The sequence below is a fragment of the Oculina patagonica genome, chromosome 11 (genome assembly GCF_052425735.1).
Source record: "Oculina patagonica isolate OP01 chromosome 11, crgOcupat, whole genome shotgun sequence".
Lineage (NCBI taxonomy): Eukaryota > Metazoa > Cnidaria > Anthozoa > Scleractinia > Oculinidae > Oculina > Oculina patagonica.
The window spans coordinates 15,223,759-15,454,283 of record NC_135768.1 but is presented as its reverse complement, the minus strand read 5'-3'; the positions used below and the strand labels follow the sequence as shown (position 1 = coordinate 15,454,283).

Sequence of the window (230,525 nt, the reverse complement as noted above, 5' to 3'; positions counted from 1 at the left end):
TATATTAAAAGTCTGGCAATTGTATTTTTCGTCACCATTTATTTTCTTGTTTTGAGTAACTCCGAAGTTAAATCCTTCATAATTGATCACTGTTGCAACAATAATTTTCCAAACCATTGTTTTCTTCTTTAATTGTTTACATTGTTTAAATTTGGCTGATTTGCACAATTACGGCATGCTTGTAAGATTACGGTTAATTTAGCTGTAATCTTGTGACGTCAATGTGAGTCTGACCTTTGCGCGCGCCCACACTCGACTAAACTGCGCTTTGACAATCTGAGAGGAACATATGTTCATGTTATATATCTTACCCACGTTGAAATATTTTTAAGCGTTCAGCGATTGGACGGTGCGGTGCGGTGAGCTGTCAGCTCGGTCATCGAGTCATAAAAGCATCTCGCGGGGGGAGTGACGCATTTAGCAAGCGCCACCTGGATTTTCTGAAATTAGTTTCCAACTGTTTTATTGTAAGCGCCTTTGGTTTTCTTCTCTGCTAGCTCGCCACTTTGCCAGTTGTGGCACGCCCTTCGCTTTTCCCAAGTGGTTCCCGCTATCTTGTAGTTTTGACAAAGAAATACTTCAGTTGACTGTTAGCAACGCAACACCGGAGTGTACCACTTGCCCTGTTGGCTTTGTACTTAACGCTTTATTCATCATCAATATAAAATCTTTGTTGGCGCAGTAACTTGTTGGCTCCCCAACAATGTGCACGTGGAAATAGGAACCAGACTAGCACCGAACATAAATCCACAGGTCGCTAGAGGGAATTTATGCCTTGTTGTCAATTCACGCGACAGTCTATCTAGTTAGTTAAAATCCGCCTTCCGCCAAAATAAACGAACTTCCAGTAATTCGACACATCGCTCACGCGGTTTTTGCATGCCAGCTAATAGCTCTCAATGGTTTACTGTTTAATATTACACGTAGACACGCGAAATCAAATAACGCGACTATAAAGTAAAAGCAAGGGATTTCGCGTGCAGAATTAAGTGAATTGCTACATTTTTGTCCTTTTGTAGTGTTTTTCTATGCTCGCTTCGCTACATGTCGTTTCTTTGTTGTAGCTTTAAGATCCTTTAATCTTGTTTTGGTTACATCTTGTGACACTGGAAACGGGTAAAAGGTTAGTGAAATATGAACTCGCATTACAAACAAGCCATCAATGATGTAACAAGATATTTCGAATCTTAACCGGTAAATTTGTAAATCTGCAACGGTCGCAATTCATTTCGCGTAGCTAGCAACAAGGGCGAACAACCATTTGGAGTTCTTAACTCAAGCAAAGCGCTGAAAAACTTAAGGTGATTCCAGGTTGGTCATTTAAGAAGGTGCTTCAGAGAAAAAGTACTGTCCGCTGAAGAATTGGAGCAAAATTTTCTACAAGTCATTTGAATTCAGTTCCAGAGAGTTCATTGAAGCGTGGTAAACTGCCATCAAGAAAACCATTAAAAAGTTGAGACAACGTAAGTATTTTAACCAATCTTCGTTTCGTATAATTTTTAAAACCCTACTTATTTTAAGTAAGCATATAACCTAACGAATGTCTTCTAGTTTTAAGTTTAGAATCATTTGAAAGGCGAGCTAATTGATTTTACGACGGTGTTCCATAGAAATTTAAATATTTGTATACCTCCGTTCAAAATAAAATAAGTTGAAAGTAGATTATTGTGAGAAACGACAACCCTACAACATAAAGCCCCCAATTTTAATATCTAGTTTCTTTTCAACGGTATGTTGTGATATTATTATTTTTGCATTTCAAAATACGCCTCGTGTACAAATGCATTAATTCTGTAAATATTTAACTTTTATGAAGGCGAGTATTTTAAATGTGACGTTTTTAACTTCCTATGAAATTATTTACACTCGTGTATTAAAAAATCGTCTTCCGTTCGTAAATAGGACAAATTCGATAATCTGAAGTAGAATTTCAATTGCGTAAGCTGACACCAATTTGTGACTAGGCCACACACAAACTTTACACTTGCGACCTCGGTAAAGGACCCCTCCAAAAGGGGACATGGTCCCTGAGGGGCATGGCTCCTAATGTGTTTCTAGGGTGACTGTAACTTAGCAACCTTGAAAAGACTAAAGTATGTTAAGACGAGTAATTTGTTCAGAATGCGGTATACCTTATTCTTACTAACTTTCGCGCGTACTTAATTTTCGCGAAAATTCGAGAGCCGAATTTCGCGAGTATTGATTTTCGCGTTTGCAAGAAAAATTTGAGAAAAGGTGTATAAAATTTCGCCATTTTGTCAGTGTTTTATGGATCAGTCGTCAAAGACTAAGGAACCACTGGAAATACACAAAGGTCTGGCTCAATGTTACTACAAGGAGCCTGCAAACGGAAACTTAAGTGACTGTACTTAAGAGGTTTTGAACCAATCTGCAAGCTCGAAACAGTAATCACAGGAAGGGTGCTAGTCAAAAACAAGATGGAAAGATATCTTTAAAGGTAGATAGTTGCAGTTCCAATTAAAATTTTTATTGTTTTGATAGATAATATGGTATTAATTTTCCCGTGTTTAAATTTCGCGAAATGTTTTTTTACGCGCGTACACTCCTTTTTTTTCTCTTTTATTCTTTTATTATCTTTTTTTCTATTTTTTCTACTGTATAAAAATATTGAGGCTGAAATTTGCGAAATTTCAAGAATATTTTAAGAATAGACCCGAGGCTGAGATTTGGAAAAGAATATAATTTTTTGTGTTCAGTATTTGTAAATACAATACAGTTATATGTTTTCAACTAAAACGTATAGAATTCTTCCTTTCTCTAAAGGGAAAACTGGCCAAAAAAAAAACAAGAACAAAAGCAGCCCTAGCCGTATGTTTGATGCTCATAACATTTCTGCGAGAGGTTATACACCAAACACTTGTAATTGATACCCCAAACATTTTAAAATGGAAATGTACGCTTTAATCTAAGAATATTCACAACAATATTTTCAGCCTAAAATGGTCAGAAAAATAAGAATATTCAGCCTAGGCCGGAAAAACAATTATTCTTATAGAGAAAAAAAGGAGTGTAATAAATTTTGCGATTATTTTGAAATTGCGAAAATTAGTAAGAATAAGGTAGTTTGTTTTCACTGCTATCAGAATACAACGTCAGGCGCGTAGGTCAGGAGAAACCACCGAATGATCACCAGGGGATTGTATTCTTGGTTTTCATGTTACGTCATAAAATTCTGAAATCAAAATTCACTAGGCCTGCTAAATTCTCGTTGTCATTAGGCGAAAGATAAACTAAAAATATGTATTTTTGCAAATTTCCAGATCGATAGTGTCATTCGTTTTTAAAACAGAGCATTTTGAATATTTGAGTTCTCCGTCGTATGTGACATCAAGCTGAGTGCCGTGACAAAGCTGTTTTGTTTGAAAAAAGGCCTTTCCTTTCCATTTTGTACAGATTGAACATTTCAGATATAATAAGTGGTGTTTATGTGAAAGTGTACTAGCTCTTAAGCCAAGGATGGCCGCTGTTGTAAACAGAATTGAGTTCCAGATGGTTTCTCTGACATCACGGCGGCCATTACTGTGTCCCTCGGCAGGACACAGTTATGGCGGCTCCATACTAAGCTTTATAAATTTGCGTGGAAAGGTTCGGAAAATAACTCGCGAACGGTACACCGCACGGACCCGAAACTTGGAGAAATTGTTTATCTATTTATCATCTATAATATTTGAATTTCATAGCTTCTGTAGTTGAATGGTTTCGAATTTATTTTTTGATTGCGTGACAGTGAAAACCAGCAATTGATATGTAATGAAATTCTCGCAACTAGTTACAAACAATGTGTTTGATTGGAAACTGATCGGTAATGAGTGTCTGTACTTTGATCATGCTAAAGACTTTTTGGGGAGGAGAGGGTTAGGTGGGTTCTTTAACTTCAGTGTCTTGCAGGGATTTCGTTCAAAGAGGACTTTTTGTTCAGAATGTGTTCATTTATCGTTCTTTCTCGCTTACTCTCCAAATCAGTTAAGAAAAAATATATGTTTCTTTTTTATTTATTTTTTTCGGTTTTTGTTTTTGTTTTCTCTAATACGAAAAATCGTGAAAATTTCTATTGTATTTTTTGCACGACTTTTCTCACTTATACAATGAAAGGCATAATTATTACACCTTAATTTGAAAACTGTGCAGACAACACGTGAACAATAATTGTTATCCAAACTTCAAATACAATACTATAGCACAATTTCTTTCTTCTTTAGACAGCTCAATTCCAAAGCTAGAAATGGCAAAGACTTCAAGAATGTTTCTACTAGTGTCCTTGGTGGTTTTATGTTCATTGTCAAGCCTGATGGCCAACCCGATGCAGACAGCGTTGAATAGTGTCCATTGCGTCCGAAGGGGCTACAAGTATAAAGTTCGCGTCACAGGGTGCCAGGAGAGAGAAGTGACCGTTAACACCTGTCTAGGGACCTGTCTGTCGTTTTCGACGCCAACCGGACGCAAGAATGAACAAGTAGAGTCCTGTACTTGCTGTCAGCAGATTAAAACCGAGAAGGTGGACGTGGGGCTCTGGTGCCAAGACAAAAGCGATCCTTCCAAGCTTACCAAGTATTACCACAAAATCGAGAGTGCAACCGAGTGCGCATGTGCCTCTTGTTGATGCTGCTGAGCGCAAACATTGTCGTACTTCTGAACGCGTAAAGACGTTTTACGAACTTGACTAGAAAAATGATTTATTTAATTTTTTTTAAGTAAAATTGAATTATATAAGAATTAGCCAAAAGGGATTCTCCTTTTGTAAAGAACATTTAGAGTGTTTTTAATTTGGATCATTTTATTCCGACCAAGGCATTCATATCGGTCGTCACGCAACAATCCTTGGGAGGAGCGTTGCGTGACGGATGTGTATGAAACTCGACTATCTTTTGTCTTGTAACGTCATCTTTCCTTCCCAACAAACGAAATATAAATGTGACGAATAAACGACGTCTTTGCTAGGATAATACTCAGCACTAAATTTTAAACAGAAAAAGGTGCTTATTGGTGTATTTCAGTTATGACGCAGATTGGCTGAAAGACCTTCTCTCAGAATTATGTGAACTACATGTAGCACTAAATGTATATATTTCACAATAAATTACTTTTTCTGTTCAAACTGAGTTTTTATTTTGTTGAAAACTGCATTGCACGTTTTTCAGTAAAAAAGCCTGACCAGTATCTAGTTTCTCTCTTATCTACAAGCTCGTGGCTTTGGCTACTTATGACGTTACAAACTGTCACTTCACTTTGCGCTTTCCCCCGGCAAAAAGTAAGAAAAAAAAGAGCAGGGGACTGGGGTGGGACGTGGAAACCTCAGCCCCAATCCTCTCGCCGGCGGGAAGGGAAGGAAAGCGCGCGAAACGAGATGATAAGGTTGCGCTCCGGTGATACGAATTCCTTTTTTTTTTCGTTCTAAGCTTCTCTACTGACTGAACCTGTTCCAGCCTCTTCCTCAGTCACTTCGTATTTTTCGCGCTGCAATAAAAGGCGAGCGACTGGTGACGAGCGAAGCGCGAGGCACCACGGAAGAAAAAAGACGAGGAGCGAAACGCCTTTCGCTTTCGCCTTTCCGTTCGGGCCCATTTTAAAAGGAGAGAGGCGTCTGGGTACAAGGTAGAACCTGTTCAGCTAAGCAGAGGCTTACACTTAAAAGGACGTTTTAGCAGAAACACTTGTCTCGAAGTTGGTTAAGGCAAATTAACCGCTGTGGCGAATTTGGAAAGCTGTTTCGAGCGTTAACCCTTTCGTCGGAGCCAAACAAACTAACCTATTGCGAATCAGTTAATATATGGCTCTGCCATAGTTTAATATTCGCAACTTTTTCAGAATGGGTCAGTGAGGCCAAATACACTCCGTCGACCTACAGTTCAAACAGGTCACAGCAATGCAACATGTCCGATTAGAAGTTTTATTCATTCCAAAATTACTTTAAATTTACACTCGCTACAATTATTCCAGGTCTTGTGTGACACGAAGATTCGTGACATTAAACTGATGACATCTTCTTTGCGGAGTCACTGGACGTTATTTTGAAGCATTATTGATTGAATGAATTCTATTTGAGTCTATGGACTCCCACACATGTAATCAAAGACTGTCTAACAAATATTCTCTCATTCTCTCTCGAGTATGTTTCATTTTAAATGTTTTTACTTTCACGTACACGGAGAACACTTGCAATTTACGGCAGATTCCAGTTGTACTAAAGGGGAGATCCCGGAGGCGCAGTTCCGCAGATTAAACACCTTCCATCGCTTACTAGACGGTTTGCAGCATTCGCAGAACTTCTTGAAGTAAGGTGGGTGATCCAGCGGATACGCGTATGACGCGCATGTGCCAAGACAGGCTTTCACTCGGACATACTGGGAATCACATCCGGTTTTGCTGACTTTCTGACTGTACGTTTCCGGTTTGCAGTAGACACCAAACTCGTCAAACGGGTTATATGACTGGCTTGACTGGACCAGGACAAGAAGCACGACACAACAGCAAATTGAAGACAATCCAGACATGATTCAAACTGAAAAGAAAGAAAATCAGTTCATAAGTAACTCACTTTTCAGTACTAAGATTGAACGATAAAATTAATAAAGAACCCCAACGAAGACAAATTAAAACAATTGACACTGACTGTCATACATTTTTAATGTTAGGGCGCGTTCGTTTGGGATCAATCCGGAATAGGAATAATTGAAATAATGCGAGTTAACGTTCTTTTAGCTGTTTTTTCTATTCCGGAATACTTGAATTTCCATTGCAGAGCAGAATAGCCGGAATATATTCCGGAATAAGTTCTTATTCCAGAATATTCCCAAATTAACGCGCCCTTAGTTCTGAGAAGTTAGTAGTACATAGAGACAGTTGATCTCCTAGTTGATTATTTTCTTTTTTGTCATGGCCTGTCTGCTTGAAAATTTATTGATTTCTAAGGAGAAAATAGCTGTTGATAATCTTGGGCTATTGCGGAAAGGACGAATGAGCAACCTACTCAACAGCAATAGGACCTGGATAAAACATTAAAGGGGATTGGTTACAAGATACAAGTAGCGTTTTTGCGGTTTTCAAAGATATCTCCAAAATCGTAGGAAAAAATGGCAAATGGAAACACCAACACGGAGCATTAATATAAAAAAATGTCCGGGATATACAGACTTTAAGCCAAAATACGAGCATTGGTTATTAAAATTTGGCCAAATTATGCCTCCATGCACTCAGAATGTAAAACTAGCATTGTACAATTAGAGTTGACATTTTCAGACGCACAAAATCCGCTTTTAAAGATCGCTCGTCCTTGAAATTTCGATGCGAGAAGATATTGGAGTTTTATCCCATTATAAAACGGAAGTAAATTATTCCAGCAAAATTCTGTAACCAGGAACATTTATTCTCTGTGTATACTTTCTGATGACGCCAATTTTTTATGTTGGCAGGCGCATAATTTAGTAAAATCTTTCTGTTTTTTTTAAAACTGTGATTATTAAATAATGCTATGCTTCAAGAGTACTCTCTCTGTCTTTGTGATCATAAACCGACTCGAGCTAATCAGGCAGATTATAGGATTAATATGTACACGTGCGGTTTGAAAAAAAATTTGACCAATATTTGATCCAATATAAACTTTGGCAAAATTTCAAATTTGTTCCGTTAGAAACATATGCCGGCGAGAATCATAAACTACACGAGATTTTCAAGCGCGCATTTTCGCGCTATAATTTAAGTTCTCCTTGATCGCTGGGTCAAAATGTATCGCTTTTGAAAGAAAAGTAAAGTCGGCAGGCATATTCTCCATATAACCAAATAGCTTTCAATTGCTATTGATTATGATAATGACAAAAACTATCTTTTGATAGAAAAGTCCTGAAAATGACAAGGAAAAACTTCACATTTCAACGACATTTGAGTGGCGTACTGTCCGTTGATTTGTTAACGACATTTTGAGGCACTTTAATTCAAAGCGGTAAGTTTCAATCACACCTGTTTGGGTCAAAATTCAGGAATTACCTTCTTTGAAAAATAAGACGTTGTTGATTAAGAAAGCCAGAACGTTTCGTATAAGCAAGTGTAACATTCGAAAGCCATTTGGAATAAGTATTTCATGTTTAGATAGGTTTCTTTGCGTTCATTTTGTCGGCGTTATCAGCTATCAAAACAGTTTCGCCCATTACTAATGATCTTAGTTCTGTTTATTTTTTCCTGTAAATCCTATACCCTATGGCGCAGGTAATTATTGAATACTTCCTCGACGACAGATTTTGGGCTTCAAAATTATGCTCTTCGGTTAAAAAAGGGCGCGACTGAAAGAGTCTTTGTTTTAAGATACAAGGGTCGATAAAAAATATCTACCGGTCTATGAGGAGAACCATTTCTAAAGTTAATCCATCCTCTTAAATCCGTTTTTAGTTAATGGAAACAAAAAGAAATTAAAAGTCAAATTCCTAAGAAAAAAATTAAAAAGAAAGATTTAAAGTGGTTGATCTAACAAATGGGCGAAATCCGCGCAGAAAAACCGCCAGGAACCCAGTATATAAAAACTGGCATTGTACACATAGAATTTACATTTTGTGAAGCACAAAATCCGCTTATAAAGCTCACTCATCCTTGAAATTCACGGCGAAAACGATATTTGAGTTTCATCTCATTATAAAGACGGAAATAAATTATTCCAGCTAAAATCTGTAACCAGGAACATTCATTCTCTAGGCATACAAGCTGATGACTCGGTTTTTTTGTGTAGGCGGCCCTAAATTTAGTTAAATCTTCCTGTTTTTTTGAAACTGTGAGTAAATAATGTTACAAAAAGTGGCATGCTTCAAGATTACTCTTTTTAGTAACATTATTAATTGCTTGTCCTTTTGCCTTTTTTCTGCCTCTCCCTTTGCCTTTATTTTATGAGATACATGAAATACAAATTTTGAAACGACGAGTTGTATTGGTCATATAGCGAGATTTTCCGAGAAGGCGAGTGAAGTTAATTTTTTTTGTTAATATTCTGTGCTCGTGCAAAGCTGTCATTTTGATATAAATTTAAAAACGCACACGCTTTGAAAATTTCTGGGGCATTTCAAGCACCTAAGCGACCATTAATTATTATATAGACACCTTAGCTATAACAGCTATTGTCAGCAATTTAAATTTCTTCTCGAAAATTCGTTGCTCTATAGAACAAGTGCTTTAGTTCATTCAAGCGAATCTAAGGACAAGTTTAACAAGCCTGGAGTGCAATTTCTTATATTGAACGTCTCTTCTTGAGGAGATAATTACCCAATTATTTTGTTATGAATCATGTTAAATTTGAATTTCAAATCAACTTGCTACCTCTTGTTTACCGTGACGCGAAACACGCATTCTACGAAACATTTCTGTGAAATTTCGCACTAAATTGACACATTTTCTTACAAAGACGACGCCTACAGCGTAAAATAAAACCATGTTCCTTCGCTAATACACTAACGTTGTGCAAGAAAATTTTGGCGGGCATTTTACGCACTGAATGACCGTTGTTAATAACAGTGTCGCACAATCTTATCTAGCAGTCTGATGGAGTAATCCGCGTTTGATAATCACCACGTTAAAGCTAGAAAAGTTATAAACCCTCAATTCTGAAGACAGTACTTACGAGGTTAAGGAACGTCCCAAACACGGCAATTTGCTCCTCTTCTACGAATGTATTGCTCACGACTGAGATTCTGAAAAGCGCGCTTTGTTACTTGATCTTTAGGTTTGAGGTCACAATTGACCCAGGTTTGGCAATATGATACATTTCGTGCTCCCCCGAGACAGCGCTAAAAATAACATTTTTTCCTCGTGGATTTTTCGGATTCCGGTTGCAAACATGTCGGGGCGAATTAATTCAAACCGTAGCGGGATTGAGGGCGGGGCAGTGTAATATCAAACCGAACTGTGCTAGCTTGAAGCTGAAGGCTGAAGGGGCGTGCTTTTGTTTCCTCGAAGACGAAAAAGTAAAATAATAATTTGTATAAGAAATGTGATACACAGTGCAAATGAAAAATCCTGGTATTAAAGGCAGGTTCCTCCCCTATACGCCCATCTCGTGATGGAGAGCAAGTGACGACGCTGCGAGAGAAGTAGACTTGCCCCAAGTCGCTCGTTTCGTGTCGATAGAGTTACTTGAGAAAATCATCGCTTTGAAATCGCGCGCGAGTAACCACGCGGAATTTACTTGTCTGTGCGTAATGCACGAAGTACACTGAATGGCACACCGCCGCCATTTTGTTTTTCATGCCCGCGCGGCCCTCTGTTTCCGTATCCAGCAGTCTTCTGCGAATCTAACGAGCGTCTTGGAGCAAGTCTATGAAAGAAGAGGAGGTGGCTTTTAGACCATAACTAAGGGTCTGTTTATATGGAGGAGAGTTGTCCCTGGTAGGAGGGTTACCCTCCATACCGAGCCACCACGGGCGAGAGAACTTTTCATACGTTTCTTTATAAATAGCTTCAAACTGTTTATATGAGAAATTGCAAAGTTGGCTCGGGGGGCAGGGTGACCCTGGGTGGAGGGTCACTCGCTTTGAAGGTAGGGTGACCCTGGGGAGCGAGCCAACTTTTTTCCATATAAACAGTTTGGCTCTTTTTGCCTCGCCTACCAGGGACAAGTTGACACATACGGAGCATGCGCAAACGCTAAAATCAGCAAAAACAAAATTGCAGATAAATGGAAATCAAAGTCGGTGGTAAATTAGTCCACAAAATGGTCTTGGTCGATGATTCAGCGTTCCTGATTTTAGAAAAAGCAGCCATAATAGATGTTTCAAAACAACTCTCGCCAGTCTTTTGAACCGAGAGGGCCAAGTTTTGGCTCGGTCAACAGGGACAACGTTTTCATATAAACGCTCGTTAAAAGATGGCTCGGGAGAGAGGGTAACCCTCCTACCAGGGACAACTCTCTTCCATATAAACAGGCCCTTACTAGCTTTACATTACCATGTGATTGGTGTTAAAAAAACAGGCCTTTTTACTAACCTGCGATCAGGCGTTTGTTCTACGGATTTTAGAGCAAAAGAGATACTCTAGAGATGCTCTAGGCGTTCTTTAGTGATAATTAGGGAGGTAGGGGATAAGGAAAAGCTCCCACAAAAAATGCCACAAAATCTTTCTCCGAGAAAATTTACTCCACTATTAAAATATACGGGGTGAGAGGTGTGCTTTTGTTTTCTCGAAGAAGAAAACAATAAAATAATATTTTGTATATCAGTAAGAAATGTGATGTTTTGCAGTAACAAAACGCTTTTAAATTTTTATTATTTATAAATAAAGAACAAAATGTTCAGAAATAAGCGATGAGCGATGAAATTGCAGTCTGCATGCCGAACTGCATTTAGCTGCTATTTTATAGTAATCTCCTTACTAAGACGTTTTTTTTTTCGTTACGTGATATTTTCGTTTGTTGGGAAGGAAAGATGACGGTCTTCAAGTATTACTACGCATCCGTCACGCAACGCTCCTATCCAGGAATGTCTCGTGACATGACGACCCAAATAATTGCCTTGGTCGGAAAATAATGATCCTAATTAAAATAGCAAAATGTTTTTAATAAATAAAGGAAAATACTTTTTGGCTAGTTCTTAATTCAAATTTACTTTAAAAATTAAATAAATAATTTTCCTAGTCAAGGTCGCAAAACATCTTTACGCGCGTTCAGTCTAGAAGTACGTCAATGTTTGTGCTCAGCAGCATCAACAAGAGGCACATGCGCACTCAGTAGCACTCTTGATTTTGTGATAGTACTTGGTAAGCTTGGAAGGATCGCTTTTGTCTTGGCACCAGAGCCCCACGTCCACCTTCTCGGTTTTAATCTGCTGGCAGCAAGTGCAGGACTCGACTAATTCATTCCTGGACCCTGTTGGCCTCGCAAGGGATAGACAGGTCCCTAGACAAGAATTGACTTGCACTTCCCGCTCTTGGCACCCTGTGACGCGGACGGTAAAATTGTATCCCCTTTGGACGCAATGCTCGCTATTCAACGCTGTCTGCATCGGGTTGGCCATCAGGCTTGACAATGAAGGCATGACCACCAAGGATACGAGTAGAAACATTCTTGAAGTCTTTGCCATTTGTAGCTTTGGAATTGAGCTGTCTAAAGAAGAGAAAAATTGTGCTTTAGTATTGTATTTAGGTTATTCCAGGCGTTGGGTTAGTTAGAAAGCAGTAAAAAAACGGGATTAACGCGAAGAACGACGAGTCGAAAAAATGCCGAGGGGACTGCGAGGTAGCGCCTTTTCCCCCACACCCCTCCCCTTATTTTTCGCTCGCCGTTTTTCGCACTTCTTTCCAACTAACCGAACGCCTGGAACACACTATACTGTATTTGAAGTTTGGATAACAATAATTGTTTACATGTTATGCGCATAGTTTTCAGAATAAGGTGTGATGGTTCTCCCCTTCATTGTACAGTCAACTCTCTCTAAAACGGACACCTTCGGGACATACATACATACATACATACATACATACATACATACATACATACATACATACATACATACATACATACATACATACATACATACATACATACATACATACATACATACATACATACATACATACATACATACATACATACATACATACATACATAATTTTTTGTTGAGGCAGGTCTCGTACGGCAACCATAAAGGCTGGTGTGGACCTGCCATTTATAGGGAGTTTAGTTACAGTAAAATGACTGAAAAACGGCAGGGACGGGACCAACACCAAGTGTCCGTCTTATAGAGGTGACCGTTAAGAGAGAGTTGACTGTAAAGTGAGAAAAAAGCGCAAATCATACGATAGAAATTTTCGTGATTCGTTTTCTCAGAGAAAACGGACACAAACACTGAAAAAATTAAAAAAGAAACGAATATTTTTGCCCAGTTTTGAGAGTAAGCGTGGGCGAACAGTGAATGACAATATTCAGAAAAATGTCCTTTTATGGAGCGCATCCGAAAGAGGAAGTAACATGAGAGCTGTTTTTGCTTTTTTCCTTGATTTTTTCATGATGCAATTTTTCAGAATTGTTGTTATTTCAGACGGGAAGCGCATACCTTACCCTCTCCTTCCCAAAAAGTCGCTGTCATGATCAAAGTTACTCATAACCGTTCTCCATACAAATTAGTTTTACTAGTAAAGAGAATTTCGTCACATATATATTAGAACAATTCCTTGGTGATCATTTTGTGGTTTCTCCTGACCTACACGCCTAACTTTGTGTTGATATTTTTAGGAGAAATCATATTTTGAATAGCAGTGAAAATCAAATATACATTCTGAACAAATTAGTTAGAAATTACTCTTACTTTGTTCTTTTTAAGGTTGCTAAGTTACAGCCATCTTAGAAACACACTACTACACCTCGGTAAAGGGTCCCTTTACCGAGGTCCTAACTATAGAGTTTGTGTGTGACCGAGACCACGAATTGGTGTCCCCTTACACAATTGAAATTCTGCGTTGGATTAAAGAATTTTTCCGTATTTACGAGCGGAACACGACTTTCTTAACACACGAGTACGAGTTTTTAAATAGTTTCAAAGGAAGTTAATCACGCCACATTGAAATTGTTGCTAAAAGTTAAATATTTATAAAACTAATGCACTTAAACACGAGGCCCAGCATGACTCATTTTAAAATATAAATTACAGTCATGATAAAAAAATATTACAATATACCGTTAATTGAAAGGAAACTAGATATTAAATTTGGGGCTTTATGTTGAAGGGCTCTGTCGTTTTTTACTATAACTACTTTCAACTTATTTTATTTTGAACGGAGGCATACAAATATTTGAATTTCTATGGAACGCCTATCGGTGGATAAAATCCGAATTAACGCATTCAAACGATTCTAAACTTAAAACTAAAAGATATTAATATAGAGCAGTTTCGATTGTCGAAAAAAAAGCACAAAAGTGCGCGCCACAAGACCGAAAGGTGGTCTGAGTATTCACTGAAATTTTGCTTATTGGCCTAGAGGAAATGTATGAGTTTGTATTTTTTACACGTGAAGATTTTGTTTTTCCTTTCAGGAGCCCTTTTTCTGAAGCTGAACTTTCACTGACGCATATCTTTGAGTTTCGAAAATTCTTCTAAAATTCAGCGTGGCTAAAAGTACTTTGTTTCCACATGTCTGAAGAGAAAGAAAACGTGCAAATTCGCGATTGTCGTGTCATTATATCTCGTTAGTATTCAGCACGTGCAGTAGCTCTCTACTTTTACCCATACTACCTTTTCGGTCTTGTTGCGGGCACTTTTCTCCTTTTTTCCGACAAAACCTTTCTCGGAACAGCTATAGGTAAATGCTAATTTAAAATAATTACAGTTTTAAAAATTATACAAAACGAAATTGTTCAGTACTTACGCTGTCTTAACTTTCAACGTGTTTCTCGATGGCAGTTAACAAGTCAGTGAACTCCCCGGAACTTAAAATAAAATGTCCCGTAGAAAGTGAAGTACTTTTTCTAGCTTTTTCTCTGAAGCACTGTCAACTAGGAATTGCTTCGAGTTTTCTTCGCTTCCTTACGCACAATGGTTGTTTGCTCTTGTTGCTAGCTTAACGAAATGAACTGCTTCGACCAATGCAGATTTACAAATTTACCGTTTAACCCCAGTTTTGGAATATCTCGTTACATCACTGATGGATTTCAGGGCATATTTATACCACAAGATGTTACCGCAACAAAGAAACGGCATGTTGCGAAGCGAGCATAGAAAAACACTACAAAAGAACAAAAATGTAGCAATTCTTTTTATTCTGCACGCGAAACGAAAACCTTTGTCCTTCATTTTATAGTCGCGTTGTTTAATTTTAATTTCGCGTGTGTACGTGTAACATTGGACAGCAAATAATTAGCTACTATTGAGAGCCATTAACTAGCATGCAAAAACCGCGTGAATGATGTGTCGAATGACTGGAAGGTCGTTTATTTCGGTGGGAGGTGGATTTTAATTATAATCGCGTGAATTGGCAACAAGGCATAAATTCCCTCTCGCGACCTGTGGATTCATGTTTTTTCAACCTCTGGGCGTGTGGGAAAGTTGTTAAGGGCGGGGTAGAGTGGAAGTGAACGATAGGTACGGATAGCACAAAAGGACAAAGAAAACGTCGCGCGAAATAGTAATATAGGTAATTCAGACTACAGAACAACAGCATTCTCGACCCCAACGCTCTTCTCTTTTGAGAGTAAAGTGAAGGCCTAGGTTGGGAATGGTACTGTAGAGGCGGAGTCCCCACCCCACCACCCCGAATATTTTCCGTGCTACAAAACGATCCTGTTTCCACGTGCAAATTTGAAGAGCCATTTAGCTACTCCTCGCCGGACGGTGCCAACAAAGATTTCATAATGAAGTGGTTTGGGTACGCTGTGGCTTTGTTGCGATGTGAACTCGACTTGTAGGCAAGTCTACGATGCTAAAAGTCAACTGATGTATTTCTTTGTCAAAACTTCAAGGGGAACACTTGAGAAAAGCGAAGGGCGTGTCACAGCCACAAGTGAGAAAGTAGCGAGCAGAGAAGCAAACCAAACCGCATACCAAAAAATAGTTGGAAACCAATTACAGAGCGCCTAAATGCGTCAACACCCCCGCGCAATTCGTTTACGACTCGATGACAGAGCCAGAGCTAATAGCTCATCGCACCTGCTTCGCAGTCCAATTACTGAACACTTAAAAATATCTCAACGTGGGTAAGAAATAAAATGCAAGTGCCACTCACATTGGCCTGATAGTGGAGTTTAGTCGAGTGTGGGCGCGCGCAAAGGTCAGACCTGCAGTGACGTCACAAGATTACAGCCAACCCAAAAACAAAAGATCTTACAAGCTTGCCATAATAATTTAACAGTGCAGCAAAAAGTTTTTAAAACAGTGTCTCATTCATAATTGTTAAATTATTAAGGCAAGCTTGTAAGATCTTTTGTTTTTGGGTTGGCTGTAATCTTGTGACGTCACTGCCGGTCTGAACTTAACGCCCAACGTGAGAGAGGCTACACTCTCTGTGGGACCCTGAATTTTTTACCAAAACACTTTTAAATTGGAAATGATATTTTTTATTGAAAGTCTGGCAATTGTATTTTTTCCTCACCAGTTTAGCCAGAGCTTTGGGGCCCTAAACATTTCGCGTTTGAGCCCGGAATCATCATTCGACTTTGTGGATCCCTACTATTATTAGTTAACTTTTTTATCCGGTATTTTGTTTTCATTTTTTGCGTTACACTTGGAAAGGAGATTAATTCTTTAACGTAATCCTTTTAGCTACGGGTAGAATCTAAAAAAAGGATATTTAATTCCATTGACACTTAAACATTTTACATAAATACTGAAAAGATCAAGATGATCCTTAGACCACGACTACAATAGACAAATTACACAGATAAAGCGAGCGGAGAATTACTTTTCTTTCCTACTGGCATGGCAGCAGATCTAAGATATTTAGCATCAAGGATTCGAGACAAGTGGCACGCGACACACGCTCAAACGACATGCGCGCGCGTTGCGTGAGTCCTTTGATCTTGAGGGCATATCCTGTCTTTAAAATGTCTTTATGGAGTTCACTGATCACTTCCGGTATATTTCCAGAACGCGGAAAGAAAATTCACAGAGAAATTCTTCCTTCCGTTTGGAAATTGTGGTTCTGCATGCCTATCTAGACAAATAACTAGCTTACATATTTATAGTGTCAATATATGAGATGACTAAAAGTAAAAGCGAAGAAACCTTGAGGGAAATCACAAAAGAAAAAAATAAATTTTGGTTTTGTCGGAAATCTTGATCTGCTTGATGAGCGCAGTTAATGTGCTTTTCTTCGTGTCCAGTCTTCAACAAAAAAGAAAGCGGTTTTAGACTGCGGATCACTGATAATTTCGAATTTTTAGAATTTAACCAGTCATCTTTCTGAAGTCAACTTGTTTTCAAAATTTCTACGCGAATTTGGCGAGTACTGGCCTTTGTCTCGACTCAGTGCCGAGGTCAGCGAGAAGGAAGACTGGGACTAATGTTTATATAGTGGCAGCCATCTTGGATTTATGACAATATTTCACGATTGCGGACTTTTCATCGAAGGTAAGAACTTTTTTTGAAGGCTACAAGTAGTTACTTTAGGCTGATTCTTGATTCTTGATAAAAGATCTTTAGGGCTCTTACAAGATCTACACAATTGTTCAACGATAAAAAACATTTCTTGCAAGGCTCTCACACAAGATCTGTCAAAGAACTAAATTCTAAAGAGGTCCTAGAAAAGTCCAGATCAAATCATTGAGGAACTTGAAGGACCCTTGCATAAAAATCTTTGTAAGATCCTCCTCCTCATTATTTTTTTTTTAAAAAAAATGTGTTCCTAACATATGTTACCGAGGGTGGTAAAAGGGGGCTCTAGATTACTGGTTAGTTTTCGCTACAACCCTAGATTACTTACCAACTGAAACTAAAGGTCTAGCCTTGTTGTTCACACAAGATGTTCAGCAATGACACCATCTTTCTTGACTCAGTTTGCTAATCATTCGTGAGGTCTCCATCTGATCATGGCAAAACATAATTAAGCTCATTCATAAATTTATATTTAAGGCAAAATTTAAGGAAAGCAATTGCGGAGCGATTTTACAATACCGGGCCACTTATTTACATATCTCTGAACGCTTTAAGAACGAAGCATAGTAGAAACAAAAGGAACCATCAGGGACCGCGCAGCAAGTTTTTGAGTGGGGGGGCTAAAGTCGAATGCGTGAGCGAATTTTTTTTTTTTTTTTTTTTTTGGGGGGGGGGGGGTGTTACAGGCTTCAAAATTTTGATTTTAGTTCATCTAAAATGACGGGAATTGCTATTGCTATCGGACCTTTAAATTCACTAGATTAAAATATTGTTGACTGCTGTACTAATGATAGCAACCTTTCATTACTATAAATAACCGAGAAGTCCAACGATTTTGATTTGATTTTGAACTCAACGGTGTATAAAAAATAAAACAAAACGTTGACAGAAGTATTAAATTAGACAGTGACTTATATTTACTGTATGTACATCGGGCCCCAGTTGTTCAAATTGTGGTCCACATGTACTGGATATAGCGTAAAGATAGCGAGGTAGGTTTTGTTAAACAATTGTCCACTGGATAGCGATATCTGGTGGATAGCGCTATCCACCCTTTGAAAAACTGGGACCAGATACCAACATTTTGCTTCTGCTACGGTTGCGTTCTGTAAATTCGTTTGTAGCGTTGAGAAGAGAAAGTCTGTCTGTTCTTTCTTTGTCGGTTTGTGACTGTTAGCTACTGTTTGAAATTGTTAGGTTGCTAAATAGCTCTTGGGTTATTGTTGAATGAAGTCATGTTTTTAATCTCTGGGCAGGCAAACAAGCTTTTATCAGCTGCACTGGTTGCTGGATTTACCAGTATGAGTTTGCATACCGTGATCAAGCCAGGAGGCATAAAATCGTACCATTATTTACTGGACTCGACAACCGAACAATTTTTTTGAAAATCGCGTTAAAAACTTAACCCAGTCACGAGTTCGGATAGAAATTAACCAATTACGAACTTACACGTTTTCCTGAGAGATCCCACTTGCAGAATGAAGCCATTTAAAAAACATAAACCTGTACTAGCACAAGATTAAAATTAAAAAATAATTTGCTAATTATCGCCATCTTCATTATTACAGTGTCTGTTGTTAATTCATCTGTGCGTTCACTTTGCCAGTAACTTTTGTGCCTAACGAATAACCGTTTTTTGCAGTTCTTTTGCATCTTTATCTCTTATTATTATTTTTTGTTTTATTTTTATTTTTTGCACAAAAGTGGGGGGGCTAAAGCCCCCTAGCCCCTCCCTCTGCGCGGTCCCTGACCATTCAAATTCAATGAGATGCAAATTAGTGGCCCGGTATTCTACAGTTTAGCCGCAATTGCTAGCATAACAAGCTTGCTACCCTGTTTTCCATTGAACGAAATACACTAAAAAACCGGCAAATGACTTTCAAATGTAATTTTGTGTAGAGTAAATCACAATAGAAAGGTTGATTTGTTTCCTTGGCACAAATTATGCTGTGAATGCTTGATATTTTCATGTAGCCTGACTTTTGTTTTTTTGCTTATTTTGACATTTTGATTGATTAACAGGTAGGTGACAGATCAGGATAACCTGGAAAAGTACTGTTTGTGGCCCGGGACACAAGATTAGTGTTTTTGCCTGCCGTAAAATGGAAGATTTGGAAAAAGACAACACAACTCATAAGAGGAAAAAGTTTCAGGCATACAGCCTTGAAGTAAAAAACGAAGCCATCAAATATGCAGAATTACATGGCAACCGACCAGCATCACGTTTTTTCCGAGTGCATGAAAAAAGGATACGGGAGTGGAGATCTAAAAAGAATGAAATTGAAGCCTTGGTTGTGACTAAAAGTGGAAAGCAAAGAAAAAAATTGACTGGAGGTGGCAGAAAGCCTATGAGCACAGAACTCGAAGAACTCTTGCTTGAATGGATTAGCAGTAGACAAGCTGAAGGGCTTCAAGTGTCCTGTAAACTTATCATGCAGCAAGCAGAAACTATTTATCGTGATATAAGAGGATGCAGTGAAGCAGGTGATAAAGATTTCAAAGCGTCAAGAGGTTGGCTGACCCGGTTTATGGAGCGAAATAGTTTATCTTTGTGAATGAATACCTTCATTACTTGTTGCACAAGGGTACATCTAATGCATTCAGCCACCAAATGTGAGCTGGAACCAATCATTGAAAGCTTGGTGTGCCGAAAAATACAATGAATACAGATGGGCAGAGTTGGTATCCACAAGGAAACGGAAGTCCAAAATTCAAAAGAACTGCCTAGAAGAACTATTGTGCAGTAATATGGATTCTGGAAGTTTGCAATGAATTACCAACAGATGTTATTAAAAATATTTCTCAAGTTGTGCTTTAAATCTTCCAGTGGAAGTGAAGATATTCCAGTTAGATTTTGATTTCAGTTAATTTCTAATTTCAACTATGGTAGTTAATATTTTTCTTACTACACTGTAGTTGATTTTATTAACCTATCTTATTTTTTGATTACTAAGTTAAGAGACCTTGATGGCTATAAATATTTTTTTTTTTTTGGGGGGGGGGAGGGAAAGTCTCAAAAAAAACGCGAGAGAATAAATATTTGTATTCTGTCCTGAACACCCCTAGTGTGCATAATCCAGTTTCTGTTCTGTTAAATATAAAATAAGAGGAACAGGGGGCCACTTTCTCTGGGTTCCTGATCCTAGCATCATGTGGGTTGTGTTTGTTGTTGGTTCTCCACAAAAACCAACACGTCCTTCCAATTCAATTAGGGAACAGTGAGTGAAGAGCCACTCTGTGGAAATGCCACTGCAAATTCCCATTTATTTATTTATTTATTTTATGTATTTCTGGTATACTGTAAAATTCCAGTTATAAGCACCCCCCCCCCCCCTGTTATAGACCCATCTACCTGTAAACAAAAAAATAGATCAGATACTAAGCCCCCTGGATAAGTGCCTCTCTGCTGGATGATTACAGAACTGAACAGGGCTAAATGTTGCTATATTATGCATTTTTGACTTAAAAACTTATTTCGATCAACATTCCAGTTCCTCGTCTCGAAACGTTTTTTTTATTCCGCTTATAAGCCCTCCCGGGTATTAGCCCCTCTGCTTAGTTTTATAAGCCCAGGACTTATAACCCGAATTTTACGATATACTTATTTACATAAGTAAAACTTCTTGAAGATGCATGGATGAGTGCACTGACAGTCTGGGGCCTTCCATCACTATAATAAATTGTTTCAACACAGAAATATACAGATGGGCGATGCCAATATTAGCCTATCTGAAATCGGTTTTACTTTGACACTTGGGCAAAAAGACATGTGATCACACCCCTTCCAATGAGCATGTGTTTGCCTGGCAAATCCCTGTTTTTAAGTAGTTATTCATGCATGGATTTTTAAACAATGGAAATTGCTTAATATTCCAAAAAACAAAAATATAGACCAAATTGGCTATTTTTGTAGGTGGACCCTGTTGCTCTGTTGTTTTAATGAAGAGCGAATAGCTGCAACATTGACACAAGCACAAGAAGGGGAGCAGGACCATGTGTCTATTGTGTGCAAGATGCTCATTCTTGCATCTTATTAGAATAATACGGTCCACCTCTAAAATGTCCGGTCCCACAGCCATTACCACTTTCTATTCTTTAAATATTCATTCCTTGATGTTTCCAATTAAAGGGGGAATTCCCTACTAATTTTTTATTGCTCTAGAAGGAGTGTGACCACGTTTCTTATTGTGTGTAAGAGTCAAAGTTGATCAAGTAATATTTCCACCTGAATCTCTAAGTATTAAAAACAATGGGTGTCCACGTTGAAAATGGCCAGTTTGGGCTCTTTTTTTCCCTTTCATTTTCATATTCATGCTTTAATAGTAACTCTAATAGGGGGACTTGTGGGGCAAATGGGTGTGCACTAGAAGGGTTTGACCAAGCCTGTTACATGTAAAGTGTCAATGTCACACCTCTTTCCTTTGAAATAAAATATTACAAACGTAGTAAATGGCGTGCATACTTTCATAGCCTGATGCAAAATGCGAGAGAAAGTGTGGGGAAATTCCAAAGTTATAGTCTGACCCGAGCCACAGGCAAGTATTCACACAAGTACTTGTCATGTGCTTACAATAGACACACCGTCACTACCCCTCCTATGCCCACTGAGGCCCTCAAAAATTCCCTTTTGCTGGGAGATAATAATGAACATAAATTTTTGAGTCAACTCTCTCTTATCGGGCCCCCCTATAAGACAGACATCTCTGCAAGATGGACAACTGGTGTTGGTCCCGTCCCTACTGTTTTTCAGTCATTTTACTCTCCGCCAACTCTCTAAGATGGACAGCTTGAGCCGGTCCCGACGGTGTCTGTCTTGGAGAGAGTTGACTGTAAACAATTAACATTTGTTTATTAGTTGTAAGTGCCCAATGTGACCATCATTGTCAATGCCCCTTTTTATCATTTGTTTTATTGTTCATTGGTGAGTTTTTCGTGTCTACAAGGGCAGCGACTTTGACACTTTCACACAATAGTCACCAACTCACAATGGTGGAGATGTGGGTAAGGGGTATTTTATTAACACCAACAAATTGCTGGTTTTCACTGTCACGCAATCAAAAAATAGATTCAAAACCATTCAACTACAAAAGCTATGAATTTCAAATATTATAGACGATAAATAGATAAACAATTTCTCCAAGTTTCAGGTCTGTGCGGTGTACCGTTTGCGAGTATTTGCCGAACCTTTCCACGCAAATTTATAAAGCTTAGTATGGAGATGCCACAACTGTGTCCTTCCGAGGGACACAAATATGGCTGCTGTGATGTCAGAGAAACCATCTGGAACTCAATTCTGTTTACAACAGCGGCAATCTTTGGCTCATGAGCTAGAACAGTTTCACATAAACACCACTTATTATATCTGAAATGTTCAATCTGCTGAAAATGGAAAGGAAAGGCCTTTTTTCAAACAAAACAGCTTTGTCTCGGCACTCAGCTTGATGTCACATACGACGGAGAACTCAAATATTCAAAATGCTCTGTTTAAAAAACGAATGACACTATCGATCTGGAAATTTGCAAAAAAGATATATTTTAGTTATCTTACGTCTAATGACAACGAAAATTTAGTAGGCCTAGTGAATTTTGATTTCAGAATTTTATGACGTAACATGAAAACCAAGAATACAAACAAAACTACGCTAATGAAGGTTGCTTAAAGCCAGGTCTGGAAAAAAATCGTCTTTATTCATTTCATTAAGAATATTCCTGGCAATAAATCACTCTTTTATTACAATAAATTCTGTTAAGCCATTAAATAGTCAATACCCGATTCCCTCTATAGCGTGCGCCTGCAGGGAATCACGGTAGTTGTATTCATCAAACCATGCGCGAGACTTTGCAACGCGCATCGTTGCTAAGTCTCGCGCATGGTTTGATGAATACAACTACTGTGATTCCCTGCAGGCGCACGCTATAGAGGGAATCGGGTATTTAAATCACTTTACTATTTTGTCACGTCACATCTCAATAGATTAATAACTATTAATAGTTTCAATTGTTTCCATTCACATTTTTTATAATTGTACAATCGTTATATTAATTTCCTAACTAGTAGGGAACGTACAGCCGTTCTTTGTATCGTGACGCAAAGCTCTACAAGACGCGTTGCGTGACACAGTGCCGTTGTGTTACGACCCAAGTAACGGCCTCGAAGGAGTCTTCAAATACGTAATGTATTTACAATTTCAAGCTTCTCTGATACAAAATATGGAAAAAGAATAACGGAAGGAGTACCTGAATACCTTCTATATTAAATTATTTAAAAGATAACATTGCCGTAAGTCGTCGGAAATAATCGCAGCGTTATCGCCAAAACTCTCGGTATTCCGAAGTTAAATTGACAAAACCCTCCCAGAAGATTTGCTACTAGTTCTTCAAATTGTAGAATTTACAGTACGATGAGTGGGGCAAACAAAAAATATTACATAAAGAGGAAACAATTAATATTGCAAATCTTTTCTTTGAAAATACCACTACTGTGAAACTGGTCTCTTGGCCATTCAATGACATTTTTTTTAGTTTGATCACAAACCGTAACCAAAACTATTTTGATTGGCCAATTGCTATACAAAATCTGTATTCCGCTTTCTACTAAAATGTAGAATTACACACCTAAATTGTCATGACATTATTGCGTTACAAATCACTGGGTAACGCAATGTTTGTCACGGAAGTTAACAAATTCCTACACTTGTCTTCAACTGGCTTAAAGATAATATGTCCTAACGGTCTGCTAAACGTAAAAAAATCCACAGACCTCGAAATAATGAATAACAATATTATATTTACTTATAAGCTAAGAGGTATCAGGTCAAGGAAGAACAAAATGACAAAACTCCTGGCACTTAAGATAGCAATAACAGCACATTCTGTCCGTATCGAGTCCGTAACATGCATAACGCACGAGGCAGTGATACATTTCATAGTTTACTCTTGGGGAAATAAATATCCAGTTAGCTTGACGTTATGTCTTTCCAGCTATCCGCGCCAAATTTTGTAGAGGTTTTGTTGGAAGTGGGCTGAAAAGTAGAGAGATAAGATTAGACAAGACAAAAGAAAAATAATAAAACGGACTCCATCAGGAAATCGAGTAATATAAATTTTACTGAGTTAAACAAAAATCGAGTACCAGAATAATTTAAATCCTATTGCATTGTTTTCTACCCTTTTAAAGCTAAAGATGTAAGTAACTGTCCATTATAACACCAAAAACAATTTCTTATCAGAGCCTGAGAAAATGAATTTCAAGGTTCACAAGAACTATGTAAACTATAGGTAAAATCTTGTGTAGCTATTTTGTAAAATCGTCTTTTAAGCGGTTCAGTGGAATTCACTAGAACTTTGATGTTGTTAGAAATAATTTCTTTTGATAAGATATTTGAAACAGTAACACAAAACTTTGCAACAAGATGGAAATAATTGTAATACATAATTTTGTCCAATTGATACTCGAAGTCCTGGAGGATTCTGTCTTAATTCTTCGGTTGTATAAAATTACCACAAAACGTGTTTCCTTGAACGAAGAAAAACATAGTGAATTCTGGCCAGGGGGGCCGTGAGGATAGGAGCGTTAATTCATTCTAGCAACCCTGAAACCTTCCGTTTGGTTTTGAGAACTAAAACTTATTCACAAATTAATTGTATTTGCGGTGTTGCCCATTCTACGAGCGGTAGTTGAATTTACGGCGTTGTTCAGATAACTTCCATACAACTGAACTAACTGCAAGGGGCAATCACTTCGCTTGAACAATGCGCAATCACGTGTAATCGCTTGAAAGTGCGGGAAAACAGGCAACTTGTACCAAGCGCGGTAGAAATGTAATCAGCAGTAAACGCGTGAAAAAATGTAACCAGCGCCAAGAGCGCGAAAGACGTGAGTCAAATTATGATTGGCTATAAGCCCCTTAGAACGAGGCTACCAAAACGAGCTACCTTTGGTTGAGACAACAACCACTTGGTTAGCGCGTTTTACACGCTTTTTATTCTCAACAAATTGCTAATGCATCAGTCAATTGAAACCCCGGCCCCCCGACCCCCGGGACTTAGCGGGGAATTTAACATTTACCAAGTGTTAAAAAACGGCTGATTACCCCGCCCCCGGGGCCAAGACGACTGTTAAAAGCCCCGCATAGCAGGGCCATCTGAACCAAATGAAGAAACCAACTCAAAAGCGGCCTTCAGGAAAAACCGGGCAAAATCTTGATTTCGATGCAGAAGTTGTCTATATATAGCTAGCTACAGAACAAACCTGATGTAGTTTGTTTCCGCCAAAAGCCCTTTCATTTTAAGAAAACTAAGAAAATCGGTTTTCGTGGTCAGAGTAACAAATGTGCAAAATTTCAAACTCGCAATCGCGCCAAGCTACAACTTATTATGAACACACTTGTAGGAAGACGTATAACATCGGGATGTGATGGCCCTACAGAATGTATTTTAGCTTTTGTCAACCATCTACAGCGCTGCATCTACTACAGCTGAAAGCCCAAGAAAGCTTCGTGCAACAGACTTTATTTACTTCATTGAGAATCGATTGAGAAGACGAAACTGCCTAAAAAAGCCTTCCTAGTCTCTATGGAAGTCACCAGCCTTTACACTAACACACCACAAAAAGTGGTTATTAAAACCAGGGACGGATCCAGAATTTTTCAAAGGCAGGGGGGGGGGGGGGGTGGATGTTAACAAATATTTTTCTTTACTAACTTGTCTAAGCCCCATTTTTGTATGGGGGATATCAGTCTTTTAGGCAGGATGTTTAAAGTGGGAGTCCAAATTATTCTGGGCCAAAGGCCCATAGGTCATAGGGCCGCAGTCTTCATGCCCCTAGGGGGGGTCAGGGGGTATGCTCCCCCAGAAAATTTTGAAAAACCTGAAGCCTCTTAGACGTGATTTCCGTGATTCTGAGCAACTCTAAACGTCTTTCAATTATTAAGCTATTTAACAGCTGTTTTTCCTTGATAATTTGACAAAACTATTCTTTCCTTCACTTACCTTGTTTACCATTGAATTTTTTGGGGACAGAAACTCTAGTTCTTACGAACAGTGATTGAAATTTGAAGATGAATTTACGAACTCACACGAAAGAACAGATATGCGTTGTTTTGTTCACCCACAAGCGTGGAAATTTTTAGCTCCTGGCAAAGTGGCCTGGGGACAACTTGGCGAGTCAATGCTTTGCTTATGAGACCGCTTCGTTCAATTTTGATCCATGCAAAGAAAACGGTGAGAAAACTCGCTAAAAAGATGCAAATGGAGAAGAAAATCATGCCAGCAAGGCTAAAACAACTCTTGAAGCTAAAAGGAATGTATTTTTTTTAAAAAATTATACACACATGTTTTGTTACATTTAAGCATAGAAGCTCGTAAATTGCCGCCCAAAACAAGCCGTCGAAATCCCCTATTTCTGAAAATGGACTGTCATTAACTTTGGACGGTGGCTAAGGGGGCGGATGTTAACAAAAATTTCAACTTAACTTTAGCTAAAAATATTAACACTTTTTTCACCATTCTCAGTGTCATTGTCCTTATTTTTTATTTTAATGTGTTTATTTTAACTTTTCTTTTGGATCAAGAGGGGTGGCTAGCTACCCAATCCACCCCCCGTCCCCTCCCCTGGATCCGCCCCTGAAAACTGTAGGCATACGAAGAATTTCATCAAGGAAACCCTCCCGTACCTACCAGGTTTTTAAGAGAAATACTTAGTCTGATCCTTAAAGAAAACTCGTTCCAATTCAAAGGAAAAGATTATCTTCAAACCCATCGAACGACCATGGGCACGAAAATGGCCGTAGCCTCTGCTAACGTCTTTATGGCCAAAATAGAAAATGAAAAACTAAGATAAAGTAGCAATAAACCCATCCTTTGGACTCGGGGAGTTTGGAAGCGATTTATTGACGACATCTTTTCAATGTGGGACACAAACAGAGACAAAATACTTTCTAAAGGCAAACAGCTTTTACCCTACGATAGAATTCACGGCTGAAATATCAGAAACAGAAACCAACTTGCTTGAAGACGATAGCGCACAAAAGCAACAGATTCCACAAGGTATCCTTGGCGTGCGAACACATTACAAATCTACAGAGCCGTTTCAATACACGAATTTCTATTCATCCATCATTTTATTCACCCATCACGCGTCAAGAAAGGCTTTTATATCAAGCCTTATAAGACTTCTTTGAACAAATTCCTCACAATGTACATTTGAGGAAAACATTAGTCCTTCATGTTAAATCCCAGCTGTCGTCCCCGCTTCAGGTGATCGCTTGCTGTTAAATCACCGCTCCACGGCCCCGGTCTATTGACAATTTGTTAAATCCACCGCCCACCGGGGCCAACACGCCGTTAAAAGTGCGTTAAATCCCGGCTTTGGACGCGTTAAATCCCCGCTAAGTCCCGGGGGTCGGGGGGCCGGGGTTTCAATTGACTGATGCATAAGCTCCACAAAGCAAACACCAAAGCGCATTGAAAACTTAACTACTTGGTTACGTACCTTTTCTGTTTATTCGCTGGAGCCTTGAGAAGTTCTTTGTATTGATCACAGCGGATGAAACGACGATAGCTGTCTGATTTCATCAGCTGAAATATATGGTCCTAGAGATGAACAAAAATCGATGTTAATACAGGATTTGCAGCTAACAAAAAGAAACAATTTATAACCAAAATAAGCTGAAATGTAAACACAAAGTTTGTTATTCATAGTGAAACGATTCGTTGTGCTGCATTTCCTAGAGAGCGTGTTTACAATCCAGCTATATTGGAATTTATCCAATCACAGTCTAGCTATTTTGAGTTTGGCCAATCAAAATGTACTTCTGCTGTCCGCGTTGCCCAGTGGCGGGAAAGCCCTGTCAACATTTCATTACCGACCAATCACAGTCAAGCTATTTCGAAATTTAACCAATCAACTTTTTCTGCGACGCTTGTTGCGAAGTGGTGCGAAGGTTCCCAGTCTTCACGCCCATTTTACTTTGTAAAAATGATGAAAGAGTTCATCTTTTAATTACATTCATGTGTTCATTCTCACCTGAGCAGCGTCAAACATGTACCGTCCAGGATTTTTAATGTTTAACTCTACGTCTTCCTTTGTCTTACAATCCACGTTAATTGGAGACGTTGCACTTTCAGATAAATATTCACTGAGAAAAAAAAAATGATGAGAGAAAATTTAACTCTTAAAGTTGCCAGTTAAGATTTAATCACTACTTAGTTAAAACAGAGGAGACACGAGATCAACATAATCACCCTGAAAATCTATGCTCTGAAACGTGAGAGTAACAAAATTTTGCAACCAAAGAAAATGGTAGCCAGCAGACACAGTCGCATTTTTGCCTGAGAAACAACTGGCGAAAAATCTGTCTACGCTCGCAGCGTACAAAACCGGAGGTTTTTTCACCTGTTTAGCATGGGTTATGTCGAAACCACCACATAATTACAGTCAGCAAAAGTAATAACTAAATAAATTAGTCTTCGCTTAGCTGAACCTGCAATTGATTCAAACTTCCGTGCGACCTGCTGCAGCCAATCATGGTAATTAAATTGCCTTTTTAGCCAGTCAGGTGTTAGATGTTGCCCTCAGTTACATATTTTCCCGCCCTTACCATGGGGTACATGTATTCCCGCAACTTCCACTGGGTACGTGTTTTCTCACGTTACCACTGGTGACATGTTAAAACAGTTCAGCGTTGAATAAAAAAAAGAGTTGGAACTTACTTAAATATTTCCTGAGCTTTACTCGGTACGTGTCGGATTGGTGTCGCTTTGAGTTGTTCACAAGCTAACCAAAATCTATAAAAAGTAATAATAAAACATTTAACCAATTTTTATTCTCTTAATTAAGTCACAAGATTACCTGCGGTAGGCATAACGTAAAATACCAGTAATTAGCCCTTGGATTTCACAAATGTTGTAAGGGTTTGGGCTTTTAACCCTTAATATGCTGAAATTATTCCTAAAAACGCGTTTTTTATAACCGTTAATCGATTTTCTTGGCTCTACGGTCCAAAAGTTCTCTAAATTCGCTAAAAATGCACTTTCTGACAATGCAGGAAGATTTTGATGAAATTTCCATGGAAAAATGTACAATATTTTACTTTGGCGCATGCGCATAAGCCAAAATTTGGACTTGTTTTTTTTTTTTGCTGAACCTTTCCGATTTTTTTCCTTGCTCCTTTCCTTTTCGTTTTTCTCTGCTTTCTTATTCTCTCTATCTTTTACTCTGTGCACTTCTTCTACTGGCCTGAAAAGTTTTGATCTGAATCAATGGAAAACCCTGGAAAGGAGATCATGATCAAGTACGGGTATTTTGGCCTGTTTTAGCACCAATTTTACACCAAAAACTGATCGTGTTTTTTTCGATTAGCTCTGTCGGAATGCAGTCCTGTGGAAAGATCTATCCTAGCTCTATAAGATGCAAATCACAAAAATCTGCTGACGTGTAAATTGGTGACGTCATAAGTGGCAGAATGGCCATTCCTCCAAATCCCGGAATAATCCGCGCTTAGCATGTTAAGGGTTAACAGGGGACCTTGTATCGGGAGGGCTCGTTTGGACATGAGCTGAAAGGAAGTGACTTTAAACGGACTGTGTCACGGATTTTAGCTAAATTTAGGCATGGGTAATGACCATCAAATTCCTCTTAAAACAGTAAAGGAACATTTCAAAAACACACTAAATACAAAAGAACGTACGGATGGCCAAAAGTAATGAAGATTGAAACGGATTGCGATATGACTTTTTGAAATATTGTTGGGTTGAACAGCTTCCAGTTTAATCTCGTTTGCTTGTAACTTCAAATTTTAACGCCCGGGAGGCAAATTTGGTTTTAATGAAGCTATGGTTTTGTCATTTAGATTAATAGAAGTAATTCCTTTGCAAACATTAGGATTCATAGCGAGTATTTGGAAGGCAAAGCTGAATAACAAAAAACCTTCACTCGGCCGTGACACAGTCCCTCTAAGACTCTGATGAAGAATATATTGTGAGAAAGCCACTCTAATTTAACGTTTTGCCTATTTCTATTTGAAGTGCAGTGCTGTGTGAGGAAGTATAGGGAGGGCCTATATCCAGAGAGGCTAAAACAGAAATACTCTTTTCGTTATCAGACAGATGGGCCTATAAACGTGGGGCTTATAAGTGGACGTGCTTATAACCGGCATTTTACGGTATGCAAGCATTTCAGCAGATATTATTGTTCAGGATACAAGTGCAGTTCTTACCCTAGATTTTCAGCGCTAATTTCTTTCTCTAAAAACCGTGTGAAGTGTCTTCTTCCTAAAGGATCAGCAAGAAGCTCGGATAAAGAAAATCCCCATTGTTTAACACGCCTTGGAGGTACGTAATGTCTGCAACAAAAACAGGAAATTCATTATCACCAGATAAAACTGAAGTGAGGAACAAGTATTTTTAAGGTCAAAACTTTCATCAACGTGGGTGCAATTTAATTTCAGTCAAGGTGAATATTGCAAATTAACGCAAGTGCCCACAAACCTGGAAACATGCGTTTACTTCAGTCAAAAACTGTTTTATTACGACTTTTCATTAGCTTTTTTTGTAAAATTTTAGAAATCCTTGGTTAAGGTGGCTCGACCCAGTATTTTTCTAGCGATACCTGCCAACTTCAAACCCCTCATACCTGAAAAGCTAACGGTCAATGACACATCCATTGTATCACATGGATTACACATAGACTGAACTTCAATATGATATAAATTTTTTGGAGATCGGAATGAATATCACGTGACTGTGACGTCACACAAGTTTTAGCTCAGAACCGAATTTTAGCCCGTAAACGCATTTTCTCCCGAGATCCTTCGCGCAACGTATACCTTGGGCGTTTGCCTTCAGCTCTGCGAAGTTTCATAAAAATCTACAAGAGGAATTTTCAAATAATTTGAAAGCTTCACTAGGGACAAGATAAAATTCCTCAATATCCCTGGGAAAAGATCCTAAATTTCTATGTTATATGTAGTAGCACTATTTCTCGATGATATTACAATAACTTACAAACTCTTATCTTGTTCCCATAGTGTCACATCATCTGTAATCCAAGGATTTGAAGGATCAGGGGCCCAGATGAATGCATCATATTCCGCATACTGGTCACACCTTTGAATAACACTGCAGAGAGAAAAGCAGGAAATTAAATTTACATTAGCAAAAAATGTACATGTATCAACCTTGAATTCAGTAAGGTGCATAACAGAGTTCCATTCTTCTTACTCTCCAATCAAAGAATAACAGCACTGTTAAGTATGCCTAGCTCACTTATGGTTAGTCTACTGGACTCCATTTCTACAGGTTTTGGTACAAGCCCTGCCTGGGATTGTTGTGTTGTGTTCTTGAGCGAAGACACTTTACTTTTGCAGTGCTGCTCTTCACCCAGGTGTATAAATGCATAGTGAAACACTATCTGGGTAGCCTGAAAAAGTGTTGGTCGGTAAACTGCGACAGAATACCATCTCTTTCCCTGGTAGTGATCTTATTGACTGGGTCATGCTTACCTGGTCTTAAGTGTCACAGTGCCTCCCTCCACCCAGGAGTATATGTTGTGGTTTAACTTTACCCTTGTAACAATTTGGTATTCCCCTTATTTTTCTGGTGTATAGTAATATATAATAATGAATATAAAACAATGGAAGATACCAAATTGTACCGAGGGTAAAACTGAACTACAACATAATTACACACGCCTGGTACTTTAATCAGTGAGTTTTTCAAGGGAGCATGACAGTATGCCACTGGGAAGTAGTCTGGGTCAATCTGCAATGGAGTTGGTCTGTTGAACCACTTGGCTCTGCAAAGGCTTTAATTTTTGATTGTTGATGGGTACTCAGAACATTATTCCCATTGTATCATAAGGATGTCTGCAACTTGTCAATTAAGGAGCAAGCTAAAATATTGATGAAAATTTGTCACACACTTTTCAGAAGCCTGTGAAGTCTTCATTCGTCTTCTGTGAAGTTGCTCTCTTAATTCTTTCACCTAGAATGAACACAAACTGTACATGAACACTAACTGTACATTTAAACGCAAGAATTCTTCTTTTTAGCTAGCACACATCTCTTACAGTTCTAGTAACACACACGTGTCAAAAAGTTATTATTTTTTTCATCCTCAACCGAAGATGACTGACATGTCTGGCAAAACAACTCCCTCTGTTGTCTATTCTTGGGGTGCCAAGAAGTGCGAAACCTAAAAAAACATGCTTAAATACAATTTTACCAAATGCACTACACTACTATTGCCTAGTGCACTGAACTCCAGGGTATGCAATTAAGTCTCACAAGGGTCACCACGGCCAGTGCCTCTTTATTCATTTAAGTCACATTTCCTGATAAAACTGTGTCAAATTTCTAAGTCAAGTTATTGCTAGGATAATGTAAGAGTAGCTTGCTTGTGCTTAGTATTAGGAGGGACATTTGAGGCATTAGCAATTCCTAAAAACATTTACCTCTTGTTTTACACCATCCAATGCAGACATGGATGACAATGATAATGGAGAATCATCTTGCAAAAAGTTAATCTGTAAAAGGGAGGTAGTATTCATACCTGTAAGATTATCACTGCTTTGCAAAAACCAATCACAGGCAAATCAAAGCATGTGCCAACTTCTTAATGGTCTATTGACTTAGCCAATCTAAAGCCATCTCACCAATCAGATTATGAAAACTACTAAAATATAATATTTATTATCCTAACTCTAACACAATAAATTATGCATAAAGGAGTGAGACACATGAACACAACCTTTTTTGCATAGCTTACCTTCCTCCTTGTACTAGGTGATGTCTCCACTGCTTTGCAGGCCTTTTTGATATCTATTTCTGTTACAGACACACAACCTGGCTAAAGAAAACACAACAATGTTTAGACAGCATGAAAACAAGTCAGTTTAAGTGTACATTTAAATGGCTGCCTTGTAGTTCAACAATACTTGTAAACTGAAATAATCCTAGACAACCATGTTGCATTATTCACAATTTGAACCTTCATGACAATGATCACCCCTTGATCAGCAAAAGTAAATTTCTCATGACCTGAGTCTTTTTTTGGGTCAGAAAATTTAACTACACAATTTAAGATTGTCCCACTTCACTACCCCACTAAAAAGGCAAATATTCAGGGTCACACTCTTTCTCTCTCTTTAAAAAAGTTCTTCTCTGTCCAATCCAATATGGCATCCAGTAGCTTTCTTATCTTAGGGCCTGTTTACATGATTCCGGAATGACTTTCATTCCGGAACGAAACTCGTTCCGGAATGAAGTTCGTTCTGCATTTACATGACAGAGTCGACCGGTTCAACCAAAGGCATTTTCACGTGCGTGGTTTTCGCGCGAGATCAAAACAAGGTGGCGCATGTTTCGCGCAAACATGTTTTTGTGCCCATTAATGGCCGTATCTGCAATTTTAACGAGTAATTTGACCATAGAGCTGCTTCTTTGGGCTAAACAGTAAATGCTTTTACGTTTTTCGCTCTGAATTCAAACTGTGGAGTCCGTATGCGGTTTCGCGAGTTGCGGTTTCATCTCGGAACGAAATTGGTTCTGTGTTTACATGATACCAGAATGAAATGTCATTCCAGAACGAAACTTTCATTCCGGAATGAAAACCGGAATGAACTCATTCCGGAATGACTTGACTTTCGTCTCGGTATCATGTAAACAGATACAGACAAATGTATGGGGATGGAATGAACTCGTTCCGGAATGAAAGTCATTCCGGAATCATGTAAACAGGCCCTTACTTTCTCATGGGTTATCACCCCTTGCCCCACCCCTTAAAGGAACTGTGTCACGGCTAAGTTAATTTTATGTTATTAAATTTTGCCAAACATCCGCTATGAAACTAAATGTTTGCAAAGAAATTAATTCTGTGATTCTAAATGACAAAACCATAGCTTCATTGCAGCCAAATGTGTTTCCCGGCGTTATAATTTAAAGTTACAAGCAAACAAGATTAACTTTGAAAACTGTTCCGCCGGACCATTTTTCAAAAACCCATATCGCAATCCGTTTCAATCTTCGTCACTTTTGGCCATCCGTACCTTCTTTTGCATTTGGTGTGTTATTTAAATATTCCTTCACTGTTTTAAGAGGTTATTTTATATATTTAAACGAATTTGGTGGTCATTTCCTATGCCTAAGTTTGGCTAAAATTCGTGACACGGTCCCTTTAAGTGGCATCTGTGTCTAACACACAATGACTTGATCTGCGCGTAGCGCTAGCTAAGTTCATGATGCTGCAGTGCCTGCTGTATAGGTCTATATGAGGTGTATAGGTCTATTGAGTGACATTGGTGTATGGTATGTATATTGAACAGTTGTAAAATATCGATCCAAACTAATGATTTCTTACTGGCGGTCTGTGAACATTCCAAAATGCTCTCTCTTGACTGTCGAGTATTTGTCTTTCCATTTTGTCTCTCTTCTTATCAACCCTGTGAGATTTGACACTGAAGTCAACATACAAATTCTTCTTACTGGTCTCTATACATTTGTTATAGTACTAGTTGGGAGAATTTGACAATGAATATGTATTGACCCTCTTAATTGAGCCCTCATGTCACCATACAAATTCTTACTGGTCTCCATACATGTACTATAGACCCAGATGGGAGAATTTGATTAACAAACAATGTTATACAGACAATTTCACATTGGTGTTCAATTTTCAACCAGCAATCTTAAAACTGTGAGACCATGCTGAGATTATCTGGTTTTGAACCATACCCTAGTTGCGTGATTAATAAAGTTAACTTGGTCCAAGGGAGTGAAAATCAAACAAAAGGAACGACAAGTATTCTAAACAGTTTAACAATGTGACAGGGCCAGGTTCCACTAGTTGAGATAAACAATGCAAATCAAAATTCTACTATGATTCCCAGGTGAAAAGAAAAGGGATTTTCCAGGTTGCCCTTTGGGCAAATTGAAGCAATTGTATGCTAGCTCAAAGGCCTTCCTCAATGGCTTTCACCTGCCAACTGAAAAGTCCAAAAACATTACTTGCCCATCGGACAAGTGATGAACAAAATCTAGCGGCCCAACAGAAAAATCTACTTGGCCTAGGCTCTCAGACAGAAGTTTCTTTGCACTCTGAGAATATTTGCCATTTTCTTTGGTATTTCAAATAATTTGAAATACCAAATCAAACATTGTGTCTCAAAAACAGCCAGAAATTGAATATACAGTGTACTGTATTTTTTTCAGTCAAACCCCCCTGACAATTATTTCAAAGTTGGCCTGGTGGACCTGGCATTTATTTGAAGCAATTAGTGATACCAAGTTATTTTTAGTGACACTAAAGTGATACCAAGAGTTGCATTGTACAGTGTTTCTATGACTCTAAGAGACTTCGTAATAAAACCACTTGTGCAGGAAAAGTTGCACAGCTGTGGAAACACTACCACATGGCTTGTGTTTTCACAACAAACACGAACACTGTATTACTCTTTAACTGTATAGAAACCTGTAAATGTTTTCTATTTTGTTAATTCTGAAGCTGTCATCACTCACTTTGCTTGTGCTTCAGCTTGCATAAATATAAATTCCCATTTCCGTGACAATGTTCTTTGTAGTTTGGCTAGATTTTCCTACAAAGACAAACATCAAACCATCGTCACCACAGAGTAAAAAGCAGGCAAGATACAAACATGAAAAATGTGCTTTGTCTTTATTGCTTTGCAGTGGTCCAGACAATCTGCAAGCCAGGGTGCTATGTGAGCCATTATGGTTATCCTAAATAACACATTGGTTAGCCTAATTTTAGCTAAACCAGATGCTCCTGTATTTAAATAAATTAATAAATAAAATAAATATAAATAAATAGATAACACTCTGGTTAGGTAGCTTGTGGTAAGCCTTTTATTGGGATTTGGGATTTCTGGCTCGCATGGCTCACGTGGCTCGCAATGTGTCCCGACTCGCATTGCAGCATTCTCCCATAGACTTGACGATTTTATCAGATGAAATTGCATATCTATGAATTTCATTGGCTGCACCATTGTTATTAAATTAATTTTTTGAATCTCTAGCACATTTGCACGATGTCGTCATTTGACTGCATTTTGCTTTTTCTTTATTATTTAAATTTTGAATTCATAGTGGGGCTTAAAAAACAATGGCTCTATTTAGAATGATAGTGAAGGATTCTGGTAGTTGTACTCAAATGATGCCACCATGCAAATCGCCTACTGTAATTTTATAGACTGGAGATTTCATGATGTGAAGGTGATTAGGCTGCAAGCTGAAGCAACTGCCACTGCATTGAAATCATGAGTGAATAATCTAACTGTAAATAGTAGCAGGGTGAGACAAAAATAATTTACGTGATAGACATGTGCAAGAAAGGTTTCTACAGAGCTGGAAATTACTGTCCATCATCGGACATTGTCCGATCAAATATGCCAAAATGTCTGGCCAATTTTGTAATATGTTCGGACACGATGTCCGAGAACTTACGTGACTGTTTCGTGGAAAATTTAACGTGTTTGATTTGAAATGCGAATTAATGTCCGACCAATTTTCTAATATGTCCGTTCAAAATAAAAGTTTGGAAGGACACATGTCCTTTTAAGTAAGAAAAATTATTTCCAGCACTGTTTCTATAAAAACAGTTAGGCTAACTCTCATTTTGTACTTAATGTACTAACTTTTGTACTTACTCTCATTTTGTACATCAACTTAATATTTACATAAAAAAATTTAACTTCAAGAGAACTCACTGCTTCATAGTCATCTAACTCTAATCTGGACTTATTTTGCATTGTTCTTTTACACAAATAAACAGCTGAAAAAAGAAGACAAATTAAATTAGAATTCCTGAATTGCAACATGGAAGGGCAGGGCATCAGGGATAAGATTTTAAATCTTGCAAGTTTTGTTGAGTTCTCGGACAAGGCACTTGACTCTTACAGTGCCTCTGTGACTACAGCCATCTCATGTAAAAATATGGGACTGGCAAAATTAATTGTTAAGTACAGTGCGAACCTGACAGTGGAATGAATTATGCTGGATTGACATCAATTAAAGAGGGGAAAAATTGTGGCCGGGAGTGAGTGTCTCCTTGGAAGGGACTTTGATGTAGGATTTAACAGTAAAATAGCGTCAGAATCAAAACATAAAGAGGCAATAATTTACACAGGGTTACATCCAAACAAAACTTGTACTTTACAGTGAAACCTCTTTAATACAGGGACCGCGCAGGAATAATTTGAGTGGGGGGGCTTTAACTCGAACGCAGAAGCGTGAGCCAACTGGGGGGGGGGGGAGCTTGCTCTCCTGGGAAAATTTAAATTTCTCTTAGATACAGGAAAATGTATTTGAAATTAAAAATTAAAACGTTCAGCGCTTAAATTTTTTTGGTAAAATTATTGATTAAAACGACAAAACGTTGCGATAAAGAGACGTTGCTCCACAAAACGTTCGATATAACTACTCAATGACCCTTTAAACCTTACATCAAGACACGACCCTTTCTCACCATGTTGGTGTACCGGCAACTGAGATGTTACCAGAATGAATGAAAACAGAAAAGACAATTTCACTTTCATTGTTACAAAATGAATTACGAAACTGACCCATGATGAAACAGGCCTTTTTCGTGAGAAGTCCACTCGCCTTTAAAAAGCCAGATTTTAATAAAGGGCATGATCCTGTAGTAGCCAAACATTTTTCGACTATAACTGAAAACCTTTTAGACAATTGTTCGTCTTTACTTATTTTTTATGTATCTAAGTTGAAGGCGAGTCTATTTTGGCAATAGTAACTGCTGTTACTTTCCTCCTTTACTAAATCTAAACTAAACTAAATCAATAATATGGCGTCCAGAAACAAAATATTTTCAGTAAGTTTTCGTTTGTTTTTTAATTCATTATATATTTTTTTTCATGTTACTGTAAAAATTTGGGGGGGCTAAAGCCCCCGTAGCCCCTCCCTCTCCGCGGTCCCTGTAATACACTGACACCAAAGGGAAAGGAGAGAGCTTCCATTTTATGGATGTGCCCGTATTACAAGTGTAGATTTTGGTTTCTTTCAGACCAAGTGAACTGTCAGGGCTCGACACTAACTTTTTACGCGACTTTCCATGTTGGAAAGTAGACTTCAAATTTTACTTTCCATCTCAAAATTTTACTTTCCAAAATGGATGACAGTTCAAAAGTTGCTAACCATGTTTAATTAATATTAAAAAAATCTTACTATGTGCCTCGGCATTGTTTTAGTCGTTAAAAGTTGGACGTCTCATCCTCGTTCCACTATCCCACCAAAACTGCACTCCAGGTTGAGGGTTAAACTCAGCAACACTAGTCCCTTCAATACGAATCCTCATGAGACAGTCTAATACTTCAACTGACAAGCATGATTTCCAGTCTGACTTTATTTTCCCCATTACTGAAAAACCTCGCTCACAAAATGCTGTTGACAGCGGTAGAATCAGTGTAATTTCAACCAACATAAGGACATTGGGAAATCTGTATGGAACGCGTACATCTGAAGTGCTTTCGCCCGTTTGTCCTTCGTCAACTTTTTCTTTTTCGCCTTCTTTTTCTCCAACATCACCACTACGTCGAGAAAAACCAAACTAAAACAGACTCATTTCCCTGGAAAGATTTTGTTACATACCTTCGCGACAGAAGAGGAATCCAAAATGGCGTACTTCAATATTGCACCATACCACGTGTGTTTATAGTACCCAGACCTCCTCGGGAGTTCTCGTGATCCAATATGGCGGAGAATGCGAGAATAGCGTAAAATTTGTCTTTTTAAGGCGAGTTGTCATTGTCATTTGGCTATTTTTTATCATTATCATAATTTTTACACACTTTTTTCCATTTAAGCCTTTTAAGCATAAAATTTGCTTTCCAGTAAAGCCTAAAATTTACTTTCCAGATCGGGTAAGTATTTTGGTTCATTTTCGTTTTTTTACTTTCCAAGAAGAAAATTTACTTTCCAGTGGAAATCAGGAGAGTGTTAGTGTCGAGCCCTGACTGTCCATTAAAAGGAGGTGTCTGTATTATAAAGGTTTCCCTAAGGGGAGGTTCGGCTATATTATTATGAACTAGAAACACGAAAATTGAAGCAGTACTGATACGTTATAACAGTCAACCTACCATAATCGACATTCTCAGGTTCCCAATTGTTTGATAACCAAAAGAATGGTGTCTGCAAAAATTGAAAAAAAAAATGTCTTGTTATGTTAAATTCTCCCAACTAGTACTATAACAGATGTATGGAGACCAGGAAGGAGAATTAAAAAAATTTATAAGTGCTATCAACATAGGGTCTTGTAGTACCAGTCAAATGCAAGATGACAGTCACTTGTCGGTTGAAACTTGAATGAGTAAACTTAATCCTTGACCCTTGAAACTTGAAAACTTTGGGTATCAAGTCTCAAGTTGACAGCTTTGAGTCTTGAGTTCAAGCTGAGTGAACTACATGTACAGCTGTAAATCATTTTCCTCTATGAACATCCCTATTAAGATTCTGGAAAAATCCTTTGAGTATCTGAAAACTTGATACTTCAACTGGTTTGAAGGGTTGTCTAGAGTGAAAAGCAGTGAGGTGGGCGAGCCATTTCGGTTAGCCTTAATAACACTTGGGTTAGCCTAAGCAGCACTTCGGTTAGCCTTCTGTTAGCTTAGGTATCTTGCAGTTAGCCTATTTATTTAGAGTAATGTATTGTGTAATGTAAAACTTTATTTAGACACAGAAAACTATCAGTTACATTAAGCTAAAGTAAAAAAAACTAAAACTAATTACAACTGCTTTACATGATTTCCGTGTGGGAATCCGATATATCAGCTACCTTCTGCCTCGAATACCTCCCTGCCTTGCCTTGCATGCCTTGCACATTTGTAAGACTCAGTTTCAATTCTGGAAAACTTTGAGGGTCAAATTTTGAGTCAAGCCAGCTGCAAACTTACATTTGACCAGTACTGTAAGGTATACTAAGTGTTTCCCCAAATACTGTATGTTAAGTGTTACACACCTGAAATCTGTAATATGAAGCATCATCTTTGACCATCAGATGATGATCAGTAATGGAAAAGATATAACCATAAGCTGCAAGTAGAGAAGCCAAGTGAACTGCCGCACCTGAAGAGAAAATATCCATTGTTATTACCTGAGAGCATGTACTAATTTTCAGAAATCAATGCATGCAAGGAAATTAAGGCCCAATATACATCCTGTACAATATTGCATACAATGCACAACAACTGAATTGCAAATTATGCAGTGGAATCCCAGTAGGGGTCATTAATGGTCTATCGAAATTTTGCAGTGCTCGCAAAATTACACTTCTGCTCGGAATGCTCGCAATATTTTAGTGGGTGCTTGTTTGCTCGTGCTCGCATATTTTTTCAAGTGCTCACATGCTTGGTTTTTATTGGAGGTAGCATTTTGAAAAGTGCTCGTTGCTCGCAAGACTATCTTTTGTCAATGCTTGCGCTCACAAAGAAAAACATGCTGCTCGCATGCTCGCAAATGCTCACAAAGACCATTCGATACCCCTCCCAGTTACTCAAACCTCCAAGGGAAACGAAAATTGGTTTAAGAAATGGCTGTGACATGAACATGGCCCGCAGATGAGCGCAATTAAATTCAGTATACATAAGCATGCACCATAATCCAAAAGTGCATTCTGGTAGCATGAGCAAATTGCTTCGCCAGAAAATTCCTTTTTTTTGCATGGGTTTTGATGTATATTTCCACCAACAATGTTATAAGACAATATTGGTTCACACTTTTAGCTGTGCACTATCGAGTTATGGTGCACTTGGAAGCTAGAGTTGCTCTTGGCTATCATCTCAAGCAACTCTTACACTTCTTTCGCGCTCCCCAAACTTCCCATGTGCACCATAACTCAATAGTGCATGCTAAAGCATGAAAGAATTGTTAATTACCTATTATAGGAAATTAACGCTTGTGTTAATTATTATAATAAGGTATTTGAAATTAACGCGACTTAAATTAGCGCGAATTGAAGGAAAAACTACTTCCCAATAATGGAAATTAACGCGAAAAAGGGGGCAACATTTCAAAATGAAGGAAATTAACGCGACATACACAACAAGAACAAGTTTAGTTCAACACTTGTAGGCGTATAATCTTAAACAAAAACAATGTTCATGGTACTTTTCCCACTTTGAGCGTTCTTCGCAGTATCAATGATAATGGCAAATAAAATTACGCTTTTTCCTTGGAGTCAAGAACGTCTGGACTGTAACGAGAAATTGGGGCCAAAATAATGGAAATTAACGTCATGGAAATTAATGCTCCACTTAATTAATGGTGCGGAAATTAACGTTAACAAAAATTAACGCGACTTAAATTAACGCGAATGTTTGAAATTCGTGTTAATTTTATGACGTGTTAATTTCCTATAATAAGGTAGTCTGCAGTCTGCAAATGTCAGATACTGCAAGAAATCAAGTGTTGAAGAAATCAGGATTCCACTTAATGTGTCTGCACCTAGGAAGTTGTGGGCTGAGGTAGAATCAACTGATGTGTTCCTGCCACAATTTGCTCCAAGCACAACAAAGGCCTTGCTGACAAGGGGGGATTTGAACACTGGGAAGTGGGATTTGAAAAAAAAAAAATGGGCTGGGAAATGGGGGGGTTGGTGGGTGATTCCCTGAATGACTCTTCTCTGAATTATAAATTATAATACAATTTCCCATTTCATACTTTATGCTCGTTGTTGAAAATTGAAAGAAAATTGTAAACAGAACATTTTTTGTTGCAATTCTGTATTTTTGTACTCAGCTGTCACTGTTTTTTGGGCTGTGTGGCTTGTCAGAATTTGTCCTGTAAGGGCATCACAACAATTATTTTTTCTTTTTGCTGAACAACCCCATAATGATAATAGTCAACCAACTTAGTTGTAAAAGTCATGAAGTGTGTCTCATACCTCTGTCTTCAATAGAAAGATTGCTCATTACCCAGTCAACAAGCTCACTGCCTATGAAAAAATAATTAAACAACAAACTATCAGAGAGATCCATTTAAAGAAAGGGGTTTAATTTTTGCGAGTATCCATTAACCGTATTCCTTATCCCTCATTTTGTAGTGCCCATTTACAAAGGGGGGGGGAGTGGTGGCCTAATGGTTAGTGCACTGGACGCCAGATCAAGCAGTCTGGGTTCGATCCCTGGCTGGGGTCATTGTGTTGTGTTCTTGGGAAAGACACTTTACTCTCACAGTACCTCTCTCCACCTAGGTGTATAAATGGGAACTGGTGAATTCAATGCTTAGGAGTGACCTTGTGATGATTTTCCTTAGATTATTTGTATTTTTTAGGACTCTTCTGTAAACCTGTGGGAGGCTTAAGACACTTAACTCTCATAGTGCCTCTCTTCACCCAGGTGTATTTGTGGGTACTGGCAAATTAAATGCTGGTGGTAACTAGCATCCCTTCCAGGGGGGGGGGGGTGGGGAGTAGAACTACTTCTAGTTGCTTCATGTAACAGAAACCGGGATAAGCTACGGCCTGATGGGCCACTAGGCTCGTATACAGACTTTATCCACCTTTTGTAAAACATTTGTAGTGGAGGCATTACTCATTAAAGATTAAAATTTATCATTATCCCTCACCTGTAAAGACACTTGGAATCTTGGACATGAAGCTCTTTACTGTTCTGATAGGCACCCCATTTTTTTCATCTTGCATCTGATGAATAAGTTTCTCCATCTAAGCAAGAAAAAACGGAATTTCATTATGTTGTTATCAGTATAGGCAAAGTAAAGTCTGCATTCGGATATGTCTACATGCATCGAAGATTGAATTACATGTACAGTCAACTCTCTCTGAATGTACAGCTCTATAAGATAGACACCTCTTTAAGACGAACACCTGGTGTTTGTCCAGTCCCAGCCATTTTTCAGTCTTTTTACTGCAAAAAACTCTCTAAAACAGACAGTTAGAGCCAATCCTCACGGTGTCCATTTTAGAGAGAGTAGTTGACTGTAGAATACTGAGAGTGTTGTTTTTTGTGGAGGGAGGAAAACCAGAGAACCCAGAGAAAAACCCTCAGAGCAAGGACGATAATCAACAACAAACTCAACTCACATATGGCATCGGGCCAGAATCAAACCTGGGCCACATTGGTGGGAGGCGAGTGCTCTCATCACAGCACCACCCCTGCTCCCCCAAATTGTACAGCGTATGTCCCTGTGTTCTTACTGAGCTATAGAAGCATTTAATGTGCTCGACTGCATTTCTCATTCTTTTAAACTTCCTCTTGTATTTCTACTTACAAAGGAATAGACAACATTTTCTGCGAATCTATTGAGTTTTAAAAACATAAGTGAAAACGCTGTGGGAAAACAAGACACAGGAAAGTGTTTTCAAGTTTCAAGTTCGGGGTCCAAGTTCAAGTGTTTCAAGTTCTCCCTAAACTCTCACAAGTGTAGTGTTTCTACAACTCGCCAGACCCAGAGAAAATGTTTCCTATTTCTTTTAGGAAACACCAAGAAGTGAATAAGGAAAAATCACTCATTACTTGAATGTGATGATCAAAAATTTAAATTCTTTTTGCTTGAAAATGCAAAATCTTACAGGGTGTTTTCTAAAGCTAGATAAAAACACAGAAAATGTTTTCGTATCAATTTAGGAGGTAAAATAAACTGCTTTTAAAAATACTTTAGACTGAACAGCTGACATCACAAGTAGAAACTAACCCACATCACCTGTTTAGTATATATTTCAACATAAAATAACAGCAGTGCTGTGCTCTAGGAGAGCCCGGGTGCCACAGATGACATACTTTTGTCTTAGGCCAACATGTAAAACTTTACTATCATGAAAGCTTTTAAGAGCTGCACCCAACATTTCTTACATAAGATCCTTCAGGTACATAAGAGCCTTTAGGAGTGTACAATAAAATTTTATCTTATCTTTTTATCTTACTCTGCAATAATATTCTAAGAGCACACATTTGAAAACAGCTTGCCATATCGCATATACAGGAAATCTTTACAACAAGGAAATGTTGCAACTTTGTGATGCAGTTTTGTAATATCTGTTTTTGACACTAAATTGTTGTGATTTTGGAAAGGTGTTAAATTGGTTCAAAGAAAACACCACAGATTTTCCTTTCTTTTCTTGCAGTTTTTCTTTAAAAAAAAGAAAACATATTTTTCACAGCTATTTTATCGTGTTATAGTAGGTAGCCATACCCACCATCCTGTTTTTCCTCCGTGAATGGATCCCAGGGGGGTTACTCAGGATTTTAAGTGACAGCGATGATTGGATGGGGGGAAAAATCAGGACCCCAAAATATCCCTAGGGCTTCCAATTTAGCCCAAATTAATGATCCTTAATCAAAAATTGACCCCTCAAAAATTGACAGCAAAACACATTTGTTTCTACTTTATTTGCAGAGCTACTAAGACAAGGCACTACCAGGAATCTTTAGATTGTTTTTAATGCCCAAACATCCCTACTAAAATCAAAAAAATACTTGCCAAATTTTCTACCCTCAAAAATCCAAGAATCGAAAATTTCAAACCCAAAAAAATCGTTCGATCATCCCTGTCACTTAAAATCCTGAGTACCTGCCTGGGGGGGATGGGAGGGTGAATATTCAGTTTTCAAACTAGCAATGGTATATTGCAATTCCTGAGTTTTGATTGGTTAACAGGTAATGGTACATGAGCTCATATACCATTGACCACAAATACGGTAGCCGATACGCATCAACGAAAACAGCTGGGGAGCTCAAATATTGCAACTCTTTGGGCGTTTTTTGATAAAACAATTATAATAATTCCACTTGTGCTTGTTGGATATGAGATCATTATAGGCAACTCGGCGCTTCATGCTCTATTGGCTATCCAACGTGGCTTGTGGAATAATTGTTAAATACCATTGCAACTACTATCAACTATCGTTATACTATTACCGCAGTATTACAATGATATTGCAAATGATCAGAATGACCTTAATAGTCACCTTTATGAACAGATGACCAATACAATTTGCCTTATCACTGTAACATTCCCAGCCAGGGGAGCCGCGTCTTTTCAGTTAGCCAGAACATTTACAACAAAGGATTTCCAATCAATTACATAATATCACGGCAGTGAAAAGTTAACTTGATGAAATAAAATTAACTCATAAACAATCACAACAAAGAACAAAAGATTGCAGGATTTGTAAAAAGTTACACTCAAATACAGTAAATCCCTGAATTTTGTCTGTGGTAGAGTCTGATCTGATATGTAAACGCGTACTTAAATTGCGTCAGTAAAATTGTGAAATAGTGATTCTTCAAATTTGCTCTCAAGATATAGTGTAACCCATTGCAATATAGGTTTATTGGAATGTCAAATAGCGAATATGTCCTTAATATGAAATGTGTTAAAAACGAAAAAAAGGAACTGGTCGGTTTCCTTTTTATTTCTTCTGTACAAAAGCTTGTTTGAATTGCTGTAAGATGAATCCTACTGTTCTTGATTTTCCATAATGATTTAACCTAACACACACAGCTGTAAGCCAGCGAAACCAAAACAAGGAACGAATATGCAAAGTATTTATACCTTTGAACAGCCTCCGTACTTCAAAATGTGTATCGCAACGCAAAAGATATTTTAAAAAATCCCGAAGGAAATTAAAAAGGATTAAAATCATAATGACGTTCTCCATTATTTTATAAAAACACTCCTAGTGGAATAAAATTGAAGCAATTGCTGCAACGATAGATGGAAAAGTGAAAAAGCTGTCATGTCAAACAGTCGCGTTTATTGCTCAATACGGCCTTTCAAGCAGGACTTTCCTAATGTTCTAAAAATAATATAAAAAAATTTCAAACAGACCGACCATGTAAGATAAGAAAAGGCGTTGTGAGCACACGGCATAGAACAGCAAAATAGAGATATTTTCTTTGAAAGGACGGTACGAAATTTCATTATGCATGGTCTTAGAAACAGAAATATTCATAAAAGGTTGCATTCAAAATTCGCAGCCGCCAAAATCTGCCGTCTTTCTTCAGATGTAAAGGCTTCTTTGCTAAAGTTTTATACACAAGGAGCTTTCAAGGCAAAAGCACTTGAACAACTATGAAATGCCAGTTAACATGCCTTCTTAGGATAGAAGCTTAGTGCTTCAATGCAGAGCGTCTTTGAGGTAAAGTCGGGTATTGGAAAACGAAAGGTTTACGCTTCAACATGCTAATTGTAGAAGTTTCCCTGAACCGAGCTATCAGACAAATAAATTATTTAAAGCATTAAGTTAAATTCCCGCATCCCTGCCTCGATTGCCATAGAAAAAAAATATTCCCCACCTTCTTGCACACGGCGGCATGGTGTGGTTGGTCTTCGCCGATTACGCCGTCTCGATCCGAAAGCGGCCGGTCCTCCATATTCGCCAAGCAAATCGAGTCCCGCATTCATTCCAGGAGTTCTTCCAAGACAACGTTGAAAATGACCAGGTCCATATCTTGGCTAAGTTGTAAAGTCTCCGCAGCAAAAGTAAATACGAATGTCTGAAGAAATCGCGGTTTTATATTGACAAGAATTCCCTCGCTTCGATGCGGGTCACTTTTGACCAATGGTCACATCCATATGCAAAGAGCCCTTTAGTCAAAACAAACAACGCAGTGAATTGAACAGTTCGCTTTCGCAATACTGAAGAATATTCGTCCGTTGGCCGGTTTTCATTCGAAACGTGACGCCGCGGAAACGAACAATATTTCGAACGACTGATCGAGGTACTTGCGAGCTAGGAGATGGCCTAACATGGAGGATTTGTTTACTAATGAACCCAAGCAGACACCTGGGAAAATTGCACAACCTCGCGCGCCAGTCATTAATTCCCCCAGGGGTCACCCCAGGGCAATTGACCAGGGATCAGGGACCTAGGGGCGGGGAATCGAATTTGATGAGACGAATTAATTATTTATTTGCAGAAAAAATTTCCTTGTTTTCAAAGCTATTTACAGAAGAATAAAAGAAAAATAGAGAAGAAAAAATGTATCAGAGTAGGGCACTTCATTTCACGAAATTTAATCGCTTATTAGACCTTCCATTTTGCTACGCTGATCTTTGCTCAGGCACAGTTAAAATTATGGGTCACGCCTGCAGAAATCGAAAGAACAATATAAACAAATTCAAGTGCGAGGTCTCTTTAAAGAAAGTTTGAACGTTTTAAAAATTTGAAATTCTCGCCGGAGAGATTTGTATGGAAAAAAGTTGCTGATAAAAGATCCTTATAATAGTTATAACACAAAATTTCCACGACATATCAATTTCGCGATTTTGGAAGATTGCTTTGTTTCATGGTGGCATTTAATTTTCGCAAATTTTGATTAATTTGTTTAACCTTTGTTTTACTAAATAAGCCAGTTTTTACTCACGTGACATCACTGAATCGAACGAAAATGATGTCGCGAAAAAATCGTGTATTAAATGTTTTAAAGTTGAAACAAAGCAAATTGATTGCAAGGCTATTCAAAGTTTTATCTTTTCTAATTAAGCTTGCCTAATGTCTTTAAATCTCATTTATATGAAACTTCAAATGCTTATGAATTTGGAAACTGAAATTTTTTTTTGAGAAGGATAAACTTTTGGTTTGTAGGAAAGGAAGTCGTATTTGGTTCAAAATTTCGTTTTTCTTCGAATTTTTTAGGGACAATCATTCCAGTCAGAAGGTTTACCCTACCTGTGAAATTTTTACATAAACGGGGTTATGCATTAGCCCTTTATAAGTTGGAATTGGAGTTTTAACACTCTTGAATGTTTCACTCCGCTGCATATATCGAAACATATCCGGCAATGAAGCTAGAATTTACACAATCTATCCTTTCATTCGAACAAATTTTGGCAACTTTCACATTTCAACGGATACAGTGTCGATTTTCGTTGTTCGAAGACATTTCCTACCTTTCTTAAGTGTGGTATGTACGTGAAAGCACCGTTTGAACGTCTTTTTACATGCCATGGTTTGCTGGCTTTAGACACTCTTCGTTCCATCACACTGATAAATCCTGCCTAAAACGCACACTTAACCATAGTTTTGCAATTTTGAATTTTGACCGCTAGTTGCTACGATATTTGTTCCTTTTCTCGCTCAGCTTCGAAGCTCGAAAGCGGTAATTACTTACTTTCTTTTACGCACAAGTCACGTTTAATTATAGTTATGTTCTCTTATTGGCTCTTAGCCGGTCTGTCGTAAAATCACCGTCAGTGCCCGACACCTTTGAAGACCAAACCTGCCAGGAGCTATTAGAGGTGGCTGTATTCGCACGCTACCGACACTCCAGTTAGGTTACTTTTTGCTCTTTTGTCTTTTGTAAATTTGAGTAAAACGCCGTTAATCTGACCATATAAGAAACTGACTGAGTTTTTGGTCGGGCCAAATAAAGGTCGCAATCTCGATCAAGGCGAAGAAGAGAGACCCTGGAACCGATGTTGGTCGATTGCATTGCATAAACTCGTTTCCAGGGTTTCTCTTCTTCGCTTCAGGGGCGGGAAGAAGAGAGGGAAGGGAGCATAACTCATAATTAAAGTTAAAAGCGTGGCAAAGGCTAAGGCAGCTGGGAGAACAAATAAGTAAACTCAGCCATTCAGAATGTCTTATTTCCTGCCCATAGGTTTTTATTTTGGAGTGAAAAAAAAAAAAAAAAAAAAAAAATAGGCAAAAAAAAAAAAAAAAAAAAAAAAAAAAAAAAAAAAAAAAAAAAAAAAAAAAAAAAAAAGGGAAGAAAAGGGGGGAAAAAAAGGGGGGGGGGGGCACAATTTTTTTTTTTTTTATTTTTGATTGGTTGAGAAAATGGCGCGAGATTTTTAAGCCAATCACTAAGCGTAGTAATGCAAAACCAATGCAAACGCAATTTACTTTCGACACTCAAGTGAAAACCGCTCTATTTTTAAGTACTTGAATCAGCTACAATCAGCCTCTTAGCCCGCAAAGCCTTGGCGCGAGAAACAAGGGGGGGGGGGGGGGGGGAGAATTTTAAATTAATTCGATTTCTTTTATTGGCTGTTTAAAACAAAGAATTCTTGAACGGAAGTCAAAAGCGCAACGACTCTCTCATAGAATCTAGGGCTGGAAATCGTGTGTCCGCAGAACCCTTCGTTTCTCGTGCCAAGGCCCTACCGGCTAAGAGAAACGAAAAGGGCTATGGGGACGAGAATGTTATAAATATAAAGTCGTGTGCTGTCTTATTATCCAAGCTTGCTCAGAAGCGTATTGGGATAATATTGACCCTCAGTCTTTTCTAACACTGCACCAGGAGGGCGTTTTCAAAACGTTCCGTTTTCAAATGCTAAGAAAACGCCGTTTTTCGTGTGGACGGAAGGGCAAACCAGAGGGAAAAAAACCTTTACAAATTTATCCAAAAACGAGCCTCAGCCTTGGTTGAACATCTCGTTGACTGACAGAGCCCCTTTAAGCTGAGTACTCTAAAAGAGTTTCAGGTAATTACCATGGAATATTACACGCACAATTAATTGACATAAGTTTGATTTCAATAGTTTATTTCTTTTCTTTTTAAACTAACAATATATTTCAACATTTCAAGCTACTAACCCAAAACCAAAGCGGGAAAGAATGATTTGTTGAAAGCTGTACTACGACAGGCGATACGATTTCAAAATAAAAATGGTTTAATTTCTTTGGAACGTATGATTGTGGAACAATGCCTGCATTCTAAAAGATAGCGTCTTTTAATGAGGTACTGTTTATTATGCTGTACGAGGTGGTTCTAACTTTCAAGCCTGTGGATAAAACCCTAGTGTGTGACCATTCAAATGAAAGCTATTAGCGTTCTTTCTGAGGTACTGTTCACTATGCTGTACAGGGTGGTCCTAAAATAAAGTCTGTGGACCTAACCTTGGTGTGTGACCATTCCACTGAAAGCTACTAGCAGTACTTTCATGTGGTACTGTTTACTATGCTGTACAAGGTGGTTCTAACTTCTAAGTCTGTGGATGAAACCCTAGTGTGTGACCATTTCAATGAAAGCTACTGACCAGTACTTTCACATGAGGTACTGTTTACTATGCTGTACAGGGTGGTTCTAAAATTCAAGTCTGTGGACCTAACCTTAATGTGTGACCATTCAAACGAAAGCTACTGAGCAGTACTTTCATGTGGTACTGTTTATTACGCAGTACAAGGTTGTTCTAACTTTTAGGTCTCTGGATGAAATCCTAGTGTGTCCGTGACCATTTAAATGAAAAACTATATATTGAGCCGTACTTTCATGTGGTGCTGTTTATTATGCTGTTCATGAAAGGTGTATTTCATTAGAAGTTCCCAAGATTAAACTGGGTTTGTGACAAAATGTTTGTGACGTCCTAAAAGTGTCTCAGTATATTTTCTAAAAGTTCAATTTGAGAAAATATGAGTAACGAACAGCACCACAGAAAACATTGCTTAAAAGATAAAACCACCATAGCAAGTATTCTAAAACTCAACCCCATTCTACCGAGGCTGAACAAAAAAAAATAAAATATGGGCCAAAACGGTTGTCGTTTTATTCAACACTTTGTTCATGGGTATTGTAGCTTGATCATATATCACAGCATCAAATTTATTTATTTATTTTTACAATGTACCCTATCTACACCCTAAACTCTTTCTACATCCGTATTATACAATTTTATACATTTTTAATTGCATGTGACTCACCGAAGCGAGCTATAGTATAAAATCGCACGTAAAAAAGAAAATATTCAAACAACGAAACGCTTCGCTGACAAGCTCGACTATTTACATTTCATAAAAACTCAATTTGTACGCTTCATTTACATGCTTTTTCAAGAATTTTTTTTTTCAAAATAAAAAAAAATGTTCTCCATTTTGATTTTTGCAATAACTGAAGTCATTCCGTTTTGCATATTTATAAGCCCTCGGAATCGCAAATGTCTGTTCAAACCAGCAGACATGCAGCAATGCGAAAAAGGTGTACCGGCCAGCATGATTCGTGCACGTTCATATTTATTTCATTTTTCAAAGTCGGGAAAACTAAAACTAGTCAAGACTTCAGATTCTGTACCAGCCTTATTTTGGAGGGCAACAAAAAGACAAAAATCGCCGACGTCCGATACGCACACGGACCTGAGCCGCGATTCTGGCTCAGCCTGACGCAGATTTCACTAGAAACTTGCTGACGAATATTGTTGTCTTAAAACTAGTCAGTGATTTCTGATTCTGCACAAACCCTGCACCAAAAAGTGCGTTTACCCCTTGTTTTCTATGACGTCATAAAACCTGAACCAAAGTAACTACATCGGCTGCAAAAACTGCAAACAGCCAATCAGCACTCGAAGCCAAAAGATGTAACCGATGTCAAGCGCGGGAAAACATGTAACCAGTGTCAAGCGCGGGAAAACATGTAACCGGTGAACGTGGGAAAACATGTAACTGATCCAAGCGCGGGAAAACATGTAACTGGCGCAAAGGGCTGAAAAGCGCGAGAATTGTCGCATACTGAGCCAAATCTCGATTTGTTTTGGCTTGGTACCTGATTGGCTGAGAAGATACTTCGTTCTCATTGGTTGCAGCACGTTTCACGCGTTTCATAAACCAATGAAGCAAAACGCAAAATAAACGCAATAGCGACAGTCATTCAAAAAACCGAACTAATCCGGATACACAATTTCGAACAAAAGACCTTTGCGTGAAGGATAACTTTTGAAAAACTCTATAAACTGACTAGAACCTCCGACGCTCAAAACGAACATTCCGCGATTACGCTAGCTTCTTTTCGGCACATTTTCGGTAAACGTCGGGCTGGACTTGGAAAACTATCAACGACTAAAGTAAAGGATTCTTATAAACATTACAAGTACAATAATTTCTAAATCTCTTCTCATCGCTTCTGGGTGGCCTATTTCATTTGTCGTATGGGGTATAGAACCACACGAATTTAGAATGTAAAATTTCGTCTTTTGCGCCACCTAGGCGCAATGTTAATTCAAATCTATACTTTGCGGGAGTCATTTATCCATCGCATTTTAACGTTTGGCAAACTCCCCGCTAAAATATTCATGATCTGTAAAAATTATTACAACATGATGTCATTTAATTAACTGATTAATTAATTATCCATCAGAGAGTCCGCCCTCCAAAAATATTAACGTCAGTTCATTTTCATGCGAAATATAAGTTACCTTGCCTATATCGCCTATTTTTTCACAAGACTTCCTTATTCTTCAGGCGAGCTTCTTGATCTTTGGTACATTTCGCTAATCAATTGTCTTTAATAATTGCGGTTGGAAATTGCTGCATCTTTGCTCCGGACCAACTTGTTTCCTTGAAAATGCGTTAAAGCTTTTCTCAAATCTGGGTTGTCCATTCGATTTGCCTTTGATACTCGTCGAAGGAGATTGATTGCAACGATGCGATGAGGTTGACCATCTTTTCCTCGCATTCAACTTGATGCCCACATAGAAACATTACCCGTCAAAACACGTCCTTTGCTGTTCGTCATAGGCACGTTGTCACGGCTGAGTTTACAACAAAGTTGAAGCTGAGCAGCTCTTCTGCCGACGGTCGTTTCCTAGAGTCCCTATGAAAGCAGCAAAACAACTCAACTCAACCATTGCAGCCAAAACTTAGTCTGTAAAATCTTGTGCAACTACAATTACCGCTGCCACTACTACTCCATACAACTACAGCTTCCTCTGAATACTGTCACTACCAGCACTGTTTCCGCTTGAGCTACTGCTTTCAGTTTTTACTACCACTGCCACTACTACTTCTCCTTGCTTCTGCAACTGCCTTTACAGTGTCTGCGTAGGCTACTACCACCTCTGCCTTCCCTTACTGTTGCTGCTGCCACTGTCACTGCCTACAGCACCCACCACTACCACTGACTGCTACCTTATCCGTCTGCCTCCGACCATTGCTATTACAGTGGAACCGCTTGAAAAAACGATCCTCGATATAACGATATCCCGATATAACGATGATATTCTAGTCCCTGCATTACAGTAATGTAAACAACCCGGATCTAACATCTTCGTATAACATTTCCCATTCATTGCCAGCGTTCTCCCCATACATTCAGTCACATCACATCACACTAATTTATTCATCTCATGGTTTCTGTTCACCACTTCGAATCAATACTGTGTCCTTTCCGTTTGTGCCCTTCGATTTCGTTCCATTCTTTCATGATCGATCCTCGATACGATATAATTTACCGCTCCCTTGGCATATCGCTATGTCGGGCCACTGCTTTTACTGCCTCTACAGCCTCTACTGTTACTTCCTCTGTGTTCCACTCCTTCTGCTGTTTCCACACGACTTACTACTTCCAAGACTTCTACTGTATCTGCTATTTTCTAGCTGCTGCTAGCCACCACTGCCATTACTGCCACTGCCTATTCCACTATTGCTACCCCCGTATTCCACTGTTATTGCTTGTTACTACTTTCTCCGCTACTCTTTCTACTTCTTCCACTCCCTGCCACTAATACTAACGCTACCTTTCTTTAGACCACAAGAAACAGCTCCAGTTCGTTTGTTTCATTCCGTGACGATACGAGGTTTGCTTAAAACAATGTGCGTGAAAAATGGGCGTGTTTTTCACTTGAATGTGTCGTAGGTTCTCGATTCGTTTCCCCGGTCGGAACTAGCGGGAGCACTTTCAAAGATTTCACGCCATCATGACGTCATTGGGATACGTTACGTTGCTTAGCAACACACTTTGCGAAAACCGTGGGCTCAAGCAATTCTTGTAGACCGAATTTTCTTTGAAAAAGTTCCCGTTCGAAAAGCGCCCCCCTCCCCCCCCCCAAAAAAAATAACCAACTAACTATCCTTACCATCACCCCCAAATTTTTTTCACAACCTATTCCCACCAACCTATCTTACTCACTTTGTAAGGGTTGATTGAATGAACTCTATAGCGTCCTCTGTTAAGTCGTGCGGTAATGAAGGCTCCGTGGGTTGTGTCGCGATCTTAAACAAAGCTGCCATAGGCTCGAACTCTGACCATGGAGGTTTGGTAGTCAGCATCTCTACTACGGTACAGCCAAGACTCCTACAAAAGACGAACAAAAAACTTCAGCAACAAAGTTCTCTTTAGAACGTAGAGCTTCGTAAAACCAAAGCCAAAAAAAAATTACTCTGAACAATTTCAAAGGACACAGGCAATCCAGTGAACCAATCAAAACTCGAAGTCACCAGGCGAAGCTGGCGCTGAAGCGCGGGAAAACGTGTGTGAGCGATTGGTCACGATTGGTTTTGGTTTTACTTCTTACTGGTTGAGAAAATGGCGTGGGTTTTATTTAATCAATCACTTAGCGTAGTAATAAATACAAAACCAAAGTAAATATGAATTACTTTCGACTATGTGTTTCAAGTGAAGATCGCTTAAATCCCTTCCTCAGATTTTACTCGTCTACCCTGGAGATAATAAAGAATGCACATCAAAACTTTTCAGTGATAAGGTCCTGTTTTCCCCTACCTTTCCTAATCAAATTTCCCACAACACAGACAAGGGAAAACCGTAACTCATCACAAATCTTTACGGCGAGTACTCACCAGATATCAGCCTTTCGGCCATAACCTTCTCCGTTTATCACTTCTGGAGCCATCCAATATGGAGTACCATGAACAGATCGGAAACCTGTTTTACTACGAATTGTCTACAAATAAAAACGAAATGAACGATGTAAGGACAGAAAATATAAGAGTACAACGTGAAAGAACTCCTCAATAACTTTCATTTGAATGGTCAAACACTGAGGTTTTATCCAACGCTTAAAACTAAGAACCAAACCTTGTACCGCATAATAAACAGTAGAGTACCACATGAGAGTATTGTTCAGTAGCTTTCATTTGAATGGTTTCACTTAATTTTTTTTTAAAATACCCAAGAAATTAAAACTATTTTCAGAGTTGTCTGTAGTTACCTGTAATCTTTTTGAGGCTCCAAAGTCTGCCAGTTTTACATTTCCACGAAGATCTCTAAGAATGTTTGCACCTTGAAACGAAATACGCGTGAAACAGTCAGTTAGGGAATAACCTTGTAAACAGCTATAACTTGGTGCTATAACACTCATGTAGAACTGAGATAACCAAAGCGCATTTATCACTATAATTACAGAAAACCATCAGTTTGTATAGTTCTGGTTTTATTTTTCCTTGGTTTATTTTTCAACCAGTTTGATTTTATTTCCTTTTTAAATGACATAAGAAAAACAAAAAACTGAAAAAAAAAACCACAACATATACATCTAGTACCGTTCAGATTTTCCTAGGGGAGGGGGGGGGGGGGGGGAGGCAAAGAACGTATGGAACTTTCTTCCTTAGACAAGGGAGGGGTTGATGGCGTGATGGTTGGCCACTTCTTGCTCCATTAAGGGGGAACTGGATAATATTGGGCTGAAAACAAATCACCAATGCCGTTTATCTGTAGATAGTTTACCTTTGATATCTCTGTGAACTATGAGCGCTGCGTGTAAGAAGGACACTCCTTCCAGAATTTGTCTTGTATATTTTCTTGTTAAACTCTCATTGAGAGGTCCATGTTGTTTGATATGATCGTGAACTGATGCCTGTGGACCGAATCATACAAACACGACTTAGTTCATAGCAAAGAGGTCAATAAGAGTAAAATATGGGGTTATGATTACCAACTACGTCATAACTATGGAAATTGAGATGTCTCGCAAGGAGGTGGGGGTGGTTGTTGGGGAGCATTGAACATGTAAGTCTCAACTAAGTCCTCCTAAAACACTATCAATGTCGTTCTTGGGCCAAACAGACCTTTTAAGGGTTTTAACTATGTTTATTATATGGCTACAATAGTACGCGCGCTCTGATTGGCTGCTGAGCGGGCATTATTTTCTTGTAATGACCGGGCATTATGAAAAATTTTCTCGGCTCGACGGTTTTTTGAGTTGTGAGTAAAAGCTACTAGCGCAATTGCCAAAACGACAATAAATACCGACAAAATGTAACTATCTTTTCAATAACTGAAAGAAAAATATTAGCATACCGATACTTCTTTAGTATTAGCGACGAAGAGAGCCACAGAGAGCGAGGGCGAGTTTCACCTCGGTGTTTTTTTTAGATATTTTTAGAATAGCGCTAAAAGGCCATATAATAAATAACTTATTAACCTCTCCGTTCGGTCATTACAGGGCAATCTCAGACCTCGGCCTTGATGTATTAATGTATTGAAGGCCTCGGTCTGAGATTCCCCTGTAATGACCTCACTCTCGGTTAATAAGTAGTATTTAACTTTCAAAGAAATCTTACCCCAGGCATGAATTCCATAAATATATAGACATAAAGATCAGTCTGTTGTGTTCCATAGTAAAGTACTATTCTCTCATGTCTAAGATTCTTTAGAAGATCTATCTCCGCTTCAAGGGCTTTTACTTCCTACAAAACAAAACAAAATTGGCACAAAGTTAATGCAGAGTTTACTGCTACAAACGGCGCAATATTAGTTCATCTAGTGTGATCGTTGAGGTGAAGGTAGTCTTGAAGTCTTATTGGTGACTGACGTTTTGGCAACCTGTGCTGACGCTGAAGTTTTGCCAAATTTACAAATCTCAATATTGTCAACGTTTTCATCTCGGGATGACAAAAGGTAAGAGCGAGGATTTGTTTACTTCTACGTAAGTGTGCAAACCTAAATGATTTTTTACATTTACGTTCCGTCAAGGTTCGTGGAAAGAATTTTAGCTCACTTTAAATTATGTATGCACTTTAAGACAGTCATTTTTTTCCCCAAAAAATTGCTCTTAGGACTTTGTATCAAGTCAGTGAGTCAGGTAGCGATGTATGACTGTCACACCAAATCATATTAGGGCTTCTATCAAGAACCAATCGAATTGCTGATCGTATGTAAGAAGATTTGCTTGCGATTTGAGATTGGCCATCTTTGCTCTTCTTTAAAACTGGAGGTACTCATACTTCTGGCGGTGCATTTTATGTAGGTTATGCTGAGGACTTGTGTATGGTCTGTGTGGGTTTGAAACCGAAAAGCATTGGGAATTCGTCATACTGGCATACGATCCTTGACTTTGGCCTATACCAGAATCCGATCAAGGCTTTGGCTGATGGATGTCTGTGTAATAATAATAATAATAATAATAATAATAATAATAATAATAATAATAATAATAATAATAATAATAATAATAATAATAATAATAATAATAATAATAATAATAAAAAAAAAAAAAAAAGTCTTAGAGCATTAATACGTCTCAGTGCGTTACATTTAAATTTAAAAGTAAAAATATAAAAACCGTAAATTAAATCAGATAAAAATACGCTAAGGATAACCTAATTTAATTACAATTGATAAAAAATAAGAATAAAAATGAAATAAAAACATGGCGAACTTGTTAAAAATATATCACCTAAATAAATATGTCTTTAAAAGTGTTTTAAAAGTGGAGACTGAAGGGGCATTCTTTACTGTTGTTGGTAGTGTGTTCCAAAGTCTCGGCGCAGCAATGGAAAAGGCCCGATCTCCGTATGTAGAGGTGGCCGATCTTGGAAATTTAAGCAAATTTTGCGAGGCCGAGCGTAGACAACGTGATGGCACGTATTGGTCAAGAAGATCTACAATGTATGACGGAGCATAGCCATTCATAGCTTTATAGGTAAACAACAAGATCTTAAACGAAATGCGTTCGCTAACAGGCAGCCAGTGTAATTGTGTAAGGGTCTTTATGTTCTACATATTTATGTTCTACATATTTATGTTCTACATATTTATCTAGTTCGACACATCTTCAAGTTGACCATTTTGAACATTCTTATCACCTGTCGATAGTAAAGAGAAATTCAATGTTCATCACAAACCTTTTGCGTTGCTGAGTTTAGAAGCCCAACTTCAACTTGTTTGACAGCTAACTCACTTCCTGTGTTGTGATCATGACACATGTATACCTAACATGCATGAAACAGTAGGCAAGCAAAATGTAACTATGGTATTTTCTATATCACTATCAAAGTATAGCTTAGTGATAACGTTCCCTCCTCAAAGAAAAACAAAAAAAAAAACGACAACCCAACAACTCTACTATAAAATGTTTTAAATATCATTATTGTAGATTTTACGTATGATTTCAAGAAGCTCAAAATTAAACCTGAAAAGGACTGTTGTTGGTGACTGGCACCCCTAAGCGAAGCACTTTAGAGTCAAGTGAAGAGTAGTGATCATGTATATGGCTTAGCTGCAGTGTCACAGCAGGTGTTGCAGCAACAAAATAATTTGAAAACTTAAGCAATAATATTATTGTTATTTAATAGCAAATGATACATTACCTGACCAAACGCTCCTGCTCCCAGGAGTTTCCCTTTTGTCCAGTTTCTGGGGACCTCAAGCACTGTGTAAAGAAAATGATAGGCTAAAGTTCAGACTAAGAGATGACCAACTCTATTCTCCCCAAGGTAATTTCATAAAACACTAATTTCCTGCCTGAGTAAGAACTAATCTCTATAAACCTCACTACTCTAGGTTCATATACTGCAAATCAGAGCAAAGATTTGTAAATTACATTAACCCATTGACTCCTGGAGATTTTTTTAAAAAAATCACACTTTTGAGCTAAATATGCTCCATTGTGCGCAAAACACCACTTGCAACATGAAGGCGCACCTTTCTTTTCAATAGCATCACATTTTATGACATATTAATTATTTGCTCGGGCATGTGCAAAAGACAAAGTTTGGGTCAGAAAGTGCTCTACCACTTTAGGCTTTTTGTTCTTTCATTTTTTTCCCTGCTTTTCCTTTTTCTCCTTTTCTTATCTTTTTGCTGCACTTGTTGGCCTTCTAGTGCGCTTGCTTTCAGTTTAAAAATTTTGGAGAAAGCATCATCCTTGCACGAAATTTTACTGTGGAGCAGCAAGAGGTGGTTGGGGGTAAATTTTTCTTTGAGTTTTTTTTTAATTCGTACATATTTCAGGCTACGTTAACGCAATCACTGCGATCTAGGCATCATTAGAAAGATCTTTGGGTCAAAGGTGATGACGTCAAAGTAAAACAAAAGTCAATGCTCATCATTGCGGGTTACGCTGGTACAGGTGTCAATGGGTTAAGAAATTAATAATATTTTATATTAAACGTCACCTTTGGTTCCTGTTGTTGACATGTCTTTAAGCTTCTGAACAGCAACCTCGAGTTCAGACTCTCGTCTAGGTCTTCTCGTCCCCATGTCAATATCCGCCAGCAAGCCGCTACTGCTGCTACTGCTGCTAGCGGGACTGATTTGCTGGTCTATTCTCATGGATAGCGGAATAGGTTTGCGAGAGTTTTGAGTACCATTGTACATTTGATTTCCTGAAAAAAAAATTGCAGGCTCTGTTTAATCTTTCAGATTTCAGAAATTGTTCACAGATTATTCTTTCAGAAATCTTTCAGATTTCAGATCACGGAGAAGTTATTTCAACAGTGAAGTGGTCATCTTAAATGGTTTATAGCTGCTTATGCTGCAAGAAAGTTAGTAATCATGAGTCATAAGTCACTACTACTACTTACATACCAAACTAGACGTAAGGCACTGTGAGAAACAAGGGCTGTCTTACCTAATGGTAAAAGAGTCAGACTCAAACTAAGACGCTTTGTTCAAAACCAGCCGCTACCTTGGCTTTGTCAATGGGCAAAAGATGGGTTTGTGAATGGCATTCATTTCTTGACTGTATACAACCAAAGTTTTAATACCTTCATTGTAGTCAACATTTGAACTTCCTATCGTGTGACTTCTTCTTCTGGGATATGTGTGAGCTTTTGAATCCAATAAATCCTCTTCTGTGGAGGAAAATAACAACAACAAAAAACATTGTCAACTTTAAGATTAACGTTCATATTTTCAGTTTTTTTGACTGAGTGAACCCAAGTGACCAAAATGTTCTTCCAAGTGGTTTAGTGAAAACAGGAAAACTAGGAGTAGAGGTCTAAATTTATGCTATCTTGAATATGTACAGAATTGTTGCCTAAGTATTGACATGTGCAAAGGACTACAGTTACATGGTACTCTGCACACATTGCATGCCTGTAATACTAGGCAGCCTCCTCTCTAAAGGTTGCATGCCCATAATACTAGAACGATAGGCCTGCAATATGTGCAAAGGGCTACAGCTATGTACCACATTGCATGCTTATTCCTCGCGAAGCGAGGCCGAAGGCCGAGTGTAGTGGGGTGTATAATTTTGTCCCTCAAAGGGCTCAGGCGGGATCAAATCTCGTGTGGAGTTTACGTTCATATATATATATATATATTTGTGAGCTTGGTGTGTGGCGGAAATGACGTCACACGGCCGCGCGTTGGTGGCCTAATGGCATGGTGTGAGGCGTCGAACTTGAAATCAGATCTTCGGGACTGAGGGCGGGGGTTCGAATCCGGCTAGGGTTTTTTTTTTTTTTTTTTTTTTATTATCACTTTTTTTTTGTGGGTTCGAATCCTGAGCCTTTCATTTTTATCGTTTTTCTTTTCGGATTAAAATAACACTGATTTCCACATAATACTCCCTCAACGCTTAGCTTATTCAGGCTATAAACCCTTTCATCGCCATCAGGGGCGCGCGGGCGGAGGGTTCAAATCCTCCTGCCGTTCGTTCTTCTTCTTTTTTTTTAATTCCCTCAAATGAATGTCCAAAATGCGACTATCCAATAATTTGTCGATGATTTTTAAAATAGCCTGCGCTTCCCAACGCTTTATACCTCTTTACGAACCAGAAAGAGCCGCCATCTTCAAAGCGGAGTAGACCCTGGGAATGAGGGTGTCGCGGCCATGCCCGTTACAATTCAATTAATGTTCAACTTCAAATAATCTACTCCTTATTTATAACACCCCCCCCCCCCAACCCAGAGCTTCGCGAGGCCCTGCGAGTCACGTTTTACTAGTAATGTTAGTATGATAGGTCTGAAATGGGTGCAAAGAGCTACAGCTTATATCTCTCTGCACACATTGCATGATATAATGCTAGTCTGATAGGCTTGCACTGTGTGCAAAGGGTTACAGCAACAAAGCTCTCTGCACACAATGCCTGCCTATAATACTAGTATGATAGGTCTGCAATGTGTGCAAAGGGCTACAGTTTCATAGTCTTCTAAACGAATTGCATGCCTGCAATGCTAGATTGGCTACAGGTCCTACAAGTATTCCTGCTGAAAATCACTGACCTGATGAAAACATTCCACTAGCAACTACCAGTGAGCTGTTTGATGCAGATCTTGTTGACTGCATCTCTCCACCACTGAAAGGAACAGCAAATAGCATTAATATTTTAGATGGCCTTAATTCCAAATGTATTTATGTGGGATTTAGATTTTTTAAAAAAGTCCTTAAAAAATAACATGTTGCCGAGGAAATGATAAACACATACCTGTCCACAGAGAAAGATGACCCTCTCCAAGAGCCCTCAGAGCTTGGGCTGGAGACAACTCTTACCTGAAAAGATGAAACACAAGATGATAGGCCATTTCCAATATATTAAGATTCTAACTTGGCTCCGAGGCTTGGGGGAATGAAACAAAAGAAGTGATTTATTCATCAATCAACCTCGATGTGACATCTTTTGTTTTATTCCCCCAAGCCTCGGAGCCAAGTTAGAATTTTAATATAGCGGAAATGGCCTATTGTTACATGATATTAAAAGAAGATGGCAGTCTTTCTTCAACCAAGACTTCCACTCAACACTTTCTACCAATCATAATACACTTCAGTCAACGACGACTCCAAGATGAGTAAGATGTTAACCAGTAGATGACAGTCCCACACTCCCTCCCCTAAAAAAAAAACTGCCAAGGCTACATGTACAAGTACATACTGTGGAAAATAGGGGTAAATGCTAGCACTCATAAACCTCTAACATAAAAAAAAAAAACAGACTATGTAATACACTGTTGGTTGAATGACAAAATTGCTGAACATTTGCCATTGTATGACAAATGACAGGGTTCATGTACACTACAGCACAGTGGTAATGCATTACCTGACTGTGTGACAGAGGGTCATACCACATATTGATTCGTCTTTGTAACCTGGGAACCACCTGTAGATTCAATTCAAACAAACTTTATAACAATGTGACTGAGAAAGCCAAGAAAGATCATGGCAGCAAATAGCTAGAAGAAATCAAAGAAATCTCTTTAGTGGGGAACAATTATTAAGCAACTGAAGAGATGTTTTTCTTCTCAGGCAAACAAGTTGACAAAAACTGTTTAGTAAGGAAATATAGACAAGAAAGGTCGTCTGTAATTTACAAATATTGTACATACCACGTGATCTTGGCTTTCTGGGATAAATTCTCCCTCACCCTGTAAAGGAGGATCAAAACTTTATTTTCACCATTGACACAAATTCTCCCAACTGCTCCAGTGCTCGAAATTAGAAAAAAATCCAGGTTGTTCTATGGCAAAAGCCGGACAACCTAACCCCTGAGTTTGGTTGCCCTGCTGAGAACTTGGTTGTCCGTATTAAGTGTTATATGTTTTTTAGTTAAAATTTTTGTTCTCAGGCTGTGAGACGATAACATTTATTTTACATTCATAGCGGTGAAAAACAGCTCATCTTAACAAACTACGCAACACTTTCACTTACTTTAATTTATACTTTCAGAAGCGGTGTAGTAATTTTTTAAAACCTTACACCTGCAAAAACACACTAAACTCAAAACAGCTAAATATAAATTTATTCCCAGACAAGACGCGTCTCAGATTACATGTGGGTGTCAAATCTGTTCGCTTAAAAAAGCCAAAAATTCCGAACTTAGGATTGAAATATGAAAGAAACTTGAATAAAACTCTGCTCAGAATTGAATTTCATTCAAGATGAAGGCAAGAAATGCATTCAAAAGCACCAAGACATTGTGAATTTTGAAGTCATGCAAAACTGCATGCGTAATTAATTAGACACTTTCAACACACGTGCACCAAAATATTTCGACGAAGTCTGTACGTGTCTGAAAACAACTCGGCAAGCTTATCCTGCTGGCTTATTGAACTCGACAACCTTCGATTTCCTTTTTCTAAGAATTGTGGTGGATTCCATCGATTAGAAGAGAGCTATTTAAAGCTATTTTCGTGTTTTTAATTTATAACTTCTTTCGTTTATTCTGTTGGGTGATCACAGTCGTGTAAGTTCTCTGGTTGTCCGGCGGTTTTTTCTCGGGCAACCAGGCCTATAATTTTCTAAAAAAACTGGTTGCCCGAACGCACTTTTAGTCGTCTCAGACGACGGGACAACCGCTAATTTCGAGCGCTGCTGCTCTATCTAAATTCCTTAAAGTGCTTGAAAGGAGAATATATTAACACAATCTGCATTTTGCAATCAGCATTGCTATTCTCATCACCTGCATGTTTGACTTCTCAGTGATATTGTAATGAGAAATTACATCCTGATCACATACCATACATTCTTATATTGTTTATGACACTGAGAATTGGATGGCACCTGTACATCAAGACAATATCCCCACATTGATGATTTTCCGTTTTCTCGTCACCTGTCTGCTTATCAAAGCATTGCAATTGTAGGGAGAAATTCTTTCTTGATCACCCTCAAATAAGACCTTACCCTGACCATGTGGAAAGGCTGCACGGGGAACTCATCATGGTGGAATCCTGCGAAAGCATTCATTGAGAACTGTTCATGATGAAATCCTGGGGGTGGAGAATTCCGTCCTGTGGTATTGATACTGCTTGACGACATGTACTGTATGTAGTTATATCTTGATAGGCTGGGTGTGTTTGGTGGATCCACAGCCATATACGCAATCTCATCAGGGGTTGACTGTGACCTGGAAAGATGCCTTAATTTCTTATTAATCAGGAACTTTAAGTAATAAATTCAAGGGGTGCTGTCTTGTCCCTCTAGTAAGATCTCCCATTCTGAGTCAGTTTGTGACATATTATATACATAAATGTATGATTGAATGAAGGTATTGAACTTCAAAGTAGACATAATATATATCAAACATGACAGAGAGTGTTACATTACATTTCCAAACACTGAGAAGAGAGTTGAAAATACAACAAGCAGCGGAGTATTTTTGATGAAATTTGAGGTGTTTGAAAATGTGATTGAACACTCTCTCGAGAGTTTGATATATATTCTCTATTGAAACTAAAACTGAGGATAAAATGGACAAATAAAACCCTAAAACTCTATGCTAATTAAAGGGACATGGTCAGCGTTCAGACCGTGCTGACCTGGACACTAGTTTTCACATTTTGAAAAATTCCACCTTAACCCGAAATCAAAAATACGCGTAGAAAACCTTCAGAAATCTGCTTCAATCTTCTCAGTGTTTTTTTCTAAATTTTCCCATTTAGTGAAACACTGAGAAGATTGAAGCAGATTTCTAAAGGTTCGTTTTGAAAAAAGTCCACTGTGGACTTTTTTCAAAACGTGAAAACTAGTGTCCAGGTCAGCGCGGTAAGAACGCTGACCATGTCCCTTTAAGATCACAAAGGTATGCAAACCACCATCATTCACGGTTCTGATTTCCTTTGTTTTAACTTGTTAATGCATTTGAGAAGCACTATTGAAAGTTACAGTCTGTAAAAAAATACACCTCTCTGTTTAGTTTGTGTTGTCAAATGCAATAAATGACTGTAATGTTACCTGATTCCCAGTCCATATCTTGTTGGCTTTCCTCTTTTCTGGGGGTTCAAAAACAGTGAATGTATTATTTAAATTACATTTGAAAGAAGTTGCATGTAACATGGTGTTTGTAATTGGTGGCTGGGGGGGGGGAGGATTTGGGCATTGTACTTGTTTTATGTCAATGGACTGCCTTCATAAAACACAAATTGAAAGAGAAGCAAATTGCAATGCCTTTCTCCTTGACAACAAGGCATCAAATGAATATGCCATTGTCGCAAGCACACTCCCCTACTTCTCCCTATCGACCCAGCTGAAATGTGATTGTGCAGTTCCAGAAAATATCCACACCAACCTGATGGAAGGTTAAAAATCTAACGGAGTGGGGCCCTCAAAAGCGAATTTTTTTTTAAGGTTAGTATAAAGTTGAACTAAAGTTTGGGAACAGATGGGAGGGGTTCATGGGAGGTATAGATATTTCTGGAACAAAAATTAACTATTGGTACTACAGTACAATCAATATTAATATTTTATTGACCAGCCCGAGTGAAGCTTTACAGGGCCAATGTGACAAACAATGAAACAAATATTTTAATAAAAAATCCCAACTGGCAGGAGGCCAACTGACTGGCAATTTACTTGTAAACATAGCCAAGGAATTGAACTTGGGACTACCAAGAACAACACCAGCAAGTGGTCAGAATTAGCCATGTTCGAAACGAGCAGGGGACTGGGTACGAATATTTAATATCGATTGAATTGAAAAATGAACCCTGTCATCTGAAAGGGCATCCAAAAATTAGTTTATTTACAAAATATGATTGTAATTGGTTTAAACGCAAAGGCATGGTATTGTTTTAAAAATCTTAGTATGGATTGGATGGACAGCTGTCCCTCCAATCCATACTAAGCTCTCTTATTTTAACGATTTTTAAAAGAGTACCATGCCTTTGCGTTTAAACCAATTACAATCATATTTTGTAAATAAACTAATTTTTGGATGCTCTTTCAGATGACAGGGTTCATTTTTCAATTCAATCAATATTAAATATTCGTACCCAGGCCCCTGCTCGTTTCGAACATGGCTAATGGGATACGAACCAACGACACCCAGACTTCTAGTCCAGCGCTCTAACCACTAGCTACGAGACCTCCCTGACAGTGAGATTCCACTTACATAAAATCGCTTGCTGCCATTTCCAAAGAGCGATCCAACCTTTGGGTTACTTGGAGGCATCATCACAGAGTTCGCTGCTCCTGTTTTGGGTTGATTGGTGTTGTCAGTGACGCCATTAGGCAGCGACAAGAGGATTCTTAAACTGGTTAAGTGCTGGCTTCTATCCAAGATCTCTATGGCTTTGTCAAGATCTGACTGTGTCAAAAGAGGAATTGCATTCGCAATCTAAAAAGAAAAAAAAATAGAAGGTGAATTAGTAATCAATCGTCAATGTGATAGTGGTACAGTCAACTCTCTCTAAAACGGACACCTTCGGGACCGGCTCCAACTGTCCGTCTTAGAGAGGTGTCTGTCTTATAGGGAGTTTAGTTATAATAAAATGACTGAAAAACGGCAGGGACGGGACCAACACCAGGTGTCTGTCTTATAGAGGTGTCTGTTAAGAGAGAGTTGACTGTACTTTTCTCTCAGTGGATAAGACAGATATTTTTCAACATGCTTGGAATACAATCCACGGCATTTTTTCAGTTTTTTTATACAGTGCGCCAGTGTGTTTATGGCATTAGGAACTTCTGGATCTTTTGTTTTACAACATTTATTGCTAATTGCAACAACAAGAAATTGCTCAAATCTCAGCAATATGGTAGCCTTCTAGCTGAGTGAATAGAACCCATCTACACAAATTCTAAGCACTGGTTGTGAATAGTTTAGAACAATATAAATTGCCTTTATTTTTTATTTTATTTTAGAGGGTAGCACTTAATAGATGTGCGACTAACAAACCTGTGGCCCTCGGAGTCCAGAGCGCTCTCACCAATGCGCCATCCCTGCTCCCCAGTTATGTGTGAAATTAATTTTGTGATGTGCACACAAAAATATTTGGCCATGCTATATTGGCATCTGAAACCACTGACTATAAGTAGGTTGGCATGGGTTGATTGGGTATTTTCCTCTTATCAATTGAATAAAAACTTTTTAGTTGGTTTTGTTGTAGTTTCTGGTGCAGGACTCCTACCAACAGAACACTTTTCCAACCAATTTTGCTTGAAAGAGTTGATAAACATCCACTAATCTTTTTATCAAAATTAACCAAATCAACTACATTGTAAAACCAGTTGCAGTTGAAACGGTTGATCCCAAGACAACTCGTATGTCTTGTCACTGAAATGTACCTCATTGCTGACATAGTTCATAGACAGCTCCTGTCCATATGCCGTCTTAACCTTCACAAGCAGCTCTGACAAAATGACAGGTCTGGAGATCGGGATGATTCTAAGGAAATAAAAGTAGAAATAACTTTAGAACTGAGTTTGTTTGAGGCCACTCGGACGTATACGCAGTACCTGGCTAGATCCACAATATTATCACAAACAACAGGGCTGCAAATAATTTTTTCACTTGAAAGGATATATGTCCTACTTAGACACCATCTTGGTCAGAAATTTAACAAAATGATATTGTGGTCGGACATCACCAAAAACAAAAGGTTAAATTTTATTTATTGTTGCTGTAAAATGATTTACGATCAAAAAATTGTCTGGACATCATGTCCAACCACACTTTGTCGGACATGAGCAAATTTTGGTTGGCCAATGTCCGATGACCGACTGTTATTTGCAGTCCTTAACGAGGTATGTAGCCTGCAGTGCTCTAAGTTGTTTCAAAAATTGTAAATAACTCACTCAGGTAACACAAAAATCTTCAGTGTTGTGATTTAATCCTTACCTTTTCTCTCCTTTAAATTCAAACTTGATGCGTACTGTATTTGACTGCAAAAAAGTAAAAAAAAAAAAACATTTTATTAACAGACTACATTCATATCAATACCATTATGCAGACGTATCTCTGGTATCTAAAACATTGATCACCTCAGGAATTTAAATATGTCCTACCACTGTTTACCTTTGTAGTTACATGTAAACTGCACTTCAAAGAGTCCACAGGGCAAGTAAAAAGACAAACAACTCTACAAAACAAAGGGCTCAACCACTTACTGGTATACATTGAGCAATGATCTTAATTCATGTTCCCCAAAGCCAAATCAGTTGCAACTTACAGTGTTTTGTAGGATAAAGTCACAAATGGGCAAGGGTAATTGCACGTTCAAATGAAAAATCTTCCCTAACTGAAAACTATTGACAACTGTATCTATTCAGACTATAATGAATCCTTTTAGTGATTAATTGAGTGAGATTTAACAATAAACAGGGATGAAAATTAGCACTCACTCACTCACTTGCCCAAGCAAGTCGACATTTCAACTGGGTGAATATAAACTATAGATTACTCAAAGTGCAATTCTAAAAGCCACTTCCTTAGATGGTGGGTGCCGTAAAAATCAAGTTTCTAACCTTGAATGATGATAAAAATAGAGAAAGAGTAGCAACTGAAAGTACCTTTTCATGGATTAGGCAGACAGATCATAAAAGCCTGCTGTTAGATGCTTTTTATCCAAACAGTGTTAAATTTGGCATTAGTTACTAAAAAAATATTTAGGCAAGAGTTTTATTTTTCAATAATTGAATGTGTTATTGTACCAAGTGAAAATAATCTGCTTGGTTTTTAAATGGACTATTGTTGAACTTTGATCTATATTCAATATTTTTAATCATTTATTTCAGGAGCTACACAGTATATGGCTAAAGTACAGTTCATAATGTCTTTGACTTTATTTAACTGGACCTTGATCAAAATCAAATTTCTCCTGAGAAAATCAATACATTTACCACATACTGGTTATTCAAATTAATTAAGGAAGTGATCAACAATTTCTATTGTACATGTACTAAACAAATTCTCCCAACTAGCACTGGCTGGTTTTCACTAGTGACGTAGTCATGTTGCAATCGTAACTTCGTAACTAAAGTTGTAAGAACACACTTACGACCTAGTAAAAATCACAAATCGGGGTCGTAAGCAGAGTCATAAGCTCGGCAGGATCGGGGTCAGAGGAATCAAAATGTTTCCATTTTCTCCAAAATTTAACAGTTAAAACTAGATCGCCAGAGTCACAAGCAGAAGCTGAAAGAAAAAACAATCACACCGCTAGTTCCAGGCCCTCAGAGTACTTTCTTTCTGCTTGCGACTCCAACAATCTTGTTTTCACTAGATCATAAGCGAAGGAGCCATAACTGGAATCAGAAATTCTGCTTGCGACTCTGTCCATTTGATTTTCACTAAAGGGTAACGCTCCGCACTTCTGATTATGACTCCAATTCTGGCTCTGACCCTGTTACTAGTGAAAACTAGCCTAAAGGAGAATTTCTATGTTGACAAACATGCTTACCTTACGCTCTGTCATCACAAAGTTGTTTGTATTCTGCCCTTTTTGTGTCTGAGATCTGGAGGAATCACTTCCTGGACTAAGATATCCACTCTCCACATCTTCATCTACAGGAACAATAATTATTAATAAATTTAATATATAATTTAATACATGAAGGATCATTGCAGATGCTCTTTTGGTGTGGGAGGGTTGTCTTCATAATTCATTACTTAAAAACCATCTCACAAATCATTATCTAGATCCATTTAGCATGCCCAGGGACGTGGCTAAGATTTGAAACTGCTGGAAATTTCTTTGCTAAAGGTAGGTGTTAGGATACTAGTGGAGGGGGGACCAGAAGGGAAAAATCCTGGGAGAAAAGGGAAAGATTAAAGAGTTACCATAACATGTTTCTCAACCTGCTTTAAATAAGTTACACCAGTTGACACTAACATAGAAAAGGTTGAAATTATTGTGAAGAATCCTATTTAAAGGACTCATTAAGACAAATAATTATTGGAATTCCTTCTTTTTCTTTTGTGTAACCTGACTCAATTTTTTTAGCTTTGCTCAAGTTCCTTCCTTTGTTTGCAAAATCTTTCCTGCTCAAGATGTCCTGGAATAGCAATCCTAAAATCATCTGCGAATAGTTTTTTTTAAAATTCCCTTAAATAATTAACATCTACAGAGCTGTGCTCTAGCAGAGCCCAGGTGCCACAGGAGACCTACTTTGGGCGACTTGTATAACTTTGCTATCGTGAAAGTTTTTAAGAGCTGGGCACCCAAGATTTCCAACACAACAGCCTTTGGGCACCCTGCAATTATTCTAAAAGCACAGCTTTGATCTTATTTCTTCTTACCATACCAATATCTTCTCAAGCAGAGGGATGATGTGAATAACAAAATCATCAAGTTGTGAGCTTTAACTTAGTTGATATACCACTATCTTATCAGAACTGCTAATAATAGCGGAGCTCCTAAGCGTAGCACCATAACCATGAAAGGAGGAACACTATCGAAATGAGTTTTCATGGTCAACATGGATAGCGGCATGGTTCGCGGGCGCGTACGTACGTATGGAGTCGCGCAACATGGCGGCCATAGTTTGATGGTAGACTGAGAGTGAAGCAAGAAGGCCATATAAAGGCGGACGTATAAAGGCGGCCTTTAAAATTTAAAGAGGTTTGAAAAGAAAAACAAGAAGCAATGAAACAAAATGTGGCTGAAAATTACGTGTAGAAAGTAATCGACTGCCAAAAAAGTGGTCAGAGAGCCATAATCGATCGATGACTTTCGTGTCTATCTGTAAAGCCAGCATTGTACATGAAGGAGCATTCGAAAGCTAAATCGGGTTGATATAATAAACAAACTATTTTATTGCTACGGGGAAGAAGAAGAAGAAAAAAAAAAAAAAAAAAAACTTGACCCTCTAAGATTTGAACTCACGACCTCCCGAGCCGCAGACTGGCACCTTACCGATTGAGCTAATCCGACAGACTCTGTAATACATGTTGAATATATCCTATATCAATGTAATAGATATTGTGGAGTCTACTAAACTGCCGCGAAACTATAACAGGATTGCGAAACTATTTTCTATTGCTAGAAAGCAGATAATTTACTGTACTCTAAAGCAATTTTTCGTGCCATGAGTAATGATTTTGCCCCGCTTTAAGATTATTATTTTTGTTGTACTGCTGACATTCAGTTTAACCGTGAGCTATTTAAATTTGTCTTGCACCTATAAACCGCCATAAACATTAGTACTTTGGCCGCTTATTCACTAGAATGAAAACATTGTAAGCTCCAGTGAAAATTAAATAAATGGGGAGCTCCGCTTTTAGGCGTGCCTAAATCTATATATTATTGGAGGAAAATGTATGGATTGTTTCCTTGCACAAAAAAAAAAATGAATCGAGCAAAAAGCACTCCTGCCAACACATGTACATAGATCTCAGTACAAAGCTACATCAACAGTTTGACAGTTTTTGGGTTAATCTCAGACAGCTCTCAAAGGGGGTAAGGATACACGACTTAAAGAGACGTTTGTTTACGCAAGATGAATTTTCACACGCTGTTCAGTAGTTAATGACAGCCTCAGAGCAAATTAATATGCAAATTGACCTCAGCAAAACGCTTGCTCTTTTGGTACCTGCTTTCAAAACCAATACAAGCACATGGCATTTTTGTGATCTATATCTTGCATGGGATACAAAATAAATGTCGCACAATAATTATCATTTTCATGGTAAAATTTTTGCAAACCAGTAAATTGTCGTGTATTGTTTGGTAGTTGACAATTTCTATGATTGATTGATTAAGGGCGTTTTAGCAAATTTAGTTGTAACATGTATATAATGAAAGACAGTTAGATATCACACTTATGTAATATAAAATGCTACTTTAGTTTTAAATTTTGCCCTTCTTAGTATATTGACTTCTTAGTGGCACAGTGTTAAGTTCACTTAAATTTATTGTCAAGAAAATTTATACCAATTCTTAATCCGCAGTAATGTGTATTCAACACGGAAAAGATAGAGACAAGACAAAGTAATTAGTCACTCCATTGTGCACACAAATTATTCCACCGAATAAACCCAACTCTGTGCAGATGATATGAGCTATTTTTAATTCCTTTGTCTGAATAAAATTAAACTGTTCATGATAAGGCTACTGCTTTAGGAATCGGGTATTAGATATAACAAAAAATGAATTTTAAGAAGTAAGATAAGCTTTTAGTGGAATAGTGAAAAGAAAAAGAGAGTTTAATAAATGAAACAAGATATGCAAGACTGATGAATTCAAAAAGCTAATTTCATTCTGTCTGTCGTCTCATTCTAGAAGGTACTAAAGCAGATGATCGCGTCCAATATTCTGTTGCTTATGTGAAAGTACATTTTAATTCTTAGCCAAAGACCTATTATCACAGTTGGTCGGCAAAAAGTTACATTTTTCCTCAAAAACAGCTTAGTGTGGGTTAGTTGATCCTTTTAAAAAGAATAAACACTTACAAGCACAATTCCCTCCTACATAAATACACAAAAATGGTAATGACATATTATTATAATTTCTGAGCGAACGAAAACTTTTATTTATAATTTCACCTATGAGGCTCACTTTTGCCTAATATGGAAGCAAAAGTTTTCGCCGGATGATAATTTCTTTAATCGAGCGAACAAATCAATGTTGTGAGTGGTTATCCCCATTTCGTGTTTGCACAGTTTACACAAACAACTGACACAAAGGTTTAGGTGCATTTTAGAAAACAGAACACTCAAGTTTTAAGCTCACGTTTTACTCATATTACTATTATTCTAGAGGCAATGTTTTTTGTTCGATCGAACGTTCCGCACGCGACGACACGTACACATGTGACCTCAAAAATAAAATATTAAAAAACTATCTGCTGGCAAACGGTTTCCACGATTGATCTCCGAAAAGCTATCGGGGAAAGTCGGCAGTTCTACATCTTCACTTTAAAAAAAATCCTTGCTTTATTGTTAAATCGACTGCGAAAACAGCGAAGAACCATTATTTAATATATACAAACTTGCACTCCGGGTAGTTCATTCATTTCAAATTTGGTGCATCGCGCTTGTTCGCTTGCACACTGACAAAAGTATTGTACACTTGTATGAAACCGTTTTTTGGCCAATTTAGCATTAGCGGATCTACGTAAATTTCTAAAGTCACGATCAACAAAATTGGCCATAAGTGGTTTCCTTGAGTTCCCTGGCGTATAAATTTTAAGATCGAATCGTCGGTCGGAAATGAATCAGAGAAGATCTGCGAGTGCAGCGTTTCGCGAAAATCCGTGAGCTTAGCGTGATGAGGTTTAGCAGAGAGATAAATAAGGAACCCTAAGTCTGCGAAATAACTAAGTGTCACACGATCAGCAGGCGAAAAGGCTCTTGAAAATACCAGAACGCACGTGTGATGTGGAACGTATCGTCTCATCTTGCAAGACGAGCACAAAACACGTAAAACCGAAACGGAAATTTACACACATCATACACAAATACTACGTCTATGCAGAACATTTCATCGCCGCATATTATCAAAACAGAAAGCTATGGCCACAATCTGCTTTGTTAGGAAGCAAAGACAGATATATTTTCATTCAAAAGCTTATCAGTCTACTTCCGAGCGAAGCTAAAATGACATATACATTTATTCAAGTTGACTGCGCCGTTTTGCGACGAGAAAATTGGATTCCCGGTCTTCTCAAAAATAAACCATAACAGCGCATGTATCAGCTAGAAAACTAGCAAATAAGTAAACTTACCCATCTCAAAATCTCCTCTCTTCGCTCGCAGGGAAATTTTCAGAGTGTGTACACTCTACTGCACACGGCAGAATTCACCATAGATTCATCATCACTTGAATATTTTGAGATTCTCTTCGTCGAATCGTCTGCGAAACTCGCTACTGTTTTGACCTGTGCGTGAGGAAAATCGCAATTTAGCTACACTGTAATTGATATTCCCTCTCTCATTCTTTCAAAGATAATAGATACAGTGCAGAAGTCTTCAGCGGGACATTTTAAAGATCACTTGTTGACAATAGCAAAACAAAAAATACACAAACCGAAATTTTATAGAACTTGCCTTGTGTAGAAACCCGCAAAGAAGCTGACGTTCGAAGCGCGCCGTTTTCAATAGCATGCGAAGATTTGTTTAGTAGCGAAACGTCATACAACTGTGTATCTAGTCCTGCCATCAAAAAGAGTCAGTTCCATTGTTTCCAAGTAACTCTTGTCGCCACAAGAGGAGATTGAGTCCATAGTTATCCGTGGGAAAATGCAGAATGTTTTACAAAATGAGCTCGATTAAGAATCGGATAGCTCTCGTTCCAGATCTCCCTTGCGGAAATGCCGCACGGTTGGAACGCCTTGTAGTTTCTAACAGCGACTATCGGGTAATCTTCGTGATAATCGTGAAGTTCCGGAACATTCTCGAGTAATGTCGTTAACTTCCGAAAAAAACACGATCTCATAATTTATTTATTTTCGAAGAAACTAGCTAAAGTATCTGTATGAAATTGGCAAGTATACATCCGTGGAACTTTTCGCCATTTAGTTTTGCCATTTTAAAAATTATGACAAAACTGAAATCGAATAACACAGCAATTTACGTTTTCTGTTTTTCGGGCCCTGGTTTTATCGGATTTCAATCTTTTTGCACAATTTGCATTTTTAAATGTCGTATAAACGTATAGTATTCCTGTTTTGTTTTCCCTTCTTCGTTTTCTTTGCTCTCTTTTGTTTTAGTTTTTTTTTTCTTTTTGGCAATATATTATATTATTATTAGTTTATCCTCTTTCCTTTTTCTGTTTGTCGTTATTCGTTTTTCCTTTTTTTTTTCGTTTATTGTTTTTCCTTTCTTCGATTTAAAGTTTTTTTGTTTTTCGTTGATCGTTTTTATCACTTTTGGTGTCAACGAAGAATGAACTCCGAGCCCTGAAAACCGGGCGTCCTTTGGCGTTCTGAATTTCAAGTTGAAGGTCAGAACGGTAATGGCCACTGGCCACCCTTGGGCTAGACGCGTGTTCTTTTATTTTGATTTAAATACAACTCCACTTGTCATGGTGCATCGTTAGATTTATCACTGTAGGTTCATGTCATGGTGCAAAATTAGTCCAGCCATCTCGAGAGCAACTTAAACAGAGGGTCCTGAAGGGGTAAAATGGGAACTGGGATTTGCCCATTTTGACTGGGATTTGCCTATTGTTTCACTGGGAAAATGGGATTCGGGTCACTGGGATTGGGATTCAGAAACAAAAAATGGAAATGGGAAGAGTGTCAGTAAATGACTAAACATAATATTTTACGCTCTGTAATATTCTTTAAGTCCGGCATAGAATAGTTAAAACGCTGAAAACTCTGAAACAAAACCACTGCACTGCACGAGTGTCCATCAAGTGTCGTTCAATTTCCTTTAAGTGATTAAGTTACTCAGCGGAACAGCTATGGAGCATGGGCACAAATGGAATATTCAAAAGAAGTGATACCTTATTACATGAAAATTTCGCGACACGTTAATTTCGCGATTTTGCGAGAATAATGTATTTTGAATCACTTTAATTTCGCGTTTTTGAGTAAGACACAATTTACATTTCCTTGGCAATATTATATTACTTGCTCTGGAATTAAAAAAAAAACGACTTCATCAAAGGAACAATGACGTCAAAATTAACAAAAACGCAAGGGCGGGACTAAATCTTGGCAATAGCAACAACTGAGCAGTTCTCACAATGTCTACAAGTAGGTCATGCTTGTACGTGCATGAGTTATTGTTCTTGAATTAATTGACGATAACATCAATCTACATTGAAAATTCCTTCCTTTAGTGGTACTAAACTTATTCTTTCTTGACCATTGAGATATGTGAGTCACTTAATTTTCGCGTCATGTTATGTTCGCGACACTTAATGTTCGCGTCACTTTAATTTCGCGATTTTTTTAGAATCGCGAAAATCGCGAAATAACGTGTCGCGAAAATGTTATGTAATAAGGTAGTAAGTTGTTGTCAGTCAGGGTAGTGGTAGGTAAGGGATAAAAACTTGATAGCTTTAGTTAAGCTACTAAAAAATTTATTATTCTCTACAAAAAGTGAAAAATGAAACTTTAGTGATGATCTCAAATATTTGTGATAATAACTTGCAGAAATAAAAACATGATTTTGGATAGTCAGTCCCTACACTATCCCTTTTGCGCCCTATAAAGGGGTTAAACCCAGGAGCGAGAGGAGAGAGTTCAGGATAACTTGTATGTGTATGCTCAAAAAAACAATAAAAAGAAGAGAAGTGTAGCATTTCTTACATGTAATGTACACTCTAGGGTAAAATGCTCGCTAAATGAAAATAATCTGCGATCTGAATTGTCGAATTTGTCTAAAGTCATAAAAAAGAAAGGTATAAAAAATAACTCGGGGCAAGTTCTGTGGATATGTTTTGGTTTCCCCCTAAGGGGGCGAAGGGGGAGGGCGGGACGACGGATTTCTGGGCATGCGCATGCAAGTATTTCTGACCTCCTGCGCCTGGGAACTTATAGGGCACCGCAGGGAAAGTTCAGGGAGTGGACTACATTTAAGACAATCAAAACAACACTGAATAATGCGCTTGAGAAGATTTTCACGAGTGGGAATTTCACCGCTAGGACTGGGATTTAGACAAAAAATAGGCTGGGAAATGGGATTGGGCAAAATTTGGGCTGGGATGGGTTTGGTACCCCCCTTCAGGACCCCCTAAACAAAATACTACAGAACACAGAGATCGTTCGATCGGACAAAAATTAAACAGAAATATTGTTACAGTGTAATGCGGTGAAATATAAAATTTCTCGGACGTTTCGAGTTTTCTGTCTCTCCGAGACTTCTGTCTCTTCTGGTTTGTTAAAACTGGGTAGCTTCCTCCTTCTAGGCTCAGGGGAGGGGGGGGGGGGGCAGGGATGGCACAGTGGCGAGAGCGCTTGCCTCACGGCCACCAATGTGGCCCGGGTTCGATTTCCGGACCCGGCGTCATACTTCCAGTATGTGGGTTAAGTTGGTTGTTGGTTCTCGTCTTTGCTCTGAGGGTTTTTCTCCGGGTTCTTCGGTTTTCCTCCCTCCACAAAAACCAACACTTTTAAATTCCAATTCGATCAGGAATCCGAAGGCCACAGGTTTGTTCGTCGGAAGACTATTAATAACGTCAATTTATTTACTACCAGCCACTGGTCGGGAAATGAGCTTGGGAGAGAGGAACAAAGACCGGACTCGAGAGAGCGACGGAAATCGAGCCTATCCTCCGTTGATCATGACTCGGGTCAGTCTTATGAGCCCTGACCCAAATTGTTCTATGTAATCGATCAGCAATGTATCTAAAAAGAGCATCACAATTTTTTGTAAGGTAAATTACATTCATTGCATACAAAGGAAAAGAATTCAATTATTTTTATCTTCGACAGAGTAGTCATGTCATGTATGATGGACTGTTTTCAGCTCTCTATTTTCTCGTGTTTTTTTTTTTATCGTTGAACTGGCGGAAAGAATCGCGAGAGAACTGGACGCCAGCGCTAAAAGGGAGGCGCGAGGGGGTGGTTCGCGCTAGCACTTGTTCCTCTCGCTTTCTTTTGCTTTGAAAAATCGAGACTGGGAGAGCAAAGGGTCGTCTTAAACACGTATAAAGTCGAGCCTCTCCTTACCGATGCCTCTAAAACATCTTTTACAGGCAGCTTAATTGGTCTGAAAGATTCCAAAATTCGCATGAACTCTACCACTGTAATACGGGCACTTCCATATTTAATGTGGAAACTGTTCCCTGTCCTATTGGTGTCCATGTAATAAATTGCGTGAAATACAAACAGAAATTACTTCCGCATAGTGTGCAACGACCCCTCTCTGCAAGAATTACTAGCAGCCGACAGCCATCGGTAAAGACCCGCAAGTACTTTGGCTTCCGCCTTGTTCTTAGGCTTATCCGTCCTCCCTCCGGGGGATGGGGAACTTACTCCCTACAATGGACTAGCCGGGGAGGCTCCGTCTGAAAAGGATAGTAATCAGCGTTTTCACGAGTTGAAGTAAGGAAAAGGGTATGGAAAAACGGTCATTTAGATATTAAAAAGGTCCTCCAAGTGTAAAGGAAAGGATACAATGTTTATACTATAGGTATGTGAACCGGGGTACCATTTTCTATGGAAGGTATACGAAAGGGTTACAATTTCTGTCAAAAATGGTACAGTATGCCTGGCGTATCCAATCGAACAAAATCGAACCAAAAATCAATTGAACCCACGAACGATTGGGTTCGGTAATCGAACAAAATCGAACATCTATTTTGCTGTGAGTTCGATTTTCGAACCAATCGAACACAATCGAACTTAATCCGATTCGATTTTGTTCGGAATCCGTCTCTTTATAAGTAAATCACGCAGGACTAATCAGGGGGACGGTGCACCGTACAAAATGTCCGCAATATAAACAAACAGGAGCTCGGTAATCGACGTTCGACTGAGTACGATTGTCGACTGTTCTGTAATCAAACGTTCGATTATGTTTGATTGTCGACTGTTCAGTAATCGAACGTTCGATTTTGTTCGATTGACCAAATTTTATTGTGAGTTCGATTATGTTCGATTACCGAACACAGTCGAACGATTGGTGTTCGATTGGGTTCGATTACCGAACGATCGACTGGATACGCCGGGAGTATGTGAAAGGCCAAAAGGTTGTACCCCGCGGGGCCGAGCCTCCCGGTAGAAAATTTGAGCACGATTTATTGCACGTGTAATCTTCCTTGTCTCCATCGTAAGTAATGGCCGACCTCCCTGCCAAACAGTCCTTCGCTGCAACATTAGTGGTAACATTAGTGGTAACAGCTCATTTCGCTTCTTTTTATTGAACTACTTTATAATTATTCACAATAGGACTAATAGCAATAGCATTGTCTACAATCACACGAGTGGATAATCAAAATCGGGCATTCGCACAGCAGGAGTCCGATTTGTTATCAATCATGAGTATAGCTGGAGTTGCAGTATCCTACAGTTTCAAATGATACTCTAACATTCAAAAATTGGAATCCGGATAAGGTTCAGATAAATTCTTCTCTTGTCTATAAATTATAATATAATCCACTAAATTCAATAAATTATTTGTAACAATGGCGAGCTCCCGATTATATTGAGTTGCTATTATATACATTGTTAATATTTCTGATAAAGTTGTCTGTTACTTTCAAATATAAATTAACGTCAATTTTCAAAACACAATCATATACAGCCTCGTTCTATGCCATTAGTTTAACTCGAAAAAATTTTTTATTGGCATTTGACATCTTTTTGACATGTAAGTAATGGTTTTCCCTTTGCCTGGCCAATTAAAACCCAAGTCGATTAAAAGAAGGCGGAGACATCAAATGACACGTGTCACTGTTTGCTCACCGTGATTGGCTAAGGGGCTGAGAAACCAACCAAAAGATGTTGAAAAGTTACCAAAGCAAAGTTTACATTTAATAATAATAATAAAATACACTCCTGCATTAAAATTTAAACTTTCCTTTACTGAGCAATTTCGTTTTTAATGTAAAGTAGCAGATGCCCATTGTATTGCTGAACCGTAACCTTTGTTGGGTATTGGTTTAAAATTCTGTTTTGTGAGGTCGGAGTCTCTCTAAAAATAACTTAACAGCGATTCTCAATAAAATCAAAGCGTTGTAGCAGTCTCTAAATTAATTCTCGGTTATTGTTCGTTTGAAGCATACTAGGGAACAATAAAAATAACGAATTGAACAATAGGTTTAAAAAATCCAGAATTCGGTGGTTGAAAACGTCAAAAAATATGTCGACAAATATAGAATCTTGACTCAAAACAGAACATTTGTTTTTTGAAAACTTAAACTAAGAAAATTAATGATGGACTCGATAAAATAAGCAGAAATTTCAAAAGAACAAATAACTAGAGACTTCTTGTAAAAAACCTAAAGGAGAAACGCAATTTCCACACAACACATACCAATAATTGAATAATCAGATAACATAGAATTCTAAACAGAACTTTCGTACATCGCGAAAGTGTATGGAATGCATTCTCCAAATTGTTAGCTTTAATGAATGTATGTAATATTTCAACACAATTATGTGTTTTTTTCTGTAGAGGCATCCGAAATAATATTAACATTTAACAATAACTGATATACGCTAATTCTAGACTAGATTAGGCAAAAAAACCTTGGCATAAACAACGGCAAATTTTGCAGCAATAATTTCGGCGTAATTCGACACATTTAAGTGTTATAAAAGCATGTACATCAACAAATTCAGAAACAGTTTATCTTGAAGCTAAGACCGAGGATAAAGTATATATTACTTATTTATTTTATTCGTCATTTTATTATAAGTTGCCAACATTATACCAATTATACAACAGGGCGGTTTCCAATTGACTGTCAAAGTTATTATACGCATTTTCATGAGTTTGCGATAAGTAACCTTTTGAGGTGATGTTACACGGGACAACTTGCAACAACGATTTTTCGCGCAACACGGCGTCAACTTTTCGTGGTATGTTAAACGAGTCAACTTTTCGCGAAGCATCGTACAAAACGTACTTGGCAACATGCATGTTACACGAGACGATTTTCAGCGCAACGCCAACTCGAAACATTTCGCCCGCGCGTCCAGGCCATGTTGAACAGAATTCTGGGAAGGTGTTGCGCGAAAAATCAACGGCGACCCTGCTACACAAGTCAACTTTCTGAAGATTCGTCATTTTGCGTTGCAAGTTTTTGACTTGGTTTCAAAACCTCGCAACGTGTTGCCGAGTAAAATGTTGCGCAAAAAATCGTCCCCGGTACCATGTTACACGATTTTTGCGCAACAATGTTGCGCGAAAAATCGTTGTTGCAAGTTGTCCTGTGTAACATCACCTTTAAACTGGTTGAAAAAAACACGCACAAAAGCTAACACCAATCAGATTAAACGAAATGATTTCAGCCAATCAGGAGCGAAGCCAAAACCACACGCGACTTGCCTTACGCCGTTTTCCCGCGCTTGGTACGGGTTGCATGTTTTCCCGCGCTTGGTACGGGCTGCACGTTTTTGCTCTTGGTTCTGATTGGTTGATTACGTTACTTCCGCTTGTTCTAATTGGATAACTTCTGTTTTTCGGTTTTATGACAGCCGAAAGAAAACCGCTCTGACTACCTAAACTTCCGTGTTCAAAAATTGCGCGGCCCATTCGATCGCAATAATGGTGTTTGACAATTCCTCCTCGACTAGTGTCCAGGTGCTATTCTGAGTGCCATCGTTGACCGCGTCTATTAACGCATCGTTAAGGCCTGGGAATGTGGCACTCGCATAGGAGTTGTGGAGGCTTGGGGCGAAAATGGAATGCCTGCAAAAAAGAATCAAACAGGAGTTATTATATCGGCGAATCTTTGCTGGGATAATGTCACATTTTGCTCCATTAGCAATTGACTTTGCGTAGAGAAGGCACCAAGCTATAAACAAATTGACTTCATCAGTATGAAGTATCGTTGCACTTAGTAACTGGCGAAATGACTAGCTCTATGCGTGTAATATTGAACCCATCGTATTTCAAAAACCCAGAATTGCTTGGTGGCAAAAGCGCCAACGAGCCCATACATTCCTCCTAAAATGTCGAGTTTTTAAACTTGCATCACACAAAAGGTACTTAATACATCTGGCTCAAATGTGAGATTCAGTAATAGGGCAATGTCCTTTCAATACTCAGAGTCCATTTTTTTGCTCGATCAGAGACTGAAGCGCTTATGCTTATGAGGCATTTAATGTAAACCGTCAATCTAACAGCATAGTTACAACGTACCAGTATAGAGGCCTTCCAGGTAGTCCCTCGGGGTTAAGAAACGTCTTTTCCAGTCCTGTCAAACGGTCATTGACAACGGATAACGACCAAGGGCTAGAAAGGAAGAGATTTACAGGAGTTAAAAACTGCACATGCAACCTGTGGCATCACATGAATCTTCAGCTTGAGATGTCTGTGGTAATGTAAGGCTAGAAAGGCGCAGTGGCCAAATGGTTTGTGGGGCGGACTCTTTACTGAGATCGTTTTGGGCAAGACACTTTACTCTCACAGTGCCTCTCTACACCAAAATGAGTACCAGCAAACTGAAAGGGCGACTTGGCAAAATGCTAAGGGGTAACACTGTGATGGACTAACATCCCATCCAGGGAGAGTAGAAATATTCCTAGCCATTTCTTACTACGGGAACCGGTTTTTTTGGGTCACTACGCCCTGCCCTTTTTTGCAGAAAGCTTGAAGCACTTTCCTCGCTGCATACTTACTCATCAATGTTTACTTTCTCAATAAGGGACTGCATATTTTCTGCTCCTTCTTCAAACTTTTTAACAGCTTTATTCAAGTACTCTGAAAACAAATTTTATTATAAATTAAATGTATGTTGCTCTTTCACCGGCCATTCCCTTAACTGCAATAACTACAAGAAATAATTCCTCCTTTTTAAGTTTGAAACATTCATTAGTACAGTGCAACCCCGATATAACGATATGCCAAGGGAGCAGTGAAATTATATCGTTATATCGAGGTATCGTTATATCGAGACTCCCGATATAACGATATGGCCGTAAAATAGCCGAAAATATCGTTACATCGGGGTAAAATTAAAATGTACTTTTCTACTGCATATTATTTAATTAAACTTGTAATTAGTATCAAATAATTAAAGTTACAGGAAAACGCAGGAACAAAGGCATCGGCCTTGAAATCCCGGCAACGTATACGTTTGGTCACAAAAAGGAGTCAAAGATACTAAAATCGGGAGAACTATTAATGACAAGGACGGAGGATAAAGAGGCATCGTAAACTGAAAGCTGTTGACAGAAACGTTACAGATAACTGTACTCGATTTTATTAAATTCAATTTTTATTTAAATTGTAGTACTACTACTGTAATATCGTTATATCGGAGAAGATTTTACGCTCGGTCCGCTAAATTCTCATCGTTATATCGGGAATATCGTTATATCGTGGTTTTGTCCCATACATTTTACTGTAACTTTTGCCGGGACAAAGCATATTCATCGTTATACCGGGGATATCGTTACATCGAGGATCGTTATATCGGGGTTCCACTGTATAGCGCTCTAACGCTATTCTAAACTGTCTTTGTACTTGTACCTTTGTACAAAGAACTGAAAATCGAAATGTAATTGGGCTTTGTAAAGCAGCGCTTTTCTTTGGCAATTAGACATAATTTGCAATGGTGAAGAACGATCTTTTACACACTTGAATTTAATCATTCACTAGATAAACCAAAAATTGGTGCAATACATACTATTTGTGTCAAGACCACTGCTGGCAATAAACCATTCAATTGACTGACAACTCGCCAGAAGCTTGCTGAGCCCGCAGGTTAAGTCAGTAATGTTGCTAAATAACATGACATACGCTGATGGCCACAGCATGACGTCACATCCTTCCGGATACTCGTGTTTCGTGCTTCGTGCTTTTGTCGTGATTGGACAGTAAGCTTTTCGGAAATTTCAACGAAGATTTCCGACTTTCGTATCCCGACTGTTCCCGAGAATTCCGTAAACTGGCCCCAGTTGTTCATAAGTGATAATTAAAAGTGTAAAATGTAAGACAGCGACAAAAATGTTTGTCTCTCGGCGTCTGAATAACGAAAATGTTTCGGGTCAATCCGATAAGCATTTGGAAACTTTTTTCACGTCACAAAGTTTTATAATATGATCGCTTTGGCCGCGCGCCGAATGGAGCCATAACAACAAAACCTCAGGACTAGAAAAACTAGTTTTCACATCTTTTTTAACACTTGAAACTTTTTTGACATCACACATTTGAAACCTTCGATATATCGAAAAAGTCATGGACACTTTAAAACCACTTTTTAAAAACCCCTCTACGACAATTTACTTACCAAGAGAGATTCCTTTCTGAGCCAGAACACTTCCATATTTTTTCTGAATGTTCAGAGCACCCTTATTTAGTGCAGCAGCGTAATCTGAACTGTTGATTGGCAGAACAGGTGTCTCAGCCAATAGGAATGCAGTACTTGCCCACATCTGTGCTATGGCCAAGTGGGTGGTGAATTGAGGATCCACAAACTTCTTGACGTAGGCAAATGTGTCATGGATACTGTGGTAAGTTGGGTACGAGGAGATGTTATGAAATTGGTACTGCAAAAGACAAAAGCATGATCAAAATTAAAAAAAAAAGACACAAGAACTTTTTTTTTTTTAGTAGCTTTTATTTGAATGGTTACATACTAGGGTAATTTCGTCAACAGACAAAAAGTTAGAACCGCCTAGTATGTAGCAAAATAAACAGTACCGCATGAAAGCACTGCTCGATAGCTTTCAGTTGAATGGTCACATACTAGGGGTTTATCCACAGTCCTTAAAGTTAGAACCATCTTGTGCATGTGCAGCACAATAAACAGTACCACATGACAGTACTGCTCAATAGCCAGTGGCTGATCCAGACCTTCAGGTAAGTGGGGGGCCCAATCATCCAGACTCCAAGAATAAGAGGGGGAGGGGGAGGGGGCGCTCTCGAAAATAATTTTTCTCAGCCCTACAGGCCTTGGTTAAGCCTGAAAATAAGGTGGGGGCCCGGGCCCCTCCTCTAGATCCGCCACTGATAGCTTTCACCTGAATGGTCACACACTTCATCCACAGACTTAAAAGTTAGAACCACCTTGTACAGCTTAATAAACAGTACCACATGAAAGTACTGCTTAATAGCTTTCATTGAAATGGTCACACACTCGAGTTTCATATCTACAGACTTAAAAATTAGAACCACCAACAACGTACCATGTCAAAAACATATCTTATATCAGCTGACGGCACTCCAGATCTCTGACAAAATGGAGAGTAGTCGCTTCCTGATCCTAGAGGAGGAATCCTTGAAAAAGATAACACAACAATGAACTTTGTAATGAGAATGAAGAGACCACTGCGAGAAGAAAGTGCTTTGAAAAAAAAAATGGAGATTAGCAATGTTGGAATACTCACTTTGGGGTTCGTCCATCTGGAGCTGGAAATTTGTCCAACCAGTTGTCATAAACTGATTGGTTAATATTGAGAGGATTTTTCACCTGAAAGAGATCAAATTTATAAGCAAAATGTTTGGTCATTTTAGAGTTCAGGTTAGTACCCCTTAATGATGGCTGATAAAACGTTGTAAAGAACATCTAATCGAGAGACAGTGACGGCACTTTTGTGCTTGTTTTCTATCCATCTTACTGTTTACTAGATAATGCTCATAAAGGATATGTCAACTGACTGCTTGCATTTATAGTGAAAAACTTGCACTGATGCTCTGTTGCGGCCTTTGTGGTGTGCGCCTAGAAACAAAACCCTAAATATCTCTCAAGAAAGAAACAATCCTGTGAGGCATGTTATTAAATATGATCATAGGCATGCATGCCCATAGGCATGTAATGCATGCGAATAGCCCAGGCACATAGCCATATGCATATTTACCTGTTTTGATGCATTAAACAAAGCCTGATGAAGGAGAGGACTGGCTCGAACATAGAGACTGTAGTTTCCTAAAAATAAAAATGCAAATGTCATGAAAATGGACAACTACAGCAGTCTTAACAACTTTCAAATTCTATCGGCAAGTTTCTACTATTAGGGCGGGGTTGTACTTACAGAAATTAATGGTTACATTTTATTACTATACCTCTTATTGGGGAGTCAACATTCAGATACGCCACAGCTCTCTGGTATAACAAGTGAACATTGTCCTATAAAAAAACAAAAACACATAACCAAAGTGTGACTGCTAAATTAACAAACTTCAAAACAGATAATAACATAGGCAGCCCAGAACTGCAAAAAATGAAAGCGTGAAGTTGCTGCCATAGTAATTTAAGTGGTTTACAAACCTCCACCCACTCCGTTGATCCAAGCAGGCCATACTCTTCCCCACCCCAACTACAGAGAACAATGGATCGTCGCGGTCTCCACCCTGAAGAAAATAATCACATTGTTTTAGTTTGCTTTAGCTTGAGAACAGGCAGGAGCACTCAGCAGACAAAACAAGCTGATCATGAAAGGAAACTGGGAAGATGGCAGTAGTAGTAGTTGCCTTTATTTAAAAACACGATTTGGATAAAAGCTTACAGCTTGTGGGGTCGTGTAAATTAAAAGTATTAAAAGTTAAAATATTTACAATTAATTAGGCTATTTACATTTGTATTTGATTTTAAAATTAGTAAAAGTTAAAAATATTTAAACTTATAAAACTATTTACATTTGAATTAATTTAAAAACTAGCGCTAAAAGTAGGTAAAATCTTTTTGTTTAAAGTTAGTGGTTGACACAGATAAAACTTTAAAATTGAAATCAATAAAAACATCCGAAGATTTAAGCATGCGGACGAGGTCCTTTCAACGTGTCACATATGCCAGATCCTTATGTTTTGTTGATAGCGTGTTCCAGAGCACGGATCCTCGGTATGCTAAGGAGTCTTTCATGTATCGCGTGTTGAAACGCGGCACTATCAAAGATTCGCGTGCCCTAGCTGAGATCATAATTATGATCTCGCTTGACAATTATGCATCTACTTAAGATGGTGGGTAATGTGTCATTATATGCATTTTGCACGAGCTTCAACACGGCAAATTTGTAATGGAAATTAATATTTGTCCACGCAGACCGTTCTAGTACTTCGGTAGAAGCCATATCTTTAGGTAGATTATAGATAATTCTAGCGGCTCTACAGTGCAGTCTTTCAATGGAATGAATGAGTTCTGTATTGCAGCACGATCCCCACAGAACTAAGCCATAGTTCACAGAGGGCAATTATAACCCTGTGAACAAGCTAAACACATGTATTAAATTGATGCCACCATTCCAAAGACTGCATCACCTCTGACTGAATTGATCACTGATCACAAGTCCCCTTTATACATGTTCCTGGACACACTCACAAACAGAAAAGGGTACAGTACGTATTTCACTCATGATTTTTGTTGCAGAGTTTTATTATTGGAGGATTAAAGGTAAATAGAAGAGATAACTGTTTAACCAATGCAATAATTTTGCAGACTTCTCCGATTTTCCCTCAGCTTCACTTTCTGCTAATTTCCTGGCAGTAGAGGTTTTACTGACAGGCTAGGTTTATCATGGTCATGGTTGTCGTCGTCATTATCATCATCATCATTTAATTCTTTGTGCCATTAGTCACATAAGGTAATTTATTATTAGTTATTCCTAATAAATTTTAGTGCAGGCTCCATCACACAAGATAAAAATTGCTCACCTTTTCCATGTTAATAAATTACGTGTACCATTAGCAAATTGACATAGTTTACCTTGTTTGTATTTTATTCCAAGGACCTTCGCAATCTCCATCAAACAAGCTGTCCCACTTGAAGGGTCGATACCTCCAAATACCCAAGCATCTCTGTGATTTCCCAACAAAACTAACCTGTCTAAAAATGGCATGCCACAATTCAGTTAAATATGAGACATTATATATAACAATGAAACTTTAAAAGCAGACCATGATTCCTGATTGATCAGAAATTCCTGGCCAATAGTCCATTTTACAGTTGCCTGCCAAGTGACCTGGCCTTTGAATGGTAGTGAGGCTGGAGGTTACCTTGCATTGATATAAACCTCTCTGCTTTATCATGTAAATGAAACTAGTTTGCATCAAAACAGCATGATTAACACAACAAAAGCAGTGAGGTCTGTATCAAAACAAGGTCACATCCAGCCTCACTTCCATTCAAAGGCCACATCACTGAGCAGCAAATTGTAAAATGGACTATTTAGTAGCATCATTGCTTGGATGGGAAAGCTGGTCTTTTTTTAGTCAAGTCTCATCTAGAGAGGAACAGTAGCATAGTGATGAGTGTGAAGGAGCCTGGATTGACAGAATTTATACTACAGGGAGCAGAAACTACATGTATCATTAGACAGACTGAGCTTACCTGGCTCAACTGATCCTCTCAAAACAGCAATGACATTGTGAATATCTCTCCTTGTATGGTTGTTATTGGTCTCGACTTCCACTTTCCTGAGTGATGGTAATATTATAAAAAACTATGGCCTGTTGTCACCTGTTGACAGCTGGCGACCTAATATAAATGGTTAGCATTTGACTCCAGGTTCAGCTGTCTGGGTTAGAGTGCTGTCCACAATCTTACTCTTGCAGTGCTTCTATCATATCTCCACCCACAAGTATATATGGGAGTCTGTGGACTTTTATCTAAAGGAAACCTGAAAAATGTTGCAGGGGGTGGGAGGTGGGGGGGGGGGACGTTACCAGTGATCAAAGCATGAACATCTCATCCAGCAGGAATACAGTAATCTAAGTAGTTTCATGCTACCACAATAAGGATGACCTCTGCTGCATGGGCCACTTGGTCTTTAAGAAGACAATTTAAAGCGCATTCTGCAGGGTTGTCAGCAGGTTTTTGAGTAGCAGGTTCCACCCAAAAAGTAGGCGGCTGGGGTTTGTGTGGAGTCGCAAAGCGGCTTGACACGATGCACACTGCACATTGTTTGGGGAGAGTATGGGAGGGGTTGTTCCCCCCCCCCCTCCACTTTGGGAAAATTTTTGAAATGCAGAGATGCAATATGGGGCTATTTTGGGCAAAAATTGTTTAGATGGTTTTCCAACTCTTATTTGGTGTTATAGTTCTGGAATGTACTTTAATAAGATAGTGATAACTGAAGTCGTGTATAACAGTCACCATTGTTTCAACGGCGTTTACAACTTCTATCCCTAAAAAACGAAAATAATGAGACTTGCGTAAAAACCGGCCTTTTCCAATAAGTTATTCTCAAATTCGGTGTTCATATAAATGACACATCAAAAAGGTCAGGGAGGCAATAAAAAAAACTTTCGTTCCTTTTCCTATTAGTATAAGACTTCTTTCATCAAAAGTACTATTATCAAATTGTCCTTTTAAAAATGTAAAAACCGAGTGAGAATAAAAACTTATCAAAAACTAATTACTGTAACAGAAGTTACGTTATGTCTAGCGGATAAGATTGGCAATCCCGCATTCAGAATTTTTCCACTTTATAATTTTCGATATTTTGGCGCATAATTTGAACAAATTTCTTTCAAACTCAGTGGTCACTGGTGACTACACATCTGCCAGGTTACTAATTAAGCAGCCAAGTTCGAAGCATGAACGATGGAAAGATGTTTACCTTGAGCGAATTTTACGTCTTATATTAGCAAGGAATCTCACCTCTTTACTCGAAAATTGTGCCAAGGAGTATAAGCAACTTTTAAACATTCAAATTCTGTAAGGAGAACTGTCCTTTAATTGATGACTGCGTCTTTTTAACTCCGGAACTCACGGTGCATCTTATAACCGAGTGTTTTGGGAAACTTTTCAGTTTGGAAACTTAGCATGACAAAGTTGCTAAGTTTGGGTCCGAGTGCACCTTATAACCAAGAAACTACGGTAAACATTTTTTATTCCCTGCTATCCAATTTGGTTTCAAACAAATTATTGACTAAACAATTTTTTTCATTTTTATTTCTCCAATATCACGCTCAGAACTGACCAACAAGGGTTCGGAGTAGCCGGCGCAGTATTCAGAATAGCCAGTGAAATGCGCCGGTTGCCAGCTTATTTTGACAACCCTGATTCTGATTGAATCGCTTTATGCTTAGGGTGAGTTTTTTACCCACAATTCTAGAATGGGAATGGTTGGTACAGAATGCTAGGAATAATTCGGATTGCCTGCATAAAAAATCGGCCATGCGTGGTCCTGGCATGAGTAAACATTGCGTAACAAATATGGTGGCCTAAAAAGAGGCTGTCATTGCAGCCATTATCAAATCAATTTGTCTACTTTATAAAGAGAAGGAAGAAAGTATGGAGACCGAAATGGATTTGCAGAATGTTCTGGCAGTGCTTTTTACAAAGGAGAGGAGACACATCCTCAAATCGCGGCTATGTCGTCTGCCATCTTGGATTTTCATTCGCAACATTCTGTTCATTCTGCCCCTGGGAGCAGAATGGGCAAAATGGTGTTCTGTCCATTCCGGAATAGGAATGCGGAATAGAAAAATGTGCGCATTTCACATTCTGGCGGCCATTCTTATTTCAGAATTGTGAATGAAAAAACATGCCCTTAATTTAACAAATTTTGACAAAATGCACAAACCATTCCAGTACAGTGGAGATCTTACCAGTCTGTGTAGTTATCAGAGAATCCTGGACCAAGGCGATAAGTAATTTTCAGCCCACCCTGCCAGTCATCTGGAGCTTTATCTCCACCAAGAAGCCTGTGTGATAAAAAAAAAACACCTTTTTGAATCATAAAATACTCCTTTACATACTGTCAATGATCGGGTCGTCACAAATTAAAGTGCGAGGCAACGAGGTGTGTGATCCATTCCAGTTAGCCTAAATAGCACTTTGGTTAGCCTAGATTGCACTCAGTTAGCCTAAAAAGCATTCCGGTTAGCTTAATTGGGAAGTTTGCGGTTAGCCTTTTCATTAGGAGAAGTGATTTCTGCCTCGCATGCTTCGCATGCCTAGCTGCCTTGCCACCTTGCCTTGCACGCCTCGCACCTTGCACATTTGAAAGACTCAAATGATCTGTTTGTGAGAGTGGGAAAACACACATTTATGGTGGCTGCTCCTAAACTATGGAATGTACTGCCAGCATCAGCAGTTTAATCTTGACCACAGAAATTTGATGTTGATCATTCTTTTGAATGACATGATATTTTTTAATAATGATCGTCACAATTTTTTCTATATGATTCCTTGGATAGCAATCATAATAACGTTATAAATATGATTATTATTGTTATCAAACCTCAGAAAGTGTTCTGCATCTTCAGCAGAAATTGGATGAGCAGGAATGTAAGGCATCTTGATTTCAGCTGTGCTTTTCCGAAATATACCATCTGTACAAAAAACACAAAGTGACTGTCATAATCATTCTTAGTAAAACATACAACCCTCAGTGAATCTGAGCAACTATCAAACTTCTAATAATCTGTGGTTGATCAATTTCTGTCTTTTTCTAAAGCCATCTTTGTTCAAATTTTAAATTTTCAAATCTTTTAAAAATTTCAAATTTTAAAACAATTATAATAAAGTTTACCGGTAATTTATAGCCAATTTATTAACAAAAAGGCTTAAATAGAAAACTGAAAAAGTTACTCCTGCCTCCCAGCAAATTCACATCCCATATAGACAGACTGTAAAATAGTATTCCAGAAATGAATTGAAATTCTCTTTGTTAAAAATTTAACCAATCAAGTCATATGTCTCCAGAGCCACTTGTTCCTCGTGCCCCATGCTCTGTGGGCTAAGACGGACAAGCATCTCTGGGGATGAGAATGTGATTTTAGTATACAAATCCTTTATTTATAATGAGTTTGTTCGTAGCACGAGTCAAGTTCGAGCCCGAGTCAAGTTCGAGTCACGAGTCAAGTTCGAGTCAAATGTTATTTTTTTTCTCACCTTTTCTTTTTTAACAAGATCTTTTGACTAGAACTATTAATGTCAAAATATGTCGCAGAGGTAAATTAAGACCTCATCAGCGATAGCAGTTATGTTTTTCACACGACAAAGTTTTCCGATCCAGACGCGATCGCGAAGACCTATTTGTATTTTGAAACGATATATAGCTTTAAACTACCGGTATTCTTTGCTCTGCCATTCAATTCTATGTTAATAGAACTTTTCCGGAATGAATTTCATCGCTCTTCTATAGGCTTTTGCCAGTGGCTTCTTAGAGGCCTTTCTTGGGCGACAAGAATTTTTTTCTTTTTACGCGAAATTAACATCGCATTCTATTTCGAGAAGCGGCGACCGACTCGTTTTCAATTAGTGATATTTTGACGCACAGTTGGAATTCATATAATTTTTGTTCCATTTTTTTATTTGATTCAGATTAACTTTTTTTCGGGCATCTCCGAATTTGGCATCAGTCTTGCGTTACTTGCGACTTGAGAGAAATGGAGCACTTGCATAATTACCGTCGGTGTGTACCGGAGTCCCAGAAATGGGGAAAACAATTTTTTCAGTGAACTTGTTTTGTCTTGACTCCTGATGTATTCAATTTGTGCTGAAAAAGTGAAAGAATCAACAAATGTCTAGATATTTTCGAGTAATGCCTTTTAACTGTATAGCTGGAATCAAGCAAGCTTTGAAAAAAGCGTGACCTTTGCCCACTTTTGTCATATTTTAGACGTCACGTCACGGTTGGTGTTTGTTACTAATATTTCGGCCGCCGCTTGTCCATTCGCTTACGCAGGCAACGTTTAAGTTCCCTTGTTAAGTGTTTTTTAAATATAGTTTTTGTGTCGTTGAAGTGGAACCTCAGCCTCAGTTGTGAGTAATTAATACAAGTAGGAAACTGTAACGATTAAATTCACTGAGATTCCAAGGAATGTTTTCTTCTTTGAAAAGCAGCTGCGAACCGATGAAGGAATCAGCTCTCGCAATGGGCATTTAGAGCCAAATCTTGCTGTTCCTGCACTTCTGGTACAACATTTTGCATGTAACACAGCAATTAAAAGCAATTAAAACCAAAAGACCAAAATATAAATTAAAAAAAAAATTGACTCGAACTTGACTCGTGACTCGAACTTGACTCGTGGTACGAACAAACTCATTTATAATTGCCCTGTTTTTGCACCCTACTCAAGGAGGCAAAAAAGCCACAAAATAGTCAGATGTTGAAAAGGGGTACCTTAAGATTTGGGTGTGGTCAGGGAAGGGGTTCTTATACAGTACCTGCCTCAATTAGTGAAATAATACTGAATATTTACACAGTCCACACCTTTGGAAGGATATCTTGGAGTCAGGGGATCCCCAGTACCAATCAGAATTGATCCACGCTGTACACCTGACCTAGGAAGCCACCATCCATGGGGATAAAGATCTTCATCTGGGACGGGTGCAAAATCTTGAGGGTCATTGTATATCAGAATGGCTTTTGCTCCAAACTTCTGTGCATTGGTTACCTGGAATAGTAGGTGTTGGTAATCGATAAAGTCCTACTTGGGTCAAACTGGCCCATATTAAAGCTGGATGTGAATATTGATGCTCCCTATGAATTGAATACCACTCCAACACCACCAACCACCCCTCTCCCCACCCTTCTACCAACAGTGTCAGATTACCCAAATAGTTTGCTGGTATCTATTTAATCTGGTCAATCTGAAGTAAATTCTTTACAAGTACTAATCATTATGGCCACTACTTCTAGCCCCCACTGAAAAGCATTAATTTCATCAGATGCACTATATGCAGAAAGGAAGTATCCATGGTAACCCTGGAAGTGGGAACCACCCAAACAAGCAGCTGCTAGCAAGCACCATCACACTAAAACTTGCCTGAAGGAATACTTACGGCCTCTTTATGAGAGTTTCCGTCCCGAGATGACTTTTGTCCCGGGATGAATTCATCGCTTGGGGGAGCAGGGATGGCACAGTGGTGAGAGCATTCAGGGATGGCGCAGTGGTGATAGCGCTCGCCTTCCACCAACGTGGCCCGGGTTCGATTCCAGCCCGGTGCCATACGTGGGTTGAGTTTGTTGTTGGTTCTCGTCCTTGCTCCGAGGGTTTTTCTCCGGGGTCTCCGGTTTTCCTCCCTCCACAAAAACAGCACTCCAAATTCCAATTCGACCTTGGATGCACGTACACGTCTTAACGAGCTCCTGAGCTCTTCCACGTCACGTGGGTAAATAAATTACATTACATCGCGGTGCCCGGTCATTTTTTTGTTGCTGTCTATATGATTTCATCCTGGGATGAACTCATCCCAGAACGATTTCATCACTGTCGCAAACACAATGAAATGTCATCCCGTGATGAAATGTGACGAAAAGCGCCATGTAAACAGTCTTTCCAGGATAAAATGTACTGTAAGCATGGGCGAGGTGATTTCAACTTGGGCGGGACGCCTTATGTCCCGGCATCCCAGGATAAACACGCTCATCCTGGGACGAAACTCATCTCGGCTCTCGTGTAAAGAGGCCCTTAGTAGATACCAGCAGGCCAAGAGGGAGGGGTCAGGAAGAGAGGGTGCAAGAATCTGCAAAGTTTTGCTAGCATGAACAGCAATTTGATCTGCAACAATCAGCTGAATGAGCTGCACATGTATTGCAATGCCCAACAAAAGCTCTGTGAATCCCCCATGGGCCTTCCAACAGGTCATGTACTGTACAGGGGAAAGACTGCTGGCCATTTTATTTGAGTTTAGCTTTGCCTAAATGACATTTAACCATATGAAATTTAGGGGCCCCCTTCACTCTGAACCCTCTCTCGGTCCTGCTTTTCAAGCAATAAGGGACTAATCTTCACTTTAGTCCCCAGCCCTCTTTTGAGCTCCTCTAGATCTGCCACCAAAATGGACTATTCCTGATTATTACCTTGTCACCTCTGAAGACATGTCCGTATCTTGCAATGACAATCTTGCCAGAACAGTTGATGTTCATTTTGAGCAACAACTGGAAATCATCAAATCTTCCATAATTGACATAAACCAGGTCACCCTGAAAGGTAGCCCAAATAATGTATAATAAGTTACACTAAGGAAAACTAATCCTGTAAACATGATCAAGAGGTAATTATTGGCTAAGTGAAGCTTGAGATTGTCGGATGAAAAGGTCAAGCCTCTGTACATACTGTGACTATAGACTGCATTACAAACTTAAAATTTGAGGACTTTACTGTTAGTTAAGAGGTGAAGCCTGAACTAATAATTTTGTCATTATTTCAGTGTGTTGTTTTCTTGCATATTAATATAACAATAAAGCAAATTAAAAATCTTTGTTTCAGTTATCATTGTGTGGAAATTAAAATACATGTGTCCTTTTCCAGTATCTTCTATTTTATGCAGCAAAAACAATCTGATTTTAAGTCTGGGGTTAAACTCCTAGTGTGACCATTCAAATGAAAGCTATTGAGCAGTACTTTCTTGTGGTACTTTTAATTATGCTGTACAACATGTTTCTAACTTTTAATTCTGGGAATAAACTCCTAGTGTGTGACCATTCAAATGAAAGCTACTGAGCCATACTTTCATGTGGAACTATTCATTACGCTGTTCAGGGTTACTGGACAGGTGGTTCTAACTTTTAAGTCTGTGGATCAAAACGAATGCTGAACAAGGTAATCTGTGGACTGCGGATGAAACCTATAATCAGCCTATTGCATTTGGAAGTAGCTAGTACTTTAAGCCTTCTAACTGTGGATGAAACCCTAGTTTGTGACCATCCAAATAAAAGCCATTGAGCAGTACTTTTATTAACTAGTATTTTTAAGCAGTTCTTGATCTGCACCTCATATCACTGGCACTGTTAATTACCTTTTCTTTCCCAGAAGGAGAGTAAGCACTAAATGGAGGTAATGCATCTGGTGATTCTTCTGAGGGTTCCAAAACCTTCTCTTGTTTTGCCGTTCTATACATGACAGTTCCGTTTCCATCTTGAAGAGAAGCTCCATTTATCTTCCCTTTCTCAGGGAAAGAGAGAAGTACATTATACCTGATCAATTTCACATCAAACCCATAACCTGTCCATTGATCCTTTATGATATGAGCTAATTCTGTATTTCTAGTAGAGCTTGCATGATGAGGTTTAAGTGTCAAATTCCTGAAAAAATAGTGGTTACAGTTAGCAAAACCTCCTTGTTGGAGATGCGATGGACAAAATGGTTAGCACCCTAGACTCTGGCAGCCTATACATGTTCAAGCTCTTGCTTGGGTCATTGTGTTTGCAATGAACCTATCAATGTTAATTAAGCCGGAGGTAGTCGGGGAGGGGGGGGGGGAGGGGGGAAGCTGGGTATTTTCTGGCATTTGAACTTGGCAGAGATTTTCTGTTCAAATGCCCCACAACAGGGCATTTGTGGATGGTAAAACATCACCATAAAACTTCAATAAAATTTTGTTAGAAAGACCACTAAAAAGGGCAATCATCCACACTATAGGTATTCAAATCCTCTGCGTATGCTGGCCCCTTCCCCCTGCCTCCCCTTTAACATTGATAGGTGCATAAGAAAATAGTATACCATATTTATTCGATTAAGCGCCCAACCTCAAATAAGCGCCCACCTCAAATAAGCGCCCACCTCAAATAAGCGCCCACCCTGCTAAGGTAAGAAAAGTTAATAAGCGTCCAGCCTCGAATAAGCGCCCACCCCCCACCCCACAAAAAAACTGAAGTGCACAGGAGGAGTATTGAATATTGAAATTGACTAAGTACTACATGTACTAAGAAGACTTCCCCCATGACCACGTTTTCTTAGTATTTTACAGAAACTTTCAATGAACAGTTAAAATTCTGCTTTGGTACATCTTCACGTTTTATTGTTATTTATTGTTTGTTACAAAAATAAACTTACTATTTGCTGAAAATAGTGACAATTTAATAAGTGCCCACCTCGAATAAGCGCCCAGTCTCAAGGTCCAAAAATTTAATAAGCGCCCAGGGCGTTTAATCGAATAAATACGGTATAGAGGTTTTCAATTTGGGCCCAGGTTCACTTATTTAAGCTGATGAGCTGATGGATCCTTGAGCAGGAAGGATTGATGTAGTGGAAACCTTTTAGATATATTATCTGGCAAATGGGTATTTTTGAAGGGTGTGGGGGAGTTCCATTTTTTATTTGTAACCCCCATAAAGATGGCAGGAGTCCAAATCCTCAATTTTTTGTTGGCACCCTTTGAAAAATGAAATACAGTGTTGATTTTTTGGCAGCACCTTTGGAAAATGTCCGAAGGGTCCAAATTTTGTTGTCTTCTTTGAAGAAAAAATCCGACCCCCCCCCCCCCCCCATGCAAAAAACCGTCACCCTTGAGAGGGTTGAGGGGGGTGCCGTAAAAAAAGAAGGAACGTCCCAGAGGGTGTATGGAAACAAGACCTCATTGTACTTTTTTAACTTTATTTTCTTGTCATGTTCCACGTATTTCACATTTATATCGAAATAAAAAAAAATACGCTCATATACCAAATGAAATTGCAAACATTTATACTTGACTCCGCCTCCAATCCAACATGCATTAATCCCATGGTGATATGTGTCGTGCTTCGATCGCTCTTTCGATCGCGCACGCATGGGAAATTTCCAAAACGATTAACGACAGATTGATTTTATGTTAGCATCTCTGTCTTAAGAGCAAATATTGATATTTAAACATCAAATAAGCGTAATCGATTGCTAAACAAACCTCAAATTGCGTTCGATGTTCTCCGCAGACATTTCGGCCAAAACGTCCTGAAGTCGAATTCGGGAAGGAACCGGCGTTGAAGTCGGTGAAACATCTCCATTTTTCTTGCATTTAGAAACAGTTCTTCGTACCATATATCCAGCGATAAATGCAGCAACTATAAGACCAACTACAACAACTATTCCAGCAACTCGGACGACATTGCAACGTGAGCTACTCTTGTTTTTGAGAATAATCGTAGGCTGAGCGAAGCTTTCCTCTTCAGGGTGCAGTTCCATTTTGGCATCGAACAGGTACGAAGTGTCAGGTTTATCCATGTGATCACGCTTTAAGAGCCAAATTCAAAGAATTTTGAATTAATCCTGGGAATTTCCAACAAGGGACTGCATGACTTCCAAAGAAAATGTGTGATGGAAATTAGCGACCACGCCTTCTCGCAGATGGCGAAGTTCTCGCGGTTCTAATCCGCGCGCAGTTAGCGAATAAACGCAAAAATTAATATTTGATTTACGTCAAGTCAAAACACGAAATTTGAAGACGTTTGTTCGAAATCACGAATTTTTAATGGCATTGAGTGGATTTTAGCAAAAACGCCCACGTTTGGATGTAAGATACTTGGAGATAGAAAACCGTTTTTTTTTTGGGCGAAAAAATTCCATCTGGAATAATCGATTATGTAGAGAATAATAATAACTCATTTATTGTACTTTGCATTTTAAAGTGATTATTTATTAAAATCCAAATAAAGTATACCGCAGAAAAAGTTTTTTTCCTACTCAAACACGAAGTTGAAACATGCGACAGAAACTAGCTACTTTGAAAACATACTTTGCAAATATATTTTTTCCAGTGAAGAATATTAAAAGTGTTTTTAAAACATTTTTTATTGTAAAAATTTTCTATCTGTTTGCGGCATTCTGTTTGCAGACTTAAAATCCCATAGGAAAGATTAAAGAAACGCGAGATGGCTTTGCTATTTTACATTTAATTCTCAATTGTCATTTTAATTTTTACCAATTACTAAAACTGTTACAGTTTAACAAGTTTTCAATCGTAACTAGTATATGAAAAAATCTTTATTATTATGATTCCAAAACGGATGTTCAGTAAGCGTACCTTACTGAAGACAGTTTTATCGGTATTATTTTGTTCAAATAATTGAAAACTACCGAGTTTTATTACGGCATTGTTATGACACAGGCTTAAAAAAACAGAAATTTCTCATAAAAGCTCAAACCGTCGACCGTCGGTTAGCCATTTTTCTGGTATTTTTAAAATTATTTAGACAAAATACCCTATTTCTGAAGATGAAGAAAGCATTTGCTCACATTTATAACAGGGCAGAAGCCAGACTTTAGGCATAGACGAGGCAAATACCAAAAAAAATTGAAATCTTCAAGCTCTGAAACCCTTTTTTCAATATTTTTTATGTGGTTTTCTTCAGAAAATATAATCTTGTTCGAATAGGGATTATTTTCCTAAATAAAGGTATTTAGTTTTTCGATTTGGGTTAAAATCTAGACGAGACAAGTACCTCGTCTCTTCCTCTTGCTAGGTACAGCCCTTTCAGATATTTTTCTAGCATATATGCAGGGACCGTTATATAAAATAAAGCGAGCGAAACGAATCTCTAAAAAGACTAAAAATTAAATATTGAAAAATAAGCGCCAAAATTGCTAAAAAAAGAAAGGTAAAAAGCAGCTATTGATTTTCGCAGTGTTTGTAGTGGACAGTGTTTAGAATCGCTTAACTTTTCAATTCAAGCAGTGAAGCACTTAGCCCTGGGCATTTACTTTCGACAAAGACGACTCTCTCTCGGTGTCACAATGTGGATCTTCGCACACATATCACTAGTTATAATGTGTATCCCCCTCCAATATGGTGGCCAGTAAAATGTATACCCCGTGCCCCCCCTCCCCCCCATTTATACCTGGAAATTGTTATGCCATATAAAAGGAGGACTTCGTTTAAAATACAATTTTGAAAATCGTCATGTTTTTTTTTTTTTTTTTGCGTCACATACATGAAGCTGCAGAAAACTTGACAAGGCAGTGGATTTGCAAAATAATATTTTCACTTACCCAGGTTGTAAATTCAACGCTGGAAAAGCAAGAAAAAATTAAAATATGTTCTCGCCATTTTTTCCAAATTAGCCGTAAACATCTTGCAATATAGTTTTACATGTCGTGTAAGCTTATATCTCTCCATTTGCCAAAATCGCGCACAAACTGTGGTCGTGACAATATCACACGACGCGAACTATTTGCTTAGCGATCGATATAATTTTAAATCATACCGTGAATTTCCTTCCTTTCTCGTAATAGCCCTTCGAGTCCTTCGATCCCATGGATATCGGACTTGGAGCTACGGTATCGTTCTGATATTTTCATTTGTTGTAGTCGCGACGAATTTAGTCGTCACATCCACCTCGTTAGAAAACGGGAAAATATTGCTCACTAGTGTACTCCTGAAGTTTACTCTTCAAAACACTAAAAAATTCATGCAATTGCCCGCATGTAAATTATTCAGGCTCCAGTAAAATGGGAATTTGGATCACTGGTACTGGGAATCACAAACAAATAAACAAAAGAACTGGGACTGGGATTTGAAAAATCGGGAAGCGATAGGATTGGAAAGTGGGACTCGGGCAAAATTTGGGCTGCGAAATGGGATTGTATACCCCCCGCCAACTTTAAGGCCATCTTCAATTTTTGTGTATCACTACCGGGGCTGCACAAATCACTAGTGATATGTGTGCCCCAGGGATACAGGGAGGGATACACATACCCGGGACATATTTTGTGTCGCGAGTAAGTGACCAAATTCAGGCTATGAAACATTAACCTAAACATTTTGACTCTGAAGATGACTTCCGCTCAGGTTGTCGAAACGTCAGTCACCAACAACAGTTTTTCTCAGAACTACACCCGGACGATCACACTATACGAACTACTGATACTCCTGGGTTCCAACCAATGACTATATAATGAAACATTTCCATGATATTATCTTTTGCAGGATTTTCCAAGTCAGAATATAGAATGGGTGTTTAATTTCATCTTCAGTAGTTTAAAACATAATTACCGTTATAAATTCCTTAGGAATTTCGATCACATTTGAATGCAGTCATTTTACCATTGACAAAAAACGGGTTTTAAAGTGGAATACTTTATCCGCGATTTTTCAATCACTAGGTTTTAATCGGTTTTCATTTTTCAGTGACAAATATTCATAACTCCTGGATGGTTTAAATGTTAAATTCCTTGACGTTTTTTTTAATCTCTTCAATTCCTTGACAATTTTTTTTTATTTCTATTCAATATTCCCTGTCGATTTTTATAATTCTGCTTCAACCCCCAACACATAAAAATTAAAATTCGTTAAAGTTTAGACTGTTTTCAGAGCCGTAACCCGGGAATGTATAAAACCTTTTGCGGTTGATAGGGGGTCGCGGAGCTACTTTAATTTTCTGGATTTCTAATTCTGCAAGGCGTTTCAAGTTCCGTGGAGACTGGAAACTAGCAGTTGCGCGCGACATTTGATTTTTCTGCAAACCCGTCCTCGAAGGTAAGGTGTTGTGTTTTTCTAAAATTTCTATTTTATTTTTTGTTTCATTCCGAAGTGGTGTTTTTCTTTCTTCGACTAACATTTTTTAAGTCGATAAAGCTTTTTTCAACACTTTTTGCTGTAAAAATATTGCAAAATGCGTTGAAATGAAGAAGTTTTTCTTACTAGCGGTCGGTCGCCATGTTGATTCTGACCAGAAACCCATAAGGGTTTCTGTTCTGACACGATCAGATGCAGATCTTCCCATCCTCTTGTTAAAAATTTAAGACACTTTTTTCTAAAATCACGGTCTGATAGTGTAAATAAGTGTGTATTTAGTGCAATTTAGCGTCTAAGGACAGTTAAAGCCCCATTTACACGCGCTAAAAAATCGGCATTGGCACGGTAAATTTTTGGCACCGTGACGACCAAACCATTTCGACACGACCAAAACAAGAAGGTTTTCTCCTGCTAGGCATGGTACCAATTTTTATATCGGCCCCCCTACTTTCCATCAGTTTTCTTCCCGAGAAATGGCAGAAAAAATGTTTTGCTGTCATTGTTCATCGTGCTCTCGGGGCAAAACACGAATTTTATCGGCAAGGAACGAGTTGTCGACAATTCAATATATTAAATAGTGTTCAAGGGCAAAACAAATCGACATCTGAAAGACTGAGCTGACGAGATCAGAAGAAGAGGAAAGAAAACTAAATGGCTCTTTGCAGTGATGCTGGACGTGGCTTTCACACAACGATTTTTTTTAGAGTGGGAGCTTTCTCTTATTTTCTTCTTCGGTTGCATTCTCATCCCCAGAACTTCTCTTTTTTACACTCTTTTCGCTGACCACGTGACCAAAATAAACGAGGGCCCTTTGGACGAAAATGCCACAGTGGCTGCCGTTTTCGTGGAAACTACGCAAGCGTCACACTTGTTTTTCGGCACAGTGCTTGGATTTACCGGTGCCGAGACTACCTCCTGGAGGTAGTCTTGGCACCCCTAAAAAATTGGGCACTGGTGCCAATTTACACGTCGATAATTAGAGTGCCGTGCCAAAAAATGGCAGCATGGTGGCAACGGTGCCAAATGGTGCTGTGCGGTGCCGTGCCAATTTTTTTGCGTGTGTAAATAGGGTTTTTGTTATCTGTAGAAGACTGTGTCTTGAGCCCGCTAAAAATCTGTTAATTGTGAGTGTTTTCCCTGCTAGCAGAGTCTTCTTTTCCGTTATTTTGAGGCGTTTTATTTAAAGACATCTAAAAAAATCACTTTCACAATCGTCTTGTTTGTACAATCATGTACATATATGTGCATAATCAGTCACCAGCAACAGTCCTTTTCAGAACTAACTCAGTCAATCACACTAGACGGACTACTAATACTTCTGGGTTCAGATAGCCTTTTGCAGTCATCCACTCATCCCCTTATCCTCAAGAAAAAAATGGAGGGAGGACATCCCTTTCTGGTTTTTCTTGAGGAGTATAGGTGGCTGTACATGGGAGGCGCTGTGGCCTAATGGTTAGTGCGCCGGACTCCGGATCGAGTGGTCCGGGTTCGAGGCCTGGCCTGGGTCATTGTGTTGTGTTCTTAGGCAAGACACTTTACTCTCATAGTGCCTCTCTCCACCCAGGTGTATAAATGCGTACCGGCGACATAATGCTGGAGGGGGGGGGTACCCTGCGATGGACTAGCTTCCCATTCAGGGGGGAGTAGAAATATTCCTAGCCGCTTAATGCTATTGAAACTGGGATAAGCTCTGGCAGTATGAGCCACTTGGCTCGAGGCTTCCCCCCTCTATAGGTGGCTGAACACAGGCTAGGGTTTACACCCGCTTTCAGTGTTACATGCATAGCTCTCTTTCTACATCCATCTTTTGACGTCGTCTTTCAACATGCTGTTTGAAATGAGCCAATCAAAACCGATACATACCATTGTTGGTTTCATGCAAATGAGCCCACAAGTTCAGAAGGTCATGCTAGTGGGCTGTGATTGGCAGATTTCAGCGTGGATTTCGATCTGTCTTGTTTGTTTAGCACATTGAAAGATAGATGTCGATAGAAAGCCGCTATAAATGTAACAATGAAATCGGGTGTAAACCAATACGACATTTTCTAAATCTCTTGTTTCATGTAAAACTCTCGTGGACAGGTTTTAATTTAAGATTGGAGGTACTAGTAAATGGGATGCAGGATGTCTAAAAAGACAAATAGGAAAGGAAAAAGCACAAAGAGCAAGGACAAACCGACTGTCACATCTGTTACTGAAACAGAAGACATGGCGATGTTACTGGATCCTGGTGAGATACAAGGCATGAAGCGGCCGCAGCTCCAGAAGTTGTGTAAACAGTTTGGGCTGAAAGCCACTGGAAAGGTAAGGAACCAGGTTTTGGCACTTTTTTAAAAAAAAAAAAAAAAAAAAAAAAAAAAAAAAAAAAAAAACAACCAAAAATTTTGAGGGACCATTCTTACTCCTCATTTAGGCACTGATCTCGTCAGTGTGACGGTGCCTGATGGTTGCCACTCTCAACATTGCCATGGATACCAGCATGCCCTGCTTGGTACTCTGGCACCACCACCCTTTTTGGGCACATTCCCCAACTTCATCTACTGGAGATGAGTTTAAAGATGTTTTTAAAGTAACAAAATCCAAGTTCTTCTAAAAGGAGTCAAACCTTCATTGTAATGTTGTATGCTGCACATTCTGTGGTACATACATGTACATTGATAAATTCTTGACTCATATTGATTATTCTGGTGCCACATTTCTCTTAACAGAATACTGAACTCATAGAGAGGCTTCAAGAACATATTAACAAGAGGGAAGCTGGTGTTTTGAACAGCAATAACAACACCAATAACACAGAAGATCAACCTCTATCATCAACTTCTTCCCAGGTAGTGGATGATCATAAAGAACTGGGAAATATCACCATCAAAGCTGGTGGTTTGAACAGCAGTAACAATGCCAACACACAGATCACCTCTTCTCACTTCTCTCGCAGTGATCTGTAAAGAACGGAAATATACTTTTGATATAACTGACAGTCAAATACCTAGAGATGAACATGTTCATGTCAACAGCAGGGATGGTTCAGATTCACAAACCAGCAATGAACCCCTGACAAATAAAACAAGTAATTGTGTTATTCCAGATAGTAAAACAGAAATGAAAGTACAAGAGCAAACAGACAGGAGAGTTCTGAAAGAGTTAAACCAAGAAGATGCTACAGGTTAGTCAAATTCATACATGTAAAATCTTGGCAATAAGTCTGTGATGATGAAGTTACATGTATGTGGAACTCTTGTGAAGTTATCAAGGTCCAAGCATTGTCCTGTTCAATAGCCTGGGTCTAGTACTTTTTCTTTTAGGGTAAATCAGGAAAAATCCAAGTTTCCTTCTTAGAAGTTGGAAAATTAAACTATTGCACTTTTCAGTAACACGCGAACTCTGAAGTAATTTTCAAAACCCAACTATTGATTGCGTTTTTCCCTGCTGTCAATCGTAATTATTATGGTGACAACAAACAAACCTTGAAAAACAGAAACAAAGAAAATGGATTGAAAGCTACCAATCACAGGCCAACAGATGTGACCTTTTGACCTGGTTGAAGTGAACTTCTGTTTCCTGGGGGGTCCTCTTAGATGATTGACGGCAGCAAACAAATCCGATCATATCATTGCATTGGTTGGTGCATCCACAAAAGCATTGGCCGACACACCCCAACACCTTCTGAATAGTTGACACAGTAACATGTCGACCAACACGCTACTGATGTACGGTAACTGCAGCCAATGCAATAACAACCTGGCAGATAATATGAACTAATATGGGGGGGGGGGGGGGCCCCGGGGGGTATATTTTTTTTGGTTTTTTTTTTTTTTTTTTTTTTTTGTTAAATATTTTAATTTTTTGGGGAAAAGTTTTTTGGGGAAAAAAAAAATTTTAGAAAGAAAACTCCCCCCAAAGAAAAAAAAAAAAAAAATTTTAGGGTTTTTTTGCAAATTTTTGGGTAAAAGAAAAAAAGATTTTTGGGCCATTTTTCCATAAAACAAAACACCCCCCAAAAAAAAATTTGGAAATCCCCCCTGGGATGATAAGGAATAAACTACTGAAGATACTAACAATTTTGTAAACTTCTTTCAGGTGTAAAACCCAAATCAAGCAAAGCTAAGGTCATTGCATGTACCAAATGGTGTGTTGTAGAAGGACTTCTGAAACAAGATAACAAGGCAATGTGGAAGAGGATTCAACTCTTGGGAGGAAAAGCCATGATCTCCAATAGTTTTGGCAAAAGGGTACCTTTTGTCCTGGAACCCTCTGGAATAACTACACCAGAGAATTATGAAGATAATTACATCTGTGGCTCCTGTGTCAGGGAAAATGAAACGGCTTCAATGAGGTTCAAAGGTAGCTCTAGAGTGGTACATTCTTCAGTGTCGTCATCACAAGATGCTGATAATAGTGGTAAGCCTTGCAAATTAGAATGTGTCTGAGCAGTTCTTAGAACTCTACTGTAAGCTCCCATTTTCCCCACTTTTAGGGTTTTAAGTTTTGCTCTTGTTTGATGATCTGTGGTTGAAAAAAAAAAGGAAATACAGTTGTAGCACCCCACCATTCAGACCCTTCCTTATGTGACTGCGATGTTATTATGGCCAATTTTGTGGTCAAAATAGAGCTCAGTCAGGCTGCAAAGAAAACTGATTATCCAGGTTTTCCTTTTTGCAAGTTGGACACAGTAAGAGAGTATTTATGTCTTGACCAAGAACAGAATGCAACCCTCCAAGTTTATTTTTTTCCTTAGTGGCCATAATTGGCCACCGACTGCTCAAGTTTGGTCGCCAGTAAAAATTTTAGTCACTAAATTAAGCTCACGCATTCAATCCTTTTTTCTCAATTTTAGTCGCCAGTCTGGCGACTTCAGTTCCAATTTTGTCACCAGCTCCAAAATTTTAGTCCCCATGGCGACTAAAATGGTCTTAACTTAGAGGGTTGGAATGTATTGACCTTAGTCACAACTTGAACCTGTACTGCTTTATCTAGAGTCCAGCGCATTAACTATCAGACCACATACCATATTTATTTCCAATTTTGATTTGTTTTTTCCTCAGAATTGGGTTCAGCATGTAGTACCCCAATAGCTTCCAATCATACTTTGCTAACAAGTTTTTCAAGAATGGGTTCAGTAAAGCGCAAGAGAAGTGATGACACAAACAGCTCTTTCGCCAACTCGTCAGCTGACTCAGACCAGTTGGAGAAGAAAAGAAGAAAAGACCCTCTCGTCAGATCTGGTAGCAGCACCCCAGCTAGCCCTCAAGCGCGTAGAGCAAGAGGAGAACAGCTGATGTTACCCAGGTAATAAATCCTGCCATCCACATTCTCAAGCGATATCATTTCTCCTTATCAACTTCCTTACATTTCTTTAAATGTTAGCTCTGAGAATTTAAAGGTACATGTACCTGTATGATAAAGTGAAATGTTACGCGAGCATGGGACAAAGAAAAAAATCTGAGTCCCTGAAGGGAATCGAACCCATGGCCTCCCACATATCAGTTCAGTTGGGCGCTCTAACCAACTGGGCTACAAGAGACGTGATGAGCTGGGCCATGTACCAAGGGTAAAATTGAACCACAACATGTTCATCATTCTTGAAACAAGCTAATGATGATTTTCTGTAGTCATCTCATCTGCTTGTCTGCTTGGTAGTGAATTGACTTGTAAGTGATGATTCTTGGGATTATAATGAGTTGCTGATTATAGATTGTAATCCACAGTGACTTTGATTCAATATTTTTAACTACCTCATCTGAAACATTGCCAGACTCATAAATGCTACCCCCATTTGTAAAGAAGAGAAATGTAATGAGTATACAAAGGGCTGGCTGGATGGATGGATGGATGGATTACTCTTTATTTAAAAACACCATCAAATCACCAGCTAATAACAAATTACTTGTAACATATAATTCTTACTTAGTTCTAACATATGATGAAGCTATATCCTATATGCTACATAATATTTATGCTATGTACGCATTATGTGCCTATGTTAAATGTGTGGCATCTTATTATACTATTCAATAACAAAAAAATTCTCTTTACCTTCTTGTAACAAGTTTATAAGAGCCTCCATGATTATTGCACGATAATTTTTTCATGATTAATGCAAGATAAAAATTCTTGACAAAGATTCAAATTCTCCCAAGATGATGATAGAAAATGAATGAAAATAAAAAAGGAGAACTTTGATATTGATAATGGACCGGCTCTTTTTTTCAGAAACCTTCTAAGACCATGGCATCCTAAGAAGAAAACAAAAGCAGCACAGTCGTCTCAGAAAGAAGACAGAGACTTTGCTAAAAGAGTTGAGGAGATTATTAAAAACACACAGCCTGGCTCAGAAGAAGAAATGTTGATGATCATGAGTTCTAAATCCAGCAAAATTCAACGTTCACCTACAAAAGAAGTACAACATTAAGGAATGCATACATGAATGTGGCAAAGAGAAAGCTAAATTATACCTGGAATGTGATTCCAAATAATACCAGTATTGTGTGGTTTGCATACTGCAGATATTATTAATGTCTTTGAGGACCACTATCCTATCTATGTCACTTTGTAATAATTTAATCCAAACAAATGAAGAGCAATAATTTGACCCATGGAGTACATCATATAATTATTATGTTCTTAAGAAGTTATAGAAGTAATTTGTAAAGATACGAAATAACCTGTTATTATGCAGCCACATTTGGCAACAGAACATGTTCAGGTAATTTTTTCTGACAGCTTTGATGTGGTACTACATGTAGGCCGAAAATTTTTATTTTAGTTATTACCATTAATACCATTATGTTTAATATGCACTTACATGTGCTTTTTGCATTTTGTTTGTTAACTTTGTCATCGTAAACCTTCGTAATTGAATTACATGTAGTCAGATAAACCATATTTACTAATACTTGTAATTATTAAATAATTATTATTATTGCTTATTATTGTCATTGTCAGTGAAACTAATTCAATCTTCTTACTTACTCCCTTAAATTCCTCCAAATTTAAAATTCTAAGTGGAATTCTATTATTAATTATTAATAATAGAGTTCCACTCAGATTTTTAAATTTGGAACCAAATTTAGTTATGTCATATTTTTGTATGGCAGTGTTTATTCAGTAAGAGTTAAAGAAATATGCAAAGAATAACATTCTTTTGCAAATTTCAATTTAATATATTCAGTTTCCCTGATTAATTTCCCAAACAAAAAGGGAAATGCAGAATTGAGTGCAAAGTAATGCCATTTCAACATATAAATTAATGTACAGAAAAATAATTATTATTGTTCTACGTAAAAAAAATTCCATTGAATACAGCTCAATGTAGCACTCTCCTACAGAGTACATACTAGTTATGCAACGCTTTCGAGTGGTATACAGAATCCAGTCACTTGTATTTTCTCGGCTCGTGTGTGTCGGGATACAAGTGAAAGTGGGATACATAGTATGTATGTACTGGTAGTAGTAATTCTATAGCATAACAAGCCAGACTATTTTTATACAACAAGCTAAACCTCCAATGGCCTGGGCCAGGTTGTTCAAAGCACATTAACATTAAGCTGATCCAGGATAAGCGTGATTTTTGATTCCAGTTGTTTAACTTTTCAGTGAGATTTTCTGTTTATATTTTCTGTCCTCCAGTTTTAATGTCAACTAATCTCAGCTCCACAAACCATAAGTAATAGAAACACTTTCATATAAGGGAAATCCTTCAATTATCAACTTTTAATCCTGGGCTTTCGAACAACCTGGTTCAGTACTATTGTAAATAAAGGGACAGTTTTCAAGATAAATTGTATCAAACAAAGGCTGCAGGTCTGACAGTGAATGTTAATGCTGAAAATATATGATTAGGGAAATGGTCAAAACTATTGTACTCAGACAGGACCCACCACTCTGCCAACAGGCAGGTGGTCTCTTCAATTTGTACCCTACCTTCCCCACCTTTAAAAGATGGTGTCTTGTTTGTATAGCCCCCACTCTATCAGGAGTAGAAACTAAGAGAAAGATTCAAACCTCCTTGTGCCATTTCTCCAGCAATACAAGCTTCATGCATACCTAATATGAAAGTCAACTTGAATTTTGAGGCCAATAAATTTTGTCCATTTGGCTAATCAGACAGGTGGTGTCTTGCATAGCCCCCTATCCCTACACAACGCGGGTCCTCGTTGAGTACACTTGTTATGACCACTTGAATCCTTATTTTTGATATTTTGTGGCTCAAGCAAAATTATTTTGCTGTATGTAGGTCATGCAGTCTTGTGATTTTGTTGTACTTTAGAACTGACTACTGGTTAGCTTTGAAGATTTACTTATGGAAAGTGTACAAAACTGCCTGCAATAATTTTAGGCAGTGTTCTACACTTTCCACAAGTAAATTATTATTAACTGTGCGAAATTTGTTCAGTCTATGTTTAAAAGAGCCTTCACATGAAGCAGTTGCAGAAATATTATTAGTTTCATCTTTTTATATTGAACTGTATTCTGTTAGAGCATTTTGTGAAAAAATTACAGTTTCACAATAAAATGCCTGAATTGAAGTTGTCAGAACATTTTTAAATGAATTCCTTTTCTCTTCTTTGGTGTGGTGCCATCTTGAAAAGAATCTTCTTAGCTTAGTTCCTTTCTCCCAGGTCGGGGATAGGGCCATTTTTGTCATTAAAGATGTGAATATTGTCTCACTATAGAATTGCTTTGAGATGTTGATCGCAACGTTTCGACTGCAATACTGCTTGTTTTTTCGTTTCTAACTTGATATCGGACTCTGTGACTCGATATCTTTTTACGGGAGGGAGGGGGGGGGATTGGCCCCATGCCCATCTGCCAATCTAGAGGGCCAGGGTTTTCTGATGGGGTGTCCTTTCCTCAGCTACGGGTACCAGATATTTAAAGGCACTGGAAACTACCCTTTTGTCCCATTGTTACTCAGCTACACAGTATTACCAGTGTGACCAAACATGGAGGTGTGACATATGACTTGTTGGCAGAGCCTTAAAATTGGAGATGGTCTACGGGCATTTCTCAGCACTTTCAAGAGCTACCAAGTAGCTCTTGCCAAGACCTTTTACCAGCCCTTGACCCCATCTTTTCTGTTACAAGCCAATTTATGCAACAGCGCCTAGGAACAATGCAGTAACTGCCTTGCAATTATCTTTGTGCAATTTAAATTGCTTAAAATTTTGTTGTGTTACAACAAGTTGCACAATTGTCAATTTTAAGTCTTTTTATTATTATTATTATTATTATTATTATTATTATTATTATTATTTATTTTATGTGTCCCCTATTAGTAGAGAGTGTTTCACTCTCGGCTAGAATTCCTTTGACACATTAATAAAGTTGTTGATTGATTTGATTGATTATTTGCATCCGTTACTTATAAAGAAACTAACTTGTTATGTGAAGTGAAACCAAGGTCTACTTTTTACCATTGATTTATAAACCATTACAACCTACTTCTTGCATTCAAATTTTCCAGGGGCAAAAGAAAATGCAATGGGCCTGGAAGTAGTTTTTTTGGAGGATGGGTGTGTCTGGTTCTGCACCATGTGGATTGTTGGTAATTCCTGGGTTCAGTTTATATTGATTGTTTTCCAATGTAATACCTTTTTACTTTATGGCAAATTGTCAAAACGAGGTAATATTTATTTTAAGTATCATAAACGATACAATCTCAGCCAGCATTCACCTGTAGCTGAGCTCATTGTTTGCATGCATTGCATGCCTGTTTCCAAAGCCTTGACCCAGACCTTTCTCGGTTTCTGACGCGCCATTTTCGAACGGAGCTCATCCATCGTCGAAGGCTCGCTCCCAGGTGAGGATTTTCTGTGCATTTTATTGCAGTTTTACAGGGGAGTTCTTGCACAATACCATTACCTGACCGCTTCAGACCACTTCATTAACATTGCATGTGTCATTGTGCTTTAAAGAACGAAGCAATTTCAAAAACAATTGGTAGTCCTTTCATGAGTTCACTCAGTCGAAGTACAGTGACTTTCATAAAAGTGTTTTTATTGTTTATGTTTGTTGGAGTTCGAGGCTCGTTGACGTCAACAGACCTGCCAACTCTCAGGGCCATTCCATTTTATATCCACCCCCCCCCCCCCGCCACCCTATAGATGAGATTTTCTAAAGGGGCTTTTAAAGTCATTTGTGAGGGGGTAGCTCTGTCAGCATTCTTTGATCTTTCCAATATTTCTGAAGGGGTTAGGGAAAAGTTGGCTTTATTCTGAAGGGTTTTGAAAAACCAGGTTATTTCTGAAGGGGGTATCATGTCGGCACTTTGATTTTTTTTCTTAGGGGGTAAATTTTGACTTACCTCATCAATGGGGGGGGGGGGTTGTGGATATAAAATGGAATGGCCCTCACGATTCTGCTGTGAGTCTCACGAATTTTTATCTTCTCTAATGGCCTCACAACAAGACTCTCAATCCCACAGATTTTGGAGTAGTGGTTTCATGAGGTCTGCACCAAAACTGGAGGACAGAAAGTAAACAGAAACCTCACTGAAAAGTTAAAAACAATAAAATCAAAATTCCTGCCTTGTTTTATACCTCCGGTTTAAATAAGGTACCCCTTTCGAGCAGTGCCTCCCCGTATAGACTTAAAGTGTCCTATTTTCGAGTAGTTCGTGTCCATGGCATATTAGCATGTTCTGCTAGGGGCCTAACCAGCCCCATCAATCTGAGTTTTAAATAAAGTTACGTACTTACTTACTTAATTACCGACTAATACATTTTTCATTCATCCTTCTTCCCAAGGAAACATTTCAGTCACAGCAACAGCTTTATCTTAAAATGCCTTAATGAAAGAAAATCTTATCCCCAAGCTGCAAATACATGTATGGTCTTTTTACCATGTTCTATTGGAACCTACAGTGGATATTCAATAACACATCATCACATGCAGCTCTCTTCAGCCGGCCACCCAAAAGTGGTACAAGGTTTTCCAAGGAAAATACCTGTTTGATAGGTGAGTGATTTGCAGTGGTTCTACAGTTGACTCACAGTTGTAAGAAACTACTCAGGAAAGTTTAACTTTTCCATAAGGGATGGACCATTATTTTTTTGGAGGGGGGGGGATGAAAAATATTGAAAAAAATTGTTTGCAGGGCCTGGAAAGACAAAATAAATTGTTTGCAAAAACGATATGTATAACAAAAAATGTTTGCACAGGTGCATAAACTAAAAAAAAAAGTTTGCAGAGGAAAATTTTTCATCCCCCCCCTCCAAGAAAATAATGGTCCGTCCCTAATTATATAATTTATGCATCTTCATTTAAAGGGGGGATAGTGAAAATGGACTCTTTCTTGCTTGAAAAGGGAAGGGGTGAGGAGGGTGATTGCAGGGTTTTCAAAACAAGCTGGCGACCGCCAGAGTACTGCCGGCTACTTGATTATATGTTGCCTGTTGCTCTGGTCACGCTAGTCAGCTCATGAAAAACAAGCACAGCACCATAGCCGCCTACTCTTCCAGTTGCTGAGGCCTACTTCAAAACATTTTAAAACCCCTGTTGATGGTGTCCGAGAATTGTCTGTCCATCAAACCTTACAGCATTTTTTTTAGTGACAAGTTCCCTGGACCCCTCCTCTAGATCTGATAGGCAAAGGTGGTTCTGAGGACACAAGATTTGATTGGCTAGATTTTAACAAAGGAAATTTAAAATCTAGCCAATCAAATCAACCATTTTATTATCTTATAACAAAGGGTATGAGGGGCGGCGGAAGGGGGGGGGAATATTATAGTTATGAACTGGGATTCTGTACTTTGCATACATGCAGTTCCACCATAATAAACTTTATATTATTTTTTTCTTTACATTAAGGTAATGAAAAGTATCTTGACAACAATATACATTTATAACCAATTTTTTTTATTAAAAAAACTATTTAGAGTGTACAGTTGAAAACGTCAACAATAAGAAATTCTAGCAGTACCACAAATTGATACATTCTTTTCATTTCTTTCAATGCCTATTTTTATCTCAAAAAATGATATTCAAATGAAATGAAATTAATCAATTAACATCAGTTATGTTTATAAAACATTTCGTCATACACTCATACAGTTACTGTAAAAAAGGTAACTATCCTACAAAGTACACTTTATATAAAGTCTTCTACAAAATATTCTTTTTGAATATACTCGCATTATTTTTTTTAAATTGTTTATAGTAGCAAGGGGGTTTTCTCCATGGAGAAAAAACCTTTAAGTTTTTTTTTATCACAACCTGAACTCAATTAAAAAAATATAATGTCATAGCCAAAATTTTCTTTTTTTTAAAAAAAAATAGAATTAACTTTGTTTGCTAGGAAATATTTATTACTTCAATTATGTAACAATAAACATTAATATTTTTTTAAATTTACTTGAAGTGGACTATAATTTAGCATAATATTAATTTACCTAGTGTATCTCTCTAAAGCAGAAAAAAACCTTTCTCTGCCTGTAAAACACTAGCTGTTTAACTAAGGCAAGTTAACTAGGGGAGATGAAACAAAAAATGTAGATTGTAAATTTAATCATCCAGTTCTATTTAAAAATCAGTTTTCCATGTGATAACGGAATGTACTATAGCATTTGCTTTTGTTTTGCATTTGCCATGCTCTGATAATAGCTAATACTGTAGGTTTAAGGTGCAATGTGCTCTTGTGAATCAAACAATCAGAAGTAAAGCCAAGGATGACCAATAATATTAAAAGCTTTTAAGCAGCTACTTGTAGTGAGGTTAGTGTGTTGGATTAGTTATCTTTTAGTAGTAACTTTTTATCAACTGTATATTCTGAAACTAACGGTTAGAGCGAGGTAAGACACAGTTACACACCCAAATCCCTTAGTCTTCCTTTTTTGTTTAGTGTGCTTTTCAAAATCGAGCAAACTCTGAAGTCCAAAACCAAATAAACCTGTCAAACATTAAAATTAATATGATGACAATTAACAAAACTTTAAAAAAACACAAACAAAATTGGTCAAAATTTTCCACTCACAACTCACAGCCATGACTTTTTGAACTGGTTGAAGTGAACTGAATTCTCTTCACTAAGAGGGTCACTTGACGTACAGCAGTGAAAAATGCAACTGCCAGTTGACTATCAAATTTCAGAGTGCGCTTGATTTTGAAAAGCGTAGGAGTACAACACTATAAATTATAGCAACGAAATAATATTAGATCATGCTAAACTGACTTTCCAGCTGATCTGGTTGGACTTGAGTAGTGACCAGCGGATTCCCGTTTTGATCAAATCCCAGGATCCTTTGCTTATCGGTGAGGTAGGATTTGAAGTAAAACAGCTCACTCCCAGGTTCCCTCGGCACCTTGTAAAACAGCACTTCAGGATGGTCATCTTTAACTTGTTTCAAGGTGTTGTATCTGCTTGGAGGTGTGTCAAGGTTCTGTTGGAGCAGAATGAAAAACATGAAGTACACAATTGACAGAATTTTAATCCTGATCAATACAAATTTTGTGACTTAACTGGCTCAATAAATTTGACAGTGAGAGCTGTCATAGTTGTTAGTACTCTGTATATAGCTCCCCCCAGGGGAAAGTCCCCCTTTAAATAGTCTCCCTGCAGAGTAGAGAGTCCTTATATTATTGATATGTGTCAGAGTAAATTATAGGTATGAAAAAAGTGATAAATTTTGTCTCCCTCTTACGTAAGAGACGTCATTAAGTTTCTTACAAAATCGCACAATGTACTGTACCTTTGCTGAGACAGTATCATCATCTGTGTTTATGGCCACAACACTACCAGATTTATTCTCCAAAATGACAACTTGATGAACGTTCATGGTGGCTGCATCAATTTCCAAGACTGTGTGAGTCTTGAAAAGGGCTGTTGAGAAACAGACAATCATTTGTTTGGTTAACCACAGCAAATAATTATATCAATAACAAAAGTGACCTCTGGCCTGCTTAGTTTTGATACTTTGATACTTTGGGGGGCAGGCCCCTCAAACAAATTTTTTTTTTTTTGGGGGGGGGGGGGCTCAGCCCCGCCACGTTTTGGTGCCAAAAATATCGCAAGTGCAGCCTAAAATTGGTTTGTCAAGATATTCTGTCTCGTGCGGACATCTTTGAGACTTCCTTGGAAGTCTTCGGGAAACATTTATCTTTGGAAAAAATCGAAACTCCCCCCCCCCCCCCAACGTTCCAAACTGCTCCGCCACCTATGAAATTTAGCAAATGATTTTTTTTTTATTTCTCCACCCAAGAGTGCTCAGTTTGTAGAGCACCACTCTAGCATTTACCTAATTGTTGTTCCAGAAAAAATCCCTACCTGCTACATAGAAGTTTTTTTGGTTTGAAACCCTTCCCTCTCCCCTGGCCACCACACACACACCACCAGGAAACTCCAGTTTAGCTCCATAATTCCTTTCAAGACTTTGGCTTTTGAGACCCCCCCCTCCCCCCACTTCTTTAGTATTTACCATGATCTGTGGGCTGAATATGAATATTTTACATGAAGACAAGTTTTCCCTGGTAGGAGGATTACCCTTTCCCCTGAGAAATCTTTTAAAAAAATTGTCCCTTCTGAAAACCAAAAATCTTCCATCTTGGTTTTGTGAATGATTTATATGCTCTTTATGTCCTGATTTGTCCATTGTAGGTAAGGCAAAAATAGCCAAAGTTTTCACATGGAAAAAAGGTTGGCCCTCTGGGTCACCCTCCTTACTACCTTCAAACTATAGGACCATCCACCCAGGTCCATGCTCCCCCCTGGGCCAACTTAGGAATTTCTTATTCAAACTGTTCACTGCTACAGTATTTTTAAAATGATTTTTTTTCTTGCCTGGGATGACTTGGTATGAAGAGTGACTTTTTTTTAGCCCCCGTCCACACTAACCCAGGTAAATTTGAAAAGGCATCTTTTTTTTACCCGGATAGGCCAACCGCCCACACTGAAAGGGCGTTTTTGGTCAACAAAAACGTAGCTTTTCAAAAATGCTCTCCAAAGTGTGTTTCGTTTTCGAATTTACCCGGGTTAATGTGGACGGGAAACATTTTACCCGGTGTTTTCAAATTTCTCCGTTTTCAAATTTACCTGGGTCAGTGTAGACGGGGCCTTACTTTCTTACTATCTTACCAGGGGCAACTTTTTCTTTGTATAAACAGACTGACCCTTAGTGAGTCCAAATAACTTACTTCTTTGGTTGGTGCTCAATGCATTTGTGAAGACAGACTTGCCATCAACCCACATGTAGTGACCCTGGACTGGGCCTTCTTCATTGCGAGACACAAGCTGTTGGTGATCCATGGTGTTCCACTCCCTATCGCTGTGATCAATGACTCTGGCAGTGTCCTCCTACAAGGTAAATACCAGAATTAAAGCATGCTTGCATGGTTCAACAAAATTTTTTGAACAATCTGTGTTAACAACTAGTGGGAAGTGCGGTGGCCTATTATTGTAGTGCACTAGACTCTGGATTGAGTGGTTCGGGTTTGAGCCCTGGCCGCGGTCATTGTGGCCGCGGTCATTCCAGGGCAAGACACTTTACTCTCAGTGCCTCTTTCCACCCAGGGGTATAGGTACTGGCAAATTTAATGCTGGGGGTAACCTTGTGATGGATTAGCATCCCATCCAGGGAGGAGAAGAAATACTTAATGCTACAGCAACCGGGATAAGCTCCGGCCTGATGGGCCACTAAGCTCGAATGCAGACTTTACCTTTTACCTGTGTCAACAGCTTTTATTTCCAGTACTTATTTAAATACTTGTAAGCACTATGGCTGCTGCAGTTAACTTTTTCCCAAGTGCCCAACAATAGAACACTGGTCCAGACTTGGAATTAGATTTTTTCCAAATCTTAATTTAATCCTTGAACAGTGGTACACATTTCACCCTCCCCACCCCCACTTTCCACTCCACTGGACGGGCGTGACCTCTGTATAAGAAACACTATCGCAAGCACGTTTCATTTTAAAATCTGCAGGGCGAACTCATTTCTCTAAAGAGTAGCTATTCATACTTGGATGTAATTTTTTCCCCTCATAATGTAAATTACTGCTATGTTCCACTTGAAGCGAGCGTCGACGAACGTGTAAAAAGCTAAAAGTTGCTAAATCGAGAGTTCAGCCTTTCAATTTCGAACCTTGCTGGGAACCAAAGTAAAATTCTGACGGAACTCAAGAGTGCATGCATTGCCCCAAGATAGTTTTCTGCCTCAGCAACGTATCCGTATTTAGCGATTGCTATCGTTGACAGCACTGAAGATCTGTTCAGCTTGTTACATTTTGGGAGAGCTGGTGTTTTACAATTCTGATAGTGATTACTAATACAGGATACAATGTGACAATACAACCCAAGGGCTAGAAAATATTCACACGAATCGAAGCGAAACAGTCTACATCCTTACAACGCAAGAAGAGCTTTAAACAAAGACAGGCAACTTACAATCTTCGTCATATCTTTAACGTCCATTGCAATAATTCAAGAAGACGTGAATCCGTAGCTTTTCGTTCCTCCGCCCAGCGACTAAGCTGTGATTGTCTGGAAGCGATCCGAGTCTCGCTTTAAATATTCTATGTCAGAAACCGTGACATTACGTCATGGAACTGGCAGCCGCCTTTCACTTCCGTTTTCCGATTCCTGTGCGAAAGCAAAGAAAAATTGTAATTGTCCAAGTTGTATTTTAAAAAAAGGAACAGATGATATAAAGTTCGGTTAGCCTCTTACTTTCGATACCGATATAAGCTTCGATATATGCATGGCCTTGCGTCCGGTTCGCAAGTATTGCGGTTAAAAGGCGTGACACGGGTTAAGTCGCGTGACACACAGTAGTACTTCCGTTGGGCGTGACAAGGAAGTTATTAGCCATGCAAAGCGAAAGTTTTCTTGGAAGGACCAAGCTAAACAAAAGCAAGGCGTTTGTTATTATTTTACAACCACGTCACTGGTCAAAGCACGTTTCATGGCATTTTTTCCTCTTTCAATTTACAATTTCCTTGCTCTGTTTTTGTGGTCTGACAAGAAACAAGCAAAGACGCGCAATTCGAACTTTTATTAAAAACTTCACAGCTAGAATACAACTAATCTACAATCATTTACAAAACCTTGGCACAGTTGCTGTTTTTCTTACTTGAAACATGAAAAGTCAAGTGATTTCCCCTCTCTTCCTTTGCAATGTTGCGTAGCACGCAAAAAAATAATACCTTCAATTGCTGCCTACTTTTGCTCACAAACTAAAACGCACTGCACGAGGAGTTTAGGCACATTGTACTATCCAACACTGAAACGGGGGGATGGGGGTGGGTGGGCCAACGACTTCTGTCCATGATTTAAGCTCAGGAAAAGACGAAAACACGATAAAAATTTCCTTACAAGCTGGCTACCGAGGTTACGAAACCATACTTAATCAAATCATCTTGTAAGGGTCCGTAGATAACGCAATTTAAAATTGCCGATTGCTGAGTTATAAACCTGTATGCTTCGGTGCAATATGCGAATATGCTTCCCTGCGTTATTCTGAACGTTGAAAAGTCCTTGCAATAGGTTAACACTAATATTAATGAAAAAAAGACGGAAATAATATAAATATTTTTAATTTCTTTGTTTATGAACGGAGTTGATGGTTCGAGAGTAAAATGCCCACCGACGTACTATTTTACAACGTGCACGCATTTTTTTAAGTTTATTTTGGTCATTCTTGTCATGTAAACACGAACAAAGCTTTAAAATTTTTTAAACTGCGCTTAGACAAGACTCCTTTGATAACGGTTACACAGGCTTTTCAGCAGTTTCAAAACCACTGAAACAAATACAAAGACTGTGCAACTGCCTTTCTACTCATAAATTGCTTGCGGCACTTTCGATTCCTGGGTGGTCCGAGTAACTAGTTGATTACTACGTGCGTTTTACTTTCGTCTAAACTGCTTACAAGAATAACATTAATAAAATAAAAGAAGGCATTCCGGTTTTAGTTCCAACTGTCTACTGACTAAGAAAATATTCCGTTCATAGGCCTCTCCAGATATAAGCCCCCCCCCCCCCCCCTGTTAACGTCCTCGCAAAACATAATTACATTGTAGTTGAAATAAAAATAGGCAATCAGTAAGTTTGCAAGTAGAGTGAAGAAACGTTAGAACGTTTAACGTTAGTCAGAGTGGCTTTCTGACAATGTATCGATCATCGGAGCCTTTTAAGTTGATTCTTGTTTACCAAAACAACATAGCAATTACGAAAGAAGGTACGGATGGCCTAAAGTGACGAAAATTGCGATATGATTGCAAACGGATTGCGATATGGGTTTTTGAAATATTTTTTGGCTGAACATTTTTCAAAGTTAGTGTCGTTTACTTGTAACTCTAAATTATAACGCCCGGGAGACACATTTGGTTGCAATAAAGCTATCGGGTTAATGCATCAGTCAATTGAAACCCCGGCCCCCGACCCCCGGGACTTAGCGGGGAATTTAACATTTTAATACCAAGTGTTAAAACACGGCTGGTTACCCCGTCCCCGGGGCCAAGACCTCTGTTAAAAGCCCCGCATAGCGGGAGCATCCGAACCGAATGAATAAACAACTCAAGACTTAGAGCGACTTTCAGAAAAACCGGGCAAAAATCTTGCGTTGCAGAAGTGGAAGAAATCGACTGATTTCTTTCATTTATTGTCTATATATAGAGTAGTATAGAGGGGAGTCCACAAATACCACCTCGAATTAGACGCTTTTATCGCAGCCGGAGTTCGTTTTTTGGCAAGTGTTAATGAGTTACGGTAAATTCCCCGACTTTGTTTACCCACGCGGAAAAAAACAAAATTTGCATACCATGTTCAGGCAAGCCCTTGACATGTTCAAACAAGCCCGTGACTGTCACGTCTCACTCTCAACGTAATTCGACAAATACCACACCGAATTAGACGGCAAGGGGTCATAATTGATATCACGTGCATTAAATCAAAAGAACAATAGTTGTGCACGTGTAAAACAATAGATTTTTCATTCCAGAGTGCTTAGAACTCAGATTTTAAGCACACAGGAATGAAAACAACTTACTAACGTCTAAAAATATCATTCGGGTAAACCCCGACACCCACGCACAAATTTGCATGCCGCGAGCGGCTTCATGTCAATTGAACATTTGCAGACATTGGAATATACACAAAGATGGGCCGAGGAAGAAAAGGAGTTTTGATAACAAGTGGGAAAAAAAAAGTTAAAAGGTTTATTGGACCCCCTTTACAAACTTTTCAACATAATAAAATTGCTAAAGAAAACAATCAAACAGTGATTTTATTGTCAGAAGAGGCGATCGCACAGTTGAAAACTTTTGACAAAGAGCTTGTCGCAAACCTCTTGACAGGAAATTGACTCTTTTAAAACTGTTTTTTTTGTACGTCTTAATATTTTCCAAAAATTATCAAATTTAACAAACCTGTTTTTGTATTTATTGCTCCGTTTTTATTTGAAATTGCGACCAAAATTTTGTCTCCTTTTAATGCTTCTAATGAAACAATGTCCTGTTTTTGGAAATTAGAAACGGATGAACTCCTTGTGGCTGACCCCCTTCCACCCCTTTCTGTTTGAACCTTGATCAACACCTGTACTTCATCATTTACAACATTATCATCTTTTTTACTTAAAATAAAAAACTGCCATTCTTCAATTCTTCCGTCAACGGGCATAATAAAGTAATTTAAATTAAAATTAAATTTAACCGAATAAAAAACAACAGAACTTGGGTGAAAACGACCCCCAAGAGTAATTGTACCATCGGTTCCATCATAAAAACCGTTTATGACAAAATTTGATATTTTTGGAAAATAGTTTTTTAACTCAAACCCATTCATATCAAGATTTGTTTCAAGCACCATGTCTCCAGAAGAAATAATAAAAGGTTTTTCAAAAACATCGCTTAGCACGTCCGCTTGATAACCCTTTACACCATAAGCAATCAAATAAGCTTGCTCACTTGCTTGTGATCCCGAGTAACCAGGATTGGTTATGTCAATAAAAAGTTTATCGTCACTGTTTGACGCAGCTTTTTGTGAGTGAATGATTGTTCGCATGTATTTTGGCGTGTGATTGTTGAATCTTTTTGTATGATAATTGACAGTGTTACTTCCAAAAGGCGACGAAGCACTTAAACTCCAGTCAAGATCACTTTCGGGAAAGAAAAACTCAACGCAGAGAGTGTAATCACCCGAGGGTAACCCTGTTAGTCCGATTTGAAGTCTTGAATTGAAAGTGTCGCCAGATTTTACCAAATTAAAACGGAAAGCGTTTTTTTTGAGTAAGTGAACACCGGAGTTAAAATTGTCAACAGTTGTTAAGGAGGCAATGTTTGAAACACCTTTGAAAGAAGATGCTGAAAAAAACAAATGAGAAAACAAATTTTCGTTTACACCAGAAGAAATTGTGTGAGTTGAAACATACTTCTCCATCGAAACATAGTTTACAGCGTCTTGGTCACCAACGGGGTTTGCAAGCTGTTTGATTGAATGGTCGTTCATTACCAAGTTTTGATTGACAACACCCATTTGACCAGGGTCGCCTTTTTGGCCAGCGGGACCTTGTGGACCAGTAGGACCAGTTGGGCCGGCATCCCCTTTTGGCCCTTTTGTACCAGCAGGGCCAGTATGCCCAGCCGGCCCCGTGGCACCAGCGGGCCCAGTTGGACCGGTTTCACCTTTCGGACCAGCAGGGCCAGAAGGTCCAGTTGCGCCGACGGGGCCAGCAGAGCCAGTTGCACCTTGGGGCCCTTGTGGACCGGCAGGACCAGTAGAGCCAGTTGGACCGCTATCACCTTTGTCGCCCTTTTCCCCAATACCACCTTTTGCGCCAGTTGGGCCTTGGGGGCCTTGAGGACCAGTGTCGCCTTTTGGGCCAGCGGGACCCGTAGGACCACGAGAGCCTTGAGGACCGGCAGGACCAGTGGGACCTTGAGGGCCTTGGGGGCCGGTATCGCCTTTATGACCGGCGGGGCCAATTGAACCTCTTGGGCCAGGGGGGCCGGGAGGGCCGGTTGTTGAGCCGTTTGAAGGATGACCTGTGTCACCGTTGAAAGCACCCATTATATATATTCGTCAAAATTTTTTTTCGAAGTTTTTTGGTTTATTTTTTTATGCCAAGAAAGAGAATTTATTAAAATGTTGGTTTTGAAGCATAACCCTTTGCCAATGCCCATGAACTGAAGCTTTTGGTTCCACCTTTTTGTTTATAAGCCTTGTATTCACGTTTGTACCCTGCGACCCTTTGTTTGGCAGTTTTAGCAGACACAGGATTGGGTTTAAATGCGTCTGTGAGCAATTCATACCCTTTTTTCCAATCGACCACCCATGGTACTTTATTTCTTTTCACAGCGTCATAAGTTTCTTTAGGGTTGAAATGCTTTAAAAAATCAAATAAATTACCGCCTTCTTGTGCTTTGACGAATTTTGTTTTCATTGCGCCGCATTCGGCACAAATACATTTCAGCATACGGCGTTTGTTTTTGGTTAGCACAATTTGTTCGCTGCCGGGCACGCATTGTGTTTGCTTTCTTTGTTTGACGCAATAACTTGTAGTCATTTTATATATATTCGTCAAAATTTTTTTTCGAAGTTTTTTTTGGTCGGTCGTGATACAAAAAAGAGAATTTTGTTTTTGTGGCCCGATCAAGTTGATTTCTGTCTATGCCAAGTTCATCTGCAATACGATTATTTTCTCTTGGAAGAAAGGAAAAAATACAAAAATGGCTGCAGTTGTCACGAATATTTTTTGGAACTTTGAAAAAACATTGAGAAAGATAAATAACGCTGCATTGTCGATGCCTTCCGTTTATGAAGTAATTGATGATTTCGTTTTGATTGCTTTCACAAACCATGTCGTCAAATATAACGATTTTTTGATTGTCCTCTGTGAGTTCTTCAAGGGGAATGACGGTGTCTGTGGCTTCGATAACTTCATAACCAGTTTCTGGATTGACTCTTTTTTCGAAATCGTCAAGAATAAACTGATACTTTTCTTGATGAAGGTTTTTTGCACAAAGATAAATCTTGTCGTAAACCAAAAGCTCATAAAGCATGTGTAAAAGAATGTTTGTTTTTCCGGAGTTGCTTGGGCCACAAATAAGCATGCGAAAAGTGTCGGATGGCATGCTTGTATGCCCCTGTTTGAAAGCGCTTTGCGAACAAAACCCAGGGTCGTAGTTCGGAATCTTCATTTTTTTGTTGATTATATATATACTTGAAAAGATGTCGATGAAAAAATGGCAGGCGCTTGTGGAAAAAAAGGCGGCTGTTGAGCAACAAAATGCAAAAATACTTGCCGCAATGAAAAACAACGCGATTGAAAAAAAATTTGGACAGATTTCAGGTGAGGAGCTATTTAAACCTGTAACCCAAAGGCTTGACCATGCCTTTCCCTCGCAAAAGAAAACTGATGCTGAAGGACCAGACTATAACATGGATGATTTTGACTTTAACTACCCTTTTGGTGAAAATTTTGCGCCGGATGAAGAAACGCCTCCTGTAACTCCGCCTTCGACACCAGAAGTGCCTGACTATTCGATGGCGGAATCTAACCAAGATGTTGAAGACGAAACTCCAACATCATCACCATCATTAACATCATCACCAGTCCCACCTCTTGCCGAAGAAGAGGATGATGATGATGATGGTGCAAAAGGGGGTGATGATGATGCAACAGAAGGCGCTGAAGGCACAACACCGCCACAAGACTTGTCACAGTCAGTTGAACGCGCCAAATGGGAGACACCACAAAAACCAGGAATTCAGGGATCAGAATCAACTGATTTGCAGGTGCTGAACAGCATGTTAACGAAAAATAAAGACAATCCCGACTATGTTGTGAAAAGCCCGAAATCAAAATTTTACGGTTACACTATTGCAGACATAAGAAAAGCGCGAGACGAAATTTTAGAAAGAAGGGGAGAAAAGAAGAAAGCAAAAGCTTCTTTAGGTTTTGAAAAAGAACCACCAGATCAAGAGGGGAGTGGTGTTGTTGATGTAAACGCTCTTGTTGACAGACTTTATATAAGCCTCGGGTCGATTGCAGCAGGAAACACTTCGAAAAAGTTGCGCAGACAAATTGTTTCATTGCTGCAAATGTTAACGAAACAGAAAGTGCTGTCAACAGAAGAAGCGAAAAAAATTTTTCATAAGTATATAGGATGAAACATCTTAACCTTTTCCTTGACTCCGCGCTTGCGAAAAAGAGTAATGCGAGAAATAAATCTCATGACTTTGAAATCGTCTTCAATCCACCGATTGTTTTGGACCCTTCAAAAACCTACAAAACGGCAATGAACGAGCTTATAACGATGAGCTATTCTTGGTATAATGTTTCAGAAAAATATGACAATAACAAATTCAAATGGAAGAAAAAAAGTGACTCAGACTGGATTGTTGCCACCCTTCCTGATGGAATGTATGATTACAAAGACCTGAACGACGCTTTTCAAACACTGACAGGAAAAACTGAAGATGCAAAAAACATTTTTGAACTTTATTTTTACACCACGACATACAGGGTTACAATTTTGATTGCCAACGATTACGAGCTTGATTTAAGCGAAGGCGAACTTTCAAAGCTTATCGGATTTGACAAAAAAATCTTGAACGACACGAATAACGTTGGCGATCATGTACCAAACTTGACGAGAGGGGTAGACTGGATTTATATTCATTGCGACCTTGTTTCAAGAACTGTTGACAATATTGGAGACGATGTGCTGGCCATGTTGTCAACATCGAAACTTGAAATCTCTTACCCATTTTCGAAAGAGCCTCGACGTCTCATGTGGCAACCGGTCAACAAATCCCGGATTAACTCAATAAGAATCAGAATCAGTGATGGAGCCGGAAACGACCTTTTTTTGAACGAACAACCTGTCGCTTTGAGTATTTTCATCGAAGAGGAAGAATGATTTTTGAGAAAAGTATAGGATGAATCACCCAAGTGAGTGGACGCGTTTTTACGACAGAGGTCGCTACAGATATCGGCACAAAGGAACGGGGATCGTAAGAGACACTTTGATGTCGATCGGTAAACGATTCGCAAAAAGCGGGAAAAAAAAGGCGGAAGAGGCAGCCAAAAAAGCCGCTGAAAAATCCGCTGAAAAAGCCGCTGAAAAAGCAGTTGAAACTACCAAAAAAGTTGCAGAGCGTGGCGCGGAAAAAATTCAGCAAGTTTTGAAAAAAAAAAAATCAACCGTGGAAAAAGGGCTCAACCAAACGTCGAAACAAAAGCTTGACAATATTTTGACCCGAACAGAAGCAACCATGGAGAAAGGACTCAACCAAACGTCGAGACAAAAGCTTGAAAATATCTTGAAAAGAAAAGCAGAGATGAAGGTGAACCAAATCATTTCAAAAAATTAATTTTTTTGTGGATAATATATACGCCCGGTTTTGAAGCGATGTTTCGAAGCGGAAAGTTTTTGGAAAAAACTGAGTTTATGAGATTTGGGCTTGACAAGCCCATAACACTTCCTGGAAACGCCCAGTTTCAGGTGAAAAATGGCTACAAATTTTCTGTGACGGACAGAGAAAACTGGTTCGACTGGTACAACGCTTACATCCGTGCAGATTTCAAATTCGAAGCAAAAGCAGATGGGGCGGCTGTTGCAGCTGACACAGAATCAGCACCAATTAATGGATCTTTTTCTTTGATAAATAAACTTGTGGTAAAATCCGCGGGAAAACCTCTTTACAACGTTGACAACGTTCACAAGCTGATATTTATTAAAAACCTGTTGGATTTTTCTGATGACTACGCCAGAAGTGCGGCAAAAAGCCAGTTTTGGTACCTGGACACAGATCCGTCAACTGATGCAAACGCTGACGCAACAAACCTCGGAATTCGACAAAGGGGGTTGTTAGCCCACGGCGCAGGTACAACGGTCAACACTATTATTCCTCTGAACAGGTACTCTTTTTTCGAAGAGCTCAGTGACAAGCTTTTGCCCCCAATGCCGCTTGAGCTTGAAATACAACTTCAGTCTGACGATGAAATGATTTGGCAGAGAGCCAACGACGCTACAGAAAGGCGAATTGTTGTGGAAACCCTTGAGCTGTGGGTTCCATTGCTTCGGTTTACGAGTGAAGGGCAACAGCTTGCTAATGAAGACTTTTTGAAACCAAGAACGTGGACTTACATGGGTGAAATGGTGGAACCCAGCACCAGCCAACGCGCGGCTTTTGGAACTTGGCAAATAAGCCCAGGAATTAAAAACGCAAAGCATGTTTTTATCTTTTTTCAGCAGACCCGAAAAGTGAACGATCGTCGGCAAAACCCGTACTTTTTCGACACTTTCAACATCGACGGAGACAACTCAGCAAAGCTCGCTACTTGCAGGCTGCAGTACGGTACTTCCCAGTTTTATCCTGAGCTGGAGTATGACGAAAATTTCAAGCTGCGAATCCTCAATGACGTGATGAATTACCGTTACCGAAAGAATGATTACAATACAGGAGTTCAGCTGCAGACAAGCAACTTCAGCTCGCTTTACCCTTTTCTTTACTTCGACCTTCGAGAAAACAAAGAGAACTTGACCAACGATCCAAAGCAGCTGATTTTTCACTACAGGCTAAATGAAGCGGCAAATGCCCAGGATTACACGATATTTGCTGCTATTATGTATGAAAGCGAAATGGTTTTGAGACAGGTGGGCAACGAACTGGTTGTTGTCTAAATTTTTATGAAATATATATACGATGTCTTCTTACTACCCACACAAGGTTGCGCTTTCTGAGGGACAAAAAAACAGCCTCGCCAAGGCGTTTTCAAACAAAACAGCAATCACGCTAAGACTGTCGTACGAAGACATTGCAGGAAAAAATGGTGACTCTTTGCATTTGACCACGCGGCAAATCAAAAAAATACAAAAAGCTGTCAGCGAAAAAAGGGGGTTGATCTAAAAATGAGCAAAACACAAATTAAAAACTCAGTTAAAATCATCAAAACCGCGGTTCTTGGAAAAGGGCTGCAGGTAAAACCAAAAGGTGGAAATGGTATGAGGGTTCAGCCTGCAAATGTGATGCGGCGGCCGCCGCCATTTATCGGAACTTGGGGGGAAAAAAAATGAACTTTAAGGACGTCCCTTTAACTGATTTTGACCTGTTTGCCTGGTGTGATTATCTGAAAATCCCGATAAAAGGCGTTTTTTCAAGAAACGAATTTTTGCCAAAAAATCACTCTCCCTGCATAATCAACATGGACGACTTGGGGGGACTCGGCACCCATTGGGTTTGTTGCTTTCAAAAAAGCGAAAAAGAAAGCTATGAGTACTTTGACTCTTTCGGTTTGCCCCCACCCGCAGAATGGGAAAATGAGCTTGTTTTAGCGGGAAAAAAAGAGCTTTTTGCGAAACGACAACCAGCTTCAGTGGGAACAAAGCGTGCGCTGTGGCTACTACTGTTTGCTTTTTTTAAACGAACGAAACAAAGGAAGGTCGTTCAAGAAAATTCTTGAAATGTTTTCTGACGATTTGTTAAAAAACGAGGCTGTGGTCAAGAGGTATTTTCTGCATCAGGTATAGAATGGAGGTGTATTGCGTTAAAGAAAGAAAGTTTACCCCCAACGTGCCCGGTAGTGAAAAAGCGGTGATCACCAAAAATGGCCGAAACATGCTAAAAGTCAAATGCCAAAGTTGCGGCATCACAAAGACAAGATTCGTTTCAAACAAAACGGGGGCAGGCGTCGACATTCACAAAGCCATCGGCAAGCTACCAAAACCAAAAAAAGGTTGGACTCTGCCGGGGCACAACTACACCGGACCTTACAATCCTCTTGAAAAGCAGCTGACATACGACCCAAAAACTGGAAAGATATTGAAAATCATGCAGAAGCCCACCGGAGCAACAGACGCAGTCGCGATGCAACACGACGTTGATTATTCCGTGTGCGAAGGGAAAAAAGACGTGAAAGGCTGCAAACATGCGGCAGACAAAAAAATGGTAAAGGCGCTTGATGCAATTCCCAAAAACAAGCGTCAGTGGGGCCACACTTTAGCAAGAAACACGATCGCAGCAAAGCAGAAGGTTGGCTTAGGAGTCGGAGAAACCATAAACAAAAAAATCGGAGAAAAAATCCCTGGTTTTCAGCAAGCGCAAGATGTGGGTATGGCTGTTACAGCACTCCTCGGTGGCGATAAAAAGCTTCTTGAAAAATATTGGTCAGGCGACATAGCAAAGGGCGCTTTCAACACCAAAACGGGGTTTTTCAGCAAAAAGTTTTGGACTCACCCTTCAGAAAACCAAGACCCTTCTTGCTCAGCCACAGTTTATAACAAAAAAACAGGAAAATGGGTTAATCATTATTGCGATTAAATCAAAAAAAAATTTTGCCCTCAAGTATAATGGCCACCGCTACCCAATACAGACGCGCCGAAATAAAGGCAATGAAACTTACCTTGGAAAATCAGCAGACTCACTACGAAAAGACTTCCGCCAAATTCAAGCGCTGGCATACTCGTTGTCAGACAGCTTGCGCTTTAACAGGGGGTGCCGCGACGATTCTTACCGGCTCAGGTCTCGCTGCTTCGCTTTCCGCTGTCGGCATTGTCGTTGGCGGTCCTTTGATTGCAACCGCAACACTTTTTTCTCTCGCGTCAACTTCTTTGGGCGTCACTGTCAAGTTTTTCTTGCAAAAAGCGAAAAAACACAAAAAAATACTTTCACTTGCGGAAGAAACCCTGTTGGCAATCAACTCTCTTACTTCTGCGGCCCTTGAAGACGGACAAATTTCTGACGAAGAATATCAAGAAATCGTCAAAAAGTACAGTGCCTTCTCTTCGAAAAAAACGAAACTGCGTTACTCAAATCACACTGACGGCGTGCGCTCCCACCAATCTTGAAATTTTTTCTCGGCAGCTTTTTTCGTTTCTTTATTTTTCGTCAATTTTTTTTCCAGCTTTTCGATTATTTCTTCTTTTTTTGGCCAAGACTCTGGAAGCTTTTTGAAATAAAAATACAAAAAACAGACGTAGTTAACGCTTTTTGCGTGCCTTTTGTATTCTTTCAACACATTTGCCAAAAAACACAGCCTTGTCGGCTCAAAATCCTGCCAAGAAATGCCGTTTTTTTTCAAAACTGTTTTCAAATATAACAAGTTCGCCGCCGGCGGAATCGATCTTTTTTCTATCTCTTCCAGATATTCAAAACCGTGAGGTTCTTGAAAAACGATTGGTTCAAAAGTTTTCTTTTTCGCAAGAACCAAAAAGAAATTGTGGACATCTTTTTTTGTTAAAGTGTCTATCCAGGCTACAGGTTCAGGTTTTTTGTGGTTTTTTTCATCGTCTCTCATAAATTTAACGCCGTAACCATAAGGGTCATCGCCAAATTTTTTTTTGTCTTTTAGGTGCTTGAGTCTTAAAGATTCAACACAGTTATAATAAAACGCAATCATATTATTACTAAAGCCTGCAAGAAAACAAGTGTCCTCGCTGTCATCGCCAAAATATTTTTTTTCTTCCATGTTATATTAAGTCTTTAAAGTTCAAATGGAAAATAATAAATTGGAGTCACGTTACTACAGCCCGCAAGGATACTGGAAAGGAATTTCTGCAATAAAAAAATTAGCCAAAGCCACAAAGGTTTCCGAAGATACTGCAAAAAGGTGGCTCGGAAAACAAGCTTTTTGGCAAATCTACCTTCCCGCACCACGATACGTTCCTCGTCCAAAGTTTGATGTGTCTTCTCCTAACGCGGTCCACCAGGCGGACCTTCTTTTTCTTCCTCATGACAGATTGCCGCGAGGGCGAAAAGTTTACAAATACGCGTTGACTGTTGTTGACGTTGCCAGCCGTTTCAAAGAGGCCGAGCCTTTGACCTCCAAAGATTCAACTGAGGTTGCAAAAGGTTTTCAGACAATTTACAGGCGAAGTGCACTGAAATGGCCACAGTTGCTTCAAGTTGACCCCGGGCGCGAATTCATGGGCGCTGTTACCAAAGAAATGGAAAATCACAAAACAGCTATTCGGCGCGGGCGTGTTAACATTCACAGAGATCAGGCCATTGTTGAACGTTTCAACCGCACACTGGCAGAGCGCCTGTTTGGTTATCAGTACAGTGTCGAGTTGACCCTGCCATCTGGTCAGCGGTCGACAGCGTGGGTCAAGAGGCTACCCGAAGTTATTGCCGCTCTAAACAACGAAGTTACACGACTGACGGGCAAAAAACCCTCAGAAGCTATTAAATTAAAAGCCGTTGCCGCCAAGCCGTCGACGCCTTATTTGAGGCCTGTTGGTAAGAGCGAAAAAAAGCTCCCCTCCTCCGTGAATGTTAGATATTTGTACCAGCCGGGTGAGTTAGAAGGTGGCGGAAAACGTGCCACCGATCCAATCTGGTCTTTAAAAGTCTTTTCGCTTGAAAGAGCTGTAATGAAACCAAACGAACCTGTTTTGTATTACTTGCAAGACGGCCCTAAGCGTGGCTTTGTGCGCGAGGAGCTGCTCGTTGTCCCTTCTGATACCGCCCTTCCTCCGGTCAATGCCAGCTAAACGTGATATTCAATCGGTTCGGTATGTATTCCGTCTTCAAGCACCCAACGTTTGTCGTAATAGGCGCTCAAACCCAGTTTTTCCTGCTCGTAAGTTACCATTTTTCCTTCCTTCATACGGAAGCCTCTGTTACTCGCTTTATCCACACTGCCTTCAAGAGCGGCCTTGAAACGCTGCCAAGTTACTTCGTTTTGCGCCTTTGACATACCCTTGGTGCTAAACTTCTTTTTTTCACCATCTTGTTCCTCGATAAAATAACACTTTGGGCAGAGAGCAATCATCCGGCTACCCACACACTCTAGCTTAAAGAGACCGGGCGTGCGGCCGCTCCACTTGTCCCAAGCCAGCCATTGTTTTTTTTGGGCCTCGAATTCTTGTTTTAGCTCGGGTTTTACGATGTCCTCAAGCTTCGAAGCAGAAATGGCCATGTAGCAGCTGTCCGTGTCCATCTGAATTAGCTCAAAGTCCTTTCTATCAACATACTTATCCAAAAAGTCATAGTAAAATTCCAAAATGCGCAGCTTTGCCAACTGGTAAACCGCAATCCCAACTTGAAAAGGCCTGCTGATTGTTATTCTTGGCTTGCGGCTTTCCAGCTCGTACGCTTCCCCAATTTCATCTAAGTCGCTAAAATACGCGCTTCGCAGAGCTCGGTCAACCACTTTTTCGTCTTTTGTATAAATCACGTTTGTTTGCCTTTCAAGGGCCTCGATCAGCTTCCCGTAAGCGCTGTTTCCCAACAGCTTAAACACGTCCGCCAGCAAGGCCTTGCACCTCTCAACATCGCCTGTTCTTCGCGCCTCTGTCACTTGTTCCACAAACCAGTTGAAGATTTTTTTCGGTTGGTAGTCAATCGTTCGGTGAACCGCCGTAATCACCGCCCCGTGTTCCACATACCAGCGCAGCAGTGGAGCATACAAAAGAATCTTTTTGGCAGAAAGGGCTCCAACGAGCTTTTTACCATTTCCACGATTTCTTTTTGTTCTTTTCAAGTATTCATACATGTGTTGTGGGACAAGCCCGCCTGGGACCTCTTTATTGTGAAAAAATGGCGGCATCTCTTCAAACTTTTTCCACAGCTCTTTTGGAATTTCTATGTCAACTTCCGCAAATCCAAACCATTTGGCTATATGAGCAGAGTTTTCTCCTTTCAAATTTTCCGTCAGTACCTTCGCCTGCACTTCTTCAACTCCTGTGAATTGGAGGACTTCTTCCTTTCCGCAGGGCATGTCTTGCAACATTGTTGACAGATAAAGGGCATTTGCATCGTAGCCAACAATGTTTTCGCAAAGATGTGGATCGGAGTACTGGTGATCTCTGATTTTTGTGACGCCAACCTCGTGGCGCCTCGTAAATACTATGCTTGGCCCACCAACAACAGCCCCTTTCAGCATTTCGTACGCTTCTTTACAAGGTGAGTAAAGTTCAGCCCCTCTTTCAACAGATCCTCTGAGCAGGTAATGTAAGCTTACTCCGGGGATACTGACTGCGTCTTTGAAAATGTCGATCCTCTTTTCAGTGTAAAAAGCTTTCATTTTTTCAAGAGCTTCCAGGCCGGGGGTCACATCGAGATTGTTGTAATAACGCAGCCAGTCTGCAAAAGTGCGCATGCCCTTTTCTCGAAACAGTTTTTTACAAGCTTTCCATTCTGAAAGTTTTAGCACAAAAGAGTTTTTCAACTTTGAATACCAAGGCTGGCAAGCCGAGCCCGGTTGGTGACAAATAAAATAATCTGGCAAACCTGGATAATCAAGCTTTTCAGGAGTGTCAAACCATTCATAAGGAAACCACGATTTTTTGGCCTCGCTCCCATAGGCCTTTACCCACTTTTCATAGCTTGTTCCCGGCCCAAGGTAGTTAATAATGTCAAGAAAACGGAAGCTCGGAGTAAGCAAAAACATGATTTTGTTACAGTTTTTCGCCACTCTGACTTTGCCAGTTGTGTCGGCAAGGCGGCCTACAAAGTAATTTTTGATCAAATTCAGATCGTAACTGCCCGAGTTAAACCCAACTACAGGAACTTGGTTGCACCATTCCTCAATTTTTTGACGCTGCGCTTTGGGAAGCAGGCCAACGTCTTTTGGCATAAATTCCGCTCTTACTTGGGCCCGAATGTTTTTTCCACGTCTCTCCAGCTCTTCCATGAACTTGCGGACCAGCTCCGCCGGGTCTCTTTCACAAATGTGGGTGGGTTCTCTTTCAAGGGTGTCGCCAATGCTTACCGAGATTGGCACATGTGTGTTTTCGGTCGTGAGCGCCGACGTTTGTTCCTTTCTCTGTTTACTGTCACCATACGCCTCAAAATCGTACAAAATCGCGTGCGGATAGCTTTTTGTCTGCGCCCGCGGCGCGTCAAGCTCGTTTTCCCTTACTTCGCACGCCCAAGCCTCGATCACGCGGTAGCCGGCCCTTCGAAGCAATCTTGTACGTTTCATTGTGGCTTTGAACCTGTCTTCGCGTGTTTGGTCGTTGCGGTCAATGATTTTGTTACGATCTTGCGGGTAACATTTTCGACACCCGTGCCAGTGGCAGCCGTGGTATTGAAATACAGTTTTGGAAATAGGGTCGTACCCGTCGACAGGTGCGCGCTCAACCCAACGCTCACCACCATGTCCGCACATTGCGTGGTGAATGTGAATTTTCCGCCGCTTGGCCTCTTGGTCAAGCCACCGAAGCGATTCTTTGGAAGCTTGATGGCTTGGATAGAAAGCCTTTTCAAAGCTTGTCTGCGGTTCTTCAACCTTTTTGCCCGGGCAATCAATTATTGTTTTTCCTTGGCTGCAAGTTTGATAGTGGCGTTTAAGGTGGCAAGCTTGTGTAAATCTCGCGTTGCAATGGGCGCATGCATACGTCTTGGCTAACCTTTCAATATCCTTAATGACAAACGCGTGCCCTTCGTAAATTCCGATTGTCAGAATGTTCGTCAGCATAGCTGGAGAGTTTCTTCTTAGGTGCCATACGACTTCCTCATTTTCTTCACGCTCAGGCTCATAAACTCGAATGCCGAGCCAATCAGAAAAAGCGACACCCTGATTCAGATGCCTTTCAACTTTATCTAATTCATCAAGAGATGTTTTTGGACAGTCGGTCGGCACAGTTTCGAGTTTGAAGAAACTCTTTGCGAGACCACGGGCTGCTACTGTGCTTCGATCAATACGTGCTCCTTGGTGGACAGCAATACAACGCCATAGACACAAATTATCTCGATAGGTATCTAGCGCAACCATCGACCTGCCATGCGCAAGGTTGCGAAGCCAACATGGTAAGGGTCCCGTGCCTAACAGCGGTCGTCGGTCAAGCACAACCTTTACTTCAGCATCAAAAAAGCCATAAAACACCCACTTTGTTGAAGGTCTTTCGATATTGTCAAAGGCCAGGCGTTTTGTCTCCAGTTCGGTCAACCACTTTTTCGCTTCAGAAAGCCTGTTAATCCAAGGTGAGCCTTTATTATTAGTGTAGTAAACAATGACCGTACCATCCTCCATGTTGCGCAACCAATACGAGTAAGTATGCCTGATATAAAACGCTGTGCCTACGTTTTCTCGGATTTTTTGCATAAAGTTTGGTGTAAGATCGTTTTCCAAACCTCTGGTAAAACGCCATCGAATAAAACGCCGGCCACTATTTTCCTCCCCCTCGTCTTCCGCGACATCAAAAAGATTCAAAATCTCATTCTGATAATTTGTTACCTCCCGGTTTCCGTGCGGCGGAAAAGGGTCAAATTCCCTTTGGATGTTCCTCTTTTTTTCCTCGTGGCGCCTTGGCGGTTCTGGTGGATAGTTCCGCACTCGCAACGGCCTGCGCAATCTCCTTTGCGGTCGCAACGGGCTGCGCAATCTCCTTCGCACTCCAAGCGGAATCGGTGCATCCATTATGTTTAAAGCGACCTTTGGAAGAGGGTCTGCTGTTTTTGTCATTTTCTCGATTTTGTCAGTCAACTCGCTTTTTTAAAAATCCACGTGACCTTGCTCAAGCTCTGTAACTAAAAGGCACAAATGTTCAATTGACATTCCAGCTCGCGGCGCTCTCCCCCACCCACCCTGCTCTCCCTGCGCTCGGACGAGGCGTGCTTCCACTCTCTCTCTCTTGCTTTTGCGGTCAAAAAAAAATGCGGGGTAAAATCGGCCTTGCTTTTCCAAGCATGACAACCCAAACACGTCAGGGCGTTTTCCCTTAATTGAGCAAGCATGGCGGCCAAAGGTCAATTGCCTGTCAAAAGATTCGCAACAAAGCTTTTGTCAAAAGCGCGCAACTGCGCGATTTCCTCTTCTGTCAATAAAACAGCGGGTTGGGAAGCAGCCTTCGCCCTTTTTTCTTGTAAAAACATTGCTGCAGGTGGGTTGAAAAAATTTTTCAAGTTTTTTTTCCGCTCATGTAACAAATTCCGCGTCTTCCTCGGCCCATCTTTGTGTATATTCCATTGCCCAGCAAATGTTCAATTGACATGAAGCCGCTCGCGGCATGCAAATTTGTGCGTGGGTGTCGGGGTTTACCCGAATGATATTTTTAGACGTTAGTAAGTTGTTTTCATTCCTGTGTGCTTAAAATCTGAGTTCTAAGCACTCTGGAATGAAAAATCTATTGTTTTACACGTGCACAACTATTGTTCTTTTGATTTAATGCACGTGATATCAATTATGACCCCTTGCCGTCTAATTCGGTGTGGTATTTGTCGAATTACGTTGAGAGTGAGACGTGACAGTCACGGGCTTGTTTGAACATGTCAAGGGCTTGCCTGAACATGGTATGCAAATTTTGTTTTTTTCCGCGTGGGTAAACAAAGTCGGGGAATTTACCGTAACTCATTAACACTTGCCAAAAAACGAACTCCGGCTGCGATAAAAGCGTCTAATTCGAGGTGGTATTTGTGGACTCCCCTCTATACTACTTATAGTGATAACTGTTTATTTTGAGAAAATAAGAAAATCGGTTTTCTTTGTCATAGTCAAAAATTTGCAAAGTAAACTATTATGAACACATCTGTCGGAAGACCCATAATATCGGTGTGATGGCTCTACAGAACGTATTTCAGCTTTTGTCAACCATCTACTTTAACCGATTGGCAAAGCTTAATAAAATAGCCGTGACACAGTCCCTTAAAAACTCCTACTGAAGTTGTATATACCCAGGGCTTGTAACCGGCATTTGACGTTATGTAAGAGCAGGGGTTGCTTTGGGGCATTTGAATGTGCTTTAGAGGCTTAGCAGAGAAAACAGTGCAAACAGGCGATAGTAAACCAAGGAGGAACAATAATAATATATCAGTTTATCCGCCCGGGTTCGAAGGAATTGACGTTTCATTTACAGAAGTGGGTCATTAACGTTTGCGGTATTACACTATTAACCAATTTTTTATGCAGTATTTCGGTAATTTTAATCTTGAATTGCGGTATTGCCGTATTCTCCAAACCTGCGGGATGTGTTTTCTTAGCGTTTTGGTCGACGATAGTCAGGGTAATAATTTATCCTTCATTCCCCGCTAGCTGTGAGGGCCACTGGTTCGTTAGTATTTTACTGCTGCCCTCGTTAAATAAAGTCTTTATTTACTTGCTCATTTACCTAGCTATACAGGATAACTATTATATTGCAGTTTTAGCGAATTTTTTTTGTGGTACACCCCAATGTCCCCCTTTACGACTTGTGCTTGGCAAGTTTTCGTATAAGGAAATTCTTTTTTTTTTCGTGAATGATGGTCAAAATTAATTTTAGTGTTTTTGCATTCAGAATGTCCTACGCGTACGTGTCACCCTAAGGTTTCGAAAGCAAAACTCTTGATAGAAATTCACAAATTGTGTTTACTCAGCATTATTATTAGTTACGTTCTGAAAACGCGTTAGAATAAAAAATGAATAGCGAAGCGCGAAAGTGTTTAAGGAATACCGGCTGCTTTAGAAAGTGTTTTAGGAAAATCGTCCGCAATTTCGGTTTATTTGTCTGAGTCTCTGAGTCGTGACGTCACTCTCGCGCTTCCCTATCAACTGGCTTATTTTGCCTACTTTTGATTTACTATTCTTCAAAAATTTATGAAACATTCTGCTGTTTTGACGAGCTCGAATGTGCCCTTAACTTCTCAAGTGTGCTCTCAGCGACTCTTTTGTGTTTTCACAGGATTTGAACTTCGAATTTTAATGAGTCGACAAAAGTTCTCGCTCCTTCAGAGGTAAAGCTAGTCCATCAGCTCTCTTCTCGTTTACTCAAGCCTTTAAAGCGAAGTAATAAAAAAAAAATTCAGTATAATGCGCAACAAGTTTTATATATCCGAATTAGATATCACAATTGGAAAAAATAGAGACCTTACGTACGAAACATAATTATAACATAAGTCGGCTTGGCACGGTCAAAATTTTCGTCACAAAACGCGCACATGGTTTCATTTTCGAATAACGTCATTTTGGCCAATATTTATTCCAGATTGTAGGGCCGAATGCAAAAACACTGTTTCCGAAAATTTCACCACTGAAATCTAAAACTTGCGATACTAAACCATTCAGGATGCGTACCCGGACTGAATTTTAAGGATACCTTTTTTTCCCTGCAAATCCACAGCGGAAAGTAAGTTTCGTTGTGCAATTTTCAATAAGCCATTTCCGAGTAAACCTTTCCCTCTGTTTCAAAACGAGTCTGCGTGCGAAAGTGAGTTTGATTTGCATGAAAATGGACCTGTAGGTGAAACCACGTAGACTCGTTTTGAAACAGGGAAAGGGAAACTCGGAAATGGCCTATTGCGCTTCCATAGACACGGAAAAAGTGAAGATCCGTTGTACGAATTTCCAAGCCGCATTTTCTTTCCTTTTTTCTCTGCGTAATCTGAAAATACAATCTTTCTTTGCGTTCTATAGCCAAAGCCAAAAGCTGGCCTATGTGAGGGCCAATTTACATGGAGAAGAGTTGTTCCCGGCAGGAAGTTTGCACCCCCCCCCCCCCTTTACCGGTACAATGCATCTATATGAAGAACATTTTCTTCGCTGACCGAGCCAAAAAATGGGCCTTCTCGGTTTCGTGCATGTACTGTTTGTTCCGACTTGCCCCAGATAGTTAAGGCAACAATAGCGTAGGAAGTGTTAATAAAGCCTGAAAATGTTTCCATAGAACAATTTTGCTGCCCCCACCCAAACAGGACACCTTACCTTCAAAGCGAGTGACCTCAACCTCGCACCCAAGGCTTTTCCCTTGGTAATTTGGAATCCCCTTCGAAATTACCAAGGAAAAAGCACTGGGAACGAGGTTGAAGTCGGTTGAAGTGACCCTCTACGCAGGGTAATCCTGCCCCACCCCCCCCCCCCCCCCCCTGCCCCACACCGCCCGAGCTAACTTTTCGATTTCTCATACAAACTGTTCACTGCTATTTATAAAAAAATGTATGAAAAATTCTTTCGCTCGTGTTGGCTAGGTCGGAACGAGATGTCTCCATATAAACAAGTTCACAATCTTTCTAGTTCCTTTTTGGAAAAGCTGTTTTTAGAGTCGATGTGTTTATCAATCTACCTACTTTACTCGCTTAATATTGCAGGAAAGCTTTTAAACATGCCTAAAGAATCATTATTTCTCGTTTACTACAACACAAAGTGCCATTAGCACATGAAAAATGCTTACATTTTAAAAGGATTTTTTCACAAGCAGCTTTTCAGGTGTCTAAATATACTAAATCGGTTTAAATAATTCCTTGGAATTCTTGCTTCTAGACATATTTATTTTCTTTTTGGTCTATTTAGCTTTTGTTTATCCAGAATAAATCGGGAATTCAAATTTTACAGTATATCGTCTACGTATAAATGCTATAAATCGATTATGACCTATGACGTAATTGCAGCTCTAAATATCACAAATAAAAAAAGTAACGTCTTTTTTCTCATATAGCAAAAATACCATTGCAAAAGCCATCCATACATAATCAAATTTATTTTTTGTTAGGTTTCTGAAAAAAAGGCTTTTGTAATGGAATAAACGCCTTTTACTATGAATCGTAGAAAACTATTTTAAAAACAATGTACAAGGTGGCAGAGTTGAGCTTAAACAAAAGGAAATTTTAAAAATCATCTGGGCATCTGAACAAATGGTGTTGTCTTAAAACCAGATTCCAAAAACTGAACTTTTTACTCCTTTGCTGAGGTTGGTAGGAAGCCGGCTGATTTTGCTACAGGTATACACTTAAATTATTTAATTCCCAGAAAATAAGGCCGTCTACATGTTGAGCGGATAAAAATATATTTTATATATCGAAATTTTATATCTTCTCAGTAGCCTTCTACGTGCTTTAGAGATTCCAAAAAAATTCTAACTACATTTAATAGCGATTATAGTGCATGGAGTCGCAATGATTTTCAAAAAATGTGTAGCTTATACGAAACAATTTAAAACTGCGTAATTTTGGAAGTCTTACATTTGATGCTCTGAGCTTATACGAAACAATTTAAAACTGCATAATTTTGGAAGTCTTGCATTTGATGCTTGAAAGTGAAATTGTGATCATGAATTTTTAGTCCACTTAGCTTCCATATAATTTTTTCACTCAATCTCAGCCATCCTTATTTTTCTTTATGAATAATTGCTATTCTCAAAGAAGTATTTAACGTTGTTAAAGAATTGTTTTGAAAATTTTTTTCGGTCTTGATATATCATTGTTTTATTTATGTTTTCTCTTACCTTCAGTATGGCTAAAGCATTTCTTCTCGGCCTTTTTGTGGTTCTTGGCTCGCTCGCCATTGGCGAGGGTCAAAAAAACGGTGCCATGGAACAAATTCTGAAAGCCAATTTGAATCCAGGTGAGATAACCATTTGAGGAAGGTTTTTTACGTTTTCTCTTAAAATAAAATCTCTTTCCCGGTTTCTTAAAGCCTGGTTTTCACTAGCGACGCAAGAACAAGCGCAAGCACAAGCGCAAGGATAACAGCTCTTATTTCACCGTGAAAATGGCTTCGACTCAAGCAAAAGCACAAGCGCATTGCATGTGCTTGCGGCAAGCACAAGCACAAGGGTCAAAATTTGTCCTTTTTGCGTGATCGCGCTTGTGCTTGCGTCGCTAGTTAAAACTAGGCTTAACAGGCCGGTTAGATTCTATTGGCATTGTATTTCCTTACAAACATTGTACTTTTATATTTCGTGTAAATAAGGCCTTAACAAACGAGGACACATTGTTGCAGACACATTGTTGCTTGTGATGTTTCTTGGGTGAGCCAATAAGCAGGACACAAAACAGATGTTTGGAAACGTTTGTTCCGGACACAAAATGTTTCTGGAAAAAAATCAAACACATTTTTTGTCTCGGACACAAACTTTGTTTTCGCAACAAATATTGCTGGTGCTGGCAAACAGGGAAACATTTGCCATCTTTAACAAATTTATCATCTTTATTATTTTCTATACTGGGAAACATCTGTGTCCGCAACAAAGTGTCCTGGTTTACCACCACCTCAAAATTATGCTTGTCTGGTAAAGAGAGAACTAAGGCTCGTTCGCAGAATCTTCTCGGGCGAAAAAATCCAAGATGGCGGCCACTTGATAGAGGACGCCATCTTCCATCTTAAGAAACGGCATTATTTTCCAACTGCTTGAATTTTGCTTTGGCGGCTATAAAATCAGTCAAGTCAAAATACCGCTGCTGACCAAAAACAATCTTTAAATTCACCTAAACCTAAAGTTACATTGAATCTTTATTTTTTTGTTTCAATTTAAGATTCTCATCACAGCCCGCCAGGAAAGCACTTGTCGTTTTACGAGGGAGACATCAGACTGACAAAGAAACAAGAAGAAAATCTCAAGAAATATGGCGACCCGACTAAAGGCTCGTCTGACTCACGTGCTGCTAGCAATGTAGACAGCGAACGCTGGCCAAATGCTGTCATTCCATACACGTTTGACTGCTCGATAGGTAAGTTTATACATAGTTAAGGGCCAGTCTCCTCCACTAACTATGGTTTATAATGCTTCTAGTTAAAAAAATTCTTGCGCGTACTAATAGCCTTGCATTTCAAAAATTGACTTAAGGTCGCGCAGGACCCTTGAAATCATTATGTATGTATTTATTTAAAGAGTATGCACGAACTGCGACGACTGAAGCCGACAACAAACGAAATATTCATGAGAATTTTTTTTTCTCAGAGTTCTTTGTACAAGTAATTACACGGTATTGTTCTCAGCCTCGCATCCCGTGCGCTGGAACATAGCGAATTATCATAATTAGATTCACAGCTTTAAATAAAGCACACGTTGTTGTAAACATCGACTCGGAAGGTCTTCGGAAGCCTCAAAACCTGCAATTTTGTGTCCAAGTTTTCCCCGCCGATATAGAATTTCAAGAGTTGATTCGCGAGGAACATAAACTTGGTGTACTCTATTGTGTTCTGGCTAGAGCGAATTTTTAAATTTCCTTCTCAAAATGAAGATAGCATGTTTCAAAGTTTAGATTTCACATTTTTACTCTCTTAGAAGCCATTAACTTGTAGCAGTTTTTGAAATCGAAAATTTCGTTCTAGTAGGAACACAAAAGAAGTTACGACTTATCACTAGGCTATATAATCATTTAATTTGGTGCGCTGTGCTAGCTGAAAACTTGGACACAAAATCGCATTATCTTCAGTTAAACTTTTAAGGGCTTGTAACATCACAGACAACGGTCATCTCTCAGTAAAAGGACAATCATGATGTAATTCCATCATCCCTGGGTATACTTATTAAATTTTAGAGGAATCGATATTCAAAATGTAGTGAATTAAAGCTTTACAAGACAGCACTCCAACAAGAAATTTGGCTAATGAATATATTAATGAGCAAGGGTCCTGCGCGACCTTAAACATGGGATTGAAGGAACCAAGTTTTTGGGACTGAGAGGTTTTGTTAGACTAGTCTCGCATTGTGGATGGAATTTTGAAACTAAGACCCCGGCTCTTTTTGAACTTAGTTACATTATGTGAATGCGAACGATGTTTGACAGTTTTAAGACTTTTAACTAATATTTAAAACATAATACCTGAGCCAATTTCAAGGATGAGATCGACTGAACTTCAGCCCATGAGGAAAACCAAGACAAAAGAATTTGAATTCCTTGTCGTTACCTCTTACAGGAAACATGGAAAGCGCTGTTCGAGCTGTGCAGAATGCCATTAAACAATGGGAAAGGAAAACTTGTCTGCGATTTGTGCCCAGAACCAATGAAAAAGCTTACTTGGAATTCTTCAAGGACCAGGGGTAAGATTCAATTCAATTCGTTCCTTGTAGTGGTTAACGCGGTTGCAAAGGTTGCAACGGCGGGAAAACATATAACCGGTTGCAATGGCGGGAAAACATGTAACCGGTTGCAATGGCGGGAAAACATGTATTAAACCGGTTGCAATGGCGGAAAAACATATAACCGGTTCCAATGGCGGGAAAACGTGTAACTGGTTCAAATGGCGGGAAACCATGTAACCAGTTGGAACGGCGGGAAAACATGTAACCGGTTGCAATGGCGTGAAAACATGAACCGGTTGCAATGGCAGGAAAACGTGCAACCGGTTGCCAGGGCGGAAACGCAGGAAAAATGTATTACTAACTGGTAGCGTGCGTTGGAAAACACGTTATTGCTGGCAATGCGCGGGAAAACCGAACCGGCTGCAATGGCGGGAAATCGCGTAACTTGCTGCAAGCGCGCGAGAAAACACCTTACTGCTGGAAATGCGCGGGAAAACATACAAATGGCGGGAAGTGTGCGTGAGATATAACGTCACAAATGGTTTTGGTTTGGCACTAACTTGGCAGAGAAAATAAGATGTTTTTTGCTTTTGTTGGTTGCGACGAACAAAAGTAATTTTTCTAGTTTTATAGTGACCACTGACTTTGTAAAATAATTTTACCATGTCAAAATTGAAACAGTTTCCCCACGGTATTATATAACGGGTAACTTTGGTTCTAGATGATCTCGCCAAGACTCGCAAGGGGTCTCAGACTCAGCAGGGGTATCCTGAAGAATCTGCATTATTTTATCAATACAACAAAAGTCAAGTTGGTAGCAAAACACAATTTTAATCATTTTAACTATTAATCAATCAATCAATCAATCAATCAATCAATCAATCAATCAATCGATCAATCAATCAATTAATCAATCAAAAATTCAAATGTCTTTATAAACATAGAAAAAATATGACAATAAAAAGCTATACTAATGAATTGCAGATTATTTTGGAATCTAGATAGCAAAAAGTGACACTAACGATGAATACATACAATGTATTCGTATAGAGGCATTACCAGCATTCGCCAGTAAATTGTTGAATAGTAGCTGGCAACAGAAGTAAAGAACAGTTTTCGTAGTTCAACCCACTCGCCCCTCCACCGCTTAGCTTGTTGCATTAAACATACTATTTACAAGTCATATAAATGGAAACTTAAACTCAAACTTACTTGCGTAGAAAAGGAATTTGACCGAATAATCATAGTTAAAACTACCCTGGGTACCAGATGATTTTTCTCGTGCAGGTCACAATAGAGACATGACCAACACCGGAAGCCGCGCAAGAAAAACCCCTGGCACCCGGGTAAGGTAAAACAAAAAACTTTCAATCTGTAAAAAATTGTTTTAAATGCAATATTTATATTTCTATCTTTTTTTATATTACACTTTCTTTTACTCAGAGAAAGAGTGTAACTCTCTCACTAAGCGGTGTTTTCTCTTCTTGGTTTTATTGTAATGGCACTAACATCTTTGTGGAAACGCATAACAGAGAGTAATTCCCATCGGTATTTTTCGTGAAATTGACGAGAAAAACCACGAATAAAGAAAATTTCCACCAGACACAGTGATGAAAAAGTTGATACCACGCTGAAAAACCTACAAAAGACTACACATACGGATGAAATTCAGATATTTCAATAAAAATACAACGAGATGCATCATCCATTTGTACTATTCATATCACGAAGAATGCTTATGTCAATATATCTACCTTGATTTGATAAAAGGTGGCTATCGGGCTGTTAAGGAATGTATGGGGTTTCATTTTTTTTTTTTTTTTTTTGAGGATACGGAGAATTGTTCGGCTTTCTTCCAATGAAATGTCGCCCTGTCTAATGTAGTGAATGCAATCTTACTTTTTTTCTCCCTCCCTGTCTCCCCCCCTCCCCCGTCTCCCTCCCCCTAGAATTACTTGTGGTTAGTCTAGCCCAGTCTCTAACTCCAACCCCTCTCTTTCATTTGAATTCTAGTTGCGCGCGCTAACTAGTAGAACAGTTGTGATCTATAGCTTTCCATTCTGCTGTCTAAAGGAAGTTTGCCGGAGGACATCATTAAGTCCCGTGAAGGTGAAAGTCTTACGATTTGCAAGTTGTGCGTCGGCTGTTATCGTACCTCAAACCGAGCTTTAGGCGGTTAAACACAGATAACCGGTCGGCTCGTTTTGCCAGGTACAGATAATGTTGAGCTTGCTTTAGACAGCAAAGGTCTTTAGCCACATCAATTAGGACTCGGAACTAGACTATACGGGCTGATTTGAAGGCGGTCATAACGATATTTGGCTTGAACTTTACCGTGGCTAAAGACTTAGTTTTTTACTTTTGAAGTTTGGGGAGCGGGCGTTACGCGCTCGACGACATTCAAATACATCCGGGACATTGTCGGTTATTTCTAAAAGAAACATGTCGGAGTGGATAGCCAAGGAATCGCTTCAAGCGCTGATGTGAGTACATAGTTTTCTTTTTCCCTCAATTTTAGGCGTTCTCCGCCTAGCTAACACTCATAGTTCATAGTTCTCTGTGATTCGCTAGTGGGAGGCGATGCGATCGTGTGCATTTCCGGCCGCGACAATGGAGTTGACAATTGAGATAACACATGCCCGCTTCCTCAGATATTTCGCCTGATTTGCTTAAAGTTGAATCGAATGTCGATGTAAAATGCTTTAGTTCAGTTTATTTGAGACGTGCATGCTTTAAGAAAGCTACAGTTCAGCTCTCCGCCGAGTGTTTTCTTATCTCTATCTTGGTATTAATTTTGACTCACATTTCAAGTTGTAAACACTCTTAATTAAATTGATAGAATTCTTGATTTAAACAAAATGCCGTATATGCAGTCTTTTTGGTTTGGTTAAAAAACACATAAACTAGAGTACCTTACGTTAAACTTGAGCTAAAATTAGCCATCATTCAGCGTTCGTTACAGAAATAGGGCTTCAGAACTACGGTGTCATGTCAAATTTCGGGAGACACCTTTTATCAAATCAAGTTAGATATATACAGTACAATTGCAAACTACACATACTGACGAGTAAAACATCTACTTCAATATGTATACTTTCTTAGCTTTATCGCTAGTCTTTATCGCTAGCATCAGGTGCTGTTGCTATTCCAACAGGATCTGGTAAGGGACGGACCATTATTTTTTTTGGAGGGGGATGAAAAATATTGAAAAAAATTGTTTGCAGGGCCTGGAAAGACAAAATAAATTGTTTGCAAACACGATATGTATAACAAAAAATAGTACGAATTTCGAAAAAAAATGTTTGCAAAGGTGCATAAACTAAAAAAAAAGTTTGCAGAGGAAAATTTTTCATCCCCCCCCCCCTCCAAGAAAATAATGGTCCGTCCCTAAATGAGTGAGAGTTTTGCCTGTGAAGCGACTGTCTAAAGAAAATTGCTGAACTCGGTTATTTCTAACATCACATACAAGAATACTGTTATAGCTGTCTACAAGCATACCACGCGGCCAATGAAATTGTCCATCTTGATTCCCATTACTCCCAAACTTAAGCAAGAATGTTCCTAACTGATCAAAAACTTTAACGCAGTTATTGCCTCTATCAGATACGAAAAACATGTTTTTGTGAGAAATAACAAAGCTTTACCCGATAACACTTTTATGCATAACTCGAGGTTTCTTCCCGTGCATATCGAGATTAATTTTATGGTGAGTTAAACGTGTCGCAGGAGACACGCGTAGTCTGCGTAGCTCGTGCAGTTTTACCCGGGATTGCTTTTCGTCGTTCCTTCTACTTGACTCCTCCTCATTCTCCTCTCGGCTTTACCGCTCGTGCTCGAAGTCCCGCCAAAATCCCGCCTGCTGCGCTGTCTAAGATACTTATGGTCCAGAGCTCTCCTTCTTTCTTGTAACAAGTTAGCCGTGCTTTCTTTAGGCTTCCCTCACACTACAGGTTGATCACGAACAATGCAGACAATCAATATAAGATTTGGTAGCAAAGACACTCATCACGTTATATCGGAAATAAGTGAATCTGATTGGTTCTATCATTGCTGACTTTTTGCTGATAAACCACGCGCGCCTTGCTTGAGATTATTCTTGTTTTTTGGGTAAAAAAAACTGTACCTAAAATTGTAGGTTCCTGACTGCTGATCTCTTATGCAGTAATTTTTTTCGGTAGGATTTTACATCGTTTGTTGTTGACTCTGGAATTTACATATCCATGTAACCAGTTGATCGAAACCGCGCCAAAACATGTAATCGGTGGTGCGAGTGCGCCAAAACATGTAGGGGTATCGAATGGTCTCTACGAGCATGCGAACACAGCGTTTTTCGTTTTTTTGTTTTGCGAGCACGAGCATTGCAAAAGTTAGCCTTGAGAGCAAAGAGCACTTTTCAGAAAGCTGCCTCCAACCGAGCATGCGAGCAGTTGTTGAGATATTCGAGCACGAGTAAACCAGCACCCACTAAAATTTTGCAAGCATTTCGAACGAAGGCCTAATTTTGCGAGCACTGCAAACTTTCGAGGGACAATTCATGACCTCGGCATGTAACCGGTGGTGCGAGTGGGAGAAAGCATGTTACTGGTGGTATGCCATACAAATTTAACTGCCAACCAGTGGTGAGCGCAGGAAAACACATGATCGTTGGAAATGCACGAGAAAACATGTAACTGGTGGTACACGATAAAAACTTAAATGAGTAACCGGTGCTGAGCTGAGCTCAAGAAACAAACAATTGAAAGGGTGTGGAAAACATGTAGCCGGTGGGAGGAGCGTGCAAGTCACGTGACAAATGGTTTTTGTTTTGTAGTCGATTGCCTGTGGAGATAGAACGTTCTCCCTGATTGGTCGGGAAACTCGAAAACAAACATTGTTATTAAATAGTAGCGTAATAAAATTTTTTGGGTCATTTGACAAAATTGAAATACCGTAGAATTCCGAAAGTAGCAGCCCTCGTTACTTTCGGATTTAGCAGGCCAACGGGGACCTCTACATTCGGGAAATCGTTATTTTCGAATGGATGAAATGTAATAAATGTGTGATTGCCTTGCCAACGTTACATCCTGGAGAACCATTCAATATAGTCCAGCAATATGGAAGACATGGTTTTACAACGAACATTGTGGTGATGTTAAATAGATTGAAGACGGAACAGTCGATGTAGCCTGAAGCTGTTTGAGATTTTATTGTTAAGTGTTGGAATGAACTAGCTCTATATCGGAATCAAATGCCTTTCACGACCTAGTTATTCCATTAAGCGCATGTTCGTGAAATGGGAGCGATTATTTGGTATTCACTGTAGATTTGATAGGAGCTAGACTTTTTTTAGTTATATGATAAACAATTCCCCGCCAAGTTGCATTTCTTTGATCTATATCTTAATGCTGCTAAGAAACAATATTTGTAAAATGGTGGCTTATTTTCGGATGGGTTGTTATATTCGGGGTTTGTAGAAGCGTAAAAAATGAACGTTACCTTTAAGGGAGCATTACTTTCCGGGGGGACCATTACTTTCAGAATTTCAGACGACAAGATTTATGTAGAACGAGTAAATTTTTAGGTGAATAGTGTAGCAGCAGACTTGTTAATTTCGCCAAGACTTGTTAATTTCAGCAAACAACAAGACCGGCTTATATATTTCACCTCGAATGCTTTTTACAGAGAATACAATAAAAAGGTTAAAAAAGGTTTTATTTATCTCACAAAGTTTACAATAAACTCATGCTATGGTTTAATTCAAGCAACAATAGTCATTTTGGTAACAAAATATTACAATATCAATCAATCATGCAATCAATCAATCAATCAATCAATCAATCAATCACGTCGCACTGACCAACATTAAAAATACAAGCGCACATCTAATCATCAAAAAGTAAAATTAAAATATGTAACTGTGAAAAAGTTGTAATAATTCTCAAAAATTTATTTAAAAAAAAAACAGAAAAATATATAACAATACAAACAAGTCAACGAATTATATACATTGGGATCCAAATGAGTAAAACTATTACTTTGGTAAAACATTTTCAGTTAGTATAAAAATTCAAATGTTTTGAAAAGAAAAAAAATCAATCAAAAATAGACAAAGCAACTATTAATATTAACTGGGATTAGAAAAAATAGCGAAAACGAAACATTATAATGAATAAATGGCTTAAGCTAGAATCCAAAAATGTATTAAAACTTGCAGCATTACCAACAATCGCCAGTATAAAATTTGTGGCTAGCAGCAGAAACAAAGGTTGCAGGAACGCCCCCCACCCCTAAATCTAACAAGTTTTACATAGAGAGGACATTTTGACCGAAGCTAAATTAAAAAAAACTTTATCTTTATCTAAAAGAAGTTAAAAAGAAAAAGCAATATACTGTTTCTGTTTTCATTTATATTATTACACTTCCTTCTGTCTAGAAAAAGGAAGTTAACTTGTCTCCAAACAATGTTTTGTTCTTTGGTTTTATTGAAATAGCAAGAGCATTTCTTTGGAATTGCATAACAGCGAGAAATACAATTTTAAAACAAAAGTCCAACCGGTGTTTTTCGCAAAAGCAAGGAACAAGATCAAGAGCGGACAAAGTTTGCACTTGACTTAATGAAGGATGACAAGATGATCTCGTGCTGAAAAATCTAAAAGAGACTACAGATCCGGAGGAAAATTGAGAAATTAGAATAAAGATATAACGAGATGCATCAGCCATTTGTACTATTCATATCGCAGAGCCTGCTTAGGTCAATATATAGGGTACAAACTGCACTTACTGGCGCCGGAGTAAAACATCTATTTCAATATGTATACTTTCTTAGCATTAGGGCTAATCACAAGAATACGTCCATCTGGTGCTGTTGTTATTCCAACAGGACCTGGTAAATGAGTGATAGTTTTGCCTGTGAAGCGACCGTCTAAAGAAAATTGCTGAACTCGGTCGTTGCTCGTATCACATACCAGAAGATTATTGGACCTGCCTACAAGCATACCCCACGGCCAGTTAAATTGTCCATCTTTCCCCCCTTTTTTTCCAAACTTGTATAAGAAAGTTCCTGACTGATCAAAAACTTTTATGCAGTCATTGCCTCCATCAGATACTAGAAACATGTTTTTGTAACGAATGCAGCTAATTGGATGGTTGAGTTTCCCTGGGCCGCTGTCTCCAAATATGGAAATAGTCTCACCTTCCTGTGTTATGACCTGTATCCTATGATTGAGGTACTCGGTTACAACAATGCGGTGCTGTTCATCCAAACAAACATCAACTGGGCAATGAAACTCTCCTTTTGCTGACCCAAACGTTCCAAAGCTTTTCACAAAAGTTCCTGTCTGGACATCAACGTGTCGTATTCTATTGTTCCATTGATCGGCAATCAGAATCTCGTTATCCTTTAAATATGTTACGCCAGATGGGTTGTTAACTCCGTAAAAACTAAAATCTTAAACTAAGATGATTAGCATCTTACATAAGATAACCACCATCTACAAAGAAGACTAAAGTGATCTTAGTTTAAGATAATACATCTTAACTTAAGACAAGTAAAGTCTTATGTATTTGTAAGATTCAAATCCATCTTAATATAAGTTTTTGAATGGGTCTTAAAATAAGACTGGTCCGTTTTATAATAAGATTGTGTCCTCTCATCGAAGATTGCTACTTCTTACTTTAAGATTGCAGACTCTTAACTTTCTCATTTAAAGAGAAAGAACATCTTAAATTAAGAAGGTCGTTCGACTTAAATAAATTTTAAGATGATTTCAAGATCGGTAAGATGGTGTCATCTTAACTAAGTCATGTTACGTCTTAAATTAAGAAAGTGGGCATCGAAGTCAATGTGGAGGATATAACCGTCTGTACATGCAGTCATGTGTGCAAAGGATTTTATGGCATGTAAGGTCGAAATGTAAAAATTTTGGTGCCGTAAATTTATCATGGCCAAGAACCAGAATTCAAGTGATATCATACCGACAAAGCCGAAACTTCCAAAACAAACGGTATGAACATTTGCGACTTTCCGTTTCAACCTTTTTAGGAGGACAACTTCAGCATTTTTCGTAATTATCTAATTTCCGGAAAGTTGATGTTTCTTATCAAAATAATTAAGCGGGATTTTCCGTCGCATGAAGGAGAACGTTTTACTGACCGCCATTGCTCTTTTACGTAAGGAGGACCTCTCGGGAAACAGTACAATTTTCTGATTGGCTAATTTCGATCAAAAATGGCGCCCGATTTAATTGAACAATTTTTTGATTGGTTTATTTCGATCCAAAATGGCGTCAGCTATATAAGAAGCGCTACTCATGTTCCTTATATTTTATTACGGCTCACGGTTATGTTTTGTCCTTGACGAAGATATGTTTTCACACTTGGAGGAATTTCCAGAGCTGATAGAAAAGAAGGAAAATTTCTGGAGTTAGAATTGGTTAAACGACTGTGTGAGGGTGAACTGAAGCAGATTTGAATACACAACAGCACTCGACACAGATGTATAAAGCTCCAACTACGTTCGGCCGTCAAACGAAAACAGCTAAGGTCTACATCTTCCTTTTTGTCTTTTTCTCTGTGTATGTTTTTGCTTGAATTATATATATACGCTTAATAAAGTGTTTGCTACTATATTTGTTGTGCTTGTATTTTTGTATGGTTTATCGAAAAACTGTGTGTTAAGCAAGCCAGGTTTGTTCCACCTTGGTTCGCTCGCTCCGTAAAAACTAAAATCTTAAATTAAGACGTTTTTTCATCTTAGCGACTGGTGCCTAGATAAGACGGGAATTTTTACTTAATTTAAGACGCTTCATCTTAATCAAGATTAAAAATCGTCTTAAATTAAGATAATAACTACTTAAGCAGGAGTTGGGTTGGAAGGATTTAATTTAAGAACGGCAGTCTTAAAGTAAGATTTTTTATGTCTTAATTTCAGTTTCATAACGTCTTAAATACGAAGTGCCTAGATAAGATTCATTTTCGTCTTATTTTAAGATTCAAACATATCTTTCTTACAAGATGTTCCTTGTCTTAATTTAAGATTAAGGTCCAATGCAACTGCCTGGTGATTTCAAAAATAACGGTCACTCCGACTTGTTAGAATACACCGATTCAGCGTAAGCCGGAAGTTGCATGGAAACGAGGCCTAAGGGCCCTCGGCGGCTAAAAATTATGAAGTTTTTATAAGCGTGTGGGGCACTTCGAGTCGGAAAAAGCATTCCCTTTACAAATTATTCAAGAATCTTGAACCTTACAAGTTCAAAAGTATAAGAAGAAGAAATTTAAGGTCTAGCAGGCTAGAGAAGAAATTCTAACAGCTTAGCGGTAAGATTTTGTTGTCGTCTTATTTGGAATCAAATATTTCATATTCGCTCATCAGCATATAAACCTGAATGTTAGCCGTTCTCTTGTTACACTCAGTTTTGGATTTTGTTAATCAATAAAACAAACTACCTTATGATTCAATGGAACTTTTGAGAAACAAATTTTATTTCGAGAGACCCTTGGGTTTTCAATCCGAATAAAAATTTGCAGGTATCAGTCGGCAGAGAATCGTAGAGAAAGTCACGCATAAACATGTCTCCCAAATAGTTTCAGTTACAGTGTGTATCTAAATTATGTTGGTTTGTTTCGACAGAGAAGCTCACGTAAACATGTACCGCAGTTTGTTGTAACATTTTCCTGATCATAATAATTAATCAACAATCGAAAAGCGTACAGTCAACCCAGTCAAATACAGGAACACATATCAGATTTTTTTCACAACAATTTTTCATGGACCTGAATTGCTTCATTTGTGAACTGGATCGAATTTGACCAGCAAGAGAAGATTTTATTGTTTACATGTAAGCTTCCCGGTCGGTATAATTTTACCGGTAATAACAACCGAGTCTGCATTGAATACACTGCTACATGATCCTACTAGTCTAGAATTTGTGTGTTAAAAAAGTATCGATGACTTTAAACACTAAATAAGCTTCCGTGTATACACACAACTCACCCATTGGCGTCGAAAACGACGTTGTGTACATATTTACTGTAGATCTGCGTTCCTACGTGAAAAATCAATTTTTAAATTGATCCCGCCTTTTAATCACACAGATTGCGAGATGGCAAGTACCGCCATTTATATTCTAACAATTACAGAATGTAGAAACTTGAAAATGATTGCTAGACATGTTTGATTATGCGAACTTCTCTGTCGAAACAAACCGCTCTGCTTCTTTATATTATAATTTTTTTTCGTATGAAAGTCGGCTTTATTTTATTATCAACCTGTATGTATTTGCAACTCAAATACATGTACAATTTAATTTACACCTGAAACAGTTCATGCCAATAACAAATTCTACTGAAAAAATCTGTCAAATTCTGTAATCAGTAGACTGTCTTTAATTATGTTTGCGAGACATGTTCACGCGAGTTTCTCCAAAATACTAGAAAGTTTTCATTCAGATCGAAAATCAAAAGGCTCCCTTCCCACAGCAAAATCTGTTTCTAAAAAGGTATTCTGGATTTTAAAGTGGTTTCATTTTATTGATTAACAAAAATACAAAATTGATTGTAATCTACCTGAGAGAACAGATGAAATTCAGCCTAGGCTGGTGAGGGAATATTGAAGTTGGCAGCAAAATCTTACCGCTCAGCTGTTAGAATTTCACCTGTCGCCTGGAAGACATTAAAATTTCTTCTTTTTATACTTTTGCACTGATAGGGATCAAGATTCGTGGCTAATTTGTAAAGGAAATGCTTTCTTTCGACTCGAAATGCCCCACACGCTAGTAAAAGCTTTGTAATTTTTAGCCGCCGAGGGCCCTTAGGCCTCGTTTCCATGCAACTTCCGGCTTACGCTGAATCGGTGTATACGCGCGTCGCGGAGTGACCGAGCGAACCAAGGTGGAACAAACCTGGCTTGCTTAACACACAGTTTTTCGATAAACCATACAAAAATACAAGCACAACAAATATAGTAGCAAACACTTTATTAAGCGTATATATATAATTCAAGCAAAAACATACACAGAGAAAAAGACAAAAAGGAAGATGTAGACCTTAGCTGTTTTCGTTTGACAGCCGAACGTAGTTGGAGCTTACATCTGTGCCGAGTGCTGTTGTGTATTCAAATCTGCTTCAGTTCACCCTCACACAGTCGTTTAACCAATTCTAACTCCAGAAATTTTCCTTCTTTTCTATCAGCTCTGGAAATTCCTCCAAGTGTGAAAACATATCTTCGTCAAGGACAAAACATACCAGCCGTAATAAAATGTAAGGAACATGAGTAGCGCTTCTTATATAGCTGACGCCATTTTGGATCGAAATAAACCAATCAAAAAATTGTTCAATTAAATCGGGCGCCATTTTGGATCGAAATTAGCCAATCAAAACATTGCTCAATTACAACTGACGCCATTTTGGATCGAAAGTAACCAATCAGAAAATTGTACTGTTTCCCGAGAGGTCCTCCTTACGTAAAGGAGCAATGGCGGTCAGTAAAACGTTCTCCTTCATGCGACGGAAAATCCCGCTTAATTATTTTGATAAGAAACATCAACTTTCCGGAAATTAGATAATTACGAAAAATGCTGAAGTTGTCCTCCTAAAAGGTTGAAACGGAAAGTCGCAAATGTTCATACCGTTTCTTTTGGAAGTTTCGGCTTTGTCGGTATGATATCACTTGAATTCTGGTTCTTGGCCGCGATAAATTTACGGCACCAAAATTTTTACATTTCGACCTTACATGCCATAAAATCCTTTGCACACATGACTGCATTGTACAGACGGTTATATCCTCCACATTGACTTCAAAATATTGCAGATGCCCACTTTCTTAATTTAAGACGTAACATGACTTAGTTAAGATGACACCATCTTACCGATCTTGAAATCATCTTAAAATTTATTTAAGTCGAACGACCTTCTTAATTTAAGATGTTCTTTCTCTTTAAATGAGAAAGTTAAGAGTCTGCAATCTTAAAGTAAGAAGTAGCAATCTTCGATGAGAGGACACAATCTTATTATAAAACGGACCAGTCTTATTTTAAGACCCATTCAAAAACTTATATTAAGATGGATTTGAATCTTACAAATACATAAGACTTTACTTGTCTTAAGTTAAGATGTATTATCTTAAACTAAGATCACTTTAGTCTTCTTTGTAGATGGTGGTTATCTTATGTAAGATGCTAATCATCTTAGTTCAAGATTTTAGTTTTTACGGAGCGGTCACTCCGACGCGCGTATTCTAACAAGTCGGAGTGACCGTTATTTTTGAAATCACCAGGCAGTTGCATTGGACCTTAATCTTAAATTAAGACAAGGAACATCTTGTAAGAAAGATATGTTTGAATCTTAAAATAAGACGAAAATGAATCTTATCTAGGCACTTCGTATTTAAGACGTTATGAAACTGAAATTAAGACATAAAAAATCTTACTTTAAGACTGCCGTTCTTAAATTAAATCCTTCCAACCCAACTCCTGCTTAAGTAGTTATTATCTTAATTTAAGACGATTTTTAATCTTGATTAAGATGAAGCGTCTTAAATTAAGTAAAAATTCCCGTCTTATCTAGGCACCAGTCGCTAAGATGAAAAAACGTCTTAATTTAAGATTTTAGTTTTTACGGAGAAATTGTCCGGCATTTCTTCCTCTGCTGCCAATTTTCTTTAAACAGTTTCCTTCTTTATCAAATATATAAACACAGTGTCCATTTTTATATGTTATGGCAATGTTCACTTTCGTATTTACAGCGATTCCAGTTGGCGATTTAAGCTTATCTCCTTGAAATAACTTTAAGTCCAACTCATCGACTATGACAAGTTCACGTTCTTTCACCTGTATAGTGCGGAAAGGAGAGGTCGGAAGTTTATTGCCATTGATCTTCACTTCAACGCTGTAGGCGCCCGGTACTTTTGGTGTAAAATTGACCTTGAATTCTCCGTTTCCTTTCTCGCTACCATTCACATTTATGACGTCTTTAATGGGTTCTATGAGAACTTCAATTTGATTTTTGAGATCAGGCTGTTTACATATTTCTCCCTCAGGTGTTCTGGGACATAATATCAATTCTGCTTCTACACCAGCCTGAAGAGGTTGACCCAGTCCTTCCAGAATGTACTGACTTGTGATATCACCCAGTCTCAAACCCTCTACAGAAGCCGCGGTAAATTTGAGGAATGAAGTCTCCTGATGTTTTGGGACTTCAATGTCACGAAGCTCTTTAAATCTCTGTTTCAAAGTTTCCTTGTTTTGCATGATATCCGAGCTTGAGCTTCTCTGTACCAGATTTTGTGCATACTCAACCGCTTGGTACATTTGTATGAGCAGGGACAGCGCTTTCTCGTTAGCCTTGTAAATTTTCTCGAGTCTCGTATCGCGTGTCTTTTTGAGGGAGGTTATCGCTTCTCGCTCGCGCTGTTTAATCTTGGCGATCATTTGTTCAGCTGTCTGCAAAATTCCACGCTCAGCATTTGCGAAATTGTTTTCCAGCATGGAAATCGTCTCCTCAAATTTTCGAATCACATCCTTCAATGCTTTCTCCTTTTCTCTAGCCAGTTCGGCGTCCGCCATGATATTTTCTTTCTCGTTGTCAGCTGCCTTGTCGAGTAAAATGACTTTGTGGTTTCGGTGATCTCAGTGTAACAATACAAATATGACAGACACAAGATTGACAAGAAAGGCAGAAAAATCTTGTGATCTCTCGCTCGTGGTACTGTTGCGAGCAAAAGGGCTGTCGCTTTAACGAGGCTTCGTAATCTTCCGCTTGGAAATCTTTCACAGGCATGACTCTGTGTCCTTCGAATGAATCCCGCATAACTTCATGCGCAGTTAAACACCCGGGGCACATAAATTTTGCACAATCGAAGCAATAATGAACATCAGAGCTTCTTTTCTTACAGTGAGCACAGGTTATGCTACTTCCATCGCGTATCTGTCGAACAGCAAGGAGACTCAACAAACTATTGTGGAAAAAACTGGTCGGCAAACTGTCGAAGCGATTTCCTTCGGGTAAATCGATATCGGCTCTGCATTCAGGACATGGAAACTGTCCTTGTCTGTTGCCCGCTCTTGCATGATTCGACAGACACTCACAGCAAAATGTGTGAAGACATGATATAGTTTTGGGCTCGTTGTAGATATCGAGACAAATCGAGCAAGTGACTTGTTTCTTGAGGTTTTTTAAGATGGTATCCATCGTTTGTAAAGATTGCTTGTGAAACACACACCCTTTTAATGCGATTGCGAGAAAGCAGAATTAATTACGTCTATATAAAACTGACCTCTTTGACCTGAGGTCGAGTTAATTATGAAAAGTCTAATAGCGATAGTTAATCAATCACGGAAAATAATGTGTTGTAGAGTTGTTTTCGTATTATGTCGATCAGGAATTGTATGATGCATGTAAAATATGGATACACTGCAGGAGACCGAGTTTTATTAGAATGTGAAGTAAGCAAGACATGGGGGGCACGAGTGGCTGAAGAAATTGGAACTAACTAGAACACTTTGACTGTTTGTTCTTGGTGCTTACAGCAAGCTTCTGTGACGCTTTTTTATGATTCCGAGAAACCAGAACTTTTTATTCAGTAGTTTGCATGGTCTTTGTGAAAGTAACATACACGGCTAACACTCAAACTCATGTTTTCTTAAGATGCCCTTTGGCACATTCTTCCAAAGCAGACATTGTTTTTGCTCGTCACGCGAGGCGATTCTGTTATGAGAAGAGTGCGTGATAAGTTTAACTAAGAACTGCTTCAACATTCTTTACGTAATTGAATGTTGTACTCTTTCTTCATTTCGTTTTGTTCTTAAACACAATGAAACGTGAGAGAGTGATGACGATAAAATTGACTATAAACACACAGTACGCGTACCAGCAATGTGACTTAGATTTCGTGTTTGTAGCTTGGCTTCATTTAAGAGTTCTGCTGAAAAAGACAGAGCAAGGGGGTATATAAAGAGTTAACAGGAAACAGGGGGAGCGCGCGACATAACTCGTTTTTGCTGGCAATGTACGGGAAAACGCGTAAAAGGCCTCAAGGGCGGGAAATTACAAAGCGTGTTGTAACCGCGCGAGAAGTGAAAGGAGGGAGACCGGTTGCCAGGGCGGGGAAAACAAGTAACCGGCAGTAAACGCGCAAGAGCAAGAGCAAGGATGCAAGAGCTGAAATACTTAACCGTTACTGATAGAAATGTGCGGGAAAATGGCAAGAAGTTCGTGAAATATAATGCGACAAATGGTTTTGGATTTGCACCAAATTTGAACAAAAGATAAGAATTTTGCTTTGATTGGCTGCGCCGAACAAAATTCAGTATTCTAGTCATGTTGTGACGACTGAGATCGTAAAATAATTTTAAGGGCATTAGGCAAAAGTGAAACAAGTTCTCTTGATTCTATGGTTACTTTCAACTTATTTGGTTCTAGATGAATAGTTTTAGTACCAGACATGTTAATTACCACCAAGACTCGCCAAGGGTTATCGGTTTGATTACAAAAACACAATTTAATCAATCAATCAATAAATTAATCTATCAGTTAATTATCAAAATTTAAATGTCTTTATAGACAGAGTAAAATATAACAATGAAAAAGCTAACGAGTTATTTACATTGGTATCCAAATGACGAAACTCTTTTTTTAACGATATATAAGAAGTTTAAGTTCAGTTATCTTTAGAATGTTTTATCAAGCATTACTGTCATTTAACAGTAAATTGTTAAGATTGTAACAATTATCGAAACTCGTAATTTTTAAACCAACGTAAAAAAAAAGAAGCTAGACTAGTACTCATGAATTACAAATTAGTTTGGAATCTAAATAGCAAAAAGTGGCACTAACGATGAATACATACATGTAAAATGGCTCAAGTTCAAATATTCCTATAAGATTTAACAAATATATTAAAACTAGTGGCATTACCAGCATTCACCAGTAAATTGTTGAAAGGTAGCTGGCAACAGAAGCAAAGAATAGGTTTTAGCAGTTCAACCCCCTTGCCGCCTACACTGCTCAGCTTGTTGGATATAACACACTACGTATTTACATCTCACATAATTGAAAACTAAAAATCAAATTTATGTTACAGAAAAGGCATTTGACAGAATAATCATAGGTAAAATACCCTTTCAATTTAAAAATGCAATATTTCTATTTATATCTTTTTATAAAAGCGGAGCTCCTCAGCCACACGAAGGGCCGCATAGCGGAGCTCCATAACCGTAGAAAATAGGAGAATCATGCATGCACAGGAATTGGAGAATCATGCAATTAATTTTTCATGGTTATCATAAATTGTTAAAAATACGATATTTCAACTTCTATTTAACAATTAGACTACGAGCCCGAGTTTTCTATGAGCAAATAGTCAACGAGGCGCAGCCGAGTTGACTATCGCTCATACAAAACGAGAGCGAGTAGTCTAATTGTTTTAGTAGAAACTCTAAAGGATTGTAGTCCAAAACCTACAATATTGTGCACTTTGAAGACAAAAATTAAGAAAATTTACCACTTAAAAAGCTACTCGCGCGCGCGACTGTTTTCTATCGGCGAATAGAAAACAGTGGGAGAACCAATCAGATTCGCGGATTTCCAATAGAACACAGCTGAGTTTCTACTAATTTCTTTTATATTACACTCCGCTTCTACTTAGAGAAAGAAAGTAACTCTTACTAAGCCGTGCCTTGTCTTCTCGGTTTCATTGACAATGGCATTAGCACTTTTGTGACTTTTTTTTTGGAAATGCAAAACAGAGAGAAAGTCCCATAGACCCTTTGCATAAATGGCGTCCTCATTTGAATAACAATACAGATACATCCTAAGCCTCACGTCCACGTAAAAAATCCTTTGTTAAAAAACACCCACACGAGGCTAAGGATGTACATAGTATTGTTATTCAAATTTGGGCGCCATTTATGCAAAGGGTCTATCGGATGGAGAAAAAAGTTGAAAATCGAGAAGAGACTACAGATACGGATTAAAAATAAGATATTTAATTGAAAATATAACTTGATGCATCAGCCATTTTTACTGTTCGTATCACAGAGAGTGCTTATATGTCATTAATTAGGGTGCAAACTACACATACTGACCAGTTTCTTTTCGCAACTGCTTAAGTTGTGTACCTAACTGCGAGATCTTCTCTTCATTTATTCTTCATGTGCGGTTCAAATATATAATTTCATTTATTCATATTTTGAAAAAAATATTTTGTTTTTTAATTTTGGGTAAAAATTTGGACGAAGCAAGTGCCTCGTCTTGCCTATTGCTGGTTGCGGCCCTGCTGACGAGTAAAACATCTACTTTAATATGAATACTTTCTTAGCTTTATCGCTTGTCACGAGAATACGTCCATCTGGTGCTGTTGTTATTCCAATAGGACCTGGTAAATAAGCGAGAGTTTTGCCTGTGAAGCGACCGTCTAAAGAAAATTGCTGAACTCGGTTATTGTCACTATCACATACAAGAAGATTACCTGAGCTGTCTACAAGCATACCGTGCGGCCCGTTAAATTGTCCGTCTTGATTCCCTTGTTTCCCAAACTTGGATAAGCAAGTTCCTGACCGATAAAAAGCTTTAATGCAGCCATTGACTGCATCAGATACGAGAAACATGTTTTTGTAAGGAATGCAGCTAGTTGGATGGCCGAGTTTCTCTGGGCCACTGTCGCCAAATACGGAAACAATAACTCCTTCCTGTGTTATCACCAGTATCCTCCGATTGAGGTACTCGGTTACAACAATGTGGTGCAGTTCATCCAAACAAACATCAACTGGGCCGTCAAGCTGTCCTTTTGCTGCACCACGTTTTCCTAAGCTTTTCACAACAGTTCCTGTCTGGACATCTAGCTGTTGTATTCTATTGTTGCCTGCATCTGCAATCAGAACCTCGTTATCATTTAAATATGTTACGCCCCATGGGTGGTCAAATTGTCCTGCATCTTCTCCTCGGCTGCCAATTTTTCTCAAACAGTTGCCTTCTTTATCGAATATATAAACAGAGTGTCCTTTGTTATCTGTTAAGGCGATGTTTTCTTTCGTATTTACAGCGATTCCACGTGGCGATAGAAGCTTATCTCCTTGAAATAACTTCAAGTCCAGCTCACCGACTACAACAAGTTCACGTTCTTTTACCTGCATAGTAAAAGGACAGACACTAACAGCAAAATGTGTGAAGACATGATATAGTTTTGGGCTCGTTGTAGATATCGAGACAAATCGAGCAAGTGACTTGTTTCTTGAGGTTTTTTAAGATGGTATCCATCGTTTGTAAAGATTGCTTGTGAAACACACACCCTTTTAATGCGATTGCGAGAAAGCAGAATTAATTACGTCTATATAAAACTGACCTCTTTGACCTGAGGTCGAGTTAATTATGAAAAGTCTAATAGCGATTGTTAATCAATCACGGAAAATAATGTGTTGTAGAGTTGTTTTCGTATTATGTCGATCAGGAATTGTATGATGCATGTAAAATATGGATACACTGCAGGAGACCGAGTTTTATTAGAATGTGAAGTAAGCAAAGACATGGGGACACGCGTGGCTGAAGAATTTGGAACTAACTAGAACACTTTGACTGTTTGTTCAAGCAAGCTTCTGTGACGCTTTTTTATGATTCCAAGAAACCAGAACTTTTAATCGATAATTCGAATTGTCTTTCTGAAAGACTATCGTGAAAAAATAAAAGTTCCGTACACGGCTAACACTCAATCTCATTTCGTCTTGAGATGCCCTGTCGCTGTGGCACATTTCTTCCAAAGCAGACATTGTTTTTGCTCGTCACGCGAGGCGAATTTGTTATGAGAAGAGTGCGTGATAAGTTAAACTAAGAACTGCTTCAACATTTTTTTTTTAATGTTGTACTCTTTCATCACTTCGTTTTGCTCTTAAACACAACGTGAGAGAGGGAGGACGATAAAATTGACTATAAACACACAGTACGCGTACCAGCAATGTGACTTAGATCTCGTGTTTGTAGCTTGGCTTCATTTAAGAGTTCTGCTGAAAAAGACAAAGGAAGGGGGTATATAAAGATTTAACAGGAAACGGGGGGAGCGCGCGACATAACTCGTTTTTGCTGGCAATGCGCGGGAAAATGGTAACCGGCTTCAAGGGCGGGAAATTGCAAAGCTTGTTGTAACCGCGCGAGAAAGTGAAAGGAGGGAGACCGGTTGCCAGGGCGGGAAAACATCTAACCAGCAGTAAACGCGCGAAAAACTTTTAACTCCTAACTGGGGGTGCGAGAAATGAAACACTTAACCGTTACTGATAGAAATGGGCGGGAAAATGGTACGAGGTTCGTAAAATATAACGCGACAAATGGTTTTGGGTTTGCACCAAATTTGAACAAAAGGTAAGAATTTTGCTTTGATTGGCTGCGCCGAACAAAATTGAATATTCTAGTTATGTTGTGACGACTGAGATCGTAAAATAATTTTAAGGGAATTAAGCAAAAGTAAAACAATTTCTGTTGACTCCATGGTTACTTTCAAATTATTTGGTACCAGACATGCTAATTACCACCAAGACTCGCCAAGGGTAAAAGTTTGTGGAAATTGCTTATTTCAACGCAGTAGGGGTGTCCTGAATAATCAACATTACACAGAAATGATGTTTTGCACTTCAAGAGTACTGAAAAGGTTTGACAACGGATTTCAATAGATTAAAACCTCCTCTTTCACGCTAGGTAGTTTGTGGTTTCAAATTGTGGTATACGTTTTGAGTTATTGCTATGTTTTTGTCAGTCGGTACATGTCAAAAAAGGTCTCGCATGAGAACGAGGCTGAAATTGCCACTCAATTTATTCGTAGAAACTTATTGAATAAGAAAATAAATGTTATCCAGATAACTGATAGGACTCTATGAAAGTCGATTTTATGAAAAGCACCACGGCTTGCAAAGAAATAACTCGTTTTGTGTGACGTGTCACAGCATCCTTATTCGCTGTTACATAGGAACAGAAACTTTTCCGGCTCACGATCATCTGCAAACCGTTTGCTCTTTCAATTTGCTCTTTTCGCACTAAAGAAAGGCAATATTTTTATTATTCATCACTTGCTGAAATAAAAACCTTAACCAAAGGCGTTAAAGTAGCGCATTTTTACTGAAGCCTCGCTTTCATGTCAATGGAAAAAGAAAAAATAATATTAAACTTGGTAAGGAAAGAAGCGATGTTTAATGAAATTTGCCCACAAGAAAATATTTAAAGTACATACAGGTTCTGTCAATTGTAGCGTAGAAAATAAATATGACGTTAAACTATGTCAGTTCTGACAAGACCTATCAGACCCAATTTAAAGAAGAAGATTTAGAAAGTTCCCACCTTAGATTTTGTTAAATCCTGTCTCGTATGAAAGTTATAAACGGTTGTAATGACGCCTAGAATATCGTAAATACCAGGTCACAAATAGTCGCTTAATGAAACAGTCATTCTATTTCTGTTTCGGCACTCGTGGTCTCCCGTACAGTGCAGCATTTTGTATTACTTTTTCTAACCATGCCCAACAGGTTATGGCAAGTTCTTTAGTAGCTGTAGGTTATTTATTCAAACGTAAGTCTGAATACTGTAATTTTCTTTTTTTTTTACAGTAAATGACATAGCACAGCGCATTCGCAGTACGTACAAACAGCTCTCTTTCGAGATAAATACATTCTTTTAATCAAAGCTTTGTTTTGTGTGCTGCTCTCTCGTCTACCTCTGCCGCTTTCTCTAACCGCCCTAAACGATCTTAGTTTTTGATTCTGCGTAAAATTGTTTGAGCATTTCGGTTTCCAGTTACAGTAAGAGAGTTCAAAGCACCAGGAAATGCATATTAAAGGAGGGAAATACAATCCACAACAATTTTCCAAGTCTTATGGCAACTTTCCCACTTAAATACAGAAGTAATAAAACACGTCTGTGCTGACCAGTCAGCGCCTTCATTTGCAATTCAAGTCGCCTCACAGAATTCAACAGGAAGAGCCGGCATGGCATCTTTTTTGAGCTTTACTGTCTCGCAAGATTGCAGCGCTCGCACCATCTTTCGAATCATGTTTGGTGTGTAATAGAAACCTTGTGTAGGCTTTCTCGTGGCCAGAATATAATGCAATGATCGCAAAAAGACTAATCACTTCCTTTTTTTCAGGGGTGGTGGTTGGGAGGAGCTCGGGGGGTTAGAGAAAGGTATAACCAAGCCTTCCAATATGACCAGCAGTCCGAAGTAATAACATTTGTTACGCTTGCCTCAAAGCACTTCAATAGTGTTACCTCTCACTTAAAGAAGTAAAATAGTGCGGGGAGAACATTGTCTTTGATCCTTATTGGCCAATATCCGTCCGGCAAAGATGCAGAGCAAAAGAAGAGAGGAAAAAACATTGAAATTGATATTAGTGGCCCACATACATCACTTCCTTAAGTTAAATACAGGGAAATACCTGCGAGTAATAGCCTAATTTTTCCCAGGTTAGCCGAAACGGGTTCTTCTATAAATGGTAGTAACACAAATTAATTTTAGGCTATACAGGTTCTTAATAAGTTCTTATTTTCTAAAGAAAATTTTCTTTAATGCTTAACGTTTAGTGATATTCGGCCTATTCCTTGTACAAAATTTGCATACCACATAAGTGCTTTTGTAATAAGCACTAACCATTTAGAATGTGACATTATATAATTTTATACGCACAGTTATGCTTTGTCCAAACTTCCAAAAAACATTTGTAATCAATTTTAGAAAATAGCAACTTGTTTCCAAATTTGAGGCCAAATAGGTTCTTATAAAAATGGGGTCTAATTTCCAAATTTTTGCCTAACAGGTTCCTAACTGTTAGGTTCTTACCCGCGGGTTTTTACTGTATATATATTTTAAAATTGGAAAACAGGACTGATCTCGTGTCCTCCCAATCCGATTCTTAAAATGTACTTAAAACAGGAACCTTGTTTCTCGGAAAAAGAGAAAGTCCAAAATTAATGAGACCATTAGATTCAAACAACGAGAAAGCCGTCAGAAGGGTTCTATCACACGCCAAACATGATGCCAAAGATGATGCGAAAGATAATGCGAGAGCTTTCATTCAATCGCCAGATACTGAATGAGTGATGTACTGGTACTTATTATGCAAGGAAATTGGCTGCCAAGAGCTGTCGTTCCGGACAGTGTTTAAAGTTCAAACAAAATACACTCAAGTACACAAAATTGTTTCATCAATGTTTGGTAAACAGTTGTGAAAAGTTCATGCTTTCTCTCTCCTGGGATGCGATTCTACAAACTTTGATGTTGATAATGGAAAGCAAAATACATGGAAACTCATAACGCAGGCTTATCAAGAAATCCTAGGATGGTCGTAGAAAGCAGCAGGGTAACGGTAGACCCGAGAACGGACTTTGCTGGAGGAGCTTCTGCCTTAATCTCTTTCCAAGCAAGGCTGACTAACATGTTGTGAAACAAAAGAAACAGAAAGAAAGAAAAAGAATAGCAAGTCTCTTCAACAAACGTCATTCAATCTTCCACTTAGGTTCTTGATTTAGTAAGACACATCAAAATTATCTTCCTTTAGTCAGGTAGCCCTTAGTTTATTTTACAAGGTAAGAGTGTGTTTTGGGCAACCCAATCAGAAGGGCCGAAAGCCACAATTGACAGTCACTTTCTACAAAACAATTTTTTAAGACTTATTCTGAAATATCTTGTCAACTTTTGCATTGTTTTTTGTGTTCTTGATGTTTTTCGATGGTTTTTGGCGACGTATGACAGCATTATATATTTTTTTTCATATCCTCAACATTGCATCATAAACGTCACTATTTCAGACTCCAAGTCAGAAAATAGTGTAAAATAATGGAAAATTTATCCCAGAATGATAATTGCTGGCTACAATCTACTCACTGTATTGGTGCCTACTGTATTGGTGCCTGAAAAGTAGTCAGGGACGTCTTGATTGAAACGAAGAATTATGTCAAAAAGCTGAAACTGAGGCTACACGTCACTAAACACGGTCCCAGGCAAACGCTCGGCACATCAAAACATTCACGGGGGAAAATTGCTATAATGAACATTTTTGTATCATAAAGTAGATCTTCATCTCAAAGTTTTGGAAAAAATCTCGAGGCTACGTCGCTTATACATCTTTCATGTACGAGGGCTGAGTGGAATAGAGCAGGCAGGTTTCGTAATGAACGTAACAGTCTTGAATATCATTTATTTTTTGTTTCTTGAAAGCTATCTTCAAGGAAATGTATGTTTGTGCATGGAAGTTTACACTGAGCAGCTACATTGCAAATTTTTTGCCAAGCCCGTGCAATCTCGGACACCACTGTAAAGACACTTGCAGTGACTTGGCTAAATGTCCACTTAATAGTGTACAACAGTTCTTTTTTTCACCCTCCACCTCTCTCCCTCATTTGGTCATTGCTTCGTGTTGCCGTGTTGTGAAAACAACACGAAATAAATATCAAACCTTTAAAAACAACTAATGCAGTTCAAAGGTTAACGCGCTCTCGAGTAGAGACATTTCAATGAACAAATTGTGACTAGTTGTTACTTGCAATTTGTAACATTCTTGATGTCATCAACGAACGAAATGGAGAACAAGTTATAATAAAATCTTAGAATTTTTTTAAGCACCAATTTCGATCTCTAACTTTATTTTCTTCTGTAACCGATCGACAACAACTGTTTTTAGGTATTTTCTGTTAGGGAAAATTTATCAAATATTTTTTTTCCTAACCAAGTTTGTTATCACTGTTCGTTTTCCTTTTAGCACCAATGCGAGGCTTCCAATAAAAGGCGCCACTTTAACGGGTTTCACCAAATTTTTAACTTTTCCAAGTGATAAATTTTAAAAATATTGCCTTTCTTCAGTGTGGAAAGTGCAAATTGAAAGAGCAAACGGTTTGCAGGTGAACGTGAGCGAAAAGTTTCTGTTCTTACGTATCAGAGAATGAGAATGCAGTGACACGTCACACAAAACGAGAACAAATATCACGTGATTTCTTTGCAAGCCGTGGTGCTTTTCATAAAATCGACTTTCATAGAGTCCTATCAGTTATCTGGATAACATTTATTTTCTTATTGAATAAGTTTCTACGAATAAATTGAGTGGCAATTTCAGCCTCGTTCTCATGCGAGACCTTTTTTGACCTGTACCGACTGACAAAAACATAGCAATAACTCAAAACGTATACCACAATTTGAAACCACAAACTACCTAGCGTGAAAGAGGAGGTTTTAATCTATTGAAATCCGTTGTCAAACCTTTTCAGTACTCTTGAAGTGCAAAACATCATTTCTGTGCTCCTAGCTCCCGGACTAGAATACAACAAAAGTCAATTTGGCCCGTCCTGACCAATCGATGAAACCGATAATCGATGATAATCGATGCCAATTAATCGATTGATATTGGAAATCGATGACCAATCGATGACGGAAAATCTTGTGCCTTTTAATTTCATCGATTTTCATCGATTAACATCGATTACCATCGATTTTCATCGATCGTTTTTTATTTGGTTTGATTCAATATGGGTGTTATTACATCAACTCAGTGGCTATCAATATCAATTAACTAACCATCATCGATTGATATCGACTGATTAATTGATTGGTTACAAAAACACAATTTAATCAATCAGTCAATGAATCAATTAATTACACCATCAGTCAACTATCAAAACTTTAAATGTCTTTATAGACAGAGTAAAATATAACAATGAAAAAGCTAACGAATTATTTACATTGGAATCCAAATGACGAAACTCTATTTCTAACGATATATAGGAAGTTTAAGTTCAGTTATCTTTAGAATGTTTTATCAAGCATTACTGTCATTTAACAGTAAATTGTTAGGATTGTAACAATTATCGAAACTCATAATTTTTAAACCAAAGGAGAAATCAAAAAACAAACGTAAAAAAAAACCCAGCTAGACTAGTACTCATGAATTACAAATTAGTTTGGAATCTAAATAGCAAAAAGTGGCACTAACGATGAATACATACATGTAAAATGGCTCAAGTTCAAATAATCCTATAAGATTTAACAAATATATTAAAACTAGTGGCATTACCAGCATTCGCCAGTAAATTGTTGAAAGGTAGCTGGCAACACAAGCAAAGAACAGGTTTTAGCAGTTCAACCCCCTTGCCGCCTCCACCGCTCAGCTTGTTGCATATAACACACTACTTATTTACATCTCACATAATTGAAAACTAAAAATCAAATTTATGTTACAGAAAAGGCATTTGACAGAATAATCATAGGTAAAATACCCTTTCAATTTAAAAATGCAATATTTCTATTTATATCTTTTTATAAAAGCGGAGCTCCTCAGCCACCCTAAGGGCCGCATAGCGGAGCTCCATAACCGTAAAAATAGGAGAATCATGCATGCACAAGAATTGGAGAATCATGCATTTAATTTTTCATAGTTATCATAAATTGTTAAAAATACGATATTTCAACTTCTATTTTCTTTTATATTACACTCCGCTTCTACTAAGAGAAAGAAAGTAACTCTCACTAAGCCTTGCCTTGTCTTCTCGGTTTCATTGACAATGGCATTAGCACTTTTGTGACTTTTTTTTTGGAAATGCAAAACAGAGAGAAAGTCCCATCGGATGGAGAAAAAGGTGAAAATCGAGAAGAGACTACAGAAACGGATTAAAATTAAGATATTTAATTGAAAATATAACTTGATGCATCAGCCATTTTTACTGTTCGTATCACAGAGAGTGCTTATATGTCATTAATTAGGGTGCAAACTACACATACTGACCAGGGCCGTAACCAGACCATTGCCATAGACAAGGCAAAATCTTGATAATGGGTCCTTGGGGCATGCCCTCCAGAACATTTTCAAATCTAAAACTACTAAAAGCTCTGAATCTCTTTCAGAGACACTTTTCATGAAATATTGCTTGAGGAAAATCAATCTTGTTCAACGGGGAATTATTTTCCTAACAAAAAATATTATAAATGAAGAGAAGTTCCTCCCAGTTATGTACACAACTTTAGCAGTTGCGAAAAGAAAGCCAACTGCTTAAGTTGTGTACATAACTGCGAGATTCTTCTCTTCATTTATTCTCCATCCGCAGTTCAAATGTATGATTTCATATATTCATAATTTCATCTTCATCTTCCCCGGGTATATTACGAACCAATTTAATGACCAGCTCCCAGTTGCCTTGTTAGCTCAATTAGTGAGAGCGCTGCACCGGTATCGCAAAGGTCAGGGTTCGAGTCCCGGCAAGCCTGATTTTTTTAGGCTTTCTTTTCGCAACTGCTTAAGTTGTGTACATAACTGCGAGGATCTTCTCTTCATTTCAGTATTCTTTATCTGCAGTTCAAATATATAATTTCATATATTCATATTTTCAAAAAAATATTTTGTTTTTTAATTTTGGGTAAAAATTTGGACGAGGCAAGTGCCTCGTCTTGCCTATTGCTAGTTACGGCCCTGCTGACGGGGAAAACATCTACTTTAATATGTATACTTTCTTAGCTTTATCGCTTGTCACGAGAATACGTCCATCTGGTGCTGTTGCTATTCCAATAGGACCTGGTAAATAAGCGAGAGTTTTGCCTGTGAAGCGACCGTCTAAAGAAAATTGCTGAACTCGGTTATTGTCACTATCACATACAAGAAGATTACCTGAGCTGTCTACAAGCATACCGTGCGGCCCGTTAAATTGTCCGTCTTGATTCCCTTGTTTCCCAAACTTGGATAAGCAAGTTCCCGACCGATAAAAAGCTTTAATGCAGCCATTGACTGCATCAGATACGAGAAACGTGTTTTTGTAAGGAATGCAGCTAGTTGGATGGCCGAGTTTCTCTGGGCCACTGTCGCCAAATACGGAAACAATTACTCCTTCCTGTGTTATCACCAGTATCCTCCGATTGAGGTACTCGGTTACAACAATGTGGTGCAGTTCATCCAAACAAACATCAACTGGGCCGTCAAGCTGTCCTTTTGCTGCACCACGTTTTCCTAAGCTTTTCACAACAGTTCCTGTCTGGACATCTAGCTGTTGTATTCTATTGTTCCCTGCATCTGCAATCAGAACCTCGTTATCATTTAAATATGTTACGCCCCATGGGTGGTCAAATTGTCCTGCATCTTCTCCTCGGCTGCCAATTTTTCTCAAACAGTTGCCTTCTTTATCGAATATATAAACAGAGTGTCCTTTGTTATCTGTTAAGGCGATGTTTCCTTTCGTATTTACAGCGATTCCACGTGGCGATAGAAGCTTATCTCCTTGAAATAACTTCAAGTCCAGCTCACCGACCACAACAAGTTCACGTTCTTTTACCTGCATAGTAAAAGGACTGTTCGGAAGTTTGTCGCCATTGATCTTCACTTCAATGCTGTAGGCGCCCGGTACTTTTGGTGTAAATTTCACCTTGAATTCTCCGCTTTTTTTCTCGCTTATATTTACATTTGTGACGTCTTTTATGGGTTCTATGAGAACTTTAACTTGTTTTTTGAGATGAGGCTTGTTACATATTTCCCCCTCAGGTGTTCTGGGACACAATATCAATTCTGCTTCTACACCAGCCTGAAGAGTTTGGTCCAGTCCTTCCAGAGTGCACTGGCTTGCATCGACTCCTTCGGTTGTGATATCGCCCAGTCTCAAACCCTCTACAGACGCCGCGGTAAATTTGAGGAATGAAGTCTCCTGATGTTTTGGGACTTCAATGTCACGAAGCTCTTTAAATCTCTGTTTCAAAGTTTCCTTGTTTTGCATGATATCCGAGCTTGAGCTTCTCTGTACCAGATTTTGTGCAAACTCAACCGCTTGGTACATTTGTTTGAGCAGGGACTGCGCTTTCTCGTTAGCCTTGTTAATTCTCTCGAGTCTCGTATCGCGTGTCTTTCTGAGGGAGGTTATCGCTTCTCGCTCGCGCTGTTTAATCTTTGCGATCATTTGTTCAGCTGTTTGCAAGACTCCACGCTCAGCTTTTGCGAAATTGGTTTTCAGCAGGGAAATCGTTTCCTCAAATTTTCGAATCACATCCTTCAACGCTTTCTCCTTTTCTCTAGCCAGTTCGGCGTCCTCCATGATATTTTCTTTCTCGTTGTCAGCCGCTTTGTCGAGTAAAATAACTTTGTGGCTTCGGTGATCTGTGACGATACAAATATGACAGACACAAGATTGACAAGGAATGCAGAAAAATCTTGTGATCTCTCGCTCGTGGTACTGTTGCGAGCAAAAGGGCTGTCGCTTTAACAAGGCTTCGTAATCTTCCGCTTGAAAGTCTTTCACAGGCATGACTCTGTGTCCTTCGAATGAAGCCCGCATAACTTCATGTGCACTTAAACATCCAGGGCACATAAATTTTGCACAATCGAAGCAATAATGAACATCAGAGCTTCTTTTCTTACAATGAGCACAAGTTATGCCACTTCCATCGCCTATCTGTCGAACAGCAAGGAGACTCAACAAACTATTGTGGAAAAAACTGGTCGGCAAACTGTCGAAGCGATTTCCTTCGGGAAAATCGATTTCGGCTCTGCATTCCGGACATGGAAACTTTCCTTGTCTGTTGCTCGCTCTTGCATGATTCGACAGACACTCACAGCAAAATGTGTGAAGACATGATATAGTTTTGGGCTCCTTGTAGATATCGAGACAAATCGAGCAAGTGACTTGTTTCTTGAGGTTTCTTAAGAAGGACTCCATCGTTTGTAAAGATCCAGAAGATTGTTTGTGAAACACACACCCTTTTAATATGATTGCGAGAAAAACAGATTTAATAACGTCTATGTAAACCTGACCTCTTTAACCTGAGGCCGAGTTAATTATGAAAAGCTTAACAGCGATTGGTACTCAATCACGGAAAACCTTTGTGTTGTATAGCTTTTTCGTATTCTGTCGATAAGGAATAGTGTGATGCATGTAAAATATGGATACCCTGCAGGCAGGACACCCAGTTTTTATTAGAATATAAAGTAAACATGACATGGGGGACATGACACGCGTGGCTGAAGAATTTGGAACTAACTAGAACAACACTTTGACTGTTTGTTCTTTGTGCTATTCCAGCAAACGTCTGTGACGCTTTCTTTATGATTCCGAGAAACCAGAACTTTTAATCGATAGTACTAATGGTCTTTCTGAAAGACTTTTGTGATAAAATGAACGTTCCGTAAACGGCAAACACTTAAACTCATTTTGATCATCTATTCTTAAGATGCCCTTTGGCGCATAGCTTCCAAAGCATTGACATTTTTGCTCGTCACGCGAGAAGATTCCGTGATGAATAGATTGCGTGATGAGCCTGAAAGAACTATACGGCGCGTGACTTCAGTGATTATTCTTTACTTTTATTGACAGCTGGGTCAAGCCCAATTCTTAATACCTACTCCAGTTTCTATCTCCCTCCCTTCTTTGTCAAAAGTAAAAAAAGTACTAAACTCTTTATTTAACTCTCTGGCGTTTGGGGGGGGGGGGGGGGGGGGCCCTCCCCCAATAGGACCCCAACAACACCAGGGGAGATTTGTGTTGTTTATCATATAGAGGGGGAGAGATCTCCTCCCCGGGGGCCTCCCTTTTTAAAAGTACCCCCCCCCCGCGAAAAAAAAAAAAAAAAAAAAAAGGGAAAAAGGAAAAAAAAAAAAAAAAAAAAACAAAAATCACCTCCCCAGGGGGTTCTTCTATTAAAAAAAAAAAAAAAGGCGGAAAAGGGGGGGAGAAAAAAAAAAAAAAAAAAAAAAAAAAAAAAAAAAAAAAAAAAAAAAAAAAAAAAAAGAAAAAAAAAAAGAAAAAAAAAAAAAAAGAAAGGAAGGGGGAAAAAAAAAAAAAATAAAATTTATAAAGAAAAAAAAAAAAAAAAATTCCGCAAAGTTAAAAAAAAGAAATTTTAGAAAAATTAGAAAAATTTTGGACCGTAGAGAAAAAAAAAAAGAAAAAAAGAAAAAAAAAAGGGTTTTTTGGAATAATTTCAGATATTAAGGGTTAGGGACACTGTCACAAGCTTCAATTCAAAAATTTAAGAGACTAAAGACGTCTAGAAATCTACGAATAGTGGCCCAGTTTTGTTCAAAGTTACAATGCCAGTGTACTGAAGCTATAAACAAGTGATATTTATCTGATGCTATCAGGAACTTTTGAAAAAAATCTCAACTTGAAAAAGTCAGGCTGATTTTTTTAAGTTCTGCCCTTGAGGCCTGGAAAACAGCTAAAAAAACTTATAACGGCTTCCATCTTCCTTCGACACAATTTGCTTTATATCTTCACCTTGATGTTCTAAATGCATTTCGTGTACGAGAAAGAGAACTTTTAAAAACTTTAGTTTTAGCACGTTTTACTGAAAAGCAGAAAAACCTCCATGACAGTGTCCCTTTAAATAGGGCAGCACTAAATAGTGAGGAGCACTAATAATCTTGTGGCTCTCTCCCTTGCTCTCTGTGTAAAAGTAAAAACTATTAAAACTACAAAGTTGAAAACTATATATAGTACTATTAACAATATTCTAGATAAGAATGTTGCAGAAACCAACGGAAAATTTCGTTTACACACTTATCATTTATTCCCAATCTCTGCTTTAAGTATTTGGCTTTTGCCCTGTTAAGTGCTTTGATGTTCTTTAGGTAATTGAATGTTGCTCTCGTTCTTACATGAGAGAAGGAGGTCACAAATATCAAACAAAGAGTTGGCCTACCAACAATGTGACTTAGGGCGCATTTTTTATTCCCAATTCTGGAATTAGAACGGCCATAATGTGAAATGCGCGCGTTTTTCTCTCCCGCATTCCTGTTCCGGAATGGACAGAACGTCATTCCATTTATTCTGTTTCCAGGGGCAGAATGAACAGAATGTTGCAAATAAAAATCCAAGATGGCGGACGGCATAGCCCGTGATTCTGGGGATGTGTCTCCTCTCCTTTGTGAATAGCACTGCAAAAACGTTCGGCAAATCCATACTTTCATCTTCCTCTTTATTAAGTTGCTGCAATAATATAGCTGCAGTGGCAGCCTCTTCGTCGGCCACCATATTTTTACACAATGTTTAATCTTACCAGGCCCGCACAAATCATCTCGACCACATGGGCGTTTTTTAACTGCAAACAATCCGAATTATTCCTAGAATTCTGTACCAACCATTCTTATTTCAGAATTGTGGGCAAAACACGCGCCCTTAAGTTCGTAGTTTGGGTACCTTAAAAATCTTACCTTCTGCAAAAGAGGGGGCAAAGGGGCAAGTAAAAAGGCTACTGAAAAGGGAATAACAGTTAGAAAAAGAACACGGGGAAAGGAAAATGAGCAAAATTGCTAGAAAAGATAATATAAAGTAAAAGTCAATCTTTAAAATGTTAAAATTTGGCCTTTTAGAAAACTGAAAATTTTGTCATTTAAATCTCGTTTATAAGATCATATTTTCAATTTAAGTTTGTTATTTTATTGTGTTTTAGCTGTTGGGGTCACGTGGGACATCACGGGTACAAGACCCAGATCTCTATCGGTGACGACTGTGATTTTACTCACGTGATGGTGCACGAGATCGGACATTCAGTTTATCGACCTTCTGGCACGAGCAGAGCAGGCCGGACCGTGACAGCTATATCAGTGTTTTATGGGAAAATGTGTTACCAGGTAAGACTGCGTGACAGAGACATGATTAGTCTTACATGGGAGAACGTATTACCTGGTAAGACTGCGTGACAGAGACATGATTAGTCTTACATGGGAGAACGTATTACCTGGTAAGACTGCGTGACAGAGACATTAGTCTTACAAGGGAGAACGTATTACCTGGTAAGACTGCGTGACAGCTATATCAGTGATATATGGGGGAATGTGTTTCCAGGTGAGACTGCGTGACAGAGACATTAGTCTTATATGGCAGAACGTATTACCCGGTAAGACTGCGTGACAGATATATCAGTGATATATGGGAGAATGTGTATCCAGGTAAGACTGCGTGACAGATACATATGTCTTATATGGGAGAACGTGTTACCAAGTAAGACTCCGTGACAGCTGTGTTATATGGGAAATTCGAATGTGGGAGAAAAATGATGTTCTCATTTATTTATGTTTGAACTGAGCTAAATGAAAAATGCGTGGCGAGCTAACAAAAGTGTTGCGGCGCGAAAAATTTGTTATTGCCGTGACAGGCTGAGAAACAAATATGGCCAACAACCCTTTAAATACAACCTGCGAGATACTCTCGAACATTCAACGGCTTCCGGCCTTCTGATTGGCTGTATTCAGGGCATGGAATAACAGTAAGCACTTAATGACTGGTCTTATGGGAAGTAAAAACCACTGTGTATAGTGTTTCCCGTGGGAGAGATATATGTAGTATTTTTTATACCCACCAAAATTGAAGTTCCTACGGCTGCCTAAAAACTAAAAAGGACATGTTAAAAATTTTTTAACATTGTGTAGCACTTCGAGTTTCTAATTTTTTCACCCCCAACTAAAAATGAAGTTTTTCTATACAACCTCGAATAGCCCGCTGCGTTTTTGAACATTTTCACACGGTTTTAAGACACGCATTTTTTGTGGTTATTGGCAAGTCCAAGAGTTAAGCTGCTGTTGCCCTAGAGGGTTTTAAGGTGTATCAGGTGGTACGCTCTCGTCCAATAGAAAACTGCGTTTCAGCTGGGAGTATAACACTTTGTTTGATATCATTCCTTTCCATTATTAGGTCTCGAAGACGCCTTCGCCAAAAGAAAGTGGGGAACTGAAGTAGTTGATTATGGCGTGCCGTACGATTTTGAGTCCATCATGCACTACCCGTTCACGGCTTTTTCCAAAAATGGCAAACCGACCATTCGTAACATAGTGCCCATGAATGGAAAGGTCCCGTATGTGGAGCTGAGTGATGGAGACGCGCAACAGACAAATGCAATGTACAAGTGTGACGGTAAGGATTTTAAAGGGGCGGTGTCAAGTTATTTCCACAGCAACGATACTCAGGGCTCAGTTGGAGCACGATCGTTGTGGCTCAAGAGATGATATCAGTTTTAGTTCACAGATTGGAAATTGGCTGGTGTGACAGACTGGTGTGGCAAAAACAACAAATGTTTTTTTTACTGATTTGAGTGACGATTATAGAGAGAGAATATCCTTGGCGCTTACAATGAGTGTTTTTTTTTCTTTAGCTGTGATGAGGAAAAGAGCCATTGATGATTTCAGCGTTTTCCGGCCCGTTCCACGCATTCAAAAACGAAGTAAGTGTTTTTGTCAAACTTTATGCGCCTTTAAAATATTTTTTGACTACCTTTGGTGTTACTTCTCAAAGGTTTTCTCTGTACATGTGTTGTGTGTGCTCTGGCCTTTTGGCTGTTTGTAGTTGTTTATCGACCTTACTTGTTCAATATCTTCTAATCCGCAATCTTTAAGTGAAAAATAAAAATAACGACTGAAAGGGGCAGTGTCACCAAGATTTAGTGCTTCTTGAAAATTCAATAAAGATGTTGGCATCAATTGGAAGTCCACTTAACTAATAGTGGCCTTGCCTTGCTAAAACACACAGTACTACATGTATCAGTCATAAAAATTGTTAAAAACTGACTCCAAGCAGATAGCAATAAAGTGGCCGAAAACTTGAAAAAGTCAGGCAGACTTTCTCAAGTTTAACAGTTTTAATTGGACGACAATCACATAAATCCATTGATTCCGTTTTTTTTTCACATCTTGGAGAATGGTTTCATGCCTTTCTTTTATTGTTCAAGGGTTATTTTGTTGAACAGTGAGTGCACCCTCAAAGATCTAGCATAATTTACACAAAAACGTAGAAGACTTGTCGTGATAGTATCCCTTTAAAACAGAGAAAGAACCTTTTAATAACACGGAAAAACAAGCAAGTAAGTAAAGAGGTAAAGATTGAAGAAGATTAAAACCGATTGTGGTATAGGCTTTAAAAACTGTTAGACTGAAAAGGTTACATTTGTTTGTATCTTTGCTATATTTGTTTTGTAATAAAGCTATAGTTTTGTCATTTAGCTCCATAGAAGTAGTTTCTTCTCTAACATTACTGATTAAGTTTCGTAGGGAATATTTGTCAAAGCTTAATAAAATAGGCTAAGCCCAACCGCCACACAGTCCTTTATTCTAAGCTCGTTTGTAAATGGCTTCTTTTATCAGGTTCTGGTCTGTGTAGAGATGATGCAGGCACATCAAGCTGTCAGTCATGGGCGAGTCACGGATACTGTGAGAGACACCCTGCTAACATGCACACGTGGTGTAAGGTCACGTGCAAGCTCTGTAGCAGCGGTAAGTAGTCGTCAAAACCCCTTCAACTATACAAACGAGTAGAAGGTTAGGAACTGTTTTTTAGAAAAATAAAATGAACCCCTTTGCATGGTCTTTTCATTTACTACTGAGAAATCAGACAAGTTGAGATTGTATAATCGAATGGTAATCCTTGAATGACCAGTAACTATCAACAGTTCTCGTATGATCTTCAACAAGCAACTATTTTAAAAAGAAATAGGTTTTTCGTTTCCGGGTTGCAGAACATTGAGCATAATAATCATATAAGTGATAGGAAGCGGAACGATTGAGAAGAAACGGGTTTGTGAAATTTGTGAGATCTTTGGGCGAAATTCAGTATTACGGAAGCAGTGACCAAACAGCGACGCTTTTTGCATGCATTCAATTTCCTTTGCCATTCGCTTTGTGTCAAGACCTTTCAACTTGCCCTTGCGACAATTCTTCCGTGCGAGCAAACACGAGATAAGTCAACAATAAGGTAGGGTATAGCTAGAATTTTTACACAACAATTAAACACGGAAAGAGCTCTCATTTCATTTTTCACCAATACATCGCTTTAATTGGACTTAAAAATATTGCAGTCGCCGGGTATTTCCCTAGGCTCGACTTCCGCTGCCTTCTCGGGTCCGGTATTTTCCCGAAAAAGCGGCTGGAAATCAAATCTAGTATTTCCCTTGGTAATAATTCTCAATCTCTTTTCGACTTCCTGCCGATTATCTTTTCAATATTTGAAGAACGTGTTTTCACCAGGTTGTTTGCCTTTGCTAAAACGTGTTCACATTGTGGTTACGAGCGTTCTTCTGATTGGATAGTAGCCCCCACTGTGGAAATAATTCACATCGGATCCAAAAACAAGATCGTTTCGTTCCCGAGGAAACGAAACAAAGTTCATTGTCAGTGTACGGGCCATTTTCGGAAATTATCGGAGTCTTCGGGTCATTTTCGCCAACTATCAGAAAACGTTGGGTGAACTTTGGAAACGGAGATTGTCGTCGGTCATGTTGGGAAGTCCTCGAAGTATTTTAATTTTTTTCTGTGTCTAAACGAATAAGAATCCAAAAATAATTATAAAAATATTTTGTACCTTCCGTCCAAAATGTACGAATCCTTTTTCTTTTACTTTTGCCTTGCTTTTTGACCTACGCAGATTCATGTATGGATAGGGACGGTAACTGCCCAGCTTGGAAGAAGGGTGGAGCTTGTCAGACTAACCCAGATATCATGAAAGAGTGGTGTCTTCACTCATGCAACTTTTGTAATGGTGAGTTGTACACAAAACTATTTCAGAAAACATCCCATTGAATTTTGAAAAAAAAAACACTTTCAACATATCCTTGACAACTCTCGCGCTCATTGGTCAGAAGCAATGTTTGATGAAAGTATAAACCATGAAACTGACGAAGCATGTTACGCAATGTAAGGCAAACTTCTAAAAAGCTGAGCCAGAAATTGCCGCAACCAAAAAGCAGAGTCCGGCGAGTTGCGAATAGTCAGTTGGAACATTTAGGACGAAATTTCCTACATATTCCACAACTTCAATAGAAAAAATGCGATCTCACCGGCGAGTTGTCACGCGTGCGCACGATTTTGTTAATTTTTCCATGGTGTAGTCCATGTAAAATGAAGTCGATCTATTGATTTAGCATTTTATTTTACCACGGGAATCGAAGCAACTACCCAAACACCGGGGTACAGAAATACTCATGTTAAGCAAGGCCATTAACTAGGTTCATATGTGACACGCGTCCTGCATACTGCTGGGATCAGCAATAAAGATCGCCTACTGTATGATGATAAATAAAGAAAGATGGTACATTTTTAACTCGGTAGCGAAGTGAGAAAGATGTTTTGTTCATCACGATTGCAATAACTTGGGAGTTGAAAGTTCATTATTTTCATTAGTGTAATGATTTTCATACCATATATACCTATCGTTTTTTAAAAGCTCCACCGACCCAGCCTCCCACTCCACCTTTTCCAACAACCCAGCCTCCAGAACCTCCAACAGGCACAGGAAGCCCAGCTACAGGAAGCCCGACTGTACCAACATCTGGTCCATCATTAAACGCAACAGGTATGCAGATACTTTTAACTCATTCAAACATTTTGCATTGAATTCTGCTCTCTTTCTTACATGGAAAGCTATGTTTTAAAAAGTATAAAGCACAAAACAGCGTTTTATTGTTTATATATCATAAAATATTTAATGTAACGCAAGCCATACAAATTTTAGAAACACGAAACAACTTTTTAAAGACGTGTTTCGGCATGACTCATGCCATCTTCAGTTTATTGAGAATTTAAAATATAGGGCTATATATATACCCAAGCTACAAATACAAAAATAGAAATGTATACAAAGTAAAATTACAGTAACAAAAGATAACGGTAAAGCCGTTACAAAGTGGCAGGTACTGTCTGGTACTGTCTGGAACAGTAATTACTCACAGTGATTACAACGCAAGCCTTGTATTAAAGTATTGTAACAAAACACTCATGTCAATTTAGAACACTTGAGAAATGTCAAAGCACTCAATTGCGGTTTGTGCTTTAAATTGCCGTTGTGTAAGTTTTACGACAGTAAAATGACGTGGCTTTAGCTTCTTTATTTGTTAAATAAAAACACATGCATAGAAGGTGCTTTTAACCTAGCCTGCGTAGCAGGCGTCTAAAGGGGAGGGAGGGGGAGTTGGGAAGAGGGACAGAAAGAGGGAAAAAAACGGAGGGGGAGTGAGGACGAGAGGGGGAGGGACGCCTGCTCTAAGAACCCCCTTTTGTTCATTTCTGCGGCCGCTGGCGGCCGCAAAATTCTGATTGGCTAGGAAACAATGGGTATTGTAAAATGCAAGTGTCACAATTTTATTTCACAAACAACTAAGATGGCGGCGGTCATGGACGTATTAGCAAGTGCTTTAAGAGACTTAAATCTTGCTAATCTGCAAGAATCTGCTGTCAGGGCTCTTCTAGCCGGTAGAGATCCTGGCGGTTTTGCCAACTGGTTACGGCAAGAGTTTGATTTATCAAATGTTTGTGCGTGCAAAGAACTACGAACTATTAAACGAAAATCAGTGCGATAATGCAGCGATTCTCGTTATTTCGCCACTGAAGAGCTTTATCGAAGATCAGCTCCAGGATTTGGAATCATTGGGCTACCCTGCGGCTGACTTGTCCAAATTATCGACTTGACTTGACTTGTCCAAATTATCGACTTGACTTGACTTGTCCAAATTTCCTTGCTTTCGTTCCGGAGTAACCGTCGTTGGAAGTTGACGTTTGGTGCTGATTTCTTCGACCGTTGACTCACAATTCGCCGCCGGAAAAGCAGTGGCATTTCTGGAAGTTACAGCTGTCTTGATAAAATAATAAAACTCCGCAGCATTTCGCATTTTGCGGCCGCAACTTCTGCAAACGCGTTCTGACAAACTTTGGAATTTAAGTAACGGAAATCCAGTCGAAGAACAGCAATCTGCCAGAACTGTTCCTGGACTCTCTTGCCTTGTAGATTTCGTAAATAAATTTTCAAACGACGCTCTTGAACCTGAAATGTTAGACTTTCAAATACCACAGCACAGAATCGACAGCGACCATTGAATTCGTTTTCCTTTTTTTTTTGCCCCGTTTTGAACTCTTTGTAGGAGTTCCGGACATTTTCACGCTAACTCATGACTGTCCCGAGGTGAGATTTTCTACTTTGCACAAAAATACTTGCGCTTCCGGAGTCCCGGGAAACAGAAATTCCTGCGTGTCTTAGAAGCGTGCGCTGCGTTCTGATTGGTTAACGTAGTAACAGTTAACTGACAGTTACTAAATTGGATTACCGGAAAATTGGTGGGTGTTATGCAAAATACCGGGTTCTTACGGCAGGCGTTCCCTCTTCCCCTCTTCCCCTTCTTTTCCCCTCTCCCTTTCCCTCCCCTTTTTTACGCCTGCCACGCAGGCTACTTTTAACCAACCGTTTTCAAAACCAAATCCAATTGTTGCACATGGGACTTTCCCGGGCTTTACATCAGCTGCACTCTTTCCCACACTTGGGACCGGTTTATTTCTCTTTTCTTTTTTGCTTGCGTGGTTTCCCGTGCTTGACGGCTTTTGAGCTGCAAAATCACCTCTTTTCCGAACTTCGCACCAGTCACGTGTTTTTCCGCGCTTGGCGCGGGTTGCATGTCTAACCGCGCTTGGCGCGGGTTGCATGTCTTACCGCGCTTGGCGCGGGTTGCATGTCTTACTGCGCTTTCAATGGTTGCTTGTCTGATCACCTAGGCATTGGTTACATTTTTCCTTGCTTTGAACAGGTTACACATTTTCCCGTGTTTGCAACAGGTTTGCTTGTTTTGCCGCGCTTTTCACGTTTCTTTGAAATTTTGATGGGTTTACTTTGCCGTTTGCCTCCATTGGCTTTGTTATAGTCGTACTTCGATCACTTAGTTTTTTAGAAGTCATTTGAATCATGATCTTTTTTTGGTATTTCAGGTCTCCGCTGTGTGGACAAGTCGAGCCAATGCCCGAGCTACGACCCTGCAGGATGCGAACATTCAGGTTGGATGATGAGAAACTGCCGTGTGAGCTGCAATGCAAAATGTGACAGGACGCCACTCAGACCTGAAGGTTTGGACGTCAGTTTTTCCGTTAGCGTTTGTGAATAATGTTTATCACTGAAAGGAAGGGTCGAATGGGTTTATCTTTGTTTTCAGGTAGAGAAGTATGGTTTAACATGATCCGTTCAGAGAAACCGAAAATCGAGATATTTCTGTCCGGCCTGGCACCTTATTCATCACTTTTATTGATAGACGTCATTTTGACATGTCAGACGATATTTTATACATTTCTAGTCGATTTTTCTTGGTTGCCAACAAACTGTTAACTTCGACGTTTTAAAATTTTGACAACATTTCTCAATACATTATTTTAATACATGCAGAAATGAGCTCACTTGTGAAAACCATAGATTTTATATTTGCCTCTTCGACTGCCACACTTGACCACACTTCGCTTTGGCAAAAAAGATCCACGAAAAGCTGATTATGTTGAAATTTTGCGTCATGAGATTGATTGGTTGATTGATTCACTTTTATTTTGAACTTCTTTACGTGAAAGCCGTATTGAAACAGAAGTAGATACACTAAAAATGTGTACAAATAGTAATATATAGATTTAGGGAAGCCAAAAAGCGTAGCTCCCCATTTATTTAATTTTCACTGGAGCTTACAATGTTTTCATTTTAGTGAATAAGCGGCCCAGGTACTAATGTTAACGGCGGTTCATAGGTGCAAGACAAATTTAAATCGCTCACGGTTAAACTGAATGTCTTCGGTACGACAAAAGAAATAAGATCAAATAATCTTAAAGCAGGGCAAGTGTCATTACTCATGGCACGGAAAATTACTACAGAGTACAGTAAATTATCTGCTTCCTAGCAATAGAAAATAGTTTCACGATACTGTTATAGTTTCGCAACAGTTTAGTAGACCCCACAATATCTATTACATTAATATAGGATATATTCGACAATTTCACAGAGCCTGTCGGATTAGCTCAATTGAGAAGGTGCCAGTATGCGGCACGGAAGGTCGTGAGTTCAAATCCCAGAGCAGTCAGCCTTATTTTTTATTACCCCGTAGCAATAAAATGGTTTGTTAATTATATCAACCCGATTTAGCTTTCGAATGCTCCTTCATGTACGACGCTGGCTTTACAGATAGACACGAAAGTCATCCATCGATTATGGCTCTCAATGTCCACTTTTTGGCGGTCGATTACTTTCTACACGTAATTGTCAGCCACAATTTGTGTCTTTGCTTCTTGTTTTTCATTTCAAACGCCTTTAAATTTTAAAGGCCGCCTTTATACGGCCTTCTTGCTTTACTCTTTCCTGTCTTCTACCATTAAACTATGGCCGCCATGTTGCACGACGTACGTTGTTCGTCGTACGGCGCACGCGCCCGCGAACCATGCCGCTAGCCATGATGACCATGAAAACTCAAATCGACAGTGTTCTTTAATGATAATAATGATAATGTATTTATATAGCGCATTTTCCATGTGTATATGTTCAAATGCGCTTTACATACACTGTAATTTTAAGATACAATTGTAAAGGCCAGACCACAACACCGGGAGCTTCGTGCCCTACTCTTTGCGAATAGTGTGTGGGTTCTTTAACGTCCCCTGTTAGAATACTGAAGATACAGGAGACGGGACCTACGGTTTATCGTCCTTTTCCGAGAAGACTAGAATGTCTAACCATTTGCAGATGTAATTACAAAGGCAGCACATTCTCCTCAGTTATTTTAAGACCCTGAGTGTTGGTCCGGTCTGGGGTTCGAACCCACGACCTCCCGCACAGCAGTCCGGCGCTCTACCAACTGAGCTAACCAGGCGGCGGTTTCCTTCTTTCTTTCATGGGTATGGTGCTCTGCTCTGCGGCCCTTCGGGCCGCTGGAGAGCTCCGCTAAAATCTAGTCAACAGTTTGCTTGCCTACTGGCCAGGTTTCCTTTTTCAGACAGACAGACAGACAGACAGACATATAAGCAGGCGGACAGACAGAGAGACAAACAGATTGTAAGATATCCATAGCTGTATTAGCCTTTCATTAGCAGATCAAGGATTAAATATAAAAAACATACTTTCTTCTTTAGGTTCCTGTGCTGAGCCGCTTGGTCTTGGTTGGGATAACCGACTCCCCGACAGCGCTTTCACTGCTTCATCACAGCTGTCTCCTGGTAAGTCAAACTTCTCCTGAAGAAACGTTTGATTAAGTTAGCTAGAGCTGGTTTTACTGTGGAAATTAATTACTTGCTGGGATCTATAATCATTTTATGTATAATTATTAGAGTTTCTGTGATCGAAAGTTTTGGGTCTGGTAGCAGTTCTCGCAAGGTCTCGTATGAATGGCTCGCTACCCTTCGGGAGAACAATAGAACAAACAACAGGAACAATAATAAAGTATTATTTCGTTTGTCTCACGACGTAGTCACGTGTGATGGAGATCGCGACGTTTCGACTGCATACTGCTAGTCTTCATCAGGCGATAAGGTCGACTGGTTGTGCGTTAGCTTATAAAGCACACGGCTGTGCTGTGATTGGTTGGTTTTCAACAGCTGTGATTGGTGCATTTCGATCCTCAGTGTTCTGCATGCTGGTGTACTGTTGCTCCCTCGGCGGTCCGCAGTCGTACAGTTCTCGTGTTGTTGTGTTTTTTGATCGTGGGCATCCATGCTTCAGGAATTTCAATTCCACTGTCCCTGTTGATATTATTAGGGTGAAGTCTTATGTGAGTCGCCTCTTTGACCCGGCGTGTGTACCAGTGCGAGTCACGATCAATAAACTTTACCTCATTCCAAAGCGGGTAGTGTCCGGTGTTGTTGGTGTGCTCTGCAACGGCGGAAGTCTGGGTGCGGGCGAGTCGGATGTCCCGGTCGTGTTCTTTTTAACAGAAACAATGTCCCAGCCCCAAAACAACTGCTACAGCTACACCAAAAGGACCAGTAGAATTCAAGCTTACGAGAGCTACTACAAAGATGCGTAAAGTTTTATTACAGTGGTAGTGTTTACAAAACAACTGTTTCTGTTGATTAGTAATCAACAGAAACAGTTAATACTTGTGTAAAACCTGTTCTGCCGCTATACTGCCGCCTTTTCAATTGGCAATCTTGTTTTCTTTTCCAGGTGGTGGTTGGTGGGCGTTGCCTAGTAACGCACGTCTTTATTTTGAGGATGATTACGACAACAAACGTATCGGCAGCTGGTGTGCTGTAGACAGAAGCCCGCAGTGGCTGAGGATTGACTTGGGGCAAACTAAGACAATCACTGGAATCGCTACGCAAGGTTAGATACTTAAACAACGAAAATGTTCGGACGGATTTGGGATACACCATCAGACGGACAAAAAGACACCTTTAAAAATAAATTCAAATTTTAGATGACATATTAGGCAGCTTTAGTTTTTAGACTCGCGTTTTTGAAGTAAAGCTGTGACAGTGTCCCTTTTAGAAGGCTGTGATCAAAAACACATTTTAAAACAATACCCACAATTTACCCTCCAATAAGTCGTAGTTACAGAGTCGCGGCCAAAGAAAACCTTATTCAGCCGCAAACCTACTCTAACTTAGAGTTTGTTTAAAGTTATCGAAAGTCGTGAGAAAGTTTTTTGCAATTGTGAAGTTGTTGCCTCGTTCTCCTCAACTGTAACTGCAAATTTTTGAAATCTTTTAGGACGGGATGTATTCGTTGAGCACGTCAAGAAGTACGAACTAGCCTTCAGTTCTGATGGAACGAACTTCAAGAACTACGAGGAGAACGGAAAATCGAAGGTGAGAAGCCGAAAGACTTACCTTGAATTATAGAAAGATAAATTTTTATGCTTTAATTGTGTAGAACAGTACTCGAAAAAGAACAGGAACCTGTTGGGAGATGTGTGAGTGGCATTACTCAGAGAATAAATGAATTGGACAAATGTGAACGTATTTTTGCGTCCCAGTTTGTTTGATTCTGTTACAATGATACAGGCAAAAAAACGTAATACTTGAGGGGCACTATCATGAGCATATCTTTAAAGAGCCAAATGGCACAAGACAAGGGAGTGTGTCACGGATTTTAGCCAAATATAGGCATAGGAAATGACTATCAAATTCGCTGAAGTATAAAAATAACCTCTTTAAACAGTGATGGAACATTTCATTAACACGGCAATACAAAAGAAGGTACGGATGGCCAAAAGCGACGAGGATTAAAACGGATTGTGATATGGGTTTTTGGAATATTGTTGGGCTAAACAGTTTTCAAAATTAATCTTGTTTGCTTGTAACTTTAAATTACAACGCCCGGGTGATACATATTGGTTGCAATGAAGCTATGGTTTTGTCATTTAGATCCATAGAAGTAATTTTTTTGCAAACACTAAGTTTCATAGCGAGTATTCGGCAAAACTTAATAAAATCAACTTAACTCAGCCGTGACACAGTCCCTTTAACATCAATGGAAACTTACAAATAACGGTATTGTTTTGTTAAAAGTTACTTCGGGAAGCCTTTGTCAAATTTTTCCTTGAAATGAAATGAAAGCTAGTTAGTATTTGTTATTCCTTTAAAGACAAGATGTGCTAAGCGTATTTTGTGTATGTATTTTCAGTAATAATTTCAGCCGGCACCGTTTTGTCCAAAAAATTGCTAGTGCGATAAGCATTCTAATATTACTACGTTAGGAAAACGGAGGAGAGAAGGTATCTTAGTGCGGATAATTTTTCATTTATATATGAATCATTTTCGACTGATTTACTTTTTTGTTGTTTCCTCGCAAGGTGTTCGACGGTAATTGCGACAACTTCACTCCAGTTCTAAACAGGTTTAATCCGGTTAAAGCACGTTATGTCAAAGTTCTTCCCCATGACAGTCCTTCCACATGGGTATGCATGAGAGTTGAGTTGTATGGCTGTGACGCTTAAGGTGAGTGGCTAAGATTTTCAGCAGTGCTATCACAGTTAAAGTGCCTATGAAGTAAAAAATAACTTTGCTCAATTTGCTTGTTTATGTCTTAGTTAGCACGAATATGCGTGTTTAAGATATCAAAAGCGCTTTTTTCTAGTATTTTTTGAGCCTCGAAGTTTGGATTTCGCAATTTGAAGTGGGTCCTTTCGCGCGCGGCCAAACGCTCTGGTTTCACCGGAAATGACGTACTTAGTGGTTCTAAAGACACCAGGATTATGGCGTAAAGAGAGCAAAGAGGGCTGGCGAAAGCTATATTTCGGCTTTTGAGTCAAACAAAGGCAATTGCACAAACGAAACTGCAACAAATACACTTATTTCCTTTGGTGAAGCTTCGCACAGTAAATGGAAGCGAAATTTCCATGTGTATAGTAAAGCTATTCGTTCTGATGAAAACGCAAGAAGAAACGAATTCTGTTCCGTCGGCAGTTCAAGGATTGCTGTTCTCAGCAAAAGCTCTTCCTTGCCACAAATGAAACGATAAAGTCATGAAGCGAAGAGGAAATTTATCAAAAGAGTTATTCTGTAAAGGATATGGTGGTCTCTCTATATCATTCTGCCCTGACTAGCCGAAGAAAGATTTAGCAGTCGCGCCAGGAGTTTACAATATGTTACACAGATGGGTACAGTATACGTGTTATTCTTTTATTATGAGACTTCGTTCCTCAAAATTTAATTTGTATGGTTAGTAGATCGTATTATCATTCGTAAGGTAGCAGTCGTTTCCTTTCCCAAACACTTCAAACGATCGATCGCCAGACGCAAACGAATGCATCTGTGAAAGAAGCAAAAATATGGAATGTAAAATTCGACTTGAGTGAGTTAGAAATGCTTGTTTGTTTTCAAGTAGCGCGCTTCGAATGTTGTCATTCACGTCTGTATTTCCGGTAGTATTCTATGGCGAATGCACTTTTAAACTATGCACTGAGATCTTGCAAAATCTTGGACAAATTTTACGGCTGCCTTCGCCGGAATTATTTGCTGATAAACACGCACAATAATCAGGATTTATCGTATCCGGATAAAGAAGTCGACGGTTGAAAATATACCGTAGAGCTAACGAACCATAAAGAGCAACAACTGCAGTTCTGTTTATCCTTGAAGAGGAAATTTTTGGTTTCGTTCAAGTCAAAAGGTGCTAATCTTGAGTTTGAAGAAGTGTTATCTTGCCGTGTTGTCAAGTTTAATTATGTCACTCTCACGCTTCGGAGAAATATGTCTGTCCACTGTACTTTCCCACACAAGAACACAATCAAAATGAAAGCGAGCAACTGATCGCTACTTGTATTAAAATCACCAAATCGTTATATAATACCGAAGAACCACCGGGATAGGCGTACCGTAACCTGAATTTACACATTCGACAAGCAAGAGCTAGCAAGCAACCTCGGCGCGGCAAGCAGCGCTCGTGTCAATTCCGAAGCACATTGCGACACTGCGAAGCCACTCACAAAATCAAAGCCTGTCGATGTATGTGCTTTTAGAAACAATAAAAATTCTAGTTATTCATTTTTCATAGGGAATTTCTCATTTGAATCTGCTTCGCCGAACTTCGATCGTCCTCGTCGACCAGCGCTTGTGTGAAAGAGCGCTTGATCGGCTTGCGGCGGTTGGACAGGTCCAACTAGTTACTTCAGTCCATTTAGTGTCACGATATTTCGTTGTGCGATTCATTTCTGCTAGAAACCCGCTCTGCCAAGTCCGCAGATGGCAACATATCGTTCTTGTCGGACAAGATTTCGATTTATCAACGAAAAAGCAGCAACAATCTCAGCTGAAGTAGTGAACTTCACTGTGTATCAACAAAATCTAAGTGTAAACTGATCCGTGGAACCACTAACTACGTCATTCGAGCCAAATTCGTGTCCAGTCTCCGGACCCACTGTTTTGTCTTACCGAGGGCACTTTAGGCGGCAAAAAGTCCGATTTCTCTCTCTTTGACATTATTCTTTTTTTAACTTTTCGGAAAGTAGACATAATAAGCTACCAAAAAAAGCAAAAAAGTTTTTTACTTCATAGGCACTTTAATCTAGTAGTAGCGTAAGTAATCAAGTAGTGGCAGTTTTACATTTCGAAGTGGAAAACCTGCATAGTCACTTCATTTTATAAATAGGAACCATTTAAATTTGTCTTATGTACAGAGGTTTAACATCACGTGCGAAAGCGGTTTAGGAGAACCATAGATGCAAAATATCGTACCGTACCGTATCGTATCATATCGTATCGTAATTGTAATCGTTTCGTATCGTATCGTACCGTACCGTATCGTATCATATCGTATCGTAATTGTAATCGTATCGTATCATATCGTACCGTAACGTATCGTATCATATCGTATCGTAATTGTAATCGTTTCGTATCATATCGTACCGTACCGTATCGTATCATATCGTATCGTATCGTATCGTGTCAGAAAATCACAAGCCACAGACGAGTGTTTCCTCAGCTGTATGGCATTACAAAAAAAAAAACGTTCCCTATTCTTGGTTTTCATGTTACGTCATAAATTTCTGAAATCAAAATTCACTAGGCCTACTAAATTTTCGTTGTCATTAGACGTAAGATAAACTAAAAACATATTCGTTTTTTAAACAGAGCATTTTGAATATTTGAGTTCTCCGTCGTATGTGACATCAAGCTGAGTGCCGTGACAAAGCTGTTTTGTTTGAAAAAAGGCCTTTCCTCAGTTTCCATTTTCAGCAGATTGAACATTTCAGATATAATAAGTGGTGTTTATGTGAAACTGTACTAGCTCATGAGCCAAAGATTGCCGCTGTTGTAAACAGAATTGAGTTCCAGATGGTTTCTCTGACATCACGGCGGCCATATTTGTGTCCCTCGGAAGGACACAGTTATGGCATCTCCATACTAAGCTTTATAAATTTGCGTGGAAAGGTTCGGCAAATTACTCGCGAACGGTACACCGCACAGACCTGAAACTTGGAGAAATTGTTTATCTATTTATCGTCTATAATATTTGAAATTCATAGCTTCTGTAGTTAAATGGTTTCGAATTTATTGTTTGATTGCGTGACAGTGAAAACCAGCAATTTTCCTTGGGAAAGAGATTATTTACTTTTTCGTTAACATTAGAAAACGCGTAATCTGGCTGTTACACAGAAGAACAGTAGTCGATAAAACAGAGATCAAGTAAATTTTATTGAGGGTCGATGAGTGGTCCAATGTCGATGACTCATTCTTTTTCGCAGTTATTTCCTTGGGGTGTGGGGTGGGGGTTGGGACATAAGGGTTTTTATTTGAAAGGGACTGAAATGCTCGTGGAAAATTTCAATTTGAACCACTGAAGGAGACCAATCTGGGTGTATTAGTTTTTTTTCTCTTTAACCCTTAAAAATTCCATTTTTCGTGTAAGACCAAAATCCTTAATTTACACCCCTTTAAATGCTCTAAATGCTTAGCTAGCCAACAATGGTAAATTTACAACTCTACGAGCATGAAGTCATTGCCAACAAAATCTTTCTGTCCTTGATTACGTATTTACATTTTGACGAACAGTTGTCAGTTGCGGGCGCGATAACAATTTATCGAGGAAATTACCTTATTACATGAAATTTTCGCGACACGTTAATTTCGCGATGTTTAGGTGCGCATATTTCGCGACACTTAAATTTCGCGATTTTGCAAAAATTTTGTATTTTGAATCACTTTAATTTCGCGTTTTTGAGGAAGACAATTTATATTTACTTGGCAATATTATTTAACATGTTCTTAAATTAAATAAAACGACTTTATCAAAGGAAAGATAACGTCAAAATTAACAAAAATGCAACGGGAGGACTAAATGTCAACGGTAACAACAGAGCGGTTTTCACAATGGCCACAAGCAGTTCATGCTTGTACGTGTATTATTGTTCGAGTCAATTGACCACAATATCCATTTACACTGAAAATTCCTTCCTTCAGTGGTACTAAACTCATTTTTCCTTGATTATTGGCATAATGTAAGTCACCTAATTTTTCCGTCATGTTATGTTCGCGCCACTTTAATTTCGCGAAAATTTCATGTAATAAGGTATAAACATAGGGTAATAATTAGTGAAATGTCAAATCTGACCGCGATTATTGTTTTATTTATTGTATTCTTTTGACTGAATAAATAATTTTCCTAACTCGCTATTTTTTATTCTTCCTATTTTATTGCTTTACAGAGTTTACAAGGAAAAACCCGCTCCATATAAGCCAACTGATTTAAGAATGGGTTTTGTAGAATGAGATTTGTTTTAAATGGGAATAAAAGATAGTGAAAAATCAAACATGCATGGCTTGCTTGAATTACTGTGTTTAATTTTTAACATCTTCATCTATTAATATACCAGTTCTTCATCAGTTATTCAGTTCCTTTGAACCGTGAAATATCCATGAATACAAAATCGCATGTACCCTTCTTTTGACGGGTGGTATTTCGCCTTTACGAAAAATTGTCGAAACACGTATCTTTTTACCTCTTTTGTGGTTTGCTTGTTTGCTTTGCACGAAAAACGTTCGAAAATCAGTTTTCACAGCGTATAAGCTTTAGGCTTCCAGATTTAAGGGATCTGCTAGGAATCGCTAGTAAATTTACCGTGCAGTTTTGACTCAGTTTTACAGCCCGTAAGTAAACTGAAAACTTAATGTTTACGAATATGAGTTCATAATTTTTCGTCGCATCGACATCCCTCAGATTTCAAGTGATCATTATATTTTTCACTAGACATCTTTGCTTATACAGTCAACTCTCTCTTAACGGACACCTCTGTAAGACGGACACCTCCATAAGACGGACACCTGGTGATGGTCCCTGCCGTTTTAAAGTCATTTTACTGTAACAAAACTCTCTGTAAGACGGACACCTCACTAAGACGGACAACGGACACTTTGAAATCATTAGCGGACACTTGAGAAGTGCTTTTTATCATGTTTTGTTAGTGAAAATAATTCCAAACTTCGTATCGACCAAAAGCAAAGTTAGTCAGCGCCACAAGGACACGTGTATACCAAGCTTACTACTTCTCACTAAAGAGGTCGTTTTCTACTTACAGTATTACAGTTTGTAGAGGCTCTCAATTTTTGCTTTAACAAGCAGATACGTTGCTTTTATTATTTAAGTCTTGTTGCAGTTAGCAAAGGTTTGTTGGGGCATTGTGCAAAGGTATAGCTTTATTATCTCAGAATTACTGGTGTCATGTTACCTCGACTCTCTACGAGGCGGACACCTCTCTAAGACAGACAGCTGCGGCCGGTCCCGAAGGTGTCCTTCTTAGAGAGAGTTGACTGTAGACTGAATAATTCAGAAGCCAAATTTAACCGAAGTTAATTTATTTGCGATCGGATCACTCTCTATCTTCCACCAAACAAGTTTTTAATTTATTTCCATTGTGCACGAATTTTCCAATCTTCAGGACGTTTTGCAGGTAAAATAAATCTGACCTTTCAGCCAACACATGACTCAAAGGCAACTGTATGCTAAGCATACAATAATGAATTTGTTGTCCGAATCAAAAGAGTGAATTGATAAAATATCGGCATATGTCGAGAATTTTGTTCTGAAATTACAACATCTGCGTGGATGCTACACAGACTAGAACAAAGTTAAACAACAAAGCTAAACAAGGCCTGTTGCAAGTTTGTTTAAGGTTTGGAAATGCAAACATGAATTTTGCAACCTGAGTTAAAGCTATCAGAGAACCAAATAAAGTCATTGATAAATGTTCAACAAAGAAACCCAAATTTGACGAAGAATTTCTCACAAAATGGCAAATTGAACATTCGGTGTGGTTAAACTTTCTGCGCTCGCTATATGAGTCACATGAAATCCTTTTTGTCCTTTTTGGAATATTCTGTAATTAACATATAAAATGTTACCCATGCAAGCATCTGAGTTTTCGGGTGTCAGGGTCTTGAGACAGCCGCTCATAAGAATGACTGTTTACCACTTTACAGAAATGAACCAGAAAAGTTTCATTTAGCCAAACAGAAAGATAATTTTCTAGAGGCAAAAGATTCTAGGTATAAAACACTGTATTGCCCCATTATATTGTAAAATTGATCTTTCTACATTCTTTCATAAGTATATTTTAGTGAGCGTTCGTGTAAAAAATAAGACTGTTAGGCACTCCATGTTTGTGCCTACAGTAATTTAAGCGATACTGTTTGTTAAAAAAGCGAAAAATTGAGTGTCAACTGAAAAAAGGAAACAGAATTTATTATACAAATCGATCTTATCTAAAAAAGTTAGTTCCAGTTGAAAAGATGCCATATGATATTTGGAGTCAAAAAACAAAACCTGTTCAAACGCCAAGAGGAATTAAATTTCACGAAAGAAACAAAAAACTCTTGGTCGATCTTGGATTTCAAAAGAACGTAAGTTTAAACAGATGAGCGGAGTTAGGCGATCCTCGCGAAACCTGAGTCAACGAAGCATTGCATAAAACAACAGTTTAGAGGAGTAAAAGACACTTGAAATCTGGTACTGCGAGTTGCAGAGAAGTTGGTGAACTGCTTTTACCTCGAAGCAAAGGTAAGATGAAATGGTTAGAATTTACCCTTTTTGTTTGCTCCCAATCAATACTTTTTTTGAGAAGCTAAGTAAAAAGGGTAAAGGCTGACACATTGTAACTTATAACAAATAGCACAATTTCCGTGAAGAGCACAGGTCTTTTTTTCAGAATATTTTGTATAGGTTACTTCCCTTTAGCATCCAATTCTTGTACACGGACGCAGAAATTGCCGTTCTTTGAATTCGCTTTTAGTAAATTCGCAGAAACATACACATCCACAAATAACTAATCAAAACAAATAAAACTACTTTACGAAACGGGCGTGAGTGTAATTTCGCCAGCCATTCAATTTATAGTGATGGTCTAGTATATATTCTGAATCTTACAAACGTTGCACAAAAACTGAGGGTCACAACCATAACTTGTTGTTTTGTTTGATGATTTTTCTTTACTATCCGTCACCTGTCTGCTTAAAAGTGTATTGATTTTTTTTAAGAAATTAGATGATGAAGATAATGTTTTGTTTTTCTTTGCATGTTATAGATGACGAGAACTTTGTTCCTTCTGGTCTGCGGCCTATTTGCTGGCTTGGTTTTGTGTGATGACGAACCTCAAAAAGGTGGAGCCGAGCAACACCCAGGTAAAACAATTTACCAAAAAAAAAAAAAACCGACGGTCTCTTTTAGTTTTAAAGTTACACTGTCACCGGTTAGGGCTGTCCCAAATATGCTCGGCGACTTTTCATCTTTCGAGCAACTTTTTTCCCTAAGCAACATTTTGCAATTTTGATCAACTTTTGCAATCTTTAGTCCGAAGACTGATTTCCGAACTTCTCCGAAGATTTCCGAGAAAGTTTAGAAGACGTTCAATTTTTGGATCATTTAGCACGAAAAACTCGTCATTTGTATCTTGGGATTGTTCTTAGTGAAAGAAAAAACTTGTAATTCAACAAATTTTGGTCTAAAAATGTTATTTAGAAATCTCTGTTGTGGTTAAATTGCATAAAAATACTTAGAAATTTTACCTTCCAAAGAGAAATTAGCATATATATGGAGAATTTTCTTATTCAAAAGCAACATTGTGGATTTTTTGGAGCAACTTTATTTCGAGCAACTTTTAAAGTTATTTCGATCAACTTTTTGGGAAATTGCGAGCATTTTTTGGGAAGCCCTATCACCGGTATCTAGCTCAAATGAACCCGAAGCGTATCTGAAAATGTGCGCTCCACGTTTCAAAATTTGTTCACTTCCTACTGGGTTGCGATGGCAACCGAACACTTCATGCGTTCTGACGTCATTAGTCACGCATGCCACACGCATTTACGTCAGCTCAAAAAGCTTATTGTGAGATGGAAGCCATTTTGGATCTAAATACCCGAGAAGAACGTGGGTTCAAAGTGGCCGAATCATCTAATTTTAAAAATTGCTATGATAATTTAAACTATGTTTTGTCAATTTTGTAGATTCTCATCACAGTCCTGATGGTCAAAAGTCACTGTACGGAGGCGATATCAAGCTGACAAAGCTACAAAACGAAAACATGAAGAAATATGGAAATCCTTACGGCCCGCAGTCACGTGCGGCCAGCAATGTTCCAAGTGAACGATGGCCAAATGCTGTGATCCCCTATACCTTTGACTGTTCTGTTGGTAAGCAAACAAACGCCACTAGATTATTAATCTGAGAAACATTAATTGACTGACTGACTAACTGATTGCTTCATTGCTTCATGGAATGATTGATTGATTGATTGATTGATTGATTGACTGAAAGGAGCGGATATAGTCAGAATACCGAATACAGTTAGCTCTCACTATAACGGACACCTTCTGGACCACAATTTGGTGTCGTAGTAGAGAAAGTCCGTAATAGCGGGAGTTATTTTCTGGACTTCAACTCCTGTCCGTTATAACGGGGTGTCCGTAATAACGGAGTGTCCGCAAGGCGGGAATTGACTGTATGCAAAACAAGACACTGAAGTTAAATTACAACATTCAATTAAGTTACAGTGGCCAGAAAAATCAAGACGGATCCAAATTACAAACAACTATCTCTGACCGGTTCCAATTCCTGAGCATGCGCAAAGTACCCCTTTTCGGTTGTAAGCCAATCCGATTTGAGCATGAGTCTGACTACCAAATTGAAACTAGCCACAAGGCGTTACTGCTTGGTGCTGACCAAAGGTAACGCGGACTCTTGGGACGGGAGTGGTTTTGTTCGAAGCGAAATCATCATCACTGGCAAAACATGCTAAACCTTTTAAGAATAGGGACTGTGTCACGGATTTTACCAGAATTTTGAACCGCCAAAATTTATATTTGTGTCGCAGAAAGCCTAAAAATATTTGTCCATTTTTTTAAAAAAAAAATGCTTTATTAGAGTACTAAAACTGTTTACAAGCGCGTTTGGCTGCGGATGGCTTGGATGGATGGAAACGGATTGCAAACGTTTTCAAGTTGTTTCCGCGCGTCTTCGGAATATCGATATTTATAGCCGTCGCTTGATTTCTTTCTGCAAATTAAGGTTATATCTTCCTTTAGATGTTCAAATAAAATGTTTGTTTAGGCCAGTTAAGTTGCCTTTCACTAACAGTTTAGACCAAAAATCTGCGAAATGCCCGTGACATAGTCCCGTTAAGACTGAAACCAATATCCGGGTTTTAATAATCCCGGATCAAATCTAGAAACTCTCTCCTGTTATTTTAACACAAATATATTGATGGTTCCATTTGTTTTTTAAGCGAACATGGAAAGTGCGGTGGCTTCAACGCTGCAAGCCATGAGGGTGTGGGAAAGCAAGACGTGTATCCGCTTTGTTGAACGAACCAATGAGAAAGCTTACTTGGAGCTTTTCAGGGGGCAGGGGTGAGTCATTAGGAACTCTATATATGCTTTCACGAATTGTCAGAGCGTAATAATTGAAGGACCCTAGCCAACCCTGGTCAACCCTAGCCAGTCTCCACCAAATTTCGAAGATCCACTGAATTCCACTGAGACGATTTACAAAATAGCTACATCTATAAATTACATGAGTCTTGTGAACTTTGAAATTCATTTTCTCAGGCTCTGATAAGAAATTGTTGCTGGTGTTAACACGGATAACTACCTTATTCTTACTAATTTTCGCGCGTTCTTAATTTCGCGAGTATTAATTTTCGCGATTGCAAGAAAAATGAGAGGAAAAGTGTATTAGTTTTCGCGATTTTGTCAGTGTTTTATGGATCAGTTGTCAAAGACTAAGGAATCACTGGAAATTCACAAAGGTCTGGCTCAATGTAACAAGGAGCATACAAACGAAAACTTTAGTAACTGCACTAAAGAGGTTTCGAACTAAATTACAAGCTCGAAACAGTAATTAGAGGAAGGGTGCTAGTCAAAAACAAGACGGAAAAATATTTTTTAAGGTAGATAGTTGCAGTTCCAAACATCCAAAATTTTTATCGTTTTGATATTAAATATGGTATTAATTTTCGTGTGTTTAAACTTCGCACAATGTTTTTTCGCGCGTACTAAATTTTGCGATTATTTTGAAATCGCGAAAATTAGTACTCGCGAGAATTAGTCAGAATAAGGTACTTACATCTTTAGCTTTTAAAAAGGGTAGAAAATAACGCAATAGGATTTAAATTATTCTGGTAATCGATTTTTGTCCAACTAAAATAAATATTATTTAAAATGTGTTTGACACTAGAAAAAAAGAAGATAGAGAAACTAGTTATTCATAAGAATATTACAGCGTAAACTAATGTGGTTGAAGAATGGAAACGTGTCGTTAAATAGACTAATCGAACCGGACTTCGTTCGTTCGTTCGTTCGTTCGTTCGTTCGTTCTTGGGTTCGTTCGTTTGCTCGTTCGTTCGTTCGTTCGTTCGTTCGTTTGCTCGTTGGTTGGTTGGTTGGTTGGTTGGTTGGTTCGTTCGTTCATTCGTTCGTTCGTTCGTTCGTTCTTTGCTTCTTTCGTCCGCTCGCTCGCTCTCTTGCCCGTCCGTTCTTCTTCTGACCGTCTGCCTTTCCTTTCATTCGTTCGTACTTGGTTAATTCGTTCGTTCTTTTATTGTTTAATTTGTTTCGATTCCTTCCTAAATTCATCCCCTCGCTCACTCACTCTGTTACGTTACTGATTTTTGTTTTAGATGCTGGGGCCATGTTGGACATCATAACGAAAAAACTCAAATCTCTATCGGTGACAACTGTGATTTTCAGCACGTGATGGAACACGAGCTCGGGCATACAGTTGGGTTCTGGCACGAGCAGAGCAGGCCGGATCGTGACAACTATATCGCTGTTATATGGGAGAATGTAATGGACGGTAAGAACATCTGGTAACACACATTAAATTCTTAATGACTGTTCCCGAGGGAAACTGTTAATTTTGTTTCCCGAGAATCTCAATGCTTCCCTAGAATGAGCCGAGGGAAACATTGATACTCGTGGTAAACAAAATTAACTGGTTTCCCGAAGGGCTTATCATTAAGTGATTTGCTAAAAAGCACAACAAAGACTTTAGAGGAACGGCGGTTGTCAGACTACATTCGCGATTTACAGTGCACTGTTACCCTCTGACGTCATAGATTTTGCAATGTTGAACACTCACAGACTTTAGGCGGGAAAAAGTTTTGTTAGATGTCATGCTACCTCAAAGTAGCCAATGAGAGCGCGCGCTGTTATTTTGGGAAAAATTCCAGTTAAATAACAATAGCTCTTATTAGATTACCTAGTCCTGCTAGCATTTAATCATGGCTTTTCAAACAAATGAGAAAAAAATTAGACCTAACGGCTTATTATCTATATGACAAAATTCGCTTGGAAAAACATTTCTTTAAAGGTTTTGGAATATTGAGAAGGAGAGTTCATCAGTCACGATAAGGGACCAAATAAAGCGCGCGTAGCACGCGAATTTTGATATTGGACACCTTGGTGATTGCCTAAACTCTCTAATTATTCGAAGGGAATGTTTCGGTTCTTAATTCTTAATACACTTTGTTGTGAATGAACTAAGGCGTATTTTAAGAGAAAATTGTACTACGCCATTTAATTTTCCTTTCACTTCTTTACTTTGCAGGACTAGCAAGTGCATTTGAAAAACGAAAATGGAACACAGAAGTTGTGGATTATGGCGTACCGTACGATTTTGCATCGATCATGCACTACCCCTTCACAGCTTTCTCAAAAAATGGCAAACCAACCATCCGGAACATAGTTGATATGCAAGGCAAGACTCCTTACATCGGCCTCAGTGATGGAGACGCACAGCAGACAAATGCCATGTACAAGTGTAGCAGTAAGTAAATACGGTTGTTATAGACTATTTGAATTATACTGACGTCGCATTTGAGTCGCATTTAAGACGTCAAAAATAATTAACGTCTCATAAAACTCCCTGTAAACGCTTTAAATTAATTCAAAGCCTTTTAAACGTAAAAAGGTAAAATAAAGTCCTAGTGTTCGAGTATAAAGTGCCAATTTATCAATATATCGTTTCAGACGTTTCATTTTTAGCCTTTCATCGTGGAAGTCGACCAGTTGTGTTTCGTTGAGAACCTCGCTTGTACCACGAAAAGCACTTAAAGTTCTAAGCTGCGCGCGCGATAAGCGCCCGACAACCTTGAGATATTTGAAATCAGTATTTAGTCCTCGCAGCTGAACTTACAAACAAGCAAACACGAACTAAAAACGACTGTTTGGAATGCCCATTACCCTGCGAGACAAAACAGAAAAAAAGAATATGTGTTTCTGTGGTGCATTGCATCGCAGTCCGAATGAACTAAAGCAAGAGACTTTCATTCGACGTGACTTAAAAATGACGTTAACATTGCGCCTAAGTTGTTTGCTTGTTTGCAAGTTCAAGTCCAGGCTGGGAAATATTTTTATTAACAAGGCAACTGAGGAGAAATATTTTTGTTGCGCATTCATTCATGAATATGACGAATCATTGTTGACGTACTCGTAACAAAAACTGAATATGAAAGTAACTTTGCTTTATTTATTACTAGGCGTGATGATGAAGAGAGCCATTGATAGTTTCCGTTCCTTGAGACCAGCACCAAGAGTCCAGAAAAGAAGTAAGTGTTACATGTAACTATCAGTTATATTACATTTTCTTTTTAGTGCTGTTGCTTTCATGATTACCTAGTCGTTTCTTCAGAGCTTAGATCAAAATTGAATTAAGAGATGGTTTGGTTTACTTCCAACAGTTGTCGATTTAGGCAAAGAAAGCGCGCCCTGTAGACATTCGTAAAGGCTTTCAAATTGGTTGTAACTTGCATCAGTATGGACAACGGAAGTAAATACTGCTCTGGCTGTACTGAAATGACTTTAACAGTGCTTCACCTCCAACAGTTCCTTGTTCGAGTCATCTGCCTTCAACAACAGATTGACTTGCTTTAGTTTGTTGCAGTATTTTCAACGTTCCGATTTCTTCGGTGTTGACCTTTTTCAACATCCTATAATTTTCCCACGACAGCAAATTGAAATACCTTTTAGTTTAGTTCGGCTTCAACAACTCGAGTCCTCCAAGATTGTTTTAACGACTTTTTATCAATTGAACGACTTCAGGTTACTTCACGGTTTATACTTCATGTTAAAAGTTTATCAGCTTTATCCAACGATCGATAATTTGAATACCTCAATTTCACGCTTGATCTCAGCGTTTTGCGTTGCCTTTTTGACATTCAATCCGCCACTCGTTTTTTTTAGGCTACTGATGCGTATGCTTTTTATTCTTTATTTCGAAGGGAACCTTTACTCTAGCTTTTCAATTTGCCTAGACTGCTTTTTTTTCGGCTTGAAGACACGAATTAGTTCTGCCACTTGACATTCTAACTCTCGCTACCATAGGACCAGAACTTCTCGCTCATGCTAAGGCCCTGCAGAAGACTAGTTCTACTTGTCGTAATTTTAGCGGAGCTCCCAGCGGCCCGAAGGGCCGCAGAGCAGAGCCCCATACCCATAGAAAATTAACAGACCCATGCTTTTGGTTTTTTATGGTCATCATGGCTAGCGGCATGGCTCGCGGGCGCGTGCGACGACGACGAAGTTGCCCCAACATGGCGGCCATACTCCAGAAATCGGTTTAAGGTTATGGTTAACACCAGCTTGCATCTTTGATATTGGACTTCCATGTCATGGTCAATTGACAGCTGTCAAAACAAGGTATTCGCTGACCAGTATCACATGACCATATCGCGGGCTCACATATAGAACTCATCGAAGTCGAATTTGAATTTGAATCTGACCAAATAATGGTTTACATTGGATCGCGGGCTCAAGTGCTATATTTTTTCTGTTATTGGTCAGTAAATTGGGAGCTCCGCTTTTAGGCTTGGCTAAATCTATTTAATAGCCATTAAATCTGCCCAATTCTATTCCTTAGTACAAGCGTTGCATTTCAAATTTTTTTTTTTTTACAATTCGAGTGCGTCCCAGTGCATCTCACATGTAAGGTGCACGTTCATCTCCTGACCTAGCAAGACTCGGTATTATAGAAAGTCTAGAAACAGTAGCTTAGGCTCGAGCGTGGAATAGCTCTCTGCATTAAAGCGTTTGACCAAAACTTTTCTTATTCGTGGCCACCAAAACCTAAAATTTAAATAGACAAGTGTTTCAGAACAGCTAACCCGTTTCTTTTAATTTTTATCGCAATAGATTTCTTTTCCTTGATTGTTTTTTCTATTTTTTCAGGTGACCAGTGCATCGACAGAAGCCAGCGGTGTAGTGAATTTAAGCAGAATGGCTTGTGTACTGAGCATGCGGACAACATGCTGTACTGGTGTACAAAAACTTGTGACCTCTGTAGTTCAGGTAAAACATTAATTATTTCTAGCAAGGCAGTGATATTATCCGAGTAAGCAAAATATGTTGATGATAGAAATGTATACCTCAAGTCAAAGAGAAGGTACAATCTGTAAGACGTGCTCGGCGTTGAAGCCCAAACGACAGAATTGGTTTGATAATAAGCGAGCGAGACAGTGTTTCATCACATCCCCAAACACCGAGAAGAGAGTTGAAAATACGACGCGTAGCGGAGGATTTTTGACAAACTTCGATGCCCGGGGGGGGGGGGCGTACTCGGGATTTCAAGTGACGGGGATGATGGAATGGGGGCAGAAATCAAGACCCAAAAAAATCCCTAGGGCTTCAAACAAAACGCAAAAAAATCCCTGGACCAACAATTAACCTACTAAAAAACCCATACTAAATTTCAGACCCTAAAAATTTCCAGAAAGGGGTAATGATATAACACACACACAAAAAAAAAACACTAGAAACATGTTTGGTTGTAGTTTAGTCGCAGAACTACACAGCCAAGGCACTACCACAAATTTTTAGTCAAGATTGTTTTAATACCCCCCAAAAATCCCTCCTTAAATCAAGCCACCCCCAAAAATACTTGCCAAATTTTCTTACCCAAAAAAATCCCGGAATCGAAAATTTCAAACCCCCAAAAATCCTTCGATCATCCCCGTCACATAAAATCCGGAGTACCCCCCTGGGCTTCGATGTCTCTGGAAATGTGATGGAACACTCTCTCGAGTGCTTCATCACATTTCCTAAAGAGAAAACGCAGAAATAAAATCGTAAAAATTCATGCTAATTTTATGAACACATTTCCAAACACCGTCGCGGTTATGATGTTTAACTTGATGAATAACAATGAGTTTGAGAATTCATTTTGAGCTTAAACTTGAGTGGATAACAAACTAAACAGTGTTTCTGTAGCCAGTTTATTTAGTTTGAAGCTTTGCCGTCTTACATGTGGTATGAAATCAAGAATTGTCTCCAGGTTGATTATTTTCATTTTTCTCCTTAAGCTGTCTCCTCAACGATGGAGTTATTTTGTAAGGAGAAATTTCAGTTTGATCGTTAAGGGAGAATAAACACACTGATTGTTTTCGTTTAAGACTCCTGCATTGACAAGAATGGAAACTGTCCAGGGTGGGCTCAGGGTGGACATTGTCAGACAGCGCCTGGATACATGATACCAAACTGTCCGCATAGCTGCAAAGTTTGTGGAGGTAGGAACTGCAGTATGTTCTCTTTCTGTTTTCAGGTGCCGCTGTCACGCACTAGGTAGTCCGTGCAGCTTGCCTCGCACTCGGCAACAGGCAAACGAGATATCTTGCTTGCTTTTAAGGGCCTGTTTACATGATTCCGGAATGACTTTCATTCCGGAACGAGGCTCGTTCCGGAATGAAGTCCGTTCTGCATTCACATGACAGAGTCGACCGGCTCAACCCAAGGCGTTTCACGTGCGCGGTTTTCGCGAGATCAAAAACAAAGATGGGGCAGGTTTCACGCAAACATGTTATTGTGCCCATTTATGGTCACATTTGCAATTTTAACGAGCAATTTGACCATAGGGCTGCTTCTTTCGGCTAAACAGTAAATGCTATTACGTTTTTTCGCTCTGAATTCAAACTGTGGCCTCCGTATGCGGTTTTATCTCGGAACGAAATTCGTTTTGTGTTTACATGATACCAGAATGAAATGTCATTCCGGAACGAAAATTTCATTTCGGAATGAAACCGGAATGAACTAATTCCGGAATGACTTGACTTTCGTCTCGGTATCATGTAAACAGATACAGAGAAATTTATGGGGATGGAATGAACTCGTTTCGGAATGAAAGTCATTCCAGAATCATGTAAACAGGCCCTTAAAGAAGTTTGCACGGGGATGATGCATCCCGTAAACCTTGACTAGCATAATTGTTGAAGCATATGCTCTAGTCATTGCAAAAAAATTAAGAAATATTTGAAAGCAATGTTTTGTGCAAATTTTGACAGCGTCTGAAAATGTTGTTATTCACATTATCCTTATGTGATACGCCAGCGAGCTGCGAGGCAATTGAATGGAAATGAAAAAGAAATTTTTCTCTTGCTTTTGTTGTAAACGGTTGTGCTAACTTAGAATGACCAGCTAAAGAAGTATTTTTGCATTCAAATTCTACTTCTCGAACTCTAGCGGTTTGAGTCATGAATGTTGTTTGGCTAACTTGAGTAAAATTAGGTGAATGTTGTTTCAATTCTGTTCTCGAACTTCACCGAACGTATCTTAAGTTTTTCCTTCTCTGTGAAAGATACCTAAAGCGGTTTTCTTATTACTGTAGGAATTCTAAACTCGAGGCCTCATCTGAAAGATAAATCACAACGACAAGAGAGCTTTTAACAGATCAACTAGAAGAAACAAAATTCGCAAAGTACACAATTATCTTTCAATTTCTTATACAGGTTCCACTCCACCACCGCCAACCCAGCCTCCAGTGACCACACAAGCTCCCCCACCCCCACCCACTGGGACCCAACAGCCTACCCCACCACCACCGACTGGTACTCAGGCTCCTTCTGTGGATGTCGGTAAGTCATGGACAGTTTTGTTCTATTTCTTTTAGCACTGTAACGATTTTGTAATAAAAAGGTTATTAATCCACCACATTTAGTTTATAAAGTTACTATTTTGCGATAATGGTTCTAAACAGGGAGAGATCTAGAGCTACGTCATGGACAACGCATCTTGAAAAAATTGGCAAGTTTTTTCAAGTTTGTCATTCGTAATCCGTCTTAATCTTCGTCAGTCGAAACTATCCTGCTTATTTTTGGTTTTTTATTTGAAAGTAATGAGAAAAATGACTTAAAAATACCATGACATAGCTCCTTTAAAAATGCTTTTATGGTAAATAAAGAAAGATAAACGGTTTTTAGACTAGGAATCGTCAAACGTTCAAAGAGGATGTTTGAAAAAAAGGTTGTTTAGTAATATTTGAACTTAGAAGTAAGGAGTATAACAGGGCATTTCTTCAATTTATTTCCAGGTCTACGATGTGTGGACAAGAGCACTAGATGTCCAGGCTGGGCGTCCGCCGGGGAGTGTACCAAGTCTGGGTGGATTTTCCGGAACTGCCTTGTCAGCTGTAAAGCAAAGTGCGACACTCAACCACCACAGCCGGCAGGTTTGTTAATTAAAAATGGAAAAATTTCTAATTTCTACCCAGTGAAAGATTGGGAGAACGAGAAATGCTGTAGCAACACGAGCCGCAGACGAGTGTTTCCACAGAGGCTTTTTTGAGGACAACAAACTTTTACGAGTGTCTAACTCAATAGAAACACGGAGAAAATGTTTCCATTTCTTTTAGAAAACACTGCTCAGAATTTGTTTTTCTGAGTTTCCTAACGGTTGATTCGTTGTGCAATTACTGCGAGTAAAAAAAAGGAAAATCACTTGTTTGTTTCGATAATCAGAGTATAGCTTGTCTTTGTTAACGCCATCATTACGTCAACAGCTCGTGTTTTCTAAAAGACAATAGAGAGCTTAGGAAACGTCGACGGCAGCGGCAGTAAATAAGAAACAAAAGGCTGTTTTTAGTGTAGTGTTTACACTACACTCATGCATTGACTTGAGAAGGGAAAGCAAACGCTACGCTAGGTGTTAGATAATGCGCAGTCAAATGGAACAAGTACGTAGACATGAATATGCAAATTAGACGGGAACGGGCTTGTTATTATGACCTTTTATCCACGAATGTTCTCAAGCAATGGGTTAAAAAATTCTCGCGCCTGCCAAGCGTCAAATAACTTTTTTTAGGTATTACTTCCTCGGCCATCTTCAGGAAGAAATGTGAACCAGAAAACACTCGAATGTTTGCCGGTGAAGTTTTCGCGGGATGTTATATTTTAGTTTAGCGTTTAAACTGCACTCATGGGGTAGATTGTTGGGTGAAAATTCCTACGGAGATAACGCTAGCACTGAAGTGGAACAAGCATTCCATTCATTTCAAAAGATCGGCTTTCAAATAGCCTGTGTTGCAGCCGGACGTGTTACCAAATCTACTTTCAAAACATTGTATGTAATTATATGCAAGATTTAATTCCTCGTGTTTCCAGGTGTGAATTGCAAGAATTTCTTGTCTTTTGCCTTAAAAGAAAAAAGCAAAAACATGTCAAAAAGCGAGTTGGCGAGAGAAGTTTCTTTGATTTGTCAAACATTAAAGCGAATGTTTCTAAATTTATATTTAAAGCAACATGACCTTTTCCCTACATCAACAATCCGTCACGCAAATTGAACATTTCCTAAGTATTTCCATCTATAAATGAAACTTTTGTTTGAGAGCGGAATATTTCCTCAGAAGAAAGTTTTCAGACCGTCAGACATTATAAGAAGAGTGCCGTGTGAAATCTTCGCAGTGCATGAAACAATACCTCTGATACTTCACTGCTGATACCATCTGTTGAAAAAAAGGAAACATTTACCGCGTTTTTCTGTTTTTTAACGTGGAAACTGTGGCTTCACTGTGAACTAATGAACGGTTGTATAGGTTTGGCTTCGTCAGTTGGAAGAGTTTAAGGGCCGAAAATTTCCAAGTCCACTTTGACTGGTTTGTCAACTCATTGTTATTCAACTGCAGAGAAATAGTTATTGATTGTATTGGCCATCTTTTTGATTTTCATTAAGATTTCTTGTCCGTGACATTGCCGTTGCTTTTGGATTTTCGGACGGTCTGTAGTCAACATGAGTTATAAGCGGTCAAATGGTTGGAGGAGGGAAAAAAAATTTCCCATATCATTGTGATAATAACGAAAATTTTAACTGAGATCACTACATTGCGAAATAAATCACGATCGTGTCCAAGGGAGGACAATGTTGTGTTGCATTTTTTTTTTGGCCTAAACGGTAACCGCTTCGGCTTAATAGGTGTCAATCTTAGTTGCTACATGTATTTCAAACACTACACTCTCCGATTGGAGCACTCGTTCTATCTAGGGATCGATCCAGTTTGAAAATTATTCGGTCAGTGCGTGCGCACTTGTATTGCATTGGCTTTCAAAAATTGTCAAATGCCTTTGCGTCCTGACCCAAGATTTGGCGCATATACAGCAACACGTCCCCTCATGTGTGAATATTCTTATATTCACCTTTGAAAATTATACTAAAAACTAATAACACCTTTTCAATTTAGCTTGTGTACAGCCGTCTCGCTCCGCTCTGCTGTACACAGGCTATTTCAATTTTAAGCTGTTAGTGTCTTTTTTTGGACAGGTTGCTATAAAATGCGGTCATCTAAGTCTAGATTCTAACGTACTAACCGTAAGGCCACTGCGCTTCTCTCGTGAGACGTTGGTTTGTTCAATCGCTGTTTAATTCAGAAATTGCCAATCATGGAACCAAGATTGCGAAACATATTTTTTTTATCTCCAGGATCATGTGCAAGTCCTCTTGGCCTTGGCTGGGATTACAAGCTACCAGACAGCGCTTTCAGTGCTTCATCAGAAATGACTCCGGGTGAGAAATTACTGTGTTGTTTTCTTTCCACGTAAATTTCATCAAACACCTTTAGTTTTTGAATATGCCAGAATCAGGGACACGACGTCTTTCCGATTATTTTTCTTGGTGAGGGGTTTCCAAAACCTCGTCCCCAGAGCATCTCCGCTTTCAAGATGGCGTGGGGGTGGGGGGGGGGGGGGGGGGAGGGGTTCCATTTCATTTTCTGGGGCTGTGGTTGAGATGATCAAGAACGAATCGAATTTTGATCTTTATTCCTTGAGTTGTCAACAGCAATGTGTTTTCTTTATTTATGGATAGACGCAGGCTAATCTTTAAATACAAAAAGCTATTTCCTAAAATAATTTCAGTTGGAAAAATGTAATTTTATGTAAAATTTTAAAGAACCCTGAGCTTGAAAACTAAGAATCGGTTTTTAAGTTTGTCCATATTGTAATTCACTTCCATCCTCACCATCGTTAGTCATTCCCACTTCCGAATAGGTTCCTGTCATTTGTCAAGTACTGTTCTACAAGCACAAACCATTATTGTTCGGTTTGCTATACATGCACGCCTCGCGTTTTTAAGTTTGTTCATATATATTGTAATCAAATTCCATGGTCAGTCATCCTCACGTCTTAATAGGTTCCTGTTGTTTTTCGAGTACCTTTCGATAAACTAACGCCAGTTTTGCAGAGTTTGCTAGGATCAAGGTTTGCTTTTGTGAAAACAGTGTCCGGTGGAAGTCAAATGATATCTCACACGGCATACCCAATTCATTCTCGGTTTAACAAGGTGGAGGTTGGGTGGCCGGTGCAAGCAATGCACGTCTGTACTTTGAAGACGATCACGACCAGAAGAGAATCGGAGGCTGGTGCGCTGCTAGCAGGGATCCACAATGGCTGAAGGTTGACCTTGGAAAAGTCAAGCAGATCACTGGAATTGCAACACAAGGTGATACTGTGAGATGGGAGGAAAAGAGGGAGGAGGGTGGTAGGGAGAGAGGGAAGGAGGGGGGGGGGGAGAAAGAAAGGTGATGGGAAGGTATAGTAGAAGGGAAGGAGAGGGAGAGGAGAGGGGAAGGATGATATCACTTCCTTTTCTACGTTTCTCTCATTTGCGCTTCATGGTAACGGGTTGGATAGGAATGTCAATAGTTAAAAATACAGCGAGGAAGAGAATAAAGGGAGGATAAAGGGAAGAAAGAAGGCAGTTAAATCTACATACATTCGACCCTTGATGCTTTGACCTATTGACAACCTCCTTTGACGGTTCACGATGAAACTAACCTAACGTTTTAGTTATAAAGGACTGGTTTAGTTAATGTACATACTGAAGTGAAGGGGAGGGGGGAGTGGTCTTTCTAAGTGTCTTGATAAGAAGGTTAATTTTGATTAGTGGTTGTCACCCGGCTGTTTAGAGGTTTCCAATTTCAGTTATTGTCTTTAGCAAAGTTCACAATAACTCAAACAAAATAGTTTTCAAAATAACGTTTGAATAGTCTTTATTAACTCCAGATATTCGACACAAAACTAACTGGAAGGCGTGTTGTTAGTCTCGTAATTATCACTGTTCATTTTTGAAAATAGACGAGTTCCCTTACTTTCTGTATAAAATAACGTAAGAACCAGTCGCTTTATGTGTCTCATTTGAAGTAGGTTAATATACCCGATTTGAAGGTTTCTTTTTAATCTATGCTAGGAGCTTTAGTAAAATGTAAAAAAAAAATGTAAAGAAAAAACCTTCTTGAAATAGAAAGAAACTATGGTAGCAGCACTCCAAAGAGATAATAATTAATTAAGACGGATTTTGAACGACAAACGTTTCAAGATGCCACATTTAATTCTTTAAATTTGGTTAATCATAGATAACCATTTTGAGACAAGTTCTATTTTATTCGTAGGTCGCGATGTTTTCTACGAGCACGTTAAAAACTACGAACTGGAGTTCAGCACTGACGGTGTATCTTGGCAACGATACAAGGAGAATGGGTCGAGCAGGGTGAGTTGAAATTGGTTGATATACACTTGACCGCGGTCAAACGTCTCGGGCAATTTTTCTTTTTTTTCGGGGCATATGAAGTAGAAGAATGAGCAAGGGTGAATAAAATTGTTACTGAGTGTAAATATATTTCCATTCTCTCAAATAAACGGTGTCTTTGCTTTTTAAACCGGCGCTCCGCATCCGAACCAAATTGTCTTGACAAATGACGCCGACAAGTCCGCATTTCTTTGTTTTCAAACACGTAGAGAAAACCTTTTTAGTAAAGCTTTAAAAAAATTACTAAATTTTCAGGATACTGGTAAAATATCGAACTTTAAACAGTGAAAATTAGAACTTTATCTTTGAAGTACTTTTCTTGTTTTTTGCAAATTTCTGTCGTTTGACCGCAGTCAAACGACGGCCGCTGTAGCGTGTTTTGGGTCGTCACGCGACGCTCTTTTCAATTTGGTTTGTGCCAAAAACTCTCATTGCAAAATGGGATTTTTATAACAAGTTGCAGATATAACTTGAAGCCTATTTTTCGTGGAAACGCCATTAACTCGTTTTTATTGTTTTTCTTACAGGTATTTGACGGCAACTGTGACCACTTCACTCCCGTGATAAACAGGTTTAATCCTGTTAGGGCCCGGTTTGTCAAAGTTCTTCCGCACGACAATCCACAGGCATGGAGTTGTATGAGGCTTGAGCTTTACGGCTGTGACTGATAAACAGGTATCACCTTCACATATAATTATTGACTAACTGAAAGGGCTGTACAGGGATTTATTTACTTCCACCGAGGTCATGAAGTAGGGAGCTCGCTGTAATAAATATTTATCCAGTTAGAGTGTCTAGAGTAGCTGAAAGCAGAAACATTTACCGTTTGGCCTTATTTGACTTAATCATTTGGTCAATGTTTTTTTTACCTGCACGGATTGAAAAAAAAAACGTGATTAAAAACTAAATACCTAGTGATTACAAAAATCGAATGCCTGGTGATTAAAAACTGATGCCATGTGACTTAAAAAGCGATGCCATGTAAAAACGGATATCGCGTGATTTAAAAACCCTACGTCAGGTGGATAAAAACTGATATCACATGTCTAAAAACTGATGTGCAATCGAGAGGAAAAAGCCGATCCGAGCCGATCTAGTGTTTGCATCATTCAAATGTAAACACAAAGCAGCCATTTTCTAGTTTTCATTTATTAAATATTCACACGTGACTTATTTCTGTGTTTACATAGACTCATGATAAACAATAGTTGACCAATCAAAGCCTGCGTTATATGAACAAAAATTTTCGAGCCTGGGTTAAAAGCTTCCCCCTCCCCTCCTCCCATATGGATTGTAGTACCCCAGCAAAATTTTCTTGCATAACATTCTCGTCTTGCTAAATAAAGCCTGAAAGTCATCCAAAAATGAAATCATTCAAAATGAACTAAATAGATTACTTTTTGTTTCCAGATAACGACAACATGATGAAGTTGAACTTGAAATCAAGGCAGTTTCTAGTTAAAGATTTCATAACACTAGGGATACTAAAGATAGGGAGCTTACTGAAAACAACTAAGTGTGAATAAAGTCAAATAGAAAATATAAAAATGAAAGTATAAAGTTAGTTTTGATTGATGTTTATTATATACGTTTTAAAGAATTGCGTAAAGGTCTTCCCATAAACTACCCCTTCTAAAAAGTTTGCAAAATTTGACAAATATAAAATTAAATTCTATCAGTTTTTCTGTCGTTCTATTTCTTTACAGCTAACTTGAAAATTGCCACTTAAGGATAAAAAACACTCATGAATTCATATCACCGGATCCCCAAGTAAGATGGCTCCACATCTTCACTGGCACAATAGCCACTCATTGCCCGAATGTGATTAAGTTATGGGAGAAAAAATTTTGCCGGGTGATGAGCTTTATGATTTTAATCTGTTAACGTTTAAAAACGTTAACAGAGGAATTCGTCGCCGAAGGGGAGGAGGGTGGGTAAAACAACGTGACATTTCCCTTGAGCGTCATTAACGGCGAAAAGAGAGCAAAACAGCACAAAACAGCCCATTAAATAGGAGATCGAATGCCCTGGGGATTAGGCGTGAATGGAACCAACGTGTGACAACGCTAGAAACATAATCACATTGAAACGAGGCAAGATTCGTTACTCCAGCGAAAAAGTTAAAAACGATGTTTTATTGACTACACGAAGCGTTAATAAAGCTAGTCGTGCATGGGGTGTTTTGTTGCTAAGGAGGGTTTCTAACTGTCATATTTTGGAAACCAGACCTCATATGGATAGGATTTTTGCACGGGTTTGTTCCGCTGAAAAAAATCAGCGCCAATAGATAACGAATGTCCACATGCTTGATGAGACGTATCGTCTTTATGAAATTCACATTTTTTATAAAAGTTATGGCGTAATAAGCACTCGTATGTACAGACTTTCTTCAGAAACGTTTCTTTTTTTCATGTTTACGGTAATTGCATGCATCAGATTATAAATAAGGCCATGTTATCTCCGTGATTTGTAAAAAATATCGGAACTCTACCATCTTTCCTCCGAGTTTTAGGGACTTTAAATTCTAACGCGCGGTTTGGAACTGGCACTAGTTTCGCGCTATGATATATTTTTCAAAGCAGATGTCCACCCAGACAAAATTCAACATTTCGCGTAACAAATAGACTGTCCACAGCCTCTCAATTTTTCAACGCAAAAAAAAACAAACGAAGCGAGCGCAAAAGGGCAAACGAAGCGAGTGCGAAGCGCGAGCGAAAGAAAAATAGTTTTTTCGCTCCCCGTCCCCCCACCCCCTTGCTTCTTCCGTTTTGCGCTGGCGTCCAGTTCTCTCGCCATTCTCACCGCGCGCTCATCGATCGAAAAAACAAGAAAAAATAGAGGGCTGTGGACAGTCTACGTAACAAAACGCTATAAAATCGCTTGCCACAAAACCTAATCTTCAGCAATCCCGTAAAGCGGAACTTTTGGAAGGGGACAGCTGTACCCTCTTTAACAGCAGTTAGCGCTCAAGTGAACCCGCCTGAATTCTTTGGTAACTTGTTTAATCACTTGAAGAAGACTTTACAAACTCACACTGCTACGATAAATCTGAACTCTGCTTGAGATCATGCTCACGCTCTTTCAGTAGTGACCAACCTTTAACCGTCAATCAACTGTCAAATCTGAGAAATTAATGCTTACGTAGGACTTGCGCAGTTTTGTTGAGTTGTATGACGACTGTGCGCTCAAGACATTAGCATAAAAACCTTCGCGTTGTTTACCGTGTCAAAGTCATTTCTCTCTCTAAAATCCCACTATCGTACGTACGACATCTGGTCAAAACAAAAAAGCGTGAGCAATATAAAAATTACAAACATCATTAATTCTGACTGAGCCTTCTTCCATATTTTAATACTTAAGTTGTTTTCCAGGTTTGAACATAGTGTCAACAGTTACTTTTTAAACCTAAATAAAAAAAGTACTTGAGAACTAAACCCGTTTAATTAAAATTGTACAATTGCTACAATGTCCTTGTCACGTGTAGATCGTGAAAACATGAAAGCCAAGGCTTCGGGGAAAATTGCTGATAACTGATATCAACTGGTATTTCTTGAAAAAGACAGTCGAATTTAGGTAACTTAAACAACTTAAAAGTAGACAGTAAAGACAGTAAGTAATTCCAGGAAGGAAACCCAGTTTGGCCAAGTTTAGGTCAAGAAGGTCAAAACCTAATTAACCTTTGACAAACAAACAAGTTTTGCAAAAACAGTCGTTGATTATATTAGGTGCCTAGAAAAATTTCCGCGCTAGTAAGAAAAATATTGCCGAATATTTTTGTTGCAAAGCAAGGCAAACTAACGTTATACCAGTAGATATTCAGTTTCAATTAACAGCGACTTTTGACAAATGCAATAACGTACATCAGTTACCAAAAAATATACTTTGCCGTAATACTATCTTACGGTGCCTTATTTTCAATCCCACAAACAAACAAAAATCATTAAATGGTATGAAAATTACTTACTTAAACTCAATGGATGAGTGGTTGATGATAAACAACTCCATTAAGGGTTACCTAAATAATCGATGTGCTAAGCAATGTAACGTTTCGTGACGCAAGCATGCAGTTTGAAAACTTTGAAATTTTTGGTTTAACATTCCCCCATGCTTAGATTACTGAGCAACTCCTGTTGCTTAGTTGAGTAACAACGAAAAAAAAAGGAAGATGGAAAAGCATATCGTCAAACACTCGTACCTGATTTTCAGCATGCGTAACTGTGGACGTGTTCCCACCAAGAACATAAATAACCGCTTTTGTATTTTACCGGCAAAAGGGATGTGCTGCCTTGTACAAGGAAGGACACCTCTTATTCCGTTAAGATACCGCTCGGTGGTGGACTACTTAAAAAAAAGCATAAAAATATGTAAATTGGTACAATAGCCCTTATGCATGGTTACGTCAACCTGGCTAGTTTCACCACCAAGCCTCGCTTTCAAAGTGCAAACTTGTAAATATTATCATAAACGAATTCCCAAAGCAGCAAAGATGAAAAGAATACCCACGTAAAAACTGCATAAAGGTGGCGAAAGGTTGCGAATAATTTGCGTAAACGAGGCTTGGTGGTGAATTTTGAGCTTATGACGTTATCATGCATAAGGCCTATTTTACATTGGATCTGTAGTTAAGAGTCTCCCCCCTTAAGTCGGTCGGTCGGTCAATCAATCAATCAATCAATCAATCAATCAATCAATCAATCAATCAATCAATCAATCAGTCAATCAATCAATCAGTCAATCAATCAAACAATCCGTAAGTCAGTCGGTCGATCGATCGATCGATCGATTAATCAATCAATTATACTATCGATATCAATTTATTATGCGCCCGTTAAAAGTCTAGATTCAATGTCTTATCACTTTAATTATAAAGAATTCCGGTGTACTTTACCCATTAAGATTCTAATTCTTTTCATGCTATTCGCGTAGTTGGTTATATTACTAAAACGAAGCAACTATCATCGATGTCGCAAAACAAAGGTATCATGTTCAGCCCATGCAAGAAAAAACAAACGTTTGTACGAAAACCAAAATTATCATGTTTCATGTTACAAACGGTTGAGTGTTCCTGGCAACGTCTTACTGGAAATAAAAGGAAGCAATTAACGAAAAATACCTCACTTTAACTGACGACTCTTTTGACTTAAAGGAACTGTGCCACGACTGGGTTTAGTCTATTTTATTACGTTTGGCCAAATACTCGCTATGAAACATAATTTCTACGGAGAAACATGTCCCCCGGGCGTTATAATTAAAAGTTACAAGCAAATGAGATTAACTTTGAAACTGTTCAACCCATTTTTTTTTAAGAAACCCATATCGCTATCCGTTTTGATTTCTTCAATTTCTGTCCATCCGTGCCTTCTTTTGTATTTGCTGTGTTATTGAAATGTTTCTTCACTGTGACTTAAATTTCACTCAATTTGGTGAGGCAATTTCTTATGTCTAAATTTTCTCACAATCCGTGACACAGTTCCCTTAACATGAGAATTAATAAAAGCAATATTGCCATGTTGATTTCTTAGTTTGACCCGCATAACACCACTTGTATAACACCACCGCGTAACACCCCTTTATCCGAGGGTAAACAAAGTGATGATGTAGTTCTCGCCGTATTTTGCACACGAGTGCCACGGTTGACAGCAGTAATCCCAATTCTTGCCAATGTCAGTGTAACACCAGTGGTAACTCCGTGCAAGCCACATTCATGTGATGGCAGACACCTATAACCCTTGACACTGATGGCAGAGGATCTCATGGAGCAGCTTCTAATGGTGTTTGGTCGTGTATGGCAGGTCGGGTAACTGCTGTCTCTGAACCGGCATTTGTCCAAACAGCAGTAGTCCCAGTTTTCGTTCACATCCGTGTAACACCATTTGTACGATGTTCCTTGCGAAAACGAGCAGTTGGAATTTACGCAGCGATCGCCTTGGTATGTTACATCAGATCCATTTGCTGAAAGATCTGGAACGATCAGGTATTCGTCTTCCACTAGTGGAGTACTGGGATTTCCGCTCCTTCTTAATACTGTTTTGTACCTTTTTTGCTGTTTTGATGTTGTATCGAGCTCTATGCTTGGGGGATGAGTCGTGACTAGTCTTAAGTCGTTTGCTCTAAAAATCAACAAGCCAGCACCTTTATCTAGCAGCAACTGTCTTGTCTCGTTTAACGAAGTATTGTTTCTTTCTAAAGTTATACCAAGGTCTATTCTAGCAATAGAATAGTTATGTGCGGCGACTTTGTTGCTTGCTATAACGCCCACTGCCTGATGTACGAGTTTTCGTTTCTTTAGGGGGATAGAAGATTGTTCCACCCTGCTTGAATCATCCACTGTATTTGCCACTCTGATGTTCATGGGAACCGAAACTTGAGCTCGTATGCGCTTTGATTTTGTCGAATTCTCTTCACAATCATCTGTAAAAATTTTAGCACTTTCATAGCGATCCACTTCTGGATCATTACTAACTAGTTTTGCCTCAAGATCACTCACGGACATGATTTCTACAATAGAGTCTGGGGCGTTCTCTCCAATGTAGGCAAACGAAAACCCATTTCCCTGATTGGTTGGATCGTAACAGCACGCCGCTGTCCACATGTGACTCGGGACGGTCACTCGATTATAGTCTCTAATTCTATCTGCCTCGGCGTCATGCTCTTTATTTGGAATTCTCGTTCTTTTTGGAACCACGCCGGTGACAAAGTATCGCTTAGCCCCAACGCAGTTTAGTCTCATCGTATCCATTGAGACCTTTTCCATTTTCTTCCACGATTGCTGATTGAAGCACGGGTCTTGTGGATCTGCATTTGTGAGAGTGAAAGTTGCTGTACGGCTTTCGCCACATTGGTAAGAGTTTGGGTTGAGGTGACCCCTATCGTAATCAGTGTTTTCGTAGTCTTCGTTGATGGCCTGTACTGCTTTCACGCTTTGCTGCCTGGCTGTCTGCATATTCCCTGTACCCGTCGTATCTGATAAAAGCTGGTAAAAGTAAAAAAAAAAGAATATAGACGAAGGTTTTATAAGGATAACGCACATTTACATATGGAAGGCGCGGTGACCTAATAGTTAGCACGCTGGACTTCGTATCAAACGGTCGCGGTTCTTGCCCTAGCTGGGGCAAGAATTAACAGATATTGAGCAGTACTCTTATTTATCCTATGTCTTACTAAATGCAGTCGATAAGGAGGCAAGAAGTGGATATGCCATAGGTCGTAATCACGGCCATCAAGTTTTCCTGCCGAAAGCTAGCCTGTAATATCCCGTGTGACTTACACGAAGCAGTTATTAGATGATATATCTAGTGTGCCTTACACGAAGCTGCGTCAGAATAAACCATGTGCTTTGGAGTGTATCGATTTAATTTGAAGTGTTACATTGGCGAAGAGGAGAAAAATAAGAGGAAATAATGCCTGGAGGCGAAACAGCGGCAACAGCCGCAACAAGTGGAGAAGCATAAGCGATTCGAGTGGTTACAGAGAGGAGAAACCTTCGAACGCAGCCATTTTTATCACATTTATCATTCCCGACGAAGCGAACAGCGTTGGCAAAGCATCGGAAGAATGGCTGGAGGGAATTAAGCGAGAATTCCGATACTTCAGAATTACGGAGGCCATCGATAAGAAAGATGCTATAATTATTTACGGCGGGAAAGAGATAGCTCGATTAGAAAAGAGTCTACCGGATCCAGAGGTGGGAGATGTGTACTTGAAGTTGCGTAATAAGCTGAATGACCTCTTTAGTCCAAAGAAGAATAAGCATCATGCGAGGTATTTAGTTATGAAAATGAGGCCACACATGGGTGAAACCACAAGTGCATACGCAGCAAGGTTGTGAGAGAAATCAAAGGAATGTGAATTTGGAGCTACATTCGACGAGAGAATTTTGGAGCACATAATTCAAAGCATTGATAACAAGAAGATGATTGAGAAAGCCATTAGCAAGACGTGGGACCTAACACGATTTCTGATCAAAGCAAGCCAGACGGAGGATATTGCGAGGCAAATGAAAGATATGGGAAGTCAGAATGATTCCCGTGAGAATGTTTCTCGTGTGCATTCTGAGTTGCAGTATCGTAAACAACAAAGCGGTGGATTTACCGAAACACAGCGGCCTGTACCATACAGTGGCAGGTACCATACTATCTGCAAGAGCCGGTGAAAAAGTGGTTGGACTTAGGCATTAACGAAGATATCTTCGAGAAAGTACCTGTCGATGAACCAGTTACCTGGTGCTCTCCTTTGGTGGTGCAACCTAACTGAATCAGAGTTTGCAGGATTACCATCAAACCAGCTGGAGCTACACATGATCAGAGCGAGTGTTGACTTGCGAGTTCCGAACCAGTTCATGGAAAGGAGTCGAATTTCACAAGCACCAATAGTGGAAGATTTTATTCACAAGTTCCATGATTGCAATATTTGGACGAAATTGGACCTCCGACAGGGGTACCACCAGCTAGAGTTACCCAGAATCAAGATCTGTTGCTACTTTCAGCACCCCGTGGGGTAATTTCAGACCTAAAAGGCTGGTATTTGGTGCAAAGGCATCGCAAGATGTATTTGATGAGGCAATGTACAAAATTTTTGGGGATATTCCTCGATGCCTTAACCAGAGGGACGACATCTTGATTGGTGCAAACAACTGGAAGGAACGTAATGAAACACTGGAGTCAGTATTTCAGAAAGCTGAAGATTATGGAATCACCTTTAACGAGCCTAAGTGTGAATTTGGCCAGAAACAAATCACCTTCTATGGTTACCAATTTGGCCAGGGCGGTTTAAGACCGACACCGGAGAAGGTTCAGGCCATCAATGAGTGCAAACCCCCTCAATCGAAGACAAGTTTTCTTGGCATGAGTGGGTATCTCTCCAAATTTATACCCCGGTATGATTTGCTCACGAAACCCCTGAGAGAGCTGACACACAAGGAGACTAAGTTTCACTGGGGAAGAGATGAAGATGATGCGTTTGAAGAATTGAAATCCAGCATCTTCAGCAAGGATACAATGACATTCTTCAACCCCAAGCTACCAATCATGATGAGAGTCGAAGCTAGTTACAATGAAGGATTGTCAGCTGGCCTTTTTCAGCAATCCACCAGGGACTGACAACCAGTGCATTTCATAAGCCGTACTCTAACGAATGTGGAAAAGAGGTATAACCAAACAGAGAAGGATGCTCTATGTGTAAAATGGGCCAAGGATCGATTTTCTATCTACCTACTCGGAGCACCAAGGTTTACCTTATTACTGCACACAAACCACTCCTGCCACTGTTTAATAAACCTAAGGCGAAGTTTCCACCCCGAATCGAGAAATGGGTGATGGACATGCAGGATGTGGACTTTGAAATGAATTACGAGCCTGGCAAAGATGAGGCTGACCCTCTAGATTTTTTGTCAAGGCACCCATTGCCAGTTGTTGGAAACAATGACACTGAGAAGATTTTGAAGGCAACTATTGAAACGGAACATGCAGTGGTGTTGGACAGAATTAGAGAAGAAACACATCAAGATAGAGTTTTGCAGAAACTAAGCCAAACTATCAAGAAAGGCAACTGGGAGACCAGCAAGAAGGATGTTAACCTAGCTCCATTTTATCCAATTAAGAATGAGCTTTATGAAGCACAAGGCATGATTATCAGAATGGAAGTGATTGTTTTGCCAAAGGAGTTACAGCAGAAAGTCATCAAATCAGGCCACAAGCTAGGACATCTGGGTACAACAAAGACCGAACAAATGCTTAGAGCAAAGTATTGGTTTTCCGGCATGAATGGAATGATTGATCAATGATAGGTCACTGCTTTGACTGTCAAGTCACTACCAAAGATCGCAGACAAGAGCCTATCAAGCCATCAGTGATCCCAAAGGAACCATGGGAGGAAATCTCACTCGATTTTGGCAGCCCTTACCCGGACGGCCATTACAACTTGGTTGCAATTGACCAAAGAACCCGTTACCCGGAAATGGAAGTAATTTTCTCGACAACAATGAAGCCTACTAAAGAAAAGTTGAAGATGTTTGTTCATCATGGTGTACCAAAACGAGTGCAGTAGGACAATGGTCCGCCATTCAACTCGAAAGAGTTTGGAACCTTTGCAAAAAAAGAGGGTTTCGATCATCATCGTGTGGCACCAGAACAACCCCGAGCCACGATTTATGCAAGTACTTATCAAAACAGTGAAAATTGCGCACCTTCAGGGGAAAACTGGACTAGACAGGAATATGGCTTTCTCTGACATGTTAATAGAATATAGGGACACACCGCACCCTGCCACTGGGATTACTCCATACCAAGCTATGTCAAATAGGCCTATCAGACCGAAACTGGATCACACAGTACCAAGAGAAAGAAGTGAGCAAGATGATCTGATTGATGAAAAAGACCAATTGTATAAGGAGAAGATGGGACGCGATAGTGTGAATGTCAAAGAGCACAATTTTACATCCCTGAGCAAAGTAATTATCCTGAAGACACTGTTGCAAACGGATCATCAGGGCATGCTAACCAAGAGTTGGGAGAGCTTCCCACAGTTACGACGGAAGAAGGTTCTACTTCTTGCTCTTCTACTCCCAGAGTAGAGTCAACAAGGCCTAGACGAGAGCGACGTCGACCTGCTTATTTGACTGATTATGTCACATGACATGTTCGCATCAATTCTGATTGGACGCCAGGAGCATTTGGAATATGCAATCGAGTTGAACTGTAGTATTGTCTGAATAGACTTTAATACTTTGTTATGAGCGTCTAACCAACTAACCTGCTAATTTAGAATATTATTTGATCTACTAAGTTTCACAGACTTTGGAACATTGAATCATTGTGATTGATTCAAGGACTCTGGAACATTTAATTGAATTTTGTTATCATTTTTATTGTATGTAAGCAACCGTAAAAAAGAGGGGAGATATTATATTCCGTGTGACTTACACGAAGTAGTTGTTAGATGATATATCTAGTGTGTTTTACACGAAGCCGCGTCAGAATAAACCATGTGCTTTTGGAGTGTACCTTCTACCTTGGGCTGGACCTTGTCGGGGAGTAGAAGCTTGCGTGGCTCAATGATCTCAAGGGCTGTGCTGACTGGGGTACATACCCCTGGCAGGTTCAACCATGTCAGAGAGGTCTTGGGTGAGAGTGCTGACAAAAGCAGTCCAAACAGTTTCCTGATCTGGAAAGTCAGGTTGGGCAGAGGACCAGCAACCCTCTCCCATAAAAAATAATTGCTACGGAAACTACATCAGTAACGAATGCTATTCGGGATCGGACTAGTGCGACCTGTGACATCCCTGACGAGAGTTTTCTCCACTGGGGTGGCACGACTATGACTGCTTCAGGTGAAAGCCGCAATGAAGCCGGGAGCATGAAAAGGCCGCATGAAACATCTCTGCTTACACCCAAAGACCACTTGAACATAGGATGTTGGAACATCAGGACAATGTATACCATCGGGAAAACAGCGACAGTAATGAAGGAAATGAGAAGGTACAAACTAAACATCCTCGGCCTCAGTGAGGTAAGATGGACAGGTTTTGGGAAGTGAGGACAACGACAGGCGAGACAATCATCTACTCTGGACGTGAGGAAGGACACCACAGTGGTGTTGCCCTGGCGATGAACGATGAGACAAGGAAATGCATGATGAAATGGAACCCCATCTCAGACAGGATTATCAGCGCGCGGTTCTACTCTAAGTACGTGAAGATGACACTTATCCAGATCTACAGCCCCACCAACGAGGCTAGTGATGAGGACAAGGACGTTTTCTACGAGATGGTCCAGAGAGAGATCGATGCTACACCACTTCATGACCTACTGATTCTTCTCAGAGATGCAAATGCCAAGGTAGGATCCGATAACACTGGCTGGGAAGGCACCCTGGGTAATGAAGGACTCGGCATCATGAATGATAATGGCCTAAGATTTGCATCTCTCTGCACCGAAAACAGTCTTGTCATAGGTGGCACCTGTTTTCGGCACAAAGACATCCACAAATACACATGGACATCCCCAAATGGTCGTGACAGGAATCAGATTGACCACATAGCAATCAGAAGAAGATTCAGGAGATGCTTGCTCGATGTCAAAGTTCAAAGAGGAGCTGATGCCGCGAGTGACCATCACCTCGTCAGATGCAAGGTACGCTTAAAACTGGCAAGAAATAGGAAGAAACAGATGTCAAGAACCATCTATGACACTGAAAAGTTAAAAGACCCCTTGCAAAAGCGGAACTTTAGCGTAGCTCTGAAGAACCGTTTTGAAGCTTTGGCTAATAAAGACCTGAGTGTAGATGATGCATGGACTGAGTATCGAGACATCTACCGCAGCACAGCGGCTAAAACTCTTGGGCAGAGAGCAAGGACGAGGAAGGATTGGTTGAGCCCCACTACTTGGAACTGCAACAAAGAAAGACGTGTGCTAAAACACAGCCTCTTAAACTGCCGCTCAGAACGTGTGAAGGAGAAAAACAGCAAATTTACCAGAGGAAGGACAAGGAAGTGAAGAAAAGAGCGAGGGCAGACAAAATGAGGACCCTGGAAAGAATCGCAGAAGAGGCTGAAAGGGCAGCGCACCAGAATAACCTGAAAGAGCTCTACATGAAGACCAAACTACTAAGCGGATGCCTCAAGAAGCCAAGCACTGGGATACGGGCTAAGGATGGTACAGTCATCACTACAGAGGAAGAAGTGCTTGAACGGTGAAAAGAACATTTCTACGAAGTCTTGAATGTGGTTTGCGAAGAAACTGGCTTTCCTGAAGGTTGCCAGCTCGACATCTGCGAAGAACCCATAGAGATGGATACGAGCCCCGTCACAATCGAAGAAGTGAGAGGAGTCATATCTCGACTGAAGAATGGTAAAGCTCCCGGTGTGGACAACAGCAGTGCAGAAATGCTGAAAGCCAGCCCCGCAATTGCCTTGTACCAGCTTCTGAACATCTGCAACCAGACTCTTGACCAGTGTAAAGCTCCATCTGACTGGAAAAAATCTCTCCTGGCCAAAGTGCCAAGAAAGGTGATCCATCTTTTTGCGATAATTGCCGTGGGATATCCTTACTATCAGTACCTTACAAGGTCTTCTGCCGACTGCTGCTGTCTAGGATGCAGGAAGGAGTGGAGAAGAGATTGCGACAGGAACAGGCTGCCTACCGAAGAGGTAGAGGAACAACTGAACAGATCTTCATCCTTAGAAACATCATAGAGCAGAGCGCTGAGTGGCAAGCACCCTTGTACATTGGTTTCATCGACTTCAAGAAGGCCTTCGATAGTGTAAGACGTGACAGGCTTTGGAACATCCTTAAACATTATGGTATTCCTGAAAACTTCGTGAACATCATACGAGAGCTTTATGATGGAAGCACCTGTTGTGTTGTTGAACGCGGGCAGACATCAGACTGGTTTCCTGTAGTCAGGTGTCAAGCAGGGCTGTGTAATGTCTGGTTTTCTTTTCAACATCATCATTGACTGGATAATGCAAAACACCAACAATGCAAGAAGGGGTTTGAGATGGAAGTTTACAACAGTCCTTGAGGATCTTGACTATGCCGACGACATAGCTCTTCTCTCAAGCCGGCACAAAGATCTCCAAGACAAGTGCAACCGCCTCCATCAGGTCTCGAGGTATACCGGTCTTTGCATCAACACCACCAAGACAAAGGTGCTACGAACAAACACGAAGGTTGCCAACCCAATTTAATCAATGGACAAGACGTTGAAGAAGTCAGCAAGGTGGATCACATGAAGACATCAAACGAAGGCTGTCAATTGCAAGAAGGGCGTATGCCACCCTCAATCCTGTCTGGAGATCAAAGATGTACAGCAAGCACACCAAGCTGAAAATCCTCAAGAGCTGTGTGACCTCTGTTCTCCTGTACGGCGCTGAGATGTGGAGGATTACATCAACAGATATAGAGCAGCTAGACGTTTTCCACCGAAAATGTCTAAGAAGAATCCTCGGAATATTCTGGCCACACACCATCTCCAACTGTGATCTCTATGAAAGAACTAAGGAGAGACCCATCTCAGAAACCGTGAAGGTCAGGCGATGGAGATGAGATGGATAGGTCATATCTTGAGGAGGGAAAAAGACAACAATTGCCGAGTTGCTCTCACCTGGACCCCTGGAGGCAAGAGAAAGCGAGGAAGACCCAAGATTTCGTGGAGAAGAACTGTGGAAGGTGAGCGTAAAGACCTGGGCTGGACTAGCGGGAATGAGGTGGAACAGCGAGCAAAAGACCGTGAAGGATGGAGGACGTTTCTGGGTTGCCTTATGCTCCAGTTAGAGGAGCGAAGAGGATGAGTGAGTGAGTGTTTTGGAGTGTATACATCGAGTTTGGAGTGTTACATAGCCTAAAAACAGATATATTTCATGTAATTAAGGTGTCTCGATACAGTTTTTTCTAGACCATACCTATAATTTTCAATTGGCTTTATAGTAAACTTTCCTGACTCGAATCAATATGAAAATTACAGGTTTAGGTTTAAGATTGAAGTTTGATTTCACATATTTTTTAGGTAATCAATATTTCCATGACAACGATAAACAGAAAACCGCCAAATCAGTAAAACCTGATTTTTGCGTGAATCAGAATGTGTATTAAAGTTATCTTTCGGCGTCGTGAAAGTTTTGTTGAGTTTCCTCAATGCGATTTCGAGAAATTGTTTTATTTCTTGCGACCACTCTTATTGTAATTTTTGAGTAATTTTCGGTTTTAAGCGCTTTTTGAAAAATCTTTCCAACAGCTCGATAGATTTTCTTTAAACTTTCAACACGCACCCTTTATAATGCAAACAATTCAATTCCAACGTTTTATCATCATTGATTGACTGGAACGTTTTCAAATTTAACGATAAAGGAGGCGTTCGAATGGACGAATTTCACCCAGATACGGTAGAGCTATCCCGAAACGTAGCGACCATCCAAAGGTAATAGCGAAAACACAATCACAGTAATTAACAAATCCAGAAAGAAGCAACCTGGGATATTTCACGGTGTGCCACTCAAAAACATTGCAAAACTTGTACAAAGCGATAGTGTGTGACCTTTCCAATGAAAGCTATTATAGGATCGGAGCAGATTGAGCAGTACTTTCCTGTGGAACTGTATATTATGCTGTACAAGATGGTTCTAACGTTTAAGTCTGTGGGTGAAACCCTAGTGTGTGACATTTCCAATGAAAGCTATTATAGGATCGGAGCAGTTCTTATATATGACCCCCGTCATTATTGATAAAGTTTATCGATGTTGTTTATCGATGTTGTCTACAAATCGGCATTTTTAAATTTTGAACTCAGCGCTTGTGAGAATGAATTCCACATTTCTTTTGAAGCCTATTATTATTGTAAAGGTATGGCCAAATGATATAGTTAACTTACCTGGGGCTCAATAAACCATCCGGACTTCCTGTTTGGTTGAGAACCTTGGCAAGGATCAGGTAAAGTGTAGGCGGAGTACAAAGGAATCCTTAACCTTGTACTATATAGTGTGGCGAAGTGATACTGATTCTCATGCCTTTGGCAGATGCTTTTCGGTGGTTGTGCGAGATGTCGTTGTAGTTGTGGAGGCCTTCCTTTGTAAAAGAATTGAGGGCAGTTGTTGAAGTCGTTCCCTACTTCACATCTCACAGCGACAGCATAGAAACAGAACACAAGAAACAGCTGCGGAATGGGCGTCATTTTCGCCGTCCGTAGCAAACTTTGTCAACAGGGAGGTTCCTGACCAGGATTCGATGACTCTTACGATTGTCTATGGGGAGTAATTTGAAAGTCATACAGACCATTAGAAAGGGTGGAACACTCACGAATTAGATTTAATTAGACAAGGCAAAGCTTTTATATGCTTTTAGACAAAGCTAGACAATACTACACTTTGCTTTGTTTTTCAAAGAACCCAGCTGACCGTTAGGTCATCGAAAATTGTTCTTGATAGCCTGTTTTAGGCGTTCGGTTACCGGGGAATGGCGGGAAAGTAAACGGAGAGTGAAAAATTCGAGAAAGGGAGCGCGGAGTGGGGGTGGGAGCGAGTCCCACCCAGTCTTACCCTAGTTTATCGCTTGCCGTTTACTTTTGCGCCATTCCCCAGTATCTATTTAAGTTGTGACTATATTTTACAAGTGTAATTTTCGACTTCATTTACACGACGGAACGATTGTAAGCAGTTTGAAACGCATTCTCAGTTTATGCGTACGCTTAAAATGATTTTAAATCATTTGTTTGTCTTTGAAATTTGGAAGGTTGAAGATAGAGTGGTTATCGCTTTACTGTCGAAAGTAATTCGCGTTTGCTTTGGTGTTGCATTATTATGCTTTGTGATTGGTTAATAAAATCTCGCGCCACTTTTTCAGCCAGCCAAAAAGTAAAACCAAAACCAATTGTGACTTGCTCGCGTCGGATTTCCCGCGCTTCGTGACGACAACATGTGTTCACTTTGAGTTTTGATTGGTTCACTGGATTGTCTGTGTTCTATAATTCTACAGCTTAATTATTGCACCTTTCAGTCTAAAATTTGGCATTAAGTATCTCTGTTTGACTCTTACTAACACTACATTTGTTTTCCGGTGTGGATCCTTAAGGAGCCGATAAATAAGCAATTCTGTGCAACGTGCTCATACATTACTCTGTAATAATATAAACCATTTCTGCGATCAAATAATTCTACTGCTCGATTATTACATTTTTCGAGCTAAATTTTTTTAGGGGAGTTTCTCCGTATAACCCTTATTAAGCCTACATTTTTCGTTTTGGTGCAGATAATTGGAAGCCGAGAAATCAGCAGTAATGTACAACGTGCCAATACATAGCTCTGTTCTTATGTAAATTATAATTTATGCGATGAAAGTATTCGTACTGCTCGGATATTACCCATTTTGAGCTAAAACTCTTATTAAGCGCACATTTTCGTTTTCGATGTGGATTGCGGCCGAGAAATTAGCAATTGTGTGCAACGTGCTCATAAAGCACTTCAAAATGCAATTTTTAGCGGAGCCCCATACCCATAGAAGATCCCCAGAAATAGGAAAACCGTGAACTTGAGTTTTCATGGTCATCATGGCTAGCGGCATGGCTCGCGGGCGCGTCCGTACGTACGTACGGTGTCGCGCACTTCAGAAATAGATAAACCCTCACCTATTTGTTACTGGGCATCGACGTTATGGTCAATTGACAGCTGTCAATACAAGGTGTCCGCTGACCAGTATCACGTGACTATATTGCGGGCTCAGGTGTATAACTCATGAAGGTAACACGTTTTTATAAAGTTGACCGCTGACCGAAAAATAGTTTTTCTATTGGATTGCGGGCTCATTAACTTTTTTTATGCCTATGGTCAGTGAATTCAGATATTTAAGTAAAGGGCAAAGTAAATTATCGGAGAGCTACGCTTTTAGACCTTGCTAAATCTATTTAATAAATAATTAAAACAAATCAGTCCACCAGTAGTCCGGCGGCTTAGCTCCTGAATTGTGCGATTTTTGATACAAGCACCAAACTTTGCGGGATTACAAGCATTCGCATACTAATCAATTCTTGATATAGTGCCAACGCCAATTTCCCATTCTCAGCTAGTAAACAGCAATGAAATTTTCAGCCGAGAAGCCCCTCCCCCACGAAGTACTTCTTCTGTACTTTTATAAACCTTTTATTGTAGATTTTTATTCATAAATACAGATATGAATGCTTTAAATTAGGCTTGCAATTGTTATTTTTTACCATCTGTTTTACACCAATAATTTAGTTGGAAATTATTGCATGGGAAAAGATTTTTCGTTCCTCGCCCTCTGCTCCCTTGCGTCTTTCGTTTTGCGCTAGCGTCCAGGTCTCTCGCGATCGGTGAACCGTTCGCAAACAGAAGAAAAATAGGAAAATATAGGGTTGTGAACAGTCTAAATTACAGCATTTCATTCTAAATTTTGTACGCGCGATTTGGTATCACTACCTGACATAATAGTATTTGTCTATAAACCAGCTGCTCCTACTAGTGTCAATTTGAGAACGATCCTAGAAAGAGTCCAGAGGAGCGCCACTCGCCGGATACTAATTAAGAACTAGAATCGGCGAGATGTCCTACAAACAACGACTGCTGACTCTTCGCTTGCTACCACTAACATATGACAGGGAACTAAGAGATCTTTTATTTCTCTATAACTGTATTTCTGGATACATAATTTTTAACTATAAGGTCTATAAGTAATTAATTAGATTTAATGTATTTTTTTAAAACATTTAAGATTTTTATCGCCATTCTTACTAGTTTTTAGGGTTGCGCCTCGCATGGGTAACATTATTTTCCCGTTCGCGCAATTCCTTTTTGGTCCTTTTCTTTTTTTTTAATTATTTTTGTAAATTTTGAGATCAATAAAGTTGATAGACAAACAAATATTTCACGAAATTTCATTGATTTTAATAAATTACGGTTTCCATGGTAACCGATGGTTTTCAGACTTGGCACTATATCTGAAAAAACTTCTGTTGGTGACCACTTTCATTGTGCCAAGTTTCATGCTTGTATCAAAAAGTGCACAATTCAACTAAAATTTCGAGCTAAGCCGCCGGACTACAGTACAAATCTACGGTAGCTCAGTTTGTAGGAAGCAGTTCTTCGGTATACGCGTCATTTTCCGAGTCGTTGGTAAAAATCTGGTAGGTACCTTGCAGTGTTTTTTTTTCTTTCTATACTTTTTAATCAGTTATCTGTTTCATTGGAAATATAATGGTTAAGTGGACGCAAAAAATTAATTTCAGCCGCTGAAAGCGGTGGAATGAGAACGCTGGTAGTGTACATTTACATACGCGATTTATAAAACCGGTTTCGTCTAAGACTTCGTCACTCCGTAAGGATCGCCAAACAAAATATACAGTGCCATACAAAATTTACATTTACTTTCTACACACTAATTTTGTATGGCGATCAACTGACGAGGTCTTAGACGAAACCGGTTTTATATATCGCATATGTATGCGTAGAGAATGAACTCCTTAATCGTAGCCTAGTAATTCTTATCCGATAGGCTGAATTTCTAACTGTCGTAAGATATTCTTCTAACTGATAGTTCTTTTTTATTTCTTTGTGTGTGAATTTTTGTCTAGAGCTGTCTGATGTGCTATTTTTGGAAATATTTTTTTCTTAACTGTTGTTTAATTTTAGAACGAGCATTCGTGATATGTTGTTTAGTTGATATTCATGTTCGGGAAGAAACGCTTTATATAACACAGGATCAGGGTTGTTTTATGTTTTAACCTTTGCAAATAAGAGAAAAGTGACGCTTTTATGTCTATTGATAAAGAGTATCGACCAAGTTCTACTCTGCAGGAAATGTTCTCTGCCTAACCATGGGACATTTAATGCCTGTTTGCAAAATTGAATGTGAACTTGCTCAATGGTACTTTTATCGAAATTAGTTTTGTATGATTAGAGTTTAGACAGCCATACAAAAGTATGGGTTTAACAAGGGCGTCGAAAAGTTTATTTTCTTCTCACAATAGTTGATGAATCGATGTTGGAAAGTAATCTTTTAGTTATCGAGATAACTTTGGTCGCCTTTTTGCTGAGAATTTCTCTTGCATGAGTGTAACGACCAGATGATGTCATTTTAATCCCTAGATATGTTTGTTTGTCAACAATTTTCAAAGTTTTATCGTCGTATTTGAAATCTTTTTTTATCAGATACCAGTAAATATGATGATGTTTGATTTTTTGGTGTTTACTTTAAGCTTCCAGTCTTAAGCGTTTTTATGAATTACATCAAGTGATTCTTGCAATCCTTCTGGAGAATGGCTTATTATTATATGTCTACAATAGTACGCACGCTCTGATTGGCTGCTGAGCGGGCATTATTTTCTTGTAATGACCGGGCATTATGAAAATTTTTCTCGGCTCGACGGTTTTTTGAGTTGTGAGTAAAAGCTACTAGTGAGGGGGTAAAAACAACAAAAAATGCCAACAAAATATAACTATCTTTTCAATAACTGAAAGAAAAATATAAGCATACCGATACTTCTTTAGTATGAGCGACGAAGAGAGCCACAGAGAGCGAGAGCGAAGTTTTACCTGCAGTGTTTTTCTCTTGATTATACTCTTTTTTGAATAGTGCTTAAAGGCCATATAATAAATAACTTATTAACCTCGTCCGTTCGGTCATTACAGGGGAATCTCAGACCTCGACCTTGATGTATTGACCTCGCTGACGCTCGGTCAATACATCAAGGCCTCGGTCCGAGATTCCCCTGTAATGACCTCACTCTCGGTTAATAAGTAGTATATACTAACAGATTATCAGCATACATCATACATCAGCAGTTAAAGGGAAACGAGGGTCTAGAACATTTAACCTTAAACTTTTGAAAAGAGAGTCCGCAAAGCTAGTATTGAGCTAGCAATCGTTTTAAAAATCAGGCACATATCACTGAACATGAGCCGATCGAATGGTTTGAGGTGGCTTTATTTATATTTTTCACGTAGAATAATAAACCTCTGGCGCCCGGGATGGTAGACTCGCAAAGTTTTACGTTTACAAAAAATCGCAGGACAAGAAGAAAATATAATACACTTTTGACGCTGTTCGGGCGAAAATTCTTATATTCAGGTGAATCATAACACACTCATTTTTGCAAAGACCATGGAAGTTACGATCGATTGTCCATGAAACTACTACTCTATTCTAATGTCTGTCTGATCGAGATTCGATGAAGAGAAATCTCTTTCAAGCTCTGTAGAAGTGTGAGCAAAAATAAAACATCTGAGTTGTCGTACGTGCATTCAGACATTTAATAGGCTTCGGCGACATCGCCAAGGCTTAAATTAAAATTCGTCGATAAGCAAATGTTGTCTTAGCATCGTTGTTCTACCTTTTTTTTTAGCAAGATTTTCTTCTCGTTTTTAACGCAGTAAACCTTTTACCATTTTAAGAATGAGTTGGTAGCCTTAAACAGAAGCTAGAATTTCCGAGAAAATCCACCGCGATTTGTATTGGTGTAATTTAATTAATCATTTTTTTTTTCTCGCATGCAGTCGTCTAAAAAAATGTTTTACAAGGCTTTATTGGTCATTTTACCACTGAAAGAAAAATTGCAATGTGTCACTTTCCTGCTCGAACTGTCTCCTACAAACTCAAAAAGAACAACAACAGCCCACCACTTTAGTCGCAATTGTGAACTTGGTGCAGATTGCGTAAAGTAAATGTCTGTATTAAAATGTTGTTATTTATAAAGTTCAATTTAAACTTTCGAGGACCAAACGGTATTAAACCCAGAAATACCATCTCCTGGTAATAAATGCTTTCTGTTTCCGTGGGCTTAACTTGAAAATGTTTGCAGCTACAACAGTCGCGATTACCAAGACGCGATTGTGTAGGCCCGTCGGCGTCGGATTCAACTGTTTCTGGTTGATCTTGAGCCATACTTGAGTCAACTTCTTTTTCCAAGGACGTGCCGTGTTTTGGCTCGAGCATAAACAGACTTATGGCTCCATCTGACACGATTTCTGGCACAAGAGATGACTCCGCGCTTTTGCTCTTTATGTCTCTGTTGACATCTACTCCCACCATCTTCCCCTCCTTGTCTTATGCAACGTCATAGCCTCGCTTGCATGATGGAAACAAAGATGGCCGCTCGCGGCAGCAAATTTATCATTTTGCTGCCCTGATGCCCAAAATTGAATGTCAACGGAAATTATTGCTATTTTCAGTTATTTCATCGTACGAACTTTAATTTTAGGTAAAATTTTGCTAGACCCTTGTTTCCCTTTAAGTGATTGATTGTCTAACTCTACCCTTGTGCATTTGTTTGCTCTAAAATATTGCGGAAAATCATTCATAATTAAAGAAAAAAGAACTGGACTTAATCCATCGCCTTGCCTTATGCCTTTGTTGCACGAAAAATGTCAGTTATTGTGTTTTGCAGCTCTTAATCGCGGAATACAGAGATTTAATGACATTCAGGAATTTGCTTTTGATGCCGTATTCTTTCAGTTTGTAAATCATCCTAGACTGCCATACGCTATCAAAAGCTGGATGGATGGATACATAACTCTTCATATCATACGAAAGCCGAATTCAATGATTGTTTTATTATTCATTCAAAATATTTCCAAAGCTCTTAACACACAAAATCATCTGATGCATTTAAATGAATTCTAATTTCGGCGTAGAGTTTCCGCAAAACAATGGCCAACTCAATCGCTATTCATGCAATTTCTTTCCTGAAGATAACCTTTAAAAATTTGGTGACTTCCCTTCGAGGATTTTTGTGTTTTTGCTATCTTTATCATCTAATACTTTGGAAAGTTTTTTGTCGTAATTTTCAAACCTGGCGACCATTTTCGCGCTTTCTAACTCTGCACCATCAAAGACGCTGTTGCGTGACGTCAATCGTCGAAAAATTTTTCTTTTATTGGTCGATGACGTTAATCGTCAAATAATAGAAACTTTTTCCAAGTTTGGTCGGTGCTAGCCGGTTAGCTAAATAACCTTCATAAAATTCATGCTACTCTAAAGGCAAAGACTAGGGCGCACCCAATCCAGGCTTGTTCGCGCGGTTGTCTCCCTCTCGTTTTTTTTTTTGCTCAGTTTGCGCCAGGAGACATGCATTGTTGTATTTAAAACTTATGTCGCGCGATTATTTGTGTTTAACGACGTACGGCGCTGATCGGTTTTGTTTTTGCAAAAAAGATTGTGAGCACAGAAGATTAGAGTGTGGGCGACTTCGACAACAGTTGTGGAGCAGATCTAAAGTTGCGCCAAGGTGTGCAAGGCTCTAAAAGATCACGCTAGTACTGAAGTGGGAAGCGTTCCATTGCCTAATGCGTAAAAAGCAGCACTTTAAATTCAATAGGCTGAAGTTCAAGAGGCAGGAAATTAATAGAGGTATAACACGATCAGATTTTCTTCACATGGTGGAAAGCCTTGGCGCAGAATACCACCATTGATTTGTTTTGGTTTAATGTTCCTAACCCATAACCCTTATTATAACTATATATAAACAAACAACACAACCAGAATATTTGTGGGGAAAAGGGGTAAGGGATGAAGCACTCCAATTAAGAATTGTAGGTCACTTTTCCTAGGATTTCCCCAGGGGTGATAATCCCCCAGGGTACTCAGTACGAGGTGTTAATCCTCAAGAGGGGGTGATAATCCCCCAAGGGTACTGAGTGAGAGGTGATAATCCTCTCTAGGGGGTGATAATCCCCCAGGGTACTTAGTGAGAGGTGATAATCCTCTCTCAGGGTATGTAGAGTTGATAATCCTCTCTAGGGGTCGAATCCCCCGGGATAAGGAGTAATAAGAGTCTATGGGGTAAAGGGTGACCTCTATGGGAGCACTTCATCCCGAAACCCATCTTTATTAAACATCAATAAAGTCAATACTTTAAACTGAGATTAGCACTGTAATGAGGGAAAATAACCTCACTATTATTAATTAATTATAAAGCCTCTGCAAACCGGCTACTATGGCATGTGGCAAGTAGATATGTGTTCCTTGATATACAAGTAGTTCCGGTACATGTATTAGAATACCAAGGTATTGCAATGAGAACTAAGGTGTAAACAGTAACTTCAAATAACGACTTTAAAACCTATGACAATAAAATTATTCCATAATAATAAACCAGCAGAGAGGGATAAAACAGGGAAGGGTGGGAGGGAAATTTTGGTTCTGTGATTGAGGAAAGTGCAAGAACTGTGTTGTGCACGGCTGAGCATGTGATTATACAGTGCGAGATTTCACGTGCACGATACATGCTGATTGGCTGAGCGGGATCACCCGACATATCACCCGACATGGGTAACTCATATATGGGAAGTGATCCATGACCGGAAGTGACCTGATTTATTCTCTCTACTGGGGTGTATGGTTAGACATTAACTATAATTTATATTTTGGTATAAATTGGCTTTAATGTTCCTAACCCATAACCCTTATTATAACTATATATAAACAAACAACACAACCAGAATATTTGTGGGGAAAAGGGGTAAGGGATGAAGCACTCCAATTAAGAATTGTAGGTCACTTTTCCTAGGATTTCCCCAGGGGTGATAATCCCCCAGGGTACTCAGTACGAGGTGTTAATCCTCAAGAGGGGGTGATAATCCCCCAAGGGTACTGAGTGAGAGGTGATAATCCTCTCTAGGGGGTGATAATCCCCCAGGGTACTTAGTGAGAGGTGATAATCCTCTCTAGGGGGTAATAATCCCCCAG

General features: G+C 39.1%; 10 protein-coding genes and 2 pseudogenes across 15 annotated transcripts; 3 read left to right on the top strand and 9 right to left on the bottom strand.

Moving 5' to 3' along the window:
* Positions 1 to 23,028: 23,028 nt before the first annotated feature.
* On the bottom strand, positions 23,029 to 97,687 carry LOC144630361 (regulator of G-protein signaling 7-like). Of its 4 annotated transcripts, XM_078488722.1 has the most exons (18): positions 97,678 to 97,687; positions 46,348 to 46,784; positions 42,659 to 42,755; positions 41,976 to 42,026; positions 40,053 to 40,159; positions 39,175 to 39,226; positions 36,790 to 36,854; positions 35,582 to 35,658; positions 34,425 to 34,506; positions 32,835 to 32,915; positions 32,521 to 32,592; positions 31,990 to 32,051; positions 31,074 to 31,187; positions 30,287 to 30,412; positions 28,782 to 28,856; positions 28,096 to 28,207; positions 27,562 to 27,662; positions 23,029 to 24,091 (listed from the first exon to the last, which is right to left on the bottom strand). In XM_078488722.1, exons 2-18 carry the CDS (start codon positions 46,450 to 46,452, stop codon positions 24,037 to 24,039), a joined length of 1,434 nt encoding a protein of 477 aa, XP_078344848.1. In that variant the 5' UTR covers positions 46,453 to 46,784; positions 97,678 to 97,687; the 3' UTR covers positions 23,029 to 24,036. The 4 variants fall into 4 exon arrangements, with proteins under 4 accessions (XP_078344848.1, XP_078344850.1, XP_078344849.1 ...); XM_078488724.1 differs by lacking the exons at positions 46,348 to 46,784; positions 97,678 to 97,687 and adding an exon at positions 47,945 to 48,138; XM_078488723.1 differs by lacking the exon at positions 97,678 to 97,687 and having other exon boundaries at positions 32,521 to 32,589; positions 32,832 to 32,915; positions 46,348 to 46,824.
* Positions 51,297 to 73,469, bottom strand: LOC144630339 (mitogen-activated protein kinase kinase kinase 2-like). Of its 2 annotated transcripts, none has more exons than XM_078488694.1 (21): positions 73,321 to 73,469; positions 69,057 to 69,160; positions 67,496 to 67,539; positions 66,943 to 67,042; positions 65,771 to 65,995; positions 64,615 to 64,652; positions 63,565 to 63,799; positions 62,268 to 62,306; positions 61,982 to 62,041; positions 61,373 to 61,437; positions 61,170 to 61,243; positions 59,709 to 59,795; positions 59,118 to 59,327; positions 58,311 to 58,372; positions 57,846 to 57,932; positions 56,283 to 56,408; positions 55,447 to 55,576; positions 54,932 to 55,002; positions 54,561 to 54,664; positions 53,893 to 54,057; positions 51,297 to 52,578 (listed from the first exon to the last, which is right to left on the bottom strand). In XM_078488694.1, exons 1-21 carry the CDS (start codon positions 73,322 to 73,324, stop codon positions 52,497 to 52,499), a joined length of 2,112 nt encoding a protein of 703 aa, XP_078344820.1. In that variant the 5' UTR covers positions 73,325 to 73,469; the 3' UTR covers positions 51,297 to 52,496. The 2 variants fall into 2 exon arrangements, with proteins under 2 accessions (XP_078344820.1, XP_078344821.1); XM_078488695.1 differs by having other exon boundaries at positions 63,565 to 63,787.
* LOC144630330 (putative N-acetylated-alpha-linked acidic dipeptidase) lies at positions 80,446 to 99,173 on the bottom strand. Its single transcript, XM_078488682.1, has 18 exons — positions 99,013 to 99,173; positions 96,717 to 97,042; positions 94,854 to 95,139; positions 93,916 to 94,038; positions 92,323 to 92,506; positions 90,346 to 90,436; positions 89,711 to 89,806; positions 87,486 to 87,571; positions 86,862 to 86,981; positions 85,431 to 85,513; positions 85,226 to 85,289; positions 85,021 to 85,088; positions 84,550 to 84,632; positions 84,349 to 84,439; positions 83,451 to 83,709; positions 81,838 to 81,919; positions 81,359 to 81,451; positions 80,446 to 80,905 (listed from the first exon to the last, which is right to left on the bottom strand). Exons 1-18 carry the CDS (start codon positions 99,061 to 99,063, stop codon positions 80,716 to 80,718), a joined length of 2,376 nt encoding a protein of 791 aa, XP_078344808.1. The 5' UTR covers positions 99,064 to 99,173; the 3' UTR covers positions 80,446 to 80,715.
* A 1,091-nt stretch (positions 99,174 to 100,264) lies between these two features.
* LOC144630179 (uncharacterized) lies at positions 100,265 to 108,848 on the top strand. Its single transcript, XM_078488476.1, has 8 exons — positions 100,265 to 100,283; positions 102,405 to 102,626; positions 103,031 to 103,185; positions 103,283 to 103,485; positions 104,400 to 104,720; positions 105,365 to 105,608; positions 106,533 to 107,648; positions 107,741 to 108,848. The coding sequence occupies exons 2-7, from the start codon at positions 102,435 to 102,437 to the stop codon at positions 106,729 to 106,731; spliced, it is 1,314 nt and encodes a 437-aa protein (XP_078344602.1). The 5' UTR covers positions 100,265 to 100,283; positions 102,405 to 102,434; the 3' UTR covers positions 106,732 to 107,648; positions 107,741 to 108,848.
* Positions 108,849 to 110,081: 1,233 nt separating this feature from the next.
* Positions 110,082 to 188,828, top strand: LOC144629660 (uncharacterized; annotated as a pseudogene). The gene is made up of 18 exons (XR_013566408.1): positions 110,082 to 110,121; positions 111,068 to 111,278; positions 115,419 to 115,615; positions 138,395 to 138,507; positions 139,419 to 139,613; positions 140,806 to 140,929; positions 172,263 to 172,443; positions 173,504 to 173,722; positions 173,961 to 174,029; positions 174,946 to 175,074; positions 176,222 to 176,335; positions 177,020 to 177,148; positions 179,545 to 179,679; positions 181,711 to 181,794; positions 182,741 to 182,899; positions 183,287 to 183,384; positions 184,371 to 184,515; positions 188,724 to 188,828. The product of XR_013566408.1 is annotated as an uncharacterized LOC144629660 (transcript).
* On the bottom strand, positions 113,046 to 116,874 carry LOC144630417 (uncharacterized). Its single transcript, XM_078488788.1, has 4 exons — positions 116,697 to 116,874; positions 115,449 to 115,608; positions 114,008 to 114,138; positions 113,046 to 113,698 (listed from the first exon to the last, which is right to left on the bottom strand). The coding sequence occupies exons 1-4, from the start codon at positions 116,721 to 116,723 to the stop codon at positions 113,471 to 113,473; spliced, it is 546 nt and encodes a 181-aa protein (XP_078344914.1). The 5' UTR covers positions 116,724 to 116,874; the 3' UTR covers positions 113,046 to 113,470.
* On the bottom strand, positions 129,389 to 132,180 carry LOC144629661 (uncharacterized). Its single transcript, XM_078487892.1, has 2 exons — positions 129,844 to 132,180; positions 129,389 to 129,409 (listed from the first exon to the last, which is right to left on the bottom strand). Exons 1-2 carry the CDS (start codon positions 132,178 to 132,180, stop codon positions 129,389 to 129,391), a joined length of 2,358 nt encoding a protein of 785 aa, XP_078344018.1.
* Positions 147,686 to 155,125, bottom strand: LOC144630082 (E3 ubiquitin-protein ligase TRIM45-like; annotated as a pseudogene).
* LOC144630797 (protein meiotic P26-like) lies at positions 158,157 to 159,019 on the bottom strand. The gene has a single exon (XM_078489159.1). It carries the CDS (start codon positions 159,016 to 159,018, stop codon positions 158,179 to 158,181), a length of 840 nt encoding a protein of 279 aa, XP_078345285.1. The 5' UTR covers position 159,019; the 3' UTR covers positions 158,157 to 158,178.
* Positions 165,491 to 169,559, bottom strand: LOC144629811 (E3 ubiquitin-protein ligase TRIM45-like). Its single transcript, XM_078488021.1, has one exon. The coding sequence runs from the start codon at positions 169,529 to 169,531 to the stop codon at positions 167,327 to 167,329; it is 2,205 nt and encodes a 734-aa protein (XP_078344147.1). The 5' UTR covers positions 169,532 to 169,559; the 3' UTR covers positions 165,491 to 167,326.
* Positions 188,829 to 191,569: 2,741 nt separating the features above from the next.
* On the top strand, positions 191,570 to 208,031 carry LOC144630349 (uncharacterized). Its single transcript, XM_078488707.1, has 15 exons — positions 191,570 to 191,691; positions 192,514 to 192,699; positions 193,791 to 193,914; positions 195,183 to 195,358; positions 196,112 to 196,330; positions 197,043 to 197,111; positions 198,730 to 198,849; positions 199,950 to 200,063; positions 201,279 to 201,404; positions 201,860 to 201,997; positions 204,241 to 204,324; positions 205,099 to 205,257; positions 206,207 to 206,304; positions 206,871 to 207,018; positions 207,754 to 208,031. Exons 1-14 carry the CDS (start codon positions 191,595 to 191,597, stop codon positions 207,009 to 207,011), a joined length of 1,851 nt encoding a protein of 616 aa, XP_078344833.1. The 5' UTR covers positions 191,570 to 191,594; the 3' UTR covers positions 207,012 to 207,018; positions 207,754 to 208,031.
* A 4,251-nt stretch (positions 208,032 to 212,282) lies between these two features.
* On the bottom strand, positions 212,283 to 222,013 carry LOC144630866 (endonuclease domain-containing 1 protein-like). Its single transcript, XM_078489239.1, has 3 exons — positions 221,707 to 222,013; positions 212,379 to 213,316; positions 212,283 to 212,295 (listed from the first exon to the last, which is right to left on the bottom strand). Exons 1-3 carry the CDS (start codon positions 222,004 to 222,006, stop codon positions 212,283 to 212,285), a joined length of 1,251 nt encoding a protein of 416 aa, XP_078345365.1. The 5' UTR covers positions 222,007 to 222,013.
* Between the last annotated feature and the right edge of the window lie 8,512 nt (positions 222,014 to 230,525).

Bases quoted from the DNA above. Each gene is read 5' to 3' on its own strand.
- LOC144630361 (XM_078488722.1), bottom strand. From the start codon at position 46,452: ATGCGGGACTCGATTTGCTTGGCGAATATGGAGGACCGGCCGCTTTCG. The intron at 42,756-46,347 runs GTGGGGAATATT...TTTCTTGCTTAG, and splicing joins ATGCCGCCGTGTGCAAGAAG to ATGGAGAAACTTATTCATCA. The intron at 27,663-28,095 runs GTGAGAATGAAC...GTTCATCTCTAG, and splicing joins ACATGTTTGACGCTGCTCAG to GACCATATATTTCAGCTGAT.
- LOC144630339 (XM_078488694.1), bottom strand. The intron at 64,653-65,770 runs GTAAGTGGAATC...TTGAACCCCCAG, and splicing joins ATGGCAGCAAGCGATTTTAT to AAAAGAGGAAAGCCAACAAG. The intron at 62,307-63,564 runs GTAAGGTCTTAT...CCTCCTTTACAG, and splicing joins AGCCTTTCCACATGGTCAGG to GGTGAGGGAGAATTTATCCC.
- LOC144630330 (XM_078488682.1), bottom strand. From the start codon at position 99,063: ATGGGATCGAAGGACTCGAAGGGCTATTACGAGAAAGGAAGGAAATTC. The intron at 84,440-84,549 runs GTGAGTATTCCA...ATCTTTTTCAAG, and splicing joins CCAGATGGACGAACCCCAAA to GATTCCTCCTCTAGGATCAG. The intron at 83,710-84,348 runs GTACGTTGTTGG...TGTCTTTTGCAG, and splicing joins TAAGATATGTTTTTGACATG to TACCAATTTCATAACATCTC.
- LOC144630179 (XM_078488476.1), top strand. From the start codon at position 102,435: ATGGGATGCAGGATGTCTAAAAAGACAAATAGGAAAGGAAAAAGCACA. The intron at 103,186-103,282 runs CATCAAAGCTGG...ACGGAAATATAC, and splicing joins AAAGAACTGGGAAATATCAC to TTTTGATATAACTGACAGTC. The intron at 105,609-106,532 runs GTAATAAATCCT...TCTTTTTTTCAG, and splicing joins GAACAGCTGATGTTACCCAG to AAACCTTCTAAGACCATGGC.
- LOC144630417 (XM_078488788.1), bottom strand. From the start codon at position 116,723: ATGGACGTTAAAGATATGACGAAGATT. The intron at 115,609-116,696 runs GTAAGTTGCCTG...TTTACCTTGTAG, and splicing joins TTAAAGATATGACGAAGATT to GAGGACACTGCCAGAGTCAT. The intron at 114,139-115,448 runs GTAAGTTATTTG...GTTTCTCAACAG, and splicing joins ATTGAGCACCAACCAAAGAA to CCCTTTTCAAGACTCACACA.
- LOC144629661 (XM_078487892.1), bottom strand. From the start codon at position 132,180: ATGAAACGTACAAGATTGCTTCGAAGGGCCGGCTACCGCGTGATCGAG. The intron at 129,410-129,843 runs GTAACTTACGAG...TTTGCCCGTCAG, and splicing joins GTATGAAGGAAGGAAAAATG to TCGTGTAACTTCGTTGTTTA.
- LOC144630797 (XM_078489159.1), bottom strand. From the start codon at position 159,018: ATGCAGGTAAAAGAACGTGAACTTGTTGTAGTCGGTGAGCTGGACTTG.
- LOC144629811 (XM_078488021.1), bottom strand. From the start codon at position 169,531: ATGGAGTCCTTCTTAAGAAACCTCAAGAAACAAGTCACTTGCTCGATT.
- LOC144630349 (XM_078488707.1), top strand. From the start codon at position 191,595: ATGACGAGAACTTTGTTCCTTCTGGTCTGCGGCCTATTTGCTGGCTTG. The intron at 191,692-192,513 runs GTAAAACAATTT...TCAATTTTGTAG, and splicing joins TGGAGCCGAGCAACACCCAG to ATTCTCATCACAGTCCTGAT. The intron at 204,325-205,098 runs GTGAGAAATTAC...CGGTTTAACAAG, and splicing joins TTCATCAGAAATGACTCCGG to GTGGAGGTTGGGTGGCCGGT.
- LOC144630866 (XM_078489239.1), bottom strand. From the start codon at position 222,006: ATGACGCCCATTCCGCAGCTGTTTCTTGTGTTCTGTTTCTATGCTGTC. The intron at 213,317-221,706 runs GTAAGTTAACTA...TACTTTTACCAG, and splicing joins GATGGTTTATTGAGCCCCAG to CTTTTATCAGATACGACGGG.